Here is a 277,097-nt window from a genome sequence, read left to right as displayed (position 1 = left end):
TGTTCATGCTCATACAAGAGAGACAACAAAGCAGTGTCATCAGCAAATTTTATAAGAAAGCTTCCATCAACAGTAGTTCTACAGCTATTAGTATATAGTATGAACCATCTGGACCGGGAGCCTTGTTGATATTGATTCTTGGTGATACTGGGAGATCTGTCCATACGGATTGGATAAGCCAAACCCGCTGATGAATAAATCCTTGTTGTGGTCAGCCTCACCCAGCCAAGTCTCTGTAAAATCAAGGAGACACGTCTCCCTAACTTCCACACACATCTGACAAGTGCCTCGAGCTCATCAACTTTGTTGCGGATGGACGAACATTTGAGAGAAGAACAGAAGGCAGCGGTGGAGATCTACGCCTGTCGTTAAGGTCAAATTTCATCAATCTGCACCGAACTCCCCTCTCCTACCTCTCTTCCGCTTACTGTACCATGGTGACAGCCATGTAGCGGGAGTGTCTTACTGGCCGCTGTATCGTTTCCATCCTGGCTTGAGGCTAGCTCTCAGTGGACAAGATGGCCAGTACCTATAAGCGCAGGAACCACATTGGTCCAACATTTCGTGCTGTCTGAGATGTTTGTATCGCAACGTATGGATCACACAATTACCAAATTAAATATCATTGATATCTTGTGGTCTTGTTGAAAAAAGCATCTTCAATAGAAGCCGCTTAGTGGAGAAAGAATACACTACAACAATAACTTCATATTCTGTAACTGTTGTGTTTTTTTGAGGATAAAAGAAAGTCTTTGACATTTATAGAACATGACGTGGCACAGTGACCAGATACTGTGGTGCTATTGACAGCTATATTAGTTGAGTATTTGACACAAGCACAACAATTCAGCTTTTTATTAGCGTTTCCTGCATAGAATGGATTTTAAAGTTATATTTACCGAATCGATGTGCCAGGCAGGAGCAGCGTAACTAGCGTCAGTCCTGATGGACACTGAGCACACCACCAATGTCGTCCGTTGTAACAAGAATGTATCAATCATATCACTCTCAAAGTTGTCGAAATCATTGTCTAATTCTATTTCTGCGGAAGATCCGTGACTTCCATGGAGAGTAATATACATATCTGAGTATGCTCCCGCGTCTTGTATGTCCGATGCATAAGTCGTAATCTTCCAATCCGCCCCTAGAGAAATAAAAACACCAACAACTATGCAAAATGTCCATCTTTCCATATCGTTCATTTAGTGTTCAAGTGCATAGCTTCAGACGTTCCCCTTCTAACATAGAGGATAACATCGTTCGCTCTAGAAATATAAAACAAACCAAAATTTTCGTTGCACTAGTTATTTATCTTTTTCTAGTCTTTTGGATAATTACATTTTCGGCCATTAGACTTTATCAATATTTCTATTGCATTTGAGAACAAAATCGCACAAATGGTTTGTGTATACAGTATAGGTAAAATTAAAAAGATTATTTTGCCATATCAAAACATACTCTTCATAAATCATTTCACATTATTTTCTACGTGCGGCAGCATCGACAGAATTGCAGTAGTAAAAAAGACGATGGCAGAGCCCAGAGCTCGTATCACATGAAAATTAACTTGCATTATATTTGTTAGTGCAACGAGAGGCGAAGACAGTATGATGTGGTTAATACAGATGGTGCCAACAATACTGCACACGTCAGCTTCAGATCTCAAAATATATGTTCCTTTCCTTTTTATTCTTTACTTTTATGTCATGCGTTTCCAGCAGTTGTTCTCATCATCAATCATTGTGCACGTACGATAATATAAACGATGAAGGAATGTGTATTTCTTGAACTTTCTCCTTCTTTTTATGTTTTATATAGGTGTCACGGATAGTTTAATACATGTCCATTACTTCTCAACTCTATCTGACCTTTACACGTTTCTCCGTTTCAGAGGCCGTGTCTGTTAACTACAGACTTACAGACACAAAATGTAATGTTCGCTCATATAAATTCAATTAGACCCAAGTTTTAGTCATTAAAATAATGATGTTCCAAGTCACAAAAGGTTATCAATACAATCACCTTGCACTTCTAAATATATGAGTGGAAATTTTCTCTCTACGAATGTAAAGGACAATATTTTTATACTCACTATTTTTGAGAAATGTTTTGGTGTCATTCTGATAAGGACAATGGATTCGAATGAACTATAGTCAAGAAGTTTAAAACATAAGGGGAAAGCACACACACAGACAAACACACTCTCTCTCTCTCTCTCTCGTATTTGTGTACTATGAATAATTAGCTTCGAAGTTGAAGCCTCAGAAATGAACTTATTGAGTCATACTCGAAATTTTGTGTCTGCTTTCTCACTAACAGTGGAAAAGTGGCGCGGCGATTACAAAACTTTTGTGAAGAGACTAAAATTTTGGAAAATTAATGTAAAGCATAAGAAACAGTTTGATATTTTTGTAATCATACACTTCGAAATTAACACAAACTGTATGAAATACAAAGGTGTGCGATGTGTCGCGTGTCGTCGATTGTCTTGTAGTCCGTGTTTGCCTTTCCGTACTGAGCTGGCCTGTCGGTGGGTGTGTGCGCGCGGATGAGGGGGATCAAGGGACAGTGCACGCGGCCCTTGTGTAGCCCTATTCGTCCCGGATACTCCGAGCGGCAACTGCAGCGGCGACTCCACGACACAGCAAGAGGAGTCAGCTACACAGCAGCGACCCAGAGAAGGCTCAACGGCTCAGCACCGACATCTTCCAGACATGCCTTCCCTGTACTCGGAGATCGTCACCGGCGGCAAGGACACCACCTCAGCAGCAAGACCACCAGGCGGCTTCATCCCTCTCTCGAGGTGGGAGAAATCTCCCTCACCCTCATCGACGAAGACTGCGATGATCTCCTAAGAGATCAACGATCCAGCTGCATCTGTCAGGCCGACACGCCCTCCTCACTAGAAGGAGCCATCGTCGCCGTCTGATAGCGTCCGGAGTACCAAAGGCCGAGATAGTCGGCTTGTGGAAGGGTGAAAACCTCGCCTAGTCAATTCACCTTTACAAGACCAGAGTTCGTACCGACAGTCCTTGAGCCAGCCCATGACACTTCCACAAGGCGTCACGGCACATGTTGAACACGCGGACTGCCAGTGTGGATAAGGATCCATTGGGTCCCACCATATATCCAGACCTCTCATCACTAGAGCTTCGAACAAATAGGGAGAGTGAAGGAAATTCAGACAGAACGAGAGGAATAAAATAAAAATATAATAAAGAATTTAAGGTTTAGGTACCCTAGAAAACATTCAGACTTCTGCCAAACTGTTGAACAAATAAAGCAACAAAGCGACAATAGGACTGAGATATGCCGAATGAAAAAAAAAAATGCAAAAAGAGCGACTTTTATAGAAGTAATAAAAGCAAAAAAAAAAAAAAAAAAAAACTGGCACGCAAAGAGATTATGAGTTGAAATAGGATACGGGCCAGACACAGAACATAAAGTAACCATCCATGCATGTAATGTTATTGGCTACTCAACATGTGCGTGACAGAATTTTTACCAAAATCTCTCTCCCCGAGAGATGTCAACTTTTTGTCCTGAATGACCGTATGTCGTTAGGACCAGCAGACAAATCATGCACTGAAAACAAATGCAGCTTGTAGAAGCAAAATACTAATACATAACCCTGTTACCTGAAATAAGGAGGAAGTTGAACGGGCAAAACATGATATTGTGAATTGCGACGAAGAATCGTTTTGTCAGTGACTAGCCGATTTGTAGTAACATTCTTCTCCCCCAATGAAAGCACACACATTAACTGATTCCTTTTGATACTAAGCAGCAGATTCAACTCGAACAGAAAAAATATAGCGCATTAATTTCTACATCCCCATTTGTACACAGTCGTCAGAGAAGGCGTAGAGGACCTTTAGTATAAGACGACAAATCAAAGGAACATAGGTCAAGTGACCATATAAGGTCCCTAAAAAAGTCCCCTAAAAGGTCAAAGTTCATAATCACACACACACACACACACGTTTTTATTTTTTAAAACAGCTTCACCTACAGGCACGCCATTTGTGTTATGGTCGTCGCGTGTAACAAAGCTGATAAGCGGGTGGCTTCGCTACCCGTCTCCTGTCAGCAAGGGAAGAGAGACTCACTGAAGCTCGAATAGTTGACGTCATCACCTATATTGTAAAGAAGACAGTCATAGAAAAAAAACATCGACCTTTTCATTTTTATTTTCTCTATTCCATACTCAAATGATGGTTAAATAATAATAAATTTCTTTTATTTTACTACTTCAGCATCCACCGCTCTGTTCATCTTTTTACACTACTTTATCCTTTGCGCTTCTTTTACTTCTTCAACCACTTTTTTTGTTCGGGGGCTATGCCATTCATGTCTGCTGTGGTTTTGTTAGCATAAATAATCCCACTGAAAAGGTAGCTAGTTCCCTCCAAGACGCCATTGAAAGGACCCTGTCAAAGCACGCCAGTCAGGATATCCACTATGACATCGATAGGAATGGGTATAACTATACAACAGCAATGCATACATATGTCACTCCAATACATGAAATAAGAAAGGTCTATTAAAGCAATGTACGTTTTATGTCTGTATTATGAGCAAAGGATATTTACAACAATGACAGCAATAGAAATACAGAATAAAAAAGTAAATTCCAAGAAATGAAACAATAGACAAGAGGAAAGAAAGATAACTTTAAGCTTTTTTAAAACGTATTTTACATAATACTTACCTTATATCTTTAGATCTTGAAGTAATATACAATAATAACAATTAAAAAATAATTTGTCAAAAAATATAGTAAACTGCAATAAAATATTTTTACAAAATACGGTGGCGCCATTGAGATATCAATGTACATTTTACACAACGCAGTTATGAAAAGACACATGGTAATAAATACATAACAAAATTTGACTGCTGTCAGAGGTTTCTGATGGGTACGATCGGATAAGTGGTACATTTCTGTGACATTCATTTGTAAACGATATGAATCGTCGTGGAGATAATCAGTGCACCTAATGCACTTACACTCCTTGTGTAATAGGAGTTGATAAGCACAAGATATCCTAGCTCACAAAAGACTGTTAGAAGCAAATACTTCTATATTTGTGCAGTGCCAGAAACAAATAGTGCCTTGGACCTGCAGTGGCATCCCACTAAAACATTATGTCTGAAGTCAAGGCTCTTTACTTCAAGCATGAAAGATGGATTAATATACCTGGATATGTAGGTAAACATCGATCAATAACCAGCTGATTATCATCACAAGGATTACTTGTGAACTTGATGTGGAAAGGTTGAGCGAAACGATGCTTGCCATCATTATGTTGTCGATGTCAACGATATTGTCGCGAGGTTTGCTTGTAGTGATTCTGGCAGAGATATGTACAGGTAAGCACAGCCATTTTGCACATTTAATTTCCTAATAATGTTTGTAACGGCTGTTTTCTCCTGTTGGCTAAATCAGCTTCATCCACTTGGAAAGCAAAAATATACGTTCATATGGAAATCTCTGCATGATACAGTTGCACTGGCAAGACAAATTTATATTGATATCACTCGTCTTAATAAAGGTGGTTCTACACCTCAGTTTTTTTTGTATAGTTGTTGAAAATTTTCTGCACACACACACACACACACATACATATAATTCAGCAGTTCATAAATGTGCAGTTCCTGAATGAACAACACATTTTTGCTTATGTGAATAAGCAAACCCAAACTGTTTATATCAAAAACAACACTAGAACTTTCGCGGTTTATCCCCTACCCTGGGTGGCAAGAGAGGACTTGAGTCAAAGCCGCGCTCTATTTACCTGGCGTTCTCCATTTACCCACCATATCCTAGTATGTTCTTTTTTTATAATTCAAGCAGTCTGGATGTTTACAGATTTTTTTGTACACACTGCTCGTGCAAAACTTCTGCTTAGACTTGTCGACCAGAACTTGTCTTTGGCTGACGTTCAAGGCTGGAAGGCAAAATATGTTCCTACCACCCGGTTACGCCTGGCCAGTTATATGTATATGTCATTGCTGCCAAGATACAAAGACACCGCAGGCACAGATCGTGTAAAAGGTTTCAGGGTGGGGCGTGAGACGAGTGTCGCTGGTGCAATAAAGATCAGAACACCTTTCTTTCTTCTTCTTTTTTTTTCTTTCTTTTTTTTCTTTTTTTTTTTAAATAGCACTGTTAGCCCCGACAACGGTTTGTGTGATTCTTGACGTGGCGCTGAATGCCCGAGAATGAAATTTTGACAAGTATTTTCAATAATTATTTACATAACATATACAAACAAAAAGTGCCCAAGAAGCATATATTTTAATAGAAGATTTTAAATATTATTTCCTGTTTTCTTTATATTATTGGTTGCTTGAGGAGAAATTTATGTTGAATTGAGCAACCAGCAACTGACTTAAACATGACGCTTGATCAACTGAACCTTTGCCTACTTTCAAACATAGCGAAAACCCTATTTTTTTTTAATAATTTTTTTTTTAAAACTAAGTTCCTAAAGGGAGGTAATTCATAGTGGAACAATTCCTAAAGGTTCCAGTCGTTGCCTCCCTTATTTACACGTTTACTCACAGAGCGTTGTATTTTATTATTGCTTGCGTCCGCCGGTAAAGAGAGTGATTGACCCATCTATATCTATCCCCTCTTCAAACGCTATTCCCCAGCACTTTAAAACACGACAAAGATGTGTTTTGTCTTTGTGTAAAAGTCTCTTTACTTAAGGTTCTAAACATAACCAAAAAAGTGGACAACACTGTATTTTAACTGATTGAAATGAATATGTAATTGAATATGTGATTGTGTGATAAAATATTTCAATAGCAACAAGATGTTATACATACTCAAATATCAGAACGCTTGCAGTAAGGCGAGAAATCTTTACAGCATGAGTGCAACCTCTTGAGAGCCAGAGTGTGTGTCAGGCTACTTGATTGTTTGCATCGCTGTTTCCATTCGAGAAAAGCCTGCACGTTTCCTATAGTCAATGTGCCTTTAGATATAAAGATATCACACTCTCATGCAACCAGGCACATTATCGGTGATTTTAATTATGTCTTCGCGAAAACCAACACTATTCTTATGCTAATGTCGCAGATATTGGCATATTTATATTTTACATCATCATCATCATCATCATCATCATCATCATCATCATCATCATCATCATCATCATCATCATCATCACAACAACAACAACAACAACAACAACAACAACAACAACAACAACAACAGAACGATGTACTTTTTCGTGGTAATGCATACACGTTTTATGGTAATTAATTAATACAATATTTCTAATATTTGGTACAAAAGTGCTACCTACAGGGATTATAATTATGAAATTTCTCATTATGAAGAGATTATGACAAAGGGGAGGAAATTCGAGTACCAAAGAAAGCTTCAGCAAAGCCCCAAGAGAATATACTTGTATACTGAGGGGTTACAAATGAGTGTTTACCACTGCGACCATTTAAAAAAATTAAAAAATATATACATAATGTACAAGCATTATACTATATAATTTTGAATTTGACTATAAAACTGAAGCGGTTGGTGTTGATGAAGTTTAAATTTTATTCTTCTATGGATGTTGACATATTCTAACAATAGACTCACAGATATGTATATATATATGGAAAATGAAAATATAATTATTTACACATGAAAAGTTTCATTTCCGTCATTAGCTCACTTAAACCTTAGACCCATTTGAAAATTGAATGCGACCGGCCATAACTTTCCTAACTTAACATTTAAAATGCTTTGCATCGCTCCAGTTCCAGTCTGAAAGAAGTTTAGCAGATATATTTTTTAAAGCCAGTTTGTGAGAGGAAGGGGTGGAATATTTTGACGGCAGTGTAGCGACAGTAGAAACATATTCATTTAGTTTTACTTTTGTATGACTTCAGTTTTCGCAGTGTAAATAACCAAATGTTTGCTGGGCACTAGGTTGTGTCTTCGCTATGACAATTGGCCACGGATTTATAAGGCATGTAGGTAAATTGTACGTCACTAAAGGTGAAAAAAATAAATAATACATCAAACGGGCAATATTCTGATCCTCTTTAAAGGAAGATTAATTTTTTTCCTCACATCCGCTTTATGGTCTTATGAACGCTACATATGTTGTCAAATATGTAATCATGGCCGTTTTTAAATGACCGCACAAAAAAGTCAAAATCGACAAATGTTTCACAACTACCTGTTCAAGTTTTATAATCTCTCCTGCGAATATTGGTTTCATCTACAGTTCACGTCCCGCTCTTACTCCTCTTTCTTGCCGTCCCTCGCCTCCACATCTCTTTCTAATGCCTTGTGCTGCTGATTTCCTTTCTCTCTCTCATTGTCACATATTTTAAGAGGTATATTTATCCCCAAGATAGGCACATGCGCAAATATGAATTTTTTTTCAATATGATTAACACAATCGTTTCTTGAACTTTGTCGAATACAGCGATAGACAAATTTAGAAATACCTCCAACTATATTGATGTCAAGAGGCTATATAAGGGAAAGTAGCAGGTCTGATAGTGTTCAATAGAGCTGATCTCCAGTTTGCTAAAACGTGTAGAATATGTTGTTTCCTACATTTTAATTGTCGGACTTCATATTGTAATTTATTTATTTCCATCATCTCCAGGTCAGATACAGAAGCCGTACCATGATTGTCCGCGTTACGTAGCGGAGGGCGCTACTGTCAGCTGCACGTGCGCTGTGGCAGACACTGGATCTCAGATGACGTCATTACTATGGGTCGGAGTATCGAGTACGTCACGGCTGACCGTTGCCAACGTGTCACGCAGAAACAACGGGATGGTGTACACGTGTAGACTGACACAGGGTGTTCAAACATCCGAAACCAGCTACACACTACAAGTAGCTTGTAAGTAAAGCTTCTTTTCATACATATATCATCTGGCAGACAATCATATAATACCATTCTCCTCCTCATCATCATAATTATTATCATCATCGTCTCGTCATCCCTTTCTGTTAGTTGTTTTCTCTCTTTCTTCACTTCTGTTGATGTTTCACTACTCATATTATCTATGTATTAAATGGTTGTCTACAAATTACTTTATCGAATACTACTAGGTCCATTTTATGATGAGTAGAACTTGTCCCTGGACACACAAAGACAGATTTAGAGAGGATAACCGACCTGGCATTTATCACGTTTACCAAGCCTGTTACCCTATCCAAACTTGGTAAATTTGTTTACCGGAAATAGCAGATAAAACCCCGTTTTTATGGACTTGCGATGAAATCCTCCTATAACAAATCATTTTACCACCCTGTAACTTTATCGAAAGTGTTCCATTCAGATGCATTCTTTTTTTCACTAAGAATAAATATGGCGAAGATTGACTAGTTTAGTCAAAGAGTATACTGACTTTTTCAAAATGTAACAAATAATTTAAAGACATAATCGTACAGAACTGTTTAGTAAATGCTGTTTTCATTGAATTCCTCATTTAAGAGTAGCAGAAATAATATAAAATGAAGCTCATGATGTAGTGCCTTTCGATTATCTCACCTAATAATTTGCTTCATGAATATATATTCAATATAGAGAAATGTCATCTATATAGCTCGATAAACATCACACACACACACAGAAGTAAAAGCACAAGCGTGCGTTTGATTTTTGAATTTTCTTATTTTTTCTTCTTTTCAGACGGTCCCTTTGATAATTCGACTTCCCTTGTCCAGTCACCGTCTCCACTACTTACTAACGGGTCGATGTCCTTAAACTTTACCTGCATCTCCACTGAAGTCAACCCTGAGCCTGTGTACAGCTGGACCGTTACATGTGTGAGTCCAGTCTTGGGAGGCAATGTTTGTGTCTACATCCCTAAGGTCCCGGATGATGACGGCAAAAGCGTTGGCTGCTCTGCCATATCGCAGTATTTTGACGGATTGACACTACCCAAAACAGCTTATAGTCGTACGAACATGAACTTGCAATGTAAGTACACATCACACAAACTAATGTCAACGCTCACTGATTCCATACACGTTCGACACAAAGAACTTGATCAAATTAGGCGACCTGTCTCTAGAGGGTTGGAGAAGGAAAGGCATGAGGAAAATTGAGACTGACCCCGCTCTTGCAAAACGTTGCTGCGAGATAAGCCAGGGTTCTTGAAAATTTGTTTTCAAACGATCTAAATCTAAAGAAGTATCTCTGCCATTATTTGTTTAAACGTTTCTTGGTGTTCTCTGTAGTCTCCGTAGTTGCCAATCCTGTGTAATTTTATCCGGACAATTTTATCTCCAGCAACTGTGCTGTAACAACATTTATTTTTTATACACCAGAAGCAATATTCGCATGACTCTACAATAACTTCTTGTATAAAGACCATCTAGCCAAATTGATCAAACTTTTGATCAACGTTAGCAGAGCACACACACATATATATATATACAACATTTACATAAACACATTGCACAACTTTGTCGAATACTTGTGGCTAAGAAAGTCCTTTGTCAAGCCAGTTTAACATTTGTTATCATTGTTGAAACGGAATTTCTTGGCTTTGCACTATTATAGTAAAGGAGGGTAAACAAAAAGAAGGAAGATAAGAAGATCAAAATGAAGAAGAACCCGACAAAAGGAACTAAAATAAAAACAATAAAAATAACAATTTGAAAGAAAAAGCGAATTTAAGATACTTTGAATCACTTTGCTTCGTTGACACTTTAAAAAGTAAAAAAGCTGTAAATTTAAAAAATACACGTACCATGAAATACTTTTCATATATACATCTATTTTCTATTTTACGTTTTTTGTAGATCCACCAGCAACAGCCCCGAACATATCAGTCGGCACTGGACAATCACTTGCCACGGGAGACAACTTGACTTGCACTGTCACTGGCGGTAAGCCCGTCGTGTCGCGAGTGACTTTCTCTTGCTACAACTTGAGTGTCACCGTCCAGTCCGACATCATCATCACGGACAGCGTGGACGTCGTGCAGCAGTCGTCTGTGTCCAGTCCACTGACCGTCCCGTCTTCTGGATCATCCAGTGTCCGGTGCATCTGTACTGCAGAGTGGACACCGCAGCCTGACTTGTACAGACTGTCTACAAGTGTCGACCTGCAGCTTTTGTGTAAGAACACAGAATTTTGAGTCTGTTCTGATAAGAAAACATTCAACGTTCAAAAGACCAGATCATTCCAGAAGATGGAAGATTTTGTGTGTGTGTGTGTGTGTGTGTGTGTGTGTGTGTGTGTGTGTGTGTGTGTGTGTGTGTGTGTGTGTGTGTGTGTGTGTGTGTGTGTGTGTGTGTGTGTGTGTTTTAAACGTATATAGGATATGTCCTTGTGGGTACACAAGCATGACAGATTTTTTTAAAATCTGTCTTATTTTTCATTTGTACACAGATCCACCTACAACTGCCCCAGTAATAGCAAACTACACCCAGGGTCAGCCCATGGTGTATGGCGACACGCTCTCCTGCACTGTCTACGGAGGAAAACCAATTGTCTCACGAGTTACTTTCTCTTGCTTCAACTTTGCGGATCTCAACCACACCAATGACGTCATTTCCGATCAAAACGACACGGTGGGCGCCTCGTCTGTGTCCAGTCCTCTGTCCATACCCCGGGCCGTGACCTTTAACATCACGTGCACCTGTCGGGCTGTGTGGATGCCCAGACCTGAACTATACACACAGTCTGCCAGCGTAACTATTCCTATACAATGTGAGTGAGAAAACACACACACACATACACGCACAAGCACGCACGCACACAAACAAATAAACACACATAACGTACAAGACAATTCAATGCATCATTATGGTCTATGCTGATCATTGTGTAACTGCAAGCAGCTAAAAATCAGAGATTGAACAAAATAAAACAGAGGAAGAAAAGATATAGTTGAAACCAACAACAGCCAAACCAACGAACATTTTTCTATGAAGGTTTGTTTTGGTTTCCTTGCATCGTTGTACCTTTTGCCTACCAGATCCGCCATCTGCTGAACCCGTCATCTCCGGTTACACACCCAACCAGGCTTTGGCCCCACAAAGTACTCTGGTCTGCACCGTGTCAGGAGGTCAGCCCCTGGTGTCAGAAGTTATCTTCTCTTGCTTCAACGTCACTGACCTGACTCGGTCCACCCCTGTTCTTGCTGACCAGACAGATTCCACGAATGCATCATCGGTGTCCAGTTCTGTCACCGTCCCCTTGTTGGGGCTGTCACAGATAGTTTGCTCATGTCGAGCAGTCTGGCTCCCACGCCGGGACATGTACACCCTGAACACTACCGCCACAGTAGCACTGCAGTGTAAGTAGTCCTTTTGTAAGTCTGTGGGTATGGAACTAGGTTCTGGAAACTAAAATGTACAGTAAGTCTTTACAGCACAATCTGTACTGTGTATTCTTCTGATGCACCAGCCATGAAAACTTTACCTTTCATCTTTAAACACTTTCCGTCTAGGTTCATTTTTACTGTGACCATGGATAAAGAAAATTGATTATAGTGTTTTGCTTCTAAGAAATTTAAGAAATTAATTTAGTTCTGGGTCTTTATTTTAAGACCTTTATTTTGTTAAATGAAAAAAAAACACACTACTGTCCGAAGTATTTTTGTCGTTTAAATATAATCCGAGAAATAAACACCAGTCCATCCTCTCGATTATACACTTGTTACTACGTGTTTGTGTTTATCAGATCCACCCAGCACCAGTCCCGTCATTTCGGGGTACACGCCAGGGGAGACAAAGATTGCGGGAGACAACCTCAACTGCACAGTCTCAGGCGGAGTGCCTCAAGTGACAAGAGTGAACTTCTCTTGTTTCAACGCCTCTGACACGTCACTAGTGACGCCGATTGCTGGTGACCAGTCGGACACAGTCTCGGGGTCAGCGGTGTCCAGTCAAGTGACGATCCCGGGGTCTGGTACGTCCAGCGTGAGCTGCGTTTGCAGTGCTGTGTGGTCCCCAGTGCTTCAGGCGTACACGGCGACAGCCAACGTCACTGTACCCGTCCAGTGTAAGTAAGGGCTTCAATGTGAGGTTACCTGATGTTGGAATGTCCATGGTTCCAGAAAATTGATCTGGTAACGAATATTACTATACTTCGGTTTGCCTGTTTGAATGTCGCAAACTTGTTTCCCCTAAATAACGTTTACACACTTCGTATGTGTGTGTGTGTGTTCAGACCCTCCCAGCCAAGATCCTGTCATATCCGGTTATACGGACGGACAGACGCTCAAGCCCGGAGACTCAATATCCTGTAGTGTTGCGGGAGGTAACCCACTCGTCTCCCAAGTTATCTTCTCCTGCTATAACTTGTCGGATGTGACGTACGCGAGTCCCGTGGTGTCGGACCAGCAGGACAACAAGACGCTGACCGCTGTGACCAGCTCCGTGACGGTCCCCTTTGCAGGGCTGACTGCCGTCACGTGTGTCTGCAGCGCCACTTGGTCACCAAGACCCTCGGTGTACACCAGTACCACAAAAGTCAGCATCTCCCTGCAGTGTGAGTGTTTGATCCTAGAGCATCTCAGTAACTCTCCAGAAATAAGGTTACCTTCTGTCGTCTAACCTTTTCAGGTTTTTTTTTTCTTGCTTTTTGCTGTTTGTTTGTTTGTTTGTTTTTGCAAAAAGACTTCAGTCCACTCACAGAGCAATTAATTTTTTCAACTGTTCACCTTTTCCAGATCCTCCATATGTGGCACCTGTGATATCAGGCTACAGAGCGGGGCGTGAGGTTGTCACAGGTGACAGCCTTGTGTGCACCGTGTCGGGGGGAAAACCCCTAGTCTCCAACGTGACCTTGACCTGCTCCAGCGTCACGACGCCCTCTGTGGTGCTGATCAGTGACGGGCCGGACACCACAGGAGTCACGACGGTGACCAGCTCTGTGACGATTCCAGCATCAGTGACGTCAGATGTGACGTGCGTGTGTACAGCTGTGTGGGTGCCGCAACCTGGGTACTACCTGCTGCTCGACTCTGTCAACCTCACCGTGAAATGTGAGTAGCAGTGAGGGTGTTCAGGTGTGAAATTATCCACAGTAGAGAAACTGTCATCTAACACTTCCTCTCACTGTATATCTATAGATGTGGAGACAGATGTGTGTGTGGTTGTGAATGTTTTTATTTTTAGTTTTCCCATATTTATTACACACATTTATGTAAATATATAAAAGTGTACTTTACTTGCAATGTTTATGATAAATGTTTTGCGTGGTGTATCAGTGACCTCTAACCCTCTCTATTTTTTTCCCTTGTGTGTTAAGTGGTATAGGACTGGACAGATATTTATTTAACGTCTGGGTAATTTTTTAATATTTCCTTGTTTACTTTCGCGTGTATGCGTGCTGTATGTGGTTGTATGTGTCTGTGTTCTTGAATATTTTCCTTTATGAATTTATATTCTGGTTTGCGTCTATTTGTTTGCTTGTGTATGTTTACATATATATATATATCTTCCTGTGAATGTGCACATGTGTATGCGTATATTTTTGTGTGTGTTTCAAGTCTGTTCATATATGTATATTTATGGAGGCGAGGTATATGTGTATGATTTTGTTGTGTGAATATTTCGTTTTGAATCCGTATGTGTACTTTTGTTGGCGCATGTGCATGGTTGTGTTTATGTACATATATGAATGATATGGTTAATGGGTGTGTATGTGTATTTTGTGTCTTATTTATCTATATCCGTAGTTGTAATTTTTGTGCGTGTGTGTGTATTTATTTATATCTACTTATCCACGTGTATGCCTGTTTCTTACTGTCCCCGTGTCTTTCTCTGTTCGTCCGCCTCGTTCCTTGTCTGTCTGCAGACCCTCCCAGTCAGGATCCTGTCATAGCCGGGTATACCCCAGGACAGACCCTGACCTCCGGTGACCGCCTCAATTGTAGTGTTGCGGGTGGCAACCCTCTGGTCTCTCAGGTTATCTTTTCGTGTCCTAACATCCTACCTGACCAACCAGACACGTCACAGTCCGCTGCAGTCTTCAGCTCGCTGACCATTCCATCGACAGCCATGACAGACGCTGTGTGCACGTGTCGGGCTGAGTGGAGTCCTAAACCACAGCTGTACACGAGAAATACAAGCATAGTCATCAGCACTAATTGTAATTTGATCTTTATGTTGAGACCTCTGACTCTGTAAATTGTAGATCGTGTGTTCTCCTGTCTGTACATCATGACACAAATGAAGAATATGGTGAATGTGACTCATAGAAAGGGAGGGGGAAAAAGAGCGAGAAAGAAAATACAGTGATACCTCGGTTCTCGAACATAATTCGTTCCGGGAGGACGGTCGAGAACCAAATTGTTCGAGAACCGAAGCAATGAAACCCAAAGGAAATAATGGAAACTGGATTAATTCGTTCCAAGCCCCAGAAAATGCCTATTTACTGGCCTAATTTGTATATAATATGTAGAAAAACATAAGTCTCAACAAGAAATAAGAAATAAAAGTGTATTTATTAAAACAACAAAAAAAAATGTACTGTACAGTACAGTAAATTGTGTTTCATTTACTGTACCTGTATCAAACTTTATGGCAGGAGGGAATGAATGTGGAGGGAGGAGGGAAGGGGGATGGTTATTGTCACTGATGACGCAAGCAAGGTGCGCTGGGCAGAATGAACGCCATTCGGCTCAACTCGGCTCATCTCGGACGTTCGGATGTTCGAGTTCCAAATATTTGTTCGAATTCCAAGACAAAATTTTCTCGAATTTCCTGGTCGAATACCGATTTGGTCGAAAGTCAAGGCGTTCGAGAACCGAGGTATCACTGTAAAAGGAAAAATAGGTGGAAAATCGTTTTAAGGAAATATTTCTTAAGAAAAAAAATCACTGAACTACAATAATCTATTTTTAGTTTTTGTGTGTTTAGAATAGGGAACATTGTTGTGACAATATGAACAAGATTTAAACATATCAGTCAATGGTAGATATTTATTTCATGCTCGCTCATAAGCTATTTTCCAAAACTCACGACAAGAAGCTTGTTTACAGATCCTCCCAGCACGCCTCCCGCAATAACCGGCTACGGAGCAGGAAACACTGTAGTAACGGGAGACAACCTGACATGCAGTGTCAGTGGCGGCAGCCCTTAGTCTCAAGAGTTATCTTTTCCTGCTTTAGCGTCAGTGATGTCATCAACGACCAGCCAGACGTCACACTTTCTACGTCAGTCACAAGTTCCGTCATCATTCCTACGCAAAATACAAATGTTTTGACGTGCGCGTGTCGTGCTGACTGGTCCCCGAGGCCGGAAGCTTACCTCTGGAATACTACAGTCAACATACAAGTCCTATGTAATAATGTTGATATGTTGATATTATTAATGTTATATTTCACAGACTTCTCCTTCTCTCTCTCTCGCTTTTTATCCAATGACCAACACATTTATACATACATGCACAAAGTATATTTGAAATATTACAAGTTTTAAATTACGAAACAGATTATATATAAATGAAATATATACAAATATATTATAAATGGTGTGTAATTCTTTAAGTCTAAAATAAACTAAAAATGTAGCATAAATAGAATTGAAAGGCATTTAATTAATTTTCCATGATAACTCTAGCGTGTAAATTCCTTCAGATCCCCCCAGCAGCTCGCCAGTGATATCAGGGTACACGGAGGGTCAGCCGATGAAGACGGGAGGGACCCTGTCCTGTGCTGTCACCGGCGGAAGTCCCCTCGTCTCCAGTGTTATCTTCCAGTGCGTCGACTCGACTAACCCAGGGAGAGTGGTGTTCACAGACCAGGCGGACACTGTGGTGCAGCCCACGGTGTACAGTCAGCTGACCGTCTCGGACACAACTGTGTACGCAGTCACCTGCTCGTGCCGGGCGGTGTGGACACCCAAGGAAGCTCTTTATTCACTGACAAAATCTGCTCAGGTCATCTTGCAAAGTAAGTCTGTAATAATTTTTAGATAAGATATGAATATTTTTAATTGTTATGCTGACCACAACGACCACCACGATGGTTTTGACGAAGACTTTAAGAATGACAATAAATAAGACTATATAAATGTGCAGGAATGTATCAGCATTCATGGAGTAACAGATTGCTCTTTTGGATTCTTTTGTGAATACATTCACCTTTTTATGTGCAACTTGATAAATCTTTGCAAACAAGTATGGTAACATGTTAAAAGAAAATGCTAAAAATAATATAAGACAGTAGAATTGTTTGTCGTATTATTAACAATCCTCTCGAAAAGACAAACAATAAGAAATAAAAAAAAAAACCAATCACATTAAGTTCGCCTTACTGCCTTGTCGTTAGATCCCCCATCGAGTGCACCTGTGATATCCGGGTACACCCCAGGCCAGCAGATTGTTGTTGGCAGCACCCTCACCTGCACGGTCACGGGAGGTAATCCACTCGTGTCACAAGTTGTCTTTTCCTGCCACAGTCCTGCCAACGTGGCCGTCATGGCAGATGAACCTGACACTTTTGGGCAGACCTCGGTGTCCAGCAGAGTTACCTTCCCTGAGACAGACTTCTTTAATGTCACGTGTGTGTGTAGCGCCGTCTGGTCCCCGAGACCAGAAACATACAGCCTGACCTCCAGCATCAATATTCAGCTGCAGTGTAAGTGTTTATTTAGTTTTTTTTCAATGTTTGTTTTTTTGTTCTTTTGTGTGCGAACAAACATGCTAACAGTGTTGTCTATTCTTTTATAAAAGTGTTTTAGCACGCGAGCAAGAGCACTAACATAAAGCTGCCTAAACTCTTCAGATATCCCGCCATACCCTCCACAAATCTCTGGCTACAGACAAGGGGATGAACTCTCACCGGGAAACACTCTCCTTTGCTCCGTCATCGGTGGGAATCCCCTGGTTTCTGCAGTGACCTTCTCTTGTTTTAATTCAAACGACACTGCTCAGTCTGTTACAATCATCCCAGATCAGCCGGACACCGTGACAAACTCATCAGTGTCCAGCCCTCTGACCATCATCGACACCTCATCGACTTCCTTGAGATGTACCTGCAGCACCACCTGGTCTCCACGACCCCTCTGGTACCTCACGACTGCGATCATCACTTTCAACATGCGATGTAAGTAATTAATGAGTGATAACAATAAAATAGCAGTTGTGGATCGTATGTAGCCTGGCTTGAACACAAGTAAGAGGTGGGGCTAGGCAAATAACATTTATCAGAACTAGTCGTCGTCGGCATCGTCGTCAATCTTATATTGAAACCTTTCCATCATAGTTGTTAATAAAGGCTTAATAAATAAAATAATAAAGTCGTATCGTATCGTATCGTATCGTATCGTATCGTTGCAGCCAAGGCGACAATAGTGTTGTTCACCATCAACGGTGTGCGAGGACCGTTAGCCCTGAACGAAACGGACAAACGAACAGCGACCCTGTCATGCATCGCTCAAGGCCGCCCTCAGCCCACCATCACGTTGTCCAAGACAGGCTACGTCAGCTCTCCGTCATTCTCGACTGTGGGGTCAGCGGGGTCATCCGCCATCAATGCCGTCAAATGCGAGGATATGGGAAATTACTCGTGCATGGCCGACAACGGATTCCCTGCCCCTGCTCAACAGATAGCGACGCTCGTTGTCAACTGTAAGAAACTCAAATAGTAATTTTCTGTAATTCTCTCTTTCTCCTTTTGTCATTCGTTTTTCTTTCAATTCCTTTTCTCTTTTCCCTCTAGCATCGATTGTCTAGTCTCGTTTCACATTTTCTTTCTTAGTTAGTCCTCTGAATGCTTAACCGGATGTCTGCATATGTGTTTATAAGAACCTCTAAAATAAAGAATAAATGTTGACAAAGATTTCTTTTAAAAAGAGACAAATGAGAAAATCATGTTTATGCGCCATTGTGAGATTTTCTTTCTAAGCGAATATTGCCAAGTGGAAATTTTAGTCAGACGATAGATGATCTTATTTAAATAAAGCATCGTTCTGTTGGTAATATTTGACTTAATAGCTGTTTGTGTCAAGGTGATTGAAATGTGTTTTACCTGGGTAGATTCGACTTTCAGTGTCGGAACGATATAGTCAATTTTACATGGAACAAAAGGATCATTGGTGGGTTAATTAGAATCAAGCGGGTGGTCGACATGGCTAGAGTGATACACTTTTGGGTAGAAATGATGGGTGGCTCTCTGAACATTCAGTTTCATAAAGTTGTTCATTTATTTTAGGTTATTTCTGAAGAAAGTCGTGAGACAAAAGGTTGGCCAGAAATATTCTATTTTTATATTTATTTTTTTTTCAACACGTGAATTCTCCAAAAAGTTGTAATAGGATGCAAACTTTGGCTCGTAAGTTGCGTAAAAGATGTAGTAATAATAAATACAACGTTTATCTATCGAATTACTTCCGTGAAAATAGTTTTAGGTTTGCAATATGAAAGGTCTGAATAATGATGTTTTACTGTATTTATAACTGTTTTAATTGTCTGTCACTATCTCACCAGTATATATTACAATCATATGCATTCAGGATACATTATTTTCTATTTTGTTATTATTAGACTAAAAGATGTAAGATCTTAAGACAGATGACATAATACTTTGTTACTTGCAGGTGCACCACGACTTACAGGTGGCGCCTTCTCTAACAACCCCATTCTTACAAGTAGTGGGCTCACCTTTACTTTACTTTCCTACCCAGAGCCGGACTCTTTCTCGTACTCCTACCTGGGAAACAGCGGAAACGACGCGTTGGCATCGGGGGATTACTCCGCGCTCTTCAAAGTTACCTGCAACAAGGTTGCGCTTCTTGACCCTTTGGTCACCTGTCAGATCAACCCTACTGAGAAGAAATATGTTAGAAGTGGTTTTTACAGGCTCAGCGTGGGAAATGGCTTTGGGAACTACGAGTTCTTGTTCTTCAATCAGCAAGGTGTAGATTTTATTTTTGTCTGTACCATATGTTCTGACTCGTATAATATACGATATATATAATAAAATAATAAATATTAATAAAATGATTAATATATAATAAAAATAAAGATACTTAAGAAAGAAACGGATGGCACGACAGCTCCTTCTTAAGTATCTTTATTTGTTATTATACATTTATTTTTATATATTATTTTTTATTATTATATTATACTCGGTTATAATTACGAGCCGTCGTGCCCTCCGTATCCTTCTTAAGTATCTTTATTTATTTGGTCTTTCATTGGTTGATGTTTTATTTACATTGACTACAGCTAAAGTTCTCATCTTCTTTCTCTCTCTCTATGAGAATATAACAGAGAGAAAGAGAGAGAAGAGAGGGGGCAATTTGTGTCTTTGTGTGTGTGTGTGTGCATGCATGCAAATCCTATAATGTTTTTGGTCCTCTTGCTTATATTTGTTAATGCTTTTGTTTAACGTTAGTCTAAATATCAAAGTTGTCCTTTTTTGTTTTTGTTTGTTTGTTTGTTTTTTGTTTGTTTGGATTTCACCGTTGCTTTGCTTTTATAGTGTTTGCGCATATTTTTCTTTCTTCTTTCCGGTTCACGACTCCGTGGTTATCAGAAATCATCGCGCAATCTCCGGGCACAAAAAGTCGATAGAAATTATTGTAATGAAAGTTAACGTGAATTACATAATTTTTCAGCAGCTTGATAGCTGACTACTAAATGCTAACCACAAAGATGGCCATTAACAATGCTTTGTGCTGATGACGCAGGCACGGTGCCCGACTTTGTACCCGAATGTTTCGGGCTTTGTGTCGGACTATTTCGGATTAAGAGTTCGGAATTTTTCATGCAAGAAATTCGTTGAGTAATGAAGCTGGAGACTTGAAACTGAAATGGCGTCTTTGTCACTGCGATGTGCGCAACCTAAGGCCTTTGATATTTGTGGGCATTCATCTGTCAGGGTAAGTATACCGAATTTAAATAAATAAAAAAATTCTTTAGTATACTGCTTTCATTGTCACTACTCCTTGATGAGCTGCATTTTCTCAAACAATCAGCTACTCCGAAGTAGAACTGTTCATTCTGTTTCTACTACTTTTGGTAATGCATGAATTCTTACAAAACTACTGATTTAAAAAAAAATACAGGTGTGTCTTAGTTGGTTTTTTTTTTTTTTTGTGAGGCCGTCATTTTACTTTGTTTGAAGTGGCGAGCTCATTTTTTTAATTAATGAATAAATTATGCACTAAATGTTTTTCATGTTGTACTTAAGTAAGTTTTTAAATTAGAGTGATGTCCTTTCACCTAATAGGCTGAAGGGAGCAGTTTCTGTTTTTTGGTCTACGATCTGTTCTCCTTTAATCATCATCTTGTGGATCTGCTTCAAATAGTGCTTTGTAAACACTTGTCTACCTCATGTCATGGTTTCATTCTGTCTCAACTTCTTTCCTTGTATGTTTCGATGAAACGATGGAACAACAACTATTATAGTTAAATCCGAAGTCTGACATCGTTGACTGGGGCCATCTCTTTTTTTGTTAACTTTTGCAGACGGCGACAAAAGAAGGCAGCTACAGAGTACAATGACACCGGGGAGACAGGTTTTACTAGGATATATTGGCATCTTATCAAAGTTCTATTACTCGTCTCAGATATTTTTCATCACCAAAGCTCTCTTACCTCCCTTGCTCGCCTTTGTATTATAATTATATACGCGTGTGTGTTTATTCCAGGCTCTCCGGTTACATCCTCTTTATCATATTTTTCTTCAAAATAACATCTAGGTCAAGGCACTCTTGTCAAAAACTGAATTGCATCATATTCGCTTCACAGACAGTTGGGTCTACAGACCTAGATGGACCGCACTGTTGAGATCATTGAAGCAGTGGTCAAAAGGAGAAGGGGAGGGGAAGTTGATGTTTTACGCCGGGCCAGCAACTAGGACTATATCACGGCAAGGCAGCCAGCTCTGTAAACAGATGCCACACGCAGAGAAAGAACAGCGAGCCCGAGACTAGAGCCGAACCCAGGACAGCCAACCCACACGGTATTGGTGACCGGAGCTAACCGATGCACCATCGGGCCGCCCGCCGTAAAAAGGCAGAAGACTAAATGGTGAACAAACGGAGACGATAAATAACAGTTGAACTTAGGTGAGTACATGTTTCGATTTATTCCCTACATTCTGTTACTTTGTGACATCAACTCTGAACAATCAGATCAGGCAGGATGCGATCCTTAATTAAGACACTGCTCATTTATTTATTTACTTGGTTCGTGTTGAGCTACATCTTGAAAAACTGATGGTGTTTTCTGATAGTGGACCACTGAATTAATAACATATGAATCACCCGTCGTCAGGATTGTATGGTAATGCCTAGATTGGAGCTTATGAAAGATTTAGTGTGTGTGTGCGTGGGCATTTTCGGGAAAAAAAATACTGAAAGAGATAGAAAAACAATTAAAATTGGCAATAAAAGATCGAAACGCGAAAAACAAATATATTTTTACCAGTTAACAGTTTTTAACAGTTAAAAGAAATAGTTTCTTTAACACCAATACTTACATAATTTAACTGGGGTGACGGAAGCATTTCAGCTCTGTTCGATTTATCAACATCTGCCTACAACTCTACATCCCTTATTCCGCGCGCTGATGGCTGTGTAGTACACAGTATGTGTACATTCTCAAAATGTCAGCACAGGATACTTCTGTGTGCAGTTTCCTGTTGTCATCTTCTACCATCATTTTGTGTTTGGTTTAGAAAGGCAATCATAATCATTCTCTTCTTTCTTGTTCAAATGGTTTTCCTGTCAGGTGAGTTTTCTTTCTAACTACGAATAAATATGGCGGGATCGCAGGCTTAGAAGTGAATTGATATTCTCCGACAGCCAGCACACCGCCCTCGAATATAGTGTAGGATGCACTGTAGCTTTTGCGCTTTTCTCGTATTTTCTTTCTGTGTGTGCGTATGCGTGTGCGTGTGCGTGTGTTTTGTGTCTTGAACTTTCTAATGAGATGTAGTGTGTGATGAAGTGTCTTATTTGACATCTTGTACAATATGGCATTATGGGTTTTGCTTGACGTGCACGTATGTGTGTATGGTGGAGATGTGTGATGTATGATGTGTTGATGTCACGTGTGAATGTGATGAGCTTATGCCTTGTTGTGTGTTTAATTCTGGACGGGGGAAATGTTCTTTTTATTTAAAAACTATTCGGGATTCTTTTAACACTGTGATGTCCCTTATGATGTAGTTAATGCGAGGGTCTTCTTTTGCTAAAGGTTTTATACACTTTTCTCAAGTGTTTCATAGGGAAATGAGTAATAAACAACTTTATTTCCGGAAACATTTTACTTTCTCAGCCACCAACGAAATACTGCTTTCAACCCAGTCCCTGTTTCGTTCATTAGCCTCAGTTATATATTCAGATGTGTACTAGATGCATAATAACACATATGAATAAAGCACGAACATCGATGACATTATAATATTCATCTGAAAGTTTCTTGCTGATTCATATCTAAAACCATTCTTTTATTTAGAATCAAAATTAGAGTCAAGAAATTCGTGAATTTATTTCAGTGGGCATTGTCATGGAATAAATGAGCCAGTCATTATTCACTCAAAAGTATTCTAGCGCTGAAACCGGTCTGAGCTAAATGAGATGAAAGGTGACAGTAACCAAAGAGCAAGACGAAAACAAGTTGTTATTGAAACTTGTTGGTATTCGTTACACTGTTACATGTCATGTGCTGGGATATTTAACGAATTCAAGCTCTTCTATTTGACTATCAATCTTAGATGTTACTTTGGTTGTAATTCGTGGTCGTAAAGGTGGTTGCAAATGTTGTTAAGTCGAACGTTTCAGTTTTCTTCACTGTTACAATGTTCTTGAGTTTTCTCGTTAAAGTCTCTTGGTTAAAGCCCTGAAGAAAAATCTATTACACTTGAAAACAAAACCTCAACAGAAAACTTGTCGACTGTTGATCACGTGTTTTCTATCTCTTCTTGCACATTCTCATCTTTAGTAAGGACTTTAACTAGCAGGTGCACGAATTAAGTATAAATCCATTCCTTATTTAGGGAAAATTTGCACGAAACAAACCTTCATGAGCAATGCACTTCTTAATCTTGTTTCGCTAACCCGTCAACCCTTCCAGAAGTTTTTCCTTTTCTTCATCTGTCTGCTGGTGATCAAGCCTTTTGTTTACTTGAATGTTGGTTTGTTTGTCATCTTTTGTGGTCGGTGTATTGAAGTCGCATAAACACTGAAAATGTGCTTTGCAATTTATTTTTGATATTTTATCCACATACGTGTGATACTTTATATAGAGAAATCACTTCAATTCTGTTACACGTATCTACTGTGCTAGAGCCACCTGGAGACCCGACTGTAGAAAGCTGTAGAAAGTATGCTTTAGAAGGCCATTCAGTGACATGTGAATGTGAGGCTCGTTTTCATGATGACAAGCCCCCGGATTTCTCACTGACGTGGCCCGGATACTCCAACATCCCCTCCCTCCAACTATCCGGCGTCCGGCGGAGCAGCAACGGATCTGTGTTCACGTGTTTAATGATCTGGAACGGACATCGCCGAACGGCCAACTACACACTACAAGTTGCCTGTAAGTACTCTGTTAGGCAAATAGACAAAAAGTCCTCGAGAGTCACGGAATGCAATGCAGTATGGGATCTTTTGTCTTCTTTCTCCACGTCAGGGAAAAGTGAATGATTCAAGTCTTCTCTTTAGCAAACTTAAACTAGTTATTTCCTTCAATTTTGGATATCGGCATCATGTCATGAATAAGGAATTAATTACTGATTAAAAAAAAAAAAATAACTCAAAAGAGAAGCCCCATCCGTTTCCCTTAAAAATAAACCTCTCTCTCTATATATATATAGAACTCATAAACGAACTGGAAAATCCGGAAGGATTCATATGTTGTACCATGATAGGTTTATACTTTGTCGCAGATGGACCAGACAACACCCACACCACTATCGAAGGTCCAAGTACTTTCTTCACAAACGGCACGGCGTCTTTAACCTTGACCTGCAGGGCAACAGAGGTGAATCCTCCACCTGTGTACAACTGGGACACGGACATTTGTAAGACAGAGGACAAGGAACGCTGGCACCTGTACTTTCACACCTGATCCAATCTGGGACGACGGTCGACAGGTCCAGTGCTCTGCAGTAGGTCGAGTTGGCGGCAACAAAGGCGTTGCTCTGTTTACTATTAATCTCACATGTAAGTTCTAATTCTTGCTTGTTCAAATAGTGGGGAACAAAAAATGTTTAATAGTATTTGTTCTTTGAATCCCCGTCTGACAACTTAATGATTAATCCAAACAGTCTTTAAATTAATGAGACTAGGAGCCTAGCAGTATTCCACATCTAGACAATCTCAAAATACAAGCATTCAGATGTAGAAGTACAGAAAAGAGGAACAGCTGTGTCATATTGAAGCTGCGAAGAGAACAGGTAACAATAGATTCTGTGCTGGTATTGACGTTTTGCACACCTGAGAATCCCGTTAAGTTAACGGCACAATCCATACGAGCGCCAGCTGACACATCCACAGTTAAAAAAATGCCGCGCAACATAATCACTAGTATCCAAGAAATGATGACAGCCTGACAAGCTTATTCGGGTCGTTATTGCCATGGAAACGGAAATCCCGGCAGCTAGATACAGCCACACGCTGTCACGCAGCCTGCTTACAAATAGAATTAACCTAGACAAACCCGATCTGACTTTGAGACAGGAATATATGTATATTCGGACAAATAAAAAAAAAAGGATGCTAAAATCGTAGGTCACATTGTTACTCACATAAAGTGTGAGTTGTCACCGACTTCTCTTTCATCCCCAGTGTAGTATGTCAGGGAAGCAAACACTTTAATTCAGTTTTCAGTACATGTACATCCTCAGAAATATAGGATTTGAACTCACGCTCGAGCCTTGTTTGGTGCCGTACATTGGGGATGAAACGGAAATATTTTCATCAACTATCTGTGACGAGGGTTCAAAGTTCCTGCTTGGGAATTGATGTCCTTAGAAATCACATATAAATCTTTGGGTCGCCTCTCGGGTATTTAATGCGATTAGGTGTATGCCACTCGTGATGGATAGTTTATCTGTGGGATACACGTCGCTGGAGTATGATTATTCGGGTTCCGATCCAAGGGTCAGTCGATTTAGTCATGCCCGCCTTTACAGTGACCGTGGCACTAACTACAACCGGTACTGATTTCACGGTATAGAAAATCAACGTGTGTATTTTCTTCTTCTACAAAACAAGAAATCTCCACCACATGTTTCAGTTAAAATAGAAACAGTTGTGATTTTAAAAGGAAAGGGTAAACACTCATACCTGGCTGCTCAGGCAGTTCCTACTTCCCCAAATGTACTTAACATACATTTGATAGCGTCCCTTGTTTCACTTTTTTGGCCTTGTATGGCTTTTTCATTAATTCTTGAAAAAGCCAACCTGTAAAAGAAAACACTTTAAAGTAAATACTGATAACCAGAGCTGCTACAGCTGTATACATGCATCCATTTAGTTTTCTATCTCCTCATTTTACGGGAAAATATAGATTACTGATTTCACAGGGTGCAACCTAAGGAAAGTTAAAGGGGAAGTAAACTATAATTACTATAATTTAAAGGGAGTGATATTTTTATTATTTTTCTTGTATATTTTTTTCCAGAACGCTATTGATTATTTGACAATTTAGAAATGGTCATAAAAACGATGTTTGAGTTGAATGACAAAATATTACATGACATAGATTTGTTAGCATTGATCTGAAAAAATCAGTTGTATAAACGGATAATCACCATAACCCATGTGACAGGAAAGATGGAGTAAATCTCTCATTCTCTGTCTCTCTCTCTGATTGTGTTTCGATTAGATCCGCCAAAGAAACCACCCGTGATAACAGGTTTTACTTCCGGTAACATCATCTCTCGCGACACTCAGCTGCGGTGTAAGGTAAGCGGAGGAAAGCCGGCCGTTGCCAAGGTGATCTTTACCTGCGAGAGGCTGCCTCGCCCGTACACATGTGAGCCAACCAACGGGTCTGACAGAACGGAATCTGCTCTGGTCGTCAACCATGCGCCACCTAGCGACACAAACAACAGCGTGTTGTGCACGTGCCGGGCAGTGTGGGAACCTCGAGAGGACATGTACACACAGACAAGCCAGATGTTATTACAGATATGTAAGTACTGGTTCTATGCACATGATCATAATATCTGTGTTCCTCAAATTCGCTTTTCGTCTAGATATTGCTTTCACTTTTAGGCGATAACTTTCTCAACTCGAGATAGGACAATGAGACAACCACGATGCTTACCAACAAAAGTATATGCTTCTACATTACACAAGAGTCAATAGTTATCTTTTTTGTTTCTCTCCTGATTAAAACGATCTTCTTTCTCTCGTTTTACTACCTTTTTCTCTGCTTTTGTCTTCTCTTCCTGCCTAGACTTGTCTGGCTTGATATATGCATGCGAGTGAGCAACAATGAGTGAGAAAGATTTGTGACCCAAAAGTAAGAAGACACAAAGAAAGGAAAAAACAGACTTGGCAGGGATTGATTAAAGATGTTAAAATGTTAACCGGCGATGGACTTATAGAAGCTGAAACTTGTAGGGAGATGGTGGGAGAGGGGGCAAATACAACACTGAGATTATTTAGCGTTATGAAAAAAGATTGATGGCAATCAAATGAAGGGGAGAGATATATTGCCTGTAGGAAACAGGAAAAAAATGGAAAAGGAACATTTTCCTTGTAAAACACACTGAGTCTTTTGACTTTTTTACGTTAAAGAAGTATTTATTGTGTGTTTATTTGACGCACCCGACAAAACTTATTTATTTAATTTCGGGAAAGTTGAGTATCACGAGCTTATGCTTCTTATTTTTAAAAAAGTTATTAAACGCAGATGTAAACAAGTGTACACGTCTGTTGAAAAACTCATTTTTTACGATAAAGGCAGTATGTTCAGAAGGGGAGTGAGATGGAGATGTTAATTACATTCACTCAAAAACAACTGAGAACAAAGATAATTCACTTATATAGCAGTTATCTTCCACAGAATACAAATTAGCTTTCAGTGTGGTAACAGAATACTGTTAAAAAGATATCTACATAAAAGTAAAAATGTTAGCATTTTTCACATCAGCTTAATCTGTTGGTGGACGAGCTTTCTCTCGAGCACTTTACATAGGTAAGCAGCTTGAATCGCCCGATCTTTGATTACAGATCCGCCTCCAACATCATTAGTCATGAAAAAGTCTTTGATAAACTCACATCCTTTAATATCTTCTTATCTCAGTCCTTCTGTACCGATCCTCCAAAAGTCTTAATAATCGACTGTTCAACATCTTGGTGATCCCGACAAACATACCACAAGGCTGGGTCCTCATTCCCTTCGTTACTGCCTATTCACCAACGACTGAATTAATTTTTGTTATGACATTAACGGGGATATGTTATCTAGTCTGAGTGCTGCCAGGAGTAAATCACCTGGTAATGATCAGTGACAATAATTCACTAATATATGTGTCTAAGACAAGGGAGATAGAAGTGGACATTCGCAGAAAGAGTTCTTGTGGATCCTCTTATTATAAACGATAAGGGAACAGAGTTAACCACGTGGCTTCTTAGAACCAAGTCATCGAATGACCTCAGCTTCCTTTTATTAACATTTTTTATTTTCATTTTATGTGTGCATATAAGAATGTGTATCATAGCGTCTGCACGTGCGTGTATGATTGGAAATTATAAAGTAAATGGCAGTCGTTGTACACGGGGATGTGACAATAAACGAATTCTTTTTGTTCCCTTGATTTCAGCTGACAGTGAAACTGTGGAGTGTAAAGAGCACGTGGGATGGTTGGTAGGGATTTTCATCGGTCCAGCGCTGGGTGGTGTGGTTGTCTTGGTTTTATCTCGCTATTTCGATTTAAAAAAGTGTTCAAGGCTCAGAGGTGATTAAATTGATATTTGAATCTGAAGTCTTTCAACTTCTCGTCTTCTTCTTCTTCCTTGCTTTATGCGTGTGTATGTGTATGTGTATGTGTAGGTGTAGGTGTATGTGGGGTGTGTGTGTGTGGGGGGGGGGTGCTGGTGTGTGTGTGCGTGTGCGAGCCTGTCTTTTTGTTTATATATGTATATCGCCCTGTTTTTACGAAGCTGAATCAATCACACACTTTCATTGTTTGTTTGAAGCTGCCAAAAGGTCGGATCCAGCTAAGGCACCCACTCCACAGCTTTCCGAGATGAGAATTTTGAATGACACAGATTCTTAAAGACCATCTTGAACGGTTTGCAGTTTTTTCAGATATCAGTAGATACAGGCCATATAAACATAACCTGTGAATTTCGTCTTCCAAAACCCATCCGTTACTATTGCTACAATTCGCACCTGCGGTCAAAGAGCGCTGATAACAGTGTATTACGTCACGTTGGTGCACTATTCACAACATTGCCTGCACTCAACACCAGTCAAAGAGAGAGAATGAGCGACAGTTCAGATTATTCGGAAAATGACAGTCTGCATTTCTCGTGGTTTTGAAAAAAAAACTACTCTAGCACGAAAATACAGACTTTCAAGGTCCAAATACTGTAGTCAAACTGTTGTTCTTGATTGGTGCTGACGGCTGATAACATTGTGAATGGTGTACCATCGTGACGTAATACACTGATCAGCGTGACGTAGTACACTGTTAGCGACGCTTGTTGATAGCAGGTGCGAATCGTGTAGTTTGCTACCGGATAATTAATTAACAGATCGGTTTTGGAAGCTGAAATTTACAGGTTAGGTTTATATCGCCTATATCTACTGATATCTTTAAAACCACTACTATTCAGGTCGGTTTTTAAACTGTTTGTCAGTCTTCCAGTAACTCTTTCTTCTTTTGGACAAATGGAATAAAAGTGTGCAATAGTAAGTCTTTAAAACAATTTGTTTTAACTCTTCAAGTGGGAAACTTAAGAACATTGACTCTTAGAAAAATACAGATACAGAAGACTTTGGAGCAAAAGGAAGCAGAGAGGTTTAACATGAATACTATATTGTACAATTTTATTCGGATGTTTTTTATATTATGGTGGAACGTTATATCTTAATTGTGAGCTAGGTTGTTTTTGTATCTAATTTCTATGTTCTTATCGTTGTAGCTTTGTTTTGTAAAATGCACTATAAAATACGGTTATATTGACTTTTTTTGATCATTGTTATTATTTCAAAATTCCAGGTGTGTAATTTTATTTGTGTGAGGATTCCTGTGTTGTTTGGACACCGTTCTATTTTTTTTTCATTGTAGTCTTCATCTGCAAATGAGGTTAAAAATTGAGTTACCAGAGTTATGTTTCGTAGAAGGCTTGGCTGGGCATTGATTCACATGACTCATGTCCAACACATATAGACACAGAATTATTTAACACAAATCAGATGCTATAGCTTTATAGTTCATTAAGCTATTTATAAATCATAATCTTTACTGAATGGTTGACAAGAGAATGATGAGTAAATAGAAATGCATCAATAATTAAAAAACAAGCAAACAAACAAACAGAAGACTCTCGTAAAATGAAAAATGAAACCAAATAATAAAGAACAGAAACAATGCAGCTCAAAGTAAGAAATGGTTTGCCGCTGACTGTCATTCTTCTTTTAAAGTAAAAGAAAAGTGTTAAAATCGATGGTGATTGTTTTAAAAAAGTTATAGTTTAATTCGACGACAATTCCAACTTATATAAATATAATATTTTCTTTCCATTTAAAGACAGAAATTTCGACAGAAAAAGTTTGCATTCGGTTAAGGAGAGAACGAACTAAGTAGACAAAGCCAGTTTCCACAAATTACGAAATCAGAATGCAAATTACGAAAGTAGAATGCATAATAATGTATTTCGTTCCAATTTATTTATCGTCGTTGAAGAGTATCGTACAATTCGCAATCTTCTGTTTTGAACACAGGTTCCTGAAAAATGAAATAAAGAAAATCTCAACGATGAATAAGTTCCGTATGATTTTAGATAAAAAAGTTTTTAAAAAGTTTTTCACAAATGATCTTGAGAACTTTAAGCTCTGAAACACACCAATCTACTTGGATGTTTCACTGGTTAACTAACCCAGACACTAAGCTTTTCCCTAATTACTAAGTTTAAAAAAATGCTCAGATGTTACTGGTACAGTCCAAGTGGTGCAGTGGGAAAGGGTCTGTCAAAGTGAGCTTTGGAGTAGCTTTAAACGACCAAGCGTGAAATAACAGCTCGTTGCAAAACTCAGAACTTAATGTGTACCTATATATGTGTAATAATTCTTACATAAATGGACATCACTTACATCTTGTGCTGGAGATGGAATGGACGATTGAGGAAGGACAGCATTGTCGTAATTGCAAGGTTTCTTGTGGTCACGTGCTCTTGATGTCGAGCTGGCGGTGTCTGTCATATCTGTAGAAAAAAGAAAACCTGTAGCAAATATTATTTGTTTAAAATGAAAGCAAATGAGAAAGAACATAATAGTAATGTAAAAATAATAATACAGAGATTTTGCGTGTGTGTATATAATTTGGAAAGTCCATGTGTGTGTGTGTGTGTGTTATCCATCAAGAAACAATCTGTATTTTTCTTATTTCACAAGTCCAATTTTGTTTCTGCTTTTCCTTGTCGTTTTAACATTATTCTCTTTTTTTCTGTCTTTTTATTTCCTCGTGTGCCTTTCCAGTTACTTCCTCAAATATTTTTTTTTCAGTTAATATCCATTACTTTCGGTGCAGTGACTATTTTAGTTAAATTTCGTACGATTCTGATAAAGACTTACCTTTCCTTTCTGAGAAAAGTGTCCAATTATCATATTTCGTGTCCTGTTCTTGCGAGGGTATATCGATATCTGTGTATAGACCATCACCGATATCTCCTCCCAACTGAACCTTCTTAGGTGAATTATTTCCTTCTTTGAAGGAATCCGCTATTTCTGACTCCAGTGTCTTGGAGGATAATGGAAAATAGTCCCGTTGTCTTTCCCTTTCCTGTAATGTTTTCCTGTGGAAATTCCTTTTTTTCATCTAAAACACCATGCACACTTTCTGAATTGTTTCTTTGTATGTGATCTGCACCACATTCTTGTTGTTGCCAGGGTTCGTCAACTTCTTCATAATCTAAGCGCGCTTTGCGATGTCCATTAGTCTGCTGGCAGGATTCTGTCATAAATACTTTGACATAAATCCATATTTTTGTAATGATATCATTTACAATAAACAAATTTGACACTGCATTTAACTTTCCTTGAAAAGTAGATAATTGCAAGGTACAGTTCAACAGATTTGTTATTTCGTCTTAACATATGAACACTTACACATTCCATGTTATAAATTATTTTTGTAAGTTGTCGCCATAAATCATTCTTTATTAAAAAAATTAATTATATATTTTGCATTTCGTTGTTTCTTTTGTTACCAAAGCTGTCCGTCTAGTTGCAAAATTGTGCAAGTGATACAGGTGTAAACTGTACAGGTATTGTGGAGGTATTTTTGAGAAAAACTCGGTCAGAGATTTTTAGCAAAACAACAAAGATTTTCCTAGCGACAGCTGCTTCTAACTTTCCAAATCGTACTAAATTTTTAAAGTCGATAAAACATTGTAAGCTGCAGTTTTCTTTTTCAAATTTTCAGCAAACATTAAAAAGACATTGAAGGCACTCGAGGTCGACAGCAGGCAGTGTTATCTTCCTTGAAATAATCTGTAATTAATCTAAAGAGTTCTGACTGGGACTGAATCGAAGATTTATTGCAACTATATGACTATTTCTTTTTTCATGTAAGATGTTTATTTGGAATTCGTGCGCTTTACGCTTCACTTTCGCAAAGGTGAGCAAAGGCTAGTGTCAGCAGCGAGTTGTCCTCCATGAGCCAATTCTCAGAAAGGATTTTTTTTCTTATCAAAGAATTTTTTTCCAATTAGCTACCGTGAGGATAAACCACATTTCATTCGCATAGAAAAGTTTGCAGTAACCTCTCTTGTTCAGTTAACATTGAAGTAAGTGATGATAGATTGAAAATTCAGATTTTGTGGTTTCTGGCAAATGCAACATGATGGGGTGTCACAGAAACTTTAACAGGGCAAAACAATATCTTACATTCGCCTAGAATTTTATGAAAGTGATTTCCAAGTCTTAGAGATTTATATTCTGGACCAAAACTGCCTGTCTACAGGCTAATTTAGTCGTGAAGGTAGATCGACTTGACTTTGTAATAAGTACGGTTCCACACTTGTAGGAATTCAGGAACAGGGTAAGGGTTACAACAAATAAGCAGTTAAGCGGCGTAAGCCGGTCTGGTTTGGCACGACACCTTCAAGAAAACTCTTCTTCCAGGTGCATGGAGGATGGTCGATGCCCCGTTGGCTAGAAGAAAAATGAAGACGTGGACTGGTCACCCTGACCAGGACATACTCACCTTCACCCAAGAGAGACGTTAAGTGGCGAGACATGTCATCCGCAATGTGCTTTGCCCAACGGCGGGTACCAGCCAAAGGACAAATGAATGAATGAAGATCTATTTTGGAAACACCTTTTCATAAATAGTTTGATATTTATGTGCGAGAGTTTAACATCTACAGAAAGCGTTATGAATTTCAAAATTTATCAGTAAGACCGAGATAACTCACAGTCATAGACATCTGTCGGCAAAGAAATTAGTATCTTGATTTGATTTGAAATTTACCGAAGCATCCATTGGCAAACACGTTTTCTGCTGGTAAAGCGGATGGACGGGTGGTTATAGCACTGGCATCCGAATCCGAAGACGATCTTATTCAATTTCCTTGTGGTACAGACAACTTTTCCCTTAATAATATCGGTCTAGCTATCAGAAATAGAAACCTGGTTCCATAAATGATTGGGGAGGGTACAACAGCGAGACAAAGAGACAAGATGGACAACGCTTTCGACAAAAAGCTGGCTCAAGAAATTATGTTTTTTTAACACTTCAATCTCCATAACATCTATACAAATTAAGGGTCGACTCCTTTTTACTCTTCCTGCTTTCTATCTTTTAACTGTACGCTAATAGATATGAACATGTACTCGACAACACAGTACTAACGATACCTTCATGTGTTCTTTTCTTTTTCACAAGGATTGAAACGACGATACCAATGGTGATGGCAATGAGGAGAGCAGCAGTAACGGCAACAGCTATTTTGATTCGGATTTTGTCGAAGTAGGTCTCTTCATCTAGACAAAATATATATTACATTAATTAATTACAGAATACATGGGTTTAGCTAAAACTGATTTGAGACATATTTCTGCCTGTAAAGTTCATTTATACAAAGTTTGTTTAACATGGATTAATAAGCTACACAAGCGGAATCCCCATTGAGAGCTTTGACCTGCAGAACAAAATGTAAAACTCATCAAGTGATGATGCATGAACTTAGTTACGCTAGAATAACATAGTAAACTTTTGTTACAAGAAACAATTTTTTTAACACCCTTGCACATCGTTGTTGAAGAAAACTGTAACACTTGAAATTTTTCTGTAGAGATCTTCACTTGGTTCCCAGATGGCGCCACAGACGCACACCATGCTGAGGTTTGTTGTATTCTCTCGTTTATGTCGATGGTCACGGAACTTTGCACCGATGATCCATCAGTAATATCTTCTTGATCTTGATGAGGAATTTCAGAAGAACATGAGAAATTTACTTCCTTCACCAGTGGCTTTCCTCCGGACACACGACAGTGAAGTTCGTCTCCATTTCTTAAAACTTGTCCAGAAGTGTAACCGAGTATCTGGGGCTTGTTTCCAGGGTGGATCTAGAAATGTAAGTTTACAAAAAAATTTGGAAATGAAATTAAAACCATGTTCTAACCTTCTAGCATAGTTTTATTTCTATTTTAACTTTACATGAACATTCTTTAGTTTGTTGACTCGCTCGCTTGTCTGTCATATACTTAATACTTAAACAATTTTTTTGTAAAGTATATGTAATAATATTAAAAAAGAGTATATGTTAACTAGCAATTGCCAAAAATAAATAGTTGTTTTTGCTTACAGTTGAGATTCAGTTTGTATGTTGTGTTTCCAGTGAAGTTGTTATCGTCTGTTATTGCTAAACAGTAGACATTTCGGCCATCATCCCACGGCGGCTGAGGTTTTATGTCACAAAAATTGGTTCTTTGTCATTTAGACACGTGACACCCTCCCAGACAAAAAGTGGAGGAGGATATACTTCTGTCGCAACACACTTTAATTGAAGAATCTTTGTTCCATCAGTAATGAACGACACAGGCCCCTCTATTCTTGTGTGTTTATCATCTGGGCCATCTGTTAATAAACGATCAAGTATCTAATGATTAGATATTTCAATCATGTACATTTATATTCCTCAAACCAAGAATTAATTTTTACAGCCAAATTATGTCAAAAATGCGAATAAACTGCGGATAAAAACTTTATAAATAATATTTACGTAAAACGTGTATGATAAATAAATTTTTACAATTTACATAGCACTACTTATCAGTAAAATTAAAACTTTCAACAAATATAATTTTGTCAAAAGGAAAGTAGTTTCCCGTCAGTAAAAGAAAATAGTCATTTACAAAAGAAGTGAAAATGAGACACAGACCTAAGAGAGACTATAAAACTATTACTCACAGGCTACGTGAAGTGTGTAGTTTGTTGTCCACTTGTGTCCTCTCCAGGTCAAGAGACAGGTGAAGACTGTACCGTTATCGGCACGAGTGACATTCAGGACATTCAACATTCTGGTGTTGGAGTATCCAGGCCAAGACAAGAAACTGCTCCAAACTGTGTTATTATCAGTTCTACATTCACAAGCCAGCCTTCCTCCCTCAGGTACGAACTTTTGAAGGCATTTCACGCTGATATTTGCAGGTGGATCTGTAACAGGGAATGTGTGGATTTTTCTAGCAATAATGAATAGCTGACGGACCACGGCTACATCATTCCAACAAGGTTTTGTCAAGAATGTGCAAACCGTCTTTCAGTTCTGTCTTTTTGTGGCCAACAATCGAAATACACTACATCCAATAGCTTACATGCTGGTTGATGTGTCTGAAAAAAACTATATCGTAGAGGAGTTAGTTCATTTTTGAATGAAGAAGTTGCATATTTGACAATCATCCAATACATTTTTTTGGTTAACATGTTCTAAGTTTTTCTTTGTTTATGTAAAGCTGTATGTCTGCGTAACACAGACTTTTTGCTTTCGCTTTCCTTGTTCTCTACATGATCGCCAGTGGTTATTGTCAGATTGGAATCCTTGCCTCAGCACTCTATTGACATTCGTCCTGTTTGAATTGTTATGGAAATAAACGCCACATTTAATACACTTATTAAAGTGTCCGTAGGACTGCAATTACCCATTGAGACACAGAGCAGGTACTGACAAAATCTGTCTTGGGCAAGTTTCTATTGTTCACAATGTGCGCATGAACGGTTAGTTGACTTATTCAAAACTAATAAAAAGTTTATAAAATTCATTAATAACGTATATTGATATATAAGTTGCGATGCAGCTATCTTCAAGGTATTTTCTGGACATTAATGCTACGTGATTAAAAATATTACCATACCTGTTGATGCTGATATGCCGGATGAAAAGAAGCCGATAAGAAAGATTATTCTTTCCATTTTCTTATTCCCTGATACAAATGAAAACTGAGTAAGAAATCTGTAGCAGACCTAATGGTTGAGCTCACTGACTACTTTACTCTGTCCTTTCCTTGTGTGGCTTTGGGTTGAAAGTAGAGGACTTCAATATGTTTCTTTCTTCCTTGTCATGATCCTGGGTCACATTAAAACCGCCCAGTTTCACAAAGCAAGCATATAGACAGACGATGAGTTAGTGAAATGTCAAGCCTCTTGTATTTCTTGCACATCTGTGAAATTTCTGTATAAAAAAAGTTTTAATGACCTCTTGTTTTGTTTAAAGGTTTGACTGTGGACCCTGGAATGGAGTGTTTGTTATTATACTCGCTTGTCTAGCGTTGATATAATCACACATACACACAAATAAAATATTGAAGGTCTATCAAGGATTGAGGTCAACAATGTATTTAATTTCTGGTTTTTACAAGACTGAAGTTCTCGTGACCTGTAAGAGGTTTAGTGTTCACTAAAAGTTTCAGTTTCTGTTGTTCTACGGATTGGCATTTAACTCTTTGAACTGTTGTTCCACAGTACCAAAGATTGCTTTCTTTCTTTGAATATTGTCTCTGTTCATGTGTGTGTACTGTTTGACATAATGGAAGTGAAATGCAAGCAGTAATTTGCCTGGTAAAATTAGCTAAGTTCTTTAAATATTAAACAATTTCACTTTAAAGTGTGTGAAATATTTCATTATTTCATGCACTTTTAATAGGCTTGCTCGTACTTATGCACACGTGCACATGAACAATTTTTCTACACGCCCACACATCCACTAACCCACATACACAGATACATTGCACATACGCATGCGCACGGACATTCACATTCACACACACACAAGCAACGTTCGCATGTATAGCACGTATATACATATATTGTCCACAATTTTTCGCTTTTTTTTTAATGTTTTTTTGGAAGACGGAGCGCGTGCACTATTCCCTACATAGAAGAAAAACTTAGTTTCAGTTGTGAATGCCTTAGAAACAAGAACAGGTTTACTTACTGAGGAAACTGAAAGTAAAGCAATAAAAATAAAATGCACCAAACGTGAATATTTTTATTTGAAATTTAACGCATTGCTACTACTTTATATCACAATTACTTATTCAACATGTTTCGGTTTTCATTTTGTTATTGTTCAATTGTTCAAGCCTGTTTATTTTCCTTATAACATGACCAGTAAATTACTTATTACTACATAAGTTATCCGTTATGCCATTTAATCTGAACAGCTTTTACTTCTTTACATGGAGAAGTGTTGTTCCATTTAAAATTTGTATTTAACATGCGTTTAATGCCGAGTGTTTACCCTCGTTTGTTTATTTAAACACTTCATCCAGTATATTTATTCACATGAGTTAACTGTAGTAATCTGAAGAAAGCTAATAATAAGCAAGTAAAGATATATTTTAAAAGACTCAGAAGTAAATATAGCTGTATAGTGTTAACAACTGAAATTATTTTAAAACTTTCTGTACATTGCTTCTTTGACAAAAAAGTAACCTTAATATGGTCAGTTAATGTTTGCACATTCAATAAAAAAATAGACATTTATATGATGCACATAACAAACCCGTCATTTTACTTGACTTAAAACATGGTTTGGGACTTGTTAAAAGAACTCTATTAACATATGGTAGAGAGAATTGTAAAATTAAAAATAAATTTATAACAAGGAATAAAGTATCATTGTTTGAAGCGAGGTAGCTTAAACTGCGTTTATCTTGTCGAAACTCGTCTGTGTTGACAAAGATAAAGTTATAAGGACTCTTTCCATCGTAAAAATCGTTGTGGTGAAAACATTTTGACAATAATTAAGCACGCGCTTGAATATGTGCAACTCTTGCGATCTAATTCTTGTGAAGAACAATGTCACGCGCACACATGGAAGCAAATATGGAGACTCGTCCAACCTTGCACACACGCACACACACGCACACAGACACATTCACATGACAGTATGTTTTTATGTATAGAATGTGCGTATAATATTTCCATAATTTTTGCTTTTATTTTTTGGTTTCCTATGACCGTTAGCGGGTCCTATCTCTGACTTGGAAAAAAAGGTGCATGTAAGATTCAAAAATAAATGCCGGTTGCAGAAGCAAAAACACAAACATGTTTATAAGGAAATTGAAAGTACAGTAGTAAAAAATATATTGCAAGAAATATACTTATTTTAATTTGAAATTTAAATTTATTACTATTTCTTTTGTACAGCCATAGAACATTTACTTCTTGAAAATATTTCATTTTTTTGAATGGCTCCATTGTTCATATTTATGCCCGTCCATTACTTATTATTAGAGAAGTTATTACTTATGAAATTACTTCTAAATAGGTTTTACTTCTTCACATGATGAAATATTGCTATATTTAAAATGTTAATTTAATTCATTCTGAAAAGAACCTAATAACCAGTATAGTAGCCATCGTGTACTTTATCAGGTCAGTTGATATTTAGACATGCACTACAAAGCAAAAAGAAATCAGAGATATACATGGTTTATTAAGTTTTTGCGAGTGTTACACTTTCACAGAATATACATTGATATGAGGATTTCACAATTACACATAACAAACCCGTCATTTTCCTTTTACTTACATCAGGGCTCAGGATTTGTTAAGATAACACATCATAGGGAGAGTCTAAACATTAAAAAGGGAATTTATACTAAAGAAAAAAATTATTGTTTGAAATGAGTATAGATGAAGCCGAATTCATGATAGATAAACGCATTGTGAGAAAAGAATAATACAACTTTAGCAATAAGTGATAATGAGGAGAATTTACAAAAAAATGAAGTATACGCTTAATATTTACAAGTCTTCCATTCTACCTTCTGTACAGAAAATATCACACACACACACATACACACCGAAACTGTAACATGGCCACTCACGCATTTCGCAATTTTTCGATAAATTATAAAATTATTTCATCTGTCTGAAACCCTGACCATCTCCAGAGATGCTGGCAAGTCACGAAAGGTCATAACCCTGACTGATTTTTTTATCACAATAATTTCAAACTCTTGCTACTCTGACAGGACCTCCTCTACAACTGGTGTCTGACAGCAAGTGCAGGACAAACACCCTGGTCCTGTTTTAATATTTGTGGAGACAATCTCAACATCTGTCACTGTCATTAATGTGATTGTAGTTTGAGTAAAAGTATTCCTCAGGCTGAAGTTCACCATCGCGTATGAAGGAGTCATATTGTCCATCAGAATCCGCCTCCTGCTGCAAAATTAATCACAAAACCTGTTATACCTGTTGAATTTCTAGAGAGCTGTTACAGTGGTTGGTTATTATTTGAAAGTTTTCAGTTATTTTATGCCAAAGATTTAGTTGTAATGATAGCGAATATGCTGAAACTTAAAATGTTATTGCAGACAAGAAGAAAACGAGGAAGAAAGAAATAAGAGACGATGAGGACCCTTCCCCTCCCAGAAACCCCACTTCATATTGTAAACAATATTTAGAGTGTTATTTAACAGGAAATAATATTTTAATAAATGTATTTCCTTGAAAACCAAACCAACCTCGTGTGATTTGTTTATTTTGTAGTTAAATTTCAACGAGACTGAATTTCATGCAAAATATACTTTTCTCCTTGTTACACTCGATAAGATAACCAGTGAGTGATTTAAAAAAATTGACATTGTCATAATTAAAGTTCAGGGCGAAGAGTCCAATAGCGGTGTAGGAGGCAGTAGATATTTAATTTTTAGTGTCCTCAAGACAACTAATTCAGCTTTATTTATTAATCTTCCCTAAACAAATACAGTTTATATATATATTTTTAATTTTTTTTCGAGGAAATAGTACGACGGTCAAAGGGAGATCAACAGCAACAGGCGTGGAAAGATTCAAACCAGCGACCTTCTGATCCACTGTTTAAAGAACATGGCTTGGAATTATTCAGACACACAGTTATAATTATTAATTAAAGTGAAATTTAAAGCTGATTAAGGTCACTCCAGTCACTTGCCTGTTGACAAATCTTGGTCGAGCGGGACATTGTGCCATTATCTAGGAATCCTGTCAACAGAAAAACTCACGATCCATATTTTAAGAAATATGCTTTTAATCAAAGATTATTTGTTGATCATTAGTGCCGTGTGGGCGATATAGGAAAAAAATTAGTGCAAAAAATATCTCAAAGGCACAGTAATCATTTTTCAACTTAAGTCAAATGTAACTTTACAATAAAGATTTTTGGCTACAAATTATGTAATTGAAATGGGTAAAAATAAACACACTTATATGTTTCTAAAATGCTAGAGATAATAGAACCAGGTTCTGTATTAGAGCTTAATGGAAGCTTTAATGTTTTGAAAAAATAAAACAAAATTTTCTTGTTAGAGATCAATGGAAATGTTATCAACCTTTTTAAAATTTTATAAATAACATTTTTTGACCTGGCTCTAATATTCTACTTTGTGGATGTAGATGGGTTGAAAATTCCTGCTTCAAGTTTTCATTTATCCCGCGCTGCTTACCACGATACAAAGTTTCAGTGGATTGCCCCTGATTCAAGGGAACAAACCCAGCAGAGTACCCGTTTTCTTCTAGTTTGTAATAATAGCAGTTATCCTCCCCGTTTTGTGAGTTTGTCTTACCGTGGAATGATGTCTGCGAACAGTAATATTCATCATAACCAATGGGCATGTCTCGCTTTCGTGCCTCGTGATGATGTTCAACTCTCGCCATCTGAAGGTTTCGGTTTCTGGATCCCAAGCAGAAGGTTGGAGCAGCTCCGAGAAGACCTTCTTCCACGCAGGACGGGTTTAGGGAGAAGAGCTGGTTTCTTCCGAGATTGTTCTCGCAAGATGTTTTCTAGGCTTCCTTTGATGTTTGAAGTATGATTGGTGGCGCTGCTTGCTGTGCCCTCAAATCTCTTGATAAGTTCAGCAAACATGTCTACATTTGACATTAAAGAAGAGAGAAGTAGATCAAATGAGCCATAATGTATGATACTAAAACACTTACATAATTGCAAGTTAATGGTAGAGACAAGATTTAATAATACACTTCAATACCTTGTCCAGGTTGTAAAGTGGCAGAACCATGCGGCTTCATGTGTTTCTTTCTCTCGCGCTGCCCATCCAAAGGTCCAGTAGTCTGCCCTTGTTTTGAAGGGACATACCCCGTAGAATACTCGTCTTCTTCGAGAGTGAAATAACAACACTTATTCTCCCCGTCTTGTGGGTTTGTTTTACTCTCTGATGGCATCTGAGTAAAGAAACAGTCATCATAATCAGTGGACATGTCTCGCTCCCATGTCTCGTCATTATCGTCAGTGCTCGTCAGCGTGGGCGTCAGCTTCTGTAGTTCAAAGCAAAGGTTGGAGCAGCTCCTCGAAACCCTCCTTCCAAGAAGATCGGCCCTGGGTTTAGGAGTCGGTTTTCTCCTGGATTGTTCAACGAAGATGTTTTCTAAACTTCCTTTGTTGACATTCGTTTTTGATTGGCCCGTAAGGTTCTTTGCTCTGGTCTCCAATACCTTGATTAGTTCAGCTCGTGTGTCCAAAAATTTAGACGTGTCTAATAGGAAAAACAGATTAAATGAATCATATTTTGTCAAAGATTAACATTACAACAAAGCAGTATTTTAAAAAAATCATAAAGCATGAAATTTATAACTCTTCCTAAACACATCGCCTCGCCTTTTTCATTAGATGAAAATATTACTGACCAGGAAATTTTTGCAAGGTTATGAAATAAGAAAGAGACGAAATTAATCAGAGAAAAATCAAGGTATAAAATAAGTCATTTTAAGTTAAAAAGATAAGTTTAATAAAAAATATTTTTATACAGGGCAATATGCCTAGCGTTTAGAAATATAAAGACACGGGCAGACAACTGCTTCTTACAAATTCATTCCCGTCATTTAAATCATAGCTACTCATTCTCTCTCTCATTCATACACACACACAAACAATACAAATTGTTAGTAATCAAGGTTTCATTGTGCATGTTTATCGGTCGATGAGGGACAAAACAGTTGAGAACAATGATGTTTGTTTTCTTCGGAACAGGAAGAAAAAAATGAAAGCGAAAAAAAACTTGAGAGGAGCTTCACCTTTTGTACCACTCAAAAATGGCGATGTGTGTCCTGTTCCATTGTTTTCATTGTCTCGGAATTCGCTACTGGTGGACAATACCTTCCCAAGAACATCTTCCGCAAGACAGTTGCTGTTATCTATATCACAATGGCTGACCTCTTGCCTCAAACACTCGGGCATACGGGATGAGTTGTTGTCGTACGTGTCTCCCTCATCCTCTCGTAATACGGAGTAAGTGTACTCATCTTCCTCGTAAGGATACTCCATCTCTTGAGTTGTGTAATTGTTTTCATCCCCTTGCCACTGAGATACAGGAGGCTTGAGTGAGAAGTTTATGTTGGAGCAGCTCTGAGAAGCTCCTTTCCTTGCAAAACAGTTTTATCAGTGGTTGCCAGTGTCCTCGGGCTTGTTGCGAGAAATGTCCCGCCATTGTTTTGTGGTCCATGTGCTTCTGAATTCACCTGCGAGACTGTATATGAGCGCCATCCTCTCACGCTTCCTCTAGCGGACCTATGGGTGAAGTAGTCTCCATCAGTCCCGTTTGTTCCCTGAGGATCTCTTACCTCTGTATGTTCATAGGTGTACCATGCGCTGTGGCGACCATCTTTCATGTCTAGATGCCGGACATATGGATATTAGAAGAGAAAAAAACCGATAATAAGTCAGGCTCGTGTTTCAGCATCATAACCACAACAGATAATTTAAACAGAAGCTAAAAGCGCAATACAAATAGTCCTATAGCTTAAACACCATCTTGCATATTATTATTTTCAGATGCACATACACAAATCAACTACTATAAATCTTAGAAGATGACATCCTTTTTAACTCCGTAGTTAAAAATATGACTTCTTTAACTTCTTTAAATAAATCTTCTTTAACGAACAAGGAGAATTTTGAACATCAATGCAATTAAAACACAAATAGTACACAAAGAAAAAATATAAAATAAATGTAAAAGAAGAGCATTAATCACATAAATTATCTATGACACACTAAAATCAAGAAGACTTGCAGGGATGTAGATAGCGGGTACTAATACACACCCTCACATGAAAGATTAATAAAGTAGTACAGAGTCTGATGTTCCATCTTTCAAAGACGAGAACAAAATGAAAGTGGTTAAGCGGGCGAGACAAAACTTTCACTTGCGGAGAAACACGGCCTGAAGCTATATTGCTGTTGTCATCTGTGTAAATTGTTTATCGATGTGTACCTGACTATTGAAGTGTACATCCAGCATGTCCCTTCTCGAGTCTAGAACTGTTAAAGACTTGCAATAAATACAAAGCTTAAATGGAAACTCTAATGAAATATGATAATGAGATAATTTATAATAATAAAAAACCAATTGTTTACCTTTCCTGCGGGTCTTACTTCTGGCGAGGACTATAATGATGATGATGAGGACAATAACTAGAGCACCACAACCTCCAGATGCTCCAAAAATAATCGCTTGGAAATATAAATCATCTTCAACAGAAAAGAACAATTCTTTTGTGTTATATAACTCATTAAATATCGTTGATTTACTTGTCAAAATAGTTTTATGTACTTCTAGTAAAGCACACAAAAATATGGCATTTTTATACCATAAAACTTTATTGAATTATTAGAACTACAGTGGAACCTCGGTTAACGAACTTAATCCGTTCTGGAAAGCTGTTCGTTATCCGAAATGTTCGTTATCCGAAACAATGTTTTCCATAAGAAATAAAGGAAATAGATTTAATTGGTTCCCAGCCCCTGTTGACTCGCTAATATTTGAAAGTTACAGGCTATATAGGTATTTGTAATGAGAACAGTTATAATGCAATATAAATGGAGTTAAATAAACATAAAAACATTAACGAAAGCATCTAAGCATCAGAAAACTTGCCGTTTTGACGGCGTGGTTGGAAGCAGGTGTGGGGAGGAAGGGGTGGAATTACTGCTTGGATTCCCCCTCCATGAGCACACGTGACATTATAAAATCGGGGGTGACTTCCCTTTTCTGTAGCTTTGAGGTTGAAGGAAAAAACCTGTCCAGTGTCTGTTCCTTCTGCTTTTTCTGTCAAACTCTCCGGTAATACGACATCACATATCCGACAGACACATGCCACCTTCATACTTTGAAATCATTTCCTTTTTCAATTCATTTGTTGGCCGCTTCCTTGTCATTACCTCATTACTATAAATTGCTCTTAATCTTATTTGGAGCCATGATTGAGGATTATCTTATTAAAATAAAGCACAACAATCACTAAATAAGAAGGATGCGCACAGATAAGAAACGACTGATCGTAACTGTGTCTCGAGCGCGAATGATGACATGCTGGTCGGTCACGTGTGGTTCACGTGGCTGTTCGTTATCCGAAATTTTGTTCGCTATCCGAGACAAATTTTCAACGAAATTTTTGTTCGTTAACCGAAATATTCGCTATCCGAGGCGTTCGCTAACCGAGGTTCCACTGTAGACACAAAAACCTCAGTGTTAAGTGACTACATTTTCTGAAAATTTGATTGTTTGTAAGGTCCAAAGTAATGAAGGTAAGTCACAACTTTAATCTAAAAATGTAACAACATTGAAAAGTCTGTCTATACCTTTGTCATGTGTTTGTATGAAGAGGAAGACAGATGAACTGTTTGAATACCATTCTTCTTTCGGCGTCCAGACAGCATGGCAGACACATTCAGTAATATTCTCTTTGACCTTAGTACTGTCGATGACCAAGGAACTGAACACAGATGATGATGTCCTGGTGTCTGGCAGATCGTGGTGTGGGGGGTCAGTCAAACAGGTGAAGTTAACTGACGTCACTAACGGCTTTCCTTCCGACACAATGCAGTGAATGACATCGCCGTCTCCCACTGTCTGGTTCTTGATGTTAATGAGAGGTGGTTTTGGTGGTGGATCTTGAACAATAAGATGGCATTGTTTATGCTGATGTTTGTGTGTGATTGTACATATGCCTGTAATTTCTTTGTCTTGAGATATATATATATATGAAGCAACCCCAAACGAAACATGAATTTAGGTTACAAGGCCAAACTACATCAAATAATAAATTTTTCCATCTGCATTTTTTCTTTTAAATGAACTCATTATATTTTCGTAAAATATTTACACACTAACGCGATTTTCAGTCTTTGTTTTTGAACATCTCTTTGTACTACGATATGATGTTAGTTATTACATTTTTATAAAATATTATACTAAACATTTAATATTTTAAGCGATACCTTTTCACTGGGGAATTAAAACAACCACCAATTCATGCGACAATTTATTTTTATCATCATAAAACTTTGAACATCTTAAGTAGATTGGATGCATTTTTCGAATTTTTTCAAACACTAATGCTTAATACCAATAGATTGCTAAATGACTAACAATGATTTGATTTTAAAAGCATTACTTACATGTGAGGCTATAACCTGTGCCTTGCTGTACCCTTATTGTAATCCCCTGCAGTGCTTCTCGCTGTGCACTCTACTTGTCGTCCATCATCACCTGGTGGTGTTGGCTTTACCTCACAGGTCCCTTGGTCAGAGTCGTTATTCTGACAGGTGAGACCGTCCCAGGTATATCGTGGAGCAGGGTACACCTCAGTCGCCAGGCAAGTTAAATTAAGACTCAGTGTCCCATCAGTGATAAATGAATTATTAGGACCATGTATCACTGTGTGCTCGCTGTCTGGGCCATCTGAAATAAATTATTATTGTTTTGCTAACTGCCAATGAAAGCATTCACCTACAACTCGAAAGTCCACTTTTATTTCTTTAATTTGAACAATGACATGCATTTTTTAAAAATAATTTATTTCTTACGAAGTAATAAAAGAAGTACTTTGAAGTCACACATATTGTTCGAGGAGAAATAAACAAGAAAGATAAGAAGTATAAACGTTCAAGATTAACAGAAGAAAGGGAAAAAAGAGAGAAAGAAAATAAACACCAAACATTGAGGAATCTCACAGGCCACGAGCAGGTGTAGTTTGTGGTCCTCTTATGTCCGCACCATGTCATCAGACAGGTGAAGACCATACTGTTATCTTCACGAGTGACTTTCATCACTTTCATCGTGCTGTTGTTGGAGTGTGGCGGCCATGTCAGTGAGAAGTCATCAGGTCGACTGTCAGGAAAACGAGCCTCGCAGACACACTCCAGTGACTTTCCTTCAGCAACGAACTTGTTATGGCATTCGACAAAGGGGTCACCTGGAGGATCTATTACAAAAGAAGAGCTTAAACATACTTTGCTTACATATAAGGACACACAGCAAAAGGATTTTTTTATGAACAAGTTAAAGGTATTACTAACTTCAGATGTGACATTCATCACAATCATAGTTCTCTTGTCGGACTACCGCAGCCATTCAAGAAGTCATTTGGGGATTTGTCAGGTAAGCACGCCTTAATACACTTCACTTATTTTCCTTTAACACATATGTGCTTCTGCAAGCGATAATTAGTTCTTGTGAAGAATCAACAGTAATGTACATATGCACTGTAAACATCTAAGCTTACATGACATGACAATATTCTCTACAATAACTAAACTCTGTTGTAAAACATTGACCAGTAACGGCATTTATACTCTCTTACATAACAGTAACTAATAATATACATGAAATTTAAAAGTTAATTATTCTAATTAATTTAGTTTACTTTATTTACCTTTCGGGCCTTTTACATTCTTTACATTTTTCATCCTTGCATTGTTTTGACCAAAAATTGATATTTGTACCCGTTCAAATTTGTCAACAAGAAAACGAAAGAGCTAGATAAAAAAGAAGAGAGGGGCAAATTTGGTAACAAACGGGACATCCCACACACCCATGCACACAGACAAACACACATTGTATGGATGTCTGTCTCACTGTTTGTCTTATTGTGTCCCTCCGTACTTCTTTGACACACAGACACGGTTGTACTGTCTGACATCAGAGAGCCTGTCGTCGTCTGTTGGCTGCAATCTGATGGACCGGTCAGCAGGAAAGAAACGTTGGAAGATATTCCAGGATCATCAAGTCGTTGACAATGACATTCTAGAGGGTTGGTTTCATTAAAACACTTCTTAAAAATATCCTCGTGTGATTCTGTAACAGATTGAATAATTTCGCTGCTTGATCCTTTGAGAAAAAACAAGAACTCTAATTATTAGGTAGCAACAGAGGAAATAACAGAAAGTCTTTATTACTATTCTTTCTCTGCAGGCATCAGTAATCACTTATATTTATAGTTAAGTACAGTAGTAATTTGAAAACTTAGTTTTCCAAGCTTGCTTTAAGACTTACTCTGGTGAATACTCTAGTGTTTAACTCCAAAAAAATTAATAGCTGTTTTAAGACAATTGCATCATCATCATCGTCGTCGTCGTCGTCGTCGTCGTCATCATCATCATCATCATCATCACTATAGCGGCCAGTAAACAAGAGTCTGAGTTCTCTTTATAACTCACCCACTAGATGAAGTAGATAGCTCTCTGTCATGTTCTGTTTACTGTAGATAAGGAAGGATTTTGTACCATGCTTATCCTTTATGCACGTCAAATCCCCTTTACTGCTGTTCGAAATTCCAAACCAACGAGAAGACACATTCTTGGAGAATTCATAATGAACCTGACATTTACAGTTGGTAAAGGTAGCCGTCTGTCCACACTCTTCTCTGCTGGACCCTGTGAGGTGCCAGAAAATAACACAAGCTCAGTATGTCTACTTCTGGTTGAGATGTTTTGGGGAAATAAATAATATAAATATTTCACAAAACACCAGTAAACTACGTATGCATATTTTTGATAAAATTTTTCATGATCATTCACATAAACTAACACACGACGCAAACTAACAAAAACAAACGCATAGACGCTTGACTGAACAGACAATCAAACGCACATACATAATGCGATTGCTATCTTACCAGAACAAGTCCCATAACTGATCAGAGTCAAGAGGAGTATGACTTCCCTACAGATGGATACCATTGTGAATGTAGCAATAAGATGTCCAGTGCTACACAACTTTATATCTCACTGCTTCCTTGTTTGCTATTAAAGTAAGAGAAAAAAAACCTTCCTACTACAGATTTGAGGCAAGATGTCCTTATTAGGTATATTCTGTGTATGACGCAGTGCAAGGAAGCACAAAAACAACGGCCAGGCGATGATGTGAGGAAAATATAGATAAATAGATATTTATAGCTCTAAATTCATTAACATCAAAGCGTGAATGTTTTTCTCTTTAACCGTTTCATGAACTTTTTTTTTCTCTCTCTCTGTTGGGGGATTCACGCCAGGGACTGGGTTTCAAATTCCTTAATTTTAATATCCTTTGCTAATATGTCTGTCGTCCATACTGATTAGCATTACAGAGTCCTTCTGATCCCTTATATTCCGGTGTTTGAATTATTACAGAAGACGATAGAATGTATCGTGGTCAGTATGCTTCGAGTGTAATGAGTTTGAAAATATCTGTTAATAAAAGGTTTTTTAATGTTTATTCCAGGTTTTTACATCACAATTTCCCTTTGAGTTTGTTTCTAAGCATTACGATACTATTTTAGAAATGTAAGGAGGAGAGAAGTTTTCGTGAAAAAAGGCACAATGACACAACAAAAATATGTATGTGAGAAAGATTAAAAGGAAGTCACACACGCATAGAAACCTATTGAAGAAAACACACACACAGTCCATACACACGAAAGTTTAATAAACACATTATAGTAGCAGCTTCAAATGTATGTAGAAACAGTCGTAGTAAACACTGTTCACTCCAGAGCTTTGTGTCCAGATGAACCTGTCGACAGTTTCCTGGTGTGTTTATCGCGACAGCATCCAGTAACTTAGAACACATCACTTCAGCCAACATATTATCATCTATTCAATGTGTAGAGTACACTAGAATGAGGGAACATGTTTTATGTAAATTAATTCAGTTTAATTATTATTATTTGTATATCTTGCTCTGTTGACTCATTTTGTAAGTACTTTGAATGGTCAAGCATAATCACTACACAATACTTGTAATGTCTTCTATTACTACATTTATAAACTTGTTTCTCAGTACGACACATATTTTACAAAACTTTCGGTCGATGATCCTCTCATGTGTACTACATGATATTATTTCCTAGTGTCAAGAAAACTTAAAATATTTCCTTTGGTATTTATTTCCCGTTAGCCCAATATTGCAGAACCAGACAATAAAAATAAAAGGCATGTTCTTGCTATCATTTTATTAACATTCAATGTCACAAGATATTACACAAAATCATAATTACTAGATGAATAATTTTCCCGATAAAATCTCACACAAAAAACTTTGAAAAAAACAAAAGCAAGGTTATTTAATATAGCAAGGGAGAGCAATGTCTCTATTAAGTTTAAATTTAACGTGAAGTTCCTAAGGCAGCTGGCTAAATAACACAGAGTATACGAAATTACAAGAATTCTGTCAGGAAGGAAAAACACCAATGTGTGCAGGTCAGCAAAGAATAAGAATGGCAGCGTCTACATGACATTTGTGGCATTTTTTGAAAAACGCCCTTTTTTTGACTCAGTACATTGAAAGGGGAAAAACCATTCTAGGGAAACTGAGGCAAGCTCTACCACTTTCTACCTAAGTTGTAATTGGGCCATTTTTTCTTTTTTTCATTCACACACACACCTTCTAAAAAACCGGTTCCTGTCGATATCTGTGAGGACTCACGACATGCCAGGTGATCCACAGCGGAAAGATGACCGACCCTCTAATGTGATAAAATATTATAGTAATAGCACACTATCATTATCACATAGCAGACAATACACACTTGCCAAACACCAACTCTCGTCCTTGTGCGAACACACAACCAACATAATGTAGAATTACTATAGAGACCAAGAACATAATCATGAAAAAGTTTTATTGAGATAAAAAAAAAAATGAGCTTGGAAGAGAAAAGTGGAATCCAATGATTTTAGTAACCCTTTTCCTATTCACTTAAAAAGACGGCGGTGCTGGGTTTAAAATAAGATTATCAGTAACATAAAGAGTTACTACACTTTATAACTAATGGTAGATGGCAATTTCCTTAAGTCAAATCACACAGAAATCACCAGAATGTCCACTTGAACTCATGTAGCGAAGTACTTCATTGTAGCGGCGATACTGTTTCTCCCAAACATGAAGAATGTTTCTCGTGTAATTAATTGGGAAAACGGATGAAGAATCTCAGCAATCAGACGAAATCCTGTATAAGGAAATTATTTTAGTAAACCTGCTACGTGTTTAACTATTCTGTCTGGACATTTATCTCTTTCTCTTCACAACATTTACTAAACAAACCCATTTTTCTTTGCCAATCGTTTCGCAAGAAAGAACTAATGGTTTATGTTTTCTTTTGTAGAGTGTGATCATCCACCCAACTAACCATTCTGAGTGGATATATGTTAATGCATTCTTACATGTTTACTGCAGCTTATTCTTAGATGCGTTCCAAGTTTGAACCAATTAATAAAAATTATTATCACGTAGCTAAAATAGTTGAAGAGTACAAGTAAACAAATTAATTAAAAAATATTTTAAATACAGCCACCAGAAGGCGCTAAAGTCAGGGTTAGAGTAAGCGAAAGGCATATTTTTAACTTACCTAAACGGTTTTTGAACTCACCATTCTGAAACTTTAAAACAGTTTTTGCATCCACTAGTTAATGTTCAAAGCAGTCGAACTCCTAAGGAAAGCAGCCTGACCATTAGACATATAAATCCAAAAATAAGTAAAATATTTCTATCGTCCATTTTCGACAGACTATTTATTTAAGCGGGTCGTTGGGGAATGGAGGTAGTCTGGCAGCACCTTCTAGGCATCACAAATGTTCCTGCTGATCATTAACACAACACCCCTTACATCTCATGCTTTTTAAGCAATAAAATCAAATAATTTAACAATAAATCAAATATAGTTAATTCAACTACAGTCATACTGGAAAGGTCTTGGAGGGATATCCTAATAATCGGTAGCAACCAGAAGAGGCAGCATCAGCTTCTCATTTTTGTAAGTTTATGAGATTAACCTGATTTTACTCACCTGGAAAACAAATAGTAATGGAGGAAGGGTTAGCTGGCAAAGTGTCTAATACTTTCTGGTCTCCAGTTTTAACATTATTTGATTATCAGCAAATGTACCCAAACTAAATAAAGAATCGCCAGCTTACATAATAAATCATGGAACATTGGTCTACCAATGCAGCCTGAAGAAAAGGTTACACATATCAGCAAAAGCAAGAGGTGAGTTGATAAAAAACATGAATTTTATTTCAACATTGGTAGTAATGAGGTAATTAAACACATTTATTATTAATTATAAAAAAGAAATAACTCATAATTTCAAACAAACATAACTTAATTCATTCATAAGGATACAACATCATTCTCAGTTGAGACATTACAGGGCAGCGAAATTGCCTGATGTTTCTTTTGTTGTAAGAACTAAATGGAAAGCGGCCGAGATAATAATTCTACTCGCGGAGAAACGCGGCATAAGATTATATTGTTGTTGTCATCTGTGTTGTTGTTTATCGATGTGTACCTGACTATTGACATGTACAGCCAGCATATACCTTTTCGAGTGTGGAACTGTTGAAGGTATGTAATAAATACAAAATTTGACTAATTTAATTTAAATATGGTAGTGAGGGAAATTATAATAAAACTCTTGTTCACCTTTCCTGCGGGTCTTACTTCTGGCGAGGACAATGATGATAATGATGAGGACAATAAACAGAGCACCACATCCTCCAGATGCTCCAAAAATAATCGCTTGGAAAGATGAATCATCTTCAACAAAAAGAAAAATTCTTTTATGTCATATACATTATTAAATATCGTGGATTTACTTATCGTAATAGTTTAGAAGTACTTTTCTTAAGACATGAAAATGTCTTTTTTTCTGTGGAAAAAGTTTATTAGAACTAGAGATAAAAACCGGAGTATTGTCTAAAGTCACTACAACTTCTGAAAGATTTATTGTTTTTTTTAACGTCCAAAAATAATGAAGGTAAGTCACTCTCCAATTCGAAAAATGTAACAACATTTAAAAGCCTTTCTCTACCTTTTTCCTGTGTTTGAATGAAGAGGAAGACAGATGTACTGTTTGAATACCATTCTTCTTTCGGGGTCCAGACAGCATGACAGACACACTCAGTAATATTCTCTTTGACCTTAGCACTGTCAATCACCAAGGAACTGAACACTGATGATGGTGTCCTGATGTCTGGCTGATCCTGGTGTGGGGGGTCAGTCAAACAGGTGAAGATGACTGACGTCACTAACGGCTTTCCTCCCGACACAATGCAGTGAATGACATCGCCGTCTCCTACTGTCTGATTGTTGATGTTAATGTAAGGTGGTTGTGGTGGTGGATCTTCAACAATAAAACAGAAAGATAATGATAACAAGTAATTAAAACAACCTTATTTTTATATTTGTGAAACTAGCGTTTGTGCGTGTCCGATTGTGCAGACGTGTGTACACAATTGTTCCTGTAAGTGTTCTGGTCTAGCTGCCTTCGTGGATATATTTCTTGATATATATGTGTGCAAACAGAATCCAAATGACACATGAATTTAGATTTAACAGTCTTATCACATCCAATAATTAATATATTTTGTAATCTGCATTTCTAGTTTAAATTACCTCACTAAATATTTACACACAAATATGAGTTTTGATCACATCTGTTTGAGCATCTCTCTGTACGACGCAAAAAATATTAGACATTCAATTTTATTTAAAAACTTTAAACACCCCAAAAAGACTGTATGCATTTGAATGAATATTTTAAAATACTGATGATCAGTACCAAGAGATTGCTAAATGAATAACAGTGACATAGTTAAAAAAAACAACTATACTTACATGTGAGGTCTAACCTGTACCTTGCTCTAGCCACATTGTAATCACCTGCACTGCTTCTCGCTGTGCACTCAACTTGTCGTCCATCATCACCTGGTGGTGTTGGCTTCACTTCACATGTCCCTTGGTCAGAGTCATTATTCTGACACGTGCGATCCTCCCAGGTATATCGTGGAGCAGGGTACACCTCAGTCGCCAGGCAGGTTAAATTAAGACTCGATGTCCCATCAGTGAGGAATGATTTGGGACCATATATCATTGTGTGCACGCTTTCTGGGCCATCTGAAACACATAATTATTGTTTTTCTTACTGCAAAAAAAACACCATTAACCTTTTGAGGACCAAGGGACATATTTGTACCATACTTTTAAATGACTCCAAATGCGTTTGAAACAACAAAGGGCAGCCAATTTTTTATGAAAACATTTAGTATGTCAATGACTTTATATAAATTATGATTGTTTCAATATTTATGCATTAGTTGCATTGTCAGATTGAGAGAGACCACCTACCTGTATCTATTCTACTGGTACATAGGGAAGAAAACTGAAACTGACTATGGACTAGTAAGGGAGTTGTTGTTATACTGACTAGAGCACTTCAGCATTGGTTTTGTGAGATTTACATATGTAACTCCTTCAATTTACAATTGCTTGAAATAATGTGAAAAGGAAAGGAAATACACCTGTGTGGAACTCGAGGTCAATGCACAAAAGACAAAATTAAAGGCACGACTGACAATATAAGTGACATTCTATATAAGTGTGTATGCCATATTCTCTTGTGCTATACAACATCACTTAGCTGTTTTGAGAAGTAACATTCATAAATTACAGTACATGCATAAAAGATGGATCTTTGTACACATCCCTGTGTAATATCATTTGTGATGTTCCATAACAGCAGTAAAACGTTTGATCCCTATTCGGAAAAAAATATTGATAAAACACATAACTCGCATTGTTGAAGACTCTTTTCCCTTGTTGACCATGGGGACGTATTTGTCCCATGGTGTATCTATGTGGAATATCAGTTTCAAATAAACATTTTTGGAATTTACAGGTCATTCTACCCCTATATATGTTAAAAAAAACTAAAATTATATCCCTACAATCCTTACGGTCCTGAAAGAGCTAGCATAAAGCTCGTGCATAATGTCCTACTACGTGCAAAGTTATGGAAAAAGTGTTAGGAAAGTTTTGAATTATTTCTTTAAATTTAATTAAGTTTAAGAGGAAAATGAAATCCGCTAAATACATAATTTCTTATTTACGAAATGATAAAATAAATAGATTAAAGACATACATATTGTCTGAGGAGAAATCAGCATTGACGATAGGAAGTATTAGGGTTCTAGATTAATAGTAAAATGAAAGAAGAGAGAGAGAATAACCAAGGAGAAACTACATTTAAGTATCTCACAGGCCACGAGCAGTGTGTAGTTTGTGGTCCTCTGATGTCCACACCATGTCATTAGACAGGTGAAGACCTTACTGTGATCATGACGTGTTACTTTCATCACTTTCATCGTGTTGTTGTCGGAGTATGGCGGCCATGTCAGTGAGAAGTCATCAGGTCGACTGTCAGGAAAACGAGCCTCGCAGACACACTCCAGTGACTTTCCTTCAGCAACGAACTTGCTATTGCAGCTGACATAGGGGTCACCTGGAGGATCTGTCACAACGGGAGAACATACTTTGGACACATTTAAGGACACCTTGACGGAACTATGTTTAAAAATATGCTAACTATTGACCAGTAGACATTTATTAATGTGCAGGAATTTTAAAATAGTACTTTTCAGATTTTTTTAGCTTTCTGAATCTGTTTATTCTTCTGCGTAATAGCTTCTCTAGTAAGACATTGTTCTTAACTTTCATTTTTTTTCTCATTTCATTCCTCTTTCTTGCATTGTATTGTGAAAGGAAGAATACTGTTATTTGCTAAAAGTTTTCCCTCCATGTGAAAAAAAATCCATTAAATACTCTCTACTACCAAAAGGTATTAGATATTAAAATTTATACACTGAAGTACTCTTTAGTAGCATATTTATAAATTTATTCGAGGAACATGCTGCTTTATTTTTATATGTGTTAGATTATTATTGTTTATACGTGTTATTTTGTCACACTGTACCTCTGTTACACCCAGACATGAGTGTCCTGTCTGGCAGTAGAGAACTTCGTTGTCCCAACAATATTTTGGTAGATCCTGTGATGTGCCACAAAATAATGCTCTTTAGCCCAGTATGTCTACGTCTGGTTGAAATGTTTTTACAGAAATTGTTCACATGGTTACTTAATAAAACTCATGTTAACTGTTAATACATTATTTTCATAATCCTTGTGTGTGTGTGTGTGTGTGTGTGTGTTTTATGAACCTTTCCTAAGAACCAGTCATGAAATAAAGTCATGAAATCATTGTGTCAAGATACTATCTACCATTTACTGCACACATACATCTCTGAATGTTTGTACACATTTCACCCCACGTTAACCACGTAACCACCATCTTACACTCAACTATGATTTACATAAACTCACACATGACGCATGCAAGCAAACACAGATACAGAGCATAAACACAAGATTAAACAATCAAAAGTCATACATAAGGGGATCGCTATCTTACCAGAAAAATTCCCGAGACTGATAAGAGTCAAGAAGAATAAGACTTCCAAACAGATGGATATCATTGTAAATGAAGCAATAAGATATGTCCAATGCTAGAAAGGTTTATATCTTATTGCTTCCTTGTATGCCATTAAAGTAAGTGGAAAAATCCTTCCTACTAGATATTGTAGGCAAGCTGTTCTATGTTTATTATTGGGCGAGGTAGTAGAGTGAAACAAACACAACGGCCAAACAAAGATGTGATGAAAATATATTAGGAGTAGCTCTCTACTTCACTAAGTCAGAGTATTGACTCTTTTTAACATGAATTCTGAACAGGAAGCTATTAGGCTTTTGATTGTGCAACCCTTTAATTGAAATATTGTATTCTTTATCTCAAAAACTGTTTTTAAAAATGTAAAAAAAACAAGAGAGAGAAAGAAAACAAAGAATGAAAGAGGGAAGAAGGAAAGAACTAGAGCCAAAGTAAGAAAAAAGGATTGGCAAATAAAGTTACAGAAAGGACATACACAACGACTGGTTGCCGTCTAATTGTTTTGCTCTGTCTTATTGTGTCACTAAGGTCCTCTGTCACACCCAAACACGGGTATACCTTCTGTAGAAAACCTGTCTTAGTTTTCTGGCTTCTATTTAAAGGTCCAGTCCGTCCAGATGATTGCCTTTACTAAAACACGTGTTAAAAATATCTTAAATACAGTATTACATTTGGCCCAGAGACTGTTGCTGGAATCGCCGCTGGTTCTGTGCAATCAGTGCAGTAACCTGTACATTCCTGTCTTTTTAGAGACTTTTCTTAAATGGATTGTAATGTGCCTGGTGTCTGGTAGATGCTGGAGACACACGCTATACAAATGTTTTTTTTCTTCTTCTCCCTCTTGTTCTTATTCTTCTTGTTCTTGCTATTCTTGTTCTCGTTCTTTTTCTCCCTCTTGTTCTTTTTGTTATTGTTCTTGTTTTTTTATTCTTGTTCTTTTTGTTCTTCTTTTTCTTCTTGTTTTTCTTCTTATTATTATTATAGTCTATATACTTCATGAAAAATTAAACTTTAAACAATAACTTTGTGATGTTTAGACTGCAGTTATATAGCACAATTTTTTCTAGAACTTAGGTTGTAAGTGGTACTACGCTATTTTGTAAATATGAGGAAGATGTATTTTTTATTTCGAAAACATCCTATAGAGGTACGAAAAACGTGTATTTGTCTACGGTTAAAAGGTCTCTTTTGCTTTGCTTTGTTCCTATAGTTCAAAATATAAAGTGACAAAAGCATAGAAACCAGTTGAAACATACATACATGCACACATATTCAAACACACACACACACACAGAAATACAGACATATGCAAACATAAACACATCGTAAAACATGTCGAAGGATGTGTTTTAAGTCAGTGGTGGTGTGAAAATTGTTGACATTACTGTTATGATTATTTGAGTAATTCTCATTTTTCTGGTGTGTCTGGCGACCACAGATTCCAATAATTCACTGCACATTATATTATCATCTACTGAGTGTACATACCTCGCTAGAAAGTGCAAGACGTTAATGCAAATTGATTCACTTTTATTTATTTTTTTATTTTTCAATGGAGACACAACTTGTAAGCATGTATCTTTGAGTGATAAATCACGCTCTATTGACAAGTATTTGTAGGATCTGTTGTCTCTACATTCATGAGTTTGTGTCTCACAATAACACGCATTATATCGTATTCTCGGTCAATAACACTGTCGTTTCCTACAAGATATTTATTCGAACTTCCGTCTGTCGAGAAAACTAAACATTTTTCCTCATCGTCTTGAATGGGATTCATTTTCTGTTTGTTCGCTTTTTAGGACAACACAATGAAAACTAAAAGGCATTTTCTTACAGACATCTTTTTATTACCAGTGAATGCCCACATTTAGATACTAAGCAATATTCTTTTCGATGATTTTCCGCCTCGAACTGAAACAATATAAACAAACAACAGAAGCGAAATTGTTAGCATGACAAGAGAATCCAGTGTTTTTATTCAGTTCGCCCACACAGTTTTAAATGTCGCTTATAAAACAGCTGATGAGGCAAAGTTGTTATAAAAGTACAAAAAACAAACAACACGGACCACATGGAATACCCGACCCCTTAATGACCGTATGGATAAAAAATGGAATTGTTCAGTCTTGTTTTTTTTTTGTGTTTGTAGTGTGCTGGTACAACAAGTGTGCTCTTAGTATTGTGATGTGGAATTCTGGAATTCTTCATTGATGACTCCTTCAATTTCTCCTGTTTTTGTCTCTTGTATGTTGTGAGATGATGACAACATTAATTCCGACTTACAAACCATTAAAATGAGTAACTTCAAATAAAGATTATTTTTGCTGTAGACAACCACACAAAAGCTGTTACTATGATTATAAACACTTTCACTAATTTTCGACTTTGAAAGCACACGATCTGATCAGCTTAAACTCAGGGACACAGACTGTACATTTCATGCGGTGTACACAGTCTGTGTTTACTTTCATGTTACTTTAAATTGGAGATTTTCTTTTATTTTAACCATAACAGTAAATTGACAGATAGTTTAATTTAATGTACTTGCAATCCCGTCAGAACTGAATCTAGGCAATCACAATCAATCAATCAATCAATCAATCAATCAATATGTTTTGAGTTACAATAAAAATGAATACAGGCGCCTTCTCTGCCTACCATCCTCTATTAGCTTATAGCGTGACAGATGCATCGTCATCGACATTGACATTGACGTCGTCGTCATCACACAATCAGTATTATCGTCATCGTCTTCCCCTCTGATTCTCCTGATCTTTGTCATAATCATTACCACAATAGTTAGCTTGAAATACGCAAGAAACACACATATTGGGTGTTAAATTATTGGACACTCGTCCGATTTAAAATTAGAAAATAAATATTAAATTAAACATAATACACACAGTAAAGGAAATTGCAAACAAACGCAGGAATTACAACAACAAAGACACAACGACACAGAGTACGTAGCACACTCTCATGTGATTGGTTAGAAAAGGTAATACAACGAATGAAGTCCCTTTATGCCAAAGGTCAAACTAAACGAGAATTGGTTAATCAGCCGATCTGAAAAATATATTCTGTACGGAGTCGGTTCACATAGTCGTTATCCGTGATGTTTATACGATTATTGGCACATTCTCGAGTTGAAAAAAAATTTCTTTCAGTCTTTAAATAAGTACAAGATTTAAGTACAGTTGTAAATATAGTAATAAGGTAACGACTAACTAAACTTTATTTTACCTTTCCTGCGTTTCTTGCTTCTGGCGAGGATGATAATGATAATAATAAGGACAACAACTAGAGTACCTCCCCCTCCAGCCACTCCAAAATAAAACTCTTGGAGCAATATACCTGTCTGAACTGAAAAAAATATTCTGTTAGACAACACCTGTAGAAACGGTCGTCAAAATTTAAAATGCTTTTAATTATTTCGAGCGAAGCAGTTTGATGTAATGTTTTACTATAACATCAAAACCTGTACAGTGGATATTCTGAAGTAGACAGAAAACGCATTTTTAAATTTCTTACAGCGCAGTGTTAGCTATTTCACTGTGTTTTTGAGTTTTAATGGTTTGTTACAGAATTTTTGATATGTTAATTCTAAAATATTGTTCGGATTATACCTTTGTCCTGTGCTTGTATGAAGAGGAAGACAGATGAACTGTTTGAATACCATTCTTCTTTCGGCGTCCAGACAGCATGACAGACACACTCAGTAATATTCTCTTTGATCTTATTACTGTCGATGACCAAGGAACTGAACACTGATGATGGTGTCCTGATGTCTGGCTGATCCTGGTGTGGGGGGTCAGTCAAACAGGTGAGGTTGACTGACGTCACTAACGGCTTTCCTCCCGACACAATGCAGTGAATGACATCGCCGTCTCCTACTGTCTTGCTGTTGATCTTAATGTAAGGTGGCTGTGATGGTGGATCTTTAACAATAAGATAGAAAGATACGTGATAACAAGGGATTGAACTCTCTTTAGTTTAATATTTGTTAAACTAGTGTTATATGTCCGATAGTACAAATTGTACATATGACTGTAAGTATATGGGGGGAGGGGAGTGTTCTTGTTTTGGGTGTGTGTATGAAAATCTACACCAATCGAAAAAGGAATTTAGGCCTAACGGCCAAATCACATCCAATAATTAATATATTTTGTCGATATTATTTTCTTTTAACTTAGCTAACGAAATACTAAGACACAAACACGAATTTCAGTCCCATCTCTTTGAGCAACTCTTTTTACGACGGGAACGATGGTGATGAACATTCAATTTTATAAAATATTATAATAATCTTTTTATAGTTTTAGTGATATCTTATTAAAAGTGCAGAAAAACAAACATGCAGAAGTTTGTGAGAACAATAATTTGTTTATTATCAAGCGTAAAAAACTTATTTTGTTGTATAAACTTTTAAGAATGTTTTAATATCAATACAAAAAATTATGAAATGAATATCAGGGATAGGGCTTAAGAAACCACTTACATGGAGGCTTAAGTTGTACCTTTGCTCTACCCACATTGTAATCACCTGCCACTGCTTCTCGCTGTGCACTCGACTTGTCGTCCATCATCACCTGGTGGTTGTGGCTTCACTTCACATGTCCCTTGGTCAGAGTTTATATTCTGACAGGTGACACCGTCCCAGGTGTAACGTGGAGCAGGGTACACCTCAGTCGCCAGGCAGGTTAAATTAAGACTCAGTGTCCCATCAGTGAGGAATGAATTATTAGGACCATGTATCATAGTGTGCTCATTGTCTGGACCATCTAACACGAACCAAAAATGTTTTACTAACTGGCGAAGAAACTTCTAACTTACAGCTCATGCAAGCTATCCGACTATGTTCAAGATTATTTGTAAAAAATGTCATGAAAGTGTTGATATTTTTCTTTAATTTTTTTAAAGTTTAACAAGAAAATGAAATATGTGAAAAAAAGTAATCTCTTGTTTACGAATAAATAAAAGAAATAGGTAAGACACCGATATTGTCTTAGAAGAAATAAGCAGGAAATTTAGGAAGTTTTAGCGTTTAAGATCAACAGTGAAGTATAAGAGGGAGGACGGATGCAAATCAACCAAGGAGAAACTATATTTAAGTATCTCACAGGCCACGTGCAGTGTGTAGTTTGTGGTCCTCTTATGTCCGCACCATGTCATCAGACAGGTGAACACTGAACTGTTATCATGACGGGTGACTTTCATCACTTTCATCGTGTTGTTGTCAGAGTATGGCGGCCATGTCAATGAGAAGTCATCAGGTCGACTGTCAGCAAAACGAGCCTCGCAGACACACTCCAGTGACTTTCCTTCAGCAACGAACTTGGTATGGCAGTTGACAAAGGGGTCACCTGGAGGATCTGTAACATTGGGGTAGCTTAAACAAGAACTGAACACATCTAAGGCTATACAACAAAGCAAACTCTAGTTTATAAAAAGTTAAACATGTGCAGCAGCGGCATTTATAACAATGTATGTTCACTTTTTATGAAATAGTACTTTTTGAGTTTTGTTAATCAATCTATTTTTATTAGTAGTGGCTTCTTTAGTAAGCACACTCTGGGAAACTGTTTATTTGTTTTTCTTATTACATTCCTTCTCCTTGCAATGTTTTATTTAAAAAAAAAACCCACACCAATATACACCTATTTGTTAACAGTTCACACTTCATGTGAAGAAAAAAATCCCCAAACGAATTAATTATTTACTATGCTCTACTTCCAACACATACCAATTATTAAAACTGAGACACTGATGTGACATGATAATAATTTTATTCAATGAATATGTTGTTTATTTATAGATGTTTTAGATACATTATTGTTTAAATAATTAATATGTACATGTATCCGAAAAATGTATATTGGATCCGAAAAGAGAAAAAGGAGAAAGAAATAGTGAGAAGAAAAGTAAATTAACACACATAGGAAACACACACAAAATCTCGATGTCCGTCACGCCACGAACTTGTATTAATGGACTGCTTGTAAACGATTTTTTTCCAGTTAACTACTGAAATGAGGCAGGTGTGTACAATGCTTTCGGTTTAGTCACATTCATTGTTTAGACTCGCCGAGACTAACAGCAGAGAACGAAAGAGGCTAAGCGTTGGTCTCGGCAGACAGACAGCAGTCCATTTATACACGTCCATGGTCTCACTGTTTTTTCTGTCTTATTTTGTCTCACTGTACCTCTGTTACACCCAGACAAGAGTGAACTTGTGTGTCCCCTCACTTCTGGGATAGATCCTGTGATGTGCCAAAAATAATGCTCTTTAGACCAGTATGTCTACATCTGGTTGAAATGTTTTTTTACAGAAATTGTTGACATAAATACTTCACAAAACACAAGTAAACTATTAATACACTATTTTCATAACCTTGTGTGTGTTATAAAACTGTCCTGTTCATCAATGCTGTCAGAACACCAACTTACACTTAAATATGCATTGAAATAAACTGTCATAAGACGCATGCAAGCAAACATAAATAGATAAACATAAGACTAAACAATCAAACGACATACATAACATGGTTGCTATCTTACCAGCAGAATCCATCAGACCGATAAGAGTCAAGAAGAATATGACTTCCCTATAGATGCATCCCATTGTGAATGTAGAAATAAGAAGTGTCAAATGCTAGAGAATTTTTATATGCCATTGCTTCCCTGTCGGTTACTGAAACCAATAAGAAAAACCTTACTAGAGATTTTAGGTAACTTGTCCTATGTTTATGAGTCAGAACTGTGACACAAACACAACGGCCAAACAAAGATGTGATAACAAATATGTTAAGAGTAGTCATCTGCTTCAACAACGCCGGAGTACTTAACTCTTTTGTTAATTTATTCTTAGGAACAGACTGATTCGTTATAACTGTGCTCTAGGGATCATTTAAGATTCTCTAATCATTAAATGACAAGAAAGAGGTGGTAAAATGTTTCGATTCGTAACAGTCATATTTTGTAATATAGAGAAAAGCTGCTTTCCTGTTTGAAAACTGTGTGCTGAGGGAGGTAGGGAATCGTGGCTGTCTGAGAAGGAAAGTTAGCGAGCAAATTTTTGAAATAAGACTGACACGACTTGTCCCACCTCCCAATAAAGTAACATCGATTGCCAAGAATGTAAGTGTCTGCAGGAAATATTTTGAATACTGTAGTTGAACTTCGTTGCTAAAAGGTTTAACTGTTCTTTGCCCCTAGGACATATAGTTTTTTAAAAATATCTTTTAATAATGTAGCAAGTCCTCCCCCTCTCTCTTTCTCTCTTTGTTACACACTCAGGTGGTTTCAAGACATACAAAAACATCCATATCCCTCCCACCCTGCATAGACACGAAACACACCCGAAAGCCCACATCAACACATTGTCACACAAGCAAACAAATTTACAATCAGTTCGAGCAGAAAGAATAAGTATTTGAAGATGACAGTTGTCTCAATAAAACAAGACACTGGGGTCTTCTAGAATGTGTGAGTTGCTTGTCTCAGTTTATCTACTTTGATACTTCCCTTGATGTAAGTCTCACACTGATTAAGTCAAGACAACAAAAAAATTTATTTAGTGATATAGAATAAATTATACTTAAATTATTGTAAGATCTGTAATTATTGTAAATTCTATAAAGCATGTCTGTTAATATAACACAGATGACAACATACTTTTAGTCGGTGATACTGTCAAATCAGCAGTTCATCAGCGATGTTAATATTAGTGTTTCTTGTTTACTAAAATATTTCCTTGTATTGAATGTGATGACTAATACATGTTCTCGCTGGATTTTCCTGTTTACTCAGATTCGAAGGACAACGCAATATAATATACTGGAAAGTGTTTTTTTTAAAATGTAAATTCAATGCATCCTGGGTAGAAAATGAAGAGGAACTAACTGCACCTGGGTTATACTAACATCTACAGACAATATTCATAGAACATATTTTTTACTTCTTTTTTTAAACAAAAATAAAAAAAAATAAAAAAAAAAAAACAGAAACAAGCTGACTAGCCAAAAGAAGGAAATATCTTTACTTATTTCACTGCGTTGGTAACAAAGATTAAGAGACTTCTAGAAACTTTTTATCAATTAATGTACTTTAAGTAATGTTTTCATTCGTGTACATCTCGTACTTCTGATGGTCAGATTAGAAAGCAAAACCCTTTGAGTTCTAAATCATTGTCGTTCCCAGGTATTGAAAGATATATTGTCAGTAAATTCGAGAACATGTCTGTTAATGTAACACACATTATAATATTTGTCAGTGACACTGTCATCCGAACAATACAATTCGTGTTTCGAGTTCCCTGAAAATATTTCCTTGTCAAATCGGACACCTCGTCATATTTTTCTCAAATTAAGGAAAAAAAAACCCCCACATAAATTAATGTTCTGGTCAGTATTTTTATTAATTCAATGCACACGTGCGGCAAAGGAGAACAAGTGAGGAAGTTAACGGTACAGTTAACGATTAATGGAAGAGAGAAGTGGGAGGATGGAGTGATAAATAAAACAAAAAATTCATTGGTGTATCTCACAAGACACTTGCAGTATTTAGTTCGTTGCCCTCTTGTTCCTTCCTCATTGGCAGACACACTTCAATGACTTTCCTTCAGAAACATCCTCCTAGTGTAGTGTAGAGGACTACTTGATTGGTCTGTGGCTTAGTCTTAGAAATGAAAATTGTTTATCGCTTGCAAAGATACATAAAAAATTGAATGTAAAAATATGTGTTGATTTTCTGATGACAAGTTGCATGCATTTGCAATTTGCTGCGTGTGTTATTTGTTGAACCCTCTATATCATCGATAATTTAATTTACTAATCACGAATATCGGAAACAAGATCATGCGTTTTGAAAGACAGTAGTCCGCAGGAAAAGACTAAAGAATTGTTTTATTTCAGTCCTTTGTAACACCAGGCTGATGTTGAATGTTTATACACCGATTATGTGGCAGATAACGCTAATTTTATATCAGATAATATCCTTTTTGCTGTCTGAGGTTAATGGTTGTATTTATTTTAATTTTTGTTTTTATTAACTGTACTTAAAATGGTAAAAAATGAAACACTTGGAATAAGAAAGGAAAAGCAAAAAATGACAAAATATAAGAATGAAAGCACAAATGAAGGATAAAAAAAATAAAATCGAAAGTATTTCAAGTTTTTCTGCAAAAACCAGGAACTTGTGATTGTATTTCACTTCGTTTGTCGGTTTTTCTGTCTGTTGGTATTTCTTGTCTAAACAGAAACACACTATGATAATTTAAAAACAAAACTTTACTTACAAATGCTACAAACTGACAAACATGATGCTCCCTCACAGACTGTTAAAATAACATCGCACAATAATAAAAATATGCTGATATTTAGGTTAATAAACTGCATCAATATCAGCCTTTCATTATGCAGATAAAATATGTTAAAAAATGTTTGCCACCAAAATTGCATCCTGTTTTTTTTTCCCCTTAATTTCAGTCTCCTTTAAATTTATACAAGATAAACACAGTGTATTTCTAGGATAGTGTACAAATGTGTCACGTGAAGAGAAGGAACAGTCAGCCCGAGTCGAGATCTGAACCCAGGAAAGCTAATAATGATCGTATTGGTAACAAGTATAATATTTGTAAGAAGGTAAGAAAAAGACAACCAATTTTACTCACACACACATGCACCTATAAATCCATCAATCTAAAGAACACCATCTCTTAATCTGTAAACTATTATGGGTATTGAACCAAATTATTAATTTCATGGAGTTAAAAGCTTACAGACCCTGAGTCACATTACAAGTCAGTTATGTTATAATCTACATTCATATAACACACGCTGCTGGTCCGAAACTGATGAGGGAAGATGAATGAAAACATTCAGATGCAACTGGCAGTGAAATATATCAATGGAGGCAAAAAACATCCTGAAATATCCAGTTTGTTTTATCTGTCTCTTTTTGTGACTAGATACAGTATTTGCTCACTTCATGTAAACTTATCCCTATACACACACAACATCAAGCTGGGATTCTTGTCTCAACTCTGGAATAACTTGCAGCAAGAGTCAACTTCTCTCTCATGGCGGTTGTCTGCCCTTACACTTGTGAGGATTTAGGACGAGCTGAGTGGAAAAGGGACAACAATAATTAATGCCAAGGTTGCTGATATTTATTTATCTGCATTTATTGTTTATCTTCTGTAATTTCACTTTTGAGTTTTGCGTTTTTGTGTAACTGAGTTTATTTCAAATGCCACATGAGAGTTAAAAATAAACTTTATGTACTTAGGATTTTGCAACCAACCACATTCTCAGAAATTTAAAAGCTAAACCTCAAAGCTAATTTGTTTTAAGAGGTTGACATGTGATATTTGTCCTAAGTATTATTCATTTTATCTGGTTGGAAACGCAAAATCAAAGAGAGATGGCTATGCTGAATTTAAAGCTACAATAAGATGTGTGTCTGTTTACCTATAAAGGTGTATGTCGTACTTATTTTTCAATATACATAAAGAGTGAACAAGAGGCACTAATAGTGGTAAGGGTAATAGCGATAGGGATAGTAGCAAATTTTGTATTTACCTTCAGCCTTTTTACCCATTTTACCAGTATCCAGCAACTGTTCCTCGGTCTCTGCTTCTTTCGGTTTAATCGGGTTATCAGAAGAAAGGAGAAAAGAAAATCGAAAAAAATGAGAAAAAACAAAAAAAGAAGAAGAAAAGAAGAAAGCAATAAAAACTGAAAATAAATAGGAAAAAAGACAAGCGAAAAAAGAAAAAAAATTACAAAAAGAAAGCAAATAAAAACAAATAGTGAATTAGTCTGATTCAATTAGTTTGGTAAAAAATGTTTCTGATGTAGGTAAGTGTGTGGGTTTGTAGACATTAGCCGTGATATCAAACTTACTTCTCTTCTTATCACTCTCATTCTTTTGGAGTGGATTTCCCTTGCTTCCTTTCTCTGTTGTTTTCTTTGCTGCTGAAACAAAAGCCACTTAAAATAAAGAGCGAAAAGACTTCCAGTTTAGAGAAGGTTTTATGACTTTTAATACATATCTACAAACAAAAATCATACAAGACCTTATCTTTAAAGCATGTTTCCTATTTTATTGACATCATTCCATACCCCATCTCCTCCCTTTCATCTTAAAATCATCTCACTGTCATCAGCATTATCTATGATTTCATCGGGTAATGTAAAGGGAGGTAATGCAACCACGAAGGAAAGGGTTATTTTTCTAAATCTTTCATAAAAAAAATACAAACAGTTTGGATGACAAAGATGGAGAGAAGAGAGAAAGGTGGAGAGAAGTGGAGAAGAAAATAAAGGAGAAATTTATGAGATTTAGGAAAAAGAAAGTGAAAAGGAGAAGAAAGGTGTTAAATGAAGAGAAGACAACTAGTAGAAGAAATTATTCTTGCCTCTGCGATGTCTCCAACAGCAGATTCCAACAACGACAACTATGATAGTGATAAAGACTGCTGCAGAAGCTGCAGACACGAGTTATTATGAATAACTGGCTGAGGAGGATTTCTGCGTGAAAAAAATAAAACCAATTATTCCTTCAGAGAATGGAAAATAGAGAAAACTTAATCTGTTGTAATGTGTAATTGTTAGTCTTTATTGGTTAGTTATTTGAATGTTTGTACCTGTCCTGTCTCCATCTGTATTTATATATTGTGAGGTGTTACGTTGGTCGATTGGAATGTTCCCCATCTACCAATGTACACCTACAGTAACTGATTAGTTTCTTTGATGAAGACGCAAAGTGCTCCGACATTTGCGTTAGTTTGGTACCATTGATAAGGTGAGAAAAGTTATGCAAGATCCGAACCTGTAACTTTACACCATGACTAGTGGCACCAGTGAGAGTTTGATCCCTTAACTAAACACCGCCATTTGTTTTCTACTCACTATTTTTGTCAAAGCCACCGACTACTTTGACCTCGGCATACAATTCTGGTCGGGGAGACCACTCCGCGTGGCAAGTGCACTTCATATCGTCTGTTGATGCCAGGGTAACGTTGATCTTTAGCGGACTCGACACCGTGTCTCCATCCACAAAATCCTCCTCATCTTCTAGAGGAGGTTCCCGACAGGTGAAGATCACCTTGGCAACCAGGGGTTTGCCTCCAGACACATTACAGAGGAGGATTGTTCCGGCTGAAAGATGTTGCCCTTCTTCGAGGCCTTCTATCATTGGTGGATACAGCGGTGGATCTGAATGTACACAATTTTTTTTAAATAATAATAATAGCAAGAAAAAGAACAAAAAGAAAAGCAAGAAGAAGAAAAACAAGAAAAAGAACAAGAAGAAGATGCAGAGAAGAAGAACAACAACAGCAGCAGCAGCAACAACAACAACATTCACCATTCGTTCACATGCTACACAAAGTAAAACAGTCTGTCACCACCACCGTAGTCATCACCCAGCCATCGCCATCTCCTGCATGACCACGATCCAACATCCCCACCACTATCACTGCCAAATACTCACATTGGAGATCGAGACTGATGTTGGAGGCTGCCCTTTTTCTGTGTCCTGCTGTTATAGGCGGTGCACTGAATGACCAGCCCATCGTCAAACCGAGGCAAAGGGACGAAAGAGCACGTGCTTTTCCCGTCGTTTTCTCTCACCTGACACCTGCTGAGGCTCCAGTTGTAACTCGGGGAGGGGTTCACCTCTGTGGCATTACACGTTAAATTAAGGTTCATCGTGCCGTTAGTAATAAAGGTGTCAGGTCCAACAACTTGCATGTGCTCGTCTTCTGGTCCGTCTGTAAATAAATAAATGAAAGTAGTATTCCTTGGAAACTTTTATACAGGGTTTAAGGACACAAGGGCTAGCTGGACGGCTAACTGTACTAAGGTGGTTTATTTTGTGTCAAATACTGAACAGGTGACACCAAGGCTTTATAAAGCATCGCTTACAAGCAACATGGAGAGTGTGGGTGGTGGATCGGACCACACCGTCGAAAGACAAGAGACAGGTGAAGGTCCTGCCGTTATCCAATCGCGTGACGTTTGACATCTGCATCACCTGCGAGTTGGAGTGACCTGGCCAGGTCAGAGAGAAGCCGTCTGGCAGCTCATCACCTGGAGCCAGACGACACTCACAGGTGCCTGACTGTCCTTCTGGTATCATTGTGCTGCAGTTGATAACTGGATTTTGTGGAGGGGCTATAACATTGAGGATAAATGATTAAAAATAGCTTCGTGCAAGTTCATTCATTTTGTGTCGGCATGTTTTTCTGTTTTAGTTCATTCAGGTGCACCTTCAACTAAATTAGGTAGATTTCAAAGTCTGTCTTTTTAATTCTTAGAGGCACAACATGAAAACTCACAAATAATAATACTAGATAATATTGACTTTCATAAAACATATTTACACACCTATACAAAGCGTGTACCGTGTTACATAAAAAACTGAAGTGATTATAAATGTTCTTTAATTAACTGTCAAAGTGGTGTTTTGTAACCATGAAATGTCAAAAAAATTAATCCATTACTTTCAGATTGTTAGTAGTTTGATACCTACATTTCACAAGGAAAACAATATCCGATGTTTGTTGATAGAGGTTTGGTGCTGGGGCCCATTCTCCTCTGCAGGTGCATGATAGAGGCGTGGTGCCTTTGACTCCAGTGTTAAAGGTGAAGTTTCTCCTGGCAAACGACCCTCCATTGCCAACCGTAGTGCCTCCTAGATAGATCACACCTGTCTGGTTGCAAGACACTGTGACCTCTGACACCAAAGGCTTTCCTCCCTGCACTCTACACTCCAGCGGCTCTTCGAAATACACAATGTTCCCTTGTCTGTGGCCCTTGATTACAGGACGGTTGGGTGGCGGGACTTTAGAAAAAAAGGTAGAAAATCCAAGATGATAATCATTATTTTTATGTTGATAAATAATAGTTATTGTCTTACTCATTATCTTCCTCGCCATCTTTGCTTGACGATGGTAGCGGTACTTGTGGACCTATGTTTGTGTAACTTTTTCTGTGTTGAATTTGTATCTTAATAATCATAATAGAGGAAAGAACTCACAAACAATATTCATCGAAAAGGCAGCTGTAGCCTTGTTGCTGTTGCCCTCCCGGCTTCTGGCGCTGCACTTCACCTGCGTTCCGTCGTCCCAGGGCACCTGCGGGACTAGAGTGCAGGTGCCTCTGTCCGAGTCGTAGGTTACGCACCTGTCCGTCTCCCAGGTGTAGACGGGGTTGGGGTTGACGTCTGTCGCCTTGCAGGTGAGGGTCATCGTCCTTGACCCGTCAGTGACGAATGGATCTGGTCCTTCGATAGCAGTGTGTGCATCGTCAGGCCCATCTACATGACAACAGTTGTGACAGTGTTAATGATGTAATTAGTAGTAATTTTGTGACACAATTATTGTTAGTGACTTTATATACCAACCTAAACTTAAATATCTCCAAAGAACAATAAATAAACTGGAGAAATAACTTCAAGATGGTGTTAGTGTAATCAAGAATGGAAGATGCTAGTTTGAGATTTATCTAAAAAAATTTTTCTAAACATCAAAAAGCTACTTGACTTAACACAAAAGAAAAAAAGGGGAAAAAGATGGGTCATCCCACCAATACTTTAGTTCAAGGATGTCCAATAATTTACTCCCAAAGAACAACTCACAGTTTCCTACTTCTATGTATTAACACCCTTTTCAATCTCCCTGTCAAGACTGAAATATGTCGGGATGGCATTTATACCAATAGTCGACATGCTATCAATTAACAAAAAAAAAATGCATTTATTCGAACAACATCCAACCCACACGGATATACGCATGCACGAACACCAAATTCTAAGTAATGAGAAATAGGAAGATCGATCCTGCCACGCCAAAAAACTACACAAGCACTTGGTGAAATCAATTTTCTGCTGAAGGACTGCCTAAAGCAGACTTCACACGGTGTGACAACTTGTAATAATCATGTGACCATTACTATTATTCATTATATATCCATCATGGAGTGTGTCTGATTTCTGGAAAATACCCTCTTCATTCTAGGTTCTTTCTATGTTCTTCCTTCTCGCGATATTTACAGTAAGTATTCGTATCGTCAGATAAGAGATTATATTCCTCGAAAATTACTTATTGAAGTCAAAGGAAATGCTTATTATATTTCTTACCCAATTTCGTCACACCCTAACTTTTGGCCTTGTGTCCACGCAAACTACGATATATATGTCTTAATTGTTTGAAGCACATAAATAATGTGAACTGTGCATCTGAGGTAGAAAAAATGCATTTATGCGAAAAGTGTATAAAATTGTTTTGAAAAATCAGAGGTCTAGTAATTATATTACGTGGAAGTGAAATGGGAAATTGTTTTACACCGACCTAGCAAGTTAGAATATATTACGACAAACAGCCAGCCCTGTAAACAGATATCCACGCGCAGAAAATAAATAAGGTATCCAAGACGAGATATGAACCCAGGACAGTCAATCATCACTATTGTGGTGACAGACGCCAGTTTGTTTACACAGCTAACACAGGGTGATTAGACAGTATATAAATAACTTGTACTGTAAATATAAGTAATCTCTGTCAACATGATTGCATTGCTGACATTAATACATCACACGCTACCTTGGACGTCTGTAATCTGTCATTACTCCTCAGACGACATTCGTAAAGTTTGAATAAATTGTAATAACTACTTGCACTAATTGAACTATGCTTACATGCCAGACAGAATTCGTGACACATGAATACAATCACTATCGATTGGCACATTAATGATTAGGAAATGAGCAAGGGACAATCCAGCTTCCCGAGGAGACTACAGGCCGTCTGCTTAAACTACATGCGGTGTGAGTTCTCAGAAATGAAACACAGAGCGAGGGATAAGATCTTATCCTTGACCCTAATGACAAATAACCCGCTTGAATATAATTACAGATAGTTCTGGCGACCCCTAGAAGCTCTGCTTATTTGAACTTTATGTCGACAGTATGATTAGAACGACATTTCTCATTACATACTTCCTGCTCGGGTACACTCTGACCTGGCGAGCTGTCTACTAAACACCCTGATAACAATACCGCCTCTCACTACCCAGTTTCTGAGGAAAGAATTTTTTTTTAGGTCGTCATAAGGAGGTAGAAAGAGGGATGTATATCTGGTGTTTACTAGGTCACAGACAGATATCACTGACTGACATGCAACTTGCAGCGTGTACGTGGCAGTTCGTTTCTCGCCATTCCAAACAAGAAGGCAGATGTAGGTTGTGCCGTTGTGTTGTCGCTTGACGTAGGGTATATCCAGGGTGGGGTTTGTCGAACGTCCAGGCCACGTCAGTGAGAAGTCGGCGGGGTAGTCACCGACGACACGGGCCTCGCATTCGCAGTTTAGTGGGTCACCCTCGGGGACAAACCGTTTGCAGGTGATTGTCGGGTCCGCAATGGAGTCTGTGAGAAAAAGAAAGTAAAATGAATGCAAGGAATTTGTCTGAGTCATGGTTTGATTACTATTAATACACAGTAAGAGCGATTGAACCAGAAGTGTGCGACAAAGGCTTTAAGGATCACGTGATGCGTGAAATAAGAAACCTCGAAGCAGCAAAATCGTGTAGGAGGTACAAAACAAAGGAAAAGGAGGAAAAAAAAAGACTTTTTACCTGCCAGGTGTGGCTGCTTCAGTAAACACAAGACCAGGACGAACTTTGCTGCAGAAACATCCTAGAATAGACGAGAAGAGATTGCGATGGTCACAAGGTATCACCGTCTGGCGGGAATTTCCAATAACCTTACCTGAAGCTCTACCTTATCGACAATCATGGTGTGTACCTGTTTAGGCAGGTAGAAGTGTATTTTTAGCTGCCACAAGCCTACTCACTGCTGCGTCGACTCTTAGTTTGTAAACTGCTCCAGTGAACAACAGTCCGACAAACACACAACACACCGTCCGTAGCTTACTCGAGGATGTTCTGTTCCAGGTGTTAAACCGCTGAAGGTGACATTCAGGGTAGGTAGACTTATAAAAGTGGTGACGTCAGTCCATTCTGTAGTTCTCCGAGCAAGAAAATAAACAGATTTTTTTTTTCTGAGAAGGCAAGAAAAGCCAGCAGCCTTTGGTGTAGTCGTATAAAAGCAATAAAAAAGATTTGGCGATTTTAACTAGAAGGATGGCTGGTTGTTGGTGCTTAATACCTTGTCTGAACCTAAGGTTTTTATCATGGCTGTCTCAAACTCTCTGTGTGGGTAATGATTAATTAATGGTTTCTCTGTAACGAAAGCCGAGGAAATATAAGCCGGTAGGCTGTGTCGACATATCAATAAGCTCCATCGCATTCGTGTAAAGAAAACACCTCTCAATTAATGTCCTGGTTTCCAAGACAGAAACTCAGTGGTATTGATTCCAGATTCAGAACAGCATTGTCGTGGTGATGGTTTAAGTCGAGTGAGTTGGTATTGAGTGGTCAGCGAAACTGTTTAGTAAACAGCGGCTGATGTAAATAAATACGTCGTCTAACCGGTTTGACAGCATTGTGAACACCGACTCCCCCACACACTGTTACACAAGCTTTCTAGCGAATAAATTTAATTGTATTTCCTAATACATCCCTAACACCCGAAGGTTCTCTTGTTTTAATTTATAGGCTTGACTATCATTCCCTAAGTAATCCGTTTTACATTAGTTTTAAGTTTAACACTAAACTCTCAAATATTTTATATCACTTTAAAGGAATTTAAGGTCAAGTCAAAAATGAGACAGACGGACAGAGGGAGAGACAAAGATAAACAAAGAGGTAACAAGTTTCTTAGATGCTTAACAACACACGTGAAATGTATTTGAAGGGGCGAATAGAGAAGAAAGACTTAAACAAGGGACATAACTACTACAAGCATACTTAAGAAATACACGATTAGCGCCCTTGTTAATAAGTTTGTAGACTATGTGGGTATATATTTTATATTATTTCAGAGATAGATGAATGGCAAAAATGAGTAAATTAATCACGTGTTTTGATGTAGATGCCCAAGAAGCTGTGTTTAGAAACTTCTCTCGTTGTAATGAACCAAACAAGTCTGTCATATAACATTCACACTACTCATATTTGCTGATGGACGGTATCCCTGTTTTAACATTTGCTGCTATCATGCACTAATATGAATGAAATGATGATCATGATGATCATGATTATGATTATTATTAATTCCATGCAGGTGTGCAGAGATAAGGCAGGAGACTTGCTGTATCCCAGCACAGTCAGAGTAGGTCATGTGGTGATGATAGGAAGAATTTCTAATAAATACGGAAATCTGGATTAGCTCAGAGTCATGAAGAAATGTGATAAGTCTGTTTCTACCCAGTGTGCAGGGTTCAGATGCGATACTCGCCATACAATGTCGAATAAACACGTGCAGTAAGTCACACATTAGCAAGACCCAGAGACCTGTCTTCAAGAAATGTCTTGTCAACTGTCTTATTACTACACTGCCACCTGTCGTTGAACAATGTAGCTGTTTAATCAGGTATTCTCTCTCTGTACCCTCTTGTACTCTTTGTGCATATGTTACAGAAGAAAGTAGTACAAGTTAAAAAATCCTCACGCAAACTCGCCAAATAATGAATAAAAGCTGAATGTAAAAAGGTAAGAATAAAGCAGTTGATATAAATCTTTACTTTTCTTACATATTAGCTATTAGATAATCAGCATGTTAATAATTTAGATGACAATTCAAACAGTTACAAATCCTAAATAGAACATGACCCTGCTGTTCACATTTACTAACGCATGTGCAAGAAAATGAATTATGTGAATGTCCTGGTATGTCTCTTATAACTCGATCACAGTGACATTCGTCAATGAAATGCTCTCCATGCAAAAAAGCATGTCGAAACTTTCTCGAAAGTCTGAAAAACAATCCTAAAGGGGTACTACCTTTTAAAATAGGGACAGCTGCAAATGGTTTGCGGGATTTCGGCAGGAAAAAAAATATACACGCAAAGATTTGTCATTGTTCATGTCATATCATACAGGAAGATATTCACATTAGAATCATTATTATAGCCTATGCATTTCCACGAGAGACTTATTACAAAAGAGTAATAAAATGGATTGCTTCATGCACCAATTTGTTTGTTAATCTCGTTTTTATTGTTTGTTACTACGACTGTTACTGCTAGAAGCAAAGAGTTTATAGTATTTCTCTTTCGACTCTTTTGCTTTATTTGCCGATGTTGTTTTAATAGTTTCGCTTTTGTTTTGTGAGCTGTAAGTGGTTACTCTTCCATGTCACTCATGTCTGAAACAGTTTCACTTTTAAATCCTAAGATTTAACTTAATGCGATCCACTTAATGCGACTTGCACAGATTTTTATCTTGTTAAACTGAAGACCTGTCTTAATACTTGTGGTAATTGTCCTGAACTGAAAATGTGTCACATCTGGTATATTAAGGAACAGTAAAAGATCCTAAATTGTTCCAAAAGTATGCACATTTAAATTGTCATTGAGCATGAATTTTTTAAAAAGTGCTAAGAAATGCACTACACTGAGAGAAAAGCCTCCGATTTAACATTGTTAAAGCATGTATTGCAAAATAGTTAAAAATATTACACCTTCGGAATTATTGCCATTAAAAGTTAATGTAAATCGCCATAAAAATGAAATAGTCTCCCAAACCTCTCGCGGTTTGTAACTAAAGAGCGAAAAAGAAATTGAAGGGCTGGAAGGAGTAGCGATATAAAACGTACAATGGAATTATTTCCATGCAACATGGACTCTGCCATGAACTAAATGGCAACAACCTTATATTCAATTTATTTTGAGGATTGTGTCCCAGATCTTTAATACCAACGATCTTGAATAGAAAGGACTACGCCATTGAATTAAATTTTTCGACATTAAATGAGGAAGGAAGAAAGAAAAATCATAAAAATTTGAGGAGGGAAAAAAGGCAGTGGAAGAACGTGGTGTGGGTCACGTGGTCACTGAGGCGCAGACATCCCGGTCCCGTCCAGAGACTCGTACACGTTTTCACCATCTAAGGAGAGTGGCATCTGAAACATGTCAAAATGACTCTGTGCTTGGCTTCTGGTGTGTTTCTCAAAACAAACCAGCATTGTAAAAAAATTATTCTTTGATTAGATACAGCACCAGATGGCATCATCTTTCACTGCTGCGACTACAGGGGACTCCATCGGTATCACACGATCAGAATAATCAATATAAACTACGGCTGTGATTACACCTACGACAACGACTACGCCTAAAATTACTAAACTGACTACGGCTATCTCTACCTTTATAAAACTGTACCTATACCCCAGCTTTTTCTGGTTGTGCTGCTGTTACTGTTGCCACCACCAAAACAGGTCCGTTTATTCTTGCTGCTCTTTCGCAAGGGTACGACCACCTGACGAATTCTAAACTAACCTGTTCCTCCACATTGCAGAGAGAGATCCTGTTGTAGTGAGACTCATCGTACACGTACGGCTGACACTCGTCCATTATTTCGATGCTGTCACTTAAGACAGACTCTGCACACAAACATATGGACCATCCTTTTCATGGCAACATCAATGACACCATAAAAAATGTCATCAAACAATAGTTGTAATGTGTATACAATTATAGAATTATTTTTTTAAATTGTAGAATTGCATAAAACGACTCTGTTTCCTTTTTCCAGTGAAACGATAACCAAGTCAAAGGTGCGTTTTTTTTATATAAATAAAATAGCTGAGTATACTCATGGTCGTGTGTTAGATATGAGTACACGACCTTTTTATCACAATTATTCGTAAAGTAATATTACACTGAGGCAAATAGGAAATAATATAATCTCTTGCTCATTGTCTACGAGGAAGAAGTGTGTTTCGATGCATGTACTTGAACAATAAATTTCACTTTTATTTCCCTGTATATGCACCTACATAGTACCAGTATTTTACCCGGTTTTCTTACTGAAACTTCCCTTTCACCAAAATGTCCTCTAAGTTTTGCTTTTTTGTCTATCTGTCTCTTTCTCTATCACTCTGTGTTTGTTGCTGTGTGTGTTGATGGCGAGTACGCGTGCGTGCGTGTGAACCATTGGTTACCTGCGCTGTAGTAAACGGAATCTTTGCATTCAGCATTGGTATTGTCCTCCTCGACAGGTCTTATTAAAGGTTTGTTACCATTGATCCTCAGATCATCCCCTGCAGCTGCCTTCTCCTCTTGGTGATATATCCCACTTTCCCTGGACAGGTTCGAGTAGTTGTCGTGGACTGTATCCCTCTTTCTGTTTACTTCTGGAACTTTCTTATAGTCACTACTGCGTGAGGACACCGCGTTGCTGAGTCTCAAAACATTGTACACGTTGGGCTCGCGCAAACAATCAACAGCTTCTTCTTTTTCTTTTGGGATAAGGTAACCAGTGTCAATCTCTTTTTTCATTATAGGTGAGCTTCCCCTGCTTTGTGCCGCCATTGGTCTGGTGGTACATATTTTCGAGTCAGTAGATGCTGGCCGGCTGTATGGCTGGTCACACACGTCAACAATGGAGTAGGGGACAGCAAGGTGACCCGATTTCTTTTTGGCAGGAAGCTTTAGCTCGGTGGTGTCCAGTATGGAATATAAAGCAGATTTGGTTTCTGATTCAGGTTTTTCCATCGACCCTAACGATGTCAGAGTGATCATCTGATTCTTGATGTTGACCTCCGCTAGGGGCAGCCGTTTGTCCGTCCGGTATGTCACACAGATCATAGTAGTTCTGTTGCTTCTTTTCTTCCTGTCCAGCTACCGACGGGAAATTCAAAGTGAACGAATCCTCTGTTTCATAATCGTTTTTAGTTTCGCACAGATCACTGTGTGGCGCTGAACAGCCTTCATCTTTACTTTGGTGTATCGGGTGTAAGGCAATCACTTGATGATGAATCTTTGTTCTTTTTGACATTATCATTATTGATTTGGTTGTCAACAATGCATTCTTTTTCTAAAATGTCTGATAATGTTCTACAGAGAAAAGAAAAATAAATGTTGAATAAAGATATGCAAAGATCTTCTTGCTGGCAGATGTAAGTTTACATTAACAAATGTATGATATATTAACATTCATACAAAGTCGACAAACTCATCAATTTTAAATGTTAGAGTATAGAAGTGAACATGAAGCATGGTTTTACCTACCTTACAATCAGTACAAATGAATTTATGAAAATAAAGCATCATCATACCATTCTTTGAAAACATTCTTCTAAACTTTTCCCTCGAAGTAAAAATAAAACCCGAAAATTTCGCTCGCGTGTTAAAAACAGAGATAAGGAAATTATTGAACGGTTTTGAAAACAGGGATGAAGAACTCATTTAAGGTGTGATTATAACGAACAAGTATGATTTTTAATAGAGAATATTTTTCTGTCTGATTACTGCAGTACCTGTCTTAAGTCGTTTGCACAAGACTGCTGTGAAAACACACACCGCTATGAGGGCAACAAAGGTCAGGCATCCTATAATTACTGCCATCAGTAAGTCTAACGGTGAGTGTCTTTTCTCATCTGGAAGGTAAGAAAAATGTATTATCAAATCTGAATGGACGTTCCCCGCGCTCATTAACAGCCTGTCAATGCAGCATTTTGTTTCTCAAAGCATAGAGAATCAGTACCTAATACAAATTTTAAGGTCTTAGAAATATAAGGAGTATTAGTAGATAAGCAAACTTCACTGCTTTATATAATTGGAAGAAATAAAAAAAATACACACGTGAGAAGTAGAAGCTGGCGTTGACGATGTGTTGGTACATGTCTTGCTGAGGTGACCACACACCCTGACAAGTGCATGAAACTGTGCGAGGTCCCACCAGCGCAAAGACAATAGAAGTGAATACAACATCTGTCTGGTTTGTCTCTGGTGAGTCATCGGAGAGCGAAGAATTGCGTGTGTCATCGCAGGTAAGATTTACAAACGACACCTGAGGATGGCCACCTGTCACAGAGCAGGTGACAATGTCCACTGTTGTTGAGTTGACCTTTCTTCTTGCAGTGATATGTGGGGCAAGCTCCGGAGGATCTGCAACAATCGTGGAAAGATGAGTTCAATGAATGTTTAATGTAAGGTGTTTAAATGAAAGTGTATAGGTTGCACAATTTTATGAAGAAATACAAAACATGTTCCTTATATTGAAAGTAAATACAAACATAAGTAAGATGTTTTAAATGAAACAAAAGTATACTGTCATCATCTTTTCAAAACTGCCAACAGGAAATTAACAGCGTAACAACATTGTTAAAAAAGCAACATACACTGTGCCCGCGTATGAGTGTAATTAAGAGAAAGATAGATAAACGAAGAAACAGTGAAACTAAATCAAAAAGAAAGTAAAAACAGGAATATGCTTTAAAAAAAAGATAAGCTAGATAAAGACATATAAATGAGGCCAAACTTAATAAGGACACGTACAATGTAGACGAAGAGTAAAAATGTCAGGTGCTGAGCGCGTATCAGATTCTTTATTAAATGCATAGCAGGAGATGTTTTTTCCTTCGTCATATCTTCCCCGAGGTCTGAAGATACAAGTTGGAGTCGGGTTGGGTGACTGACATCTCACATTTCCCCAGTAACAGTTGGCTTCTGGGTAGGAGCCTGTGGTATTGCAGGTCAAGGTCATGTATTGAGAACCGTTGGTGGTGAAATTGGACGGTCCTAGTATTTGGACTTTCTCTGGACCATCTTGACACAATAACATAGGTGTTATGAGTTTATTTGGGCCATTACTATAAAACAAGTTAGCTATGTCCCTTATCTTACTTTGCTATTAGATGGACACTTGTTTATATTGATTATGTTTATTTAACTGTCAAATGTTTCTGATTTTGAAATTACAGGTTGTAATGGACAGGAAATAATTTACAAATCAGATGCTTAATATGAAAGACTGATTAGAAATAATATAATCATGTCAGCTGAGATGTGATTTCTTGATCGTGAACGATACACAAATGTAGCTTCTATGAATAAAAGCTGACGTGCGTGTATGTGAAAAGCATACAACTACGAGCTGTAGTACTCACAGGCTACAAGTAAGGTGTAATTCACGGTTACTTCATCCAAATTCATCGCACATGTGAAAACTGTTCCGTTGTCATGGCGACTAACATTGTTTTTTACCAGTTGTGCAGAACCACTCTGCTCTTTCCAATATGGGTTAACAGTGTTGTCTGTTGTTTGACATGTACAGGACAGATTGTTGCCTTCACGAACGTACTTTGGACAATCAGTTGTAAGCACATTTGGCTGCCCTGAAAATGTTTATTATTCACTTAATGAACTTTATTACCACTTTTTGTAATAAAGTCATGTTATTAGGTTCAATTTCAATCGAAAAATACTTTTGTTAACTAATATAGCCAACAAGTACAGTCTAAAAACGTTAGCTTATAACAGAATTGTTTTCATTTTTGTTATTGGTAGTTAACATATTATTTAAATGTTACTTTAAAACCTTCTCTGAATTTTTTTTTCTATACTGGTTAGCTTCAGAAATATTTTAGAAAGAACCACTAACCTGAATCTGAATATGTTGACTGCACAAAACAAGCAATGACAAAAGGCAGCACAATCCAAGAACCAGTCCTCATGTTTGATTCCTGGTCGAGAAACCGTTGCTTACAACACCACGGTTTAAACTACATAAAACAATGTACACAAACTTTGTACACAGTCTAGATTGTGAAAAGCGACACTGTCTTGATGTGTGGACCTCTGAAGCGTATGTGAAAAGTAAATCACTGATATCAGGAAAATATTTCCGGGTGTTGGGTATTTCCCTGCCATCGGCTGCGTCTGCAGATGAGGAAGATTCACATCAAAAAAGCTTTATATTATTTATCACGTGATTATACGGGAAATATATCAACAGGCATACTTGTGCATATATCAAAAATCTGAGAGTGAATGCCTATAACTCTTTAATATCTTTACTCAACATCATGGTCAAAATAAAGCTACATAATTCAATCTTGCAATAGTGAATGTCGACCGATAGGTAACAATATTGTAACTGCTCGGACGACAGAGGTGATGCATTTGTTACTGTTGACATATACAGTGGTACCTCGACATACGAGTGCCCTGACATACGAGTGTTTTGAGATACGAGCCGCCGAGCGAGCGATATTTTGCTTCGAGATAAGAGCAAGATTTGAGATACGAGGAATCGCACACTACACCGCTGCACACGACCCCAACATGCAGGGCGGATGTTGGGGTCGTGTGCAGCGTCTAACAGTTTCTCCCACCTCAGACTAGACCTCAGTCTGTGTGCTTGTTTCCCTTGTTTTCGAAGCATTTTTGATAAGTTGGGTTCGCGTTTTTTTTCTTTTTGTACATTTACAAAACATTATCCCATTTATTTTTGTGACCATGGGTCCGAAAAAGAAGATGATGTCTATTGAATTAAAGCGCGAAATCGTATAAAAACATGAGCAAGGTGTGCGAGTAATTGACTTGGCGAGGATGTAGGGGTGTAGCACATCAATGATATGTTCTGAGCTTAAACAGGAGTTGATAAAGGGTACAACGCCAGCTAGGGGCGTTACAATAATTTCTAAGCTCCGGACTTCTCTCCATGAAAAGAGGGAGAAACTATTGACTGTGTGGGTGACAGAGAAGCAGCTTCAAGGAGGAACCTTAACACAAAGCATCATGTGTGAGAAGGCACGAGCGATTTACGGTGATTTGCTGAAGCAGATCCCACACACTTCCACAAAAGAAGAATTTAATATGTTTTTATAGAATATGTATTTGTTATTCATAAATAAATGTTTCTTCTTGTAAATACACTTTTTCTTATTCAAAAACACTTAACAAAAACAACTGAGGTGGTGTTTTGGGAGCTGGAACGGATTAATGGCATTTCAATGAATTTCAATGGGAAAAATTGCTTTGAGATACGAGCAATTTGACATACGAGCAAGGTTACGGAACGAATTAAACTCGTATGTCGAGGTACCACTGTATATACCTTCTGTTTTGAAAAATATTCTAAATCAATATTCTTGTTACATACAGAACATTTTTTTGACGGAAATAATGAAAATCGAACCAACTAAATACAATGTCCTCGAAAACCAGTGACTAATAATTATAATGAAGTTACTTCCCTTTGCTCATCGTGTCATCTGGATTACGGCCTCCTTTCCTTGCTGATTGGCGCTTAATACACCACTAGAGGAGGTGATACTAATAAAGTAATCACTACCAGCATATAGCTACAGTAGGTAGAGTGTTGTTTTCCCTTGTTGAAATGTGTCTGTGTATTCGATTCAGTGAACTCACAATGTCAGCCCTTCTCAGCAACTACAGCTTTCTCTCCTAAACCTACGTACCAATTAAATTGTCGACAAAGTGCTGCTTGAGAACTACCTTTTTTTCTAAATTGTATATTAAGGTCATCAGCAAAACACATTTTAGAAAAAGCTAAACAATATATAGATGTTGGTACTTTGGTATCGAGGTAAAGTATATAAATTTATCTTTTTTATAGTTGTTCACAATTAAAAAATGTTATTTGACTTTAGAAACTGAATTGACTACAAGTAAAATAAGGACTGCTAGAGTAAAAACCAATGCATTCATTAAAAGGTAGAATGGCCGACAAACACCATGCTCTGAAAAAAAAGTAATAGAGTGTGATTATATGGCACCATATTCCAAAGAACAGTTAATATTTTTCGGTCTTTAAACAATGCATATATCTTCTGAAAAAGGTTGTATAGGATATGTCAAGTGTGTATTGAGTACTGTGAAGATATTGTGAATTTAAAGATCACCGAGATCAGAATATAAAGCAGATATGGTTTCTGATTCATGTTTTCACATCGCCCTCACGATGTCAGTGATCATCTGAATCTTTATGCTGAAGTCCGCTGGGAAAGTCTTCGTTTGTTCGGTATGCCACAGAAATCATAGTATTTCTGTTGCTTCTTTTCTTCCTGTCGACCTTCACACAAGATTTTCAAAGTAAACGAATTCCGTGTTTCACGATCATTTTTAGTTTCGTACATGTCACTGCTTGGCGTTAAAGAGTCTTCATCTTTAATAGTTCTGCTTTGATTGATTGGTGTATCGGGCATAAGCCAATCGCTTGATAATGATTCTTTGCTGTTTATGACATTCTCGTAATTGATTTGGTTGCCAACATTGGATACTTTTTTCCAACAAAAAAAAAACAAACAAAACAAACAAACAACAACTGATAAATGTTCTACAGAGAAAAGAATACAAATCGTTGAATAAGACAGTAGATATGCAAAGATCTTCTTGCTGGCAACATTAAGAATACACTAATAACTGTGTTTATTAACATTCATACAAAGACGAAAACACATCTTTTTAAAATGTCAGAGCATACAAGTAAACACGAAGCATGGTTTTACTTACCTTACGATCAGTACAAACAAATTTGTGAATATACTTCATCTGTATACCCTTCATCGATAATATTCTTGTAAACTTTTTTCTCGAAGCCAAAAAAAAAGAAAAATATAGAAAAAACCGAAAATATCGCTCGGCTGTTAAAGAAGAGATCCAGAAATTATTGAACGGTTTTGAAAACAGGAATGAAAAACTTATTAAAGGTGTTATTAAAAGGTAAAAATATGATTTTTAATAGAGAATATTTTTCTGTCTGATTACTGCAGTACCTGTCTTAAGTCGTTTACACAAGACTGCAGTGAAAACACACACCGCTATGAGGGCAACAGAGGTCAGGCATCCTATAATTACTGCCATCAGTAAGTCTAACGGTGGGTGTCTTTTCTCAACTGGAAGGTAAGAAAAAATGTATTATAAAATCTGAATGAACGTTCCCAACGCCCATTAACATGTCAATGCAGCATTTTGTTTCTCAAACAATAAAGTATCAGCATCTCATAAAAAGTTTACGTTCGTAGAAATATTAGGAGTATTAGTAGATATGCAAGTTTCGCTGTTTTATATAATTGGAAGAAATGAAAAATACACACATGACAAGTAGAAGCTGGCGTTGACGAGGTGTGTGTACATGTCTGGCTGAGGTGACCACACACCCCGACACGTGCATAAAACTGTGCGAGGTTCCACCAGTGCAAAGACGATAGAAGTGAATACAACATTTGTCTGGTTTGTCTCTGGTGAGTCATCGGAATACGAAGCATTGCGTGTGTCATCGCAGGTAAGGTTTACAAACGACACCTGAGGATGGCCACCTGTCACAGTGCAGGTGACAATGTCCACTGTTGTTGAGTTGACTTTTCTTCTTACAGTGATATGTGGGGCACGCTCCGGAGGATCAGCATTAGTTGTGGAAAGATCAGTCAATATATTAATGTGAGATATTTAAAAGAAAGCTTTTAGGTTACACTCCATTTTGAAGAAATACAAAACATGTTCCTTACCGTAAAAGTAAATGCAAACTTAAGTAAGATGCAGTTACACGAAAAAAATGTTATTAGCTTTTTAAAACTACCTATAGGAAATATACGAGGTCACAAGAATAATAGAATTTTGTGTGTGTGTGTGTGTGCGTGCAATAAGAAGAGGAAAAAGAAAGAGAGAGAGAGAAGGTAAATCAAAAGGAAAGTAAAAACAGAAATTTGCTTATAAAAGATAAGCTAGATAAAGACACATGTAAATGAGTCGATACTTAATAAGAGACACCTACAATGTAGACGAAGAGTATAAATGTCAAGTGGTGAATAAGTGCCAGTTTCTTTATTAAATGCTGTGCAGGAGATGTTTCTTCCTTCGTCATATCTTCCCCGAGGTCTAAAGATACAAGTTGGAGTTGGGTTGGGTGGCTGACATTTCATATTCATAATTCCCCAGTAAAAGCTGGCTTCTGGGTAGGAGCCTGTGGTACTGCAGGTCAAGGTGATGTCTTGAGAGCCGTTGGTGATGAAAGTAGACGGTCCACTTATCTGGACTTTCTCTGGACCATCTTAAAACATAATTGTAATGAGTTTATTAGTGCCATTAAGATAAAACATGTTCGCTATGTCCCTGATTTTGTTTTACTATTGGTTAGAAAGTTGTTTGCATTTATTATGTTTACTTAACTGTCAAATGTTTGTTATTTTAAGATTTTAAGATTATAGCTTGAGATGGAAAGGAAATAATTTACAGATGTACAATATAAGAGACTGATAAGCAAGTATATATAACAATGCCCGTTAAGATGTTATTATTTATATGGTGAACGAAGCATAAATGTAGCTCCTACCAATAAAATCTTTCTTGTGTGAGTGTGAAAAGTATAAAACTACGAGCTGTAGTACTCACAGGCTACGAGTAAGGTGTAATTCATGGTTACTTTACCCTCTCCCCACTTCATCACACATGTGAAAACTGTGCCGTTGTCATGGCGACTAACATCGTTTTTCACCAGCTGTGCAGAATCACTCTGCTCTTTCCAATAGGGAGAGAAGTCTCCTGTATTTGCAATGTAGTCTGTTGTTTGACATGTACAGGACAGATTGTTGCCTTCACTAACGTACTTTGGACAGTCAGTTGTAAGCACATTTGGCTGCCCTGAAAATTTTTATTATTCACTTAATGAACTTCATTACCATTTTTTGTAACAAAGTCATGTTATTAGGTTTAATTTCCATCGAAAAATACTTTTGTAAACTAATATAGCCAACAAGTACAGTCTAAAAACGTTAGCTTATAACAGAATTGTATTCATTTTTGTTATTGTTAGTAAACATATTATTTAAATATTACTCTAAAACCTTTTCTGAATTTTTTTTTTGGATACTGGCTAGTTTCAGAAATATTTTAGAAAGAAACCACTAACTTGAATCTGAATATGTTGACTGCAGGAAACAAACTATGACAAAAGGCAGCGCAATCCTATTTGGTTTAATTTCAATCAACAAATACTGGTGTGAACTAATAAAGCCAACAGGTCCAGTCTGAAAACGTTTACTTACAACAAAAAGAGTTGTAATAGATTTTTATTGTTAGTTAACATACATTTAAACTTAAGATTATCATTTTAAAATCTTTTCTGAATTTATTTTCCTATGCAGTTTTGTTTCAGAAATATTTTAAGGAACCACTAACCTGAATCTGAATATATTGACTGCACGAAACAAACTATGACAAAAGGCAGCGCAATCCAAGAACCAGTCCTCATGTTTGATTCATGGTCGAGAAACAGCTGCTTACAACACAACGGCTTAAACTACATAAAACAATATACACAAACTTTGTACACAGTCTAGATTGTGAAAAGCGCCACTATCTTGATGTGTGGACCTCTGATGTGTATGTGAAAAGTAAATCACTGATATAAGGAAAATATTTCCGGGTGTTGGGTATTTCCTTTCCATCGACTGCGTCTGCAGACGAGGAAAATTCACATCAAAAGAATCTTCATATTATGTATCACGTGATCACATAGGAAATATATCAACAGGCAAGACACTTGTGCATACATTAAAAAGGTGAGAGTGAATGTCCATAACTATTTAACATTGTGACAAATCTAGCTCCTACGAATAAAAGCTTTCTTGTGTGAGTGTGAAAAGTATAAAACTACGAGCTGTAGTACTCACAGGCTACAAGTAATGTGCAATTCATGGTTACTTCATCCTCACCCCATTTCATCACAGATGTTCAAAACTGTGCCACTGTCATGGCAACTAACATTGTTTTTTACCAGCTGGAGAACCATTATTCCTCCAGTTTGGAGAAAAATGTTCCATATTGACAGTGTTGTTTGTTGTCTGACATGTACAGGGCAGATTGTTACCTTCACGAACGTATTTTAGACAATCAGTTGTGAGCACATTTCGATGCCCTGAAAATGTTTATTATTTGCTTACGGCGCATTACTACCATCAGCAATTGTGTAATATGTAATGTGACCCTATTAGGTCATATTTCACAAGAAAAATACTAGTGTAATAATTATTTAGTGAAAGCTGTTGGATTATCATACAAACGAAACTAAATATGTGTACAAAATAGGCAAACCAAGGAAAGGCGACTAACGTTTGCTTACAATGGAACAGCTATACTAGAATTAGGGTAACATATACCTAATATTAAAGGTTTTACTTAAAAAAATGAAAGCCTTTTAGTAATGACATACAACAAAATTTCAGTAATACTTTAATGAAAAACCAATAAAGTGAATCTGAATGTGTTGATTGCACAAAACAAGCTATGACAAAAGGCACAATCCTGAAACCAGTTCTCATGCTTGATCCTTGATTGACAAACCACTCCTTACAAGACTATGTTTAAAAACAAAGTAAACAAACTGTGTAAACAGTCAAGATAATAAAAAGCAATATTATCTTGTTATAGGGACTTTTGCTGATAATGTGAAAAGTAAATTACTGATATAAAATGTTCTGGGTGTTGTTTCCTTGTCATCGTGGAATTGGTCTACAGACCCTCTGTTTCACACCAAAAGAAGCTTATAGTATTGTTTATCAGGCGATTACATGGGAAATATAGCAATAAGTAGGAAATTTATAAACATTTTATGCATCAGTGTATACGGAAAACACCTGAGAGTATAGTCCAGAGCTCTTTAGCACCTTTATTTCATATACTTTTGCATCATGAGTAAAACATTGCGGGAAAAAATTATGCAAATATTGGTACATTTGTATCCGATTGAGTTATATAGACTTATTTTTCTATATTTGTGTCTAGATAAAGACATGATACTAGAAATGTATCTATACAAATTAATTAAAGTGATACTGCATTTCAAATAAATTTGTTTAAATTAGTAAGTATGGATTTATCAGTGAAAGTATATGTTTGTTTGGAAGTACACATTGTAGTTTTATATCTGCATTAAATTTATTTATTTAAGTAAAAACTGTTCCTAGTTACTTATACTCCCATAACCCTTTGATTGTTTTTCTATTGAAAGAAAAATTTAAATTTTTTAAAACCTTTTCATGTAAAAATATCATAGCTTTTTTTCCAGAAATTAGTTAAAGACCGTATAAACATTTAATGAGCATATAATGCTTTCTGCATTTTGCTGGTAGTTTCAGCAAGTAAGACAGTATCATCAGCATACAGAGCCAGAAATAAATATTGATAATGACCAAAATTGCAGAATCATATTCATTTACTATAGTTTAAGGCAATATCAATCCATCAACAGACTGAGCAAGACATTTTTTTAAAGTCACTTAAAACAGTGAGAATAGTACAGTCGAGCAGATTTTGCCCGGCTGCATTCCAACATACGTGATGAAGGAAGACATAAGGTAAATACCTTTAATTACATTTAATATTTTATTACCTATAACATACCAGTTTGGCAGGGGGAGAACTTTGTAATTGCCTACAAGAACTCTCTGGCAAACAGTACAGTGTAAGAATGTAGGTGAGGGGGACTCTAGAGAGTAAGGCAAAACAAAAGGTAGCCACAGGGATGAAGGTACTTGCTGATAGTCCAGTTTTTAATTGACATATTCAGTGATAGGCAGCCAGTAAAGTGCATAATACAAGGGGTGAGGTGACCAGTCTTAAGGCGGATAGGTAACACATTTTTCTCTTAATAATACTTTCTTGGGTACAACAGCCAGCAGGAAATGTTTCTGGATAATTTTATGCATCATTAAAATAATCGCACAGCCAATATGATGTTCATCTACATGAAAATTCAGAAAAAAAAATTACACTTTTCCACTTTTAAATATGTGGGTCACCTCTTGACTTAAAAGTTTTGTTTCTGGGCATTTCAAGTGTTCATGTCATAGTCTCTGCTGATAAATTGAAAGGGTGTTAATTAGTAAATGGGAAAAGTTGATAAATATGGACCCACCTGCAAAACTACATTAGGAAAAGTGGGATGTTGTATATCTTGGTTATCAAAATAATTTTTTTTTCTTTGACAGACAAATGCAGGAGTGTAGTGTTTTAACATGATAGAACATCACACATAGTAACAATGCCAGATGAACAAGCTTTGTTACTGATTACATGTTATACATTTTCCATTTAATCCATAAGCATTTGTGGAAGGCAAAGGGTGATGGTGAAGTATAACAGAAATTGTACAGACATATTTAGGCTTCTTAGACTAGACGTTCCTTCATAGGTCTTCTACTTACAATGTCCTCTTACAGTATTAAGTGTAACACACTTGATAACATACAATGACAGTTATGACAAGTATGCACTTCAGTCTACTTGCACACGGAGACTCACCTGAACGCAATAGTTCACAATCTTTTTCTCTTACATTTTAACTTTTCTTTCCTCTTTCTTTCAATATATTTTCCTCAAATGATATTCAGACTTACATAACTTCAGAACATTGCTAAAAACAGGACTATAAGGTGAAAATATATGTGGAAAATAATCTGTTGGACACTTTGTCTGTTTCTATTCTGTGCACTTCCTGACATGTTGGGATCTTTGGCATTCTTGTTATTCTCACCTTAAAGACAAACAAACACAAAAGGATCAGCAAAGCACATGTATTGCATAACTAAAAATGGATGGGACAATGCTAGAAAAGTTAAGCAATTTTTTTATAATAATAAAACAGTTTGTACTCATGCACATATGCAGACATATTCTTACACATATTCACACACACTCTCTCACATACACACAAGCACAGACACAAGTACACACACAAAAATACATATTTTTATGTAAAGCCATAAAGACCAAAAGATTGAGATAGAGCAAAAGGATAAACACGGAAAGAAAGTGAAATATTAGTCTGAAGAGAAAGAGTAATTAAATGACATATCTAAACTCTAACCTGTAAACTCTTGCAAGGTGTGAGGTATTTATAGATATAGCATTTATGTGAGAGAGAGAACTTATTTAAACATGTATATATTTATCTCTATATATTGAAAGTACAAGCATGTCACAGACGCCTGCTCTCACAAGAGCATCACACACATGACATCCACACAAGTTCTTTCAACACACAACAAAATGATTGCCTGAGGCCGCCCAAATCAGGTTAATTTCCTTGCCAAGGGACTTTACAGACTACAACACACATATGTATCTCAACACAAAGTTCTCACCAGAATGTACATGTACAGTGGAACCTCGGTTAACGAACGCCTCAGACAGCGAATATTTCGGTTAACGAACAAAAATTTCGTTAAAAGTTTGTCTCTGATAGCGAACAAAATTTCAGATAACGAACAGCCACGTGAACCACACGTGACCGACCAGCATGTAATCATTCGCGCTCGAGACACAGTTATGATCGGTCGTTTCTTATATATGAGCATCCTTCTTATTTAGGGATTTTTGTGCTTTATTTTAATAAGACAATCCTCAATGATGGCTCCAAAGAAGATTAAGAGCAATTAATAGTAGTGAGGTAATGACAAGGAAGCGGTCAACAATTAAATTGAAAAAGGAAATGATTTCAAAGTATGAAGGAGGCAGGGAAGGAGGAATTCCCAAGTTCAATGATTAAAGAAATGTGTTCGAAGTGGGGGCAATTGCAAATGTTTGTAGAGAAGTCTTTCCCTAGCAGTACGATAGGCAATAGGAGCCTAAACATGTTCAATGATAATGTGATGTCATATTACCAAAGAGGTTTACAAAAAGGCAGAAGCAACAGACACTGGACAAGTTTTTTCATTTAACCTCAAAGCGACAGAAAAGGGAAGTCACCCCATATTTTACAATGTCACGTGTGCTCATGGAGGGGGATTGCAAGCAGTCATTCCACCCCTTCCTCCCCACACCTCCATCCACCCACGCCATCAAAACGGCAAGTTTTCTTGCGTTTAATGCTTTTGTTAATGTTTTTATGTTTAACTCTATTTATATTGCATTATAACTTCAATTGATAACTTACTCATCACAGTTTCCAAAGCTCGCATCCTCGATATATCAATCCCTAACCATGCACGCTAACTCATCATCATACACTCTCTAATCATCATCTTGGTTCCTTTTCAAAATATCAGTTGTCCAGAACAATACAGTTCAGCGTCCAACTATCTTAGGGTTGTCACCCTTCGCATCTCCAACTAGTATCCAAATAACACAAATACACTCCCCTAGAATCAGTTGATCCTTCCCCAAGGGAGTGAGGATGGAGGTAAGAGCTGTTTGGTTGCTCAGTGTAACTCAGCGACTGATGAAGCATGAAGGCCGTGAAGGTCAGGCGGTTTCCACGGTACTCCACGGTGATGTCACTGGGCTAAGGGTGCTCCTAGCCCACATGCCGCTGATTGTTGGATCGAAGGCGATCAAGGAATGGTCCGGTGAGGTGATTCTTCTTCACCCAAAAGGACTCCAGTTAAATCAGCCTATAAAATTAGAACCTCATCTAAGTTGGGTTAATCCATAAGGGGGTCAGTACCACGCTGCGTCCAGAGAGGTTTTTTTTTCAGAAACAGAGGCTCTCATTCATTAATGCTATTAGAAGTCAGATTAGTTCTCCTTGGGAACTTCCATCCTCTTCCCTAAAACTCCAGAGAGGAACCGACTGATTGATGCTATAGGGTCGCAGTGTTGAGAAAACGCATTGGTCGACTACAAAATAAACGTAGCATTGACCAGGATCATTTTTTGTTGAATGTGTTCAGCTCGGTTACATTTTGAATGTTTACATGTTTTATACATACATAAGGAATTATTGTAAAATAAATGACTGTAATGGCCTGTTTGATATCGTGCTTTAAGTTTACGATTAAAACTGACTGAAGTGGTCAGACAGTAGTTTATACTTACAGTGAACTGAGGTAACATATTGTGTAGGCTTCTTGTAAAGATCCGATTCAGGTTTCCACAAAGCACTGCACGTGCAAGATAAATTGAGTACTTTCTCAAATGATGAACAGTTGACATATTCAGTGACATAAGTTGCGTTGGTTGAAGAGGTCAGCCAATTAAGACTTTGGGTATTGTTTGCCTCCAAACATGACATATTTACTGATGAAACTGGAAGGTTTCCACCACTTACAGAACAAGTAATTCTCTCCCCCTGCTCATCATTTTTTGTCTTTATTTGAGGAGGCAAGGCTGGAGGATCTGTGACAATAAAAGAAACACTGGGATTGTTAGGGCCTGGTGTAAAATTTGGATAACAATTATCAGCTTACTTTAACGCCAATACTGGTGTGTGAGTGCGCTCGTGAAGAAAAGAAGTATCTTGAATAAACAACCAAGATATATATATAAACAGAGAGAGAGAGACACTAAAAAGTATTTATCAGCTTGCTTGCAAAAAAGTATGTGTGTGAGAGAGTGAGTGATGGAGTGTTTGAGTGCACAGGAAAAAACATTTTGAGTAAACACATTTTCATATTTACACAAAACTTACATTGCAAATTAAGACTGTATTCATCTGTAACCACTACCGGGCTTGAAACAAAAAAGGAGCTAGTAGCTGTACATTTGACTTTCTTCCCATGATGGTGACTTCCCTTTGGTGTGAGCTTGCACATGTTTCTGAGGCTGGTGCTGCAAGGGACATCACCGCTCCAGACATAGTCAGGGGAAGGGTACACGTCCGAAGCTTCGCAGGTCAAGGTCATGACACGTGAGCCGTTCGTCACGAATATTGAGGGACCTTTAATTGTTACATTTCCTGGACCATCTGGCACACAAGCATTGACAAAATATGTGTTGATATTATTTTTTGTACGTTTAAAGATTTGTATCATAATATAAAGAAATATTTGTATGTCGTAATGTGCCATATTCTGTAACTCTTAAGCCTCTCAGACATACACACATGCACATACGCACGCACACAAACACACACACATATTCACACAAGTATGCACGCACACACACAAACACACACATACATGAGTCATGCGATAGAGACAGCTATTCATTCTCTGAGTGTGATTTAAGTCCTTCCTGTGCTTCAGAGGCTAGTTTGTAAAGTGCACGTTGACTTACAGGCAATTAATGCATCATGCAGCAAGCACCATGCGTCTGTGTCATCATGCTTCTGTAATCATGCAGTTGTCACATAGGGCACGACAGTTTTCACTAGGGTCCAATTACTCCTGACATTTCCTGTTTCGTTGTTAAGACCTGTTCCACACACACAGATGCACATGTAGTTTGTAAAAGGACCATGCAATTATTTGAACAGACATACTTATGAAGCGCGAGTCATGCAACTGCACGCAGATAAAAGAGTTGTTTGACAATTGTTTGAGAGATGCACACTTCAGTTAAGACTATTTACATATTTCTTTCGCCCTCTTTTATTTATAAACAATGTCTTATAGATGAGTCTCCTAGGTCTTAAGGAACATACATGCCACACGTAGTGTGTAGGAAACTGTCTTTATCTCCCCATTCCAAGTCATCGAGCACTTGAACAATGTGTTATTGTGGCGACGGGAAACATCGTTCTTCACTAGATTGTCGGAGTGATGTCCATCTGACCATGTCAAGGAAAAGTCACGTGGCTTGACAGCTTCAGGAGCTAAACAATTGCAGTTCAGCGTCTCACCCTCAACAACGTACTCAGGACAGTCAGTAGTGGGGTCACCCGGAGTGGCTAAAAGTTGAAGGCAAGGGTCGAAAATAAAGTTTATTTTTTCATAACAATGTCCCTCATTTTAATGATCACCTACTTCAAATAAAATCCATACCAAGGTTGTCCGAAGAGGACATTTTACAGGAGATTCACATAACACAGATCAAAATTCACATACAAATAAACTGTTATTATTGTTTAAAACTTACACTTTTTTCCTACCTTTTGGTCTTTTTCTCTTATATATATCTACTATAATGTAGGCAAATAAATGTATCTATATATATTAATAAAACACATTAAATAATGTAATAACACACATAGAAGCATAAAAGTACTTTCTTATTTCTAATCATAAATAAGATACTGTCATTGTAAACTTAATTCAGAAAGAAACTGTCGATCAAGAACTACTTTTTTTGCGTCAAGCGATCTGCGTTTAATTCAGTCCAAACAAGGGTTACAACCTCACACCCTACTAAAATAATAATTCACTAGTTTTAACCTCAAAAAAATTCCAGTCAACAAATGCTATAGTTATATTGCTACCACACCATTCAAATATCTACCATGGAGCTATTTTTTGTTACCTCATATTTCAGGGCAAGTAAGAAGACAGCAAAGAAAATGGCTTTGCTCTCTATTTCACATACAGTTTTCTTGACTCTATAACTAACCCACACTTTACCTTCGATAACTTGATGTTAAAATTACTACCCCGACACAAGATGCTTTTACTATCATTACTATACTACTAAGCATCTGGTGCATCACAAGGGCCTAATTTCTAATTATGGCTTCTTGCACAGAGTAACTTTAACGACAAAATAATGTCCTGGTTAAAACTCAACGCTTAACAGAACTTTAAAAAATACTTACCAAAACACACAAAACGTGTTGATATAAAAGCCATCATTGCAAGGACATGTCTGCCCATACTCGATTGTGAATGACTGTACACAAGCATTATTTGTGTTGATATAAACAGTAAACGTAGGTACTTCCAGCCATACGTGATCTCCAGTACTGCTCGACTAGCTTGTTCACTAGCCAACACAACACTCTTCCTGGCGAAATTTCAAAGGGAATTTAGCTCCTCCTCTCTGCACGCCCTCTTCTCCGACATTTAAACTTCCCATCAACAAAGCAGAACATGAACTAGTCCATCATAAATATTGTCTTGATTATTGTACTTGTAATCCAGTTGATTAGTTTATTCGTAGCGTTAGCACATAAACAGTTTTTTTTTTCGGTCAGCTGATGATCTAAAGGCTCACTCAGCTGGCTATAATTTCGCTCTTTTCACTGCGAACAAGTGATGGAGGGAAGTTTTGACTGGCAAGGGTCATGACACGACTTCCGAGAGCTACAAACTATTTTTAGCCGAACCGGAAGAACAATGGTGGGCTTCAGGGACTATATTAACACTTTGTTTAACACCCTTCTTATCCTTGCCTTTCTGAGAAACATATGGGCATGGAGTTTTCTACATTAGCAGAGCTTTTTATGACAGATATCTTATAAGCTCAGATAACATTTGTAATCGTGGAAACAGCTTGATATTGGGCACAGTTTCTCGACTGCCATAGACAGTATGACTGACATGCAGCAAGGAATATATATATATGTTGTTGACTTTTTTCTTTGCGGACACGATGATGTTTATGCTCATTTATCTCAAAAACGGAAGAATGTGAAAGTTAACATTTGAAGAAATAGTATGCTGCACTGAGTTTTACCCAGTCGTCAGACGAGTATCATCTCCTGCCAAACCTTAAAAAGAATTGGTGCTCCAAAGCTATATATTGAAATCACTTAGACAATATGTAAAAGAATTAAAGACTTGACATGGAATCTTTGCAAAGTAATCATTACCGTTGATGAAGCTTCAATGCATGCACTTAAAAAAATGATGCAGTCCTGCAAGCTGTTATATTACTAGGACGGTACATGTTGTATAATATTTGGAGATGTTTTAGCGCTTCAAAATATTTCCTGCTAGGAAATAAATGCCCAGAGTAGTAATGATATATATTTGTAGAAATGTATTGACATCTGTATGGTATGTGTCCTTACAAGGACATTAGAGTATGTAGTTCCGCATTTTCTATCTATCTATTCCTCTTCGTGCATCAGGTTGCACATAAGGCCTCAACCAGAGTCCGCCACCGATGTCGATCGGCTGAAACCCGCTCTAGGTGACCCCATGTCCAGACCTTTCCTTTCATCTCCCTTTCCACTGTTCTTCTCCAAGTTTCCTTTGGGCGGCCTCGTTTTCTTCGGCCGTCTGGAGTCCATCGTAGGGCGACTCTGGAAAGGTCTGCTGTCTGCTGGCGGAGCACATGTCCAATCCATCGCCAACGCCTTCGTTGAACCTGCGTGGTGATGGACTCGGTTCAGTTCTTCGGTGGAGTTCTTCGTTGCTGATGGTATTTGGCCAAAAGATGTTAAGTATGCGCCTGAGGCATCTGTTTGGAAGACGTCAAGCTTGTTACTGATGGTTTTGGTCATCTTCCAGGATTCTGATCCGTAAAGGGAGGTGCTGATCACATTTGACTTGAAGATTCTCAGTTTGATCTTCTGGCTGATGTTTTTTGCCTTCCATGTGCTCCTGAGTGAGGCGAAGGCCTGGCTGGCTTTCGCCAGTCGGGCTCGAATCTCCACCTCCGCATCCCCGGTGTTTGACATTTTGGACCCAAGATAGGTGAAACTGTCAACTTCCTCAATCTCTTCTCCATTTAGTTTGATGGCCGTCTTGGACTCTGGCGTTCACTCTCATACTTTTCGATTTCTTTGTGCTGACCTTCAAGCAAGGTTTCCAGCTGTTTCTGAGAAGGCCTTTGTTTTTTCATGCATGTCTTGGTGGCGGTGTGACAGCAGGGCAATGTCATCAGCAAAGTCCAAGTCTTCCAGCGTTGTTGTTGCTGTCATAGTCATGGTCCATCTGATCCCTCTCCTCTCACTGTCGGTGGAAGTCTTCATGATCCAGTCCATGGCCAGGATGAGAGGAACGGCGATAGAATGCAGCCCTGCTTCACCCAGTACTGACGTTAAAGGGGTCTGTGAGCTCCGTGTCACAGACAACCTGGGATTTGAAATCGCTGTTACAGCATTGCAATGACCTGAACAAGTTTTGCAGGGACTCCGTAATGCCTCAGGATCTTCCATAAGGACTCGCGGTGGATGCTGTCAAAAGCCTTCTCCAGGTCGATGAAATTGATGTACAGCGGTGTGTTCCATTCGTTGCTCTGCTCCAGAATCTGTCGCAGAATGAAGATGTGTTCGGAGCAGGATCGCCAGGACGAAATCCTGCTGCTGTGGTCGGAGGTCTTTCTCAAGAGTTGCCGTCAGTCTTGACAAAAATCTTGCTGAAGACCTTGCTGGTGAGGGAAGAAGTGTTATGCCCCTCAATTATTGCAGTCTCCAAGATCTCCTTTCTGGGTAACTTGAAGATGAGCCCTGTCTTCCAAGCAACAGGGAGCTGCCCTGATTCCCAAACTTGCTTGAAGATTTCAGTCAGCTTGGGAGCTGTCACATTTATATCTGCTTTCAACATCTCTGCTGTTATTCCATCTGCCCCTGGTGCTTTGCCGCTCTTCATTGTCTTGACTGCTGCTGTCACTTCTTCCAGGCTTGGTGGGTCTGTGCAGATGTCAAGGTCTATAGCTGCTGGCTGGATGTCTGCAAGCTGAGGGGGATCTGGTCTGTTCAGAACCGACTCAAAAAATGTTCCTTCCAGCGCTGTAGTTTTTCTGCCTCTCCCTCGATGACATTACCGTTCACGTCTTTCACTGGCACATCACTGTTCTTAAACCCGTTGTTTAGCTGTTTGTTTATCTTTGTACAGTGTCTTCAGGTCCATTTTTACTTGCTGCATTTTCTGCTTCATCTGCCAGTTTCTCTATGTGGTCTCTTTTGTCGGTTCTTGCCATCCTCTTTACCTCTTTGTTTAGTTTTGCATATCTTTGTCTGAGTTGTTCTTTCAGGCGTTCTGATCTGGTGCTGTTGATTCTTTGTTTGGCTGACTTTCTCTCTTCTATCTTCTTCCATGTCTCTTCTCTGATCCACTGTTCTTTCTTTTTCCGTTGGAAGCCCAGTATTTTCTCTCCTGATTCCTGTAAGACTCGATTGAAGTCGTCTAAGGTCATCTCTTGTTGTCTCCTAGTGCTTGGAACCTGTTCTTTACTTCCATAGCAAAGGCCCTTTCGATGACTGGATTTTTTAGTTTGCCAGAGTCCACTCTCTGCTGACGTGCCTGTTTGTCCTCGTGATCGACGTAGCTTCAGGGAAACTGTGGCTATCACAAGAGTGTGGTCACTGGCAATGTCTGCTCCTCTGTAGGCTCTAACATCTTGAAGTGAGCTCCTCCATTTTTCGGTTGATGATGACTGGTCTATCTGGTTCTTTGTGCTCCCATCTGGTGATGTCCATGTTGCCTTGTGGATGTCTTTGTGTGGGAAGAGTGTGCCACCAATCAGTAGGTTTGTTTTCTTCACAAAAGTCTGCCAGTCTCTCTCCGTTGTCATTGATGGTTCCGATTCCATGTTTGCCCATGACATGCTCCTGCAGGTGTTGTCACTTCCCACCTTGGCATTGAGATCGCCGATGATGAGCAACATGTCATGGCTGGAACGCTCTCTGAGGCTGCTTGGAGCTGATCGTAAAAAGCATCCTTGTCTTCTGCCTCAGAGTCATTTTTTGGTGCATAGCAGGCTAGCACTGTCAGCTTGGTGTACTTTGAATGGAATCTTGCTCTCAAAAGCCTAGGTCCATAAGGCTTCCATTCCAGCAGTGCCTTTTCCGTTTTCTTGTTGAGGAGTAGAGCTACTCCTTCAGAGTGCTGAGCGTCTGATCTTCCTGAGAACAAGATGGTATGTCCTGACGCTAGTCTCCTCTTTCCCGTGCGGTCCATCTGACCTCACTGACTCCCAGGATGTCCAAGTTGTAGTTGTCAAACTCCTTGACTAGTTGGAGCCGATCCTGCCAGTCTGGTACAAGGTCTGGACGTTCCAGCACCCACCCTCAACTTCTGCTCGGCTTCAGTAAATCCACTGTGGGGCGCCAGCTCCCTTTCGGGTTTGGCTGTCGTCCGTCATTAGTCCAGTCACCTGGTGTGCTCATTACCTCCGCCATCTGTGACGAGTTCTCTGGTTTTAGTTCTGTAACATACTTTTTTTTACATGGTGGGGTTGTTAGCCCTACCACAACCTAATTTACCTCTCTAGTGAGGTGTCCACTTAGTCGCCTCTTACGACATGCCTGGCTGGATGGCAGGGACCCTATTCTTACAATGCTTGCTAGGCAAGCATACCCCGGGGTCCCACAGGGGGTTCCGCATTTTACAACCTGTAAAACAATTAAAAGCAATTGTGCAATTTTGTGAACAGGAGTTTCAGTTTACTAGAAATTAGTACTCCTTAGTTAACCATACTGCTAATAAAATGTGACTGCATGAAATGATGATGATGACTGTTATCCTAATGATCGATTTCATAGCGGTTTATTTTTCGTTAAGCAAGTTTCTGTACAATACTTATATCCTGTTAGTAGCACATATATTCTACATTGTATATTACTTGAAAAAGAAAACAGTAAGAGGGCTGTGCTGGTAGATTTCTAGAAGACAATCTGCGGTATCTAAAGATTGTTCTCGACAGCAGAACTTACAACAAAGATTTGTGTGTGTGACTATGCAATCTTTTATATAATTTCTAACGAAAAAAGCAACAACTATAAACGCTTAATCATCTTTATTGTCAGTATTTTTTAAAAGAAATGATTGAATCCGTTATTCACATTAACAAAAAAGTTTAAAGAAAAGTTTCAAACATGTTGGTAGGTAAAACTCAAATATATGAGAAGAATAACATATTTTATCATTATAAAAAATAATGACTACTGTATTGATGCTGCTTTCCTTAACATTGAGTGTTTGCAAAGAATTTTGTAATAAGATTTGTGATTATTCTTTCATTTATGCATTTTACTTACACCATTTCCAAGATCAAATAATTAAAACTATAACCAGTGCATTAAATTATAAACTGCAAAGAAAGACAGACCAGTTAAAAAGATCTCGGAAATAGGGATGTGTTGTTTGAATGCATGTTGCAAAGGACTGCCAGTTAAAAACTTACATTAGGATACTTTGTTTAACTGTTAAAAATAAAGTTTTTATATTGGTTCATCGTGAAAAACGAACAATGCACCATCAAAAAAAGCAAAAAAAGACAACTCTAGGAAAGTATGACTAAACTCTGCGCCTAGCTGTGTATTTATGTTTTAGTCAATCAAAATGGAGGCAAGACTAGTTGCACTGCAAAAAGATCATTACCATTTTGGCTTATAGTTTTGGTCGTAAATGCAACAATATTATCAGCTTGTAGAGAAAGTGTTGTACTTTGGGATGTGGAGAATATGAGAGACAAATCACATTACATGACTGAGTGAACTGACCCTTGAGGGAAATTGAAACTTATTGAAATAACAGGAACAGGCAAGATCAATAAAATAAAATGTTATGAAAAATCTCAACTGATTATGAGTAATACCAAAAGAGATGCAGCAAGCACATTGTTACTGTCAGGCATAAACAAAAAAAACCAAGAACAATGCAAGTAAAATGTCGGTGGCAGTAATAAATTAAAATTTCAGTTCCCTGTATATCAGTTATCCAGACTAGCATCGTGAATTAATTCAGACCTTCACAGCTGAGTATTGAATGCCTGTTTCTATAGGATGTTAAAATTGCATTTATTAACTGAAACTTCAGAGCACATACCACAGCCATCACGTACACAAAAACACACACAAAAACAGTGAGACACAAGGAAAAAATAGAGTAATTAAGCTTTTATGTAAATACACCCTTCATACCCAACCATTCCTCTCTTGTATATATATCTCTCTCTCTTTATGTCCTTGTGGCTTGGTTTGCCCTTCTCCACCTCTCTCTACCCGTTCTCTTTTGTCACCTTCTGAACCCTTTAACATACTTCAGTACAATGTATCTGAGGTCTTTAACTCCTATACTTATTTCAATAATCAAGTTTCAATCTAAAATAAACACCAAAACAACAATTAGCAGAATGATGGATTCTAAATGAATCTTTTGCTTTGTTAATCATTCATTGTAAGGTCCAGGCTACGAATAGTGACATCGCCGTAGGCTGATTCCATGCGAGGAAAAAGAGGCAGGTTGTGCTCCAGTGTGATGTCGTCTGAGAGTAAGTCATTGGCTTTTACACTGCTGTAGGGATGTTCAGGTGTCTCTTGATTTTGTGCTTCTCTTACAGCTGAAAATAAGTTGAGAAAATTTTATTAAATATATATATAGTTTGTGTGTGTGTGTGGATCACATAAAACAATTTTGGGATATTATAAGTGAATTCAACATTTCTTTGCCAAGTTGCCCAGTTGCTGCATCTTTTGAAGGTTTTTTCCCCTTTTTCTTTTTTGCATTTTTATCAAGTAATCGTAGAGTCGCAAAAATTGGACTACAAAATAGAGGAAATCATTTTTGTAATCCATACAGGACTACAATTTAAGTGTTTCATTTCACACCATACACAAAGTCGAGTTAAAACAGACAAAAGGAATGAAGAAATTACGGACCAGATCTGTCTGTCTGTATGCTGTTCTATTTTATCTCCTGACTCCTGACTTCTAGTTCACTTTTCATACTATCAAGCTAACTGTAACCTTATGTTACCTTTATTCTTTCTTCTGATGCAAACGCAGGAGATGACGATTGTTACGTCCGTAGCGGTAACTTGGCTCGTTTAAAGATCTGAGAATCTGCGGTGTCACACTTTCCTGTACAAAGTCACTTCAGTCATCCGTTGAACAGAAGATAGAACACGTATACAGCGGCTCACACTGTAATATATTTCTCAGTATTATTTCAATGTTCCAACAACTCAACGTTCTACACATCATAACTTCAGCGGACTGACACACAGGACTTATCCTCTTATTTTCACACTCACACAGAGTACTACTTACCAACTCACCGCACGAGTACTCTGACCCTAACCAAACTCAGAAAAACCATCGCAATACCGACACCTTAGGTCTACCAGCCCTTTTTATAGATCCCTTCAAAAAAAAATATTAAAATTAAGACGCAGTACGCCCTGGCTGACAACTCGCCACTTACCTGCAAGCCTCGTCAACTAAAAATACTCAATTTCCATACCCTCCCTACTTCAAGACAGAAGAACTCCGCAGGACTTTTCTTCTACAAACATCGAAATACAAACAACTTTAAGGTATCATCCATCTTCTCAACCAAAAAACCAAATTAAGCATGCTCTCTCCCACCATCAACTAACCAGTCTCTTAACAAAAAGCTACTTAACAAAACTTCACACATGTAATTGCTAATCACAGTATCCTTCATCGGCATTGTAGTTATATTCAGCTCAAGTTCAGGTCGTTCTTTGAGCACCACGGCTCAAGAAATTCCTCAGCACCCACCAACATTGTCCGATCCCTTTACAGAGTCAAATGCACGTCAAGGTTCTGCAAAAAACAGGGTCCACCTCATTCACCCTATTGTTCTCAAATCGTTGCAGTGTTCAATAGGGTGAGAGGGTGTTGTGTCTGTCCGTATGGCTAAACCTAACTCCTTCTAGGTATACCGGAATTTCTCTTCACCGCCCATACGATGGCTAACACTGCTTTTCTCGATAGCCGAGTATCTTCTCTCAGCCCCATTCAGCTTTACTTGCTTGCGTAGCAAACAGGGAATAACTTTCCTTCGTGTTCCTGCATCAGAACGCCCCAATCCCTGTATCTGATGCATCTGTGCTTAAAACGTACATCTTAGAAGGATCTGGGAGCTGCAGCACCGGGTCACTGGTCAGAATGTTTTGACGGTAACAAATGCCAGCTCTTGCGCTTCACCCCACTCAAGTGAATTTGGCTGTCCTTTCTTTAGAAGGTCCGTGAGAGGTGCCGTCACGGCTGCGAAGTGAGGCATGTACTCCGATAAAAGGATGCCAGGCCAAGGAAAGAACGTAACTGCTTCTTATTTTGTGCCTTGGTGCATCTCTCACCTTCTTGACATTGTCCTCGTGCACTCCTTCACTCGCTCTTAGACGATGCCCTATGAAGTCTACGTCATCAGTGCCGAGTATACACTTACTAGGCCTGGCAGTCAGGTTGTTCTCGACGATGCGATCAAGCAGCACGCGGATCACGCGGAGTGATCTTCCCAAGTCTGAGTGTGAACCAGTATATCGTCGGAGTAGTGCACGTACCCTCCAAGTCGTCTAATATCTTCTTTAAACCTCTCCTCAATGTTGCACCTGAATTTTCATTCCAAACGCATTCTCAAAAATTCGTATACACCATCGGTGTCACAACGCTGTTTTCTGGATGTCCTCTTCGGTATGTCACTTGCCAATTAACCTTGCTTAAATCGATTTCGTAAAGAATCTGTCACCGCTCAGCTGTCGGAACAGATCAGCCGGCGTCCGGCATGGCTCTGGGTCAAGTGGGTAAGTTTATTAAGTTTTCCTGAAGTCGACGCACACCCTGTTGCTTCCATCTTTCTTTCTCACTACCACAACTGGCGCGCGTGGGTGACTTGGACTCCCGAAATTCCCAAACGCAGCATTTCCTCGATATCCTTCTTCAAGACTCCCTGGTAGCATATGGTATCGGGTAAGGCTTACATCTGACCGGCACGTCTGACGTTAATCGTATCTCGTTGCTGGATGAGGTTAGTTTTTCCCGGTACGTCCGTAAAGATACAGCTATGTTGTCTCACTAGTTCTTGTAGCTCTGCCGTTGTTGGCTGGACAGATTGAGCCCGTAAACCAGGTTGTCCACCGACTCACCATGGTGTATGTCTCCCAGTTCGAGGAGGTCCTCACCCGTCCTCGACACACCCATCTTCATCACTCGTGATGGTGGCCACTTGACATGATGCCGAGTTGCTCAAGCTTGGCGGCCCCATTAGCAATCGAAGCAATTGCTATCTCCGGTAATGTTTTCAGCCGCTCTATCTGGATCTCTCTCTATGTACCGCTTGAGCAGATTGGCGTGGAACACCTTCTCCTTTCCTTTTATAAACACGACATAGTCGTTCAGACCCTTGACGTCTCGCACTGCAACGGACCTTTCCAGTGCATTAACAGTTTATTGTGTCTGAAGTAGTAGCACTAGGACTCTGTCGCCGGGCTTGAACGTTCTGTTCTTCGTTCTTCCGATCATAGAAATGCTTGGCCTTTCCTTGAGCCTTCTCTAGTTCAGTCATTGCAAGCTGTAAGGTTTCTTCCACCTTTCCCGCAGCTCGAATTACTACTGATAGCTGTTCCGAATTTCGGGTTCGTTGACCTCCTTGGTCCATAGCTCCTTCAAAATGTGCATAGGACCTCGTATGGTTCGTCCAAATAACAGTTCAAAAGGTGAAAAACCCGTAGCCTCTTGGGTGACCTCCCGATAGCGAACAGCAGTGCGTTGACGTATCGGTCCCACTGTCTAGGCTGGTCGCGGCACAGTTTTTTAGCATGGCCTTAAGGGTACCGTTGAATCTCTCGACAAGTCCATTACACATCGGGTGGTATGGGGTAGTGTAATCTGGCGAATGCTGAGGAGCCTGGAGACCTCTTCATGCATTCAGACACAAACTGCGGTCCCAAATCGCTAAGTATTTCTTCTGGCACTCCAAGGCGGCTGAATATTCCAATCAAGGCTTCAGCGACGTCTCAGTATCGATCTTCTTCAGAGGACGCTTCTGGGTACCTGGTTGCGTAGTCAACTAGCGTCAGGATATACCTATGTCCTGACTCGCTGGCGGGCTTAATCTCACCTATGAGGTCTACCGCTACCCGCTTAAAAGGCACATCATCGCGGCATCTTCTGTAAAGGTACCTTAGCCACCTTGCCTTTATGCACCGTTTTCTGACAGGCATCGCAAGACTGGCAAAAGCGGTTACATCCCCGGAGATGCCAGGCCAGTAAAAGGCTGCAGTGACTTTGTCCAAAGTCTTCCTGACACCTAAATGACCACCCATGATGGATGAATGTGCGACGTCCATCACTGACCGCCGTAAGGGAGCTGGGACTAGCACTTGGCGGACCGGCTGCCCATTATGGAAGTTTCGCTGGCGGAATATGCGGTACAAACCCCTCCTTTCTCCTCAACCTGATCTTTTCGTCATCTTCTGTGTTACTTGGCGACTGCTTGCGACATTGGTCCAGTGTCGGGTCATCTCGCTGCATCCGAATGAGTTCTTCTTTATCAATGTTCAGGCATTCTCACGTTCGTATGAAGCTAAAGCTTGGGTTTTTACTTTTTCTTGGCCGCCTGTGCTCTAGTCATTACAGCACATGTGTGTTCCCACTCTGGGTCGGGGTCATCAGCGGCTCTAGCGCCTTCAATGTTGCCGATGATCAGATCATTATGGCGGGTTATCGAGGCATACTGCATTCACCTGGCCACTGAAGTACGGCGATGATATTCAACATCAGCAGTCGGCACATCCTGACTATGCCCGTGCAGCATCTGAGCCTCGAGCTGTTACCCGTGAACTGGCCTTCTAACACAAGGTCTTTCCGGATGACTACTCCAGAACACCCAGTGTCCCTCAGCACGGTGACGTTGTTACCTCCCACCTGTCCGCGTGACACCGGCATATTACCAATGTCGCCGGTCGTTCTCGTGGTAAACGCGCAGTCTACCACTGGAGTGTGCCGCTCGTTCTGGGTCGTGCTGTCAGTAGCGATCTTGTGTTGTCGTCGGCCTTCATAGCTTGGCCCTTGGCTATTCTCGCTCACAAATGGCCACGTTGCTGACATTACAGGACGACGATTCGACGGTTGCGGAGTCCGTCGTGTGTTTCCTCCAATGTTTGGCGGCTGGTTGAATGTCTCATCGAGTTGCTCGGGACGCCATGGCTTTGTGACCCTTTCCACCGCAGAATAACACCGCAGCTCGTTGCCTTGATGCCGATCGTAACCTTGGCTGCGCTGGGCAGATGTGGTGTTCTGGCCGTGTCGGCTGCAGACAGGGACCCTCTTAACCTGGCTGTGAACTCTCTGCCTTGCGACTGCAGGTATCTTGTCGCAGCATTCGACATGCTTTCAGGCTTTGGTCTTCTTGCTGCTGTAAGAAGACTGCCAGTCTTTGGGGCAGGCTTCGATGAACTGCTCTTTGAGTACTATATACAACAGACCGTCGAAGTCCGTCTTTTGCCCCGCTGCCTCATCCATTCTATAAAGGTATGCTCTTAACCTTTCTGTAAACTGCTCGGGGCTCTCCCCTTTCTCTGGTTTACTTGCACGGAAACGTCGCCTAAAGCCGTTCTCCGTGAAGTCATATCCACTCAACAACGCTTGCTTCAACTGATAATAGTCTTGAACTGCTTCTGTCGGCATGCGTGAATAAATGTCCAGTGCATGCCCCGACAGTAACGCACTGAGCGACACCGCCCACTCACCTCGTGGCCAACTAGACAGCTCAGCATGGCGCTCGAACCTTTGTAAATAACTGTCCATACTGTCTTTACCGTCTACAAATTTCGGCAGCTTTGGCCTCTCACACTTCACAGACACCTCCGACATGGTGACTGCTGGCCTCAGACGCGCCATCTCTAATTCATGCACGCGTTGTCTTTCTCTCTCTTCATGTTCTAGTTGTAATTTCCGCAGTTCTCGCTCTGCAGCTCTTTCTTCTCTCTCCCTCTCTCTTTGTTCTCTCTCCATCTGTTTTACAAACACTTTTAACTCTTCTCTCTCCAGGCCTAATTCTTTGCCTAACTTCACTAGCTCCTTCGTAACTTCCATGGCTGTACACTCAACTCAAAAAGATTCACTCACAGTTCTCTTGTCCTTTCTACAGCAGCTTCTTTGTACGGAAACGATGACGGTGCAGATCCCGGACGAGCCCCCAGATGTTACGTCCGTAGCGGTAACTTGGCTCGTTTAAAGATCTGAGAATCTGCGGTGTCACACTTTCCTGTACAAAGTCACTTCAGTCATCCGTTGAACAGAAGATAGAACACGTATACAGCGGCTCACACTGTAATATTTCTCAGTATTATTTCAATGTTCAACAACTCAACGTTATAACCACATAATCAGCGGACTGACACACAGGCTACTTATCCTCTTATTTTCAACTCACACAGAGTACTACTTCCAACTCACACAGAGTACTACTAACAACTCAGAAAAATCGAATACCGACCACCTAGGTCTACCCCAGCCCTTTTTATAGATCCCTTCAAAAAAAAAATATTAAAAAATTAAGACGCAGTACGCCCTGGCCTTGACATCGCCACTTCCTGCCAAGGCCTCGTCAAACTAAAAATACTCAATTTCGTAACAACGATGGCCAAGACAATGTCTTCTGCAATTACCAAGCCAACTACCAGAACCACAGGAAAACTGTTGTCACTGTCATGTTTGGTGGTTAAAGGGAGCACTTCGAAAACTATGAAATGAAGACAAATGACAGGGAACACACTTAGTATTAGTAGCACAGCCACAAGCTCACACTTTTGGTCTTCATGTCTGCCTTTCTGTGCCATAGCGTGTCTGTGACTATGTCTCTATTTTAGTTTGCTTACATTTGACAAAAGAGTAAGGACACCGATAAGGGAAAACGAGGAGTAAGAGAGGTAAAAAGAAAAGGAAAGAAATTGAGATATACATGAGAATAGAAGGTGAAAATGAGATATTACTAAACAAGAAAAAATACTTTAAAAATGTAGAAAAGTGAACAAAGAGAGACCAAGACGTATGACATGACAATGGCAACAAAAACAATAAAACACAGAAGAACACAAAAATGAGTACAGAGTATGCTTACCCCTCCCCCCATAAATATATACACACAGAAAACTGTCTCTCACACACACAGATATACAGGCGCTGTTATCCACGAGGAATCGAAAAGGGGAGTGGGGAAGAAGATAGACAGGAAAGGCTAAGATAGCGCTCATACAAAAGAAAAATAGACCACTGGAGTAAAACAACTGCTATAACAGAACGGAAACATCGTATAGTTTTTTTTCGTAAACATTTAAATTAATTTTTCTCTTAATTTTCCTAAAGGTGTATTGTTTTGACTATTACTCATGATCCTCGGTCCATCTTTTGTTCCCTCTCCTAAAATCATATATTTGCTTTGTTCCATACTTACTTTTTATGCTGAAGACACGGGTCGCATTGTGCTCATAGAGACCCTTGTCTGGTTTCCAAAGAACATGACAGTAGCACAGCAGGGACTCATTGGTGTTGGGAGTGGTCGTGAAGACCAAGGATGTGTTACATGTGGGAAAATGAAAAATAAATAACTTAGTAAAACTTATAAACTGACACGAGCTATAAGTAAAGTGCAATACTAAAGGCAAATAATAAATCAAAAGATAATTTCATATGGCATGACTGAAAATTATTATTTATAAAGGACAGCCAAGTAAATAAACCAAAATCTTATAGCGCAGGTCAAGGTGGTACCTTGCTTTTGTTTGACTTAGTCCGTTAGTCACTGTGCACACAACTTCCTTCCCGTTATCTCTCTCCCCCTTTGGACTGAACGTGCATACATCATTCTTATTGGTGGAGTCGCAGTGGATGTTGTCCCAGGTGTAAACAGGCGACGGGTACACGTCCGTCGCATGACACTTCAGAGTCATATGCTTCAGTCCATCAGTTACAAAAGTGGACGGACCTTCTATAGTCACATTTGCTGGTCCATCTGAACATAAGTGTATAGAGTAAAGAACACTTAAAAACTTTGTAGGTGTAGTTTCCAAATGTTACCTTCTCGCTGCAGATACAAAAAAACTTGTCGCTAAATCTTCCGAAACAACTGTAACAATATTATGGTGGTAAATAGACTTAACTTTCTTATTTTTAACAAAGAACACTAATCATCTTGAACTATTGACTATCGCCATGGCTTGTGTCTGAGTAAGTTTTGTTTTACTTACATCTTAAAGAAGCTAAGAAGAAAGGAAAATGTGTGCAGTTGGCGACAATAGACAGCAAAGCTGTACTGCTTATAACGTTATTAATTTATTTATGTCGCATTATATTGATGCGAATGTGGCCTTAATATTCCTAGTAACTCCGTAACTCATTTCGTCCTGGAGGGTCACATTTTAGTCGAAAAAAGGTTTAAAAGAAAACATCGGATAAAGATAAAAAAAACTGCTAATAAAAGAGAAAATGGAAACAAAGGAAAGAAAATATAATATTTTTTAAAATGATAAAACTCTGCTTTCAAGCACACAAATAATTTTTTGAAACAGTTGTGCTTAACACAGAAGAAAAAGAATTTCTGGTCGTCCAAAGAATGAAGACTTTTTGGATTTTGAAGAGAAAAACACCTGTCACATACCACGTATTCTTTGTATAAATAAAAAAAGAAAAAAAATTATAGTCTGAAGTATACAGCAAATTACATTGCGTTGCAATGTTTTAAATGCTTTTTATTACTGTTTAATGATTCTTATGGTATCAGATAAATGCAGAATAACTATATATTTGTGACTATGTACATGCAAAATGTGAATAAAATTTTATCAAGTATGGTAAGCACAATCTTTGAATAGAAAGTAGTGGCTTTTACCTGGGATTTCTTAGAAGGTTCGAGTTTTCTGGTTTCATATTTTTTTCCATGATAATGTTAAATTGTTCGCATAAAGTACTATAGTTATTAGGTATTGGTTTCAGGACCTGAAGTTTTCTTGATGAGGTATTCAGGGCTTCTGCTAAGGCTAAATTCTTTGGGGTCCCAGGGACCCCTTCATCAGATTTCTAAGGGGTCCCAGGCTAACTCTTAGGGGTCACTTTACACTATGAAAAAAAAACCAAACAACAAATCAATGTAGCCGTGTTGGTTACATCAACATAGTTTTTTTGTTCAACTGCCTTTCAGGCACACAAAGCACTGTAATGTCTAGTCAGAAACGGCGAGATTTCTGTGCCATGAAGTCTGTGCAAGCATCTGTGATGAGCTTATTCTCACTTTACTTTGGGTGCTCACTTTCTTTCCGTTTCTGAGACGATGATTTTGACCAACATCTTAGAAACAGAACTCTTCCCAGTAAGGAAAAAAAAAAAACAACTCAGTGCAAGGGAAGTAACTCTCACCTTGTAGCAGACGACAACAATATGTCAGACGATGTCAGACACTACACTTACCCAATTTTGTATGTTCTTCGCCCAAATTTGAAGGGGTCCCCTGGGACCCCATTGACGAAAATTGAAGGGGTCCTCCGAACTTTAAATGCGTACTGTACGCAATTTTTGGCGTAAGCAGAAGCCTTGCGGTATGTTTCCTGAAGTCAACTGAATCATCGCGGTTCTTTCAGCCTTCCGTGTGGCCACGTTTTCGTACAAAACACACAGTACATGTATTGTAGCATTTTATATGATGATTACAAGAAGTGCAAATAGAAATATAACATTATGTATTAGAAATAATTAATTAGCTGTGTTAATATCTGTTTACAAAACTTTTTGCAAAGATACAAATAACACGTTCTTGTGTAACATACTAGGACTAATTATAATGCTCTACTCACCTGAGCTGATGTGATCGACTTTACCAAAATCATCAAAGAGCTGCTTGACGTTTCCAGTCTCTTCTGAGACAGACATCCTGTTTGGTTTCTCAGTCATTGTTGATGTTCTAGACTCTTTACATTGTCTAGAATTCCGTTTTTGTTTTAGCTTTGCACTTTTAACTGAAACTGCTTATATGTCACTGGATGTGTCACCATGTTCTCTAGTCCCAAAAGTGCTCACATCCTCGGCTTGTTTAAGATTTGGGGTGGTAGTCACATCCCACCGGCAATATCCGCACCGCTAAACCTCTAATCCCCGAGAGCTGGCCGGTCGCCAAGTGAGCGCCGCGCATGCGGTGTGTCACCCGTTTGACCGCACACCCAGATCTTAAAGGAATACCTAAGGAACTCCACGTGTGCGCATGCACGAACAAAGTTGTAGTCAGGGCCGCCGAGAGCCAGCCCGGGCCCCGGGACAGACGACCTCTCCGGGCCCCTTGTACTTGTAATCGTAAATTATTTTCCCCGAAATTGTATTCTACAGACTTGAAACTCAACCTCTGCATGTGTAATGCTTGGGTGTTCTGTCCTTAGACCTTTCTTTAAAAGAAAAAGAAAAGGAGAAGAAGAAAAAAAATTCCACTGACCAAGGCCGGGCCCCGTTGACAGCCGCGGGCCCGGGTACACCAGACCCCCCTGTCCCCCCCTCTCGTCAGGCCTGGTTGTAGTTTTCCCCAACAATCCGATGATGACAATTTAACATCTGTTCACATCGCGCTCTTGATGTAAAGCTGAAATATGCTGCATTTTGTGTGTATGATATATAAGGTATTATGTTCTATTAAAATCTATTTGATATGTTTCCGTGGTTTTTAGTGTTTTGTTTGTTTGTTTGTTTGTTTTGGCAAAAAGTATTTGAGAAGGTAAAAAGATCAGTGTCGATGACAGTGACTAGCAAGTGTCTTAAACTGACTGAAAAGAATCGAATGTTTGTGAGAAACGCTCGTAAATACAACGTATGAAGTCCTTATAGTCTGTAGATAAAATGACAACATTGGTACTGCATACCTTTGTTTATTTGTACCGTTACCATTCAGCTGAAATAGGCCACACACAGACCACACACACACATAACACACACACACCACACACACTACACACACATAGATAACACACACCACACACACATTCTGAAAGGCGCCCGTTGCATAAAAACGAAGTGCAAGACACACTTGCAATGTAGCTGTGGCATTGCGCCGCCGATTTGTAATGACTAAGTCCGCTTGTATGTCATCGACAATCTCCAGGATGTCATTACATCAAAATATTAATCGTTGATAGAGGGCTAAATCATCCCAGGAATCAATGGGATTACTTTAATCGCGAAATATTCTGTTTCTGCGAAGATTTCTGTCCGCGTCATATACATCATCAAGTACACAGCGGCCATGTTTAGCGAGCCGCACGCGAGTTACAGGCGGCGAGGGGCGTCTCTATACTTAGGGGTGGAACCACCCGCTAGCGCACTCGACGTAGGACACGTGTCTCGACCTTTGCCGCAAGTAAAGGGTGGGCTGATCTTTGCTGGCCCCTAAGTGATCTAGGGACGCGATGTGTCTAATTCCCCGATGCCCTAAAGGCATGCATCGTCATAACCAACAAGACCTGAAACCAAAATTACTCTCTATTTGGTCATTTTGTCTCCAAAATGATTAAATCACAAAAGGCATATACACTGAAGTAATTTTTAGGTTATACTACACAAAGCAGAAGAAATCACAAACATGAATGACATACACAGTTCTAAACGTTAGATAAAGACGAAAGTCTACATTTAATCTTAATATTAATGATAATCACCATTGCTGCTAAATTTAATGTTTAGTTTTTATCAGATAGTTTGATGGCTCATACTAAAACATTTTGTACAGATGGTATATACTAAGAATCTGTTTCGGGAGCTTACACTAAATTCTATTTTCTTTTTGTCTAAATTGAAAGGAAGAAAAATTTGTCCATACCTTTCCGTCGTGAAATGTAAACAGCAAGTCCAGCAATTATGGACACAATGGTTAAGATACCCACCATTCCTCCTAATAGCGCCAACAAAGATAACGTGTCCTTGGACTGCTGTGACGACCCTTAGTCAAAACAAATTTCAAATTTTAATATTTTTTAAGGTTATCTTCTGTAACACACTTTTAATAGAACCAGCGTTTCAGTTCTCATGTTTAAATGACAGAGAACACACTTAGTATTAGTAGCACAGTCCCAAGCTAACTCTATTGGTTTTCCTGTCTGCCTTTCTGTGTCTTGGCATGTCTGTGCGTATGTCCCTCTCATACCCTTCTTCGTTCACTGTGTTTCATACTTACTTTTTATGTTGAAGATACGGGTCACATTGTGCTCATAGAGACTCTTGTCTGGTTTCCAAAGAACATGACAGTAGCACAGCAGGGACTCATTGGTGTTGGGAGTGGTCGTGAAGACCAAGGAAGTGTTACGTGTGGACCCTTCTGTTGTGTTCAAACGGTAGACAAGGAGAGGGTCTGAACACCACAGTGTGACTGATGTTACTGGTGGGTGGCCTCCCGAGACAGAGCAAGTGATTATGTCCCCCTTTTCGATAGAATTTTCCCGGGAGGAGGATGTAAGAACGGGAGCAATCATAGGCGGATCTGTGAGAAGCATTGACAAAATATGTGTTGATATTATTTTTTGTACGTTTAAAGATTTGGATGATAATATTAAGAAATATTTGTATGTCGTAATGTGCCCTGTTCTGTAACTCTTAAGCCTCTTAGACACACACACACACACAGGCACATAAGCACGCACACTTATGAAGCGCGAGTCATGCGACTGTACGGAGATAAAAGAGTTGACAATTGTTTGAGAGATGCACACTTCAGTTAAGACTATTTACATATTTCTTTCGCCCTGTTTTATTTATAAACAATGTCTTATAGATGAGTCTCCTAGGTCTTAAGGAACATACATGCCACACGTAGTGTGTAGGAAACTGTCTTTATCTCCCCATTCCAAGTCATCGAGCAATTGAACAACGTGTTATTGTGGCGACGGGAAACATCGTTCTTCACTAGATTGTCTGAGTGACGTTCATCTGACCATGTCAAGGAAAAGTCACGTGGCTTGACAGCTTCAGGAGCTAAACAATAGCAGTTCAGCGTCGCACCCTCAACAACGAACTCAGGACAGTCAGTAGTGGGGACACCCGGAGTAGCTAAAAGTTGAAGGCAAGGGTAGATAATAAGTTTTTTCATAACAGTGTGCCTCATTTTAATGATCAGCTACTTCAAATAAAATCGATACAAAGGTTGTTCCCTTCGAACATTTTACAGCAGATTCCCATCACACAGAGTTAAGATCAAGGTTCACATAATAATAAACTCTTATTTTTGTTAAAACATACAATTTTTCCTACCTATTGGACTTTTTCTCTTATTTATATATACTCTAATACAGGGATGCCCAACCGGCCAGCGGGCCATATCCGGCCCCTCGACGCGGTGCCATCCGGCCTGCGAAACTTCTGCGCACAGTGCAGGAAATCGGCATGTTAGTAATAAAAAAAAAGACCCAAAAAAACGAAAAAAGGAAGAAGAAGTATTTATCCCTACTTAAGGGTGTCTCTCAATTTTTTTTAGATAGACAGACATTTCGATTCAGTTCTCCGACTTGGTGTCTCTACGATGAAGCCGGACATTCAGAAGTTGGTTTCGGGTAAACAACTTCAAATATCCCACTAATTAGTACATAATTAATGGCAAGTACAACTTGTTTCTAATAAAAATGGTATCTGCTCTAATTTTTTTTTTCTTTTTGCGGTGAAGCGGCCCGTGACGCGCATGTCGGAAATGTGTATGGCCCGCAGGCCGAAAAAGGTTGGGCATCACTGCTCTAATATATCCAAATATATTCAAAAAAATGTACATATATAGATATTGATAAACCCAATGAATAATGTAATAACGCACATAGAACCATAAAACTTTCTTATTTCGAATTATCATGTAGTCATAAACTCATTTCAGAAAGAAACTGTCGATCAAGAACTACTTTGTTTGTAACGTGATCTGCGTTTAATTCAGTCCAAACAAGGGTTACAGCCTCACACACTTCTAGGATAATAATTTACTAGTGTTACTTAAAAAAAATTTCAAGTCAACAAATATTCTGGTTAAGTTGCTAACATACCATTCTAATTTATAAAATGGAGCTATTTTTTTTGTACATATATTTCACGATGTATAAAAGACAGCAAAGAAAATGGTTTCACTCTCTGTTCTACATACAGTTTTCTTAACTCTATAACTAACGCACACTTTACCTTCCCAAAGATATTATATCCTTTATAAGCTTAGAATTTGTGAACTGCTATGTAAAGACTTTCAAGCGGGCTATTGCTCTACTCATCGTCCTAGTAGTAAGCGGATGAATTACTTTAAGTTCCAAATCTGACAGAAACCATTATCAAGTGCCAGATAGATTGTAGCAGGATATTTCTAGAAAAGGAAGTAGAGTTATTGTGACTGATTAATATAATTGCATTTACATGTGACGTCCGTCTGTAACACACTTTTCCACGAACCAGAGTTTTAGTTCTTATGTTTAAAATGACAGGGAACACACTTAGTATTAGTAGCACAGTCCCAAGCTCACACTTTTGGTTTTCATGTCTGCCTTTCTGTGTCATGGCGTTTCTGTGCGTATGTCTCTATTTATGTTTACTCGCATTTGAAAAAAGTGTAAGGACGTCAGTAAGGGAAAACGAGGAATGATAGAGATAAAGAGTTAAAGAGAAAAGCAAAGATATTGAGATATACAGCAGAATGGAAGGAGAAAATGATATATTAATAAACAAGAAAAAATACACAAAAAATGTAGAAAAATGAACTAAAAGAGAACAAGAGAAAGACAAACGACATGATAAAGCCAACGAAACAAAAAATACAAAAACCCCCACAAAAATCAGTACAGAGTATGCGTGTTCCCCCCCCCCATAAATATATATATACACACAGAAAACGCCCTCTCACGCACGCACACAGATATAAGGGCACGGCTGTCTACGAGAATATAAAAAAGGAAAGGAAAGAAGATAGATGGGGAGGGCTTAGATAGTGCACAAACAAAAGAAAAAGATCATAGGGAGTAAATAACTGATGTAACACAGCAGAAACATCGCAGAGTTTTTATATATAAGCATTGCAACTGATTTTTACTTAATTTTCCTAAAGGTGTATTGTTTTTACTGGCTCGTGACCCTCTCATACCCTTCTTTGTTCACTGTGTTCCATACTTACTTTTTATGGTGAAGACACGGGTCACATTGTGCTCGTAGAGACTCTTGTCTGGTTCCCAAAGAACATGACAGTAGCAAATCAGGTACTCATTGGTGTTGGAAGTGGTCCTGATGACCAAGGAAGTGTTATGTGTGGACCCTTCTGTTGTGTTCAAACGGTATACAAGAAGAGGGTCTGAACACCACAGTGTGACTGATGTTACTGGTGGGTGGCCTCCCGAGACAGTGCAAGTGATTATGTCCCCTTTTTCAATAGAATTTTCACGGGAGGAGGATGTAAGAACGGGAGCAAGCAAAGGCGGATCTGTGAGACAACAAATGTCGACATTTACTGTTTCAAGAAAGCAAGATTCACCTGCATCTTCTGTAAAAGCACATATTTCTGTTATTCAGATTTAACTTGGAAATAAAGATGTGACTTCCTATTGGATAAATGACAGATCAATAAACACAGAATAAGTAAACTTTAAAAATATAACCCTTAAAATTGGAAAAAGTACGAACGAAAACAACTTATTTTGACTCCCGTTTGATATATATATATAACTTACATTGCAAATTAAGACTGTATTCATCTGTAACCACTACCGGCCTTGAAACAAAAAAGGAGCTAGTAGCTGTGCATCTGACTTTCATCCCATGATGATGACTTCCCTTTGGAGTGAGCCTGCACACATTTCTGAGGATGGTTCTGCAAGGGACATCACCGCTCCAGACATAGTCAGGGGGAGGGTACACGTCCGACGCTTCACAAGTCAAGGTCATGACACGTGAACCGTTCGTCACGAATACTGAGGGACCTTTAATTGTTACATTTCCTGGACCATCTGGCACAGAAACATTGACAAAATATGTGTTGATATTATTTTTTGTACGTTTAGAGATTTGGATCATAATATTAAGAAATATTTGTATGTCGTAATGTGCCATGTTCTGTAACTCTTAAGCCTCTCAGACACACACACACACACACACAGGCACATACACAAACACACAAACACACACACATGCACATACGCAAACACGCACGCACGCACACACGCACGCACGCACGCACGCACGCACGCACGCACGCAAAGAAACACACACATGCATGCATGCACACATATACTCACACAAGTTGGCTAACAAACACACAAACACACAGACATGAGTCACGTGATAGAGTGCTAGTCATTCTCTGATTGTGATTTAAGTCCTTCCTGTGCTTGACAAACTAGTTTGTAGTAGCACGTTGACTTACAGACAATGCATCATGCAGCAAGCACCATGCGTCTGTGTCATCATGCTTCAGTAATCATGCAGTTGTCATATATATGCTCGACAGTTTTCACAAGGGTCCAATTACTCCTGACATTTCCTTTTTTGTTGTTAAGACCTATTCTACAGACACACACACACACATGCACATGTAAAAGTTTGTAAAAGGACCATGCAAATGCTTGAACAGACACAGTTATGAAGCGCGAGTCATGCGACTGTACGCAGATAAAAGAGTTGACAATTGTTTGAGAGATGCACACTTCAGTTAAGACGATTTACATATTTCTTTCGCCCTCTTTTATTTATAAACAATGTGTTATAGATGAGTCTCCTAGGTCTTAAGGAACATACATGCCACAAGTAGTGTGTAGGAAACTGTCTTTATCTCCCCATTCCAAGTCATCGAGCACTTGAACAACGTGTTATTGTGGCGACGGGAAACATCGTTCTTCACTAGATTGTCGGAGTGACGTCCATCTGACCATGTCAAGGAAAAGTCACGTGGCTTGACAGCTTCAGGAGCTAAACAATAGCAGTTCAGCGTCTCGCCCTCAACAACGTACTCAGGACAGTCAGTAATGGGGTCACCCGGAGTCGCTAAAAGTTGAAGGCAAGGGTAGATAATACGTTTTTTCATAACAGTGTGCCTCATTTTAATGATCAGCTATTTCAAATAAAATCCATACAAAGGTTGTTTCCTTCGAACATTTTACAGCAGATTCACATCACACAGAGTTAAGATCAAGGTTCGCACAATAATAAACTCTTATTATTGTTTCAAACTTACACTTTTTCGTACCTATTGGACTTTTTTTCTTATTTATATATACTCTAATGTAGGCAAATATATTCAAGGAAATGTACATATATAGATATTAAAATGCGCAATGAATAATGTAATAACGCACATAGAAGCATAAAACTGGAGTTTGTTGTTGTTGTTGTTGTTACCGTATATTTCACGGTGTATAAAAGACAGCAAAGAAAATGGTTTCACTCTCTATTCTACATACAGTTTTCTTAACTCTATAACTAACGCACACTTTACCTTCCCAAAGATTTTATTTCCTTTATAAGCTTAGAATTTGTCACCTGCTATGCACAGACTTTCAAGCGGGCTATTGTATACTAATCGCCGTCCTAGTAGTAAACGGTGTGAATTACTTTAAGTTCCAGACAGAAACCATTATCAAGTGCCAAATAGATTGTAGCAGGTTATTTCTAGAAAAGGAAGTAAAGTTATTGTGACTGATTAATATAATTGTATTTATATGTGTAATATCTAATTCTAAGTTACCCCTGACATACAATATGTTAAAATTACCCTTTCTAGATTGAGACCATGTCATACCAGCTGCCTTCGCTTTTCTGGACTGAACTCTACGAGTAGCATTAACTACAAAGCAATGTCCTGGTAAATACTCAACGCTTGTTAACAGAGCTTTAAAGAAACACTTACCAAAACACACAAGACGTGTTGATATAAAAGCCATTATTGCAAGGACATGCACACGTCTGCCCATACTCAACTGTGAATGACCATACACAAGCATTATTTGTGTTGATATAAACTAAAAACATAGGTACTTCCAGCCAGGATCTCCAGTACTGCTCGACTAGCTTGCTCACTAGCAAACACAAAACACTTCCTGGCGAAATATCAAAGGGAATTTAGTTCCGCCTTTCTGCAAGGACTTGTCTCCGACATTTGACTTTTAAACTTTGCATCCATCAACACAGCAGAACATGAGCTATAGTCCATCATAAATATTGTCTTGATTATGGTACTTTTAATCCAGTTGATTAACTTATTCGTAAGGTTTGCACATAAACAGTTTTTTCAGTCAGCTGAAGATCTAAAAGCTGGCTGTAATTTAGCTCTTTTCAATGCGAACTAGTGATGAAGAGGAGTTTTGACAGGCAAGGTCGCATGACCGCTCCGGACGTCACCGGATGCACGCTTGCAACCGCTCTCGACAGCTGGTAACGAACCGTGCACCCTCTCGCTCGGACGGAGACGGCTTGCGACGTACCAATCGAACCGCAGCTGAGCGCAAACCACACAGAAAACACAAAGACAAAATTCACGTCACAGAACAAATTTATTAACCACATAAAAAAGAACATTAATAGGAAGCAAATATCAAAACATTCTAACACTCACATAAACAAACATAGATTAACGCGAGCAATCCAACAAACAAAAGTAGGTAAATACAAATAAAACAAAACAGTTGCCATGTGCACAGGTGAGTGACAAAAAACACGATTAAGACGCACCACCCGCAAGTACTGTGGGGTGGCAGGTCTAATGTCCGCTCGAAGTGTCCGCGGGAGGCAGGCCGCCCTCTGGCCTTGCGTGCCGCACCAGCGCAGAACCCTACCCCCTCTTCCTCTTCTCCATCTGCCCCCCCCCCCCGACCACCACCTTCCTCTTGTCAAGGTGCGAGAGGTGGTTAGCGCTGGTCACGTGACCCCTGCTCGCCGGTCCTAACCCTAGCTGGCCGCACATTCGCTCAGCGATGTCACGTGTTCACACGTCGACGAGGTGACAAGGGTGCAGGGTGGACGGTTGACACAATGGCGGACAGAACAAAGGTAAAGAAGACTAGCAATAGGGTAGAAAAGTCAAAGGGGGGGGGGTTGCAGTCCCCAAAAGAAGAGACCTGTGAAGGCCCTGCGAGCAACTGACAAGTGACGACAACGCCGCGGGTCTGTCGAGACGGATAGGATTACACTAGGGCTGCGCGAACTGTCTCTTTACCATCATCCACGCGCACACACTCACCGACAGGCCAGCACAGTACGGGAAGCGCAACAAGGATTACAACACAATCGACGACACGCGACAGGCAAGGGTCATGATACGACTGAACAATGGTGGCTTCAGGAACTATATTAACACTTTGTTTAACACCCTTCTTATCCTTGCCTTCCTGAGAAACATATGGGCATGGAGTTTTCTACGTTAGCAGAGCTTTTTATGATATATATCTTATTAGTCCAGATAGCATTTATAATCGTGGGAACAGCTAATTGCTGTTGGGCATGGTTTCTCAACTGCCAGAGACTGTATGACATGGAGCAATATATATATATGTGTGTTGTTGACTTTTTTCTTTGCGAACACGATGATATTTATGCTCATTTATCTCAAAAACGGAAGAATGTGAAAGTTAACATCTGAAGAAATAGTATGCTGCACTGAGTTTTACCCAGTCGTCAGACGAGTATCATCGCCTGCTAAACATTAAAAAGAATTGGTGCTCCAAAGCTATATATTGAAATCACTTAGACAATATGTAAAAGAATTAAAGACTTGACATGGAATCTTTGCAAAACCATTTCAAACTAATCATTACCGTTGATGAAGCTTCAATGCATGCACTTTAAAAAATGATGCAGTCCTGCAAGCTCTTATTCTACTATAACATAGTACGGTACACGTTGTATAATGTGTGGAGAGGTTTTAGTGTTTCGAAATATTTCCTGCTAGGAAATAAATGCATAAAGTAGTAATGATATATATTTGTAGAAATATATTGACATCTGTATGGTATGTGTCCTTATTAGAGTATGTAGTTCCGCATTTTACAACCTGTAAAACAAGTAAAACCAAATGTGTAATTTTATTAACAGGAGTTTATTTCACTAGATATTAGTACTATTTAGTCAACTATGCTGCTAATAAAATGTGCCTGCATGAAATGATGATGATGATTGTTATCCTGACGATCAATTTCAAAACGTTTTTTTTAATCAAGCAAACATCTGAACAAAACTTCCTTGTTAGTACCACACGCATTCTAAATTGTATATTACTTGAAAAAGAAAACAGTAAGGGGGCTGTGCTGATATATAAGACAATCTACGGTTACTAAAGATCAGATATAGAAAATTGACAACAGAACTTACAACAAAGATTTGTGTGTGTGACTATGCAATACTTACTATTACATACATTCCTAATGAAAAAAGCAGCAACCATAAACACTTAATCATCTTTCTTGTAGGCATGTTTTAAAGAAGGTAGATTGAATCTGTTAATCACATTCATTAAAAAAGTTTAAAAAAATTTTAAAACGTGCTTGTAAGTAAAATTCAAGCACATAAGAAGAAATGATATAATTTATCATTACATAAAATAATGACTACCGTATTGATGTTGTTTTCATTAACACCCAGTGGTTGCACAGATTTTGGTTATAAGATTTGTGATTTTTCTTTCAACCATTTATGCATTTTGCTTACAATATCTCCAAGATCAAGCTATTGAAACTATAAGTAGTGTATTAACTTATAAACTGCAAAGACAGGCAGAACAGTGAAAAAGAACAGGAAATAGGGATGTGTTGTTTTCATGTATGTTGCAAAAGACTGCCAGTCAAAAACTTACATTAGGATACTTTGAACTGTTAAAAGTAAAATTTTATTGTTCATCCTGAAAAACAAGCAATGCATCATCAAAGAAAGCAAAAAGAACTCTGTACCATCCAACAAATTAATCTCATTCTTCGGTTTAAGATTTTTCACTCCTCAGCGATTTTATTTGCAATTTTCACATTCTTGTGTTCTTATCACTAACATTCTACTTACCATTAATATTGTAGGAAAGTATGACTTAACTCTGCGCCTGGCTGTGTATTTATATTTTAGTCAATCAAAATGGAGGCAAGACTAGTTGCATTGAAGAAAGATTGTTGCCACTTTGACTTATATTCTTGGTCGTAAATGCAGCAGTATTATCAGCTTGTAGAGAAAGTGTTGTACTTTAACATGTGGAGAATATGGGAGACGAATCACGTTGACATGACTTAGTGAACTGACCCTTAAGGGAAATCAAAACTTATTGAAATAAGAAGAAAAGGCAAGACCAATAAAATAAATATGTTATAAAAAATCTCAACCGAATATGAGTAATATCAAAAACAGATGCTGAAAGCACACTGTTACTGTCAGGCATAAATAAAAAAAAAACAAAAAACAATGCAAGTAAAATGTCAGTGGCAGTAATTAATTATAATTTCAGTTCCTTGTATATCAGTGATCCAGACTAGCATCCTGAATTAATTCAGACCTTCAAAGCTGAGTATTGAATGCCTGTTTCTGAAGGATGTTAAAAGTGCATTTATTAAGCTATGCTTCAGAGCACATACCACAGCCAGCATGTACACACAAACACACACAAAAACAGGGAGATACAAGGAACAAATAGAGAAATTAAACTTTTATGTAAATACACCCTTTATACCCAACCATTCCTTTCTTTTGTATATATATATCTTTATGTCCATGTGGCTGGGTTTGTTCTTCTCCACCTCTCTCTAACCGTTCTCTTTCATCACCTTCTGAACCCTTTAACATATTTCAGTACAACGTCTCTGAGGTCTTTAACTACCTATACTTATTTCAATAATTAAGTTTCAATCTAAAATAAATACCAAAGCATTAATTGACAGAATGATGGATTCTAAATGAATCTTTTGCATTGTTAATTTAATCATCCATTGTAAGGTCCAGGCTACGAATAGTGACATCACCATAGGCTGATTCCATGCGAGGAAAAAGAGGCAAGTTGTGCTCCAGATGTGATGTCATCTGAGAGTAAGTTATTGGCCTTTACACTGCTGTAGGGATGTTCAGGTGTCTCTTGATTTTGTGCTTCTTTTACAGCTGAAAATAAAATGAGAAAATTTAATTAAATATATATATAGTTTGTGTTAGTGTGTGTGTGGATCACATAAAACAATCAATTTTGGGATATTATAAGTGAATTCCACATTTCTTTGCCAAGTTGCCTAGTTTCTGCATCTCTTGAAGGGTTTGTTTTCTTTTTTTTTTTTGCATTTTGTGGAGTAATCATAGCACTGCAAACTTGGAATACAAAATAGAAGAAATCATGTAATCCATGTAGGACTGCAATTTAAGTGTTTCATTTCACACCATACACAAAGTCGAGTTAAAACAGACAAGAGGAACGAAGAAATTGCGGACCAGATCTGTCTGTATGCTGTTCTATTTTATCTCCTGACTCCTGACTTCTAGTTCACTTTTCATACTATCAAGCTAACTGTAACCTTATGTTACCTTTATTCTTTCTTCTGATGCAAACCCAGGAGATGACGATGGCCAAGACAATGTTTTCTGCAATTACCAAGCCAACCACCAGACCCACAGGAAAACTGTCATGTTTGCTGGCTATAGTTAGCGCTTTGAAAACTATTAAATGAAAACAAATGACAGGGAACACACTTTGTATTAGTAGCACAGCCACAAGCTCACACTTTTGGTCTTCATGTCTGCCTTTCTGTGTCATGGCGTGTCTGTGAGTATGTCTCTATTTTTGTTTGGTTGCATTTGACAAAAGAGTAAGGATACCTATAAGGGAAAACGAGGAATAAGAGAGGTAAAGAGTTAAAGAGTGAAGGAAAGAAAATGAGGTATAAAGGAGAGTGGAAGGTGAAAGTGAAATATTAATAAAGAAGAAAAAATACACAAAAATGTAGAAAAGCGAACAAAGAGAGAACAAGAGAAAAACGTATGACATGACCATGGCAACAAAAAACAAAAAAACACAAAAGAACACAAAATGAGTACAGATATGTTTACCCATCCCCCCATAAATATATACACACACAGAAAACTCTCTCTCTCCCGCACACACAGATATACAGGCGCTGCTATTCACGAGGAATTGAGAAAAGGAAGGGGAAGAAGATAGACGGGGAAGGCTAAGATAGCCCTCATAAGGAAGAAAAAGAAGACCACTGGGAGTAAAATAACTGCTATAACAGAACATCGTAGAGGTTTTTTGGTAAACATTACAATTAATTTTTCCTTAAATTTTCCTAAAAGTTATTGACTATGACTCGTGATCCTCGATCCCTCTTTCGTTCCCTTTCCTACAATCATCCATTCGCTGTGTTCCATACTTACCTTTTATGTTGAAGACACGGGTCACATTTCGCTCATAGAGACCCTTGTCTGGTTCCCAAAGAACATGACAGTAGCACAGCAGGGACTCATTGGTGTTGGGAGTGGTCGTGAAGACCAAGGAAGTGTTATGTGTGGACCCTTCCGTTGTGTTCAAACGGTAGACAAGGAGAGGGTCTGAACACCCCAGTGTGACTGATGTTACAGGTGGGTGGCCTCCCGAGACAGAGCAGGTGATAATGTCCCCTTTTTCGATAGAATTCTCACTGGAGGAGGATGTAAGAACGGGGGCATTCAAAGGCGGATCTGTGAGACAGTAAGTCAAGCCCAAACGTCAACATTTACTATTTCAAGAAAACAAGATTCAACTGCATCTCTGTATAACCGTATACTTGTGTTATTAACATTAAACTTGCAAATAAAGATGTGACGTCCTACTGGATACAATAAAAATGAATAAACACAGTATAAATAAACTTTAAAATTAGAATAATTACACGAGAAATAACTTATTTTGACTCCCGTTCTACAAAACGTCTTAAAAACTAAATAAAATAAATATTATAAACGGAAAATGAGGGGAGATGAAATATAAATAATTTAATAAAATTAATAAACTGAAACGAGCTATAAGAAAGTGCAATACTAAAAGAGAATAATAAATCAAAAGATAGTTTCATATGGCATGACTTAAAATTATTATTTGTAAAGGACAATCAGATAAATAAACCAAAAACTTACAGCGCAGGTCAAGGCGGTACCTTGCTTTTGTTGTACTTATTCCGTTTGTCACTGTGCACACAACTTCCTTCCCGTTATCTCTCTCCCCCTTTGGACTGAACGTGCATACATCCTTCTTATTGGTGGAGTCGCAGTAGATGTTGTCCCAGGTGTAAACAGGCGACGGGTAGACGTCCGTCGCATTACACTTCAGAGTCATAGGCTTCAGTCCATCAGTTACAAAAGTCGACGGACCTTCTATAGTCACATTTGCTGGTCCATCTGAACATAAGTTCATAGAGCAAAGAACACTTAAAAACTTTGGAGGTGTAGTTTCCAAATTTTACCTTCTCGCTGCAGATACAAAACAACTTGTCGCCAAATTTTTCGACAAAACGTTAACAACATTATGGTGGTAAACAAACTGAGCTTTCTTATTTGTAACAAAGAACACTAATCACCTTGTACTATTGACAATGGTTGCCAGGGCTTGTGTCTGAGTAAGTTTTGTTTTACTTACATCTAAAAAAATAATAGGGGAAAGGAAAATGTATTTAGTTGGTGACAATAGACAACAAAGCCATACTGCTTATAAAGTTATTAATTTATTTATGTATCATTACATTGATGCGAATGTGGCCTTAATATTACTAGAATATAACTGTAGTTTCTTGAGTGTCACAGTAAAAGTCACACAATAAAAAGCTACAGTTTATGTGAGTTATATGTGGCGACTTACATGCAACTTTTAGCACGTAGCTGAAGGACGACTGTTGTCCATTTAACATCATCGAGCAGGTGAACACATCTCCATTGTTTGCACGTGTCACATTAGGAACTTCGAGAGTGGTTGATCCCGATCGACTCCATTTCAGTGAGAAATCATGAGGAAATGACTTAAGATCGGGTGGCTTGCAGAAACACGACAGGGTGTCTCCTTCGTTCACAAACTCAGGACAGACTATTTTTGGATCTGGTATGTATATTGTAAGCAAATCAACGGATCAAAAACTAAATCATACATTATTTGTAAATTGGTGTATCAAAACCTCTTTAGTACAATAAAAAGAAGAAAATTTTTATCCCAGAGAAAATGTGTATATGTGTGTGAGAGAGAGAGAGATACAGATAGAGATCAGGCAACACATTAGAAAAAGGATATATGTACAAATAGATAAAAATGTAAACGTATATAAAGTTCATGGGTGCAGGGTGAGAGAAATCCTGTCGCACTAAGGACTAAAACCGAGTGGTAGTCCATCATTAGATACAACGTATGCGGCCTGTAAGCTTGACTTCGCTCATAGAGACCCTTGTCTGGTTCCCAAAGAACATGACAGTAGCACAGCAGGGACTCATTGGTGTTGGGAGTGGTCGTGAAGACCAAGGAAGTGTTATGTGTGGACCCTTCCATTGTGTTCAAACGGTAGACAAGGAGAGGGTCTGAACACCCCAGTGTGACTGATGTTACAGGTGGGTGGCCTCCCGAGACAGAGCAGGTGATAATGTCCCCTTTTTCGATAGAATTCTCACTGGAGGAGGATGTAAGAACGGGGGCATTCAAAGGCGGATCTGTGAGACAGTAAGTCAAGCCCAAACGTCAACATTTACTATTTCAAGAAAACAAGATTCAACTGCATCTCTGTATAACCGTATACTTGTGTTATTAACATTAAACTTGCAAATAAAGATGTGACGTCCTATAAAACTTTTAAACAACATGATCGAGAATACATACCTTGACATATTGCTTGAATAAACAATGAAAGAAGAGTTATCTGAAAAAGCTTGTCCATGCTGCGTGAGAGTGGGGCTCACGTACACCAGGGCAATGTGTTAAGTCTGACTAGAACAGCGGAAGATTTTAGTTTCCACTTCCTGTACGTGGGGTGACTGGAGTAACTGTCAAAACGCCTTCTTGGATATATATGTGTACATGTATTTCTATTTGTTTTTTGTTTTGTTTTTTTGTGACAGCAAAGGTAGTTTTAGAAACATGTTACTGTTGCGCATTCTTTACACAAAACACAAACAAAACTCTTCTGTAATTATGTATATGTATCACTCTAAGTGAGAGAAATGACAAGGATGTCTGTATAGTTCACCGTGGGCTATGAAGGGGACCCTATGCGTTAGGAATAAAATAGACGATACATGAACAATTGATGTTGATCCTGCACTTTTTTTTACAGGTAATATTAGGTGAGGATTTGTTGTTGTTGTTTTCATTCTTTAAACCTTTACTGAGGCAGGCAGCGTTTCAACAGCTGGACTAGATGGAATAGTGCATCAATCTTAAGCGCTGGTGTTCGGACCTTGTGGAGTTTTCCATCCAATCGAAGTTTTATGTTAAACTGTTAAGCTTTGATGTTTTGCTTTCAATATTTTCTAACAAAAAGTTAATTGGTTGGGTGACGACGATTTGCACATTTCTCTGTTTTTAATTAAGTTTAAGTTAAGATGAATTAGAAATATTACACATTAAAACATTCTCAACATATTGGACCTGCCTTGCAACGTTAGATTACTAATTATATATAAACATTAAGAAACAGATATGTACACATAAGGGTTCACACAATCTTACACACAAGGAAACGCATCCCGTGAACACACTACTGCAGACACACTCGCCAACACATAGTGAACAGTCAATGTTTCACTAAAATAATATCACGAGACTGAGGTTCACTTCTCTTACCAGGAAAAGTGAACGGAAGTTAACAACCAGCTGCATTTTAAATATTTCCTCATTTCCCAGTGCATATCTTAATCTTTCATTTGACTTCATCGTTTGGCACGCATGTGTGAAACAGTTTTCCGCTGTTTAAAATCAGTTATGAATAATGTCTAAACATACAGACCTCTGAGCAGTCACTGATGTCAAGAAAAAACCATCTGTGATACTGCCTCCCTCTCTCTTTATTTATTTATATACATATACCACAATAAAAACTTAACAGAACAAGTGCAAAAGTCATAGAAAATTTTTAACTTTTTTTTAATAGACTCTGTTCACACACAAGCAGATGCACCTGCAGGTGGATACACAAAGAGGAGCCACTCATAAGTACAGTGTTATAAAACTAATTCTCTCTTCCATTGACATAAAAAAAAGTAAGTCAATTGCTTACTATGTGCTTTCGACTAAGATAACCTAACCCTTCCTGTTATGAATGCAAATAAAGTCATTGCTTTTTTCAGGTTGTCTCAGCTTTAGTCAGAATAACTGACTTACCAACAATATCTGATTATTATTGGAGTTGTTGGAGTAGTAATAAATACAAGTTTTATTATTCAGACTTGCACGCTCACCCACATACAAATTAAAATTTGCAGTTAAAGATGCCACACATTCATACATTCATCAACAATCTACATCATGTGTAGAAAAATAGAAACAAAAATAATAAATAAATCATATTTCTTTAAAATGCAGTTTTAATATATTCTTCTACTTTAACGTTACTAAGAGTTTAGTACAAAAGAGTACGTTCACATTACTATCATCCATTATTAAACGAATCCATGCACTTCAAACAATAGTTGTTTAAAAACATGCGAGGGCAGAAAAATTGTTATAATTTGTTTATTAGCTGGAGAGGTAGCTACTGTCCTTGAGTCTCTGGTCTTTCTGTATAAATTATTACAATAATTAGCGGGAACAGAGAAGGATTACAACCCCCAATTTGCTGAAAAAATGTCTCAAGATTGAATAACCTAATGAAAGTTTGTTACTGATCCATGAAAATGGTGTGGGAGGGATATAAAGTTTAGTGATGATCGAGGTGATTATACGGAGAATCCGACTGTGTGGGTCCAGAGAGAGGACGACGGTGAGTAAAGAAGCTCAGTCTGTTGTACAAGGCAGCATCACTGTCAGACTGTGGACGGGTTTCTTCCTGTCGTCAAAAGCCAACTGACATTATGTTATGAACTAAACAAACATTATATTATACAAATTTTGAACAAACTAAACAATGTTTTGCAATGTTTTGAAATATACAGCAAGCGATCTTGCATTGCAATGTTATAAATGCTTTTCATTACTGCTTAATGCTTCTTATTGTTTTAAGGTAATTGCAGAAAAATGTTTTGCTACTATTTACATGCAAAATGTGAGTAAAATTTTATTAAGTTTGATAATCACAATCTTTGTGCGATTGTAGGAAGTAGTGGCTTTTACCTGTGATTTCTTAGAAGATTCTCGTCGTCTGAAGTCGACTGCATCAGTGGCCTTTGGAGTGCTATGTGTGGCGATGTTTTCATATTCACTGTCTGTAGGCCAGATTAATTAAACACATACACAGTTTATACATTAATGCATCCATATGTAACGACTTGCTAAGTGATGTCTTTATATATTCAAAACTGGTGTATCATAAAAATGGACCAAACAGTGAAATAGAACAATTTTGATTTTCCTTTACTCAAAGCGATTAAATAAAAGAAGCATTTTCTGTTAGTAATATTTATATTAAAATATTCATAATATTCTGAAACTCACTTGAACAACTGCTGTCAAAATTAAAAGATTCCTCTGCGGTCTCTCTTTCCTCCCTGAGGACAGACGTTTCTACTGGCTTTTTAATCATTGTTGATAGTTTAAGATGTGTAGTTTGTCCTGAATCCCATTCTTGGCTTCTTCTCGTACTATTGTCTGAAGTTGTATAAAAGTCAAGAGAAGAGCCAGGATGTTCTTCCTGTGTCAAGTTACACATATTGTTTACTCTAGGTGATGTTGAAGTTGAATTCCTGATGGTATCTTCGGTTGAGTATTCTGTGGAGCGACAGTGGCCAGCACCTTTAGGGGAAATTATAGGTTAGCAAACTTTTCTTTGCTATTAAAAAGCAACTCTAATGTTGTTTTCAATGTTTAACATATAGAACAGAATAAACAAAATAGTAAAATTTTTAAAAATGAAACTATTATTAAAGATCTTCTCATTATGTCTTTATTTTAATAGACTATGAATGTAAAGAAATGAGGAAAATACTTAAAATAAAGTGATCCTGATAGATTATGTTATGAAAAAGAAATGAAAACTTGTTTCTATATTTTACTACCAGAAAATATATTATTATAGGTAGTTAGAGATTGAAATTATGACCAAATTAATAGCAATTAAAGAGTGTTTCATATGAAATGTAAAAGTGTTTCACATAATCTCAATGGACAGAGAAATGATTAAAGTTATTTTTTTTTTGCAAAATATTTGACTAAGTATCTTTTCCTACTAAAGCGTGGACAGAATTAGGAAACATGATTTTGAAAAGAAGACATACTGTTGCCTACCTTTTCGACGCTTTAAGTAAATGGCGATCGCAACGGAAAGGGACATAATTCCAAACATACCCACTGTACAACCTATTAGGACCGATCTCAGCAATTCTTTTTTTGGATATTGTGACGACCCTTAGTAAAAAGTAAAAGAAAAAGTTTGATTTGAAAGCTCAAGAGTGTGCAAATGTTCACATTTTCTCTTTGTATTGTATATTCTTAGTGGGTTCAGTCCCTTTGATTATTCTTGTGTTTTAGAGATTTGCATTCATGTAATGATAGATGTTGATCAATAAACTATACACAAAAAGGGAAAAATCTTAAAGAGTTAAGAACCTAAGCAAATGAGTAAACAAAAAAGAAGTGCTTTGCTATCATGCATTTTAATAAATGTCACATAATTTGAAAGAAAGTAATTGAAACTGCTTCTATAAACAGTTTGACAGTCGAACTGACCTTCGTGGAAAACATTCATGGACGTAGAAGCATTGATTGCAATACATGTGATCTCTTCCTTTCTATCTGTCAATGAAGTACTGCATTCACTGGTTTTGTCTCGAATCAACTCCTTTTGGCAGGGGACGGTCCAGATGTAGAGGACATTTTGAAAATAGCTGGAAGCATTGCACGTAAATCTGCCAAACTCGACACCATTTTCTACCCAGAAAGTAGAATCTACAATGCCACCTTCGTCTGTGCCGTCTGTAGACACAAACAAACACGACAATGTTTTGTTGTAGTGTCTTTTGTCTATTTGTGTATATTTTTTTATGTGGTTCATAAAGAACTAAAAACAACGACCACTGTACAGTGTGGGTTGTGTAGGTCTGGTATCAAGTGAGGTGACAAGCAAAGGTTGGCTACAGTAAAGACAATCACTGTCTGACAATCGGTACGAGTTTAAAAAGATAAACGATCATTTAAAGAAACAAAATGCAGATAGAAAGGACGAAGTACAAGGTTACCTAGAATGACAGCAGGTTAGATGAAGTTTACTTAGAAATGTTAAATTATTTGTAATTTAAATGAGTTCAACATTGTATTACATACAAGCGTTAAACATAGTTTAGAAACTTACTTATAATCATATCAAAGGAATATGGATTGGCAGGCTCTGGTTTGGTGAGAATGAAATATCTGTATTCTCCTTCTTGTTTCGGCATAGAAAAAATAAATGAACAGAATCCACTCAGCCCCGTGTTTTGATCTCTATTTGTTTTATTACTAAAAGTATTCAGAACAACCTTCTGTCCTCGGTTCTGAAAATAAAAACAAAAATTATATTATTTTTCTAAAATTGTGTGTAATGTCTTAAACTTAGTGCCAAAAGTGTCATTTTCATTAGATGGAAACGTAACATTATCAAGCAGAGAAAGAGATAGAATACATGATTTTAATTATTTGAAAACACTTACAAAATGTACGTTTTTAATTGACTGAACTTTATACACAATATTTTCCAGGTTATGGGTTTCGGGACTTCTTAAATACGGGGAAATAAACATCGAATGCACACAAAAGCGACAATGCAAAGTTTAAGTGGGCAAATGTGATTGTTGTAAAATAAGGAGTCAAAGGTTGGGCCTTGTTCTATGTCTGACATTTGACCCCGTCTTAAGCAGCAACACTAATGGTAGTCTCTAGCAAATTGTTTTGATAATATGCTACCAGTATTTCCAGCCATAACATTGTTTTGCAATCATTTCAGTAACTTTCAGTATCCATATTTAACTTGCATAGGTTTTGAACACGCTTATTAAATTTCATTTTACTGATAACTTGATACAAACAAAACTGAAAGGGCGGGTAGAAAGAGAAATCATTCGTGTCAAAGATTTTTTTTTAACACGAAGCCTTATAGCATACAATTACAAGAATATTAAAAATACAATGAGGCTTACCTGCATCAGAATCCAGTAGCATTCATACTGATCAGAAGTACTGGACACTAAACAGGATCCATGCACAGACCAAGCTGAAACGTTGATTGTCACGTGACAATCACTGAGCACAGTGTGGCCTGAAAAGATGAAATGAGTGAATAAGTCAACAATCATGTCTAATTCGTGAAAGTAGGATAAAAAAATATAGTACATACATCTGTGACCAATGATTCGCTTAGTGAAATGTTTATTCTGACTTAAGCAATTGTGATACCGAGGAATGCCATACTGAAGTATTTATTAGATATATCTATTAAAATAGGAATGTAAGAAAGACTAACCTGAATACGCTTTGTTTAGTATAACAGAGAAGGTTAACACAGTTCTCACAATGTTTTTGAGATGTCGCCTCCACATTGTGATGGCAGTGGAAATAAAGTTTTTCCCCTACGGCGACCGCTCCACTGATAAATTTTAAAGCTCATTAAGTAGGAAAAGTCATGATGTAAACACAGGAAGCACACACACACACACACACAAATAAACACACACACACACATCTCAATTAAGCTGTACAAGCGAGTGTCTTGTGCAGGAACACAACCTGTAAACTGAAGAAGCGGGAAGAAAAATCCGTTTCATATTCCTGTTATTTTTTTCTTTTTATACTGAACACGCTGACTTTATGACCTTAACATATCATGTTTGCTCATCTGAAACAGTTTTTAACATTCATTTCAACATTATACTTACAACATACACTGCGTTGTTAATAAAAGACAATCTTAAGTTGATCAGTACTTGTATGCACGCAGTTTCATATACTGTTGTTAAACTATTGAAAATCCTGAATACACTCTGTGTGGGAAGGACTTACTAATATCCAGAAGAAGTAAACCCGCTTATAACAACTAAGTAGATAAAGCCTCCATGAGCCGATATGCTCTTCGCTTACAGAGTATAATGTACACAAACACACTAGACCTTCTTGCTATCATTACACACTCGTTATCTAAACTTTACTTGGTAATGTTTTCATTAATCATTACACACTCATTACCTAAATTTTTCTTGGTAATGTTTTAATGCAAAAGTTGATCTGAAACAAGTAAATAGACTTTTTAATCGTTAATTTCTCTTTTACTAGACTCTGGTCTGTTCTTCAATTTGATATGTTTCCGTGATTTTTAGTGTTTTGTTTGTTTGGTATTTTTTTTTGGCAAAAAGTATTTGAGAAGGCAACAAGATCAGTGTCGATGACAGTGACTAGCATGTGTCTTAAACTGACTGAAAAGAACAGAGTGTTTGTTGGAAACGCTCGTAAATACAACGTATGAAGTCCTTAGTCTGTAGATAAAATGACAACATTGGTACTGCATACCTTTGTTTATTTGTACCGTTACCATTCAGCTGAAATAGGCCACACACAGACCACACACACACATAACACACACACACACTACACACACATAGATAACACACACCACACACACATTCTGAAAGGCGCCCGTTGCATAAAAACGAAGTGCAAGACACACTTGCAATGTAGCTGTGGCATTGCGCCGCCGATTTGTAATGACTAAGTCCGCTTGTATGTCATCGACAATCTCCAGGATGTCATTACATCAAAATATTAATCGTTGATATCATCCCATGAATCAATGGGATTACTTTAATCGCGAAATATTCTGTTTCTGCGAAGATTTCTGTCCGCGTCATACATCATCAAGTACACAGCGGCCATGTTTAGCGAGCCGCACGCGAGTTACAGGCGGCGAGGGGCGACTCTATACTTAGGGGTTGAACCACCCGCTAGCGCACTCGACGTAGGACACATGTCTCGACCTTTGCCGCACGTAAAGGGTGGGCGGACCTCTGCTGGCCCCTAAGTGATCTAGCGACGCGATGTGTCTAATTCCCCGATGCCCTAAAGGCAGGTTAAGCATGCATCGTCATAACCAACAAGATCTGAAACCAAAATTACTCTCTATTTGGTCATTTTGTCTCCAAAATGATTAAATCACAAAAGGCATATAAACTGAAGTTATTTTAAGGTTATACTACACAAAGCAGAAGAAATCACAAACATGAATCACATACACATTTTTAAACGTTAGATAAAGACGAAAGTCTATAATGATAATCTCCATTGCTGCTAAATTTAATGTTTAGTTTTTATCAGATAGTTTGATGGCTTATACTAATACATTTTGTACAGATGGTATATACTAATAATCTGTTTCGGGAGCTTACACTATATTCTATTTTTTTTTTTTTTGTCTAAATTGAAAGTGAAAAAAACTTGTTCATACCTTTCCGTCGTGAAATGTAAACAGCAAGTCCAGCAATTATGGACACAATGGTTAAGATACCCACCATTCCTCCTAATAGCGCCAACAAAGATGATGTGTCCTTGGACTGCTGTGACGACCCTTAGTAAAACGAATTTCGATTTTTAATATTTTTTATGGTTATCTTCTGTCACACACTTTTCCATAAAACAGCGTTTTGGTTCTCATGTTTAAATGACAGAGAACACACTTAGTATTAGTAGCACAGTCCCAAGCTCACAATATTGGTTTTCCTGTCTACCTTTCTGTGTCATGGCATGTCTGTGCGTATGTCCCTCTCATACCCTTCTTCGTTCACTGTGTTCCATACTTACTTTTTATGTTGAAGACACGGGTCACGTTGTGCTCATAGAGACCCTTGTCTGGTTCCCAAAGAACATGACAGTAGCACAGCAGGGACTCAATGATGTTGGGAGTGGTCGTGAAGACCAAGGAAGTGTTATGTGTGGACCCTTCTGTTGTGTTAAAGCGGTAGACAAGAAGAGGGTCTGAACACCACAGTGTGACTGATGTTACTGGTGGGTGGCCTCCCGAGACAGAGCAAGTGATTATGTCCCCCTTTTCGATAGAATTTTCACGGGAGGAGGATGTAAGAACGGGAGCAAGCATAGGCGGATCTGTGAGACAGTAAGTCAAGCCTAAATGTCGACATTTACTATTTCAAGAAAGCAAGATTCACCTACATCTTCTGTAAAACCACATATTTCTGTTATTCAGATTTAACTTGGAAATAAAGATGTGACTTCCTATTGGATTAAAGACAGATCCACAAACACAGCATAAGTAAGCTTTAAAAATATAACCCTTAAAATTGGAGAAAGAAAAAACGAAAACAACTTATTTTGACTCCCGTTTGATATATGATATATATGTATATATATCCAAAACTTACATTGCAAATTAAGACTGTATTCATCTGTAACCACTACCGGCCTTGAAACAAAAAAGGAGCTAGTAGCTGTGCATCTGACTTTCATCCCATGATGATGACTTCCCTTTGGAGTGAGCCTGCACACATTTCTGAGGATGGTGCTGCAAGGGACATCACCGCTCCAGACATAGTCAGGGGGAGGGTACACGTCCGACGCTTCACAGGTCAAGGTCATGACACGTGAACCGTTCGTCACGAATATTGAGGGACCTTTAATTGCTACATTTCCTGGTCCATCTGGCACACAAGCATTGACAAAATATGTGTTGATAACATTTTTTGTACGTTTAGAGATTTGGATCATAATATTAAGAAATATTTGTATGTCGAAATGTGCCATGTTCTGTATCTCTTAAGCCTCTCAGACACACACACACACAGGCACATACACACGCACACAAACACACACACATGCACATACGCACACACGCACGCACGCATGCACGCATCCACGCAAGGAAACACACACACACACACACATGCATGCATGCACACATATACTCACACAAGTATGCTAACAAACACACAAACACACACATGAGTCACGTGATAGAATGCTATTCATTCTCTGATTGTGATTTGAGTCTTTCCTGTGCTTGACAGACTAGTTTTGTAGTAGCACGTTGACTTACAGGCAATGCATCATGCAGCAAGCACCACGCGTCTGTGTCATCATGCTTCTGTACTCATGCAGTTGTCATATATTGCTCAACAGTTTTCACAAGGGTCCAATTACTCCTGACATTTCCTGTTTCGTTGTTAAGACCTATTCCACAGACACACACACACATGCACATGTAAAAGTTTGTAAAAGGACCATGCAAATGCTTGAACAGACACACTTATGAAGAGCGAGTCATGCGACTGTACGCAGATAAAAGAGTTGACAATTGTTTGAGAGATGCACACTTCAGTTAAGACTATTTACATATTTCTTTCGCCCTCTTTTATTTATAAACAATGTGTTATAGATGAGTCTCCTAGGTCTTAAGGAACATACATGCCACACGTAGTGTGTAGGAAACTGTCTTTGTCTCCCCATTCCAAGTCATCGAGCACTTGAACAACGTGTTATTGTGGCGACGGGAAACATCGTTCTTCACTAGATTGTCTGAGTGACGTCCATCTGACCATGTCAAGGAAAAGTCACGTGGCTTGACAGCTTCAGGAGCTAAACAATAGCAGTTCAGCGTCTCGCCCTCAACAACGAACTCAGGACAGTCAGTAGTGGGGTCACCCGGAGTAGCTTGAAGTTGAAGGCAAGGGTAGATAATAAGTTTTTTCATAACAGTGTGCCTCATTTTAATGATCAGCTACTTCAAATAAAATCCATACAAAGGTTGTTCTCTTCTTACATTTTACAGCAGATTCACATCACACAGAGTTAAGATCAAGGATCACATAATAATAAACTCTTATTATTGTTTCAAACTTACACTTTTTCCTACCTATTGGACTTTTTCTCTTGTTTACACATACTCTAATATAGCCAAATATATTCAAAGAAATGTACATTAATAGATATTAATAAACCTAATGAATAATGTAATAACGCACATAGAAGAATAAAACTTTCTTATTTCTAATTATCAATAAAATACTGTAGTCATAAACTCAATTCAGAAAGAAAATGTCGATCAAGAACTACTTTGTTGGTAACGTGATCTGCATTTAATTCAGTCCAAACAAGGGTTACAGCCTCACACACTTCTAGGATAATAATTTACTAATGTTACTTTAAAAAAATTTCCAGTCAACAAATGTTCTGGTTAGGTTGCTAACATGCCATTCTAATTTATACCATGGAGCTATTTTTTTTACCTTATATTTCACGGTGTATAAAAGACAGCAAAGAAAATGATTTCACTCTCTGTTCTACTTACAGTTTTCTTAACTCTATAACTAACGGCCACTCTTCCCTCCCAAAGATATTATATCCTTTATAAGCTTAGAATTTGTGAACTGCTATGTAAAGACTTTCAAGCGGGCTATTGCTATACTCATCGTCCTAGTAGTAAGCGGGTGAATAACTTTAATTTCAAAATCTGACAGAAACCATTATCAAGTGCCAGATAGATTGTATCAGGATATTTCTAGATAAGTAAGTTGAGTTATTGTGACTGATTAATATAATTGCATTTACATGTGACGTCCGTCTGTAACACACTTTTCCACGAACCAGAGTTTTAGTTCTCATGTTTAAAATGACAGAGAACACACTTAGTATTAGTAGCACAGCCCCAAGCTCACACTTTTGGTTTTCCTGTCTGCCTTTCTGTGTCATGGCGTGTGTGTGCGTATGTCTCTATTTATGTTTACTTGCATTTGACAAAAGAGTAAGGACATCAGTAAGGGAAAACGAGGAATGATAGAGATAAAGAGTTAAAGAGAAATGGAAAGATATTGAGATATACAGCAGAATTGGTGCTCCAAAACTATATATTGAAATCACTTGGACAATATGTAAAAGAATTAAAGACTTGACATGGAATCTTTGCAAAGCCATTTCAAAGTAATTATTACCGTTGATGAAGCTTCAATGCATGCACTTAAAAAATGATGCAGTCGAGCAAGCTGTCATTTTACTAGGACGGTACATGTTGTACAATATTTGGAGATGTTTTAGCGCTTCAAAATATTTCCTGCTAGGAAATAAATGCCCAAAGTAGTAATGATATATAAGAAAATGGGGTATAAAGGAAGGTGAAAGTGAAATATTAATAAAGAAGAAAAAATACACAAAAATGTAGAAAAGCGAACAAAGAGAGAACAAGAGAAAAACGTATGACATGACAATGGCAACAAAAACAAAAAACACAAAAGAACACAAAAATGAGTACAGAGTATGTTTACCCATCTCCCCATAAATATATACACACACAGAAAACTCTCTCTCTCCCGCACACACAGATATACAGGCGCTGCTATTCACGAGGAATTGAGAAAAGGAAGGGGAAGAAGATAGACGGGGAGGGCTAAGATAGCCCTCATAAGGAAGAAAAAGAAGACCACTGGGAGTAAAATAACTGCTATAACAGAACATCGTAGAGGTTTTTTCGTAAGCATTACAATTAATTTTTCCTTAAATTTTCCTAAAAGTTATTGACTATGACTCGTGATCCTCGATCCCTCTTTTGTTCCCTTTCATACAATCATCCATTCGCTTTGTTCCATACTTACCTTTTATGTTGAAGACATGGGTCACGTTGTGCTCATAGAGACCCTTATCTGGTTCCCAAAGAACATGACAGTAGCACAGCAAGGACTCAATGGTGTTGGAAGTGGTCGTGAAGACCAAGGAAGTGTTGCGTGTGGACCCTTCCGTTGTGTTCAAACGGTAGACAAGGAGAGGGTCTGAACACCCCAGTGTGACTGATGTTACTGGTGGGTGGCCTCCCGAGACAGAGCAAGTGATTATGTCCCCCTTTTCGATAGAATTCTCACTGGAGGAGGATGTAAGAACGGGAGGAAGCAAAGGCGGATCTGTGAGACAGTAAGTCAAGCCCCAATGCCAACATTTACTATTTCAAGAAAGACAGCTCCAATTGCATCTTCTGTATAACCTTATATTTGTGTTATTCAGATTAAACTTGCAAATAAACATGTGACTTCATACTGGATAACAGAAAGATGAATAAACACAACATAAACTTTAAAAATATAACCTTTAAAATTGAAAAAAAGTACACGCGAAAACAACTTATTTTGACTCCCGTTATACAAGACGTCTTAGACGGAACAAATTAAGAAAAATATTATGAAAGGAAACATTATTATGAAAGGACAACCAAATAAATAAACCAAAAACTTACAGCGCAGGTCAAGGCGGTACCTTGCTTTTGTTGTACTTATTCCGTTAGTCACTGTGCACACAACTTCCTTCCCGTTATCTCTCTCCCCCTTTGGACTGAACGTGCATGCATCATTCTTATTGGTGGAGTCGCAGTGGATGTTGTCCCAGGTGTAAACAGGCGACGGGTACACGTCCGTCGCATTACACTTCAGAGTCATAGGCTTCAGTCCATCAGTTACAAAAGTGGACGGACCTTCTATAGTCACACTTGCTGGTCCATCTGAACATAAGTGTATAGAGTAAAGAACACTTAAAAACTTTGTAGGTGTAGTTTCCAAATGTTACTTTCTCGCTGCAGATACGAAACAACTTGTCGCCAAAGCTTTCAAAAAAACAATATTATGGTGGTAAACAGTCTCCACTTTCTTATTTGTAACAAAGAACACTAATCATCTTGTACTATTGACAACCGTCGGCAGGGCTTGTGTCTAAGTTTTGTTTTACTTACATCTAAAAAAAACATGGGGGAAATAAAAAAAGTGTTCAGTTGGTGACAATAGACAACAAAGCCGTACTGCTTATAACGTTATTAATTTATTTATGTAGCATTATATTGATGCCAATGTGGCCTTAATATTACTAGAATATAATTGTCGTTTCTTGAGTGTCACAGTAACAGTCACACACTAAAAAGCTGTAGTTTATGTGAGTTACATGTAGCGACTTACATGCAACTTTTAGCTGGTAGTGAGTGAACGACTGTCGTCCATTCAACATCATCGAGCAGGTGAACACTTTTCCGGTGTTTGCACGTGTCACATTAGGAACTTTGAGAATGGTTGATCCCGATTGAATCCATTTCAGTGAGTAATCATGAGAAAGTGACTTAATATCGGGTGGCGTGCAGATACACAACAGAGTGTCTCCCTCGTTGACAAATTCAGGACAGTCTGATTTTGGATCTGGTATGTATATTGTAAGCAAATAAACGGATCAAGAACTATATTATACATCTTTTTTAACATTAGTGTGTCAAGACTTCTTAAGTACAATGAAAAGAAGAAATTTGTTTATCCCAGAGAAAGTGTGTGTGTTTCAGAAAAAGAGGTACAGATAGAGAGGTATGACATTGGAAAAAGGATATATGTAAAAATGCATAAAAATGTAAACGTATATGAAGTTCACAGGTTCAGGTTGAGAGAAATCAGGTCGTACTAAGGATTAAAACCGAGTGGTAGTTCATCAGTAGATACAACATATGCGGCCTGTAAACTTCACTTCTCATTTCTTAAAGTATAGAAAAACTGTTAAACAACATGATCGACAATACATACCTTGACATATTGCTTGAATAAACAATGAAAGAAGAGTTATATGAAAAAGCTTGTCCATGCTGCGTGAGAGTGGGGCTCACGTACACCAGGGCAATGTGTTAAGTCTGACTAGAACAGCGGAAGACTTTAGTTTCCACTTCCTGTACGTGGGGTGACTGGAGTAACTGTCAAAACGCCTTCTTGGATGAATATGTCTTCATGCATTTCTAGTTGTTTTTTTTTTTTTTGTGACAGCAAATGTAGTTTTACAAACACGTTACTGTTACATTCTTTTCACAAAACATAAACAAACCTCTTCTGTAATTATGTATATATGTGTATTACTCTAAGTGAGAGAAATGACAAGGATGTCTGCATAGTTCACTGTGGGCCATGAGGGGACCCTATGGGTTAGGAAAAAAATAGACATACATGAACAATTGAGAAGGCTGGACTATGCCGACCCTGCACTTTTTTTTACAGGTAACATTTGGTGACGATTTGTTGTTATTGTTTTCATTCTTTAAACCTTTTCTAAGGCTTGCAGCGTTTCAACAGCTGGACTAGATGGAATAGTGCATTAATCTTAAGCACTGGTGTTGATACCTTTTGGAGTTTTCCATCCAATCGAAGACTCATATTAAATTGTTGAGCTCTGAAGTTTTGCTTTCAATATTTTCTAACAAAAATTTAATTGGTTGGGTAACGATGATTAGCACATTTACTGTCTTTTTTAAAAGATAAATTATAAATATTACTCATCAAATCAGTCTCAACATATCAGACCTGCCTAGCAACTTTATATTACTATCACACATATATATATATATAAACATTAAGAAACCGATATGTATACACAGCGGCTCACACAATCTGACACACAAGGAAACGCATCCCGTGCAGCCACTACCGCAGACACACTCGCCCACACATAGTGAACAGTCAATGTTTCACAAAAGTAATATCACGAGACTGAGGTTCATTTCTCGTACCAGGAAGAGTGAACGGAAGTTAAGAGCCAGCTGCATTTTTATTATTTCCTCCTTTCCCAGCACATATCTTAATCTTTCATTTGACTTCATCGTTTGGCATGCACGTGTGAAACAGTTTTCTGCTGTTTAAAATCAGTTATGAATAATGTCTAAACATACAGACCTCTGAGCGGTAACTGATGTCAAGAAAAACCCTCTGTGATACTGCCCCCTCTCTCTCTTTATTTATATATGCATATACCACAATAAACACTTAACATAACAAGTGCAAAAGTCATAGAAAATTTTTAACTTTTTTAATAGACTCAGTTTGTTCACACACAAACAGATGCGCCTGCAGGTGGATACACAAAGGGGAGCCACTCATAAGTACAATGCTATAAAACTAATTCTCTCTTCCATTGACATAAAAAAGAAGTAAGTCAATTGCTTACTATGTGCTTTCGACTAAGATAACCTAACCCTTCCTGTTATGAAGGCAACTAAAGTCATTGCTTTTTTCAGGTTGTCTCAGCTTTAGACAGAATAACTGACTTACCAACAATATCTGATTATTATTCGAGCTTTTGCAGTAGTAAAAAATACAAGGTTTTATTAATCAGACTTCCACGCTCACCCACATACAAATTAAAATTTGCTGTTAAAGATGCCACACATTCATACATTCATCAACAAATGTGTGGAAAAATAAAAACAAAAATAATAAAAAATCATATTTCTTTAAAATGCAGTTTTAATATATTCTTCTACTTTAACTTTACTAAGAGTTTAGTACAAAAGAGTACATTCACATTACTATCATTCATTATTAAAGGAATCCATGCACTTCAAACAATAGTTGTTTAAAAACATGCAAGAACAGAAAAATTGTTATAATTTTTTTATTAGCTGGAGAAGTAGCTACTGTCCTTGAGTCTCTGGTCTTTCTGTAGAAATTATTACAATAATTAGCGCGAACAGAGAAGGATTACAACCCCCAATTTGCTGAAAAAATGTCTCAAGATTGAATAACCTAATGAAAGTTTGTTACTGATCAATCAAAATGGTGTGGGAAGGATATAAAGTTTAGTGATGATCGAGGTGATTATACGGAGAATCCAACTGTGTGGGTCCAGAGAGAGGACGACGGTGAGTAAAGAAGCTCAGTCTGTTGTACAAGGTAGCATCACTGTCAGACTGTGGACGAGTTTCTTCCTGTCGTCAAGAGCCAATTGACATTAAGTTATGAACTAAACAAACATTAAATTATACAAATTTTGAACAAATTAAACAATGTTTTGCAATGTTTTGAAATATACAGCAATCGATCTTGCATTGCAATGTTATAAATGCTTTTCATTACTGCTTAATGTTTCTTATTGTTTTAAGGTAATTGCAGAAAAATGTTTTGCGACTAGTTACATGCAAAATGTGAGCAAAATTTTATTAAGTTTGATAAACACAATGTTTGTGTGATTGTAGGAGGTAGTGGCTTTTACCTGTGATTTCTTAGAAGATTCTCGTCGTCTGAAGTCGACTGCATCAGTGGCCTTTGGAGTGCTATGTGTGTCGATGTTTTCATATTCACTGTCTGTAGGCCAGATTAATTAAACACATACACAGTTTATACATTAATGCATCCATATGTAACGACTTGCTAAGTGATGTCTTTATATATCCAAAACTGGTGTATCATAAAAATGGACCAAACAGTGAAATAGAACAATTTGATTTTCCTTTACTCAAAGCGATTAAATAAAAGAAGCATTTTCTGTTAGTAATGTTTGTATTAAAATATTCATAATATTCTGAAACTCACTTGAACAACTGCTGTCAAAATTAACAGATTCCTCTGCGGTCTCTCTTTCCTCCCTGAGGACAGACGTTTCTACTGGCTTTTTAATCATTGTTGATAGTTTAAGATGTGTAGTTTGTCCTGAATCCCATTCTTGTCTTCTTATCGTGCTATTGTCTGAAGTTGTATAAAAGTCAAGAGACGAGCCAGGATGTTCTTCCTGAGTCAAATCAGACACATTGTTTACTCTAGTTGATGTCGAAGTTGAATTCCTGATGACATCTTCGGTTGAGTATTCTGTGGTGCGACAGTGGCCAGCACCTTTACGGAAAATTAGAAGTTAGCAAACTTTTCGTTGTTATTAAAAAAGAACTCTAAAGTTGTTTTCCATATTTAACATATATAGCAGAATAAACAAAATAACAAGATTTTTTAAAAAAAAACTGTTATTAAAGATCTTCTCATTATAATTCTTTATTTAATAGGCTATAAATGTAAAGAAATGAGGAAAATACTTAAAATAAAATGATCCTGATAGATTATGTTATGAAAAAGAAAATAACACTTGTTTCTATATTTTACTACCAGAAAATACATTATTCTATGTAGTTAAAGATTGAAATTAATAGCAGTTAAAGAGTGTTTCCTTTGAAATGTAAAAGTGTTTCACATAATTTCAATGGACAGAGCAATGATTAAAGTTATTTTTTTGTACAAAAAATTTGACGAAGTATTTTTTCCTACTAAAGAGTGAAGAGAATTAGAAAACACATGATCTTGAAAAGAAGACATACTGTTGCCTACCTTTTCGACGCTTTAAGTAAATGGCGATCGCAACGGAAAGGGACATAATTCCAAACATACCCACCGTACAACCTATTAAGACAGATCTCGGTAATTCTTTCTTTGGATGTTGTGACGAACCTTAGTGAAAGTAAAAGAAAACATTTGTTTTGAAAGCTCAGGAGTGTGCACATGTACACATTTTCTCTTTCTATTGTATATTCTTAGTGGGTTCTGTCCCTTGGATTATTCTTGAGTTCTAGAGATTTGCATTAAGGTAATGATGGTTGCTGATCAATAAACTATACACAAAAAAGAAAAAATCTTAAAGAGTTAAGAACCTAAGCAAATGAGTAAACAAAAAAGAAGTGTTATGCTATCATGCATTTTAATAAATGTCACATAATTTGAAAGAAAGTAATTGAAACTGCTTCTATAAACAGTTTGACAGTCCAACAGACCTTCGTGGAAAACATTCATGGATGTAGAAGCATTGATTGCAATACATGTGATCTCTTCCTTTCTATCTGTCAATGAAGTACTGCATTCACTGGTTTTGTCTCTAATCAACTCATTTTGGCAAGGGATGGTCCAGATATAAAGGACATCTTGAAAATAGCTGGAAGCATTGCACGTAAATCTTCCAAATTCGACGCCATTATCTACCCAGAAAGTATAATCTACAATGCCACCTTCGTCTGTGCCGTCTGTAGACAAATAAACAGGACAATATCTTACTGTAGTGACTTTTGTGTATTTTTACGAGTCATGGTGGTTCATAAAGAACTAAAAACAACGACCACTATACAGTGTGGGTTGTGTAGGTCTGGTATCAAGTGAGGTGACAAGCAAAGGTTGGCTACAGTAAAGCCAATCAATGTCTAACAATCGGTACGAGTTTAAAAAGATAAACGATCTTTTAAGGAAACAAAATGCAGATAGAAACAAAGAAGTACAAGGTTACCTAGAAGGTCAACAGGTTACTTGAAGCTTACTTAGAAATGTTAAATTATTTATAATTTAAATGAGTTAAACATTGTATTACAAACTATCGTTAAACATCCCTTATAAACTTACTTATAATCATATCAAAGGAATAATTATTGGCAGGCTCTGGTTTGCTGAGAATGAAATATCTGTATTCTCCTTCTTGTTTCGGCATAGAAAACATAAATGAACAGATTCCAGTCAGCCCCGTGTTTTGATCTCTATTTGTTTTATTACAAAAAGTATTCAGAACAACGTGTTGTCCTCGTTTCTGAAAATAAAAACAAAAATTATATTACTTTTCTAAAATTGTTTGTAATGTCTTAAACTTAGCGCCAAAAGTGTCATTTTCATTAGCTGGAAATTTAATATTATCACGCAGAGAAAGAGATAGAATAAATGATTTTAATTACTTGAAAAGACTTATAAAATGTACGTTTCTAATTGTCTGAACTTTATACACAATATCTTCCAGGTTATGGGTTTCGGTACTTCTTAAATACGGGGAAATAAACATCGAATGCACACAAAAGAGACAATCCAAAGTTTAAGTGGACAGATGTGATTGTTGTAGAATAAGGAGTCAAAGGATGGGCCTTGTTCTATGTCTGACATTTGACCCCGTTTTAAGCAGCAAAACAGCTTAAGGTCCTTTTTACACTAATGGTAGTTTCCAGCAAATTGTTCGGATAATATGCTACCAGTATTTCCAGCCATAACATTGTTTTGCAATCATTTGAGTAACTTTCAGTATCCATATTTAACTTGCATAAGTTTTGAACACCCTTATTAAATTTCATTCTACTGATAACTTGATACATGTACAAACAAAACTTACAGTGACAAGAATAACAAGAATACAATGAAGCTTACCTCCTTCAGAATCCAGTAGCATTGATACTGATCAGAAGTACTGGACACTAAGCAGGATCCATGCAAAGACCAAGCTGATACGTTGATTGTCACGTGACAATCACTCAGCACGGTGAGGCCTGAAAATAAAATGAGCAAATAAGTCAACAATCCTGTCTAAATGCGTGAACACAGGATATTATAATAATGTACAACAATTTGATACAAAGCAAAGAAGTATAGGCTACTGATTACATTTTTATGCAGTATGGCTACAGTTGCACTTGAGTATTAAAATCAGCAGCTACTTAACAAATATGGCAAAGCTCGATACGGGGCTTGTTAATGGAAATCGTCCTCTTGTCCTAAACCTTTACCATTAGACACTAACTGTAATACTAACACTGGATATGTTGGGTTAATTATTCTGTTAAGGTTATTTTAATGACATTTCCAATATGTGCCATGGATAACAATGATACAGCATGAGCTACACATTTGCTAAATACAAATTGAAGCACCCCAGTCGGGTGAGCATTTAGTATAGACATGTACATGAAAGTTGATGATCACCATTAAAACATCCACCCTATCGTACATTACATTATGTTGCGATTAGAATATTGTGTTAATATTAGCTTTGACGATACTGGAAAAAATAAAAATCGTAATTGAAAGAATCCGGCGAATTATTAAAAAAAAAATATAGTCCATACATCTGTGACTAATGATTCGCTTAGTGAAATGTTTATTCTGACTTAAGTAACTGTGATGCCGAGGAATGCCATACTGAAGTATTTATTAAATGTATCTATTATAATAGGAATGTAAGAAAGACTAACCTGAATATCCTTTGTTTAGTATAACAAAGAAGGTCAGCACAGTTCTTACAATGTTTGTAAGATATGGGCTCCACATTGTGATGGCTGTGGAAATAAAGTCTTTCCCCTACGGCGATCGCTCCACTGATAAAGTTTTAAGCTTATTAAGTAGGAAAAGTCATGATGTAAACACAGGAAGCACACACACACATAATAAACACACACACACACACACACATCTCAATTAAGCTTTACAAGCGAGTGTCTTGTGCAGGAACCAAACCCGTAAACTTAAGAAGCCGGAAGAAAAACCCGTTTCATATTCCTGTTTTTTTTTCTTTTTATACTGAACACTAACTTCATGACCGATAACATATCAATTTTATCACCTTAAACAGTTTTTAACATTCGTTTCAACATTATACTTACAAGACACACTGCGTTATTAATGAAAGACAAGCTCAAGTTCATCAGTACTTGTATGGCCCGCAGTTTCATGTACTGTTGTTAAACTATTGAAAATCCTGGATACACTCTGTGTAGGAAGTAAATCCGCTTATAGCAACTAAGTAGATAAAGCCTCCATGAGCCGATATACTCTTCGCTTACAGAGTAAAATGTACACAAACACACTAGACCTTCTTGCTATCATTACACACTCATTATCTAAACTTTACTTGGTAATGTTTTAATGCAAAAGTTTTTCTGAAACAAGTAAATAGACTTTATGATCGTCAATTTCTCTTTTACTAGACTCTGGTCTGTTCTTCAATTTACGAAACAAAACTTCTGTACAGTTCAAGTACGAAAATATATATATAATTACTCAAAGCCCAACAAAGCAAGAATATTTTAAGTAACATGTAAGATTTCTCATTGCCGTTAATTTGACCACAAGACATCAACAAGGACAAATAAATCGTGCACTGAAAATGTTGTCGATAATAACAGTGTAAAGATTTATTATGCATTCTCGTGTTTACTGACTTTTTCAGTCAAACAAGGCAATAAAAGTAGCAACATCAATCAGGCAGACGACAACTATAAGAGTGGAAAGTGTCTTAAAGTTCAACACTAATCACAGACAATCTGTTTGTACAATCTTTAGAAGAGACGTGATATTTTAATACATATGCTAGAGGTAGCTGGGAAATGTCACAATGAAAGGTTCCTCGATGTTTACTGGTGATCGAGACAATTGTAGACAGATTCTGAAGGACTCGTTAGAGTGACAGAATGAGTTTTTGACGAGAAGCAAAGTCTGTTGTACAACACATCGTCATTTTGAAGTTGTGCAGGGTTTTCTTCCTGAAAGACCAAAAAAAAATCTTTGTTGAACTTGGAGACTGAATAACAATTAAGCAGTCATGAAATAAAATGTTTAAATTCCTATAATGGCCTTATTATAATTTTTTTTTAAAAAGTAAGTTTGGTAAAGTTGTGTGTGAAGGACGAAATAAACCAATGATTTTTGTGGCAAACATTTGAAACATTAGAACTCTGGCCGACAATTTGAGGAATAATCTGGATCCATTGACAGTACATTTGTTAATGGAATGAGACACTTTGGAGCGTGCAGGTGGTCTAAAACTTTGATTAAGAAAACCTTAAGAATTATCAGAAAGCAATACGAGAAAAACCATAAGGCAAAGGCACAGTTCAACTAAAAATTCAAGAAGAAAAAGAGATTGATCATACAAGTGGTTAGGCATTAAACTGAGATTTTTTTAAATATCGAGCGATTATTAAGAATGCATTAGTCTCTTAAAGTACTAGTTATTATATACTAGGCATTGGTTTCAGGACCTGAAGTTTTCTTGATGAGGTATGTTTCCTGGAGTCAACTGATTCAGCGGATCTTTCGGTCTTCCGTGTGGCCACGTTTTCGTACAGACCTTCTTATAACAAAAAAGTTTAGTACAAGAATTATAGCTTTAATGTGATGGTTACAGAAAGTGCAAATAGAAATATAATATTATGTATTAGAAATAATTAAATAGTAATGTTAATCTCTGTTTTCAAAGCATTTTGCAAAGATGCAAACAATACGTTCTTGTGTAACATTCTAGACTAATGCTCTACTCACCTGAGCCGCTGTGATAGAATTTACCAGAATCATCAAAGATTTGCTTGGTATTTCCAGTATCTTCTGAGACACACATACTTTTTGGTTTCTCAGTCATTGCTGATGCTCTAGACTCTTTACATTGTCTAGAATCTCGTTTCTGTTTTAACTTTGCACTTTTGTCTGGAACTGCATATAAGTCACTGGACGTGTCACCGTGTTCTCTCGTCCGAGCAGTGCCCACATCTTGGGCTTGTTTAAGATTTGATGTCCTAAAGGCAGGTTTTGTCCCGATATCTCCAGTGTTCTTGCTGCCTTCATCCTCCGGCAAGTTTGTCAGTACAACTGAGCTAACTTCGGCAGAGGTTATGTATGTTTCGTTGGTGTAATCAGTAAAACCTGATGTGACTTTTGACTCTTATGCGATAGAGAAAAATTCAAAAGACAAAAGGAAAGAAATTATAATTTAAGTTTCCTCCATCGTCATAACCAGTACAGATCTGACGCCAAAATTATTCTCAACTTGGTCATTTTGTCTCCAAAATGATGAAATCACAAAAGGCATATAAAACGGAAAATAATTTTGGTTTATACCACATAAATCACAAGAAATCGCAAACATCTGCCAGGAATCACATACACATTTTTAAACGTTAGATATATACTAAAGTCTAGTTTAATCTTAATATCAATGATAATCACAATTGCTACCAAATTTATGTTTTGTTTTCATCAAAAAGATTGAAGGATCATACTAACATATTTTGTGCAGATGGTATATACTAAGAATCTGTTTCAGGAGCTTGCACTAAATTCTATTTTCTTTTTGTCTAAACTGAAAGGGAGAAAAACTTGTCCATACCTTTCCGTCGTTTAATGCAAACAGCAAGTCCAGCAATGATGGACACAATCGTTAAGATACCCAGTATTCCTCCAATGAGCGGCAACAAGAATGCCGTGACCTTTGACTCCTGTGGCGAACCTTAGTAAAAAGAAGTTCAATATTTAATATTTTTATTTTTGATTTTCAGTAGCACACTTTTCCATCAACCAGCGTTTCAGTTTCTTATGTTCTAAAACGTGTCCTGAAGGTGCTTCCTCCTTATACACTTTCAAAAATGCACAAATTTTACTTTTACATTTGATTTTATTTATAATTGTGTTTATTTTCTCTACAAAAATATATAATCAGGTAATTTTGTTTAGCTATAATTTATTATTTATGAACAAAAATAGTTTTATTTAATTGTAAGTGTTCATATTAACTGATTTATTTGTGCGTGCTATTTACAAAAGAAATCACAAATACAATTAATTTGTCGGGAAGAATAAAGCCTATCCTGCTGACTCAAGGTACTTAACTTTTGACTCTAGCTATTCAGTAATTTTGGTTTAATTCCCTTTGACATTTTTAATTTAATATTAGAATTTTGCAGTAATACTAGTACATCTTTTAAATTAGACAAGCAGATAAGGAGGAATAAGGGCAAAAGAAACACATTTTTGCTATTCCGGGAATAAAAGCTATCGTCAGTTAAAATCGCGTTTAGTCAGCATACCTTCTCCATAAAAGGTCATGACAGCAACGGCTTTTAACGTGCTGAATTGAGTGTTGACTGCCGTGCACGTGACTTCAGTCTCAGGAGTTTGAAAGGTCATGCTGCAGACACTGGCCTTGTCCACTCTGACCTCCATGTGACAGGGGATGCTCCACGTGTAGAGGACGTCTGGGAAATAGTCGGATGCCTTACATGTCAGATTTGTTACTGTGTCTCCAGCACCAGTCTTGAAGGTCGACTCTGATATTTCAGCTCGGTCTGGACCGTCTGCAAATAAATAAGAAAGAAAGCAATTTTCTAACGTTTGCGTTATACATTTTTTGTTGTATTGTGATTACAAATTTTGGAGACAAAAAAAAAAAAAGAATAAAACAGCAATAGTGCACATAACCTACAGGCAACGCGGAGCTTAAATTCTGCTGATTGCGATGTGCGCCAGGTGAGATGGCAGATGAATGTACGGCCATTGTCAGCACGATGAACATGGAGCAATTCAAGTGTTGCTGAATCATTGTGTCCCTCCCATGTCACGACAGCAGGTGGACTTCCAGGTGGGTTTGCCCCACACTTACAGATCACACTGGCATTCTCGGGGACAAACGCTGGGCATGACGAAATATCTAGTGGACCTGGACTACCTGTTATAATATATATAAAATCACACAATCTTGTGTTTATATCCTGAATTATTTATCAACAAGTCTATTGTTAGAAAAAGCCACTCTATTAGCTCAAACAAATGTATTCAGATTAACAAAAGTATGTTTTATGTATGTTAATGTGTATGAATATGTTTGTTTGTCTGTCTATATACATTTATGTATTTATTTGTCAATTTTAGAACTCCATTACTCTTGCATCCATTTCCTAACACAGACCGCTATAACATCGTTTTGAATAACAATGTTATGACTGTGGTACAAATAAGTAATTAATAAAAGTACTCAATAGTCATAAGTAATTATGATGGAAGCACATTTTTGCCATTTCGGGAATGAAATGTTTCAAAGATTTTAATCTTAAATTTGAAAGAAAACTTACTAATGACCAACTGATACGAATAATTATCAGCAAGTTCTGGTTTGCTAACGATGTAGTATGTGTAGGTTCCTTTTCCACTCGGTAATGATGAGGTAAATGAACAGTTCCCTTGATAGTAGGCCAACCCTGTGCTGTTATCAGTGTACGGTTGTAATTCGCTGATCACGAACTCGCTGAAGGCTGCCTACAAAAAGAGAAGTGGCTGACACTTTATCTGATTAATTCAATGAAATCGAACCCAAACATGTTTTTTGCCTGACCCTCCTGCCAATATTCTGTGGCTTTTGAATTCTCTTAAATATTATTTAAGTACCATCAAGACCTAACAAACATTGTCTTATCCCTGCTATTAGCTTAGCTCTTCACCACGTATTAATTTTATTTGCAGTTCTGTTATCATGGGCATTATTGTAGGTTTTTATCTAGAGAACGGAATAGTGTATTCGCTATGATTACATAAATTAAGATATTTTGCACTAAACTTAAATCAATCATTTTAAAAATGCAACCCACTAGTCCATTCAGTTTTTAACTTATTTTAACTCTAACTGCAGTGTATGGTCTATAAAAACTAGGAAACACCGTAAATATTTATGTATGATTTTCAAACAAATCATACGTAAACTGATTTTACCTGACCAAGAACCCAGAAGCAATCGTATTCACCAAGGGAACTGAACATCTTGTGAAGAAAGCAGGATCCACGTAAAGACCAACTGGATACATTGGTTGTCACGTGGCAGTTACTCAGTGCCACTTGACCTAAAGCAACAAATAAGTAAGAAGGTAATATTAAATATGAATACCATCGGAATACACAAATTTAAAAGAATTATGTGAAAATACGCATGGGTTAGTGAACACGTGACAAGGGTACACTGATTAAATATCTGTTCACACTTTTTGCAAAAAACAGATGAGTGACGTTTTAAATATTGGATTAACAATAATCGCAGTAAACTGAGATCTTCATCATTTCCCTTCTTTATAAATTTGTAAAAGATTGTTTAGAGTTGTCATGACAAAATGTAAGTTAATATTTTAAGTCAATATTATACTAATTTTATATCTCTATCTATACTTTTTTACCAGTCAATTATTCAGATGAGACATTGGTGAAACAGCACACAGGACATATAGTATTTTAGGCAGGATATGTGGTGTAAAATTAAATATTGGTAATGTGTTTCTTTCTTGTTTGCTTCTTCCTTGTTACTTCGTAATTATGTGTTTTGCTCTTTGTTGCTTACTTTTCATTCACTTATTTACTTGTTACTCAGTATTCTGTTGTCTGTTAGAGTTTGACTTACTTTTTAGCGAAATGACACACTCATGATATTCATTCGGGAGAACCAAGTTGTTTTGCTGGCATGCTACTGTTATTCCGGCATCTGTCCTTGTCGGGATCAACGAACTATTTTCTCCCTTTCGTTTCAGGCGGAAGTTATTGGTGCAACTGTTGTCAGTTCTGCATGTTCCAATGTATGTATAATCACCATTAGGTAGTTTGTACCACCACACGACATCTCTGTCTTTCCTGATTCCGCTGCAGGTGATGATGCTGGTACTTTCTTCCACTACGGTTATCTGACCATCATTGCACTGTTCAATGCGGACTGAGACATGCACTCAAGTAAGTATTGACAGATAAGAACTTATCTAAGCAAATAATATCTAATTTTAAATCGCATGACTGTTAATGTTTCATTAGGCGTTCTATCACCGTTGGCATTTAGTTCACAAGCCTTTTAATCCCTTATTCCTGAACATCAATATTATAAACAATGACACCATGATGATGACACACACACTCTCTCTCTCTCTCTTTTCACTCTGGCATTCACGTAGCTGAAATTAATATGTATGTTAATATAGTATACCTATTTTATTTTCGACATGTTATTGTAGTACAAAAGATAAAGACCTACCCGAAAATCCTGTATGTATCAATACCAACAATATTAACAGAACACAGATATTCCCAAGCATGATAAACTCTCAAAAACACTACAGTGCGTCCATTCTCGTGTCCCAACGACAGTGACAGCTCAACATGTATGCCGGATGTTGACACAGCCAGTCGGGTCACAGTTCATCTCGGCATCACAAAGCCTCAATGTAGTAATTACTAGCCTACCAGCGATATTTGTTTACTGAAATGGCATACTCACAATAATCATCAAAAGTATGCCACTTATTTTCATCGTATCGAAATAGCATTCTCACATATGTCTTTTTTGCTCAGTTACTGTGTGCGAATAAATGCAGTTGTCGGAACCAGGAAGGTTTGAGTCTGTTTGGCGAATATGGATATGTTGTGGTGTTACTTTGTGGTTTTATATCGAGCTGCCCAGCATTACCCTTTGGAATAAATAAAGTGTTATTTTATTTATGAACAGCTTCCCGAAATCCTCCCGAACAAACCACAAAAATTTCAGAAGATAAGAAAGACTCGAACACGCCGGGTCTTCATATTCGTGTTCCAATGACTAGGATTTCGCTAAACATTTATGCCGGATGTTCTCAGCCAAGTGGTCTGATCGGATTGTCTAGTCATCAAGCTTGAGTGCAGGAAATCATGGTCTGCCCAAGCTCTCTCTAGTCACATGCTGGTTGTGGTCCAGGAAGTCGGTCCTTGGGATCCTGGACGGCGTAGTACACGGAAAAGAGAAATGTGTAGCGTACAGTGTAAACTTTCTCTGCAAATTGCAACGGCCTTCTAGCATCCCTTTATTAACCCTTAACATACAAAGGAGAGGGAGGGAGGGTTGGTCCTCGGTGGACCCTAGAGGGTGATTTTTAGTGATCCTGCTGTAACTATAGTAACTAATGTACTCTTGATATTTGTATGTGCTCCGCACAACCTTAGTATAAATATTATATAGCTAGACATGGAAACTTTCTTTCAAAAAAACTTTTAAAAGTTATAAAATGCAATCATTTTTTTCTGTGAGGCACATATGAAGATCAACAAATATGACATATTCTAAATAACTCTAGCAAAGGCAACACATAAACCTGTGTCGTTTGTTTTAGTGAAATGATATAACTGATTGTACATTAACAATATACTGCATTATTTGAATGTACGTGTGTACTCATAATATTGTGAACATGGTATAACCAGTTTTACTTGTAAAGATGCAGACACATTTATAAAGTAGAGTATATGAATTTATTTGTTAACGTCAGTTGAAATAAATAAACGTAATATTCGATACTAAAAATGCTTTTAAAAGTGAAATATCGTTTTCAGAAAAAAACAAAAAAACAAAAACAAAAACAAAAACCCAACAACCTAGTTTAATTAGTCTATTACAACAAGCAATTGAGAAATTTAAAAAGGGAAATAACTCTCTGTTGGCTATAGTTGAGTACAGGTGCAACCCCTGAATTTAGCAAAAAAAAATTTTTAACCCTCAGCTTACTAAGCCTACATCCTGAACGTAGTTTACCAAGTTGGTATCCACTACAGCAAACAATAGTCATCTATTTTTTAAGACAAATGCATTGCAATAATTGAAAGTATATGTTTGGTACTTAATATGCACAGCTTTAACATGACAGTAAAATTACCACCTCGTCTATATCCTAGGCACAATCAAAAATAAATACATCTCTGAATATATTTAAGAAAAAAGGACGCTGTGGCTTTATTTTGTACAATATATTCATATAAATGTTTGTTTTATAACAGACACATGCCTTTACTGGTAAAAAAAAAATAGAATTATTGATTTTAATTTATTTACATCAATTTAACAAAGCTAGTTCCTTTTTAACATAAAATAAACTGTTTTTGTAATTAAAAAGTGATAAATGACAAAAGAAAACCGTCCCAAAATGATGAAGGTTATATACCTTTAACATCGTATGACTTTGTGATAAAAAGTATACACGGGTTTTTTTTAGGCTAATATACATGGTCAGGATGCAATGTCAGAAGCGATGACTGTGATGTGGACGATGTAGGTGGTGGTACTGAGGGTCAAGGTCAGGTTTATTCTGACGATAATCAGAAAAATGCAAAGGGTTGTAACCACTCTCCCTTTCAGCTTCTTCAGCAATGGACGATGTACTGCCAGGCGCAGACCATGTGACTGGAGCAGGTACCAGGTGATCAGCAGTGTCATCAGTAAGAAACTTCAACATAAAAATATCTTATTGACACATGTTTTGTTGAAAGACATTGAAATATAATTAATTTGTGAAGAATATTTATCATCTGATGAGAGCGTGCGCCAAACAAAACCACAAAAAGCAACAAAACAGGTAGACAGACACACAGGAAGAAGTCATAAGAACGTGACAAACTTGTATGCAAGCAAGAAAGTATACATATGAAGAGAACAAGGAAGAAAAATAGATTATAGGAAGATTAAAACTTTGTTGTAAAGTTCTTGTTTAGAATATTTTGAAGCAAGAAACTAAATGGGATAAAATCTTATAAAATAGAGAAACAAACACAGGTGAAGTAGAAACGAATGATTAAATTTTGATGCGAAATTTCTGGCTTGCTTCCTACAACATAAATCTTTAAACCGAACCTTTGTGACTTTGGCTGAAGACAAATTTCCATACATATTCTTTTGTAGTGGTCCTAAAAGCAAAGAAACACACACACACACACACACACACACACACACACACACACACACACACACACACACACACACACACACACACAAGCACCCAAACATACACACACGCACAAAATAAAAATAAAAATTGGTTAAAAAAGCATTTCTCCTATTTTAAGGTTTTTGCAGATATGGGTCTTGCTACGATATTGTTTTTCATAAACAGTAAAAAAAGTAATTACAAACGAAGCTAGAAAGTGTTATAGTTGTATATGTTACCTGGTTGAGGCGGGGTCGGTCCTTGTTCTTGTCTTTGATGAACTGTAGCCTTGTCTTCCTTTCGTTGCTGCTTACGTTTATGGACTTGAGAATAAACCTCCTCGCCCACGATTTGAAGAGAACGGGGGAACATGCTGGCTTGCAGTGCTCTGACTATCGGTCATCGTAGAAGAGCTCAATTTGGCAGGTAATTTGTTGACTTTTGAATACAAATCCTTAGAAGACATGCGGCAAAGACTTTCAAAAGACGAGCGGGCTGGTACGTTTACATAATCCGGCATATTGGTTGATGTGGGATTGTTATGGCAGGAACTTACTTTGACTACTCGAGAATACAAGGGATCGAAAAAATCAGAATTGCTCTTCAGACCGCCAAGAGACCTGGTGCCTCTTTCATTTGAATCTTTGTGAACACTATCCGATGCAAGAATGCTGAACTGTCTTGCCGAGCTGTTGACTTGAGAGTAGACATCACTAGCGGAGGATTCAACACAAGCCTTGGAGGCTGGAATTCTTCGAGTTGTGTCTGCAATAGTGCGCATTTGGGGTGCAAACCTATTGTCGACATCCACATCTCTGTAAGTACTTCGAGAAGGCATTATTTTAGATGATTTCACTTGGGTGGTGAGGGCCCTGTAAGCTGAGGGGAAAGTAGTTGCAGTATCTGCCTCTACAGAGAATATTTTACCTGCCATACCATCTTCAGTTACTTGAAAGCTGCTTGTGATATCACTAAGTGGCAGAGGATGTGGAGCTCTTGATGACATTGTCATTGATGGTAACGAAGAGTTTCCATGGTTATATGTTATATGGTCAGTATACCCTAAAACAGATGACCACGTATGTACAGACAACTTTTAAAATTTAGTTATAACACGAAAATATGTACGTTTAAAATGAAAGAGGTATAAAACAAATACAAAACTATTTTTTATTTAATTGCTGATGTAGAGGATATTGCTAATAGCAATGACAATGTAAGTCTGTCACTTTGTGTGTGCATGTATTTACATATCTACAAAGTATCAAATATAAAAAATGTTAAATGACAATGATTATTTTTTTTGAAATAAGAATTTGTTTGTAGAATTTACTATCCCGTTAATATGCTTTATAGATGTGACAAATCTCAGTTTATCTTAATAGACCTAATTTTTTAATATTAAATTATTGTCACCAATCAAATTTCTGTTTTTATTACCACTTTTCTTACTTTTTCGTCTCTTGCATACTATGAAGACGGACCCGAGTATCAACAAGACGAGTAATGCTGCTCCAAAGAGACTTCCTAGGATGACTGCGACTGGGGTCTTTACATTGGAGTCGTTTGATTGAGTAGCTTGTGATGGCGAATCAGAAGTAAAAGATGTACCTGACAGTGTCAAGAATAGACGACCTGGCATTTACAGGGCGATATATATGTCAAGAGAAAATTATACATTTTCGGTTCATGGGTTATATACATCAGGAATAACAAAAAGAGAAACAAAGACGCCTTATGATCTGTTAGACATTATAACATTAAACATCTTACAAAACTATTCATACCTGGAGTTGAGTAAAAATTACAAAAATGGGTCTCTTTGAATACAGTGCATTTTGGATTTAGATGAGTTTTTTTAAAACAAAAGTATTTTTTTCCAAAATCTGAGTAGAAATACTTATTATTCAATGACAACTTTTTAATGACATACTCCATGGAAAATATGTCTTATTTCATGATTTATTTTAAAGTCTGAATACTTATGGTTAGATATATAAAAAAGTCTGTACTTGACTGTCCTGCTGGACTGATCTGTCTTGTAATTTCGGATGATGAGTTATCCGTCGATTGTCTGATACTCATCGTGACATCTGTAATAACAATAATGAAAAACTATTATGTATACCCTTACCATAAAATAGTTTCAGTGTATTTTTGTGTATCTCTATATATATCTGACAATAACTTGTCAGGAAAACATTATAATTTCAGTTTAATCAAAACAGATGTTTATAAGCATTATTGTAAAGTCTGCTCAAAAAAAGAAGGTTAAGAAGGATGCCAAAAGGCAATACTGTGAACACTCTGGGAAGAAACGACAAATGCAAGACAATTAATGTGCTTTTATCATAGAAATGTTTTGGCTAAAATATATAAAAAACAGTAACAAGCTACACATTTGTGTGGCTAGGGTATGCCCGGAGAAAGGAAGAATCTGAGATGGGCAGCCATCTGGACAGAGACTGAAACAGACCTAAGACATCCATATAATGCAGTCACTTACCCATGATCCAAACACATTCTCGTCACTTGAGCTGGACACTTACCTGTGGCACTTTTTCAAATGTTGTTAGCACCAAAAGTGTAAAGAAGTTTGCTGGATATTTCACGTGCTTCTTCGTTGCACAGGTAATGAATTTACTTGGTGGTATTTCGCCAGTTTTCGTTGATCAGTTTTGGACTTCCCAGCCGAAAAAAGGAAGTTTAAAATCAAGTGCACTGTCCCAGCCATTATCATTTTTCCTTCTGGACTCATCAACAGCTTTGAATCAACAGTCATACCTGCATGCGAGGATGGTTAATAATTTGATAATTCCAGATTACAACAGATATTTTATCGTGTTTCCTGTTGTCTTTATGCAGGTGTCAATAAGGATAACCGTAACAATTGTAAATTGAGATTAGTGATAATCTATCACAGACAGAGTTCATGGGTATTTAGCAGAATGAAGAAACTCGTAGCTATTTATAAGTTGAAGGCTTCCTTTATATGAGTTTCGTGTCAGTTTACAGCGTTAGTGTCAAGATGGGGCATATTCACTAATTCAATGAGACTATACCTACAAAAAATATAACCAGAAGAAGAAGATAAAGAATAAAGAAAAAAAAAAAGAAGAAGAAAAACCAGAAGAAAATTTGTGCATAGTACATTTACCAACATGCGGTCTGGCTAGATGACTTTCGCAAGAGACCAAAGCAGGGAGTAAAGAGGTCGTGTGACATAGTTAAGACAATCAAGTACAAACACAAAATTAAGACACATACAGGCATCAGATAACATCGAACACGAAGGATCAGAGAGACAGAGAAGTGTGTGGAGGGGTGAGAAAAGCAGGATACACGAGTTACAATAGGTGTTGCTGAAAGAGTTATGTTTTTAGTCTAGATTGGAAGCCATGTACCGACTTTTCTTTGGGTAGAAACAGAAGCAGACCATTTCAAATACTAAGGCTAGAGAAGGAGAAAGAGCGACGCCGAATGTCTCCAAGCACGCGCTGCATATTATGATTAAAACTTACATTAACACTTAACATGCATGGATAAAGGTGTATAAGCTATGAACAGGTAATAGCACAAGATTGTTTTTTAATTGCTGCTTTCATAAATTTTAGCATACTTCTCAGTTTGGTATAGGTGAATGATAACATTGTTATCATCAAAGACAAAACCATTAAGTTCATTACAAACTAAAACCATAATAAACAGGTAAAAGACACGAAGAAATGAAAGTAGTGCGACTAGTAATATGTTAAGCATATTAACAATTCAAAAAATGTAAATAAAGCTTATAAACATATCTTTATAAAAACAATCTTTACATACATATAAGAAGTAGTGTCTCATTTTTTATCAGTTGCAAGCTGTTACCTGGAGCACACGTTGCCTACATTAACATTTCACTGACTTGACTTCGTGTTATGACGTTTTTATTAATATTTATTTTTATTAAATGTGTCAGATTAAACATATTGAAGACAAAAATGACAAATATCAATGCATCTAGCTGAATGTATTTTATATATACAGAACAACTCTAGAGCTTTTAACAAAACACAGAGATATAAAGTTCACATAGAAACACGTACAAAACTACTATATGTACTTGATAATACAACTTTAAATTCCTGCATTCTACTAGGTTAATTTACAAATATTTACATTAACCCTGTGCTTATCAAAATAAGTGTTGTCTTGTTTAACAAACTTGTTAAAGTGCTGGTGACCTCTGTGGCCATCCACTCCTGAGGGAGTCTGCTGGCATTTTCTTCATTAGAATTTTGCTGTGGATTCCTGCTCTTGATTCATTTCTGAGCTTTTATCCAGAATTAAAGATAAGTCATTGGACGTCCCACAGCGTTCATTCGGCTAAACAAAATAGTTTTGGTGAGTGGTGTTGAAGCTGATTTCTTCGAGGCATTTGCTGTTTCTTGATCCACTGTTTCTTGATCCACTGTTTCTTGATCCACTGTTTCTTTATCAACTGTTTCTTGATCCACTGTTTCTTGATCCACTGTCTCTTGATCCACATTTTCATAGAAGTCAGCATCTTCAGAAGATTGTCGACAGTCTGACATTGAAGCTGCACTTATTTTAGCAGTAGTTTCATCCGTGTGGTGAGCTTGGTCAGCCTGGTCATTGACTTCCGAGGTTGTTTCTGACCCTTTTAAAATTTGTAAAAAAAAATAATATTATTTTAAGAACGTTTAATATTATTTTAAGATTTTTCTAAAAAAGAATATTCTATTTCATCTCATTAAAGTGAAGAAACATCTCAAATTAAGCAAATTCACAAAAACAACACATTGTTCATAAAGAGTTTTGACCGTCGTACTACTAAAACAAACATTCTTTACACAAACTAAAAGTTTCAGCAGACGACTAACCTTACCATTATTAGCACCGATGATGAAAAAATTACACTGTTTAAAACTGTAATCCAGTTTGAGATTTTTTAAAGATTTCACAAAAGTGCTTTTATTGCTCAGCGCAAACCTTGTGTAGATGTATTTCAGTAATACCACTTTTACTAAATATTTGCCACGAAACAGTACTGGGCAAAGTGTGGACTTAAAGAAAGACAAACTGTTATTTACCTTTTCGACGCTTTAGGTAAACAGCAATACCAACGAAAAAGGACAAAATCCCAAGCATACCAAGTCCACCTCCTACTATCAGGAATATTTTTGTTAGAATAATCTGAGGGAAATAAAACACATGTTTGTAAAGGCCCACGTAAATTGATATTAAACCTTAATCTCTAACTCAGAACCTTTAGCTATAAATGTTCTAAACAAATTTGTTTTGTTATTGGCTCGATTCAATGAATAATTCCCTTCATATCCAAATATGTTTCTAGATGTTGTGTTATGTGTATAATAAACACTTAGAAGACGTTATGTAAACACTACACAATCTTGGTGGTTACAGTTGTTTCAATGTTTGTGATATTTTTAGATTGTTTTTGATATACTGAGACATAACCAAAACAATGTAGGTTTATTAACAGTATGTGTTTAGCTTTATATATGTAAATGTTTTATTTGAATAAAAGTAATCAAGAATATGATTATTCGTTTAATAAATAATTCAACAAACCTTCAACAGTAAAGCCCCCTGAAGAGTAAACTGCAATGCAAGTGACCTCTGACCTCCTTTCTTCAAAAGCAGTTCTGCATACGCTGGCACCGTTTATAAGAGACTCAGATTGACAGGGGACACTCCAGATGTACCGGACTTCTGGGAAATAACTGGAAGCATTGCACGTGAAATTGCCAAACTTCACGCCATTTTCTTCCCAGAAAAAATTTTATGATTTTCTCATCGTCTGTACCATCTGTATTGACACAAACAGATATCTTGACTTAGTGATTTTTGTGCATTACAGTAGGTGTTTTCTTAGGGTGAGAATTATCATCAGGAGGAGTTGAAACATTATGTTAGCGGGATGAAGTTGAAAACATATATTCAGAAACAAAGAATATTTCAGGTATAAAATACCATAATATGTACAACTCAAACAGCATTTAACTCTAATCTTTACCCTCATGAATGTGACTGGTAAAGCCATAGCCATTGTCAACACCATGCACATCGAGGGTCTCAACTGCCTGTATTATTGTACCCTTGTCATGTCTGACAATTATTATGAGTTAAAAAAATAAACACGATTTCCATGCAGAATAAAACGCAGATGGAAAAGAAACGAGCTAATCATTGGCCATCATACTTTGGTAAAGTTTATCAACTCACTTATAATCATATTGTAGGAATAAGGATTGGTAGGTTGTGGCTCGCTAAAGATGTAGTATCTGTATTTTCCTTCCTTCGGTAAAGATGAACGGAATGAACATATCCCAGTGTATTGGTCTCCATTGTTTTGCTTCTTTAATGTTTTGGGCAAGACATCTTTACTACGTTCCTGAAAATAAGACAGGGTTATTTCATCGCTGAAAAGTGTGCATAATTTCAGATAATTAACTTAACTAGTGTCTGATATTAGAAATAAATTAATATGTGTTAAAAGTGTAGTTTTTAATACTTTTAATATTTTGATTTTATTGTACTACATGGTTTTAAATGTGAATGTGTTTTACATTAATGCTTTTATTTAGTCCACTCTATATGAGTAGTGTAATAAAGCAGCTACCAAACTAATGTAGTCCTTTTTTTCTCGGATGTATATTTTAAACAAAATGTGTCGATGGTACCTTAACTGTGGTTAGTCAACTGTGATAAAGTAACAACACATATTTTCCATGATTACTTTTCTGTAAAATTCAATCTCTAGTAACAGTTAGTATCCATACATAATTTGCTTCTAAGACATCGTCTTTTATTTGTCTGCTCAAAAAAAATTTAAATACTACAATGAAATCAGAAATCATTAACAACACAGATCATGTGTGATAGGATACATTCTTGAAGACCGAGTAATGTCTGTACACTTGTGAAAAAAATTTATACGACAATACTTACCTGCTCACGAATCCAGTAACACTGATACCCATGAAAGGTACTCGACACAAAGCAGGATCCGCTTATAAACCAACTTGATACGTTGATAGTCACGTGACAGTTGCTGAGCACAGAAGTGTTGTCTGAACGCAAACATGAATTACATTATTATTAAATAGTGTTCAAAACTATTTATATAAAAAGGTCTATAGGAACTGCACAAAGGTCAGTACATGGCTGGCACAACTATAACCATCGGTGTAACAAAACATGCGAGAAAGAGAAGGGAACAAAATTACGGATCTCTCCTCAAAATTGATACCTAGCCCCAGTCCTAAGTATAACCTAACCTCAGACAATAATACCAACCCTAGCAAAAACCCTAAACCACTTAGACTTAATAAATAATTCTTTGAAACGTCAGTTGATGAATTACTTTACTTTGCTTAATTAATTTGTTTAATTACTTTCATGGCTTTGCTTATTTGGTCGTAGGCCTCGACGGTAGAGATACACTACATTCGTTTGTGGACAGCTAATTAACATTACAGCATGTAAACATATAAATATACATATGGTACTGATTTTTATCAGCGAAACATAGGTGATATTCAGCGCCATATTGTAATTAACCGATTGTGTTCATTATAGAGATACAATGTACAAGATACAATATACAATACAAGATACAATATTAACCGAAAAATAATGATCATTTTTGATAATACATGTCTGAATTGCGGACATTTAATTCATGCATGTAGGAGTCTCATTCGTACAGAAAATGACTTACTGTAACAAATTTATTTTAGGTTGATGTCAGTCATTGTTTTTATGAAGTATGATTGGTAATATGTATTAAACATTTAAAAAAAAGACTAACCTGAATATTCTCCGTGTATTATAACAGAGAAACTTAGGAGAGCAATTGAAATTATCTGAAAGTGTCGCTTCCACATTTTGATGGCAGTGTGAACTCCATCCAACAAGGCTGTAGGACTGACAGGTTTGTAAGAAGGATAAACCAGGGTTTAAGTACGTGAGGTGCTTTCCATCTCTAAAACACTCACACACACAACTCTACACACACACAATCTACACACAACTCTTTGTCTCTGGATTCTCACGTATACACAGGCTTACCACTCGCTATTCACGTGCAGTCTCCAAGTGTCTAGGAAGAGGGAAGAAATCCTCAATTATTTCCTTTTAGAAATGTCAGTAAACACAGACAAGTTCTTCTTGTTGATTTTGTCTTGAATTTTTTTTTTAATCCTTAGGCACACACTGGCTTAATTGTTCAAGAAGCTAGTCAAGCTTTTTTCCACTTTAATTGCAAGAAAAACTGTACCATTGATTAAAAAATTACTGGTAGTTTATAAGTCTGTGTGTGTTTGTATTTGTGTTTGTGTTTGTGTTGTGTGTGTGTGTGTGTGTGTGTGTGTGTGTGGTGTGTGTGTTGTGTGTGTGTGTGTGTGAGTGTGTGTGTGTCTTTCAAAATCTCTCGTACCACCAATAACCCTTGACCCATTGAAAATCAGGCGTTATTTCGTGTAAGAGTACTTATATGAGGGAAATATATAGATGCTTACACGGGTCGTACAAATAAATCCTTTCTAAACGGATTTACTTTGGTTTCGATAGATGTAAAGCGAAATGTTCTGTAAATTGAAAACAGTCTTCCTGACTTCCACTATCACAAGTTTGTTATTGAGAGTATTTATTCATTTTGCATAAAGCTTGAGTACAGTTTTTGCTCAAAGATGAAAATACGTGTCTGGCCTTTATCTTCAATGTAACCTTTTCTTCTGTCTTTAACACAGACATGATCTTATTATTGTGAATGCATCAATGCAAGTATATATATTATTAACAAACACATGTGTTACCGTTAGTATTTTATCTACCACAACTCGATTACACGATTGCCATCAGCTTAGATGTATTTTAGGATTGTTAACGGGGACATTAACTGGGAGATAAATGTGTTCAGAAAGTCATAAACTATCTTAATTACACATTTTTGCACTAAATTAGGGGCTGTGTATGTCTTAAAAAATACAACAATTCGTGGTATAAGGGTGCGCCACCGCAGATTAGCCTATACCGCGGCTTCTTTCATAGGTGGCCATAGCGTAGATATATATATGTACTTCCACTTCAGGGAGATAACTGCCGTAACTCATTTTTAGTCAGATTACTTTGGATGCTCCCTGTCCTAGCCTTAACAGTCAAGAAATCGTTTGCCATTGTTACTGGAAGAGGGTGCGCGAGTAAGCTTCTTAGTGTCAAAGTGCAAAGCAGAAGAACTCGCAAAAAAAACTAGGCCACCATGATTTCCCAGCTACGAAGGGTTGGTTGTCTCGGTGGAAATCTCGACATGACTTAGACTTCAAAAAAGCACATGGCGAGAGAGAATGTACTAAAGAATAGACATAAACCAGATTTCCTGAGCTTTCTGCGAAATTTCCAGCAGATGACATCTACAATGCTTATAAAAGCGGGCTCCATTGTCCACACCGGACGGTTCCTTGCGTTACAAACACGTTGCGCACACTGGCTCCACAAACGCCATGGATCGTGTAACTGTCGTGTGTTAATAAAAAATGTTAGAAACAGACAAGAGAAAGCTATTAATTATGGAGAACATAGCCCATCCTCGCTGCTTTAAAGGACTCAAAATTGAAAGTTGTTGTTTATCATGCAAACGGAGATGCATGGATTACCTCTGAACTTTTAAAAGAAATGCAGGATTGGGACAGAGAGCTAGAATGCAAGTCAAGAAAATTGTTGCTGTTTTGACATTTGGGTAGACGTCCTCGTTTGGATTTATAGAAAAACACCCAACTGAAATTTAACTTCTCGGGATCACAGCTTTGGTGCAGCCAATGGATATAAACATCATAAACAATGCAAAGACATTCTATCGTGCAAGGTTGGTTAACAAGAACAACTAGGGATTCTCGACAGCAAGAAACGGAAACACAGCTTTTATTTAATAGTACCTTGTACCGAGTCTCTTAAAAAAATTCCGAGAATTCCCAGTGCGATCAGCTGCTTAACATGCTAAACACTTTTCGTAACTTTTGGCAACAATCTTAAATTGTTACACTCAAACTGACAAAACATAAATAATAATAAATTCGTTTCCGTTGTGTCAATGCCTTTCTTACTGACTGATGGCTTTAGGAATAAGAAAGGCAATAAACAAATCTAGTGGATACAGTTTTGGAAATAATTCAATCAATAAATCATTCAAGCAACGCAAGTTATTTTAAAAATTAAAAGATTTCGATTTTACGAGGGAGGGGAATTTCGCAAGAAGGCTAAAAACTCTGAAATAAACAAATGTTACTATTTTCCTATAGTGTCATATGGTAAAACATCAAAATAATATACTCGTGTCACAAATATCTACAGAACTACATTCTTTTCTGCAGTTTTGTTTGTTTTTGTTTTACCTCAAGTTTAAACGGGTGGACAATATGCGTCCAAAGACATACCTCAGCTGTTAAGTCTTACAGAGTTTACATGGCTTATATCAGATAAATATGTCATCATTGCCTTTCCCTTTCTCATATCTTCTTGTCTTTCTATCGTTGTTTCTCCCCTCTCTTCCCTCTTGAGATGGACCTAGGGTCTAATAAAAAATAGTTTGAGATAGAGTTTTACCTTGAATACGTACTCACAGTAGCCATTTGAGAGATGAGTATTGTAAGATATTAAAGGAAGGACCCTTTGTTCTCAAGTGGTTATGTTAGTGTTTTCCACACGAGAAATCAACCATATATTTTATCTGTTGTTTCCATTATGTGTACTGTTGGTATGCCACCAGTGATACACAAACTACAGTATTTTGGTTTTTAAGGCTGCACAATGTTGTTTATGTACATTTGCGGGAAATAGTAGCTAGCTACTCAAAAGAAAGCTCATATACTGTCCAAATGACTTATCTCCTTTCACTCAACTATATACTTCAGTCCAAATACTTCTCTTTGAGGGATAACCAAATGTATACGTTGCAGGGTCAATTGTTTATCTCCCTTTAATGGTGGGCGCAAACATTTAGTGAATAAAGAAGTCTGGAGACTGAAGTTTCTTTTTTTTTATGACCATGCATGCAGCGAGCCTGGTCTGGAGAGAGTACAAATGTTTTATCTTCAATTATGTCGACAGACACTCTGTGTGGACCTTATATTTCAGCTGCTGCGAACCTTTTAAATGATTCCTGTGAAGTGTGAGCTAATGAGACAGATAGTGTTGACAAGTTAACAAAGCTGTGTTTGTTTGATTAAACTTCGCTGGAACCATTCCACTGCATGCCACAGATACTTGTTCTAACATGAACATGAATAATTTGCCTTCGATGATGGTCTTCAAACAAAATAATCAACAAGAGCATCCAGTCAAAGTACAGAACAAGTGATAACCGTAACTGAGGTTAAGGCAAGGGGAAAACTAAGACATTCTTTGAAACAAATACTATTTCTAAGAATATAATTTCGCGGAGTTAGAGGGATTGAAAGAAATAAAGATACAGAGGCAGATAGGCAGTAGAAAGATGAACAGACCGATAGAGAAAAATATCTTGCTGTCGTCGGAAAACTTTTGGTTTCAATGAGAGACATGCGCACCTTTCTCAATGTGCTCCATCGAGCATTATATGAAGTACAGCAGGACCAAGAAAAGTAATAATCTAAAGTATGCCCTCTGTTGTTCTGATGATAACAGGAACTAAAACCCCGTAATTTCAGTGTCGTGACAATCATTATCTTTCTTCCTGCTTCTTGTGTCAACAGTTCTGTGTTTTAAAGTTGATAATAAAGGCTCGAGATATGGCCGAGTTGCATTCATTACAAGCTCAAATGTCTTCCTGTACTTCTTTTTAACCGAACAATTATCGTCAACTGTTTGACAAGGTTGTTAAGGAATATCGCAGAGGAAACCAATTGTGTAAGGGCGAATGCTTTTTACATTAAAACCTAAATTAATATTCTGGTTCATTTGAGACATTCGGATGCTGTTGTTCAAAGTATGTAACTATGGTTAGCGAATAATAAAGTGTTTAAGATCTATCAAACCTTACTTGTCGCTTTTTAAATCTCGTCGCGGAATTTTTTAAAAATTTAATCAGGCAGGTGGTTGCAGGGGAAAAGGGTCGGCGTCGTCACTGATGGTGCCCTAGAATGTAGATATTGAGACAGTCGGGGCTTGCAAAATTGTATACTTGAGATTTGAATTGAAAACTCCGCCTGATGCTCTAGTGCATTTCAAGAAAAATAACAAAAGTTTCCCAAGGCGTTATCAAGGAAGTTGAGCATTTAGCATGAGCACATGTTTAAAAACAAACACACACATGTGTTTGACAGAGATTACATTTTTTAAAAATGTTTAAATTGTCATCTAATTTTTTAAATGCCTGGCTGTTTTTCCCCTTATCACCACTCTCACGGTTAAGTTTCCTGTGAAAGAGATGACTCAACCTGGGAAATTTCTCAACTATTGCACAGACTGCTAAGGTGGTGTTATCTTTTTTAAACTGCCATAATGATAAATGACTACTCGACTGTTTGTTGTCCCGTGGTGCCTATAACAACAGCCCCCTTTCCAGTGCCATTCTATAAAAATAGGTATTACAACGAATACATTACAATTTATTTGTAAAGGGATAGTTAGAGAACGATATCCCTTCCGCAAACGTACTAGTACTATTCTGTATGTAAAAGTAAAAAGCGGCTTGTTCGTTTTCCTACGTCGTCAACACAAAGGATTACACATACATACAGTAAAGAAACAGAATGAATATACTCACCATGCACGCAACAATGTTCTTGAAACTATATTTTTTAATAATTTACATTTACTTTACAAATATACATCGATTTCATCGTCACATTCCCGTTTTATTACAAGATTTACAGAAAAAAAGGAAGAAAAGCAAATGGAAAAACCACAATGCAAAATAAGACTGTAAAAGGGCTTTATATAAACCTAATGTTTTCGAAATGGATTACTAAAACATGATAAAAGGCTGATTATCCCAAGAGATATTTAATTACTTTCATTTACTTATATAAATATAATTTCCATAGCTTATTGCTTTTAATTTAAAAGAAACGCAAAGAAAGTCTAACAATACAAATATAGCAAAATCCAATACACCTTATAATACCGAGGCTTCGATAGGATCATAACAAACAGAATACTTTAACCTTTATACAAAGGATTTATATATAAATATATATTTCAATAATGTTGAGCCATTAACAAAAAAATTGAAATATTGTGTTTATATTGTCATTTTTTCATATAATTTTACTTAATGCGTCTTTCCGATACACTAAAAGATTTATGGATATATTTTTAAATATTTACTTTTTTGTACACGATGACTACAGTTATACCGTCGACAATCAGTCGCATTTTAAAGAAACATAAATCATTAGTGTCTGTAAAGGCGATTACATTTTGTAAGTCCACTTTGAGCAGTCAAGAGACTTGCATCCTTCTTATTTCCGCCATCCGAGTTCTTACTGTCATTTTTTCGACCCTTTATTTACTTTACATCTGGATACAGCTTAAAGTTTGATTTGCACTGGGCTTGAGCTTGACTCTGAGATTGGCTTTTGCTTGTTGACTTCAGAATACACGTCTCCTGACAGCATTTCCTTGGGGAGTGTTTCATCAATGTGGTCATCAGAGGGCAGAGCAGTGTTCGTAGTCTCAAGAGGACCGTTGTCTTTAGAGTCTCTCTCACTGGAGAGTTGAGCTTGACCACTGCTGACGGGTGGTTTTCCAGATTTATCAGGAACAGCGTACAGTTCATCAGCAACTTTAGCAGGGACGTCCATGTTCTTCCCCAAAAGTGGTTTTGCATGATCTGTATGAATATTGCTTTTCTTTGGCTTGTCAACAACAGAATAAACGTCCGCTGCTGGTGTAGTAGTAGCAGATGGATGGATGTCAGCACTTGTAGAGTCCATTGCCGGTTTGTCGAGTCCTTCTTGACTAGAGAGTGTTGAGAGTGTCGTCGACGTCGTCGCATAATGATTGACTCCGTCCAAAGAACCTGTTTCTACTACCTGAGGCTGGCTGTTATCACACTGGGACTTTTGTGTATCTGCAGCTGTCGGTAACGACTCGTCTGGTGACGTTTCAGAGGTTTTGTAAACAGGATTCACGCAGTCAACAACCACTGAAAAATAAATTTCCATATTTTAATATATAACAGGGTAGCGATGCATAAGTTCAGCGCTAATATGTATGCTTTGTATACATATTTATGTATCATATATACTTTGTATACGTATTTATGCATCTGAATGCATGTATAGTTAGTGGGCAGGCAGGCAGCACGATAAGGAGGAACAGATTAATGGACTCATAGCAAGAGTTTCATAAATTCATTATTTCTGATTATTACATATGGATGCTTAACCAATATACTTTAAGTTTCCTATACCTGATCTAATTAGTAGTATATATTTTATATGTTTTCAAAGTTAACAAACAGAAACGACACTAAATTTTCTTTTCATATGTAATATTTATACTGTCGTTTAAGGAAGAGAGGCATCATCTGCGAAGACTTTGGAGGAGCTTACCAGCTTCATCCGGAGCATTGTGATCAATAGCGGGAAAGCTGGGTTTTTCTCCTGAAATTCAAAAGTAGATACTTTCATTAATATACAGAAATTTAACCTTAATTACAGCATTTTGCACGAAGTGTAATAAAGGGGATCCTTCATCCTTGAGATTCAGTCGACTAATGGACAGCCACATATATTTGCGAAACTTAATTACAAAAAAGTAAAGTAAAGCGTGAACTCTTAAATTTCTGTTTTACAAGATTTTTGAAATATATATCAGTGTGCCAAAAGCAACCGATAGTTTGTAAATAAGGAAGACATCTTACTTTGCCGTCGTTTGTACATCACAAAGACCGCAGCGACAATCAAACAGATTGCAATTATTGCCACCACGATTCCGGCGATGGCCCCTGCTGGGACACCACCATCTGAGTCTTGTTGATGAATGGATTGTGTTGACTGGTCAGAAGTAGTCTCGGATTTGTTTGAGGTCGTAGATATTTGTGTTGTGGATGGTTCTGTGATAGGTAAACTTTCTGAAGTCTTTTGCGCTGAACTGGTCTGTGGTGATGTATCACTGGTGCTTATGGGTCCTTCACTGGTGGCTGTCGATGCTTCATTTGGGATTGTAGATAAATAATTGTCTGATGTAAATGTTTCTCTGATGGTTATAGTTGGTTCTTCGCTGGTTATTACTGCTTCACTTGTTTCTGTAGATAAATTATTGCTAATTGTGGATGGTTCACTGGTGGTTGTAGATACTTCGCCGCTGGTAACGGATGTCTCCCTTGTCGTTATTGTGGATGCTTCACTGGTGGATGTGGATGCTTCACTGGTGGTTGTAGACAATTCACTGCTGGTTATGGATGTTTCCCACGTCGTTGTAGTTGATTCAGTGCTGGTAGTAGGTTCTTGACTGGTAGTTGGTGTTTCTGCGATGGAGGTGGATGTTTCTGGTAAGGGGACACATGCCCAGGTTATACTCCGATTTGTTGCATCTGTAAATACACCAATGAAAAGCAGTCATTTTAATAATAAGTTTTCTATTTACTTAAGAAGCATGTAACACATATACTGAAGACTTATTTGTCTATAGAGATTTTCTAATACTATTTAGAGTACTAAATCAAGATTAATAAACAGGGGTTAACATATAGGTCAGTATTCAAAAATGAATTGTACGCAATATATAAATTTTAAAAATACTATTATAAGTGTGGTAACATTAATGATTTCCTAGCGATAATCCTAAAGTTACATTTCATGCAGAAATCATGAAATAAAAATAACTCAGGACTAATGATCTTTCACCTACAAAAAAGACAGCATGTAATAATTTAAATTGCATTCTAATGCAAACAATATTTACGAAGAATGTAATTGTCATGATTCCTATATTCCACACTTGGATTCTATCATGTTGATGAAGATATATTTCACTTAGGAAAGTGGACTGGCGTTTACAGAAATATCGAAGTGATAATAATGATACATTATGACATAGCCCATGTCTAAGGTGTGAGACTACACTGTGAAATTAGTAAAAACGTAATAAAGCGGACTATATTGATGATAGTGATGCTGATAAGTGAAAATAATCAGGGAGTCTTTATTGAAGATGGCCTCCAAAAGAACTTGCACATACAATCCTAGTACTGTAATTTGTAAAGTATTGTGGCTTTCTATTGCTCGTTTTTTTTTAGCGTTAAAAAAATATTGGGACGAAAGGAAGGTATATCAGGGACATAAGTGTAAAATCTGTACTCAAACCTTTTTTTAAATTAAAACATAACATAATAGTACATTTAAAGAAACGATGAAAATTTTCAGTTAACGGATGGATGCGGTATCTTTACTGACTTTGTAACGTTTATAGTAAGATAGTATTACCATTATATTTAAAAAAATAGCAGAACAATATGTTATGTAAACGTTGAACATTTTTACAGTTATAGACAAAGTCGTGTTAACATATACATCAAATTGTGGAACTGGTTTAGGACTTGGAATATTTACCAAAGCGTATGTCGCCCTTCTTTCCGCTAATAATTTCGGCATACCCCACTCTCCCGACCTTCTCTTTCACCAAGCTGTCAGAAATGTTTAACAAACTGCTTTTGCTGTTTATGGTGGCGATGGCACAGTCGTCTAATCTCAGGTCACAGATCTCGGATTCGGTTAAGCATCTGGAAAGTGTTTCTGTATCATTACTGAATTGTAAAATCCACAGGACGTCGGTGACATTCTCTTTGATTTCACATTGGTATTCCCATGCATCAAGTGAATCGGTTCCTTCAACTAATAAATACACAAATGAAACATAAATTATTGTAAATATGCTGTTTTAAAACGTATGCATTTAGTATCATCTGTTAATAAAAACATTCACTGCTGTACGTATACCTAGTCATTCACATTGTGAAGAGTTTCTTCAGACATACATGTGTGCATATATAACATGAAGACTAAGTCATTGACACACGTTAATAAACACTTAAAGAAAAATAAGTTCATTTTAACATAGACATTAACAATAATTTGTTTGATAGTTTTTACTTTAACCCTGTAAGCATCAATTCAGACACACATACACACACTTTTCCAGGTTTTCGGTACGCCACCTTCCGGGTAATTTTAATGTTCCAAGCTATAGAAGACAAAAAGAAGATAACTACTGTAGTTGGTATTGCTCAATATTTGTCTCCCTTTAATCACACACTGTTGTACCGACTGCAACATTATTACTGACTCCCTCTACCTCCTGTGCATTTTCTGTTAAAAAATCTGAATTTAATGGTCACTGTTGACATGACACTTGACAAAGAAGTTTCATCTCTTCATCAATCGCTTACTACGAGCGCGTTGATGGCTTTGATCTTGACAAACTGCTCGCAGTCATGGCTAGTTCTATTAAGGCTGGATTAATCCTTGCTTACAGATGGCCCTGCACATCTCATTCACAAAGTTCAGAAAGTACAGAACAATGGTAAACGTCTTCTACTAAAAGAAAAAATATTGACCTGTCATATGTGTGTGTTTCCTGACTAAAGGTAAAGGGGATTCTTATTAACTTATACAACCGCCCCAGAAACTATTTTTCCTAACCTTTAAATATAAAACAAATACAAGTGATTCAGGTAGGCAATTAAACAAGTGTAAGTTAATGACAAAATGTTTGAAACCTATTAGAAAACAAATAAAACATTTAAAAATATGTTTACGTATAGACTGTAAGAATCAATATATTTTTATTGTTTAATGAAGCACATACTTGAGTAAAAGAACAAGTCATCTGGCTTACACCTATAACATCAATTTTCAGTTTAATTAGATATTGCACGATCTACGAAGCCGTCTAATGAAAAAAATCAGTACATAAAAATCTAACCAACATCAAGACACATCGTCGGAATGAAAATGCAAAATGATGGTTTGGATAGACTACAAACAGAACAATGGCAAAAATAAAAAATAAAAAATAATAAAATTAAGACTAACGCTAACTACAAAGCTGAACACCTATCAAATTCAACTGATATATATATAGCAAAGACACATTCGAAGCATCGATTAATGGATTTCAACCTGCAAAACATTATTTCAAATAAAGAATGCTATAAACGCCTTCAAGGAAAGCCAAAAAAGTTAGACGAAAAATATAATCCTAAAATTAAAAAAAAGAACAATTCTTACCTGCAAGAAGGCTTTCTTTAAATACTACTATAAATAAAATTGTAAAGATGCATGGCACAAGACATCCCATCTCGAAAGGGAAAGAGATTTCAGGACACTACCGCTGCTTTCGACTGAAAAACTTGTCATTTAACACACACACACATGCTGTGGTACATTATGAGAAAAGATGTGATGTAAAGGTGTTTTAAATGCTCAGTAATATCCCCAGGGCTATCTTTCTTCCTGCTTGTGCTATCTTCACGTCCTGCCTGGTTTTAGTTTTGATAATACAACTAACAGAACGAGAGGCTGTAGTAAGTACACGGTGATCAGTCGTTGCTTTTGGGAAATCATAACACATCTCGGCTGCTTAAAATAAAAGATAAAAACAATAATAGCAACCATGAAAATACTTCACAAATGTTACAAGGCCAGAGAAGTGTTTTCGTGTGGTGCACGGAATTATAATTGCACACACACAAACGAAAATACAAAAATTTACTCTCATAATTACATGCCTTCAATCATATAGTGTCTCTAATTAAATGCGGTTTTAATCATCAGGTTAATATGATGTATAGTTGTTAATATCAAAAACACTGCATCAATGTCAGATAGAACATGATCTTAATATTGTTGTCGAGCAGTATAACATTGTTTAGAAAATCTACTTTCTTGCGAATATTTGGTAACAAACATAAATGATTATAGGTGCAAGGCCTTTTAACAAGACAGGTCAGAGACTTTGGAAAAAAGATACTTTGGTGTTTTAATTACTTTAAGTTAGTAATCCACTCTTAGTTTTCTCTAACCCTAGCTAGACCAATAGATTATTATATCCTTCTATATTTTAACTTCTATTCAGATTTCTTGTTGTTTTCAACTTAACTAAACATTTTGTTATGTTGTCTTTAGAATTGAGCTTGTATGTCTATAACACACATTGCATTCTTTGTTTCAAATCATATAAAAAGTTTGCATAAAAGAGTAAGTTGAAAAGAATTGTGTTTTGTAATGGCGTTTTTTTCCTCTGTTTAAGATCCTGTACTAAGAGATTCACTAAAACAGTACGCTATTACAGTAAGGTATGAAATTTCTCAGAAATTTTGTGGGAAGAAAATGTTAATGCTTGACTGTGCCACTTTCTATTAACGAAATAACAATTAAGATTGGAAAAACCCAAGCCACTTGATCTTTCTATCTCGTTATAAAGAATTCAGGAAACTACCCCAACGTGCAAACTAGCATAAAATGTCATCTAATAAATACACAAAGATACGATATAAAGCTTCCTGACATGTTTAATGTGCTTCCTCAGGGGCTATCTCTCTTGGTACTTGTCCTATCTTTCACTTCCTGAGTGGTTTGATAATGAAGCTCGCGTAGCAGAGGCAGGCTGTGGTAACTACGAGCTGATCAGCCATTGCACTTGTGAAATATTCAGAAATCTCCGCTACATAGCATGTCACCCATGCGATGGAGAGAGTCGGCTAAAACACTTATGAATACTCAGGATAGAAAATGTGTCACGTATACACACAACTTTGAGCGGATAGGCTGCAACACAGACAGACAGACAGACAGACAGACAGACAGACAGACAGACAGACAGGCAGGCAGGCAGACAGGCAGGCAGGCAGACAGGCAGACAGACAGACAGACAGACAGACAGACAGACAGACAGACAGACAGACAGACAGACAGACAGACAGACAGACAGACAGACAGACAGAAAAAAAAGCAAGCCAGCCAGCCAGCCAGCCATGCTCTAGAATATTTTGATAACGATGTTGTTCGAAAACTTTTGAACCTTCAGGCTTATGTGTTTACATGCAGGAAAAATCTGCACACGTCAACAGCAACTAAACAAGATGACACCCGCATGAATATTTAGAAAATAAAACATGTTTACAAGTTTTTTAATCAATACGTTTTCACAAGCAGTACATCGATATAATTTTCCTTATCCGATTTCATTGCTACCTTTAGACCAAACAAAAGAGTAAAAATATGATTATGAACTGGATTGCAGTTGTAAATTTAACAGTAAGATTATTAAAATATATCAAAGTCTGATTATAGAGATACACAGAGAAACATTTATAGTTTTAGAAAAGGTAAAAAGTCAAAAAGCGGGTAGAATACGTATATTAAAAGCAGGCAATTTATCAAAATTCTAAGCAAATAAAAGGGAATAAAAATCATTTATTTAATCTTCATTCAAACATATAGTGCAGTTTGAAATTCTTGATTTATTTATCTATAACATTTGCTTTTTTAATAACACATTGAAATACTGTCATGACAAATTGCAAAAATCATTCTTTAACATGGGTATGACAATCATTTAATTATTAGAATAATGTATATTTTATAGCTATATGATAACTTTGTTACCATTCTAGTGTTATTCATGATTTACATTCTGCTATCCACAATCAATTGGTAATTAGTTAAAGACAAATGAATAGCTAACTGCTACAATTTACTGGAGCTACACAATTTTAAGCTATGTTTTAACACACCGGTAAAGAAATGTTAACAACTATTTATTTGTATTCATCCTCGTGTCATCTTTTTAAGAAGTGAGAGACACATCCTCTTTTAAAGGTTATGAATGATTTATATCTACATGGAGTTATTGAAGTAACAAGATTGAGAGAACTGTGTTGATTGGTCAGAGATGGTCACTAATCCATTATGGCGAGGTCCTTCCGGTGGAGTAGTCTGTGGATTCGCTTGTCTGCTTGGTTGATGGGAAAATCCCTGTAGTTACTGTCAACGGACCACATGGCCACTTTATTGGATTCCTTTTGGCATCTGTCAACAAAGCAATAAAGTCAGCGATTTAATATATGTCAATATTATTTCACAAATAGGAAACTTTGCAGGGATAGGTTAGTAAATTTTTCTTTCGAAACTGTTGGTATTAGGTTGAGATTCATGAGTAGTACGAATGTCTTTATTAAATAATATGGCTACTTGTTCAAATTTATGAAAGAAAAAAAACCAAAGTATAAATTATTAATAGGAGCTATTTTGTGTTTTATTGCCTATTGTTCTTAAATATGAGTTATTACTTATGAAGTAGGTAATCAAAATCATAATATCCATGAAATTTATTTATGCTTACATTATCTCTAAAACGAATGAGAAGGAATTTATGTAAGTGTAGGAATAAGCACAAAATACAGCTATATAAACAAACTTTTAGTTTATTTGCTGAGCAAATGAACACGCCATCTTTAATGTTTTAATAATGATTCTTGTCAGCAATAGATTTTTTGTTTTTTAAATCCCAAACAAAATAGAAACAATTGTGATTTAATTTTTATACAAACGACTGTGTTTTCTAAATGACAGACAAATATATATGCACTTAAATCAGACTGTGGAATGCGTTTCAGAGTTACAAACTTGAAACTTACCGAAGCGTATTTCCCCATTCAAGCCGTTAATCATTTCGGCATACCCCACTCGTCCAGCCTTTACTTTCTCCAAGTTTGCAGAAATGTTAAACAAACTGCTTGTTATGTTTATGGTGGCTATGGCACAGTCGTCTAATCTCTGATCACAGCTCTCAGATCCGATATAGCATCTCGAAAGTGTCTCTGTCTCATTACCGACTTGTAAAATCCACAGGACGTCGGTGACATTCTCTCTGATTTGACACTGGTACTGCCATGCAGCGAGTGAATCGGTTGCTAAAACAACACAAATCAAGCATAAATTATTTTAAACAAGTTGCTCTAAAATGAATTAAATATTAACATCTGTTAATGAAAACATTCATTGTTGTGCGTCTACTTAATCTTTCACATTGTCAATAGTTTGTTCAAACATATGTGTGCATTTAAAACATAAAGACTAAGTCTTTGACACACGTTAATGAATACGTAAATAAAAAAGTTTATTTTAAAATAAACGTTAAAAAATCTGTTTATATAATTTTTTACTTTAATCCTGTAAGCATCCTTCCAGACATGAACATTTAAAGCTTTGCTCCACGGGTAATTTTCATGTTTTAATTAAGACATGGACGACGAAAAGGAAGATAACTAATCCCGTTGTTATTGCTCAGTATTTGTCTCCCTTTAATCACACACTTTGTTGTACCGGCTGGAAGCACTATTACTGATGGCATCAACCTCCCCTGTGTTAACTACAAGTTGATCAGCGATTGATGTTGTGATTGGTCAGGGATGCCCCCTGATGGGGAGATGTCTTACCGGCGGGGGAGTCTGTGGATGCGTCTGTCTGCTCAGTAGTTTCTGTTGACGGATCATTCGCTCTGTTCATTGGATTCGTTCTGGCGTCTGTCAACAAAGCAATAAAGTCAATATTTTTTTCACAAATACTAAAACTTTGCAATGATAGGTTAGTAAATTGTCTTTTAAAGCAGTGAATATAAAGTTGAGATTTATGAGTAGTAAGAATGTCTTTACTAAAATACTCTAGCTTCTTATAAAATACAAAATAGACAATGTAACATTAATATTAACATTTCTAGCAACATATTTTATCCACAAATCCTTGAAAAAAAACCATTATCTGATCTGTCAGCTAAAACAGTTTTCTTGCAATATGGCTACTTGTTCCCAATTTAACAAAAGAGCAGAATATTATTCAATACTAGCTGTTATGATGTATTTTATTCCCTCTTGTTCTTGAATCTTGAATCACTACTCATAAAGTAGGTAATCAAACTTAATATATCCATGCCATTTATTTAGGTCTTACATTACATACAAAGCAAATTAGCAAGGATTTCCGAAGGTGTATGGATTTTCCAAAAAAAAAAGACAAAAACAAACAAACAAACAAAAAACAACAACAACAAAAAACAACCAAGCTATATAAAAAAAGGTATAGTATATTTGTTTAACAAATGAACACGCAACTTTCAATGTTTTTATAATGATTCTTGTCAGCAATTCATTTTTAACAAAATCACAAACAGAATAGAAATAACTATACTTTCACTTTTGTAGATACGCATGAAATGTCTTCTAAGGGATAGACAGATAGACATTCATTTAAATCAGACTATGGAACTCATTTAGTACACAAGAACAGGAATACTCACCAAAGCGTATTTCTCCCCTCAAGCCGTTAATGATTTCGGCATACCCCACTCTTCCGTCCTTCTGTCCCACAAAGCTGTCAGAAATGTATAAGAAACTGCTGGTACTGTTGATGGTGGCCCTGGCAAGGTCCTCCAATCTGTGATCACAGCTCTCAGATTCGACAGAACATCTGGAAAGTGTTTCTGTCTCATTAGTGGATTGTAAAATCCACAGGATGTCGGTGACATTCTCATTAATTTCACACTGATACTTCCATGTATCGGGTGAATGGGTTACTGGAGCTAGTGAATAGACAAGCAAACATAAATTATTCTAATTATGTTGTTCTAAAATGAGTGTATATCCTAAAATCTCCTGATAAAAGCATTCATTGCTGTACTTAATTCTTCAAATTGTGAAAGTTAAGGTTAGAAATGAAAGACTGTAAAAATAAACAGTGATCAGTCGTTTCTTTGTTAACTCATAACACATTTCGGCTGCTTTAAATATAATAAAAATTATAAGAACAACCGAGAAAACGCTTAATAACTTTTACAAGGCCAGAAAAGTGTTAAATGGGAGCAAATTAAAATGTCAGCGCATGCGCACACACACGCACACACACATACACACAAAGAAAAATCCAAAAACACGCTGATAATTACATGTTTACAGGTATACTTGTCTCCAGTTTAATATGACTTTAATCATCAACTAAATATGGTGTACAAATGTTATTATCAGGAACACAAGCATCCATTACATATACAACATGATATTTATATTGTTGTAAAGCAATATAACATTTCTTTAGAAAATAATTTTTGCGAATTGTTGTTAACAATCTCATCAATGATTATAATAAGATTGCAGAAACGCAAGCCACTTTATCATTCTATCTCGTAAGAAAGAATCCAGAAAACTACCCTTATTTTCCACCTAGAAAGAAAACTCATATAAGAAATACACTCTGCCTGAAATAATAGCACAAAGATACGATAGAAAGCTTCCTGACATGTTGAATGTGTTTCCCCAGTCCCCAGGGGATATCTTTCTTAGTACTTGTCCTATCGTCCACTTCCTGAGTGGTTTGATAAAGCAGCTTGCGTAACAGAGACAAGCTGTGGTAACCACAAGTTGATCAGCCATTGCACGGGAAATATTCAGAATCTCGGCTACATAACATGTCATCCATGAGATGAAGACAGTTGGCTAAAACCTTTATCAATACTCGGGATAGAAAATTTGTCATGCTTACACGCAACTTTGAGTGCATACACTGTAACACACAGACAGACACACAGACAGACACGCAGACAGACACACAGACAGACACAAAAAGTCAAAGACACACACACAGAAAGACACACAGACAGACACACAGGAAGGCAGACTCACAGGAAGACAGACTCAGACAGACACACAGACAAAACTAAACAGACACAAGAAATCGGACTTACAAAATAACGGACACAGACACACATAAACAGATTGACTGACTCAAAGACAGACACACAGACAGGCACAGACATATAGAAAGACACACAGACAAAAACAAAGACAGAAACAAAAAAAAGATAGACACATGGTCAAACACACAGACTGACCGAGTTACAAGCACAAAGAGATTGACATAACACAGACACTCCAAAAAACAGACACACGGACACACAAACACACAAAGACAGACACAGACAGACAGGCACACACACACACACATTAACAGATACACACAGATATAAATACAGACAGAAAAAAACAGAAAGACAGACACGCAGAATTACAGACCTACGCACAAATAGACATAAAACAGAGACAGACAGACACACAGACATATATACAAACACATGCCCAGTTGATTGGATTCCTTTTGGCGTCTGTCAACAAAGCAATAAAGTCAGTGATTTACAATATGTCAATATTATTTCACAAATAGTAAAACTTCGCAGGCACATGTTAGTAAATTGTCTCTCAAAACTGTAAGTTATGATTCATGAGTAGTAAGAATGTCACTAGTAAATTACTCTAGCTATAAATAAAATACAATATCCGTAAACTAACCTTAATCCTTATTAATATTAAAATATCTAGCAATATATTATATGCATAGTTTATTAAAAGAAACTTTATCTGATCGGTTATCGAAAACAGATTTTCTGCAAAATGGCTACTTTTTAAAATGTAAGAAAAGAACAAAACTATTAATTAATTCTAGGTGCTATTATGTGTTTTATTACTTCTTGTCCTTGAATCTTAACTTACCTTATCTAAGAAACAAATTAGCAGGGATTTATGAAAGTGTATTAATTAGCAAAAAATAAAGCTATATAAAAAAGGTACAGTTTATTTGTTGAACAACCGAACACCCCAAATTAAATATTTTGATATGATTGTAGTCAGCAATATAATTTGTTTTTTTTCTTAATCCCGAACAAAATAGAAACAACTGTATTTTATCTAATATACAAACCCAAGAGTGTCTTCTAAGTGACAGATAAATATATGTTTATTTAAATAAGACTGTGGAACACGTTTAGTACACACAAAGTGAAATACTTACCGAAGCGATTTCCCCCCTCATTCCGTTAATTTATTTCGACATACCCCACTCGTTCGTCCTTCCTGTTTATGGTGGCCATGGCACAGTCGTCTAACCTCTGATCACAGCTCTCAGATCCGATAAAGCATCTGGAAAGTGTTTCTGTATCATGGCCGAGTTTTAAAATCCACAGGACGCCGGTGACATTCTCATTAACTTCACACCGGTATTGCCATGCAGCTAGTCAATCGAGTTCTGCAACAAGAAAATACACAGATTAAACATGAATCATTCTAAATCTATTGTAGCGAAACTTACGTATATATTAACATCTAATAATAAAAAACCCATTCATTTCTGCAAGTCTACTTAATCATTAACAGTATCAAGTCTGTTTAGACATACATGTGTGCATATATAACATAAAGACTAAGTAATTGACACAAGTTAATGAATTCGTAAAAAATAAGTTTATTTTAGCATACATATTAACTATAATATGTTTGATATCTTTGACTTTAATCCTGTAAGCATACCTCCAGACACACAACGGGTAATTTAAATAATTCAAGTCATAGACGACAAAAGGAAGATAACTCATCTGTGTATTGCCCTATATTTGTTTCCCTTTAGTCACACATTTTGATGTACAGGGTACAAGCATGATTGCTATTGGCATATATCTCCCCTGTCCATCCTCTGATAATGAGCTAGATGTAATAGTCGCTGTTGCTATGACACCTGACAAAGAAGTTGCATCTCTTCATCAATCGCTTACTACCAGCGCGTTCATGTCGACAGACATCTAACAGTCATGTCAGTGCATTAGTTCTATCAAGGTTTGATTAATCCTCGCTTACAAATTGCCCTGCACACATCATTCACAAAGCTCAAAAAGTACAGAACAATGATAAAAGTCTTCTGCTGAAAGAAAAAATGTCGAGCTATCACATGTGTGTCTCCTCCCTAGAAGTGAAGGGGATCATTGATTAGCTTCTAGAGCCGCCTCGGAAAATATATTTCCTAGCATTTTAATATGTAACATTAAAAAAATATTATAAAGGAATTCAAGGAAAGCCAAAACAATTATCCGAAAAAATATAATCTTTAAATTAAAAAAAGAAGTGCTTACCTGCGATACTTTTTAAATACTACTATCAATACTAATTGTTAAGAAGCAAAGTACAAGACTTCCCATCTCGAAAGATAGAGAGTTCAGGACACTACAGCTCTTTCTAACTGAAAACTTGCCATCTGACACACAAGCTTTGCTACATCAGGAGAAAGAGATATGATATAAAGCTGTTTTAAATGCTCAGATGAAACCCCAAGGTGTTATCTCTCTTCTTGATTGTGCTATCTTCCTCGTCCTGCCTGAGTTTTAGCTTTGATAATACAACTCACAGAAAAGATTGGCTGTAGTAACTCGACGGTGATATATAGAATATGATCTTCATATTGTTGTAGAGTAGTTAACATTTATTTAGAAAATCGTTGTTTGCGAATTGTTAACAATCTCATAAATGATTAGAGGTGCAAGGCTGTCAGCGTTAGATATATCAAACAGGATGACGGGGAAAGAAATTAAAGTGTAGCTGGCCTGACTGGAAAGTGTCCGACGGCGGAGGTTGTAATTCATGGCAGTTGAATGATGGAATTCCTCGACACCGGCAGTGGGGTAACGACGGTCACTGACGAATGGGCCCGATGCCACATACAGGACTTACAGCTAAGGGCCACGCAAGAAAAGAAAAGGATGTAAAGAAACAAATTTAATAAATATACAAGAGATGTGAAACACATACACACGACAATCTGGCTCATCGGTGGTATCCGTACTTCCAAATGCTTCTTTCAGCTAAATAAACAAATACTCAAAAACGCATGGATCGATAAAATAAATGGAGACAAACGCACAGGTAAACTCGTGCACGCACACGCGCACACACACTGACGCTCACAGAGTCTATCATATATTGATAGCTAATATATCACGTGATTAGATCACTCTTGGCTGCACGTCCTACTCGATGCACGGGAGACAAACCCACATCATTTCTACGCACAGATTATTATTATTATTTTTTTGTTGTTGTTTTCGTCCAGCGCGGCGCGTGCGATCATTCATGCATTTAGTTGAAGGACAAGACTTATCATTGACCACCCACCGACTCATAAAAATCAACCAACCTCACTTTGTATGTCGGAGTGTACAGCCCACCCGGCAGGACTTGGAAGATAAAGGTTTCGAGCTGCTGCTTGCCTCACCTGCTCGTGGTTATAATCTTGCTACACAGAGCTTCTGTATGTGAAAGGTATTCCCCACGACTTAATACTTGGAACATGGATGAAACTAAAAGAAGCAAACTGCAAATGTAGTTTCGATTGCGATCACACACTTCACATTGATGAAATGCTGAGTGGCTCTGTTTATAACTCGTTTATAACTTTACCATATCTTGCGGGGATCCGAGCAACAGGAATTTCCGAACCAGAGCCTGAATGTGTTGATATCAACTTAGACCCACCCTCGGAACTGGAAGACGAAGGGTACCATTGTGTCCACTGTGCTTAATGAAAATGAGCGCTGATGCTAAAATGTAAAATATTAAAAGTAGAAGAGTACAAGGGTACGGGCTTTCATAGCCAAGAGGCCACAGCTAAAGGTGCAGTGAAAGTGGTTCATCGTGTCTAGGACAATAGCCCAGAGGATTAACCCTCTTCTTTGTCCCATTTTTTTACTTTTCTGATAAACAAAGTCCCCCATTTAAGCAAAGCAGGAGTTGATCCATTCACCTGTCCGACCAGTGACTGAACCAGCGACCTTGTAATCCACAGCGGTTAAGCTGCATGTAAAGAAAACTATTAGCAGACGACAAAGCAGTCAGGTCACACAAGCTGAAACCTTTAACTGTAATTTATAATTTTACATCCACTCATTTGTAAATTAAACATCCAGCCTGCTAAGGAATGCAAACGTTATAGAAATGTGCAGTACATCTCCAAAAGAAATAAGGCAAACATTTAGGACTGGCAAAATGAAACAAGCTCAAGAGTTTGTCTGCGCTGTTTTAAGGCTACACCTGCAAATTGATTGTGAAAGGAGACAGGACATAAAGCAGACAGCTACGGTTTCCCCCTCCTTGTTGCATATAAGCTCACCTGTATCCACTCACACCGTTGGACTTTCATGACTATCAACTTTTGTTTTGCTAGAAATGGTTCCTGTAGACGGAATTTAGATATAACTAGTATATACAACAGGTTTTTAGACTCTACATTTGTTGTCCTCCATCTACTTATGAGGTGGTCAAGGCTAGTGTATCCCTACATATCAGCCTACAACATATGCAAGTATACATCACGCACACATACATACTACTCATACATATGAACATCGCTAGTAACAAGAGCATGTCAAGGATCAATCGCTAATAATAATGAAGTTAATTTTTAAGAGTGTCTATAGTTATGTCTAAAAAATGTCACATGGAAGGATGAATGTGACACGAGATGAATGTGACATTTTTATTTCCTTCTTTCATTCATTCTCTCTCTTCTGCTTTTGCTTAATGACAACTCCTTAAAGTTCCCTAAGTAATTTTCTTGAATTTTTTTTTTAATTACTATTTCGCAAATAAAAAAATAAAAAAAATGAAATCAAATAAAAAAATTCAACTTGCATTTGATAGTTTCTTTAATGAAAACCAGTCCAACATATGCATTGCAAAATATCTCTAAAAGAAAACCTGCAAATTCATGCTCTAAAAGCTAGAACTAGGAATGTCATTTTTATCATTAAAGTCAAACAAACAAAACAAAACAACGTATCTGATGAAAATTGTTTCATTCTTTGAACACTGGAAGCATTAAATTTCTCAGAAATTCTTACAAGCAGATGTAAATTATTCAGTCATTTGGAGTAATTTATCCTTCAGTAGGAACATCATCTTCATATGCATATCAAGGGACCCACAATGTAATAAAACTCATTAAAAAACAGATTGCAATTATTATACCATCAATTCCAATGAGCAAAAAGAATCAGGAAGCTAAAAAACCTATCCAACCATTTTGCCTTTATTAGGTCTATGTCAATTGCAGTGCTCTGCAAATATTAAAATTTTTTTAAAATCAGTTAAACAGTGTCCATGCAATAAATGTAAATCACTATATCTAAAACCAACTGTCTTAGATACTTTAAATAAAAAGTAATACTTTCTGTTTCAACAAATGCTATAGGGAGAACTTTATTTTGCAGCAAAACAAATAACTTGAAAAAGAAATAAAGACAAAACAATTCACAAGAAATTAATACAAGGAAAATTCAACAATAGAAAATCAAGCGGAGTGCCTCAATGTCTACAACGTAAATTATTATTTGCCCCCTTCAACTCTTTGACTTCCTTTCCATCAATTACTATTTTATCCTCCCACACACACACAACCACAGCTTCCATCCCTTTATTAACTAATACAAAAATGTTGAATATACCTGTATATGTCAATATGATAACATACTTTAAACAGCTTCAAATTTTAATCATTGATAAATTTCTTACAGGTATCTGTATCTGATGGAGGACAAGTCCCTTAAAGCAGCTTTACACACACTGCAAAGGTAAGGTTTAACATCTGTAGCTTATTATATGCATTTACAAATACTCTGCTCTCAAATAGTCTCTTGAAGTGAACTGAGGAGGCTTAGGATCACAGCGAATCACAATGTCATATTTTAAACCAAAGAAATGACCTGAAACAGCTTTACACAAACTGCACTGGTGAGGTGTAACACAGCAACAAATGATCATGTGTTGTTTGAAATTGGATGACCTAATCCCAACATTACAAATATGGCACTAGGAAGGTTTAACACCTCTAGGGATCAGCCTTCCTCTTTTGAAAATAGATCATCTAAAATCAGCTTTCCACAGTTTGCAAGGATGATGACTTGATGAGAACTTCAAAGCAGCTTTACTTAGCATGCACGGGTAACAGCAAAGACCATTATAGGTCATCATCTGTGTTTTTTAAGTAGATGAATTCCTAAAAGCAACTTTACACACAATGCACTTGACACATCACTGTAGATTAGCATGCGCATTTTCTAAGCAGGTGAAAGCAACTTTAGACACACACATCAGACAGGTGAGGTTTAGAATCATTGTGACTCACCTTGTGTCTTTTGAAAGTAGATAAGTGTCTAAAAGAAGCTTCACATACACTGCACGGGTAAGATTCAACATAATTATAAATTAGATTGTGTCTTTTCAAACCAATTAAAGAAGTTAAAAGCAGATTAAAACACACTTCAATGGTATGATTTTTTATTTCTATGGACATATGCTGTTTTAAATGAAATAAACTTTTGAAGGCAATGTTACACACACTGCACTTGTGAGGCTTATCACTGTGATCCAGTCCAGCTGTTTCCAAGCATTTGATTTTTTGAAGGCAGCTTTACATATGTTGCACTGGTAAGGTTTCTTGTTACTGTGGATTTGCCTATGTTTCAAATAGGATAATGTTTCAAATACAGCTTTACAAACCCTACATTGGTGAGGCTTCTAATTCCTGTGAACCTGTGTATGTCGTTTCAGATGGGATAATCTTTTAAATGCAGCTTTACATACACTGCACTGGTGACGCCTGTAATCCCTGTGAACCATCATGTGCTGTTTTAAATCAAATGCTCTTTTAAATGCAGCTTTACACACATTGCACTGGTGAGGCTTCTTATCACTGTGAACCCGCACATGACTTTTCAAATTGGATAATCTTTTAAATGCAGCTTTACATACACTACACTGGTGAGGCTTGTCATCATTGTGAACCTTCATGTGCTCTTTTAAAACAAGTGATCTTTTAAATGTAGCTTCACATACACTGCACTGGTAAGACTTCTCATCCTCGTGAACCTGGGAATGTCTTTTCAAATCGGATGACCTTTTGAATGCAGCTTTACATAAACTGCATTTGTGAGGCTTGTCATCACTGTGAACCGTCAAGTGCTGTTTTAAAACATATAATCTTTTAAATGTAGCTTTACACACACTGCACTGGTAAGGCTTCTGATCACTGTGAATCTGCATATGTTGTTTCAAATAGGATAATCTTTTGAAGACAGCTTTACATACACTGCACTGGTGAGGCTTCTCAACATTGTGAACCTTCAAGTGCTGTTTTAAAACAAATGATTTTTTAAATGCAGCTTTACACACACTGCACCGGTAATGCTTCTGATCACTGTGAACTGTATGTCGTTTCAAATCAGGTAATCTTTTGAAGGCAGCTTTACATGTTCTGCACTTGTGAGGTTTACCAGTGTTGTCCGACATGTGTTTTTTGTGCATGGATGGAAAATGGAGTGAAGACATACACACTTTGCACTTATCAGGTTCAATATCACTACTAGGGTGCTGTTTTTCTGACTCAGTACTGATGTTAGCTTCTGTCACATTTACATTTCTCTCATGCTGAGGACTTTCAGTCACAATATCCGTCACCTGTGTATTTTTACATCCAGCAACATCCACATCTTGAAGTTCAGGTGATGATATACATGCTAAAATATCCTTATTTTTCCTGCAATTCCACTCCACCTCCTGTGGTACACTCTGTGCCTTCAAGTGCTCCATTATTGTAGACTGAGTGTGTGATTTTGTCTGCTCTGACTCTACTGCAGAATCAACGGCTTGACCAAAGTGATCTTCATGCTTGACCTCAGAAGTGACTGGTGCTTTTGCATCCTGTGTCTTCACTTCAGAAGTATCGCCTTGGCAGTTCCAATAAAGTTCATTATCACTATCAAGTTGAGAAATTGCATCATGGCCAGGCCATGATCTCTCAGTCTTTACTATATCATTATGCTCAGCCATATGTGGCCATTCTATCTTCACAATGTGACTGTTCTGCTGTTCAATTTTAATGAAAGAAGTGGAATCTTGAGAATTCATCTCCACTTTCGGAACATTCTCACACCTCCAGTTTGTCTGTGCAGCTGGATCAATTTTTATATCATGGAGTTCTTGGCCAAAGATACTGTCATGTTGCATGAAATCATTCTGTAAACATTTTGTCTCATAATAATCAGAGCAAAATGAACTTTCTGCTTTAGGTATTACATTATTGCTTAAGTCTTCTTGTGCCTCAGCCGTATATTTCGTCTCAGTCTTTATGAGTGCACATGGGACCTGCATCTCGCTCTTCTTGGCAAACCTATCTTTGTGCTCTCCAAGAATTACTGATTATATTTATTGTCTTTTGGATTAAAGTTCTTTTACACTTACTGTTGACTAACTTCCCATGAAGCTCAAGACCTCAGCTTTATCAGCTCTATTGTTTCTAGTGACAATAGAAGGCCTCCTGAAGTCTGTTGTAATCTTATCAGACCTGAAACATGACAATTGTAATGATTCAGTTGTCATGGAAATTATAAGCAAACATTTAAAAGCAAGGGAGATTTCTTTAATCCGCTCTCTCTGTTAGAATGAAAGGAAAAAGCTTTTACTGCTGCGGCTTTCTTGAAACACGTAGGTTCTCACTCAGTAGGAAATTCTGTAAAATTACTGAATTTTACGCTTTTTTTAAAATCTAAGATTATGTGGTACTGGCTATATTGAATAAAACCGTCGCAATCTATCATGGGTCGGACAAACTGCTGAAAATCAAGGCATTTAACCTCTCAGAAGAGAAACAAGAAAGTAAAATAAATAAATCATGTTTGTCCGTGCTCAGAATCAGAGGAATGAGGCATACCGTGCAGGTGGAACTTGTGGATGTAGAAGTAAACACCATGAAACTATGAAACCATGACTCTAGAGTCTAGAAGTTTGAAATCAGTTTTGATCACTAAGAACAACAACTCGTATTTTCTTTTTACGAGAGTTACCGCCCATGTGTAGAGATTTGTATAGAGAGCCGCCACGATGCGTAGGCATCCTTCCTCTAAAAAACAGACTTAAATTTAACAAATGCATTTTCATGTATAAAGTACTGACAGGCAAACTATCGCCAAGACTCTCTCTCCTATTTTCCTCCAATAACTCTAGTCGAACCTTCCCAAAACTTAATATTCCCAGTGAAAGGTAAAACGTGCATTGTTTTTTACATTTGCGGTAAACTGGCGTCTATCCAGGCTTTTTTTTTACACTTGTTTGCTGTTGTTTTATATAAGGTATTTTATCATTTGTGTCTGGTCCTGTGATGCTTTTTCTGCACATGGATGTATTATTATTATTTTTTTAAATACAGTTGCACCGAATCCCAACAACGATGGGTGTCGAGCAACATCTCAATGCTACAGGTCATACACGAAAAGTGGAATTCCCCACACACTTGAAGTTAGTGATGGTGAAAAATTTCTTCTCGCTGAAATAATTGTTTAAAAGGCATAGTGAAACACAATTTCACAGAGGACAGATAGTATAATAAACTTTCTTTTCCTAATGCATTTTCTGAAAATTCTATGATAATGTTTTCATCAAAGTAAACACTGTTAAATTGAAATTGTTTTATTGTGGTTACCAGGTCTCAATAAGTGCCACAAAAGCAATCTCTAATGGATGCTGCACGTGTGCTAATGGGCAAAGTGGGCACTGTGGACACATTGTGGGCTTGCTCTACCAGCTTGCTCACTTTAAGATAACAGGAGCAAACTACATTCCTGAGGTAATCTTGATAATGAAGAGGGATGGTCTGAGACTATTTCTAGGTTAAATATTTTTTATCAAGTGTTTCTTATGTTCAAAATGATAGAAAAATAAGAAAAAAATTTGCCAGCAGGTATTATTTCTTTGCTATGTAATATTCCATCATCTACATCAGTTTCTCATTTGCAGGATGCTGCAAAAACATCACTGCCCCAGACATGGCACATCCCCAGAGGAGAAAAGATAAGAGGGGAGGCAGTGGATGAAATCAAAATCCACAGTTTTAAGTCTGACAAGAAGTCAGACCGTAGTATTTGTAGTACATACAGGTACAATCCATTGTCTTCAGAGTTTCCATCTGCCCTTCACCTTGTTGAGAGTTTAAAAGCTGCCACAGCTAGTAAGTTCCTGTTGTTTTATTAAGAATTTTATTTGTTGTGTTGTACAAGATCTGCATAACGAGAACTTTATGCTTTAACAAAAGAGACATTTATACTTGACAAGACCATACAAAAGATAAATTTCATTATTTGTTTATTCTGTAAGAAATGATTCCAGAACATTTTTTTCCATTCGGAGTAGAATTTAATTGCATGCATTATATATATATACACACACATCTATGTTGTCATACATGATAAATTACTCTTGCTCATCATATAATAATTAATAGCCTCTTAAAATTTTATTTTAGTTTTATGAGTACAGAATTACAACATTTCATTCCACAGCAATGATGCCATTCTCTATAAGTAAGAAGCAGACTCCAATGGTTGATACCAAATATGGTAAATATCCGAGGGGCAGTACACTGGCACATCAGCAAAAACTTCATGACAGCTTCATCATGAACTTCACTGAACTAGCCACATTTCCTGATCTTCCCCTAAGGAATGTGATGTCAGGAGATATTCCTGATTTATCAGAAGAAAAGAAGGACCTTTTAACCTCACTCAAAGTTTGTTTTCCCCATTGTCATTTATCATTTATTAGATACATTAAAATTTTAGAAGTGGAAAGTGAAATTAGCTGACCTGTCCAAGTCATCTTTATTCCTCACCTCTTCTTTCATACAAATGGGTACAGTTTATGATTTAAAAAGTTAAGCTTTGATATTAAACATTGTCTTTTGAAGGATTCTCATTGGCACTTACATGGATAAAGAGAGTGGTATCCAGGACAATGGAGAATGTTTGCCTGCATTAAAGAATCATTTTCATCTTTTTTTATTGCTATTGCATATTCTCTTCCAAAGTGCTTGGTATAGCCCAAAGTTCATGTGTTTATGTGCATTTATTCTTTATGGATTTCAAATTATTTTTGCAGGTCACTCAGCAAGAATCTGTTGTAATAGAAAGGGATACACGACTATAGTCGAATTGTCCCTTGTGGCACAAGCTGCGACAACACCGCATCACTGCTTCTGTTGTAGCAGATGTCGCAAAAAGGAAGAAAGGTTAGGTTTTTGTTCCAGTTGTTGTAGTAAGTGCAGCTATATGAAATAATAGTGAAAGATGGCACTCTTCGGTAGCTGGCACAGTGTATTGTTTATAATGTTAATGAGGAAATGTAATGATGAGGCAACACACAAAGAAAGCAGCATAATTTACTGTCTCTTCCGAATCAAGATTAGTTTCTTAGACTTCATTTATACTGTCAGGACATTAATGCACATAATGTATGTTATAAGTAACTAATTGTTGAATAGCTTACATCATTATTGTCACCTAAAGATAAATCAGTGTGATTTATACCATATACAGAGACTAGTACATCTTTCTAACATTTACTGCCAATGCAGAGAGAATGCCCTTTTCATTTTAAAAAGTAAGTTGTCTTAAGTAGACAATTGCAATGTTTAACTCAAAATAATTAATTATGATTCTTCAGATTTCCAAGCCTTGTCTAAAAGACTTAAATCTTCAAAGACAAGAATGACACAGGCCATGAAAGATGGCATTAAAAATGAGCCTCTGGCAGCTGAGGCATACAGTAATGTGAGTACACAGAAACAGCTACAGGACTAAATTATTTTGTAAAAGCACATATGCAGATCTGATTATTTATTTTAACAGTTACAAGAGAAAAATATTTAACAAGTATATTTAAATAAACTGGATCTAAAGCACACCAATCTCTTAATATAGTGATCTTGGTGTGATTTGGAGCTCTATTAATGTACACATGCAATTTAATGTACATGATGGGAAGCCCTAAAATTTTAATTATACTCCACTATATATACATATTCTATTGTTCTGGTCACAAGTAACTTAACTATTTTCATTATCTGTCTAGATGAAGGGAAATACTGTCAACCTGTATCCAGCAGGAATTATCATACACCCAGATGCATTCTGGTTGGCAGCAAGTCCAGATAGAAAAGTGTATGATCAGTCCAGAACACAAGATCCCTTTGGACTGTTAGAAATAAAGTGTCCAAGCATGTCCACAAGAAGATCACTTGAGGAACTACCCTATTTGGAAGAAGTCAATGGAAAGCTTCAGCTTAAAAGAAGTGACCGTTACTATTATCAGATACAAATGCAGCTGGCTGTAACAGGTCTAGAATGGTGTGACTTTTTTGTGTGGTCCGTAGATGCTTGCCACCTGGAGACAATAAACTTTGATCAAAATTTCTGGAATGGGGTAAAAAATGCAGTTGATACATTCTTTTTTTACCTATCACCTATAAGAAAACAGCTGGTTTCCGTGTTGATCTTTCTCGATATCATCCACTGGTAGTATACCATAGCCTACATTTCTTGATCAGGATCATCTGAGGCATTGGGTGCATATTTGGTGACAAGAGGAGGGTTAAAGTTTGTAAGGAGAACAGCTACAGTCCATAACTGATTCAAGCTACCACATAAGGTCAAAAGGAATCTTTCCGTGAAAAAGCCTATACTCTTTGACTCTGCGGATTGCTCACTCCACATGTACTCGTAGTGAACTGATACTTTGGTTGGCTGTGACTTCACTTTCAGAAAACTGACCCTTTCCTGATAAAAAAGCAGGCATGTTTAATGAAATATTTTTCTTTGCCAGGATATTTTGTATGTTGAAACCTTTGTCGCTCATTACAGAATCTCCAGGTTCCAGCAAGTCAATTAGGCCAGAAAGCTGCGTTATTTCAGAGTCAGACATGCTGCCTGAATAAAGTTTGGATACAAAGGTCACTGACCCATGTGGTGATATACCTATCAAAGACTTGAGTGTTGCCTGACCTTTGTAGTTGGAGTAGAACTGACTGCTTCTCACTAATGAAGAAGGGTTCTGCATAAACAACTCAGTGCAGTCTACAATTATTCTTGTTTTTGGAAAAGTAGCCTTGAAGTCATCTGGCATATACTCGTCTATTTCTTCCCTAGATAGCCAGATATTCATGCTGCCAAGAATGGTATACAAAAAATTTGCCCACGCATTGATTTTAGTGCTCACAGAGGATGCACTAATTGCAAAGCGATCTGAGAGATCTGTTATTAATAGACCCAGTCTCAGCCGCACAAGAAACATAAACAGTTCATCAATAAGCTGCATATTTCCATTTGGACGTCTCATGCAAAGTTTTTCGCCTGATTTGCCATATGCCTGGTACATTCCTTTTGCATGTGGCTCAAGAAACATATAAAATATTTTTAATACTTTGTAGCTGGGAAATCCAGTGTAAAACTGTATTTTAGCATCATCATATGCATACCGTTCTAATCCAAATTTGTCAATTTTGCTACTGCTCTCCAAAGTTTGTACATGTTGTTCTAACTGTCGTACCCTCTCTTCAAGAGCTTTATTTTTTTCTTTTTCTTTGGAGAGCTGCTCTTCAATAGAGGGGATGCTTACTGCTGCAGGCTCTTCATCTGCTGTTGCAGGCTCTGCGTCTGCTGTTGTAGGCTCTGCGTCTGCTGTTGTAGGCTCTGCGTCTGCTGTTGCAGGCTCTGCGTCTGCTGTTGTAGGCTCTGCGTCTGCTGTTGCAGGCTCTGAGTCTGCTGTTGCAGGCTCTGCGTCCACGTTTTCACTGATAAAAAGGAAAATCATTTTACTACATGAAATGACTGATTTTGCACAATTCACTTAGCAATATTTGACAGGGGTTAACCTGCAGTAATTTCTGCAATCAGATGAGCAGAAGTGAACCTACTTAATTCAGTAAATGACAGATCACTTGCAAGATATTTTGATATACAGATCTTTTTTGTTCATCTCATGAATACACTAGGAATGTGAGTGTTTTGTGTTTTTTTGTGATTTGAGTTGTGAGTTGTAAACTGAAAATATGTTTTGAGACTTGTTAATAGTCAAAGTATCTGAATAATGATTACACAATTTCTATTGTTATAATGCAGTGGTTCTCAAAGTTTTTCAGACCGCGGACCACTTTACTTCAGTAAAAAATATGGCGGACCACCAAGGCCTAAAAATCAGTCTGTACTATGTATTTCAAATTTAAATTGCCGCATTTGTCTCATTACAATTCAAAACTAAATGTACTTTTGTAAAAGTAGTATAGTAATAAGATGACATAAAACTGCGTACCTCGTTCTTTGTAATTAAAATGTTAATTAAAGGAATGCATCACTTTAAACATCACTTTGCTGACATATGACGACTGTCAGCCGGGGACCACCTGACTTATGCCTGCGGACCACTAGTGGTCCACGGACCACACTTTGAGAACCACTGTTATAATGTGTTAATATTATTACATATTTTTAACAGTGATGATATTAAATTTGATTTGTAAAAATCACTTTGCATTTACCTTTTATTTCTATGTAAGATTTGGACAGCGATTTCCATGCACTACACATCTGAACTGATCAATACTTTTTTCTTTAAAATACGCATTCTCATCTTGTGTAAAGCAAACAGGTAGTTCACAATAAATGGGATTGAAAGACAAAACAATTCAGACAGTTGTAGCACAGTTGCATACGAAAAAAAAAAAAAAAAAAACAAACCACAGAATGCAATATCCTTATAAAGAAAAATGATTAATTAATCACACTCTCTGTTTTCATTACAAGATCATTCATTAATACAATGCAACAAAAGTTTACCTCTGATTTGTGTTGGTATTTGCTTGTGAAATGGGATGACGAACTGCAGGCTGCTTTCTCTCTTTTCCACGTTGAAAGTTGTTTCCATGTAAACAAACTTGGTACAGCATCTGATTTTAGTCTCCTTTGTTTTCCTTTTAAGGTCAAAGGGCGAAAATCTTCTGGCACAAAGTGCCTGCTACAAACCCTTGTCCAATTTCTGACCTGAGAAAAAAACATGTAGTCATGTGTTGTTAACATAAACATTTACCATAAAACATGTAAGATTTTATGCTTATGATTTTGTCTTTAAGCCGTTTTTAAAATGATATTCACGACATTACTTTTAATCACTGTTGACTATGTTGTGAAACTAATAATCCTTATGTTTAAATTAGTTTATGTATGATATATAGAGTGTAAATGAATGGCGACTGATTCACAATTAATTAGTCATGCAGCAGCAGCAAAGATATATAGGTTAAACTACAAAATAAGTTGTAATACTTGTAATATATGTCCACCTTTTTGAACATTTCTGGTGCATTTTAATATAATAACACTTAATAATACAATGTAATGCGTTTTCGGTAATACGAAATGGCTATGCCCACATGCTGTAAGTTTAAACTACGAACACAATAAGTATTCTGAAATCAGAATTTTAAATCAATTAGAAAGATTAACGATGATTCAGATAGCATGGAAAAAAGTGATGTTGCGAAAGAAGAAAATGACTAATAGTGATAGGGAATTTGAAACCTCGATCATGCTTACCCGAAAGAGTGGTCCTTCGTCTCTCCGTATTCTTACAAGCCAAAGCTTCTTCATTTGTTCATCCTTCGGAAATATATGAAAGGATAATGCTGGGCATTTGTAGGCTTTAACTGTACACTGAGGTACACAGCAAAATCGACTATCATTGTTAATTTTAAGAGCCGGCATGGTCGAAGAACGCTACGTGCATCAACAGTAAACATCAAAACCGGAAGTGGTCTAGATTTTTTGTGGGGTGAAGGTCATCTGCATGCATAATTTTCCGAAATCGTCAATAGATGAGGCCTCTAGAGACTCCTCCCAACTCCAGGTGAACTTGTAAATATATATTCTTAATCATCACCTTGTAAATATCCACCCATCTTTATGATTACGAAATTTTTTTCTTATATAATGCTTAATTACTTCTTTTATGTAGCTATTTTCCTTCCATGTAAAGGGCGAGGGCTAAATGGAAAAAAGCGCCCTGCTGCTTATTTTACCCCTCATAAATAAAGAATTGTCATTGTCATTGTGTTCCCTGTATGCTTCTGTGTCAGTCTTTATTATGTGGCAAAGCTTGTTTCTGCATGGCCATTCTATCTTTACTGGGTGAGGACAATCAGGGATGGGGAGTAGCTGTAGCTAGGCTACAGCTACTGTAGCTGGCTACAAATTTTGTAGCTTGTAGCGTAGCCGGCTACAAATTTAAAAAAAGTAGCTTGTAGCCGTAGCTACATTTTAGAAAGTAGCCGTAGCTTGGCTACATGTTGGCTACTTTCACGACCATTCGTCGACAGCGTGTCAGCAAGACGACGACAGCCACTGCTCTCACTGCTCGGTGTTGTGACAGCCAGACACCACGTGTCTCGCACGCTCAGTAACCGCAAGTACTGTGTCGTCCATGTGGCGGGAGCGATTTGAAAAACGAAGATGGACGTACCCATCAATTTCCAGCCTTATTTGAAATTTTTTACATTTTGTGAAGCAACAGAGAGTGGGCTATATACTGTTCAAATGCAAGAATGGGTGCGGCAGCACGAAGTACTCAACGAACAAGACGTCGGCGTTTTAATTTGAGAACGCCTTGCAGTAAGTTCGTTGAGATTTTCATCGATCTTCATTCTTCATGTTCTTAATTGTCTGCTTTTGGAATAGAGGAGTGTACATGTTGTAAAGATTGTGGAAAGTAAGGGTTGCATCAACGTGATTACCGCTGGGGCGACGACTGATCAAACTGCTGTCTTTACCGTTTCCTGTACTATCTATTTAGTCTTTGTCATAAAGTGTGTGTGTGTGTGTGTGTTTTGGTTTGTTTGTATGAAAAAGAGCATGGAGGACGTTTGAACAGTATGGTGGCTTGCAGGATTTTATATTTAATGCTAGTAATTTAATATGACAATTAGCCTGGTAGAACTTTGCTTGATTGTATTGAATGGACTTCTAAAATTTTGTTTTATTTTTCATGTGTTATATTTTAGAGGAAACATCCAACTGCTTTGCCAGGCAGTTGACTCAAGACTTGGAAACGTCACGAAAGCGGAAAAGGGAAACGACGACCAACCCTCTGTCTCGAAGCTCTTCAAAGTGGAACACAAGAGTACCGTCAGCTAAGCAGACGTCAATTCCGCCGTCCTTGATTACCTGTTGGAATGCAACCTGTCCTTTCTTCATGCTGGAGAAACGAGAAGTTTTCAAAGTTCGTTTCAGACTCACTGGCCAGGAAACCCAGTTAATGAGCAGGAAAACGGCGAACCAAATGTTGGAGGTAAGTTTTACTTTTTTTTTTTTCATCCTTTTTGTTTGTTTTACTAGTTTTATTTTAAGTAGGGTGATGTATCCACAATTCAATATCTTTTGTTCTTGGTCACATAACTCAAATTTCATGTGCAAAATTGCATTGTGCATTGTGTTTCAGGAAAAGATGGCTGAGCTAAAAGAAGAAAATTATCGGTGAACTGGAGAATGTGGAGCATGTATGCATCACTGCAGATTGCTGGAGCCTGCTCATCGAAGGCAAGTTTTTTTTTTAATTTTTTAATTCAATGTTTAATTTCACTTGGTATTTGTTTTTCATCTATAAAGAATATTTTGATGCCAATGTAAATTAGGGTTAAGTTTTAATGTTACTTTTCCTTTCTTGTGTTTCAGGTCATTCTGGGAGTACCTGCCATTTTTTTGGAAGGCTATGAAGAAAATCCTTTGCGTTGGCCTGCAAAAGAGGTGAAAGTTAGCACACCCATGATTGTCCTAGCCACGCAGCTCGACTCCATCCTGAGAGAGTACAAGATCCAGAACAAAGTTGTTCGCATTGACTGCAGAGGCAGCATTGATCAACACGCCAGTCCAATCCCCAAGCAAGTGCTCAGCTGAACTGGCAGACTTCATCATTTATGAAGAAGTTACCGACACCCCTGAGACAACTACGTTCCTGATGTCTGGATGTCGCAGAATGTCAATGAACTGGACAAATAGCCCACGGTCAAACAACTCTATCTGCGTCGCACCAACACCGTCTTGCCAAGCAGTGCTGGCGGTTGAGAGATAGTTCAGTCTGGCAGACTTATCATGACAAAGCTGCGCCACTAGGGGGTACAGACAGCAACTTCGAGCCCTAAAATTCTGGTCAAGTTCAATTTCATGGAGGGACTGAAAGCATGTAGATTTGTTTTAACAGCATTTCACAAATTATCAGCACTAAGTCAAAAGTTTGTTTTATACCTTTGCATTTTGTTGTTAATATGGAGTTTTGGTGGTCTCAGATCAGAATAAAGGTCAATGGTATATAAAAGCCAGTTCTTGTGTTAGCAAGTAATATAGTGTTTTGTGTGTATGTTGATGTTGTGTATGTTGCTACAGCCAGTGGCTGACAGCTAACTTTTTAATAACATCACCCTTTTAAAAGAAGCCAAAAGAAGCTGGCTACATTTTAAAAGTAGCCCAAAGTAGCTGGCTACTTTTTGGAAAATTGTAGCTGTAGTGTAGCCGGCTACATTTTGGAAAAAAGTAGCTGTAGCGTAGCCAGCTACAAATTAAAAGTAGCTTGCCCATCCCTGAGGACAATGTTGTTCAGTTTTAACTGAAGAAGCAGACTCTTGAGAGTTGTACTCGACAACATTCATAACAACATTTTCAAGCTTACAGTTTTAATGCCGAGTCTGTGTAGCCTGATCATTTTTAAGTGTTCAAACTCAGTTTTAATTAAACAAGAAGCATCTTGAAGTTTAACTCCAATTTCACAACATTCTCATGATTCCAGTTGCATGCAGCATGATCAATTATTTGTGCTGCAGTTCCTGATCATAGATGGTCTCAGGCAGCACAAAATTAACTTATAAGGAATTTTTTTTCTTCTGTCAAAGCTAATTGATATTTTTAGTTGTTGCATGTATCGTTCTGTTGGCTTCCACCGTCTCTGTCGTTTCGGTTGTTGTCGTCGTATCTGTCGGCCTTGTCGCTGTCCTCATCGTTCTCGCTAGATCCTCTCTTCTTCGCTTACCACAATACGTGTTTTCTGACTTTCTCTCGCACACTGTGTTGTCTGTTTTCCTTGAAGGATCATAAGAAAACTGAGAGTCCTCAGGACATCGAAGGTATTTTATTCCCGTAGAAGTGCAAGCCTGATATTCTCCACAATAATTTGGGTAGGTGTATGGCAAAGGAAGAAATGATTGGGTGCAATCCACTTTTGAGGTGTAGGGACCAAGAACTGTAAAATCTGTATCATTGTTGACATATTGAAGTAAACAACTGTTAAGGTACACAACAACATTTTAAAAGATTCTTTAAATTCATCGTTTAAATTTATTTCTTACACCATAGTTCGATATGATCACACGTGGTATTATCCATTTGTTTACTTCAGTCAAGTTTTGATTTTTTCTGAATTTAACAATCACATAACACAGTGCAAATAAAATGTTTAAGGAAAAGTTTGCTTCAATTATTTATTTTCCAACATGTTAACAGAATTGATTAACTTCGTAAAATCGAATTTTAACTCCATAACTATATTTTCCAATAGTTCGTTAATAGTTGTTTTTTTTTTTGTTTTTTTTTTTTTTTTTATTTTTGTTTTGTTTTTGTTCTGCTGAACTCGTGTGTGAAGGGCTATGTTTGGGTCAGAGAAATATAAATCTATAAAAGCCGATACAATTCGAGTTAACAAAACGGGTCAGACGGTGGGAAAAGATGAATCGGTGTTTTAATTACTTTAAGTTAATAATCCGAACTTAGTTTTTTAACCCTAGCTTGACCATAGATTATTATACTCTTCTATATTTAAATTTTTTATTATGACTTCTTGCTTTTTCTAGCTAAAATAACGGTTACTATAAATTGTTTTATTCTTTTTCATCTTAGGAAGCTCCATTGACCGTAGCGGTATTTGCTGTCTGACTGGATGTCGTACATAAAATCAAACACATGCATAGGTTCATACTTTCTAATAGAAGAGAAGCATAATACTGCAACTGCAGAAGTTTTTGGTGTCTTCTCATGTTACAGTGAGATATAAGATTTCTCAGAATTTTTGTAAAAGCTAAATTGTAATGCCTGCCTGTACCACTTACTATTATTACAATTACAATTAAAATTGCATAAACGCAAGCCACTTTATTTTTCTATCTCGTAAGAAAAAAATCCAGTGAACAAATCTCTCTCACCACCCAGGAAAATTTCTCATCTAACAAACACACCCTGCCTCAAATAATAGCACAAAGATATGGTATAAAACTTATTCACATATTTCATGTCTTCCCCCAAGGGCTATCTCTCTTAGTACTTGTCCTATCGTCCACTTCCTGAGTGATTTGATAATGAAGCTCGCGTATCGGAGACAAGCTGTGGTAACCACAAGTTGATCAGCCATTGCACTTGTGAAAAATTCAGAAATCTCCGCTACATACATTTTCATCCATGCGATGAAAACAGTCGGCTAAATCCATTATCAATATTAAGAATAGAAAATGTCAGGTATACACTGGACTTTGAGGGTATAGGCTGTAACACAGACAGACGGACGGACGGACGGACGGACGGAAGGACGGACAGACAGACAGAGGTTGTGTAGCATATTTTGTTAACGATGTCGTCAGAAAACTTGTATACCTAGAGGCACGTGTGTTTACATGCAGAAAAAAAAACCACTTAAACTTCCACCAAGCCAAATAAATTGACACGCGCATGAATATTCAGATCGCGAAAGGTGTTCAAAAATTTTTTAATCAATATGTCTTTACAAAAAAGTTCATCAATTTGATTTTCCTCATCCAATTCGAGTGCTACCTTTAGACAAAAAACGAGTAAAACTACTACTATAAACTCGATGCAAGTTATAAATGGACAGTAAGATTATGTTTATGTCAGAGATAATCACTAATCATTTAAGGGGGAGATGTCATTCCGGTGAGGGAGTCTGTGGATACACTTGTCTGCCTAGTCTATGGGAACATCTCTGTAGTTTCTGTTATCGGAACACATGCCCAGTTTATTGGATTCCTTCTGGCGTCTGTCAACAAAGCAATAAAGTCAGCGATTTACAACATGCCAGTATTATTTCACAATAGTAAAACTTTGCAAGGAAAGGTTTATAAAATGTCTTTTAAGAAAAGTGGGTATTAAGTTGATATTCGTGAGTAGTAAGAATGTCACTTGTAAAATACTCCAGCTTCTTATAAAATACAAGATATGTTATGTAACATAATTGATTATTAATATGAACCTATCTAGCAATGTATTATTTGCATAGATCATTAAAAGCAACTTGATCTGATCTGCCAAAACCGAGTTGTATTTTTTTAGCGGAATGGTTACTTTTTAAAAAGTAACAAAAGAACAAAGTATTAATTAATACTTGATGCTACAATGTGTTATATTGCTTCGTGTTCTTACATCTTGAATCACTGGTCCTAAAGTAGGTAATCAAACTTAGAATATCTATGCAAATTATTTAGATCGTACAAAATTTATAAAACAAATTATCAGGGATTTTCAGAAAGTGTATGGATTTGCAAAAAGTACAGCTATATAAAAGAAGGTATAGTTCATTTTTTAAAACAAACAAACACGCAATCTTCACAGATTAAAAGATTAAAAACAAGTATATTTTAACTTTTATAGATACCCATCTGTGTCTTCTGAGTAAAAGAAAAATATATGTTTACTTACATCAGACTATGAAGTGGAATACTCACCAAAACGTATTTCCCCCTTCAAGTCGTTAATGATTTCGGCATACCCCACTCGTCCGACCTTCTGTTTTACAAAGCTGTCAGAAATGTACAACAAGCTGCTAGAACTGTTTATAGTGGCCATGGCACATTCCTCTAATCTCTGATCACAGCTCTCAGATCCGATATAGCATCTGGAAAGTGTTTCTGTCTCATTACTGAAGTCTAAAATCCACAGGACGTCGGTGACATTCTCATTAATTTCATTCCGGTACTGCCATGCAGCGAGTAAATTGGTTCCTGCAAGAGATAAATACACAAATCAAACATAAACTATTGTGATTATGTTCAACAATGAATTCATATATTAACATCTAATAATGAAAATATTCTTTCCTTTACTGTACTTAATCACTTACAGTTTCAAGAGTTTGTTCAGACGTAGATGTGTGGATATATAACAAACAAAAAAAAAGACTAAGTCATTGACACACATTAATAAACACTTATAAAAAGTTCATTTTAACAAGGACATTAAGTATAATCTGTTTGATATGTTCGATTTTAATCCTGTAAGCATCCCTCCGGAAGCAAACACTTTTCAAGGTTTTCTCAAAACTCAATTTAAATGATTCAAAGCATAAACGGCAAAAGGAAGATAACTAGTATAATTAATATTTCTCAATATTTGTCTCCCTTTAATCACACACTTTGTAGTACTGGCTATCCTATCGTCCACTTCCAGAGTGATTTAATAAAGAAGCTCGCTCAACAGAGACAAGCTGTGGTAACCACAAGTTGATCAGCCATTGCACTTGTAAAATATTCAAAAATCTCCGCTACATAACATGTCATCCATGCGATGAAATCTTGATTATAAGTCATGTTCAAACACACCCGCAAACAAATGTTAACAACTATTTTATGTGTATTCTGCCTCGTGTTATCTTTTTAAGAAGTCAGAGACACATTCTCTTTAAATGTGTTCTGAATGATTTATATCTGTATGGAGGTTTTGAAGTCATGTGAGTGAATTGACTGTTTTGATTGGTCAGAGATGGTCACTAATCCCTTAGGGGGAGATGTCATACCAGTGGTGGAGTCTGCGGATGCAATTGATTTCTGAGTTGATTTGAACATCTCTGTAGTTTCTGTTAACGGAACACAATCCCAGTTTACTGGATTCCTTTCGGCGTCTGTCAACAAAGCAATAAAGTCGGCGATTTACAAAATGTCAATATTATTTTACAAATAGTAAACCTTTGCAAGGGAAGGTTAGTAAATTATCTTTCAAAGCTGTGAGTATTCAGATGAGATTCGTTAGCAGTAAGACTGTCTTTATTAAAATACTTTAGCTTTTAATAAAATACAAGTTATGTGATGTAATCTAATTCGTTAATAATATTAAAAATTCTAGCAATATATAGATCATTAAACGAAACTTTATATGATCTGTTAGCAAACAGTGTTTTTCTGCAAAATAGCTACTTTTTCGATGCAAAGAAAGAACAAAATATTAAATAATACTAGGTGATAGTGTGTGTTTTATTGCTTCTTGTTTTTGAAGCTTGAATCACTACTCATAGAGTAGGTAATCAAACTCATTATATCCATGCAATTTTTTTACGTCTTACATTATCTATAAACCAAATAAGCAAAGATTTACGAAAGTGTATGAATTATGAAAAAAAATACAGATATATAAAAGAAGGTATAGTTTCTTTGTTTAGCAAATAAACACGCCGTATGAAATATTTTAAAATTCACAAAAAAATAGAAACGACTATATTTTAACTTTTATACAAACCCGAAAGTTTCTTTTGAGAGACAGACAAATATATGTATACTGAAATATAACTGTGGAGCTGGTTTAGGACATACGAAGTGGAATACTCACCGAAGCGTATTTCCCCCTTCAAGCCATTAATGATTTCGGCATACCCCACTTGTCCGTTCTTCTGTCTCACCAAGCTGTCAGAAATGTATAACAAACTGCTTGTACTGTTTATGGTGGCCATGGCACAGTCCTCTAGTCTCTGATCACACCTCTCAGATCCGATATAGCATCTGGAAAGTGTTTCTGTAACATCACTGAATTGTAAAATCCACAGGATGTCAGTGATGTCCTGATTGATTTGACACTGGTACTCCCATGCACTTTTTGAACTGCTTCCTGCAACAAGTAAATACACAAATCAAACATAAATTATTGTAAATACGGTGTTCCAAAACTTATGTATATGTTACATTTATTAATGACAACATTATTTGCTGTGCGTAGACTTAATTATTCACATTGTCAATAGATTTGCTCAGACATCCATGTTCGTATATATAACTCCAACACTAAGTCATTGACACAAGTTAATGAACACTTAAATAAAGAAAGTTTGTTTTAACATGGAAATTAACTATAATATGTTTTATATTTTCGACTTTAACCCTGTAATCATCCCTTCAGACTCACAAACATTTTAAGTTTTCGTCACGGATAATTTTCGTGATTCAATGCATAGTCGGCAAAAGGGAGATAACTAAACTAATATAGTTGTTTTTGAACAATATTTGTCTCCCTTAAATCACACACTTTGTGTACCGGCTGAAGCATTATTACTGAAGGCATCAACCTCCCCTTGTGCATTTTCTGCTAAAAATCTTTGTTTAATGGTCGCTGTTGACATGACACTTGATAATGAAGTTGGATCTCTTTCAGAAAGTTTAGAAAGTACAGAATAATGCTAAACGTCTTCTGCTAAAAGAAAAATATCGACCTATCATATGTATCTCCCACCTAGAGATAAGTCTTGCTAATTAGCTTTTACAGCCTTCCAAGAAAATATGTTCCCTAACCTTTAAATATATAAAAAATGGAAGCAATCCAGGTAGGCAATTAAATGCGTTTAAGTTTATTAGGTTTGAGTAATAAAAAAATGTTTCAAACTTATTTGAAAAGAAATAAAGACGACATTTTAGAGATATGTTAACGTATAGACTGGTAAGAATAAACATACTCTATGGTTTAATGGAGCACGTACTGGAGTAAAAGAACAAATCATCAGGCTTATATCTAACATCATTAAAAAGACTTTTCAGTTCAGTTAGTTGCTGCGCGATCTACCAAGTCGTTTAAAGAAAAATTACTACATAAAAATCTAACCGAAGTCCAGACACGTCGCCCGAGAAAAATGGAAGGAAAACTAAAATTGCAGCTAAGCATCCTTAGACTATCGCATCTGGTTTTGAGTAAATTGGTATTGATGTTGTAGGTCCCTCAGATAGGTTTTACTAAATTGCACATACATGAAGGAAATCTCCATTGTGAAGTCAAAGATACACATTACATGTATGCAAATGCCTTATCTTGTTTTTTGTGTGTGATGTATTTTTATACTACATTAATGTATAAGAGAACTTTTTCGGATAGGAATTACAGTGATACCTCGGTTCTCGAACGCCTTGACTTTCGACCAAATCGGTATTCGACCAGGAAATTCGAGAAAATTTTGTCTTGGAATCCGAACAAATATTTGGAACTCGAACATCCGAACGTCCGAGATGAGCCGAGTTGAGCCTAATGGCGTTCATTCGACCAGCGCGCCTTGCTTGCGTCATCAGTGTGAGTGCAGAGAGAGAGAGTCATGAAATGTGTGCAAAATGGGCAGAAATCGCAAATTTTGTTGAACAACATCACCCTGATAAAGTGGTAGCAAATAGAGCAGTTAACATTTTTAATGACAATGTTATGTCCACTTTCCGCAAAATTTTGCAAAGGAGAAAAAAACAGCAAACAATTGACAAATTCTTCCGTAAAGAAACCAGACAAGCAACTGCAGAGCAAGATTCTGATTCTCCTCAGCAAAAGATACAGAGAACAGAAACACCCGAAGAGCAGTTACCCTCTGTTTTTATTGAAGAGGACTCCCCTTCAAAACAATAACCATCCCCCTTCCCTCCTCCCTCCACATTCATTCCCTCCTGCCATAAAGTTTGGTACAGGTACAGTAAATGAAACACAATTTACTGTACTGTACAGTACAGTACATTTTTTTTGTTTTGTTTTAATAAATATACTTTTATTTCTTATTTCTTGTTGAGACTCATGTTTTTCTACATATTATATACAAATTAGGCCAGTAAATAGGCATTTTCTGGGGCTTGGAACGAATTAATCCAGTTTCCATTATTTCCTATGGGTTTCATTGCTTCGGTTCTCGAACAATTTGGTTCTCGACCGTCCTCCCGGAACGAATTATGTTCGAGAACCGAGGTATCACTGTATTTATGCGCGTGCCAGTGGTATTTTCTATTAATATAATTACAATTAAAATTGTAGAAATGCAAGCCACTTGATCTTTCTATCAAGTGAGAAAGAATCCATAAAGCTATCTTCTCCTTACGCCTAGCGAAAATTATCATGTAATAAATACACCCTGCCTCAAATAAAATCACAAAGATACGATATAAAGCTTCCTGACATGTCCAATGTCTCCCCAGGGGCTATCTCTCTTAGTACTTGTCCTGTCTTCCACTTCCTGAGTGGAATGATAAAGCAGCTCGTGTAGCAGAGACAAGATGTGGTAACCACAAGTTGATCAGCCATTGCACTTGTGAAATATTAAAAAATATCCACTAGACAACATGTCATGCATGCGATGAAATCTTGATTATAAGTCATGTTTAAACACACCCGCAAACAAATGTTAACAACTATTTTATATGTATTCTTCCTCGTGTTATCTTTTTAAGAAGTCAGAGACACATTCTCCTACCGGTGTGGGAGTCTGTGGATGCAATTGTCTGCTGAGTTGAATGGAACATCTCTGTAGTTTCTGTTAACGGAACACAATCCCAGTTTACTGGATTCCATTGGGCGTCTGTCAACAAAGCAATAAAGTCGGCGATTTACAAAATATCAATATTATTTTACAAATAGTAAACCTTGCAAGGGAAGGTTAGTCAATTGTCTTTCAAAACTGTGATTATTAAGATGAGATTGGTGAGCAGTAAGACTGTCTTTATTAAAATACTTTATTTTTTGAATAAAATACAAGTTATGTGATGTAACATTATTTGTTAATAATATTAAAAATTCTAGCAATGCATAGATCATTAAACGAAACTTTATCTGATCTGTATGCAAAAATTGAGTTTTTCTGCAAAATAGCTACCTTTTCAAGGTAACGAAAGAACAAAATATTAATTATTACTAGGTGATATTATGTGTTTTATTGCTTCTTGTTTTTTAATCTTGAATCACTACTAATAAATTAGGCAATTAAACGCATTATAACCATGGGTTTTTTTTACGTCTTACATTATCTATAAACCAAATAAGCAGGGTTTTATGAAGATGTTTGAATTATTAAAACAATACAGATACATAAAAGAAGGTATAGTTTATTTGAGAAGCAAATAAACATGCCGTATGAAATGTTTTTGCAATGATTCTAGTCAGGAATAAATTGTTTTTCATATTTACAAACAGAATAGAAACAACTACATTTCAACTTTTATACAAAACCATAAGTGTCGTCTGAGTGACACACAAATATATGTATACATAAATATAACTGTGGAACTGGTTTATGACTTACGAAGTGGAATACTCACCGAAGCGTATTTCTCCCCTCAAGCCGTTAATCATTTCGAAATACCCCACTCTTCCGTCCTTCTGTTTCACCAAGCTGTCAGAAATATACAACAAACTGCTGGTACTGTTTATGGTGGCCATGGCACAGTCCTCTAGTCTCTGATCACAGCTCTCAGATTCCATAGAGCATCTGGAAAGTGTTTCTGTATAATTACCGAATTGTAAAATCCATATGATGTCAGTGACGTCCTGATTGATTTAACACTTGTACTCCCAAGCATTTTTTGAATCACTTCCTGCAACAAGTAAATACACAAATCAAACGTAAATTATTGTGAATATGTTGTTCCAAAACTTATGTATATATTACATTTATTAATGACAACATTATTTGCTGTACGTCGACTTAATTATTTACATTGTCAAAATTATAGCTTACTATTATAAATAATAATTCTAAGCTATGTTTAAACACATTCGCATACAAAAGGTAACAACTACTTTAATTTGTATACTTCCTCTTGTTATATTTTTAAGAACAGAGAGACACATTCACTATGTTATGGATTTATATCTTGGTGGAGTTATTGAAGTCACGTGAGTGAATGAAATGTGTTGATTGGTCAGAGATGGTCATTAATCCTTTAATAGAAATATCTTACCGATGGAGAGTGTGGTTTCTTTCAACGGACCACATGCCCAGTTGAGTGTGTTCCTTTTGACGTCTGTATATAATAAAGTCGGCAGCTTACAATAAGTCAATATCATTTCAAAAATAGTAAAACTTTGCAAGAATAGGTTAGTAAATTGTCTTTCAAAACTGTGGAAATTAAGTATAGATTCAAGAGTAGTAAGAATGTCTTAAGTAAGAAATGAAAGTGTATGACTTTGCAAAAAATGCAACTAAGTAAAAGAAGGTACCGTTTATTTGTTTAAACAAATGAACACGCCATCTTAAATGTTTTTATTATGACTCTAGTCAGCAATACACCTTTTAAAATAAAAATTCACGAACAGAATAGAAACAACTGTATTTTCACTTTTATAGAAACCCACGAGTGTCTTCTAAGTGATATATACATATGTTCTCTCTTAAATTAGAATGCAACTCGTTTCCTCGTTACGAAGTTGTTTACTTACCGAAGCGTATGTCTCCACTCAAGTCGTTAATAATTTCGGCATACCCCACTCGTCCAGACTTTTCTTTCTCCAAGTTGGCAGAAATCTTGAGCAAGCTGCTGGTACTGTTTATGGTGGCGATGGCACAGTCGTCTAATATTTGATCACACCTCTGAGATTCGATAAAGCATCTGGAGAGGAGTTCGGTATCATTTTCGGATTTCAAAATCCAGAGGACGTCGGTGACGTTCTGCTTGATTTCAAACTGGTACTGCCATGCATTGTTTGGTTCAGCTGAGGAAAGATCCTTCTCCACTTTTATTAAATACAAAACATTTAATTGAATTAAAATTATACTGTCATAAAATAAACATCTATTTATGAAGACAAACGTTTTTGGATGCACATACACACAACCATTAACTTTTTAATAATCCTTTTAAAATACACTTTGCATACAAAATAGACAGAATATTGATTAAAAACTAAAAGGTTAATCAACACTATCTTGAGAACAGAACAATGTGTATTTTAACATATTTGCTATATTCCCATCAGTTATTTTTTGCAATAGCTTAAATAACCCTTACCACCAGTTTAGAGTAAATTTAAAAATGACTGAGTAGGAGATAAAAGTAATATAGCTGAGGAGAATGATGTTGCTCAAAAGTGGATAGATATCAAAAGTACTTATCCAAACCATCGATAAATGTATTACCAACCTGCCAGGTAGTACTTATTATAAAAGAAAATGCAGTTATATAAGCCATAAAGAAAAAGCAAATCAGAAACAAAATATACACTCACATGATGGAGAGAGCTGTAGTTTGTGAGAAAAGTAAAGAAAAAGTGCCTCTTGCACCACTCACAGACATAAATACAATTGTAATACAGACAACATATACATACTCACACGGGTGCTTACCTGTAAGACTTTCTTTGAATATAAGTACGATTAAGATAGCAAAGACCCAAACCACACGGTTTACCATTCTCATAAGAAAGAACCCAGTACACTTACTCCCTTTCCGACGAGAAAATTTAGAATCTAATAATTGAACGCATATATAATGGCAGGAAGATGTGATATTCAGCTGATTTAAATGCCAGGTGTTATCCTGTTGGTGCTATCTCTAGTAGTACTTGTCCTATCGTCCTCTTCCTGCTTGGTTATCATCATGCAATTCACGTAACAGACGCTGCGATGATTACAAATAAAGGAGTCTCTGCATGTGTTCACCTCATGATTTCAATGAGGGAAAAACACACACACACACGCGCGAGCTTTCTTACACAGATAGGTGCTTTAGTTTATTTAGTTAAGCATTTCGTCAAATAAAATGTGTACCTACACACATGTATACAAAAACCTCATAAACATCTAACAATAAAAACTGCATAACACGCGCACTTGCATGTTTCCAGTCCTGATTCCAGGTCTCCAGTTTAAACGCTGGCGATGCTGAGCCACCACAGCAGTTTTGTCTACTGGGTCTGAAGTTTGGCTTAAAGTGGCAGGAAGAGTTTTGTTGTAGCTGCTTTGTGCAGACTTGGCCTTCTCATCAGACGGGAATTTTTTTTTTCCTTTTTTCTAACAGTTTTTCATTAAGTTCTAATAAATAATCTGTAAGACAAACAGAAAAATACATAATCTTTAATATGTGGAAATTATTCTGATATGACACATACTTGTACAAGAGAAGCAATTCATGCAAAGTTTGACTTATTTTTTAAGTAATTAATTTTTTTAGTCAACTGCATGTAAATGTATGTGCATATTTTTGAAATACTAGATTCCTGCATTTTTTTCACATTTACAAAAGTTGCAAGAAACTGAAAATATAAGAACAGATAATAAATACCTCTCATGGGCTTCTTTTTTCACACTTTTTGCAAACAGGGGTTCCTTTGCAGGCGTTAGGCCTAACAACTGTCCATATCAAGTCTCCATCCTCTGTTGCGGCTTGTTGTCGGATCACACCTAGCAGACAGTTACAAAGATAATTCCCTTCTTCTTAGTTTCATTATGAACAAAAATGATCCACATAAAAATTTTACAAAGCCATATAAAATTATTTTTAGATCTTAGTATTTATGCTGAACATACTTTTGGTCTTGAATATTCTTAGAAGAAGTAAATATCTGGCACAGTTTGTGAAATTCATGCAAATTATATAGAAAAGAGATGTGTAATAAAACAGAACTGAAAAGTGGCTATTACCTTTCTAAAGTCTGGGTCTGTGTGCACCTCTTTATGCAAGCACAGTTGAACTGTTTGTTGTGAATGACTTGTCATAGTCTAAATGTGAAATTTTAATAAAGTAATCATTCTGCAAAACATTAAAACATTAATAAAACAAATGATTATACCCTGTGATCAAGCTCAAAACCAGTTTATATCTTTTAACATTGCATCTAAGAATGAAAGCATTTCATAGAAAAATTATTACTTACTGGGTTTACTTGAACACCAGTGTATTTTAGTGTGGTAGGTACTTCATCTGTGTTTTGTTAATCCTCTTCTGAATGACCAGGTGCTTCAGGCTGAGATTAAAAGAAGCATTTTTCTAAAACAAATTTCACACAAATCATAAGAGTCCTCTGAAGTCATCATTCTGCTCGTCAAAACAATCCTAAAACTTATATGATTATACTATGTGATCAAGCTCTAGACCTAACCTTAAGTCCATTTCATCATTACAGTTCATATATTTTAACATCACTTTCAAGAATTATAGCATTCCAAAGAGAAATTATTACTCACTGGCTTTACTTGACTATCAATGTATTTTGTTATTACAGGTTCTTCAAGGTAAATCCTCTTCCAAGTGACCAGTTGCTTGAGGATGACCTTAAAAAGAATAACTTCTCAAAAATTAATTTCACACATAAATCATAATCTTTTGTAACATATTTTTATCAATTTCAGTAGGATGAAAGTACCATTACAGGCAAAAAGAGTAGACGCTCTTTGTTGAAAGTTTATTTTGTGAGACAAAATTGGGCAGTTTGGCATAATAAGGTAGGAAACATTTTGCCGTACCTGAAAGCAAGAGTTTTCTCATGAGCTGCTTTTTTTCATCCTGCTGACTGACCTTTACTGCACTTGGCTCTCCATTATTTTCCGGTGTCAGTATCATGTTGTTTGTCTGTAGGAAGAATTATTATTTTAAATTCTTGACTGCATCCACCATAAAACACAATCATTATTAATATTACTCTAATTTTCAAATGTCGAAATATGAATTCTAACTTCAGCAGTGTACTGCACACATATTTTCCTACAATTGTTGATAAACTCATTATGTAGAAAATACCTTTCACATATATTTTATTGTTTTTAGATTTCTTAAACAAAGAGGCTGTATTTACAAAAATATTAATTAAAAAAATTTCATTTTATGAAAAGCAAACAGTACTTTTAAAACAATAATGTAACAACTGCCAGGATATCAAAAATCATTTCTTTTACACTTGCAGTTTGATGCTGACATCTTCACATATTATACATGTGCTATAAATGTTTACCTGTTTAAACTCGTTTATTATAAGTACAACATAACACTTTTATTGTTATGTATATACAATCTTTTCTATATGTATATTGTAATGTTATCTGACAATAATGAATAATGGATTTTGTAAACACAATAACAGTAGCACTGGCACTGACCTGTTTATGCTGTAGTCGTTTGGCAAGTGAAACTCGTCTGTCAGATAAATCTTTCTTTCTTTTTCAAGCAATTTCATTGTGTTGAAAAATTGTCAGAAATGTATCTGGCAGAAGCTGTGCCTTAAAGGCCAAACCTAACTGTTTGGACATTCGGGTCCGGCTTCAACATAGATTGTCTCACTCTTTGGGCTCCCAAAGCTTTTTCGTTTGGGGATCGAGTCTTTTTATTGGTATGATCCATTCATTTTGTAAGGCTCTGTCTTTCCGAAAGTGGTAAACACTCTACACCAAACATCATAGGGTCACGTGATGGAGAACGAGACTTCGTCGAAGCAAGCGACAGAGTCCCATGAAATTTCTCTTATTAAACACAACATTCTACTAAAAATCTTCAACTTTTTCCACATGAACAGACATAAAAAAAGCGAGATTCAAACTGATCCTACTCTTTACGATATTCTAAGAAGTTTTATTTTGACTTTACAATCTCTTTAATGACCCGATTGATGTAGTCAACAATTACTGGAAAAATCGCGTATGTTCACGTGAATATGTGAACTGGTTTTGGTATTATGTAAATAAATGTACATATCTGAATATACACTTGCTGTATGCTTATTTTAAATACAGGTTGCTGGTGATGATACAATAAAGCATAGATTAAAAGATTAATAGATGAATTAATGAGTATATTTAATTTGTTATTTATTAATACTTCAGTGTAATCATCAAGTATGTATTAGATGTCTGTTATTCAATGCACTTCATTACAAATTTTATAGCTTATTTGTATTTTTCGTGAAGACATTTTCAGCTCAGAGATATCCTCGATAAAAAAAAAAGAGATGATGATTTTTATCTGCTTGTAATTTCGGGCTTCTTACCAGTTTGAGCTGTAAAAGTTTGATCACTAGGAGAACTGGATTTTCTTTCTGAAACACAAAAAATGAAAATGTTTGTTTACATAAATGACTTTAATTAAACTTGTTTGAATAATGACACATATTTTGTACCGAGAGAGAAAGGAGTACGTCTCGATGATATTCAGTTTCTGACTGCACAGTGGACTACTTTTTAAACAGGATAACTTGGTGTTAGTGTTTTATGCTTTTTAAGTAAAGTAATAAAAATATCTGTTCCAATAAGAAACTAGGCGTTCCCAATCTAATATAAAAAAATCTTACTTTATGGTCGCTTTAAGATGACAAAGACAAAAGCGACAATAACACAAAGGAGGATGATGGTTGCAAGTGTTACGCGTGTTTCTGAAGTTTTTAGTGGATTCTTTACTGGTGGTTGTGCATAATTATTTGTTAGTTGTTGATGTTTCACTGGTGGTTAGAAACATTTCATCTATGATTGTAGATGTTTCAATTACTGCTATATGGATGTTTCAATAGGTGTTGTCGGTATTGTCCATGCGGTTAAAGCTGCCTACTGGTGGTTGTAGTTGCTTCACTGATGGTTGTTGATGCTTTACTGGTGTCTGGATACTTTTTACTGGTGGTTGTAGTTGCTTCACTGGTGGCCGGATACACTTTACTGGTGGTTGTGGACGTATCACTGACGGTTGTAGTTGTAGACTGTAGTGTTGAGCTGAGCCCTCTGGTGTATTCTGGCACAGGGTGAGGGTTACAGGTCCAGTTTATAGGATGCCTTGTGAGGTCTGCTCACACATATATAAAATTCATTGGTGTTAATAAGTTATATGTTTGATTAGACAATATATATTTATGGCATTCTACGTTGATTATAATATTACGACTTCATTGCTTAGTCAACATTCACATTTGTCATGTACAGCAAAGAGTGATTTTCTTACATATCTTTGGTTACTAATATAAGTGTAAACATTTGTTTTTTATATTACTTTAGATTCTTTGTGAATATAGAAATAAACTTAAATACAAAATAGTTTATTAATCTTTATGAAATATTTTCATAGATTAGCACAGCAAATTACGGGTTTTGTAATGTTTTTACTAAGTCAGTAAAACTTATAAGATATATAATATAAGAACATAAATAAGAACAGGGTGTTATCTTAGGGAGTCCTCCAGTCTCTACACAATGTCATTAAAACATACTAATTAAATGTCACAATTAGTTTTGTGATGTAGCAAACTCACTAGAGTGTGTTTGAATTTCCGCATTGTCTTTGATTTCGGTACATGCCACTTGTCCGGTGTTAAGAAAAGAAGAAGAAATGTTCAACAAACTTGTTAGACCACGTATGGTAGCTACGGCATTACATCCTTCAATTCGACTACACCACCGAGATGAAATGTTGCAAGTTGAAAGTACTTCTAATGTATAACTTGGCTGTAGTATAGTCCATGAAACACCAGTGATGCCATTCGGAATGTTGCACGTGTACTCCCACGCATTGTTTGTTCCTGCTGAGAAAAAGAAACAGTTTCTGCATCTAGTAAATACAAAGTGGACTGCCAGTGAAGCTGGCCAACAGACGTCGGTTACTTAGAGAATTTGACGAGACGCATCTGACGGTCTTGCAGTGTTGTATACACAGCAATCCGCATATTCATTGTAACATTTAAACCGGGTTAAAAATGTATTTCAACTCGATTTTAGATATATTTAAACTCGCAACTTAAAGAAAGAAGAATTTAGAACATCTGTGTTTATTATTCCTGAGCATGTGCTAGCGGGAGAATTTGTTTTATTAAGTTCAGGTAAACGCTATGCCATGTTAGTATGCAAAACCAATAGGCATTTACAATCTTTTGTGCCATCCGCAGTTCAGCTATTCAATCACAGATGAACTATCAGCGGTGTGTGTGTGTGTGTGTGTGATGGGTAGGTGTGCATGTGTGTGTGTGTTTTTTTTCCCCCCATGTACATATATTTTGGAAACAGGGCACATCTCCCATCTAAATTGCCCGTTGGGATTAATAAAGCCGGTTGTTATTGTTATTGTTATTGTTATTGTTATTGTTATTGTTATTGTTATTCAAAGTCAATCTTACTGGTTATTCAGTTTCTTTCTTCCCTCAGCAGAACAAGTACATTGATCATAATGAATTTAGAAATCAAATAAGAAATAAGTACAATGACAGCAATTCACAATGTATTCACACAACCTCCTACTATTGTCTCCCATCGCTTACTCGCTCTCACACAGATATAGCCACAAACAGGTAGCTGATAGCAGATGATTAACTTTTGAACAAAATATTCCATAGGTAATTGAAGAAAGAAAAAGCTTTAACATATTGGAAATATGTCACATAACTGACAAGAAGATATATATATGTACTTAAATAATCAATCAAGTGATCAGATGTGCTTGATCTATAAAGACTCTTAAACACAACTGGAAAAAGAACATTCTGATATCTAACCACATTGTACAGCACCAGATACATTTTAAAATAAAATTGTCTATAAAGATAACTGCAATGGTAATCTTATTTTAGTATAAATGGAATGATGGGATTGCAGCAGAAAGAAAATCATATTTACATACATTTATTGGTCTTTCGAGGAAACGCAAATATTGAGAAGCAAGATAAAACTTTGAAGCAAAGAAGCCACGACTCACAGACGAACGCGCGCGCTTGACACACACACACACACACCAGTGCTTACCTGTGACACATTCCCCTGAAATTATTACAAGTAGTATTGTAAAGATACAAGCCACAAACTTGTTCATCGCGAACGATATCTCTTCCTTCTACGTCGCTCTTCGAATAGAAAACTTCTCTTCTATGATAAAAGCAAGCTTCTTCAGATCATGGCGAATTGATGTGATTTCAACTTGACAAAAATCCTCGGTGTATTTTCCCCACATTGTATCTCACTTCCCGCTCCGGTTATCTTCACAGACTAAACATTCAGCCGTCACCTGCCTTAATTTTGTTTTGATAACACAGCTGACATAGCAGAGATGCTAGGGTAAGGGAAGACATACTTGTACAGGGTGGGCAACATAAAACAAGGACGCCGTGTGTGAAGTCATCACAATCTGCGTATTATTATATGTAAGGCAAACAGTAGCAATATCCGGTAAACACTTCATTTATTTAGTCAGCCCAGATGAATGTCTTTGACGATCTCTCTCTCTCTCAAACACACATACACACTTTTCTTCTCTCTGTCAGCCAAAAAAAGCAACACACAAACAAACATACACGGTGACAACCACATGGCTTTACATGCTCAGGTTACGATGGTTTTATAAGCAGATAATACAGTTTTTATTTTAATTTGAGAATCGACTTTAGGCACACAAAACACACCCACACACACACTTGCATGTTTAAAAAAGAAGACTCTTTAAAACGATTTTTTAATCAATTTCATCTCTTTCCCAACCTTACATCGATCTGATTTTTACATATAGCTAGTTTTTGATAACACAATTAAAAGAGAAAAATCACAAGGAAGAGCAATCCGAAAGTAGAATGAATAGAATAGTATGATTCTGCACATTATAGAATATGTGTTTAAAGCTTGCAGTGTATATAAACCTTTTGGAAGGTGTTTGCATTCATTTACAATAAAAGTCTGAATACAACAAGAAGTTATGAATATTGGTGTATAATTATAGACAAATTTTTACAGTTTCAATACAGATTGAAAAAGTCAAAAAGCAGAGAGAATACAAAGGGAATAAACACTGAAATTCGAGGTGTAAGTAGAACATTAAAACCAATTATTTAATGATCATCATGCTCAAATTTGTGTTTCAGGTGTTTAATTTAAAAAATCTGTTACATTCCGTTTATTGGAAGTCCAAACATTGAAATTTTGTGTCGTAATATTTCTTCTATATTTGTACGGTAAAATATATTTTACAACCAGGAACACGCACATAGACAGACACACGCACGCGCGAGTGATTATATATATATGATAAGCAATCCATGAAGGTTTAAAAAATGTCTCCAACAAAAGTTCTACGACCAACTTTTTTTTAAATTACCAGATTGTTTTTCGTTTGTTGCTTTCAAGATGTGCATCTTTGTTTTGAGAACTTCCCGAGTTGTTGTCACTTCTCTCATGTCGTTTTTTGACTTCTGCGTACAGTTCTACTTTCTGGTCTGGTTTAGGTTTTAGTTCAGGTTTTACTTTTATTGGTTTCATCGGCTTTTTGACTTCAGTATAAACTTCCTCACTTAACATTTTGTTACCTCTATCGGGATTTGCTTTATTATAAGGTATATCAGAGATCATGGAATAGTTAAGCGACTCAGAAGGAACATCATGCTTTGAATTTTCATCAATCAATCTTCGAGCCTGATCTGTACCAGTTGGTGGTTTTGCAAATTTGTCAGGAACAGCATAGAGTCCATCAGTAACTTTCTCCTTGGAAAGCAGTTCTTTATTGTCTGTGATGAGATTGCTTTTTCTAGTTTTGTCAACAACAGCATAGAGTCCATCAGTAACTTTCTCCGTGGAAAGCGGTTCTTTATTGTCTGTGATGAGATTACTTTTTCTATTCTTGTCAACAACAGCATACACGTCTCCTCCAGTCTCAGGAGTAGACCCGGGGATGTAGGCGCTTTTGGAGAGGAATTTTCGTCCTGGTTTCAATGGTTTGCTGCGTATTTCATGGTTAGATGATGCAGTTGAGGGTGTCATCGATATCCCAACATACTGACCGACTTCGTCTGATAAAACTGTTCCTGTTGCCTGACCCTGGCTGAGGTCACTGCTGGATCCAGGGATCTGAACAGCTGGTGATGGTGAGATGGCTTCAGAGGGTTGGTAAACAGGATTCACGCAATCAGCAACACCTGGAAAAAATCACAAATGCTCATGTGAATATGTGTAAACTGGTTTTTGTAAATAGATGTAGGTATTTGTAGATACACTTGTACGCCACTTTGAAATGAAGTTTGCTGGCGATGATACAAGAAAGCATATATTAACGGATTGATAAATGGATGAATGAGCGTTTCAAATTTGTTATTTATGAATACTTCATAAGTGTAATCATGCGGTATGTATTAGATGTCTGTTATACAATGCACTTAATTACCAATTTTATATCATAATTGTAATTTTCATGAAGATATTTAAAATTCAGAGATATCACATAATAAACAAAGAGATGAGGCATTTTACTTGTGATCTCCGACACCTTACCAGTTTCATCCGGAAAAGTTTGATCACTAGGAGGACAGGTATTTCTTTCTGAAACGCAAAAAATGAAAGTGTTTGTTTTAACTACTTTAATTAAACTTGCTTGAGTACAGACACACATTTGTACCTAGAAAACAAGTGCTATCTAAATGATATTCAGCTCCCTACTCCACGACTGAATACCTTTCAAACAGGATAACTCGTTAATTTGATGTTTTATGCTTTTTTAAGTGAACAGACCTGTCTGTTCCAGAAAGGTGATAAGCGTTTCTTATCAAATCTTAAAAAATTCTTACTTTGTCGTAGCTTGTAGATGACAAAGACGAAAGCCACAATAACACAAATGAGGATTATTCCCACCACGGTACCAGCAATGGCTCCTGCCGTAGCGCCTCCACCTGAGTCACGTGAGTAAATGGAATTTTGTGGTGAAGTGATCTGTGAGGATGTATCAGAAACTGTGTATACTTTTGTTACTGGTGCTTCAATGGGCGTAGATAATATTTCATTGGTAGTTGAGGCTTCATTAGTGGTAGAGGTTGATGCTGTGCTGCTGGTTGTAGATGTTTCAATGGTGGTTGCGGGTGTTTCGCGTGTTCCTGTAGTTGATTTATTACTGGTTGTAGACGCTTCGCTGATGGTTGTGGATAATTCATTGTTAGTTGTGGATGTTTCACTGGTGGTTGGAAACACTGTATCCATGATTGTAGATGTTCCAATTACTATGGTGGATGTTTCAATAAGCGTTGTCGGTTTTGTCCACGTAGTTAAAGCTGCTTTACTGGTGGTTGTAGTTGCTTCACTGATGGTTGTAGATGATTTACTGGTGGCTGGATACACTTTACTGGTGGTTGTGGACGTATCACCGACGGTTGTAGTTGTAAATACTTTACTGGTAGACTGCAGTGTGGAGCTAAGCCCCCTGGTGGATTCTGGCACAGGGTGAGGGTCACAGGTCCAGTTTATAGGATGCCCTGTGAGGTCTGCTCACGCATAAATAAAATTCATTGATGTTAATAATAAGTTACATGTTTTAGACGATATATACTTATAGTATTCTAAGTTGATTATAATATTACGACTTCATTGCCTAGCCAATCGTCAAATTCATTATGTAGAGCTAAAGGTGATTTCTTTGGGTACTATTTCAACTACCATGTTTTTTTAAACAATACTTCGATTTTAGTGAATACAAAAGTAAACTTAGAAACAAAATAATTTATTGATCTTTATACAATATTTTTTTATAGATTATTGCTGCATTTTATGTTTTGTAATGTTTCTATTAAGTCAGCAACTTCTTTAAACTCAATATAAGAATAGAAAAAGTATCGTTACTATTGCATAGACACTTGGATGTGACTTTGGTTATGTCTTCGAGTCTTTACGCAATAGCGTCCCATGTTGTTAGCACATACTAATTAAATGCACAACTAGTTTTGTGCTGTAGCATACTCACTAGAATGTGTTTGATTGTCCTACTGTCTTTGATTTCGGTACATGCCACTTGTCCGGTGTTAAGAAAAGAGGAAGAAATGTTCAATAAACTTGTTAGACCGCTGATGGTAGCGATGGCTTCACATCCTTCAATTCGACTACACCACTGAGATGAAATGTTGCAATTTGAAAGTGTTTGTGATATATTACTTGGCTGTAGTATAGTCCATGAAAAGCCAGTGATGCCACTTGTAATGTTGCACGTGAACTCCCACGCATTGTTTGTTCCTGCTGAGAAAAAACATCTTTTCTGCATCTAGTAAATACGAGAATCACATTTTATTATCATAAAAACTATACCGTTAGGAAATATATTTACGCGTCATTTTGGGGATACACATGCACATCATCATCCACCCCTTCATTGGTACCTGACTGATCACCATATAAACTGGACTGCCAGTGAAGCTGGCCAACCGATAACAGTCACATAGAGGATTTGACGAGACGCATCAGAGACGGTTTTGCAATGTTGTATACACATAGATATATTTAAACTCGCAATTTGAAGCAAGAACAATTTAGAACATCCGTGATTTTTTATTCAAAGCCGATCTTACTGGTTATTGAGTTCCTTTCTTCCGTTAGCAGAACAAGTACATAGATCCTAATGAATTCAGAATTTAAATGGGAAATAAGTACAATGACAGCAGTTTACAATGCGATACACACAACCTCTTACTATCGATTCCCCATCGTTTACTTGTTCTCACACGTACATAGAAAAAATCAAGGTGGGCAATAGTAGATGCTCAACTTTTGAATAAAATATTCCATAGGTAATTACAGAAACCAAAGGCACTAACATACTGAAAATATTTGACAGAACGGGCAAGGAATTATATATATAAAAATGTGTTTAAATAATTAATCTAATGATCAAATGTGCATCATCTACAAAGAATTCATAATAAAACTGGAAAACGAAAATTCTGATATCTAACCATATTGTACAGCACCGGACAAAGTTTAAAAGAAGTTCTATCTGATGATAATTGTAACTCTTTTGCAACGCTTATCACATTTTAATGTAAATAAACATAGCGATGGGGTTGCAAAAGATGTAAAAGCAAATTTACATTATTTTATTAGTCTTTCAAGGAAACGAAAGCATTGAGAAGCAAGATACAACATTGAAGTAAACATCCACGAATTAGAGACGAGTACACACACACGCACACACGCACACATATACACACACCGGTGCTTACCTGTGACACTTTCCCGTGAAATTATTACCACGAGGATTGTAGAGATGCAAGCCACAAACCTTTCCATCGCGGATGATACAAGTTTTGACTGAGTCTCTTTATAACAGAAAACTTCTCCTCTATGACACAAGCAAGCTGCTTCAGACCATGGTGAATTGATGTGATTTCAACTCGACAAAAATCCTCGGTGTATTTTCCCCACATTGTATCTCACTTCCTGCTCCTGTTATCTTCACAGACTAAACATTCAGCCCTCACCTGCATGGATTTTGTTTTGATAACACAGCTCACATAGCAGAAATGCTAGGGTACAGGAAGACATACTTGACAGGATTCACTGCTCGCCATTTATTAGCTAGAACATAATCCACGTAACTTTTCTATAAGCAGATATATTTATTTTTCTTTTGGCATGTGATACGTCTGTCCTTAAATTAAAATGTTTCAACTAGTTTGGTATGGGGAAAGAAAGTAATTGTAAAATAGTTTAGGAGGTTCATAAATATATTTATTTTTGAACACACAGACACACGGGAATGCTGAGAAATGAAAACTAGATACAAAACCATGCTGGGTGAGCAACTACACCGGGAGACAGAACCACTCAGTCCAGTCAACACAAGGGCAGACAAACACAACCGATTGTCGGACTGTAAAGACCTGCTTATCTCCCATTTACATGCAGAGGCAAACACTATACGTGGAATATACAATGGGGCTGGGATATTTAATTGCTGATGCATTCTTTTTATTTAAAATCATCTAAAAAAATACGAATCAAATTTTCAGACACAAAACCTTACAACCATTCAAGACAAGACTACGTTGTAAGCTTGTCAACACATAAGTCTGTTAACTTGTTCTTCCACACGGCCAGACCTAGAGAACCAACATAACGACTGGTACATAGTCAAGGGATGATACATTAATCAGTGAATAAATAAAGGATACATATTGACATGCAAGTTTAAATTGCATGCAAATTTAGATGTTATAGAACGAACCACTTCTGTTCAGCCTGCAAATTTTATTGTTTACATTCGCCTTGTTTACCCCTGAACCCCTGCAGTTTCATCACAGTGTCAGCAAGGAAAGATGAAGATAAATACTTAAAACATTTACTTTTTTCCTTTTGTTATACTGTCAACCTTAATCTCTGTGTCTGCTTCTTCGTCTCGTTCAATGTTTTCAAAGCTATAAATGTGCACGTGAACACAGAAATGTATCCTCGAACATCGCTAGTATTATCAGAGTTTTATATTTGATGCTGATTAGAAGAGCGAGTAGATCATAATTAGACATGATCAATTGCATCGAAACAAAAATGTGAACAAGCATTCACATTTCTTCCTTAACCATCATTTCAGAAACGTTCAAAATGTCCCGATATAACAAATTTTTCCTAAAGAACAACAGGGGTCGAGGAATACATTTATGTGTAGCATTTTATTTCATTATCACACACATGTTCAACAGCGTGTGTAACAGCTACGTCTCCATGAGTTCTTGTAAATCGTCTGTGTCAGTACTGACCGCCAGGAATGCGACTGGACCCCGTCGTTTCTTGTAGATGACGAAGACAAAACCAACAAGGAAAACAAGAGCAGCAACTCCCATCACACTCCCACCGATGACCCCTGGCGTAACTCCACCCCCGAGTCACGTGAAGACGTGGATCCTGTTGATTGGTGAGCCGTAGTCAGTGATGTGAGAATGGTAGATGTTTTAGTGATGACAGTGGGCGAACTTGTAGTCATGGTCGAGAGGTCATTACTGTTGGAAGGTTCTAGCGAGGCAGTTGTTGGTAACGATTCATCGGAGACAGTGAACAGTTTGTTGGTGGATGCTGATGACATTTCGATGGATGTCAATAATTCACTGGTAAATGTGACCTCGCTGACTGTTGTGTATGTTTCGTTAGAGGTGACATTGCCTTCAGTTGAGATTGTTGCTGGTTCACTGGTCGTTATCGATGATGTACTGATGGTTGTCGATGTGGCTGCTGGGGAGCTTACTGTTTGTGTTGTTGGTGATTTACTATTTGTCTGTTGGAACTTGTGGTTGTTTGGCTGGTGCTCGTTAGGACCGTACTGCTTGTAGATAATGAGGAACTGCTTTTTGCTGATGTAGCGTTTGTGGGCGCAGGTGGCGAGCTGCTGATAGATGCTTGTTTTAAAAAAAATAAGAAAGAAGAAGATAAATTCATTAACTTTGCAAAGTAAAAATAAGTATTGAAATGATGGACAGAATTGGTACATGTAATAAAATAAGATTTTATGTCTTCGAAGTTACCTTTATGAAAGGTTCAAAGAACTAAATTTTTTTATCATTTATAATTTCGGCCTTGTATTATATTATTTATTTCCTGACCTTCCTTCAGATACATCTCGGCAAAACATTTGATATTGTAATTAATATTAACACCAATATAAATTCCTAACTAAAATAGCCAAAAGGTAAAGTTTATAAATGGAAGGAAAACAGAACACGTTACCAAATGCAAGGTTACATAAGGTAAAGTATTAAAATACTTAAGTGACATCACAAAATAAAGTTTTATTCATGACACAAAGTGACTGGGATAAATTTCGTGTACTTCGTAATTGTAGGATGATACAAAAGCAACTGATATTTAATATGGTGGACAAGCATTATTATGTCAAGATAATTACAATATTGTGTGTATACAAAGACGGCATCATACTATGTTAAATTAGGGTAATCTTTCATATAACTAAAGTTGTTTAGGACTGAGATATGGAATGAGATAGATGGAATAGAGCTACACCGTGTCGCACTGTTGCTTCCTACACAAGTCGAGCAAACGCGCTGTTAAACGGATCCACCCAGGATGTGAACGGGTAGCAGTAGATGAGTAAAGTAGCTGAATAGAGATTAGTTTACGGCTACACTGGATTCAGTAACGGGCTCTCAACGATGCGAGAGACATTCATGTGTTAAGTGGACAATGATATCAGAACATGTGTAGTGTGTTGTGAGTGATATTTATAGATAGGCAGTGACTCACGATACTTGGATTAAAAGTAATGAATTGTAAACTGGAGCTCTAGAAAGCAACATTTATTTACAATCTTTAATTGTTATTTTCTTATTTGTGATTCTCTGTAAAATCTCTCAAATTAATAATAATTCCTGTGTTACACAAAATTGCCTTGAGTTGAGAATGTATGGCGAGGGTTCAGGTTCAGATTGTATTATGTTTGCTAACAACTTCGAGTAAGTGTTTACGTACACGTACATGTCGATGCGGGTGGCGGAGATACCGAGAGTGTAATCAGCCCGTGGAAAGCCGTTCGATTACAATACTTCTGTCCGCTCTGTGTTCCCATCCTCGAGGTTCACGACAATATACTGCAATTTGTTTGGGGGAAATCTAGATACATTAAAGCAATGCAGTTGTCGATACTGTTATAGTCATCTGTCTCGAGGTGCCTGATGATAAATTAAGTGTAGGAAGCTTCAGGGAGGATGAATAAAGTGAAGGGATTTTAAATCTCACAATACTTTTTACAAAATAAAAAAGAAAAGGTTTAACAAGTAATATCGGCAAGTCCAGAAGATTGAGTAAATCGTGATTGTTTCCTGATTAATGTTGTCTGTAAGATTAGGTGTAGTAAAACACATACGCAATAACACATTTAAATATATTCTAAAGGGACAGAAAAGGTCTGAGAGGTAGAAATATTGAAAAAAATGTAGATATTTGCAAAACATACATTTACAAAACACTTACCTGTCTGACTAATGAAGAATATGAAGACACAGAATACAAGCTTGCCCATCTTAGAATCATCAGGTGTAGTTGACATTTTGACAGAAGATTTGACCTTTAACACGTGCAGGCTACATCACATCCTGCCAAACAAGAAGCTGCGATAATGACCTGCTTTCAACGGTTAGTGCAGTTTCCTATCTCTGTTCTCTCAGGTGTTATCTCACACAAGTCAGATACGAAACCTTGACTCTGTGTGTTCACGTGTGTGTGTGTGTGTGGGCGGGGGTGAGTTTTAAAATAGTGCAGCTAAAGGGAAATAATTACTAGCTTATTAGTCATTACATTTATTTTTAATATATGTGTGTGTTTTCTTTAAGATAGTGAACCTTGAGCTGCATAATTACAAGTGCATTATTTACTAGATTTATTTCAATCCGTACAAATATGGATTCCTTTCAACACAAAGCACAAAAAAGAAAGAAAAAAAAACTACATAAATTGTCTACCTTTGACTAAAGCCAAAGCAAGATTAATTCACGCATGTACGCATTAACCACTACACACACAACATGAATAAATATATCCACATAATCCAATGATCCAATTACTTTTATTACGTCATTATTTTAATCGGCATATAAATAGTATGAATAAAGACAAATATGCCCACTAAGGGTAGATCTCATTAAGTTCATATTGTTAAAATATGTAATGGCATTGTATGAAGCACACAGCTTTCTTTCACAAATTGTTATTTACATGTCAGGTTCTTAAAATGTTTTATATTCACATCGCTCCATCTGAAGGCACGTGCTGAGTTGTCAAAGAAGAAATCCTCCATTGTAGATTGATGAAATGACTAACCACTGTGTTTGGTATGATCTTCAGCGGCTGAACATAATAAATACAAGTTGGAGAATAACAAGTTCATAACAATTTATCGTGACTTAAACTTAATAATTAAAAACACAGCTCAAGCTCAGTTTATTATCATACTAAAAATATGAGTGAAAATAAACTGCTAGGTGGGTTGTGTGGTCATCGGATGAGTGATTGAAAAACAAAATGTAGAAAACGGTAAGTTTCTAGGAACCGTGAACCACTCATAATGTTACTTTCTTTATATACCGTTATGTATTCTTTACCTACACAAACGTATGCAGAAATGCATTCGTCGATACATTTAATTTTGTAAGAGACACTGATATAATGTAAATTAGAATAAAATATTATTTTAAATAACAAATGTGTGTCAAAACTGAAAAAGATTAAATCACTGTTACATCCGTTTACAGTCTACGTATTAAAAATATCAACTTACGACATTCTGTTGATATTGGTGGTATTTCCTTCGTGTCTTGTACTTTGTCTGACACAAGAAATAAGAAACACATTTATATCGTTGACTAAACATATTTGTAGAAACGTTGATTGTTGTTACCATATCAAGCAGTCTTTTATGACAATATGTTTCAAAATATATTACCCACCAAGTATAGCCAATGCTTTTCTTTTCTAAAGTCTACAAAGCACTCCCTATACTTCAACCTGAAAAAATATCAAGACATGTTCTAACCAACCCTGTGTGTGGCTATTCATCCGTCCATTTATCTGTCTGCCTGTTTATCGGTGTGCGTGCATTTTTCCATGTGTTTGCTTATCGTTTAATTTATCTAGTTTTCAGTAGGGCAACAGTTTTATTTGTATTCTAAAAAAATATTATAGCCGAAGTGAGCGTTTGCGAACTCCGTGTGCGTGCCCGTGGTTGAACGACTGACTTACTGTTCGAACGCTTACATGCGACGCCGAGGATGATGCACCCTAAGCCAGCAGCAACCGCTGCAGCAACACAACCTCCAATGATGGCGGCCATGTTTGATCCACACGGTTTTTCAACCGAACAAGCAGACTGGTCATCTAGACGGTAAATAAAAATTAATTCAAACCTAGCTACAGACATTCATAATAACAAGTCCAATACTATCTACTGCATAAAGTAATATTCAGAAGTGCGGTCATACTAAATTTATCCATTTTAATAATTTCAGGGAAATTATAATTGTATTAAACACCTACAATATTATTATGAAAAAGTTTTAAGGACACAAGGGCCGGCGTTAAGGGCAGGCAGACGTTCTTTTTCTTTCCTACAATAGGTGTTTGCCAGGGTGGCGGTGTTATCATATCATGCTCACTTGTTATTTTAAGGTCTCCGCCGTCAACCCCGTTGTTGACCCTGACGCAGCTAATGTCGCTGGTGTAGGTCCCGTTTGTCCACCACAACAGACTTGCTGCAGCTCCGCACGGTCGGCATTCCTGGAATATCTCGCTCATTGTATTGTGACAGGGACCTGCATTGTGACAATGGGCGATGACACTGGACACCAGAGTTGTCTTCAGGATCCATTGGAACTCGTCGACATTACGGATGTTGCAGACGAGAAAGTTTTGTGCTCCCTGGTTTGGACAGCCTAGGGAGGAAATAGAATACGGTATAAATGTGACTTAAATTTACAGTAAGGTTGTGGTTGGGTCATCTTCTTTCTCGTCATTAGATGAAATGTAGGTTTTGCTTTTAGTCTTTACCGTTTGCAAGCAACCAAAGCATGAGAGTACAGCACTTCAGAGAGATTGGTGGAGAAAATTGGAGAGAGCCATAATACAAAACATTAACAACACTAAATAAATAAACATTTAATCAGTAGCTTAATTAACAAACTTATAAACATAAGTGTATAATATATAATCTGTCGTATTTGTGTGGGGAAGAATGTAAGAAGAAAATGAAAGACAAAAAAAAAGAAAGAAAGAAAGAAAAAGAAATTTATTGACTTGAATCATAGCCCGTGGAAGTAGGAAGTAGATGAATTCGAGGAGCTAAAACATTAATAATACAAATAAATTATTTGTGCATCGATTAACATGCATTCAAATGTTACTTGGATATTTAAACACTAAGGCGGAGAGAAACAAAGAGAAAAAGAGAGAGAAACACAAATAACTACTCACCGTTCAATATTTCCTTTAATAACACTTGCCATCAGCACAACAGCAGAAACAAATGTAATTGTCTTAATCATATTTTTTGTACTTATTTCGTTTGCTTTCTTTTCTTCTTGTTTTCGGTGACTAAAAAAATTCACCGAGCATTAATTAAAGAGAAAAGTCATGCTGAGTTCCTTGTTACAAGACGAGAACATACACGGTAGAAAATCTCGTTTTTGTTTTAGTTTGTTAACAACAGTTCCCAGTAAGATTTCACACCATTTTCTATCGTTGTAAATCTTTGCTCCTAAGTCAGAAAAATCGTGTACCGCTAGAGCAGGTACCAAACACCTTAGTGGCTTCCAGTCCGAACACATTAAGAAACTTGGCTTCACTTCTAAAACAAAATTAATGAGTGAACAGATGGCTTAATTTCTCTCTCCGTCACTCACTGCGTGAGACCTGTGTGTGTGAGAGGTTGACAAAGTGGAGGTTGATGTATAGCATTCTAATCTCTTACCCTGCACCTCCCTCTTGATAATCTTGCCGTCATAGAAACAAATAAAGAATTAATCTGGTTTCAACTGCAAAATATTAATTATTCTGGAGTATTCAATACATGTTATGTGTTTTTGTTATCTGCATCGGAAAGTCAACATTTATTTTTGGGAAGTTATGATTTAAAAATGTTGATGTTTCTACTCACTCAGAGGACTCACACAGAAATGCGCTTTAAAATGTAAACAAAATCAAAATAATTTATTGGTGTAATTCTCTTGTTCACCTAGTCACACACCCACCTTGCCCTATACGCACTGTACACGAACTTCAGAGTGTATTTATGAAAGAAAATCAACCAGGTGCACCTAACAAGGTGGAGCACAATAATGGTCGAGCCAAGACATGAAACTAGCGCCGATAAGGTTTACACTGTAGCAGGTAAACAGTTCACCTGTACACACCTTACATCAGTAATGTACGTGCCATTAAAGAAGCTATCTTATCAATAGCTTTTTATGGTAAACATCTGTTAGAAAACATCCTTTGAGACAAAAACACACCCTGTCAGAATACTGTAAACAAATGTAGAGAGCTTATCCTTTCTCAGTTGAAGCAAAGAACAAGAAAAACTACAAGTGTCACTTAAATTTCATTAAAGTTTAGTGCATCCCTATATCCATCTACTCCGGCACCTTGTATAGGTTTCTTATAAAGAACTTAGTCACAGAAATATCTGAAGAGGTAAAGGGAGGCGATTAGTTATAAAGGTGTGCAGATTACTTCCTTGTTTTAATCTCCCTTTAATTTACTCCAAGCAATGTGGGCGAGAGGTGTTGTGTTTGAACAGCAGCCAAAGTGACACAAGAGGTCAAGTAGGTAAAAGTTGGTAACGAGGAAATAGACTTGAGTGTATGGAGACATGCTTTCTCCTCGCGATAACACGTGATCAGCAATTAGAAACACGGGTATGTCAAACATGGAGTTCATAAAGCTTGCAGCTGGAATGTATTTATATTTACACACATGTAGAGTAAACTTACGGGATGAGTGAGTGAGTTGGTGGGTGGGTATAAGTGAGTGAGAGGGGGGTGAGTTAGTGAGTATTACAACAACTCTCTTCTGCCTGTTATATGATATACCTTAATTATTCTTACTTTAATAAGCAGCTCGAAGATTTTTATTGCAGCAAAGGTATAGTTAAATTTTCTAGGCTTTATATATTTCAGAGCATTTATACACAAAAGCTATTGAAAATTAATTTATCAAAGTTTGTTAACCTATCGCAGTAATCACTCTTAAGGAGTCACATTTTGCCCTCGACATTGTCGCGATAGTAAAAATTCACTTTCATAAAGTGTTGAGAATAAAAGAAAGAGGGGCTGTCAAACTTTTTGCTTTGACAATGAGTGTGTGTTACAAGTGTTAATGATTTTTTTTTTCACTACTCTCTTCTTTCGGTTTCATTAGAAAATAAAACAACTACATACAAACAAGCATAAATGTCAAAAGAATTTATTACAAAAATAGTGTCTTTATTATAACACACAGCAACAGAAATATACATTGAAAATGAGTAGCAATAAACAGCAAAAACAGCGCAGTGCAAGATTTAAAAAAGTGGACGTTGATAACTTGCACTGAGGCGAATAAATAAGAAAATAAGACTAATATATTTTTAGAAACTGTACATTATTTGTACATGCTGACGCGCGCACTTGTTTGTTATTGTGTCTGAGTGTGTGTTTAATCGCATGACATTTTTATTAAAGATATTTTATGTGTTTGTGTGTGTTTTTACACCCCTGTGTGAATTAGATTGCCTTATATGGAAACTTTAGCAAACAGTTTATAATTATAAGCAAGTATTTGAAGATTTCATTTGAGCAAATTGGTTACTTTTTTTAATCCTTCTTTCTTAGATACATTTTATCCAGTAAGTTACATCGTGGAATTCGAAATGTGCATTTTTGCCAAAACTTCTTTAAATTGATGCTTAGAGAGTGCGTGCATATACAGGTGATCGCCCTGAAAAAGTCAGTATCTGTTCTGGACAAACAGACTTTTCTACCGACGAAGTCGATTGGCGATCAAAGCAAAAAAATAAAATAAATAAATAAACAAAAAAAACAAAAAAAAAAAACAAAAAACAACAAACAAACAAAAAAACCCCCAAAAAACAAAACAAAACCCCCAAAAAACAACTCTGGTTCTGACAGCAGGTCCAGCTCATGTTGCTCTTAAAGAGATTTTTTGACCGTAACTTGAATTTGGAATTATGTTCAGGTTTCTTTAAATGGAAAGGCATCACACGATAAAAGGTACAATGAACAATAACAGAGAGGTTAAACCTGAAATTAAAATATGTTGTGTATAAACCGTGTAGTAGGTAAGGGGACGTTTTTTTTCCAGGCATTGCCCTAGTCAGGCTTAATCTCATTTCAGTCAAATTGAAATGCACTACGAGGGTAACACCATTCCCACTTTCTTCATTACTGTCCATCAAAAAGCTTTGCAAAAAAGTTGTAGTAAACATTTTAGTCCACATTTCGCTTTCAACATTTTCGTAGACTAGTTGCATACGTCTTTCACCTGCATAACAACATGTATGATCTCCTTAACCGTTTCGCACGTGTAATATGTTGTTTGTGTCTAATGACTGTTGTTTTTTTTTTTTAACTAGACTCGTTCATGAACGATTCCGCAAGAAAACAACAACCGCCAAAAGATTTAGTCCGGCGGAGGTTTGCTGACAGTGGCGTAAGCTGGAGGAAGGTGGTTGTCCAGATTCTTGTCTTGAAACTGAATGTCCTTAGAATCTTCACCTTTTTTGGGCTTGTGATTTACCTTGTTGGCTGTCGCATACTCGGCATCTTCAAAGGATACGACCTTCTTTGGCTTCCTGGCTGCCACGTACAGCAAATCTTCCTCACTTTCATGGACTGGTTCCAGTAAACCTCTTGACTTCATTATACTTCTTCCATACCTAGAAGGCTTTGCTATCACGATGGCAGTGAACAGTGTGTCTTCGGGTTCATCTTCCCGTGACAACATTCTGTCGTATAACGGTCTCCAGATCAATGATTTTCTTGTGGGTGATGGTATTAAATTTGCTCGATTTACGACCGGAATATGGAAAATAAAAATCTTTTTGGTTTTCTTTCTGTTGTGTAACATCGTCTGGACAATCAATGTCCATGTAGTCTGCTTCTGAGCTGTTTATAGACACGGAATCTGTTTCCATGGATACAGAAGCCGTACTAACCTTCCCGAGAGAATTCGCATCAGTAGAAACCATATTGTAGGGGGACTCAATCTCCTCCCGAAGAACACATGTCTTGGACAACGACAGCCGGCGAAATGCTTTCAATGTTAGAGGCGCTTCATTTTTGTCAATGCCAGAAGGGGCGTCTCGCACTTTTTTATTCTCATCATTGACTCCAGTCTCATAGGCAATGTTGCAGTAAATAAACTCTGAAAGGAAAAACTCATATTATCTACAGGTCTATTGCCAATCATTTCCGTTTTTAGCCATTGATGGAAGCATGACATTAACTTGTGTGAAATATGTTTTAGATTCATTTTTCTGACCGTACACTTTCGGTATACAAATGTATAGGCTAACGATGATAATAACAATTGGAAGACCTACCTTTGGCAGACTCATCATCAGAAAATGTCACGGAGTCTGAAATAAAAATGTGTAGGGGATATAGAAACAAACACGCGACAAAAAAAAATAGCTACGACAAAATTCAATACCAAGAGATTAGGTTTTTTTTTACACTATGTCACGCCTATGACAAGACAGTGATTACGAAATAATAAAAAAACAGATTTTTTTTTTAGATTGATAAGACATTTTTTATGATATTGATGGAGCAGCATTTTGTATGGATTACTTACAAGAAATAAAATTATTTTACTGACAATAAGAAGGATTATAATAATAATACAAGGTGAAAATTTATACTCAAAAGTTTAGTACAAAAACTTGTATAAACACAAGCATATACACTTTTACATAATTAATTAGCAAGTAAGTAATTAGAGACATCAGAGCTAAGATTCACTTTCATCATCTAGAAAATAGCTGCGAAGAGACAACTGCTACAACACAAGGAAACAACAAACAACCAAGGACGTACAGAACATCACAGCACACACGAATGCAGAAAGAGAGAGAAACAGAAAAGTAATAGAAAGTCGTCCTTACCTCTGTGGTGTTTACAACTTAAGATGTACAGAGAACCAAGGACGACAACTCCCAGCGCTGCTGCAATAACGCCGATGATGAGCGACAGATGTGCCAGCTGGTCATGTGATGTCGGGATGGGATCTGTCGTACTTGTTGTTCCTAAAATGTTATCTAAACAAGAGAAGTTACTTTTGGTACTGTTGTCAGCAAAGTAAATAACAAACACACACATACTTGTAGCTGCACCATAATGGCGACCCTTCCAACGTCTACACCACGAGAATGTTCGAATCTTTGTTGATAACGATGAATTTTCCTTAGTAATCATTGAATGCCTCGAGACTCATAATCTCTTGCTTTGTTATTCTATTGGCATAATGCAAAAGTAATATTTAATTTTCTGTTAGATTCACGCTTGGTGTTTATCTTCAACTGTCAATACATTTTGTGAAAGGGTCAATAATATTGAAAAATAACAGAACCTTTAACATGTTTAAAATTTTGTCTTATAAACGATACTGTCATAAAACATGTTTATGGTTGTTAAGACTAATTACTTACGTGGAGGTTTATCAACAGTGTTGTTTTTTGCAGGCTTGGTATCAACTGAAGTACCTCTGTGTGTCTGGACATCAATCTGCGGTATAGTTGTGCGGACTTCCGGTAAGCTATTAAGTGTATTGTACATGGCTGCTTCAGAGGATGTTTGGACATCAATGGTGGTCCGGTATAACTCATGAGTAGAAAACCTAGTAGGCAACTTTGTAACTTCTGAAACATCTTGCCCAAATGTAGAATATAGTTCTACTTGAGTAGAAAGAATTGTTGTGGTCTTTTGATGAGAAAACCCTGCTTGATTTTGGGCTGTGGTCTGAGTGAAGTCAAGTGAGGATGACCTACTGGTCCTCGTATCTGGAGAAACTGAAATGTTTCTGTCATATGTAGATGATAAAACAGTGTTTGAATAAATATGCGGGTTGCCTGTTGTCACGCTTTGATGTGAATGAATGGAAACATCATCTGTCTTTAGGCTTCTGGTAAACATAAAACCATCAGTCTTTAGTTCTGATGAGGCGAAGACAGTGTCGATGGTAGGGATGCTCCGGGTATTCAAAGTTGACAAACCTGTTAGCGACCGGAAGTGTGTCCTTTCTGTTTCATGTAATGGAGAAGTAGTCATTGTTGGTTTAACAGAAGCTATGACTTCAGTCTTAGCCCTAGAGGCTACTTCTGTTTCTTTAAGAATAAATGTATTGCTAGTATGCAAATAAACTTTATTTGTTTGAGCAGATGGCAAGAGAACTTCTTGTACATTTGGACTGCTAGTAACTGTCTCTAAGCTGGTGAAATATCCTTCTCTTTCAGTCTTGCTTGGTAAAGTAGAACCAAGTTCAGTCCTTAATGAACTCTTACTGGTCAAATTCTCTGGATAAACTGTATATGACCGGCGTTTAGAACCTTCTGTACTCGACGGCAGTTCAGGCGTTAAAGACACAGAAGCAGACGATTCTCCAGAATATGAACCTTTCGTATTATCCTGGAATGATACACTTCCTTTAGGATGGTCAATGGACGATTCAACAAATGGCATAGAAGAAACAATAAGTACTGGACTAAAAGATGCAATGATGTGTGGCTTATTCTGATGAGAGTCTGTTGTAGATGTTATTCTTGATTCACCTTCAGTGGTCAAGGAATATTCGGAAGACAAAGGAAGAGAAGACATAGTGGATCCTGAGATCTGCGTAAATCCAGATACAGACAAACAGATACCTGGTGTTTGTTTGTGACGAGATCTCCGAATATTTATCAATGTGGCTCTCTTCAATAACCTCAGTTTGTGGGGAATCCATCGCAGGTGAAACGACTGTTGTCCTTGTCGGAGAAAGTTTTTCTCCGCTCGACAATGTCCATTCTCCGATAATTTCTGTAGAAACATAACTCTGGGTCTCTGTAATACCGCTCTGTTCACTTAATTTAGTAAAGTAGCTCTGCGAGTTCAATTCAATATTATTACCAGATACGCTTGAAACTTGTTTTCTCTCAATTGTTGAAAGAACCTGTGTTGGTGTAATGGGCATTGTTGTGTCCTAAATCAGAAATGAAAGAAACAGTGGACTTTGTTATTGAGAGTTGTAGAATCTTTCAGAGTGTTTTTCACTGGGTTTCAGAGTCTGATGAGAAATCATGGTGGCATCTGTAATCAAGTGACCCTCCAGAGTAGAAACAGTTGTCATCATCGTCTTTGTAGAAGTTGGATTTTCCTTTGAATACTGCGAAGACTTGCCTGTAGATGCGAATGTTGTCGTGACCACAAAATGTTCAGAAAGCATGGCAGAACCTTGATGTAAAGGAGGATACCCCTGATGCATTTTCCTCTAAAGTCTTAGACATCACCAATTGTGTGGATGAAGAGTTTTCAATCCATTGTTCAGGACCTGCAGATGGCGTTAACTGGTTATCAGAATTCCGATTCCTGGACCGGTTGTAGTTGTTACTGCCGTAGTAGATTGTGAGCCTGCAAAAATGAGTTTTGTTTTCTATATCAGGGAAATATTTTGTCCTTAAAAACTATTCTAATATTTCTGCATTAAATATGCCTTATAAAACATCTTTTCGAGGGCATCAAACAGAAGTAATAGTTGTGTACTCACTCTTTGTATTTTTTGATATCTTCCACTATTGTCTCTTATACCGTTTTGAGATTAAAACTTTAAAAAAACAGGAAAAGAAGTTAAAAAGAGGTAAAAGGTAAGTGACATTTAGCCCAGAGGTTATGCAACAAGGATGTTTTGCACGAATTTCCCATCGGTCTTAATATTAGAGGAAGATGAAAGGAAGTTTCGTGGGCTTGCTTTTTCAGAAACCAGTGTAATAGTGGAAGGGAAGGGAAGGGATAAGTGGATGACTGATAGCCTCCATGCTCCTTGACATCGACCCCAACCCTAACCCAGTAATGTCAAACAGTCTCAAGTCGCCAAGCTAATCTCACGACTGATAACCGAGAAGAGGACAAAAGCACAAAAAAGGCACAAAATAAAAATATTAAGAAATGCTGGTTTGCTCCCCAACTGAGTTGTCACCCTGGGTATTGACGTAAGTTATCCGCTGGAGGACTTTAAGAGGCAGCGGGAGGCGACTTTTATCAGGCAAGGAGATTATTTTTTTTTAATTTTTCAGTAATATCAGATGTCCTCAGGACACCGTGCGCCACCCATTCAGTTTTTAGGTTTTTACCATGAAGTGAACATCAAAGCTGTTTGATTGTATTACGATTTAAGTTTATTGCATGCATTAGGGTAACTAAATATTTTAATTTAGCAAATATTTAACAAAAATATTTAAATGACTAGCTAGTAGAGTAGCTAGCCAAGATTTCGGTCTAACTCAGTTTTCTCAAGATAACGCTGTAATCTTTCTGACCGCTCGCATCTTTCTCTCCTTTCTTCATGTGGTTAATCTTTTTTGTCTCTGCTACCATCATCTCTATCCCCAACAACAAATAACTAATACGCCTACCAGAGCGAATCTTAAATAAAAAAATGCTTAACATGTAAATAATACACGAGCAACATCACACTCCATTCGGTAAAGAAGGAGATTATATTCACAAACATCCTAAAGATTTTCTGACATTGTTCCAACTGGTATAAAGAAAAGTAAAGCTAAAAATATTTTTGCAAACTGATTTTTGGAACCTTCTCTTTTAGGACACATATCACAATAAATGAATAAAATTTACCTCAGACAAAGTAGTAGTAATTTACTACCGAGAATCATTTATAGTTATCGAAGTAGTTCAACAGCTGGATATTTTGGTCCAAGTTCTTCCTTATTACCTGACTTATTGAAGGTAAAGGTCAATTTCTCAGATTAATTTTATAAAGTTTGTAAAACAGGATTAGTTGAGGGGGCAACATGCTGTGCAGTATCTGCATCTGCTACTTAATCACTGTAATCTATTCAAGGCTTGGGTGGAGCATTTTTAGGAACCTTTATTAAACAAACGCAAGATTATATTTTGAAATGTACTAGAATTAACTTTGCTTAAGTGTCTTCAGGGATTTTTCGTCTTCTTTCTAATTTTGTTTAGCTTCTAAAAACTATTTTCTGTACCAATATTGTAAGACATTCAGCAGCAAAAATTTAAAGTGAAAATTCATTTTTCATATCTTTTTATGTTGATGGCTTTGTTGTACAAACTTTAACGAAAAGTAATAATGTTGTCAGTTTTATGTTTATAGAATGAGATAGATTACTACCTTTTTTCTAACTTTTATATATTTCATTCCTTAGTTGCAAAACACTGTAGACAAACGGCTAGGTCACTTCTTTGAAGAATTAAAAAGACCACATTCAAATGTTGACTGGCGAAATGACAAATAATTAAAATAATTTAAGTTCGAAGAGTTGAGTTTTGATATAAATCAGATGTTAGAGGTATGTGTGAAATAATAATCAAATACAATAAACGTTACCAAAAAGAACATGCAAGCTGCTGCATAAACAAAACAACAATCAACCATTGGTGTGATAAGTAACTAAAAGAATCTAGTCGGTGAACAGCACTCACAGGTGACTTCCTCGCTATCGCTGGACTCATGACACTCTATGTTAATGCCGTCCACCCTTCCAGTGATCATCAGCTCACTCCTCCCGCTCTCCGTTCTCGAGACGCTGACGGAGGAATTTGTAGTCAGGCAGGTTCTAGAACCATTCAGGCACGTGGCGAGAACATTTTGTATTCCTCCGCTGTTACTGATCCATTTGATATTGTTGTCTTTGTTTCTTGCTTGACAGGAGTAGACTTGAGTTTCATTACTTCTAATTACCGTCACTTCATTTGCACATCCTTGAAAAAAATGTTTTAGTTTGAACAACTTTTTAATACATCGGGTGTCGTACTTACACGAGTGCAATGAGATAATGATAAGTTGTGTTTGTTTCTTATGCCTTTTAAATTGAAAACTATGAAATAAACCATAATTTTAAAATGATTTAGTAAAACATTTTTACATCGAAGCTTTAAGACCCACAAGAAATTAAATATTGAATAATCTATCTAAATGTAAGTATAATCTTCTTAGCAGTTATTAGGTGGAAAATATCAGAATAAATTTAAACTATAAATCTTTCAGAACGTTTACACACATTTATTCTCTTGTGTGCACATCAATTCTGTAGCAATTTTAACAGAAAATCAGAGAGGTGGCCATGTACAAGTGGTTTTTTCTGCTTAGCTTAGAAGTGGCTCGAATATTTTATGAATACCAAATAAAAAATAGGAAATAGATAAATATAAGTGAAACAAGTGAAATGCACTGAAAAAGAAAATCCTTCACTTAATTTTTATTATTAAAAGAAATGTTTGTCACATAAATAATAAAAAATATTTCGTACTATGAAGATGTATATATACAAAGAGACTTGAATCATGTACATACATTAATTGCATAGAAAAAGTGCATCAATAGCGTTATAAAGAAAATTATTACTGTTTCAAGCATAAAGACTTTACCTGCTTACCATTATTGCTGACAGCAGAATCATGAACATGTACGAGACACAGCACGACGACTACAAGTGATATCCATATGGCCATGGCTGTCACATATTGCTGTCACCGTCGCTGTTCCAAACTGTAATGTCAGTCTGAGCTCGACTGGAATGTTAAAAGCCTCCGTCACGTCTCACGTCTTCACGTCTTCACGTCACCGAAGACGAGTGCTGAACGTTTTATCTCGGGTACCCGCCCAGCGCCGCCATTCTCCACTCTGACACCCGACAAACCTTTATCAGGTGTGCGGGACAGGCGGTTAAAAATAGAATTTCCACCCTTTTGCCATAAATTATTAACTAGCTTATGCTCTTATTATGATTATGAGTGTGTTAATAACCTATAGGAATTTATTTAGACATTTTTGTGTTTTCTTTTAATTGGTGAAATGAAAGAAAGTATTGTCGAGCTTTGAATTGTGTGTGCGTGTATGTGATTATTATTTCGTGCTTATGAAAGGTAAGTGTACCTTTTGCATATTACAGTGTATATGCCCGCGTGTGTAACGAAATAAAAAAAATGTGATAAAAAAAAAGAAGAAGGAAGAATGGAAATCCACGATTTATTTTTTTTAACTGTTAAGATTAGTTGAAGGTAGACGACACAAATCAACATGTCCAGATTACCTGTGCTCATTACCTGCTGTGTTTGCTCGTTATCTTACATAAAGAGCCACTTCTTTTTTTTCATGTTTTACAACTAAGTCACAAACGTTCTGCTTACTGGTTTAGTAATGGTTGAAAAGGTAATTGTTTTATAGATACATCATTTACACACTTCTGATACCAACGGTTTTCGTATTTGTAAATTGTTTAATTATTTTTTACAGAAAATATAGGTAAAAAAAAGTGTGTGTATATATTTGTACTGAAGATGATTTTGGAGCGGGGCACGACAATAGTCTAAAAGTATTGCAATAGTTGTCCCAAGTAATAATCTGTTGCCGTTTTAATCACTTGGCGACTTGACTATTAAATAAAACCAAATTCACTACATATATGCTTGAGCGACTTTTAAGATGATAAATAAGTATGTATACTGTTTCTACGAATTCTTATATCTTTATGTTTCTCAACATATTTTCTTATTATCCATGCAAGTAAATGTAGTCTGGTGTTTGGCTTTCAAGCTTTATTTCACACATTTTTACATAATACAACAACTTTGAACACATCTTACAATATTGCAGTTCATAGACTAATCACACATATCAGTTTACAACTCTATTTGAAAAAAAACTGCGGCTTGTCATGCATTCGCATTTTGCTTTGGAAACTGATTTGGCTAATAGATGATGTTACCCTTGATTAATAAACTTAGTTACTGGTAAGCTAATTGTGTTTGGTAATAGCAGTCGACCGACGAACAGTTTTTAATCAACCCCCTTAACAACTTACCAGGTAAAAAATTGCGGATGATATACAAAGCGCCACAAAACAAATATAATAGTTTGAAAAAATGATAAAAAGCTCACACAATTGTATAAAATATTACAGACTATATAATAACACAAGTAAAAACTTACAGAAAAGGTGTAAAAATGCGCACAAATATTTACGACATAGTAAAGCGAATCAAATTCAAATATTCTGATCGTTTGTATTAAATATCGATATGAAAGCAGAAATAATCAGTTTCTTGTGCTAATTATATAGGCATACTAAGAGCTAAAATATCGTTTCCTACTAGTAAACAAAAATATCGAAAAAAGGTGTTTAAAAAAAAATTACGTCCTTGTTTTTAATAGAAAACTGGTTTTAAAAGCATAATAAAATAGTAATATCATAAAAAAATTTCCCCCAAACAAACAAATGTGAATATGAGTTTAGTTCAAAATTTGTAGCTTTTAGTGTACCTTTACTGACATAAGTATGAGCAGACAAAAGAATCTCACTTTTTGATAATAATATGATTGTCACGAGCAAGAACATTTTGCGATATGTGCACTTGAAATTTCCGATAGGAAAATAAAACTTCTTACATTACTTGCATATCTGTATTCGTTATCTTAAATCTGTTCAACTACGATTTATAGAAATGGAAATCGACGAAGAAGGCAAACGTGATAAAAATGTGACGGAATCATAACCCTATGACAAGTCAACCCCTTATTTATGATTGTAGACCAAAAAAAATTAATCTCAAACTTTCATATATTTTTACCACGTGGAATTTTAAAAGGGACGGACACTTTTTTTAAAAATGCAAATGACATATGTTCAATAAACTTAAAAAGTATTGCAGATGAAAGGAATTTACTAAATTTAATGTGATATATGTTACATTTTTGAGCAACTATTAAGGTCAAGGTTTTACATCTGAAAAAACAAACAAGAATCATTTAAAAATATTTGCAAAATGTATGCTAATTTTATCAATAGTGACTCATGATAAAAAAAAAAAACTTAGTAGGGCGGACCTTTATTGTAAACTTTAAAGACCTCAAACTAAGAAAAAAGAAAACTTCGCTTCAAAGTGAAAAAAAGTTTTCAGCTAGAGCTGGAAAGTCTTATTTTTCACGAAAGTGTACCCAATTATTATAAAATAAAGTGCATCCGCCATATGCACTGAGCTAGCGCCATCTAGAACAAGTCACAAAGGTACCTAACTACAAAAAAGCCTTATTAGCAGATACTTTTTGTAATATATTGCAGCAATTTTCTTTTTTAAGGGTGGCTTTAAATGTTCTCACTTTTTATTCACAGGATCCCAAATGTTTTGTAAAGAATGGACAGCCAGCCAAAAAGAGATACTTGTTGGAATTTTTTTTAGGTTTTTCTTACGATGTAAGTAGGGTGGTTAACAAAACCTTTCTCGACCGGTTACAGCAGTTTCCATGATGTGGCTAAGGGTTAAACCGTACTGTTTCTGAGCGCATCTCGGAGGTCAAGCTACTTGAGGAGTAAACAGGGTTGAACATCTCCACGAAATCATTGGTGGGACTTTTTGTTTGTCAGGCAGGAATTGTCCGTGGCCAAAGATGTGGGGAATTCTATTTCACTGAGACACACGCACGTGCTTGTGGAGAAAGTCCCTCGCCAACCATCTGCTTCGCCAACGTGTTTGGTAGTCTTGTCTTGTCTCCCTTTTAGGATGTTAGTATGAGGCAGCTTTCTGGTGAAAGAAAAATAACTTTTATGTCATCCCGGGTTTGTAAAACACTCATTATCTTTACAAAGAGCAAAGGTTTGAAAATAGAAGTTTGAAAATCCCGTTGGTATTTTAGATTGTACAAGTAGTTGCATGTTACCCGCATGATATTATTTGGTTATGTGGTGGTGGTGGTGCTGCTGCTGCTGCTGCTGCTGCTGCTGCTGCTGCTGCTGATGATGATGATGATGATGATGATGATGATGATGATGATGATAATGGCGACGATGGCAATCCTAGTCCAGGATACTACAGTTTTTTTGCGCCATGTAAGTTTGTTTTTATTGAAACAAAAAGCTGCACCGCAAGTAGAAAATGTTACCTACTCCTACTTCGCCTGTAGAGACTGATGAGGACCATGCCCGTGACACACACAGTGGCTACAAAAGCTGCTGTAGCACCGATTGCTATGGACTGCAGGTCACCATGCATGGTGGTAGTTGTCTTTGTGTTGTTACTGTCGACAGAAAAAAAAAAAAATTTCATCAACGTAAGGACAACAAAGCATTAAGGTTAAGTCACATCCTTTAATTAGAAACATCAACCAATAAAAAAACAGAAACTGGAGGAAGCTCGTTGTCTATTATATTTTAGTTTTTCAAACTTACTTGCGATATCCTATCATGATATCTGTCGCCAGTCTAAAAAATGTAAAATACAAGGATTGCATATAACTGTAAAAATATTTAGTAGTTTCACAAACAAATAATAGTCTGGAGTTTTTTGCAATGACCTGTTTCTGTAGACTTGTCTTTCAAGATTTGGACGCTAGTCTGGTCAACATTTATAACTGATGCAGTAGCGATGATATCAGTCACTTTAGTGGAATTGTGAGACGTAGATTTATTTTGTTGGTAATTTATACCTGGAAAGAACAAATAAATAAATAAACCAACTAGTAAAAATATAAATAAAACAGGTTTTTTAGTCATATATTTAAAATACTTTACCTTGTAAGAGTTTCAGGAGGGGCAAAAACGTACCACCATGTACTTTACTATTAATGCAGCTAATATAATAAATTAAATGTAGATTAAATAATATTCAGTGTAAGCTTAGATTTCATTTAACAATTAAAACAAAGGATTTGTCCAGGAAAAACATAAATAAGAAAAACACATTATATTACTTACTGCTACTTTGAGGAGATAAGGTCGTGCTGACAAAATCTTGAAAGTCCTTCTGAGTTGTCGAATTACTGATTATCTGCCCATTGGTCGATTGCAGATTGGTTAACAAGATTGATGAGCTTGCAACGTCTGCAGTGTCTGAAAGAAATAAAGCGCTTTCTTTCTCTATACAAACATTGATTTTTCATCATTTAAATATATGGTCAACTTTTGAAATGAGACGAATAACAAAATTTTTGGTTTACGTTTATATTTTATAAAAAAACCGAAAAAAACATGATAAACGACTAATTTCATGTACTCAAACACTCGTCTGTCACCGAATAGTTCTTAAACATTAGTTAAAACAAGCACATTTTTTCACATATAATAATAATAATAATAATAATAATAATAATAATAATAATAATAATAATAATATAGATAAGCAGCAGATGGATATAGAGATAGATAAATATTATTTTAATTACTGTCTAATGTTTTAAAGATTTCTTATCTCAAATTACTGTTATTTTTAGCTTATTTTGGTAAAAGGTAGAACACACAGTAGAAGTGAATACTTGTTTTTTCAATAAATACAAAGTGGAAAGATTACAATATCGTTGCAATACTCTCAAGTACCTTTTCTTGTAGAATTATTTCTAATGCTTTGGACAGAAGTAAGGTCCGAAATGATTCTAGTTGCAGTCATTGATGCTTGATTCACGCTCATAGTTGTATGAGACGAAGAGGGGACATCTTCATCAATGACAACTAGAAAATGAAATATAAACAGAGTTATTATTTTGTTATAAACAACAAGCTAAAAGAATTAAGGCTTATTGTTTGACACAAGATAACTCAAATAGGAATTTATTACATGTATAAATGTTCATTAGCAATGTTCATTGACTAAAAGGACAAACAAATAAATGGGTAATAATCTAAAAATCCCTTGTTTTAAGAATATAAAACCGAAGTGCCCAGACTACTTCTCTGTAATGTATCTCCTTTTGAGATTTAGTTTGCCAAGTTCAAATTTAATTAGTTATTATTCACATAAAACTTTCATTTCTTATTCATAAAGTAGATTACAGCTAGATTAAACCATATGTTTGATTGTACATATTCTTTAAAGCATTTCAATCGACTCGGCAACTAATCAAACTGATAAAGTATATGAAACTTTTTCTCCATAATATTGTGTAAGCATTTTGATACACAATTATTTGTTATTACCTTTAGTCGTGGACTTCAACATACCCTGGATGAGGGTGCTATCGACATCAGGAACTGCTGTACTAACAGGCAGATTGCACATGCTACGACTTGATAAAAGCAATGATGCTTCTTGATAACTGCGAGCTGAAAAGGCAAAATGATTGTATTACTTGGTAAATATTAGTGAAAGTTTACAAGTCAAAATTATAAGTTTTATTTACAATAGTTGATCGAACCCTATGTTTTTTTAAAAAAAATAAAACAATATCTTAGATACCCTATAGTAGGTTTCCCAGATTAAAAATATAAGAACAATGTCGCGATGCTTACAGCTTAAGGTAAACTTGCACAGATCATTGCTGTCCCTAGAACCATGGCATTCCACATCAGCATTATTGTAGTTGTACACTCGTAACTCGCTGACACCATCCGGGGACATTGTAGCTTGATAGCAGGGATCACTGTTCATGCAAGGTCCTTGTTTCTCTGTATCACAAGTTGCAATTGTAGATTGTATATTGATGATTGGAGACTTTACAATCCAGTGAAGAGTAAGCTGATGTATCTCTCAATATTGCAGAAATAATGATGCACGCCATTGTTAAGCCAGGTTGGGCTCATGTGAACAATCTGTAAGAAAATAGAAAATGTTTTATTTTTTTTGTTTAAAATACTCTAATGTGCCTATTGTATCTGCTTGTTTTTTCAGTAGCGGTTGTGAGAGACGTTTGCAGAAGGAATTTTATACGTTGCTGTAATGGGATAAGTGGTTGTTTCAGTTGTATTTATCTGAAGATATACAAAGAATCCAGTAAAAATATACAGACTTCTATGTTTATATGTTTTTCCCATTGTTTGTCATCGGTAAGTAAGTGCTCACTTGACAGCGTTTGTAAATGAGGAAAGTAAGCGTGTGAGAGATACCTGTCGTTCCACTTGACTTGGCACACATAGTTGCTATGGAAACAAAAAACAAAACAGTCCCTTGCATTGCCGGTATATTCATGTTTCCCCGAGAATAAACACTTCTTGAAAGTTTTCCTGAGTGGAAATTTCTGTTGAGTGCTCGGTACGCACACACCGTATTACTCAACCTTCATGTTTCTCTATTACAGTTTCTTTATCCAACGGGTATTCACTCAATTTTCTTCCTGGATATCATTTTATCATGTCACGTGATGGCTGGGGTTTCTCTCTACTTTCTTTTTTCGCGACCTTCAAAAACTGCGGGTGTTCTACATCCGTGTGAAAACTCTTCTGGGCATGTTGCCAGTCTTCCTGTTAATGACACTTTAAATTATTTTTATGAAGACAAATTTCCATAAAAAGTGCACCTTCACTTGGTAAGAGAAAGAGATAATAAAGGACGGTGGAGAACTGGAGGCGATAGGAGGAACAAGAGATGGAAAGAAAGAAGGTTACAAAAAAAAAGAGGTAGCCCCCATCCAAGAGATACAAGTGAGATTTTTATCAGCAAATATCTCCGCTACTAAGCTCTGGCTCCTTGAGTAGTCTATTTTTACGCTGTTTGTTTTCTGTTACATTTGTTAGCAAATCATTCCCTATCTTTTCTTTGTCTTTACTTTGGCAAGTCTCACTTTGTGTATTTACTAGTGTAATGAAATATGTAGCATCGATTTAACTATATTTTGTCTTTTTTTCAACTGTTCATGTTAATTAACTTAAATAATTTGTTAACCATTACGTTTTCCGTTGTTTTTTCTTTTTGTCAGCTAAATAATATAAGAAGTAATATAAGAAAAGAAAATGTGTAGCAATCATTTCAGTGCTAAACACAGAGCAAGGCCAGGCTGTTGCGCAAACAGAAGGAAATTAAGCGGGATGTGTCAATCATTGCGGGAAAGACTGTGAGGAAAAGCTTGAGTAGGCGTGAAACACTCGAAGGACAAAGAGAGAAAGAAAGAGGAAAGAAACAGTCTCCCACAAACACTCGACATTACAATGTTACTCCCGCCCGCGCGGCTTTCGCCGTACTTGAACCATGAACCTCAGAATTCTTATGAAACACTGGCGATACCACTCATCAGGGGGCTGGCGAGTGTTTTTGGGAAATGATCTTACCAGGATGTTAAATTCAGGGACTAATAATGCTACACCTCCCATCGACACTAGGAAAATTAAAAAAAAAATTATTATAAACATTTCTAACTGATCAACACCTGCGTATGTTGGGAATGCCGAAGGCTTCACTTGAGAGTTTTCGAAGAAAGATTCAAAGTAAACATGCTTTGGTAGAAAATAAATAAAGAACAGCGCCACCATGGCCATGATCGTCAGTAGTGTAAGAAAAAATAATAAAGGCAATTGTAATATGTGTAAACGATAATTTAGAGCAACAACAAAAGGTGGTTCGCACACACTGACACAATCATCATTGAATACAGAAAAATGCAACTCCATTAATAAAAAAGAAGATATATTTCTTTAACATACATACGCAGTCTCGCACACTCACCATCAGTACTAGTTGCAAATTCTCTGTACACGTCTATAATTATATTATATTTATATACATATATACATGCAGGGAATGTTAGGTTCTACATATATAATGCAGAAATCACACCATAAATGAACTGTTGCATATACATGATTTCAATTCTATACAATTTTAGTCTGAAGAGTGCAAATATATAATTATAAATGAGAGCATGAGTTTCAAAAATTGTTTTTACAAATAAATGTCACTTTTTATAATATTGGTATGGCTTGAACTGCTTACAACAATACAAGGTCAAAACAAAATAAATGTTATCAATAGAAATTTTATAAATTGTACAGAAAATGAGTTGTAAAAAGTAAAAAATACGTTAAAAAGAAATAGAAAACTTTTATTCAATCGTTACGAGGTCTCGAAAAATTTAATACCCATGTGAGAAATGAATTGTGGTTCTAATTTTTATCGCATTAATTTGATTTTGAGAATTTATTAACGAGTACATAATTTTAGATGGGAGAAAGAGAATTAAAAGCACCTTAGGATGTACAAGATAAAAGCGAAACGTAGTTGCTGCTCTGGTGGTGGTTAAGGTACTAGTGCACTAAAGAGATTTAACCTTTTTATCTTACCTGGTGAACAAGGTATTGTTCACTGTTTTGGCAGAGAGAGAGAGAAAGAGGGAAAAGAGGCATAACTATATCTTAAATGACTGAAGACAGCAACTCGCAATGTTCTCTTTTAAAGACACGATGATGATCGTCGTGGTCTCAACGCAATATCAGGAGTAGTATGAGAGTTGAAATTGTAAGAAAATACATTAAATGATTTTCAACAGCCGTCTGTGCACTGCCGTGTGAAAACCAAGAGTTTTAAATTAATTTTGAAGCATTAAGTCAATCTTGCTTTTAACATGTTTTTAAAGGTTCCCCGTGTCACCAGGAAAATCTTTCACTGACAGTCGTCTCGATGGAAGCTGTTCCTGTTCCAGTCGAGCTTCGATGACATTAGCTCGAAGCCTTTTAAGCCTTGGTTTGGGAACAGGTTCTATGGAGTTCCCAAAGATGTCCTCAGCTGACGACAGACTAGTGTCAATGACTTCCTTTAAATGTGTTTCCTGAACAGGGTCACTCTCACACACTCCTGGGTCAGGGTTTGGAATTGAATCTTCCGGTGTATCTTCTGAAGAAATGGCCTTCATTTTCAACATTTGTTTCGTTTTTGGCTTGTTTATCTTAGTGTTGACATCCAGCTGGCTTTCTTTATATCTTTATCCTCCAATGCTAGCTGGAAGATGACTGTTTGTTGCTTCGTCTAGATTGGGGTTTGATAAAGCTTGGCTCTCCTCATCAGACTCATTTTTTCTTGTCTCTAAAGAATCTCGTTTCTTCGACCTGTCTACGATTGCATAGATGTCCCTCAAGTTCTTCGCTCTATTGGCATCTGTCATCTCAGAGCTAATATCTGTATATGAAGAAGCACTTCTGTTCTCTTTTTCTTTCAACAGTGCTGCATCATCTTTTTTCTTGTTTACGACTGCATATACCTCCACCTCATGCCCTTGCTGGTGGGTACCTCCAACACCCGTAGTTTCATCACCATCTTTAACAGTTCTCACCAACTTTAGGTGTTGAATTAACCAGACGTTTTTCTCTATGTAATTCAGCCAACTCTTTCAAAGTAAGTTTTGGGGCTGGTCTACCCTTACCACTGCTCTCATCTACTACATTTTTTACAGCCTCTTTCCACTTAATGTTTCTGTGTTCATTATTTCTTGAGTGAGGCGCTCGCTCATCAACGAAACTGTAGGCAGATATCTTGTCATTAAAACCTTTTCCTGTAGATACTGATGTGGAAGCTGGTTTTCGTGTCTCTCTTGATAAGCTTGTCTCAGCCATGAAGACAGTGAAGTCTGTAGTGTTTTTCGTGTTTGGTTCGTTGAGTCCTCGTCCTTGTCTCGATGCAATGTTGATCATCTCCTGCATGAGGCCATTCTCTACTCCACCTGTAAGAAAGGTAAGTTGAATAGTTAAAAGAAACACAAGCCAAGGAATTTTTTTATAGACCAACAATTTCTTAATTAGCAGAAACATTTCAGTCTTCAGTTGAGAATTTGATGTTAAGTACAATTGTGTGACTAAGTGTCATAAGATCACTGATAAAGTTTTCAGTTTAATTTTCTAGTTTTTTTTTTCTAAACTAAATTTGTTTGGGCTTTAGCGCATTGTTGGAACATTGGGTAAACATTATTAACAGTATAGGGAACTAAACACAGCTACATTCTCCCATTATGTATAAACATAAATATTATCTTAGTAATTTAGTCTGTGTATAGTAATCCTTTTATTGTCACAAACATCAGAACCTATCAATAAATACTGTTTTTTTCTACAAAGAATTATTCGAGACACACCTTTCCCATCTCTGCGTTTAGTGATCTCTGGAATAATTCTGTTTGTCACTGAAAAAGTTAAATCACATAGGTTTTTAATGAAAGTGCAGAAAAAAGTTTAACTTGTGTTAAATCACGTGCAAAAGACGAGTGTGCAGTTGGAAAATGTTTTCTTCTTTAATTATTGTTAATCACATTAGATTTTATAAATTTAAAATATACGTATTTATGATGAAAAAATGTACGACATAATTTTTGTTTACTATCTCCAGATAAAAGGTCATAAATGATACGGAGTTTTGCGAATGAATACGGTTTGCTGCTCACCTGCCTCGTGCACACAAAAACAAAAAGAAACCACAAACAACTCACGTTTCTGGCTTTTGTAGCAAGCAAAGAAAATGGCAGCGGCGAGACAAACAGCAGCCAGAACTGAAAAAGTGCCTGCCACTGCAGCTACCAGGACATCTCCAGATGACTGATCGTCCTTTTTCTGAGCTGATGCCATGCTGGTGGGGGAGAGAAGAGCTCGGTACTAGACACATCTAGGGAATGTATGAAAATCCTTATTAGGTTTCCACTTTGTATACTTACTTACTCTCTCACTCATCACTCACTCCTTCACTCACTCACTAGGGAAGAGCATTAATTACGAGAAAAGTAACAAAAAGATGTAGGAGTATAATTTTAGGAGGATAAGTAGACCATCAATAGAAGTAATACCCAAAAAGACAAATAATATGAAAAGTATTAAACAGCAGAATTGAAAGATTAATCTATTGATATTAAGTTCACAACTAATGAGCAGTATACAAAACATAAATAAAGATAAATAAACAGTGTTTACTTTCTGTTGATAATGTGTATCTCTCTGTGGTGAGGACGTTTTCATAAGAAACATTTCTTGATGAACTTGTTTCTAAAGTTGAAAAATACTCCGTGCTCTTGTCACCAATACTTGCTGATGGTGAAACAGTTTTGCTTGCAGTAAGTCCGTGTTCCGAGACTTCTTTGGTAAAGGATGTTTGTGCTGTGGATTCAATTCCTTCGTTGACACTAGTCATGTTGTTTGTTGTGTTGTCAAACATTGATTCTATTGTTGTTGTGTCAACATTTTCTGACATCGTGTTTGTTGTTCCTCCCTTGCCTGCGTTATGTTCTGTTGATTCCCTGTTAAAGTGATCAGAAAATGTTGTTTCGCCTTGGAATAGAGATGTGGGCGTTCTTTGGCCTCTTGGTACATCCGCAGCAGTTGTTAAATTATTTGTTACAGAAGTTTCTGTTGTTTTCACATATTCTGATGTCAAACTTTTTGTTTCTGTTATAACTCCAGTCGGTGGTGCTGATGTCATCTCACTGTTTGTTTCGACAGACGATGACATTACAAATATTGAGGTCTGTGGACTTGTGTTTGAACTTTGGCGATGCAATGAAGATGTTATTTCGCTGTTTGCTTTTTCATTATCCCACGTCGCAGTGTGCTCTGTTGTCACATCCTCACTCCATCTATTCGTATTTGTTGTTTCATCGCTTGGCATTCTCATTTCTGTTGATTCACTTTTCCATTCACTGTCTGTTGTTTTGCTGTTGCTTGTCGTATATGTTGTTAACTTTCCATACTCTGTATACATATCTGTCTTTTCATCGTTTGGCCTACTCATTTCTGTTGTTTCGCTTTTCCATGTTGTTTTGCTGTTGTTTGTCGCATATGTCGTAGATTTTCCATTCTCTGTTTTGATTTCTGTTGTCTCAACACTCCGTTGATCATTTTCTGTTGTTTCACTGTTCCTCGTTGTTGAGGAAGTTGCTTCCAAGCCTAATGTATTTGATGTTGTGGTATTTCTATTCATAACGGAAACTGTCGACGATGGAGTTGTCTCTCTGTATTTCATTGTTGTTCTTTCCCCTGGCACAATCGATGTTGTGTAAAGATCCTGTGTTATTTCTTTCCTAGTTGTCTCAACAGTCGTCTGACGATCTGCCGAAGGAGTGTGGCTCAAAGATATTGCTGTAAAAAAAATAAAAACTGTTATGAAACATTTTTATTTCCGTATCTGTCTTTTCTCCTTTTTTAACATGCTTTTTATCCGTTTATGATATGTTTGATACAGAGAATAATAAAGTGAAATTTCAATGTTAACAATCAAATCGCTTTATTTTTGTTTTTTTTTTCCTCAGATATTCAATGGGACAAAACCTATGTAAACATTGCGTTGGATTGTCTCCCTTTAAATATACATATGACAGTTGCTCAGCGACAGTCTCAACTGGTATCGTTTTAGTTTGAAAAAGTAGAACTAAATTGACATAAAAAACACAAGACTTAATTTGACTGACCTGAAGCAATATTTTATTGTTTACATTTGTTAATTTTTGGCTAGCAATTAACATTTATTGAAACGTTGATCCTAGCTACTCTGTACATTCTAATACCGCTCATATAACAAATGGCATTAGCATTCAACTGATTTCACGAATGGATACTCACACTGTGTACGCTCACTAGTCTCACCCATGACTGGGGTAGTAACACTTGACACATCTGCTCTTGAATTTTTCGATGTGAATGTTGTTTCTTCGCCGTTGTGCTGGTCTGACAGGCTCGTTGATGACACAGTAGTCATATCTAAAATCATATAAAGAAAGTATCAAGTGTCTGGGACGAAATAAGTATACTTCAGCATGTGTAGAATCCTTGTATACATGCAGAAACATTTAAATTATTTCTTAGAGTAGTTCTTGCCTTGTGTATGATGACTGACATAAGCCGTGGTTGTAATCACACGTGACGTAAACGTTGTTCCATTTGGTGACCAGCCAGTAGTTTTACTGCCACCATGGTGACCAGACGTATCTTTTGGTGGAATTAAAGTCACAGCTACAATAATAAACAAATTAATATGAAAAAATATAATTTATATTCTAAAAAGATAGAGTTCCAATCTGCATTACTAGCCGGACTCAAGATGCTTTCATACATACAAGGGCATGATAAACATTTGTCGAAAGTAAACATCGAGAGCATCTTCATGAACGCACACGCACAAACATGCATGCACATTGCAGAACACACACACACACACACACACGAATACGCAGACATGCACACTCGTGTGGATAGAGTGTTAACTGCGGCACTCGGAAATTAATCCACCCTCACATCCAGTGGTACTCATCATCATCAATTGAGGTATATGTAAATAGTGCGTTCGTATTTCAAACTCAAGGTATTGAGGTAGTGTTTGTACAAACTATACAATACGAATGTCAATATAACAACTACATTCACACCAATATTGTTTTCGTACTAACTTAGGTTCGCTTGAGTTTCTACACTGTTGATGGTTTCCCGGCATTCCATTTTCCCGTCTGTGTTCTCCCAGAAGGTAGTCGCAACCCTGAGCTCGCTGACTGTGCCATTTCTCGTCGCATTAAAGCAGGGGTCAGGGTTCAGGCAAGGATCGGGTGCAGTCAAGCATGTCGCCACCACATTTGACAAATCATTGTGGACCTCGTACCACCTCACTGTATTTCCAGTTTGAAGACCAGTACAAAGGAATGTGTACACTCTATTGTTGTCGATCGAAGCTATATCTTGTTCGCATTCTAGAAACAGATAAATAATTAGAAGAAAAAGGATTATCGCTAGAAGCGCATGTAAGCAGTCCAATTATTCATCTTTTTGTAGTATTTTTATTTTGTAACCGAATAGTCTATTGAGCAAAATTGTTTTCAGACATGAAGTCAGAAACAAATTTGTGCTGAAATGAATAAAAATTATTACATCTAGAAAAATTGTGTGGTAATTTTATTCGTTTTCATTGGTACTGTTATTTATCCACTTTTCTTTTATTGTTTTATTTACCTGTGATGCTGACAACACGCTTTGTTGAACTGGGTCCCGTTGGTCTAGTACTAAAAGTTGTTATCGTTGTATTATCATTCTCTGAGTAGTTTGCTTTTATCGTCTTGTCATTAATTTTACCTGTTAGAGCAATGAAAAGATAAGTACATATTTTGTAATACATTAGCTTTTACATTTTATAATGCATACCCGTTGTAAAATAATAATCATTTTCATAGATCAGAAAGTAACAGATATACAAGGTTTTTTATGTAAAACCTATAAACATTTTCCTGTCTAACAAAAATATATGAGTTTCTCAGAACCTGTACTTGTAGACATGCTGGCGGATAAGGCCGATGATGTCAGCCCAACTGTGCTTTGTGTAGCTTTAGAAGACTGAAGATATCCTGACTGTGTTGTTATTGAAGGTACACGTTTCTCACCTGCAGATAGTAGACAAGCAACTAAACACACAGCTCATGATTTGGAGTTGCCTCAGTGCACATTCTTGCTGCAAGAGAGACAAAAATGATAAAGACAGAGAGAAACAGCAGAGAAAAATGCGCAAAAAATGAGAAATTTCTTTCACTCTTCTTCGTCTTCAACGTCTGACTAACTTGCTGAGCTGGAGGAGAAGAAGACCGCGTGTGAGGAAGAAATGGCAGCCGTTGGTTGTGTGGTAGACGGCACGTGGGAAGCCTCACTATTCAGTGCCAAGATCGTCTCATGAGTCATTGATGATAGCCCTTGGTTATCAATCCAAAAGAAATTATCATTGGAAGTATGAACAAGTATTTAACATCAGTATAATGCTCGTTTAAAGAAAAATATTTATTCCATATTATTTTTTTTTCAAGAACTAAAGTGAAAAATCAAGGACATGTAAAAAATCGTGCATTGAGAATAGAGTCTGGTTTCTTTGATGCTATTATCTAATGATAAAGGCTTTAAAGGTTTTAGTAAAAATTAGGGAGAATAAACAGATTTATTTGTAATAACCAGTACTTACCATGTGGAACAGTCACAGGTCCTTCAGTGCTAGCCTTTGCTTCTCGTTTTTCTGCAGTTATTAGCTTCAGAGGTGTTTGTCTATTGAAATGAGTCGATGTCGTGCGGTCTTGCTTATTGTCTGTCGTTGTGTATACCGATAAATATGATTCCTTTGTTTCATCAATCGAAAAGATTGCTTCAGTCGTATCAGTTACGAGAAGATCTGTTGTTTCCTTCTGAAATAAATTAGTTGTGGATTCCATTTCTACCTGTTTCGTTGAGCTTTTGCTATTTCCTATGTTTACTGCTTGTGATGTCACATTCATGTCATTTCTCGTTGTTGTTTTATCTTTCAGCAAATTTAATGAAGCTGATCCAGAAATCTCATGACTTACTGAAATTGACCCATCTCTCTTTGTTGATGTTGGTCCTACTGTCTTTACTGATGTTGGTGCATCTGTCTTTACTGATGTTTGCCCACCTGTCTTTACTGATGTTAGTGCATCTGTCTTTATTGATGTGGGCTCATTGTACTTTAATGATGTTGGTGCATCTGTCTTTATTGATGTTGGTCCTGGTGTCTTTACTGATGTTATCCCACCTGTCTTTACTGATGTTGGTGCATCTGTCTTTGTTGATGTGGGCTCATTGTACTTTAATGATGTTGGTGCATCTGTCTTTATTGATGTTGGTCCTAGTGTCTTTACTGATGTTAGCCCACCTGTCTTTACTGATGTTGGTGCATCTGTCTTTACTGATGTTGGTGCATCTGTCTTTGTTGATGTTGGTCCTAGTGTCTTTACGGATGTCAGCCCGCCTGTCTTTACTGATGTTGGTGCATCTGTCTTTGTTGCTGTTGGTCCTAGTGTCTTTACTGATGTTAGCCCACCTGTCTTTACTGATGTTGGTGCATCTGTCTTTGTTGATGTGGGCTCATTGTACTTTAATGATGTTGGTGCATCTGTCTTTATTGATGTTGGTGCATCTGTCTTTACTGATGTTGGTGCATCTGTCTTTGTTGATGTTGGTGCATCTGTCTTTACTGATGTTGGTGCATCTGTCTTTGTTGATGTGGGCTCATTGTACTTTAATGATGTTGGTGCATCTGTCTTTATTGATGTTGGTGCATCTGTCTTTACTGATGTTGGTGCATCTGTCTTTGTTGATGTTGGTGCATCTGTCTTTACTGATGTTGGTGCATCTGTCTTTGTTGATGTTGGTCCTAGTGTCTTTACTGATGTTAGCCCACCTGTCTTTACTGATGTTGGTGCATCTGTCTTTGTTGATGTGGGCTCATTGTACTTTAATGATGTTGGTGCATCTGTCTTTATTGATGTTGGTCCTAGTGTCTTTACTGATGTTAGCCCACCTGTCTTTACTGATGTTGGTGCATCTGTCTTTACTGATGTTGGTGCATCTGTCTTTGTTGATGTTGGTCCTAGTGTCTTTACTGATGTTAGCCCACCTGTCTTGACTGTTGTTGGCACACCAATCTTTACTGATGTTGGTGTATCTGTCTTTGTTGATGTGGGCTCATTGTTCTTTAATGATGTTGGTGCATCTGTCTTTGTTGATGTTGGTGCATCTGTCTTTACTGATGTTGGTGCATCTGTCTTTGTTGATGTTGGTCCTAGTGTCTTTACTGATGTTAGCCCACCTGCCTTGACTGTTGTTGGCCCACCTCTCTTTACTGGTGTTGGTGCATCTGTCTTTACTGATGTTGGGTCATTGTTCTTTACTGATGTTGGTGTATCAGTCTTTACTGGTGTTGGCCCATCTGTTTTTACTGATGTTGGTGCATCTGTCTTTACTGATAGTACCCCACCTGTCTTTACTGATGTTTGCTCATTGTTCTTTACTGTAAGTGCGACATCAATTGTTGTTTCACTATTACTTGAGTTTTCGATTGGTGTTTCAATATCTCCACTCTTCGTTGTCGTTGTCTCGATATTCTTCGCTTCCACTGTTGTTAATTGATTATCTAAGAACTTCAGTCTCTGGTTCAGCGATTTTGTTATTAGAGCTTCCGTTGTGATTAAGTTTCGTTCACTTTTATGCGATAGTCTACCAGTCAGTGTCTCCACTGTTGCCAAATTATGGACAAATGGATTAGTGGTTAATATTTCTGCTACTGTTAATTGCTTCAGTGAATTAACCGTCTCGGTAGTTGCACTTCCTGCAAAAAATTACAATTTCATGTGTCATATTATAAGAACACCATTTATGTTGCGGAATTATTTGTTTCGAAATGGAGTGCTCAAATTTTATTTATCAGTAGGATTTGTAGAAACTCCGAGCGGAATCAAATAAAATAATTAGTAAAGAGAAATGCCAGGTAGCATACGAAGAAAACAAGGGACGTAACAAGTAATACGTGGTCAAGACATAGGTTATTCCCCTTTTACACACTCGTATTCCGCTGTTATCATGTATTAAAAAGTGAGACATCGCTATGATAATGAAATATTATTGTAAGATAATATAGTATGCATATTATTTGTATGTGTATTGTAATACATATATTCCAATAATTCAATACATGGTTTAGTTATTGTTTTATATTTGTAATTACTGTCATATTGTTTTATTTCAATCGGTAAAATTCTCTAATCATAACAGCGAAGGTCTCTGTTTAGACAAAAATAGTGGAAAGAGAAGGTAATATCTGCAACTTTCAGTTTGCTTTGTTTCTAGCATAATTTTGAAAGGACCTTCACCTCTTTTTTATCGTCGACATGAAAGATATTTTGTGCTTGCTTATCTCAATTTTCGTGTGCATCTGTTGTCATACACTGATTTAAAACTGCCTGAGGCCGACAGCCTGTCTGAGAAATAAATTGTAACTGTAGATATTCCTTAGATATTCATTTGCTTTTATTTCTCTAAATGGATGTAAGCGACATAAGTATTTTTTTTAGGAAAATAGAGAAAAATATTTGATAAAAGAGCCGACAAAGAAATGTATCTATAATGTCATGAAGGTAAGAGCTGTAAGTAAAAAAAAGAAAGACAGGTGACAGACAGACAGATAGACTGACAGGCAAACAGACAGCAGAAATTTGACACAGAGGTGACAGAAACAAGAAGGAAAGATTGAGTCATTCTCAGGAACGACAACAAGAAAAACAAAGAGGTATAAATGTGAAGAATTGCACCTGCACATTTTTACATAGGTCCAGTACATTTCGTAAGAAGAGCAACAGATAAGCCGTAAGTCAGATACAAGGACAACCAAAACACATGACTTCTTACGTGCATGAGAATTGTAGATTAAAACTGTCATTGTCAAAATCACATCCAGGAATAATTTATCCAAAGCCATTGCAGGTTGATCACGTGATGCTCTTTGTTCGTTTCACTGCTGTTCTTGTTTCTCTCACTCGTGGGACGTGATACTCCATCATAGCATCAATGGACTCCTGAGATGCACTGAACTGATGCCCTACCCTCACATTCGCCAGCAGTAGTCACGTGTAGTTGTGGTGTGTCACAAAGGTAGTTACAGCGCAGACATTTTTTGTTCGTTTAGTCATTGTTATCTCTGCATGTGTATCTTATCATCAGGGTGCCGCCTTTTGATGTATACGAGGGCTCTTCTTTTTTTCATGTGCAGCTGGTCATTGTTTATCATAAAGATAAAGACAAAAATTTCGTACAGGATATTTTTATTGTTTACTGCATCGGATGTTAATGTGTTTGTACATTCTTTCATGAATTTAGTTTCTGTTTGTTTTCCTTTCTTAAACCTTTTCCTGCTTTTTTGTTCTCCTTTCTTTTTCACTTTTATACGTTCTTTGTAAATAAATAAACAGAAAAAATATTTGGTAGGTTTAAGCGAAAACAAAATAAAGAAACAACAAATCACAAGTTTTTTTTAAATGTTCTAGAGGTGATGGCTTTATCTGCTTTGGAGGATCACGAACAAGCCCACCCTCCAGGAATCGTGTTGTTGCATCTTCGAAAATATCTTCTCATATCGAGGGAGAACCAAAACTAAGCTTATTTCACGATTTTCACTGTCTTTGTGAAATCCAACTGATGTTAAAATAAACTCTTGAAATGTTTTTATTTCTATCGATAAGCACCGATCCAGACAGGCTTTGACACGAAAAGGATCAGTCTAACGCTTAACACATTTATAACAATTGAAATGTAGGGCAGGACTTGTGGCTGTGATAACCCTAGCAATCGTAAGTTGGCACAGGGCACAGGGCACACACGAAACACAGGCATCAACAGTTTACACCAAAGTATATCATCAGCCTATACCATAGAAAGAAATAATTTGTTGCATACAAACATCAGTCATCTTCAAAAGGCGAAGTAACCTGGTCACTAGACTAATTTTAGGGCAAAAGATTGTGAAATTGAGGTTAGCTTGAACATGTAACCTATAACATCTCATATTAAACCAACATTAGGTTACTTTTGATGAATGTGAGTGTGCAGTAGACAAAGAAATCGTCTTTGTAGAAAAAAATAGTCTGTATTTCTCACACAGCGAATTATTTTAAGGTCAGATCAAGTGACAGCTAGAGATATGCGATGTTGAAAAGTGCTTTAAGCAATGTGTAAATATCTATGTGTCATAGGCCTACAGCCAAACAAGCACAGAACTACGCGTGTACACACACCACAGCACGAACACACCCACGCGCGTTCACATACACACACACTCTCTCTTTATCTAAAACACCCACACACGCACAAGCAAACAAAAGAGAGAAAGACTAAAAAAAAAAAAAAAAGGATGTAAATTTTAGAAAGATTCGGTGAGAGTGGAAGATATACGGGTGAGGGTCGTAATAAGGGTTAAAAGAGACAGTTTACATTAACCAAGAATAATTTAATCAAAACGGCTAACATTTTTGCCTTTTTCATTTTAAGGATCTTTAATCACAGTGACTAAGTAAACGCGGCCCAATGATCCTTGAAGAGTAACAAAGACTAAACTAACTAAATTTAAGTAAATAGAAGATGTCTTTAACACCATACGTCTGATTTTTTAAAAAAACAACTTACAATTAGAAAATTTCAGACGAAAAAGGTCGCCTAAAGTAACTGCAAATATTGCTCACAAAAATTCTTTTAGTATCTGTATGCGCATGTGACCAAGTGAGGAGCATTCTTATTTTCAAATAAAAGATATTTCTTAATCTGGCACATCTCTGTCTCTCATCTGACCTGAACACAATACGATACGGTTTGTGAACAAAGGTACAAAGTGTTACTTTCTCTACGTAGTTCGATGTTACTCGGTTATCTTTTAACAAGAACGACCACCTGTGTTTGCCCTTTGCGTTCCTCAAACAGAGTTCCTTCCCTGCGAAAGTTTAGCCTCTCGATATCTCCGACAAGAAAATTTGTAGTAAATACGTGTTAAGTATAATTTAACCGAAAGTCGTTTAAATTGATACAACCCTTAATTTATTATTTTTTAAAAATATTTTTCTGTTTTATTGTTATAATTGTGAAAGCAAAAGAAACTAAAATATTCACGTACAGCTTATTTTCCAAAGGAAAGAGGCCGATGCCACTTACATGCAGAAATAAATCCTCTCAAATGCACTTAAGCTTGTAAATAACCAAATGAGTCAGTTTCCTGTTTTAGTGTGTGTTCTGTTATCTCTTAATTGCTATATGTGTGTGAGAAAGAAAGAGAAAGAAAAAAATTATAGAGCAAAAACCAGAAAAACGTAGGCGAAGAATAGGTAAAGAGAAAAAAAGATTATCATAAAGGAAAGAAAAATCAGTGTTCAAAGGAAGGCAGGAAGGTGTAGGCCGTGTTTTGATGTTGCTCAGATAGTGAGTGTTTATTTACTCTGAACATTTGCCTGTTAGCAGCGCAAATACTGCTTAATGTGCCTTCTTTCAAGTAACAGTTAAATTCTACTTTTCTTCTGCTTACAAAGACTCATTTTTTTATAGGAATAGGAATTTCTGTGTTTTGATCAAAGACTCCCATTTTTATTTCTTTGCGACCTTTTTCACTTGTTTATTTAACAAACATATTTGCACCGACAATTAGATGTCTTCTGGAGGTGAGAGATAAAGAGGTGAAAGGTCGTTGAGAAGTAGGAAGACTCACATCAAAGACAGAAAGAGAGGTCAAAACACTCGAGGGGAAGCACTGACAAAGGGCTTGGATGTGTGAGTAAGAAGGCGAGACTAATTTAAGTAACAACGGTCTGTGAAGCCTTTTCAAGGGTCAGGACGACCGGGTCAAATCCTGTTCCGGGTGTTCACACTTGGCTGCTGAGAACAGGCCGACAGTGTGCAGCTTGAGATAGCGTGAGGGAAGAAGAGAAAGTGGTGTGTCATCTACTTGTGTCTGACTTCTTTTGTGTACATTGTGTAGCTGTGATATGATTAACATCTCTAAGAAAACTCCTTTTGCTTTAGCATTTTACAGCCATTTCTCTTCTCTCTTTCTAGTTACATCTCTTTTTATAGACTAACCTTTTGCCACAAGTGTATTTTTATCTCAGCACACACTTGAACACACACATACACACGCTCACACAAACACAAATTTGAAAAGAGAAACAGAGCGAGTGAGAAAGCAAGAGAGTCAGTCATAGCAATAAATATCTAGAAACGACATGAATGTATTTACATACGAAGTAGAGAGCTAAGCCTCTTTATTGGGTGTTGTCAAGAGATTTCGAAAGAAGCTTAGCCACACACACACAAACTTTACACATGAACAATAGCATGCACACACACACACATGGGCGCTCGTGCACAAGCATCACGATTCTCTCAAGCAAAGAAATAAAAACAAACACCTACATTATAAGGTTATAACTGACCGAAGCATCGCACTTTCTGATGCGCGCTTCTCCTACATTGCATTAATATTACTGATAACCTACATTTTCTGTATTCAGATGACATTGTGCCCATCGCTTAGCTCCGAGTTTTAAAAACAATTACACTGGTGCGCCACTGGTCGTTAACTTTCGAATGCACAATGTTATATAGAGTAAGAATGAGAGATGTAGTTATAGGAAGGGAGAGAAGGATAAAGCGAGATAGGCAGAAGGAGGGACGAGAGAGGGATAGACAGATAGAGACAGACAGGATAGGGAATGTGATTAGCTATGAATGTTAACAGAAATTGTTATTCAAAAAATCATTTATTGCATTAATATTACTGATAGCCTACGAATAAATGTCACTGTGTCTATTTATATCACTTCTTACAACATAAGCTTATGTTTACTACATTGCATCACAAAGTGACTAAGATAAAGAAAGAAACACACTGAGAGAGAGTGAGGCACAATTAAGTGGCAAATGACAGACTTTTTTATTCCTGAAACACATTTTTGATTGAGAAGCTGTGCTGTGTTTTAAGGCAAATATTTAACCACAAGTGTTCAATCATTTTAAAACTGCGAAAAAAGAGAAAAAAAACTCATTACAAAGTCGCAGGTCTTTTTGCATGTAATACTAAAATACAAAAAAGTCAGATTTCAATGGTGGTAACTAAATTGAAGACTTCAAGACAGAATATGAATAAATCAGTTTTACAGCTATGTCAAATCACTTGTCTAGAGCTATTAGCTTTAAGAAGATATTAATTTCCGTCCTTGTACGAGTGCATTTCCGTTGTTCTTCATGTTAAGAATTGCTGGCTAGATTATTAAACGAGTGTCTCTGCTGGGATGGCTGTTGCTATGGAGCAGACATTAGACTAAGTGGATGTAACACATTTAAGACCTGTCACAAACTTCCGGTAAGAGCGAAACTGAGCAGTGTTGAAACATGTAACAAATAATCACTGCATTCTATTTGTAACGGATAAGTACTTAGTAGAGGGGGTTAGGAGGGAAGATCGACAACCGTGGTTGATCTGATTTAGCGTAGTGGGCTGGAAGTTGTTTGCCCTTGAGCAAATGACGCAAACTGGGACGTCAAAATAAGGTGACGTAAAATATAGAGAAAAATAACGTTAGAGAAAAAAAAAACAAAAACGGAAAGCAGAGAGCAGACGGCGGAACAAAAGTGAGAGCTGGTGGATTTTTCTCGGGACTTTCTCGCAACTGCTGCGACAGCGGAAAAAGTATTACGGAAAGTAATACCGTGGGTAAACTACAGGTGGATGTACTTCACAGGTCGTGAGTCACTGTAGTCCGTGTCCGCACCGTGGGGGAGCTCTGTGGCTTGGGCATCCCGCAGTACAGTTTCTTGGCGGGGTCAAGAAACCAAACACTGGTATCAGCGAGAAAAGAACAGAAAAACTTGGTGCAAGACTGGGGCACCGACTTCCATCTGTCGCCTGGAAGGGACAGTTCTTCACAGCCTGAGAGTAAGCGCCGGTGGAGGAAAGGTTTCCTCCCGGCCTTCAGCGAATCTAACATCATCCGGCCAAACATCTAGGAGGCGGCCGCATGCGCAAGACCGAGACGTTCCGCTTGTAAACTGTGGGTACTGTGAAAAACCATTTATTTTCAATAATAAATAGACTTCGTGGAAAGAAGATCAGTGGGACTAATTGGATTAGAGGACTTGGGAGGGTCTCAAAGACTGTAATATAAGAGGTTGATGTTTCATCGGGAGCGAACATTGTGTTCTTCATCGGTGACAATATTTGTGGGAGTCGATTTTATTGTTAACTTTAACAGTACGTGGGATGGATGATAATATATTGGTAATATATCTTGTGTGGCGAATGAAGGAGTGAATCTATCAGTGTGGATATTTTGCCTTTGTTTCAATTGACATTTTATTTGAATTGAATAATTATTCGTGCCTCTAAGAGGGTACGCCCACCCTCAAGCGATCAGGATATTTTGGTTTGTGAAAAGAATGCGCATGTCAGTGGATGGTCCGTGACATCTTGGTGACCCCCGACGTGATCGCTTTAGGGTGAGGCGGTACTAGGCGAGGTGGTTTACAAATATTGTACAAAAGGTATTATTAGTACTGTATCTGGTGGATTATTTTGACTACTCGTGTTTTGCCATCGTAGGGTACATTTCTTTAAATTGTTCTTGGGAGACATGGAATTCCCGGATATAGATAGCTTCATAGCCCAGGGTCAGGAACTGGGTTATACTAACAGTGCCCTGGAACAATACGTCAAACAGTGTCTTGAGAGGTTCGACGAGGAACAAGAGAGAGAGAATGGGCAGCAACAAAAGCGGAATGGGCAGCCGAAAGAGAAGAAAGGGAAAGAGAGAGAGAAAGGGAGTTTGAGTTAGAAAGACTTAGGCTACAAGCAGAAAGATTATCAAGAGTGATAACAGCAGACAGATTAGAAAGAGAAGCTGAAGCTGAAAGGGCAGCTAACGAAAGAGAAGCTGAGGCCGAACAAAATGACGGTCAGGAGTTCGCCGCTGTGAGCCAGGGTGCAGGTGAGGGCCCGCGATCACCTCGTAAGAACGGGCCGCGTGACGACAGCACACGGTGTCACGATTATTTCCCAAGAGCTCGGTATACACCAGAGAAGAGGTCTCCAAATTTCAGTAGGAAGATCAAATGTTACGCATGTAAGGGATTCGGACATATTGCCAGAGTGTGCGCCAACACACTAGGGACTTCCCGGAGGCAATGCTACAATTGTGGACGTTATGGTCACATTGCCCGGAACTGTCTCTACCAGAGAGCTCAATATTTAGGACCCAATAAATTCATACTGAGAAGGAAGAACCAGAGTATGTCACAAAGAGAAATGCAAGTAGCTCAGAAAGAAACAACATCTTCTGGCAATCGGCATCGATGGACATCATCGCGCCAATGTTACACCTGTGAAGAATTTGGACACATCGCCAAGGAGTGTCCCAATCATAAACACAAAGATTCCACGAGTGGAAATGAGAAAAGAGATAGCAAAGATCTTGAGAATATCATCACACGAGTGAAATCGCTGGAGGAAAAATTCGAGGCAGAAAGAGCTGCTCACATGGAAACTAAATCTACCTTAGAAAATGTCCAGCTGCGTCTTAGGAACCTGGAGAAAACATTAGAAGCGGAGAAATCAGCTAACAAGTATGATGGGGCAGAGAAAGATTTGATAAAACAAGTCAGGGAACTTGAACAAACATACGATGAGGGAAAAGCAAGGAAAGTGTATCTGAGAAGTCAACTGGGAAAAAGGAAAGAAGAAAAGACGGACATTAGCATTACAAGAATTCCAGTTTTTTGTAGAAACTATCAAAGGAACAGCCTTTTAAACCACAAAAGGCTTATTTCAATGGATGCTAGCTCTTCAAGAGTTTCAGTTTTCAGTTGAGACGATTAAGGGAACAGAGAATCTTCTCGCTGACAATCTATCCCGGGTGGAGTGGGACCAATTTATCCCGTAGAAGTGAAAGAAAGAAAAATTCTTAAATTGATTTTTTCATTCTTTTTTTTTCAGGAGGGGAGGAATGTAACGGATAAGTACTTAGTAGAGGGGGTTAGGAGGGAAGATCGACAACCGTGGTTGATCTGATTTAGCGTAGTGGGCTGGAAGTTGTTTGCCCTTGAGCAAATGACGCAAACTGGGACGTCAAAATAAGGTGACGTAAAATATAGAGAAAATAACGTTAGAGAAAAAAAAAACAAAAACGGAAAGCAGAGAGCAGACGGCGGAACAAAAGTGAGAGCTGGTGGATTTTTCTCGGGACTTTCTCGCAACTGCTGCGACAGCGGAAAAAGTATTACGGAAAGTAATACCGTGGGTAAACTACAGGTGGATGTACTTCACAGGTCGTGAGTCACTGTAGTCCGTGTCCGCACCGTGGGGGAGCTCTGTGGCTTGGGCATCCCGCAGTACAGTTTCTTGGCGGGGTCAAGAAACCAAACACTGGTATCAGCGAGAAAAGAACAGAAAAACTTGGTGCAAGACTGGGGCACCGACTTCCATCTGTCGCCTGGAAGGGACAGTTCTTCACAGCCTGAGAGTAAGCGCCGGTGGAGGAAAGGTTTCCTCCCGGCCTTCAGCGAATCTAACATCATCCTGCCAAACATCTAGGAGGCGGCCGCATGCGCAAGACCGAGACGTTCCGCTTGTAAACTGTGGGTACTGTGAAAAACCATTTATTTTCAATAATAAATAGACTTCGTGGAAAGAAGATCAGTGGGACTAATTGGATTAGAGGACTTGGAGGGTCTCAAAGACTGTAATATAAGAGGTTGATGTTTCATCGGGAGCGAACATTGTGTTCTTCATCGGTGACAATATTTGTGGGAGTCGATTTTATTGTTAACTTTAACAGTACGTGGGATGGATGATAATATATTGGTAATATATCTTGTGTGGCGAATGAAGGAGTGAATCTATCAGTGTGGATATTTTGCCTTTGTTTCAATTGACATTTTATTTGAATTGAATAATTATTCGTGCCTCTAAGAGGGTACGCCCACCCTCAAGCGATCAGGATATTTTGGTTTGTGAAAAGAATGCGCATGTCAGTGGATGGTCCGTGACACTATTGATGCCAGTTTAGTGATTCACAACTTTAGACAAAACCTGCCAATATCCATATTGGGCATTCTCTGTTATATTACAACATGCAGCTTTACATTCATTTATTAAATTATTTGAAATAGTTGTGAATGTACAGATTGTTGCTGCTATCTACAGAAAAAGAAGGACCTTTTTGATCACATTCTTTACAAGTAAAAGCAAGACCTTTCTTTTTAATGATACTAGCAAGGCAGAGAAAGAGAAAGAGAAAGAAAGAGAGAGAGAGAGAGAGAAGTTAAAGACAGAAGGACAAAAGTAAGATTGAGATAGATACATAAACGACACATATATACATAAATGGTAATGAAATTAAAAGGCAAATTGCAGCCGTGAGGGATGCTAGAGAGAAGGAGTCAAAAACTTATCTTTCACTCCTGTAAAAACATTGGCTACAACAAGTGTCTACACTCTGTCTATAAACCCAAATCTATACAACTATTTATCTCTGATATTTCTATTCTAAAACGTGAGTATGCCTTGCTTATGTTACACATTATCGTTCTATAGTGCTTTTGAGACTAACATACATCTCAGAGTGTGAGCTAGTTTGAAGAACAGTTCAATTAGTGAACAAAACAGCAAAAGAATATTTACACCTTAAGTAAGTCAGGATTACTGTAGCCAAATGTTTTGGCATGTGGTAAACATGTGACACCATAAGAGATTTCTTTGAAAACTCGACAGAACGCGGTTTCTTTTAAATCTCATAAAATAATTTCGTTATACTGAAGTTACTGTCTTTGGGTTTTTAACATGTGTGAAGAGGTAGACACTATGAATGTTGAATGCGATGGTAGATATCTGCATGATCTTCTTGTCTAGTGCGGTCCTCTTGGAACTGAAGGACATTGTATTCCTCTTCTGATATGACTGCTTCAGAATAGACCTGTTATAATATAACAGTTTTCTGACATGTCCTAAACTAAATTAAAAACGTTGTAAATAGTAACCTCCTCCCTTATGTGTGATATATGGGAAATGCCAACATGATACTTTGGGGTTAAAGAAATAGTTGAGATAAAAATATTACTTTTGCAAATAACATTAAAATGATTCTTACAAGTCATTAAAAATCGTACCCCAGTGTCAGGCTGGTGTTGTGTAGGCACTACAGCCCAGGGAACTATATGGTACACACCCAGACCAGAGTCGGTGGGCACTTCAGTGACATTCATATAGCAAGTTCCTGAAATTAAGACATTAAAATGAAGTATAGTCTATATATACATATGCAGTTGCAATGTTGTGTCACACTAATTTTTGTTACTCTTCAAATGATGTCAAACATTACTTATGGACTTTTGATAAGCCAAATATCTGTGTTAAATCTTTACATATTAAGTCTTTTTTTTTATGTCATAATTTCTCAAGTTTTCGATTTTTTATAATGTCGGAGAAGATCATGTCACCTGTTAAATCACTGAAATTTCTTCCCCAAGCTGTTGTTCTCTGCGACTGAAGTGTTGGTCTCGTCCTTGATTCAGTCATCTGGGCCATATCTTGGCTTTCCTGGGGATTACAGACCTTATCAATCTCTGTGTTTTCAGTTGTTTGGCTTAGTGTCACATATTCATCCTCGACCTGACCAGAGGTCGTTGTCATAACGACGGTATACAGGTCTCCAGAAGGAGCGGCGTGACGTATGATGGGGGTCTGTGAGCTGTTGACGACGTCACGGGACTGAGATAATCGCTTCTTTCGATGGCAGAAGTAACTAGCACAAGGCCAAAATCTCAGGTTTATCTTTCCTTTACAAATCGTTCCTGAAAAAATCAAAAGTACAATTTCTTAATCTTGTAACATTCTACAAAGAAGGATTATAAATATCTGATATCTCAAAGAAATTTGAGAAAAGCTTTCGTCAACGACGTCTGGGGTGTTAACTGCGTCATTAATGTTAATTATTTTATAAATGTAGATATTTTTAGAGACGAGGACCCTGCATGGAAATATCTTCATAAACGCAAACTAGCACTGTTATCTAATTCACATGTTTTCATTCGTCATTAATTACTTAGTAACGAGTTTGCTACCAGAGAACAATGTTTGTAAAAACGAGATACTTACATAGAGATTACCGTCGTTGTTGTCACTGGTAAGTTTAAACAAATCTAAAATTCAATTATTCTGATAATAAAATATGTGTCCATATTTCTATTCCGTGCAGTTCCTTTCTCACTCAGATCGGAGCTCTTACGACTTACTATCCTCTGGGAACAACTTTATGTCGAATCTTTGAACAATCAGAAACTAATTACTGTACTTACCAAACTTCATTAAAAAAATTATGAAAAAAAACTTCATGACTTTTCAATGGTGACAATTTCACCAGTTTTTGATATTCTAATCGATCTGCTGCAGTATATTGAAGAAAATATAAACAAAGAAGGATATCACTAACAATTCTGTTTTAGGGTTCATTATCAGTCTTTAACAGAATCGTGTTACCAAAAATCTAAGCCCATTTAACAAAAAGATAAATTATTTAAAATGTACGACATGGAAAAAGTTTAGAGATACTAGACTCTAACAAGGGTTGCTAGTAAGCGTACTGTAGAAGGCAATGGAATTTATTGATAGACCTACGCTACTAAAAATTACTAAAAAAAACTGCAAAAAAGGCATTAACACATTAATAGACAGAATTTTGAAATGTTAAAGACAGGAAGATAAACCACCTGACAGTTATAGCTAAGAATATTTATACTGAAAAAATTAAAAAGCAAATAAAGTAGCTTTGTACGAAAGACAGAAGGAGAACGTGAAAAAAAGGTAAATTAAAATATAATCAATAATATAAAACCAATGTGCAGTATATTTTACTTTATAGCAATTGCTTTAAAATTACTTAGTATTAATATGTGTCAGGTATATCAGGAGAAAGACATATTGAAACATATGACATAAAAAGTAGATTTCCCCGAATCCATTTGAGTCATTTGGTCCAGAAACAATCATTATCAAAACTATAATGCTGCTCTAAAATTGGGGTCTTGAGAACTATCTAATAGAACAGTAATCACTCAAACCTTTTTGCCGTTTAACTATAAAGATAGTAATGAGTGTTCCAATGATGGTGATTAGCATAACTGCGGCAACAATACCACCAATCATCCATGCCTTTACGTTTGCTGCTGATGTCTGTTCTTTTCCTGTAACAATAAGGCCAATATATCCACACAGAAGTATAAAATAAATAAATTTTTGATTTTATAATAAACTCAGGATTTAACAAAATCTTATTCAAATTTTGTTCCACAATGTATAATAAAAATTAAGTTATTTTCTTCTGTAATTGGTACTAATTGCGATAAGTTAATAAATACATAAAAAGCTTTCGAACGCGCACATACACGCACGTCACTATATATATATATATAGCCTGTGTTTCTATCAAACTTTTATTACTATTATTAAGCATAACCGTTTCTGTTTTGTTCGCAATTTCTCAATAAAAGGGATCGACTAATTTTTCTAAAATCTTATAATGAAAACATTACATTTATGTTCAGGCAAAGTTTGCTTCATGACTTCATTGATTACCACAGTCATTACGTAAACTAAACAAAATTCTCAAGTTTCCTTTTTGCTAAAATCCATCATCATTTAGTCACTTTATTCTTGTATCATTTTTGTGATTCATAATTTAATGTATACAGTCGCATATGTATCTGCGAAATAATTTTCCCAGAAGATAAAAACGCTGCGGAAATGTAGCTATATAGACACAATAACAAACAATGAAAGTGTAATCTATACGCTAATACAGCCAATACAATCTGTCATTTATATTAACACTACTGACACTAACCATAAGATGACTAGAGTTTATTATATATAAATATTGGTGCACTTGTTGGCAAACGTTAAGCGTATGTACATGTGTGCTTCTATGTGTCTATGTTTTTGTGCAGATAAATGTATGTGTTTTATTTTTAAATCTCTGAAATATTAGCCTAACAAAAGTTAGTTTACTTCCTAAAAAATACGACACACTGAACATTTTTGCACTACACAATACGCTGAACAGTCTTTGACCACTGATAAGACTGCATGGATAACAAACAATGTACTTACCTACTACTCTCAGGGTGTAAACAATTGTATGGTTAATAAACCCATTAGGACCCCATGTCAGACGACATGTATATTTGCTGTTGTCATTTTCTCTCTGAACATCTTGGAGAAGTAATATTCCATCAGTCTTTCCATCCCAAGACAAGTTTGCTGGTGGGTTGCCCATGTTTAAGGAGGTACAGATGCAGGTAACATTGGATCCCTCAGTAACATTGTCTGTACAGTTGTACTCAGGTTTATTTGGAGGTACTGCACAATATATATATATGTTATCTCTAAATGCATGAATAAATATACATAAAGTTTTAACACACCAGACACATCTGGTATTTCGAGAACGAGCGTAAAATAATAGTCAACGTTTAGCATCGGTTACTGTACATAAACAAGTTTTTAACAGAAGATTCTACTGTCTCTCAGATATAGTAAGGTGACCCTGCATTAGAAAATAAATATTTTATTGTATTTTTCATCGTTTATTAGTTTTGTAACAATAAATCAATTGTGTGAATAGTCCTAACAACCTGTTTTAAACAGAAAAAAATAAATATTACAATTAAGGACATATTTAAAGAATATAAAATATCTTACATATGTTGATAATTTCAACGAAGAAATCCTGAGAACCAGGACTTATTTCAATTCTGTAGGTAAACTCCTTTTGGTCAACAGGCATGACTTTACTAAAGGAGCAAACTGCTTTCCAGTATTCTCTATTCAAATTATTGTAATATTTCTGTTGACCGTGGAAATCACCTGTGATCTGTAATCGTTGTAATAAAAAAAGAACGTTTTTAAATGAATTATATTTTATTACCACACTTTTATACAAGTTTTTACTCGCAAGAGTGTGTGCGTGTCATAGAAATATAGTAAGATATACAGACAAGAACGTTATTTGGTACAAGAAAAGTAAACAAACTTAAAATGATCAATAAATCAAGCGCAGATCAGTTGACACATTCAACTAAAAACAACAATTCAACCACAAAACTTTCAGTTAACAATTTAATAAACGGCTTATTATTGCTTCTTTTAACAATTTTAATAGAAGACTATTTATTCTTAAGAATACATTTTTCTGCATTTTTTTAAAATTCTTAAACCTTTATGTTTATCATACACTTATACGACTGACAAAAGCACAGTTTATTAAGCCGTTACATAATGAGTGTTTATAACTATAGCAATATGAATAAAGAAAAGAAATGCGAAATAATGCTAGCTAAAAAAATACAGTTTAATGTTCAATTTACAGTTTCCAATTCTATTTATCTAAACTTCTTAATAGGTAAATATTTCTCTTTTTTTAAAGCATAATATTGAAGACCTTTAAAGTTGAAAGAATATTTTTCAACTGTTATTTTAAGTTTAGAAACAAGTTATTACGGACATCTTGTTATTGACTAGATCGGAAAGCAACCATGTGTGTTGCCCATTTAAATGTTTATGTGTTTGTTGAGGATGCACAACATTTTCTTTCTCGATAGCATTTTTACAAAATCTTATTCAAATTTTATAAGTAAAAGTGTGTTTTATTACTTTATAATAAATTAGAATAGATTACCCTGGCACTGTTTTCGCGCCACGTGCAGGTGTAATTGTCGTTTAACATGAACATGTTTTCAACTTGGCATGACCCTTGAACCCGCCAGTTTGATATCGTCACACTGCAGTCTCCAGGAACAATTCTAGCAGGCGCTGTTAAGTCAAAGTAAATATTTAAACCGTCCATCACCTGAAGATGCTTTGTTGACTAAATACATTTACTGTATATCAAGGTTAAACAAACTGTTTATATCTCACTATAATTATTACCTACTGACTAAAAGAAATGATCATTGGTTATATGTTAATATTTTTGTGACAGCGGTTAGACCTTTTAGCTTAAAACAAAAACAAGGTCTAAGTAGCAGTAATGATGGAAATGTAGTAAATAGGTTAGGAAATCGGTATAATATTTTTATGCATTTTTTAAACACTCGTGTTACTATGATGCTAATATTTTCTCACAAATGTTTTGGTTTTAAGTTATCCCATAGATAACAACATGTTTATGTAGGCCTATGAGTGTGTGGGGGGAAGAAGGAGGATGTAGATGCAGGAGTTAGTTCGTGCGTACGTACGTGAGCATGTGTGGGATTTAAATTAGTTGCAAAACAAAATACTTAAATAAAACACACAAATACACACACACACACACACACAGACACTGATAAGAGTAGTACCATACGACAGTCAAAGTGACATCGTACGACAAAATGTATCTTAGATGAAAACTATTTTTTTTTCCTAAATGTTCTTCAAAATCTACCAGAGTTGACATTTGTTAATACTAAAGATGTCCATCTAGTCTCCTATGTGAGCAAATGTTAGACGCTTAAAATCACCATCAAGTCCGTTATGAAAAAACCATTATGGACTTTCAGTTCCAGTTAACCTGCTGTGTTCCAGCAAGAACTTGTTTTGTAGTGATATGTCACATATTTAGCAATCTACTTACCGAATATTCTCAAACTGCACCATGTTACTGCTGCGTAATTGACGCAAAGTAAATGACGAGATGAGTTTCTGTCGATTTTAGTTATTGTAAGCTCGGAACTGTAATCAGCAGATGAAGAACTTTCTAGACGTAGTTTATACATGATGTTGTCAGATGTACAGCTGTTCTCATCGCAAGCACCCATCCTAAACATTTTCAATTCACCAGTCAACCAGACCAGCGAACTTCTACTAAATGTACCACATGTGAATGATGGACTCGTGTCCTCAACAACATCCACATCGCCGTTTACACAGTTGCTGATCTTTAAACCTGTAGCACGGGTGATAAAGATAATTTTGGTATAAAATTATTGAAAACAATGCAAGACAGTGTGAATCTGATATAACAGGTTGTGGCTGCAGCCACTACAACCAAGTTATTGCTTATATAAGACAGACAGCTCTAACATGTCTATTTAGGTTCAAGACACTGAATCTGACATTCCTGATAGATAATATTGGTTCCGACCACCCGTGGTAGGGTACACTGAGGAGCAATGATTGATGCCTTTTTCTAAAGCATATGAGAGTTTCCGTTTTATCATTTTATGCAGCATGCATCATTTATACCTTCACTGTTGCTCTCTGTTCCTCTAGGCTTCTTTTATTAACGGTGTTTAGTGAGGTTAAGAAAATAGATTGCAAACGGCTCTATTCTAAAAAAAACTACACCACTTTTTTATATTGTTGCTAAAAAATATTTGTATGAAATCTGTTTTCCTTTTCATGGATCATTTATTAGCTCTTTCCCTTTCTTTCTTCCTGATCTCGTCGTCTGATTCAGTGCTTTTCTCCGACAAAAACAATCGCACATCGACATCGCGATTTTATTTGTGTTTTAACAAGTAAAACTTAGTTGTATGCACTATCATTATTTTTATCTTAAGGCAGGATTATAAAACTCAGTATCCTCACCGTCGTCTCCATTTATGTTTGTACAAGCAATGTGAAAAATTAAAACATATTATCAAATGAAAACTAATGAGACTGAGAACACACGATAGAAACAATTATTCAATAGTCAACTTACCAATTATTCTCAATCTACATTGTACCGACGTCAATTGGTGTTTACAGATTATTCGAAAAGCTGTGTCTCTCTTGATGTCTGATATCTTTAGCACAGATTTGTAGCCGTTTGATGATTCTAAGCCTAATTTAAATTTGTTGTTTTGAAATTCACATCTCTCTGTATCGCAAAATCCAATATAAAAAGTTCTTTTCTCATCACCATAGTCATTAAAAGCATGCCATTCTAACCAATTACTCCAGAATGTGCCACATGTGAATGAGGGACTCGTGTTCTCAACAATGTCCACACTGCCGCTTTCGCAGCCTTCGATATTTAAACCTGCAGCCAACATGATAAAGACAATTATGTTCTTAATAAAAACATACACAATGCACAAGGCTGTTGTAATAGTTATAGGACACAAAATCTCATGAAAATTTTATAGTAGCATAAAAAGTACTTGCTGAAGTCAAAATTCAATTGCCAGCTTCTGCTTCCAATTTGAGCATCCATCGCTCTAAGTGTTAACATTTGGATTTAAAAATTAAATTCACCATGGTTAAAAAAAAATAACTTTTTTTATCTTTGAATCTCATTAAAACTTTGTGGCAAAGTAAATGGATCTACTTACAGATTTGTCAAAGCTGGTATTGGATGCATACAGACATTTGCTAATTATATCTACTGTTTGACCGTTGTGTTAAAAATAACATCGGAGACAAAAAGAAGAAGGGAGGAATAAAGAGAGATCACAACAAATTTCATATAACTTATCTGTAAAAAAAGGGAAAAAGAGCATGCTCTTACAATATGTGACACAAAATGTTTTATGCAAGTATATAAGTATTTGAAGAAATGATAGTGAACAAATGAAATGAACAGTGACTATAAAGTACACAAGACTGTAACGAGTCTGAGGTGATAATAACGAGAAAAAAAAGTTAAAGGGTATGCAACACAGAAATATCGGCAAGACAGACTAATTAAGATGTTTAAAAGGAGAAAGATATATGTAAATGTATGTTTTATACATAATATATATACACACAGAAAGTGAGTTCAACTGGTTGGCTACAATATCCATTGTGGTGACAAGAGTAGATACTGTACTCTTGTCAGAGGCGTAGTCAAGTCTTGGAATGTAGGGAAAGAGAAGTTTAAAGAAAAAGACAGGACTAGTGTCTTCAAAGTATTGAAGCAGATGGAAGACAAGTTGCACTGAATTCAAACACTGACGAACACAGACAGTCAGTACACAGACAGGTGAAATGTGAACGTTAGCATTATGAACATAAATTGATGATCTTACTGGTCGCATAGTCGTGAGTAAGAACAAGTGGAGAAGTACGAGACAGATGATTATCAACACAAGTTCTGTTATACAGAGAAAAATCAGACTATGGCAGGGAGATGCTAGAAGTGCCACAAAAAATGATAAATCTTTAAAGGAGGGTAAAAAGATCAACTGTGTCTAATGCAGCAGACAGGTCAAGAAGAACCAAGGCAGAAATCCCTAATGCCAAGAAGAGAGAATTAAACAGCTTCCTAAATGCAATGAGTCACACTACAATCAAAACGACTGCACGCTGACTACATATTTATTAATGAAAATGTTGCAGAACACTCTGAGTTGTGTCATCAGGATGTGCTTACATACTTTACATAAGGAAAACAATATGAACACTTTACTTTAGTTGTGTCATACATTAGAATAAAACAGGCTTTAACAAAGCACGTTAAAACAAACGAGAAAACAGTGGTTAGTAAGCAGTGGGTCTAAGAATTGTTCGTTTATCATGAGAATGCTTGTACTAACATCCCCCTATTTAACTATTTAAGTTATATAAGTCATGTTTGCTTTAAACAAAACAAGATTGTTTAGTGCTTTTACTTCCAATTACACTAACTAGTTGGTTGTTTATGAAAAGGAGAGTGTATCGGCAGTGTTGAGATTACAGTGTTGACAAGCTAGAGGTTCATCAGTGCTCTCTAAGGAAAACCCCTGATAGCAGGTTTATAGAGATTTGTGCAAATCACAAGCTTCAATATACATGTAATAAAATCAAAAATCAGATAATAATAAAAGCTCATATATCTTTGCCATTGCGAACTGAAGCATAGTGATTGTGAATAATAAAGTCAAGTGTTCACATCACCAAACAGTGTAGCAGCTCACTTACCACAATGACCCTCCAGTACGAGTAGTGCAGCAAGACACAGCATCCATAGTCTCCAGCTAGCCATCGCTCTATAGAGTTTATAAAGGCTCACAGAGAAGCTAAATGACTGCAATAACAAGGTTAGAATATCCTGTGTACTTTTGCTGGTGACACGACATCCTCTCTCTACACAGAATGCAATGCAGTCAACACTATGGCGCCTTCCTCTAACGGTCTGTGGTGCATGGAGAGGTTGAAAAAACTTCCTTGTTCTATTTATAGTATATATAGTCTTATGAGTTTCAACGAAGAAATTCAACCGACTTTTAATGATTTTCCAGATTTTTTTATCAAATATTTTATTCAACTTGAAGGAAAATTTTGGTGCACTTAATGTATCTGCGTGCCCACGTGCTACAATAAAATACATGAACAGCGATACTTAATATGTCAATAAGGGAATAAAAATTAATTTGAGCCGGAAAAAGATTTTTAAAAAGCATGCTAAAGGAATGACCCTAAATAGTTGCATGCAATAAAGATGTATACAAATGTACACAAGCGCACAGTATATACCAGCATGATGTGGGTTTCTTGCGTTTAGAGCCCATATGAGCTGCAGACCGATTTCTGACAAGCTTTTCTTTATTCACTAAATTCTGTTTTAGCTGTTTGCATTTAACTGTTGGGGAGGCCGATAGGATGAATCAGCGAGAGGGGTGAGGCATATGGTGTGTCATCCACACACACACGGAAGAAAAAAATCCCGGAAGTACAGAGCGCGTCTGTGATAACAGTGTACTACGTCACGCTAGTGCATCTTTCACAACATTGAAAGCAGTCAATACTAGTCACAGAGAGACTGAGAAAGAGAGAAAACAATCTCTTTTTGTTATTTAAAAAAGGGTTATTAAAGCAGAGACAGAGAAGAAAAAGAACTTTGTCATGCGGGGTTTTTCAAGGGCAATTTGGAAGTAAGCACACCTTTGTCCGCGCCTGATGTTACTACTTTTTCATCGTCAGCTCTCTAGATAACAAAATGGTCCATATCGCCTCTCCAGGGAAGTATTTATCTGCGTTAGGAGCGGTATCATAAATCTTTATAAGGATGTGAGGGATGTTGACTAGCTTTCCTATACATGTCGATGTAAGTCATATGGTGGATGTGCACTGAAGGCAATTTAACCAGGAATGTTTGATAGTCGGTGTACATAGCTCGCAGTCTTGCTAAAGTTTGTAAGCCCACAGTCCAGCACATATATCATTATAGTTTTATTTCTCTAAAAAGTACATTCACTGTGACCCCGGAAACCGTTTTATATTCATTTTTAGGGGAATTATTTTCAATAACTAAAATGCTCACACTTTTATTACTCTTTAGTGCAAAAATTATTATTAGAAAATTAAATTTGTCTGATAATTATCTAACTCATTATTCAATTTATTAAAAATCGTAGATGCTTTTACAAGGAGAATAAAATAATTTTATTGTCCGTCAGGTCATACCTCCTGTTTGTGACACTTTAAGGTACTAGCATGTGCGACCAGGTGTGTTTGCTTGTTTTTGTGTTTGTTATCATTCTTATTTTCACATTCATCAGGGTATTATTCAGTCTAGCATATCTCTGTCTCATATCTTACCTGACCGTAACACTATAGGACGTATGAGAACTGAATATCATTGCTATAAAGTGTTGCTTTTTCTACGTAGTTCGACATAAACAAGAACGACCACCTGTGTTTGCCCTTTACTTCATAGACAGAGTTACTCCCCTGCGAATGCTTAGCAGCTGGCTATGTCTAACAGTAAAGAGCATTAATAAATATGTGTTAAGAATAACTTCACGCACAGTTATATGCACCGAAATCATTTACATTTATTATAATTCTTAATTTTTCAGTGTTACTACTATACTATTTCTTTATTATGTCTATGAAGTGGAGTTTTTTCCAACAACAACAACAACAACAAAATTAGGGTACCACTTACAAGTGAACATAGTCCTGCTAAATGAACTTAGATAATTTCTTGTAATTAAAAAAAATAAGTTATTTTTCTGTTTTTGCTAGAGTAACTGTTATCTCTCTCTCTCTGTTTTACAGAGAGTGAAAGAGAAAAATACAATGAGATAGAGAAAGAGAAACAGAATCAAACAGCAGATAAAGAGACAAAAGCGAATCAAAAGGAAAATTAGGAAAACGAGGCATGTCCAGTTAATTGTTCGGCGTGTTTTGATATTGTTCAGATAGTGGTTGTCTGTCTGCTAAGAATTGTGTCTATATAAGAGTCTTTTACACAAACACAAATACTGTTCAATGACCATTCTTTTGCCTACAAAGGCTTTATTTTTTCGAGGATATCACTATTGTTGTGGATTGATCTAAGAATTCTACTCGTCTTTCGTGACATCCGTTTCTACTTTATTAATGAACTAACACATTTGTAACAACGATTTGATGTTTTATGGAGGAAAAAGAAAGAAAAAAGTCTCTTGATAATAACTGACACTTACATGAAAAAAGCAAAAAGAGAGGGCATAAACCTCGAGGCGAAACACTGACAAAGGGATTAAATTGATGAGTAAGAGAGATTAATTCAAAT

The 277,097-nt window shown here is 36.8% G+C and overlaps 25 protein-coding genes and 6 long non-coding RNA genes across 55 annotated transcripts; 5 read left to right on the top strand and 26 right to left on the bottom strand.

Annotated features, from left to right (window-relative positions):
• The first annotated feature begins 5,063 nt into the window (after positions 1 to 5,063).
• Positions 5,064 to 16,228, top strand: LOC112568171 (mucin-5AC-like). Its single transcript, XM_025245330.1, has 11 exons — positions 5,064 to 5,373; positions 8,637 to 8,879; positions 9,675 to 9,965; positions 10,793 to 11,110; positions 11,385 to 11,705; positions 11,974 to 12,294; positions 12,681 to 13,001; positions 13,170 to 13,490; positions 13,672 to 13,986; positions 14,802 to 15,095; positions 15,988 to 16,228. Exons 1-11 carry the CDS (start codon positions 5,292 to 5,294, stop codon positions 16,086 to 16,088), a joined length of 2,928 nt encoding a protein of 975 aa, XP_025101115.1. The 5' UTR covers positions 5,064 to 5,291; the 3' UTR covers positions 16,089 to 16,228.
• Positions 16,229 to 18,242: 2,014 nt separating this feature from the next.
• On the top strand, positions 18,243 to 20,141 carry LOC112568173. The gene is made up of 2 exons (XM_025245333.1): positions 18,243 to 18,578; positions 19,547 to 20,141. Exons 1-2 carry the CDS (start codon positions 18,503 to 18,505, stop codon positions 19,924 to 19,926), a joined length of 456 nt encoding a protein of 151 aa, XP_025101118.1. The 5' UTR covers positions 18,243 to 18,502; the 3' UTR covers positions 19,927 to 20,141.
• On the bottom strand, positions 18,440 to 22,687 carry LOC112568176. Its single transcript, XR_003100018.1, has 3 exons — positions 22,438 to 22,687; positions 19,611 to 19,721; positions 18,440 to 18,545 (listed from the first exon to the last, which is right to left on the bottom strand). It is a non-coding gene; the product is annotated as an uncharacterized LOC112568176 (long non-coding RNA).
• A 6,750-nt stretch (positions 22,688 to 29,437) lies between these two features.
• Positions 29,438 to 33,263, bottom strand: LOC112568172. Of its 2 annotated transcripts, none has more exons than XM_025245331.1 (3): positions 31,719 to 33,263; positions 31,239 to 31,366; positions 29,438 to 30,873 (listed from the first exon to the last, which is right to left on the bottom strand). In XM_025245331.1, the coding sequence occupies exons 1-3, from the start codon at positions 31,960 to 31,962 to the stop codon at positions 30,817 to 30,819; spliced, it is 429 nt and encodes a 142-aa protein (XP_025101116.1). In that variant the 5' UTR covers positions 31,963 to 33,263; the 3' UTR covers positions 29,438 to 30,816. The 2 variants fall into 2 exon arrangements, with proteins under 2 accessions (XP_025101116.1, XP_025101117.1); XM_025245332.1 differs by having other exon boundaries at positions 31,239 to 31,348.
• A 1,312-nt stretch (positions 33,264 to 34,575) lies between these two features.
• Positions 34,576 to 36,836, bottom strand: LOC112568175. Its single transcript, XR_003100017.1, has 4 exons — positions 36,501 to 36,836; positions 35,560 to 35,805; positions 34,955 to 35,226; positions 34,576 to 34,715 (listed from the first exon to the last, which is right to left on the bottom strand). It is a non-coding gene; the product is annotated as an uncharacterized LOC112568175 (long non-coding RNA).
• On the top strand, positions 34,594 to 38,273 carry LOC112568174. The gene is made up of 3 exons (XR_003100016.1): positions 34,594 to 34,723; positions 35,607 to 35,760; positions 36,860 to 38,273. It is a non-coding gene; the product is annotated as an uncharacterized LOC112568174 (long non-coding RNA).
• Positions 38,274 to 40,568: 2,295 nt separating this feature from the next.
• On the bottom strand, positions 40,569 to 62,864 carry LOC112569056. Of its 5 annotated transcripts, XR_003100283.1 has the most exons (11): positions 48,547 to 48,659; positions 48,089 to 48,304; positions 47,508 to 47,726; positions 46,604 to 46,854; positions 46,049 to 46,331; positions 45,230 to 45,541; positions 44,006 to 44,119; positions 42,664 to 43,259; positions 41,622 to 42,125; positions 41,202 to 41,502; positions 40,569 to 40,620 (listed from the first exon to the last, which is right to left on the bottom strand). XR_003100283.1 is itself a non-coding variant. In XM_025246704.1 (4 exons), exons 1-4 carry the CDS (start codon positions 62,810 to 62,812, stop codon positions 60,730 to 60,732), a joined length of 615 nt encoding a protein of 204 aa, XP_025102489.1. In that variant the 5' UTR covers positions 62,813 to 62,864; the 3' UTR covers positions 60,697 to 60,729. The 5 variants fall into 5 exon arrangements, 1 of the variants encoding a protein (XP_025102489.1); XR_003100285.1 differs by lacking the exons at positions 46,604 to 46,854; positions 47,508 to 47,726; positions 48,089 to 48,304; positions 48,547 to 48,659 and adding exons at positions 61,311 to 61,562; positions 62,394 to 62,450; positions 62,749 to 62,838; XR_003100284.1 differs by having other exon boundaries at positions 46,604 to 47,726.
• On the bottom strand, positions 50,329 to 55,726 carry LOC112569055. The gene is made up of 5 exons (XM_025246702.1): positions 55,657 to 55,726; positions 54,943 to 55,194; positions 53,523 to 53,801; positions 52,717 to 53,028; positions 50,329 to 52,442 (listed from the first exon to the last, which is right to left on the bottom strand). Exons 1-5 carry the CDS (start codon positions 55,673 to 55,675, stop codon positions 52,285 to 52,287), a joined length of 1,020 nt encoding a protein of 339 aa, XP_025102487.1. The 5' UTR covers positions 55,676 to 55,726; the 3' UTR covers positions 50,329 to 52,284.
• A 5,246-nt stretch (positions 62,865 to 68,110) lies between the features above and the next one.
• Positions 68,111 to 73,202, bottom strand: LOC112568699. Of its 5 annotated transcripts, none has more exons than XM_025246131.1 (7): positions 72,828 to 73,202; positions 72,370 to 72,618; positions 70,234 to 70,512; positions 69,727 to 70,038; positions 69,120 to 69,368; positions 68,686 to 68,965; positions 68,111 to 68,408 (listed from the first exon to the last, which is right to left on the bottom strand). In XM_025246131.1, the coding sequence occupies exons 3-7, from the start codon at positions 70,442 to 70,444 to the stop codon at positions 68,330 to 68,332; spliced, it is 1,131 nt and encodes a 376-aa protein (XP_025101916.1). In that variant the 5' UTR covers positions 70,445 to 70,512; positions 72,370 to 72,618; positions 72,828 to 73,202; the 3' UTR covers positions 68,111 to 68,329. The 5 variants fall into 5 exon arrangements, with proteins under 5 accessions (XP_025101916.1, XP_025101918.1, XP_025101919.1 ...); XM_025246133.1 differs by having other exon boundaries at positions 72,961 to 73,202; XM_025246134.1 differs by having other exon boundaries at positions 72,997 to 73,202.
• A 1,614-nt stretch (positions 73,203 to 74,816) lies between these two features.
• Positions 74,817 to 81,312, bottom strand: LOC112568700. Its single transcript, XM_025246136.1, has 8 exons — positions 80,700 to 81,312; positions 80,206 to 80,433; positions 79,595 to 79,864; positions 78,899 to 79,204; positions 78,574 to 78,693; positions 77,257 to 78,151; positions 76,592 to 76,695; positions 74,817 to 76,215 (listed from the first exon to the last, which is right to left on the bottom strand). The coding sequence occupies exons 1-6, from the start codon at positions 80,770 to 80,772 to the stop codon at positions 78,132 to 78,134; spliced, it is 1,017 nt and encodes a 338-aa protein (XP_025101921.1). The 5' UTR covers positions 80,773 to 81,312; the 3' UTR covers positions 74,817 to 76,215; positions 76,592 to 76,695; positions 77,257 to 78,131.
• A 1,458-nt stretch (positions 81,313 to 82,770) lies between these two features.
• Positions 82,771 to 95,854, bottom strand: LOC112567552. Its single transcript, XM_025244247.1, has 11 exons — positions 94,527 to 95,854; positions 93,423 to 93,668; positions 92,469 to 92,744; positions 91,877 to 92,176; positions 86,240 to 89,594; positions 85,454 to 85,702; positions 84,837 to 85,112; positions 84,160 to 84,465; positions 83,839 to 83,958; positions 83,383 to 83,399; positions 82,771 to 82,803 (listed from the first exon to the last, which is right to left on the bottom strand). The coding sequence occupies exons 5-11, from the start codon at positions 86,310 to 86,312 to the stop codon at positions 82,771 to 82,773; spliced, it is 1,074 nt and encodes a 357-aa protein (XP_025100032.1). The 5' UTR covers positions 86,313 to 89,594; positions 91,877 to 92,176; positions 92,469 to 92,744; positions 93,423 to 93,668; positions 94,527 to 95,854.
• A 15,190-nt stretch (positions 95,855 to 111,044) lies between these two features.
• Positions 111,045 to 140,186, bottom strand: LOC112567761. The gene is made up of 11 exons (XM_025244571.1): positions 139,992 to 140,186; positions 139,386 to 139,619; positions 138,677 to 138,937; positions 138,045 to 138,347; positions 135,865 to 136,110; positions 116,054 to 116,329; positions 115,504 to 115,806; positions 113,175 to 113,420; positions 112,552 to 112,854; positions 112,198 to 112,317; positions 111,045 to 111,841 (listed from the first exon to the last, which is right to left on the bottom strand). Exons 1-11 carry the CDS (start codon positions 140,047 to 140,049, stop codon positions 111,810 to 111,812), a joined length of 2,382 nt encoding a protein of 793 aa, XP_025100356.1. The 5' UTR covers positions 140,050 to 140,186; the 3' UTR covers positions 111,045 to 111,809.
• LOC112567765 lies at positions 119,246 to 126,261 on the bottom strand. Its single transcript, XM_025244578.1, has 6 exons — positions 126,157 to 126,261; positions 125,158 to 125,391; positions 124,440 to 124,700; positions 123,702 to 124,004; positions 122,853 to 122,984; positions 119,246 to 122,438 (listed from the first exon to the last, which is right to left on the bottom strand). The coding sequence occupies exons 1-6, from the start codon at positions 126,212 to 126,214 to the stop codon at positions 122,302 to 122,304; spliced, it is 1,125 nt and encodes a 374-aa protein (XP_025100363.1). The 5' UTR covers positions 126,215 to 126,261; the 3' UTR covers positions 119,246 to 122,301.
• LOC112567764 lies at positions 127,842 to 133,827 on the bottom strand. Its single transcript, XM_025244576.1, has 8 exons — positions 131,924 to 133,827; positions 131,601 to 131,719; positions 130,778 to 130,958; positions 130,156 to 130,401; positions 129,715 to 129,834; positions 128,926 to 129,222; positions 128,605 to 128,696; positions 127,842 to 128,320 (listed from the first exon to the last, which is right to left on the bottom strand). The coding sequence occupies exons 1-8, from the start codon at positions 131,997 to 131,999 to the stop codon at positions 128,192 to 128,194; spliced, it is 1,260 nt and encodes a 419-aa protein (XP_025100361.1). The 5' UTR covers positions 132,000 to 133,827; the 3' UTR covers positions 127,842 to 128,191.
• A 1,057-nt stretch (positions 140,187 to 141,243) lies between the features above and the next one.
• Positions 141,244 to 146,709, bottom strand: LOC112567763. Its single transcript, XM_025244575.1, has 8 exons — positions 146,201 to 146,709; positions 145,380 to 145,498; positions 144,597 to 144,777; positions 143,981 to 144,226; positions 143,541 to 143,660; positions 142,761 to 143,057; positions 142,441 to 142,532; positions 141,244 to 142,156 (listed from the first exon to the last, which is right to left on the bottom strand). Exons 1-8 carry the CDS (start codon positions 146,274 to 146,276, stop codon positions 142,028 to 142,030), a joined length of 1,260 nt encoding a protein of 419 aa, XP_025100360.1. The 5' UTR covers positions 146,277 to 146,709; the 3' UTR covers positions 141,244 to 142,027.
• A 142-nt stretch (positions 146,710 to 146,851) lies between these two features.
• On the bottom strand, positions 146,852 to 153,068 carry LOC112567762. 3 transcript variants are annotated; one of them, XM_025244573.1, is made up of 10 exons: positions 152,773 to 153,068; positions 152,155 to 152,460; positions 151,479 to 151,606; positions 150,845 to 151,028; positions 150,199 to 150,441; positions 149,804 to 150,070; positions 149,107 to 149,226; positions 148,266 to 148,661; positions 147,986 to 148,074; positions 146,852 to 147,487 (listed from the first exon to the last, which is right to left on the bottom strand). In XM_025244573.1, the coding sequence occupies exons 1-10, from the start codon at positions 152,831 to 152,833 to the stop codon at positions 147,359 to 147,361; spliced, it is 1,923 nt and encodes a 640-aa protein (XP_025100358.1). In that variant the 5' UTR covers positions 152,834 to 153,068; the 3' UTR covers positions 146,852 to 147,358. The 3 variants fall into 3 exon arrangements, with proteins under 3 accessions (XP_025100358.1, XP_025100357.1, XP_025100359.1); XM_025244572.1 differs by having other exon boundaries at positions 147,986 to 148,077; positions 152,773 to 153,067; XM_025244574.1 differs by lacking the exon at positions 148,266 to 148,661 and having other exon boundaries at positions 147,986 to 148,077; positions 152,773 to 153,067.
• Positions 152,341 to 157,081, top strand: LOC112567767. The gene is made up of 3 exons (XR_003099880.1): positions 152,341 to 152,477; positions 154,900 to 156,281; positions 156,943 to 157,081. It is a non-coding gene; the product is annotated as an uncharacterized LOC112567767 (long non-coding RNA).
• Positions 155,747 to 157,123, bottom strand: LOC112567766. Its single transcript, XM_025244579.1, has 2 exons — positions 156,917 to 157,123; positions 155,747 to 156,526 (listed from the first exon to the last, which is right to left on the bottom strand). Exons 1-2 carry the CDS (start codon positions 157,104 to 157,106, stop codon positions 155,781 to 155,783), a joined length of 936 nt encoding a protein of 311 aa, XP_025100364.1. The 5' UTR covers positions 157,107 to 157,123; the 3' UTR covers positions 155,747 to 155,780.
• A 1,181-nt stretch (positions 157,124 to 158,304) lies between these two features.
• Positions 158,305 to 161,613, bottom strand: LOC112568435. The gene is made up of 3 exons (XR_003100091.1): positions 161,063 to 161,613; positions 160,561 to 160,663; positions 158,305 to 160,127 (listed from the first exon to the last, which is right to left on the bottom strand). It is a non-coding gene; the product is annotated as an uncharacterized LOC112568435 (long non-coding RNA).
• A 74-nt stretch (positions 161,614 to 161,687) lies between these two features.
• On the bottom strand, positions 161,688 to 163,519 carry LOC112567551. The gene is made up of 3 exons (XM_025244246.1): positions 163,305 to 163,519; positions 162,443 to 162,564; positions 161,688 to 161,885 (listed from the first exon to the last, which is right to left on the bottom strand). Exons 1-3 carry the CDS (start codon positions 163,378 to 163,380, stop codon positions 161,688 to 161,690), a joined length of 396 nt encoding a protein of 131 aa, XP_025100031.1. The 5' UTR covers positions 163,381 to 163,519.
• A 4,730-nt stretch (positions 163,520 to 168,249) lies between these two features.
• LOC112569238 (serine-rich adhesin for platelets-like) lies at positions 168,250 to 173,888 on the bottom strand. Of its 2 annotated transcripts, XM_025246971.1 has the most exons (6): positions 173,704 to 173,888; positions 172,027 to 172,308; positions 170,337 to 171,008; positions 170,026 to 170,076; positions 169,315 to 169,616; positions 168,250 to 169,281 (listed from the first exon to the last, which is right to left on the bottom strand). In XM_025246971.1, exons 1-6 carry the CDS (start codon positions 173,771 to 173,773, stop codon positions 169,000 to 169,002), a joined length of 1,659 nt encoding a protein of 552 aa, XP_025102756.1. In that variant the 5' UTR covers positions 173,774 to 173,888; the 3' UTR covers positions 168,250 to 168,999. The 2 variants fall into 2 exon arrangements, with proteins under 2 accessions (XP_025102756.1, XP_025102755.1); XM_025246970.1 differs by having other exon boundaries at positions 168,250 to 169,616; positions 173,704 to 173,887.
• Positions 173,889 to 175,588: 1,700 nt separating this feature from the next.
• Positions 175,589 to 216,032, bottom strand: LOC112568158 (serine-rich adhesin for platelets-like). 3 transcript variants are annotated; one of them, XM_025245300.1, is made up of 8 exons: positions 215,895 to 216,032; positions 214,415 to 214,684; positions 213,724 to 213,951; positions 213,170 to 213,217; positions 178,772 to 179,053; positions 177,915 to 178,001; positions 177,114 to 177,389; positions 175,589 to 176,505 (listed from the first exon to the last, which is right to left on the bottom strand). In XM_025245300.1, exons 1-8 carry the CDS (start codon positions 215,959 to 215,961, stop codon positions 176,384 to 176,386), a joined length of 1,380 nt encoding a protein of 459 aa, XP_025101085.1. In that variant the 5' UTR covers positions 215,962 to 216,032; the 3' UTR covers positions 175,589 to 176,383. The 3 variants fall into 3 exon arrangements, with proteins under 3 accessions (XP_025101085.1, XP_025101087.1, XP_025101086.1); XM_025245302.1 differs by having other exon boundaries at positions 213,787 to 213,951; XM_025245301.1 differs by having other exon boundaries at positions 214,415 to 214,681; positions 215,895 to 216,030.
• On the top strand, positions 190,348 to 193,830 carry LOC112568161. The gene is made up of 2 exons (XM_025245308.1): positions 190,348 to 191,938; positions 192,240 to 193,830. The coding sequence occupies exons 1-2, from the start codon at positions 191,876 to 191,878 to the stop codon at positions 192,684 to 192,686; spliced, it is 510 nt and encodes a 169-aa protein (XP_025101093.1). The 5' UTR covers positions 190,348 to 191,875; the 3' UTR covers positions 192,687 to 193,830.
• Positions 200,945 to 213,161, bottom strand: LOC112568160. Of its 7 annotated transcripts, none has more exons than XM_025245306.1 (7): positions 209,538 to 209,980; positions 208,634 to 208,906; positions 206,673 to 206,777; positions 203,801 to 204,076; positions 202,995 to 203,099; positions 201,928 to 202,203; positions 200,945 to 201,242 (listed from the first exon to the last, which is right to left on the bottom strand). In XM_025245306.1, the coding sequence occupies exons 1-7, from the start codon at positions 209,608 to 209,610 to the stop codon at positions 201,175 to 201,177; spliced, it is 1,176 nt and encodes a 391-aa protein (XP_025101091.1). In that variant the 5' UTR covers positions 209,611 to 209,980; the 3' UTR covers positions 200,945 to 201,174. The 7 variants fall into 7 exon arrangements, 2 of the variants coding, with proteins under 2 accessions (XP_025101091.1, XP_025101092.1); XR_003100013.1 differs by lacking the exons at positions 200,945 to 201,242; positions 201,928 to 202,203; positions 202,995 to 203,099; ... (1 more) ...; positions 206,673 to 206,777; positions 209,538 to 209,980 and adding exons at positions 210,024 to 210,236; positions 210,475 to 210,593; positions 210,834 to 210,942; ... (1 more) ...; positions 211,377 to 211,463; positions 211,656 to 213,161 and having other exon boundaries at positions 208,771 to 208,906; XR_003100011.1 differs by lacking the exons at positions 200,945 to 201,242; positions 201,928 to 202,203; positions 202,995 to 203,099; ... (1 more) ...; positions 206,673 to 206,777; positions 209,538 to 209,980 and adding exons at positions 210,024 to 210,236; positions 210,475 to 210,593; positions 210,834 to 210,942; ... (1 more) ...; positions 211,377 to 211,761; positions 212,286 to 213,161 and having other exon boundaries at positions 208,771 to 208,906.
• On the bottom strand, positions 215,894 to 221,430 carry LOC112568159 (cell wall protein DAN4-like). Of its 2 annotated transcripts, none has more exons than XM_025245303.1 (5): positions 221,105 to 221,430; positions 219,856 to 220,124; positions 218,693 to 219,379; positions 218,400 to 218,447; positions 215,894 to 218,047 (listed from the first exon to the last, which is right to left on the bottom strand). In XM_025245303.1, the coding sequence occupies exons 3-5, from the start codon at positions 219,096 to 219,098 to the stop codon at positions 217,230 to 217,232; spliced, it is 1,272 nt and encodes a 423-aa protein (XP_025101088.1). In that variant the 5' UTR covers positions 219,099 to 219,379; positions 219,856 to 220,124; positions 221,105 to 221,430; the 3' UTR covers positions 215,894 to 217,229. The 2 variants fall into 2 exon arrangements, with proteins under 2 accessions (XP_025101088.1, XP_025101090.1); XM_025245305.1 differs by having other exon boundaries at positions 219,856 to 220,121.
• An 804-nt stretch (positions 221,431 to 222,234) lies between these two features.
• On the bottom strand, positions 222,235 to 225,008 carry LOC112568220 (bypass of stop codon protein 1-like). Of its 2 annotated transcripts, XM_025245410.1 has the most exons (3): positions 224,859 to 225,008; positions 224,358 to 224,476; positions 222,235 to 223,270 (listed from the first exon to the last, which is right to left on the bottom strand). In XM_025245410.1, the coding sequence occupies exons 2-3, from the start codon at positions 224,363 to 224,365 to the stop codon at positions 222,721 to 222,723; spliced, it is 558 nt and encodes a 185-aa protein (XP_025101195.1). In that variant the 5' UTR covers positions 224,366 to 224,476; positions 224,859 to 225,008; the 3' UTR covers positions 222,235 to 222,720. The 2 variants fall into 2 exon arrangements, 1 of the variants encoding a protein (XP_025101195.1); XR_003100035.1 differs by lacking the exon at positions 224,358 to 224,476.
• Positions 225,009 to 225,211: 203 nt separating this feature from the next.
• LOC112569633 lies at positions 225,212 to 226,751 on the bottom strand. Its single transcript, XR_003100490.1, has 3 exons — positions 226,623 to 226,751; positions 226,162 to 226,209; positions 225,212 to 225,731 (listed from the first exon to the last, which is right to left on the bottom strand). It is a non-coding gene; the product is annotated as an uncharacterized LOC112569633 (long non-coding RNA).
• Positions 226,752 to 229,824: 3,073 nt separating this feature from the next.
• On the bottom strand, positions 229,825 to 238,478 carry LOC112569430 (mucin-3A-like). Of its 2 annotated transcripts, none has more exons than XM_025247195.1 (6): positions 238,048 to 238,478; positions 237,095 to 237,373; positions 233,083 to 235,039; positions 232,540 to 232,692; positions 231,976 to 232,011; positions 229,825 to 231,797 (listed from the first exon to the last, which is right to left on the bottom strand). In XM_025247195.1, exons 3-6 carry the CDS (start codon positions 234,458 to 234,460, stop codon positions 231,358 to 231,360), a joined length of 2,007 nt encoding a protein of 668 aa, XP_025102980.1. In that variant the 5' UTR covers positions 234,461 to 235,039; positions 237,095 to 237,373; positions 238,048 to 238,478; the 3' UTR covers positions 229,825 to 231,357. The 2 variants fall into 2 exon arrangements, with proteins under 2 accessions (XP_025102980.1, XP_025102981.1); XM_025247196.1 differs by having other exon boundaries at positions 232,540 to 232,680.
• Positions 238,479 to 239,992: 1,514 nt separating this feature from the next.
• Positions 239,993 to 244,680, bottom strand: LOC112568255. Its single transcript, XM_025245456.1, has 8 exons — positions 244,483 to 244,680; positions 243,889 to 244,188; positions 243,577 to 243,702; positions 242,980 to 243,111; positions 242,362 to 242,496; positions 241,962 to 242,093; positions 241,555 to 241,685; positions 239,993 to 241,192 (listed from the first exon to the last, which is right to left on the bottom strand). The coding sequence occupies exons 2-7, from the start codon at positions 244,025 to 244,027 to the stop codon at positions 241,636 to 241,638; spliced, it is 714 nt and encodes a 237-aa protein (XP_025101241.1). The 5' UTR covers positions 244,028 to 244,188; positions 244,483 to 244,680; the 3' UTR covers positions 239,993 to 241,192; positions 241,555 to 241,635.
• A 1,302-nt stretch (positions 244,681 to 245,982) lies between these two features.
• On the bottom strand, positions 245,983 to 256,710 carry LOC112569115 (mucin-5AC-like). The gene is made up of 12 exons (XM_025246797.1): positions 256,498 to 256,710; positions 253,265 to 255,421; positions 252,873 to 253,001; positions 252,579 to 252,698; positions 252,274 to 252,393; positions 251,721 to 252,014; positions 251,152 to 251,286; positions 250,897 to 251,034; positions 249,256 to 250,416; positions 248,781 to 248,953; positions 248,430 to 248,477; positions 245,983 to 248,021 (listed from the first exon to the last, which is right to left on the bottom strand). Exons 1-10 carry the CDS (start codon positions 256,565 to 256,567, stop codon positions 248,865 to 248,867), a joined length of 4,413 nt encoding a protein of 1,470 aa, XP_025102582.1. The 5' UTR covers positions 256,568 to 256,710; the 3' UTR covers positions 245,983 to 248,021; positions 248,430 to 248,477; positions 248,781 to 248,864.
• Positions 256,711 to 264,759: 8,049 nt separating this feature from the next.
• LOC112568149 lies at positions 264,760 to 274,752 on the bottom strand. 2 transcript variants are annotated; one of them, XM_025245279.1, is made up of 10 exons: positions 274,517 to 274,752; positions 272,355 to 272,675; positions 271,284 to 271,595; positions 270,348 to 270,481; positions 269,372 to 269,543; positions 268,781 to 269,029; positions 267,733 to 267,855; positions 266,113 to 266,466; positions 265,783 to 265,889; positions 264,760 to 265,589 (listed from the first exon to the last, which is right to left on the bottom strand). In XM_025245279.1, the coding sequence occupies exons 1-10, from the start codon at positions 274,578 to 274,580 to the stop codon at positions 265,476 to 265,478; spliced, it is 1,950 nt and encodes a 649-aa protein (XP_025101064.1). In that variant the 5' UTR covers positions 274,581 to 274,752; the 3' UTR covers positions 264,760 to 265,475. The 2 variants fall into 2 exon arrangements, with proteins under 2 accessions (XP_025101064.1, XP_025101065.1); XM_025245280.1 differs by lacking the exons at positions 271,284 to 271,595; positions 272,355 to 272,675 and having other exon boundaries at positions 274,517 to 274,750.
• Between the last annotated feature and the right edge of the window lie 2,345 nt (positions 274,753 to 277,097).

Source organism: Pomacea canaliculata, linkage group LG7, assembly GCF_003073045.1.
Source record: "Pomacea canaliculata isolate SZHN2017 linkage group LG7, ASM307304v1, whole genome shotgun sequence".
Taxonomy (NCBI): Eukaryota; Metazoa; Mollusca; class Gastropoda; order Architaenioglossa; family Ampullariidae; genus Pomacea; species Pomacea canaliculata.
The sequence above is the reverse complement of the archived record's forward strand: the minus strand, read 5'-3'. Positions and strand labels throughout refer to the sequence as shown.

Bases quoted from the DNA above. Each gene is read 5' to 3' on its own strand.
- LOC112568171 (XM_025245330.1), top strand. From the start codon at position 5,292: ATGCTTGCCATCATTATGTTGTCGATGTCAACGATATTGTCGCGAGGT. The intron at 11,706-11,973 runs GTGAGTGAGAAA...TTTGCCTACCAG, and splicing joins CGTAACTATTCCTATACAAT to ATCCGCCATCTGCTGAACCC. The intron at 13,002-13,169 runs GTAAGTAAGGGC...GTGTGTGTTCAG, and splicing joins CGTCACTGTACCCGTCCAGT to ACCCTCCCAGCCAAGATCCT.
- LOC112568173 (XM_025245333.1), top strand. From the start codon at position 18,503: ATGGGAAATTACTCGTGCATGGCCGACAACGGATTCCCTGCCCCTGCT. The intron at 18,579-19,546 runs GTAAGAAACTCA...TGTTACTTGCAG, and splicing joins AGCGACGCTCGTTGTCAACT to GTGCACCACGACTTACAGGT.
- LOC112568172 (XM_025245331.1), bottom strand. From the start codon at position 31,962: ATGAAAAAAAGGAATTTCCACAGGAAAACATTACAGGAAAGGGAAAGA. The intron at 31,367-31,718 runs GTAAGTCTTTAT...TATTTGCTACAG, and splicing joins ACTTTTCTCAGAAAGGAAAG to GTTTTCTTTTTTCTACAGAT. The intron at 30,874-31,238 runs GTAAGTGATGTC...TTCATTTTTCAG, and splicing joins TTCCATCTCCAGCACAAGAT to GAACCTGTGTTCAAAACAGA.
- LOC112569055 (XM_025246702.1), bottom strand. The intron at 53,029-53,522 runs GTAAGTATAGTT...TTATTGTTGAAG, and splicing joins GTACAGGTTAGACCTCACAT to ATCCACCACCACAACCACCT. The intron at 52,443-52,716 runs GTAGAGAAAGGC...TTTTTGTTGAAG, and splicing joins CATTCAAACACAGGAAAAAG to ATGATTCATCTTTCCAAGCG.
- LOC112569056 (XM_025246704.1), bottom strand. From the start codon at position 62,812: ATGGGATGCATCTATAGGGAAGTCATATTCTTCTTGACTCTTATCGGT. The intron at 61,563-62,393 runs GTACAGTGAGAC...CCAATGTTACAG, and splicing joins CTTGTCTGGGTGTAACAGAG to ATCCTCCAGGTGACCCCTTT. The intron at 60,972-61,310 runs GTGAGATACTTA...GGTTCGTGTTAG, and splicing joins CTACACACTGCACGTGGCCT to ATGGTCCAGACAATGAGCAC.
- LOC112568699 (XM_025246130.1), bottom strand. From the start codon at position 71,944: ATGTGCCAATCGATAGTGATTGTATTCATGTGTCACGAATTCTGTCTG. The intron at 70,039-70,233 runs GTGAGTTCTTTC...TTTTTTCTAAAG, and splicing joins CTTTTCGATGAATATTGTTT to TCCCGCCACCCAACCGTCCT. The intron at 69,369-69,726 runs GTAGGTATCAAA...TCAATGTTATAG, and splicing joins TATTGTTTTCCTTGTGAAAT to CCCCTCCACAAAATCCAGTT.
- LOC112568700 (XM_025246136.1), bottom strand. From the start codon at position 80,772: ATGAGGACTGGTTCTTGGATTGTGCTGCCTTTTGTCATTGCTTGTTTT. The intron at 79,865-80,205 runs GTGAGTACTACA...TATTGTGTCAAG, and splicing joins TTACACCTTACTTGTAGCCT to ATGGTCCAGAGAAAGTCCAA. The intron at 79,205-79,594 runs GTACGTGTCCTT...CGATTGTTGCAG, and splicing joins TTTTACTCTTCGTCTACATT to ATCCTCCGGAGCTTGCCCCA.
- LOC112567552 (XM_025244247.1), bottom strand. From the start codon at position 86,312: ATGAGGACTGGTTCTTGGATTGCGCTGCCTTTTGTCATAGTTTGTTTC. The intron at 85,703-86,239 runs GTTAGTGGTTCC...AAAAATTTTCAG, and splicing joins GTCAATATATTCAGATTCAG to GGCAGCCAAATGTGCTTACA. The intron at 83,959-84,159 runs GTGTGTATTTTT...CTTACCTTCCAG, and splicing joins CGCCAGCTTCTACTTGTCAT to TTGAGAAAAGACACCCACCG.
- LOC112567765 (XM_025244578.1), bottom strand. From the start codon at position 126,214: ATGGACAAGCTTTTTCAGATAACTCTTCTTTCATTGTTTATTCAAGCA. The intron at 125,392-126,156 runs GTATGTATTCTC...TATACATACCAG, and splicing joins TATTCAAGCAATATGTCAAG to ATCCAAAAATAGTCTGTCCT. The intron at 122,439-122,852 runs GTAACATAAGGT...TTTTATTTTCAG, and splicing joins CATCAGAAGAAAGAATAAAG to CTGTAAAAGAAGCACAAAAT.
- LOC112567764 (XM_025244576.1), bottom strand. From the start codon at position 131,999: ATGTGGAGGCGACATCTCAAAAACATTGTGAGAACTGTGTTAACCTTC. The intron at 130,959-131,600 runs GTAAGCCTCATT...TTTTATTTTCAG, and splicing joins GCTACTGGATTCTGATGCAG to AACCGAGGACAGAAGGTTGT. The intron at 129,223-129,714 runs GTAGGCAACAGT...TTTCCCCTAAAG, and splicing joins TTACTTAAAGCGTCGAAAAG to GTGCTGGCCACTGTCGCTCC.
- LOC112567761 (XM_025244571.1), bottom strand. From the start codon at position 140,049: ATGGACAAGCTTTTTCATATAACTCTTCTTTCATTGTTTATTCAAGCA. The intron at 138,348-138,676 runs GTAAGTTTTTGG...ACTGTCTCACAG, and splicing joins GTACCGCCTTGACCTGCGCT to ATCCGCCTTTGCTTCCTCCC. The intron at 116,330-135,864 runs GTATGTTCCTTA...TTTCTGTGCCAG, and splicing joins CTACACACTACGTGTGGCAT to ATGGTCCAGGAAATGTAACA.
- LOC112567763 (XM_025244575.1), bottom strand. From the start codon at position 146,276: ATGTGGAGCCCATATCTTACAAACATTGTAAGAACTGTGCTGACCTTC. The intron at 144,227-144,596 runs GTAAGTTTATAA...ATTTGTCTACAG, and splicing joins TTCCTTTGATATGATTATAA to ACGGCACAGACGAAGGTGGC. The intron at 142,533-142,760 runs GTGAGTTTCAGA...TCTGGCCTACAG, and splicing joins TTTTGACAGCAGTTGTTCAA to ACAGTGAATATGAAAACATC.
- LOC112567762 (XM_025244572.1), bottom strand. From the start codon at position 152,833: ATGCTTGGGAATATCTGTGTTCTGTTAATATTGTTGGTATTGATACAT. The intron at 151,029-151,478 runs GTAAAATCAGTT...CTCTTTTTGTAG, and splicing joins GCTTCTGGGTTCTTGGTCAG to GCAGCCTTCAGCGAGTTCGT. The intron at 148,078-148,265 runs GTGAGTAGAGCA...TTTTGTTATAAG, and splicing joins ATTCTATCACAGCGGCTCAG to AAGGTCTGTACGAAAACGTG.
- LOC112567766 (XM_025244579.1), bottom strand. From the start codon at position 157,106: ATGCCAGGTCGTCTATTCTTGACACTGTCAGGTACATCTTTTACTTCT. The intron at 156,527-156,916 runs GTAAGAAAAGTG...CATCTGTTTTAG, and splicing joins AGTATGCAAGAGACGAAAAA to GGTATACTGACCATATAACA.
- LOC112567551 (XM_025244246.1), bottom strand. From the start codon at position 163,380: ATGTGGAAGCGACACTTTCAGATAATTTCAATTGCTCTCCTAAGTTTC. The intron at 162,565-163,304 runs GTTAGTCTTTTT...GTTTGCGTTCAG, and splicing joins AATACACGGAGAATATTCAG to ACAACACTTCTGTGCTCAGC. The intron at 161,886-162,442 runs GTAAGTATTGTC...TCTTATTTTCAG, and splicing joins GTTACTGGATTCGTGAGCAG to GAACGTAGTAAAGATGTCTT.
- LOC112569238 (XM_025246970.1), bottom strand. From the start codon at position 173,773: ATGGGATGTCTTGTGCCATGCATCTTTACAATTTTATTTATAGTAGTA. The intron at 172,309-173,703 runs GTAAGAATTGTT...TGTATTTATTAG, and splicing joins TAAAGAAAGCCTTCTTGCAG to TTGAAGGAACCGATTCACTT. The intron at 169,617-170,025 runs GTAAGCTCCTCC...TTTATTTTTCAG, and splicing joins CAATGCTCCGGATGAAGCTG to TGGTTGTTGACTGCGTGAAT.
- LOC112568161 (XM_025245308.1), top strand. From the start codon at position 191,876: ATGACACAGGCCATGAAAGATGGCATTAAAAATGAGCCTCTGGCAGCT. The intron at 191,939-192,239 runs GTGAGTACACAG...TTATCTGTCTAG, and splicing joins CAGCTGAGGCATACAGTAAT to ATGAAGGGAAATACTGTCAA.
- LOC112568160 (XM_025245306.1), bottom strand. From the start codon at position 209,610: ATGAGAATGGTAAACCGTGTGGTTTGGGTCTTTGCTATCTTAATCGTA. The intron at 204,077-206,672 runs GTAGGAGAATGT...TACTTGTTGCAG, and splicing joins ATCCACAGACTCCCACACCG to GAAGCAGTTCAAAAAGTGCA. The intron at 202,204-202,994 runs GTATGACATCTC...TATCTCTTGCAG, and splicing joins ATCCGCAGACTCCACCACTG to GAACCAATTTACTCGCTGCA.
- LOC112568158 (XM_025245300.1), bottom strand. From the start codon at position 215,961: ATGAACAAGTTTGTGGCTTGTATCTTTACAATACTACTTGTAATAATT. The intron at 179,054-213,169 runs GTAAGAAGCCCG...TCTATTCACTAG, and splicing joins AACTTTTACAGCTCAAACTG to CTCCAGTAACCCATTCACCC. The intron at 177,390-177,914 runs GTAAGACATCTC...GTGTTGTTTTAG, and splicing joins ATCCACAGACTCCCCCGCCG to CAACCGATTCACTCGCTGCA.
- LOC112568159 (XM_025245303.1), bottom strand. From the start codon at position 219,098: ATGGATACAGTGTTTCCAACCACCAGTGAAACATCCACAACTAACAAT. The intron at 218,448-218,692 runs GTAAGAATTTTT...TTTGCGTTTCAG, and splicing joins CATCTACAAGCTACGACAAA to AAAGAAATACCTGTCCTCCT. The intron at 218,048-218,399 runs GTAAGGTGTCGG...GATTTTTTCCAG, and splicing joins AACTTTTCCGGATGAAACTG to GTGTTGCTGATTGCGTGAAT.
- LOC112569430 (XM_025247195.1), bottom strand. From the start codon at position 234,460: ATGTTTCTACAGAAATTATCGGAGAATGGACATTGTCGAGCGGAGAAA. The intron at 232,693-233,082 runs GTAAGTAATTAG...TCTCTTGTTTAG, and splicing joins CACTGTTGATAAACCTCCAC to ATAACATTTTAGGAACAACA. The intron at 232,012-232,539 runs GTAAGGACGACT...TTTTTATTTCAG, and splicing joins AAGTTGTAAACACCACAGAG to ACTCCGTGACATTTTCTGAT.
- LOC112568255 (XM_025245456.1), bottom strand. From the start codon at position 244,027: ATGAACAGTGATCCCTGCTATCAAGCTACAATGTCCCCGGATGGTGTC. The intron at 242,497-242,979 runs GTACTTGAGAGT...TATTTCTTTCAG, and splicing joins AAATAATTCTACAAGAAAAG to ACACTGCAGACGTTGCAAGC. The intron at 242,094-242,361 runs GTAAGTAATATA...TGTTCTTTCCAG, and splicing joins CTTATCTCCTCAAAGTAGCA to GTATAAATTACCAACAAAAT.
- LOC112569115 (XM_025246797.1), bottom strand. From the start codon at position 256,567: ATGGCTTTGGATAAATTATTCCTGGATGTGATTTTGACAATGACAGTT. The intron at 253,002-253,264 runs GTAAGTACTGGT...TTGATAACCAAG, and splicing joins ACCTGTGACTGTTCCACATG to GGCTATCATCAATGACTCAT. The intron at 252,015-252,273 runs GTAAATAAAACA...ATCTGTTTCTAG, and splicing joins GCGTGTTGTCAGCATCACAG to AATGCGAACAAGATATAGCT.
- LOC112568149 (XM_025245279.1), bottom strand. From the start codon at position 274,580: ATGGCTAGCTGGAGACTATGGATGCTGTGTCTTGCTGCACTACTCGTA. The intron at 271,596-272,354 runs GTAAGTTGACTA...CCCGTGCTACAG, and splicing joins ATGTAGATTGAGAATAATTG to GTTTAAAGATCAGCAACTGT. The intron at 269,544-270,347 runs GTAATCTATTCT...CAACGATTACAG, and splicing joins GGCGCGAAAACAGTGCCAGG to ATCACAGGTGATTTCCACGG.